Source organism: Coregonus clupeaformis, chromosome 23, assembly GCF_020615455.1.
Source record: "Coregonus clupeaformis isolate EN_2021a chromosome 23, ASM2061545v1, whole genome shotgun sequence".
Taxonomy (NCBI): domain Eukaryota; kingdom Metazoa; phylum Chordata; class Actinopteri; order Salmoniformes; family Salmonidae; genus Coregonus; species Coregonus clupeaformis.
This window is the reverse complement of record NC_059214.1, coordinates 30,904,279-31,192,636: the sequence shown is the minus strand read 5'-3', so window position 1 is coordinate 31,192,636 and position 288,358 is coordinate 30,904,279. Positions and strand designations below refer to the sequence as shown.

General features: G+C 44.7%; 4 protein-coding genes across 6 annotated transcripts; 2 read left to right on the top strand and 2 right to left on the bottom strand.

Moving 5' to 3' along the window:
* The first annotated feature begins 7,459 nt into the window (after positions 1-7,459).
* LOC121536283 (atypical chemokine receptor 3-like) lies at positions 7,460-19,847 on the top strand. Of its 2 annotated transcripts, none has more exons than XM_041843550.1 (2): positions 7,460-7,605; positions 18,254-19,847. In XM_041843550.1, the coding sequence occupies exon 2, from the start codon at positions 18,304-18,306 to the stop codon at positions 19,453-19,455; it is 1,152 nt and encodes a 383-aa protein (XP_041699484.1). In that variant the 5' UTR covers positions 7,460-7,605; positions 18,254-18,303; the 3' UTR covers positions 19,456-19,847. The 2 variants fall into 2 exon arrangements, with proteins under 2 accessions (XP_041699484.1, XP_041699485.1); XM_041843551.1 differs by having other exon boundaries at positions 7,460-7,632.
* Positions 19,848-54,783: 34,936 nt separating this feature from the next.
* LOC121536284 lies at positions 54,784-58,554 on the bottom strand. The gene is made up of 2 exons (XM_045206424.1): positions 54,953-58,554; positions 54,784-54,846 (listed from the first exon to the last, which is right to left on the bottom strand). Exon 1 carries the CDS (start codon positions 58,552-58,554, stop codon positions 55,327-55,329), a length of 3,228 nt encoding a protein of 1,075 aa, XP_045062359.1. The 3' UTR covers positions 54,784-54,846; positions 54,953-55,326.
* Positions 58,555-84,055: 25,501 nt separating this feature from the next.
* LOC121536855 (ribulose-phosphate 3-epimerase) lies at positions 84,056-86,795 on the top strand. The gene is made up of 6 exons (XM_041844454.2): positions 84,056-84,268; positions 84,691-84,770; positions 84,971-85,110; positions 85,298-85,432; positions 86,018-86,104; positions 86,233-86,795. The coding sequence occupies exons 1-6, from the start codon at positions 84,147-84,149 to the stop codon at positions 86,353-86,355; spliced, it is 687 nt and encodes a 228-aa protein (XP_041700388.1). The 5' UTR covers positions 84,056-84,146; the 3' UTR covers positions 86,356-86,795.
* A 28,513-nt stretch (positions 86,796-115,308) lies between these two features.
* LOC121536856 (immunoglobulin superfamily member 3-like) lies at positions 115,309-258,536 on the bottom strand. 2 transcript variants are annotated; one of them, XM_041844455.2, is made up of 9 exons: positions 257,413-258,536; positions 226,863-227,240; positions 167,673-168,092; positions 161,714-162,100; positions 155,942-156,349; positions 148,311-148,742; positions 122,444-122,854; positions 117,069-117,527; positions 115,309-116,493 (listed from the first exon to the last, which is right to left on the bottom strand). In XM_041844455.2, the coding sequence occupies exons 1-9, from the start codon at positions 257,450-257,452 to the stop codon at positions 116,243-116,245; spliced, it is 3,186 nt and encodes a 1,061-aa protein (XP_041700389.1). In that variant the 5' UTR covers positions 257,453-258,536; the 3' UTR covers positions 115,309-116,242. The 2 variants fall into 2 exon arrangements, with proteins under 2 accessions (XP_041700389.1, XP_041700390.1); XM_041844456.1 differs by lacking the exons at positions 226,863-227,240; positions 257,413-258,536 and adding an exon at positions 185,384-185,639.
* Positions 258,537-288,358: the final 29,822 nt, after the last annotated feature.

The following is a 288,358-nucleotide window of genomic DNA, read 5'->3' as shown; positions in this document are numbered from 1 at the left end:
TTATGCATATGAATAGGCCTATATATGACCCCAAGACCGAAAAAACACAGAATTAAAATAATGACTGTGCCGTTATACAATGCATGATTATCACATATTACACATGGTAGAAAAAAACATAGATTCAAGATGTCTTTGGTACATAATTGGTTTAGCCTATATTCCATAATTAAGCAATCGCCTTTGAGTGTGGACCATATTATGCATACTGGACGGACTGGTTACCTTATGCTACGTTCTAAACTTTCTATCCATGAGTCTGTGAGAGAAAGCAGGTGATGCTGTTGGTTCATTGATTGTGCAGGGTGGCTTACAGAGTTAGCCTACAACTATAGTGAATTTGTATTTGATTTTGAATAGGCTAGTAAGAGGGCATTTTTTATATTTTTATAATTAATAGGCTGACATAACCTTTAGCTATACAGAATATCTCACCACCGTGCGTTTCTATCTCCTCCTCTCTCTCCTTTATTCCTTTCTCAAGTGCGCAGAGAGAGGGGCTGTCAACAGTTTAATTAAATATGTTTCGTTGTGAAAATCAGATTTGTTCCCGAGTACATTTGACATGGTTTTCCAAACTAAACACTGGATCGCTGCAGGAACAGGGTTGGAGAGCCCGTGGCATAAGAAACATGGAACGTCTAACTCTGACGTGAGACTTTCAGAGCTGGTAGCAGCATCACCTGTCACGCAGCGAGAGGCTGCATGCTCCTCTAACAGTGATTGATGCGTGGAGTTAGAGACAGAGACAGAGTTAGAGACAGAGACATTTTCTTATAAGCCCAGACATTTCTATATGCAATCCTGTGTGAAAGCAGAGTTTTCATGGTTTCCACTAAAAGACGAGGATCCCAGCCTTCTACTGCTACTATATTTATTTCTCAGCTTCTGATATTAAGCATTGCCTCGCTATAAAATCGGAGGAGCCTATCGGCCTCCATTCGCTATTCGAGTGCATATGGATGACGTGTATTTGTTCTTGCCCATTTGATAATGGGCCATTCTAAATCAAAAATAATTTTACATATTAAGACAACGTTAAATTCAGAATAGTCTGATGGGTGAAAATATGATCGCTTGATGAGAAAACAGCATGTGCAGCCTGAGGCAAGGAACAGAGCGCAAGCTTTTTTTTTGTGACTTTTTCATATCAATAGCCTTTAGTCGCATCATGCAGCCAATATATATTTTGATTTTTAAGACATTCTAGGGTTTGTATCATTCACAACTAAAGTTGCCAAATAACTCTAAATCTAGAGTACAGGACCCGTTTCAAATGATCACTTTTACGCTCAACATATAGTCACTTCATATGCGCACTCGCTCCGGAATGGGAAAATGGGAATGGGAAAAATATTATTTCTATTTTATTCTGTTAAGTTCAATTATATTCTTCATACTATGAAATCATATAATATAAAATAATGGCACGGGACTTATTAGCATACCTTGTCTGCTAAATAAACTAGCATACAGCCTACGACATTGTGCATAGCCAGCATAGCCAGATGACATACAGTAGTCCGACTCATATTCTGTTCTTCTGGAACACATTTCTTCACATCATAATGTTTCTTTAGTCCAGTGGAGGCTCCTCAGAGTAGGAAGAGGAGGACCATGCTCCTCAGTCAATTTCATAAAAATAAAAATTGTAAAACATTAAAAAAGTTATCATTTTTAGATAAAACTATACTAAATATAATCATGTCACCAAATAATTGATTAAAACACATAATTTTGCAATGAAGGTCTACAGTAGCCTCAACAGTACTCTGTAGGGTAGCACCATTGTGTAGCCGGAGGACAGCTATCTTCTGTCCTCCTCTGAGTACTTCAATACAAAACCTAGGAGGCTCGTGGTTCTCACCCCCTTCCATAGACTTACACAGTAATTATGACAATTTCCGGAGGACATCCTCCAACCTATCAGAGCTCTTGCAGCATGAACTGACATGTTGTCCACCCAATCGAAGGTTCAGAGAATGAATATAGTACTGAAAGCATAAGCTACAGCTAGCTAGAACTGCAGTGCATAAAATGTAGTATTTGACTCAAAGAGAGAGAAAGACAATAGTTTAACAGTTTTTAACAAATTAATTTCTTCCAAAATTAAGGAGAAGCAAGAGAGAGATAGAGAGAGAGAGATTGTCATTTTTTCCCCCCACTTTCAGTTTCACTTACTTAGTTAGCAAATGCAGCTAGCTAGTTTAGCCTACTCAAACACCCTGCTCAAACAGAGCGATGCTATGTTAGCTAGCTGGCTAAAACTATCCAACACAACACTGGAACTCTTCCAAGTCAAGGTAAGCTTTTGGTTTTACTAATTTATTGCCACCTGGGTCCGCCGGAGTTAGTGCTAAACTGCTTACTGACTGTACACTGTAATGTTACTGCATGATTGTAGCGGGTTTACTAATGCGCCAGTTCTATTAGCTATGTTGACTATGACGTTACGTTAGCTAATATGGTGACAAGTATGTAGGCTGTGTGTAGCGGTTATGATATGGTTTGGTTTGGAAAGGTTTTTCGCCTGGTCACATACAGTTGATGTGTTGTGCATTGAAGTCCACAAGCAAAGGGAAAAGGTGAGAGGAGGAGAGCGCATAGATGCAAGAAGGAATACAATGTGGCTGCTATGAAAGTGAACTGTGTTTACACGTGATCAGGAGTGTATTCATTCCGCCGATTCTGTTGAAAAACGTTTCTTAAACGGAACAAAATGGGGATAAACATACCTGAATTTGTCCAATAGAAACTCTTGTTTGCAACTGTTGGAGTAATGATTACGCCCTATATCAGCTAGATGCAGGCAAGAGTGTGCAAGGCGGTATTGTGCACCTACAGTGCCTTCGGAAAGTATTCAGCCCCCTTGACATTACGTTACAGCCTTATTCTAAAATGAATTAAATAAATACAAATCCTCAGCACTTTGCACACAATACCCCATAATGATGAAGCGAAAACAGGTTTTAATATTTTTTTGCAAATGTATCAACATTTAAAAACAGAAATATCTTATTTACATAAGTATTCAGACCCTTTGCTATGAGACTCGAAATTGAGCTCAGGTGCATCCTGTTTACATTGATCATCCTTGAGATGTTTCTAAAACTTGATTGGAGTCCACCTGTGGTAAATTCAATTGATTGGACATGATTTGGAAAGGCACACACATGTCTATTTAAGGTCCCACAGTTTACAGTGCATGTCAGAGCAAAAACCAAGCCATGAGGTCGAAGGAATTATCTGTAGAGCTCCAAGACAGGATTGTGTCGAGGCACAGATCTGGAGGAGGATACCCAAACATTTCCCCAAGAACACAGTGGCCTCCATCATTCTTAAATGAAAGACGTTTGGAACCACCAAGACTCTTCCTAGACCTGGCCGCTCGACCAAACTGAGCAATCGGGGAGAAGGGCCTTGGTCAGGGAGGTGATCAAAAACCAGATGGTCACTCTGACAGAGCTCTAGAGTTCCTCTGTGGAGATGGGAGAACCTTCCAGAAGGACAACCATCTCTGCAGCATTCCACCAATCAGGCCTTTATGGTAGAGTGGCCAGACGGAAGCCACTCCTCAGTAAAAGGCACATGACAGCCCGCTTGGAGTTTGCCAAAAGGCACCTAAAGAATCTCAGCCCATGAGAAACAAGATTTTCTGGTCTGAGGAAACCAAGATTGAACTCTTTGGCCTGATTGCCAAGCGTCACATCTGGAGGAAACCTGACACCATCCCTACAATGAAGAATGGTGGTGGCAGCATCATGCTGTGGGGATGTTTTTCAGTGGCAGGAAAAAAACGATTTAATCAATTTTAGAATAAGGCTGTAACGTAACAAAATGTGGAAAAGGTCAAGGGGTCTGAACTTTCTGAAGGCACTGTACGTGGTAAACTTTCATTCATAGGCTAGGTTGTAGCATGATGGGTATAGGGACATTTTGAGTATCATGTAGTAGCCTAAACCTATCACTGTTACATTGAACTGGGTGAATGGAATATGAATGACAGTCATCCAATATGCTGTAATAGAAATATGGCTTCTAAATCTTTGTTTTCATTTTGTGTGAGGCAAGTCCATGATGACCTTGAGCAGTGCCATATGAGGATAGTTTACAGTGACTACCCTGTCCACTGTTGAACATTACTAAACTACAAGATTGCAGATAAAAACAGCTCCTGTTGAAACAGTGTATAAGTAAACCCAAACTGAGAGAGAATGTCTTGTACGCCAGTTGAGAAGTAAACAAACCTTTCCAGCCCGCAGGCCAACAGAAACAGGTGCCTGGGTTTAGACTGAGACACTACTTTGTATTTCCTTCTGTCTCCTACGGTCTCTGTCTCTAACTCTGTCTCTGTCTCTAACTGTCTCTGTCTCTAACTCTGTCTCTGTCTCTAACTCTGTCTCTGTCTCTAACTCTGTCTCTGTCTCTAACTCTGTCTCTAACTCTGTCTCTAACTCTGTCTCTGTCTCTAACTCTGTCTCTGTCTCTAACTCTGTCTCTAACTCTGTCTCTGTCTCTAACTCTGTCTCTGTCTCTAACTCTGTCTCTAACTCTGTCTCTAACTCTGTCTCTGTCTCTAACTCTGTCTCTGTCTCTAACTCTGATTGTCTCCCTCTCTTTCGCAGGCGCGCACATGCACACACCTGCTCTGGTTTCCCAGGAATCATAATGAAATACTTATTACAGTAATCTTGCTCCCCACAGGACTCATAATAGTCACATTATGTACCAGATAAAATATATAAATAAATGTATAAATGTATAAATAAACCATACAGGAACATGTCTACAACTGTAGATGACGGTGTTCAACCTTTAAACAAAAATCTGTATCAATACCAACTAGCTCTCACAGTCTCACTTCGGAATTAGATGTTCATCCATGTTTCTCAAATGTTTTGAAGTTGTTGCAAACGTCATATTTCAAAGTATTTCAGATTAAGTTTTGGCATTAACTCCACATTTTTAAGGTTAGGGCGAGGTTTAGGCATTAACTCCGAAATCTTAAGGTTAGGCATTAATTCTGAATTCGTTAAGGTAAGGGTTAAGTTAAGTCCTGTGTAGCTCAGTTGGTAGCGCATAGCTCAGTTGGTAGAGCATGGCGCTTGCAACACCAGCGTTGTGGGTTCGATTCCCACGGGGGGCCAGTATGAAAAATGTATGCACTCACTAACTGTAAATCGCTCTGGATAAGAGTGTCTGCTAAATGACTAAAATGTAAATGTAAAAATGGTTAAGGTTTGGTACAGGCTTAAAACAAAAATCTCAAAAACCACTTTCTATCACTGGATTTGAACTTACAACCTTTGGAATCAGAGGCAGATGGGTTGGAATCTCAGAGGCATTAACTTTGAATGGTTAAGGTTTGGGATAGACTTAAAACAAATGTGGAATCAGAGGCAGATGCTTACGCCCATCCACCATCCCCGTCCACAACATCCTAGCAAAACCAAAACCTACTTGAAGGTAACAGTGCTCAATGTTGCCCCTATTGGCCGGTTTCCACATCATCTCCTGACGTCCTCAGACATGGATGGATGTCGAATACTGACTTGCATCACCTGCTACTTATAATATTTTGAATACACAGTACTGTGGGATTGTTATTTCATCTCTGCCGCTGCACACACACACAAACACACCCAGGGTGTCAGAAGAACCACTCCGTCCGGTCTCTCTCTCTCTCCGTATGAGGGCTACTGTAGAACAGAACAGAGGTTGGCAGCAGTTTAAGGACCACGGATGCTTATCTAGAACACTTCCTATATCCCTCTGATGCTCCTGATACCGAGGACAATGGATATGCATGCGTACTGGGGCCTCCCTTTCAGCCCTCACAGAAACGATATTACTGCATCCACTCTATTGGTCCTTTATGAGTACTCACTGATTAGAGATCAGTGGCCGTGGTACGTAATATTAATATTTCACAGGAGAGATCATTGAACGCAGGGCGTATTATCATAATAAATGTATTATAGTCCTAACCTTGACTATTTATTGGTATCATTATTCTAATAATACCTAGAGAGAAATTGTAATCTGTGACTATTGAATGGTTATGAGATCATGTCCGTTAAATATCTAGGTCTGATTAGTTTATGCATAGGTTGTTTATTGATAATGTGGCTAATGTGGAATATAGATAGCATGCCTTTGGACTTTGTTTCATAGACATATAATTAGCTATGTTTACAGACATTTCAGTCTTCTCAGCCTGTTTGTAAATTCATGACAGAAGCTGGGCAGTTCATATTTCATCCGACAGTTGAATTTTCATTTTTGATCCAACAGTAAATGTGTCTAAGGAATGATGGCATCATTTCAAGACACAGTTCCCTTCACACTCAATGCCCCAGACTGGGCTATTACAATGGACTGGGGCCTAAGTGCTCAGTGATTGGTTGTTTAGACACAGATATCAGCTGTATGGGGTACAGAGGAGCAGATGAGCAGATGAGCACTCAGTCAAAACACATTAGGCTCCCACAATGCTTTGTGCCGGTTCCAAGAGGATGTGCTGGTGCTCTGAATTAGACTGAACGCTGGGGAAGGACAATACAAATGGCCACAAAACAAGAACAAGAAAACTGCACTTGACTTTATACTGTACTATTTCATTTTTCTCTAGTTAACACGAGTAAGTATACATACGTTTTGTGATATTTTAGCACATGATTTTGCCAGTGTTTCTTGACTATACCACATACACTGTGTTTGACAATGTGCTCAGGATGTCAGACAGACTTCAAAGTAATAGACAGTTTATAATTGCCATCAATTTTTTCAGTTGGTATGTCTGGGTTGAGTTGATTTTGTGGTTGCTCTGAGGGATTGGAGGGCGGTGGGTGTGAGACTATGGGTAGCTTTATGTTGTTGACCTCAGTTTCATAACTAGTCACTAACAGTTGAGAGGAACTGAGAGAAGACGGGTGTGGGCTGTCAACTTTATTTGTGTGGGGGTGACAAGATACATTTGCATACTCACAATTGAATAACACATTTTAAATATAATATTCATGATCTAGGGTACAACCAAAAGCTTGAAATTGCAAATGCAATACATGTTATATGAAGTTAGATGGGTCTATTAACCAAACCACAAGAATGAAAATGACAACAAAAATAGCCTAGTTGCTATACATTTAAATGAGGAATGTCCACAATAAAGTATAGATTTCTATCATAAACATATCTCAGATAATATATGACTACTATTAGCATCCCTCTTTTGCAGTCTATGCACATCAAAAATCCACCTGTGTGCAAAGCACAAACGTGTTTCAGTCTCTTGGGCAATTGTTTGTGGGATGTAAGGTGGAAGGAAATTGTTCCACTCTTGTAAGAAACATCAATGAATGTGTTTTGGGACTTGCCTTGGGAGGCGTATCACTCACTACGCAGTATATTAACAAGTGCAGTGGGAGGTATGAGGCCAGGTTCACTATCGCTGGGAGGAGAGAGACGGGACACTCTCCCACTCAGTCGAAGCCAGATAGTGGAGAGCTCACGACCACCATCTCTCCCCATCTCTGACAAACCATAACATAACTGGACATCACTTCGCACTAGAGAAACTGTGCCATTTCATCGAAGAGGCCACAAGTAAGGGAATTTTTTTCTCAATTACAAGTAAGGTATTTTACACACATTTTAGTTTATTTCGCTAACCACTTGACAGGAGCATCTCCATAACAAGAGGCTGCGGACCAAAGAGCTGCACTCCTAAAATATCGGTTCCGTACACACCCGATTGAATATGACTCTTTTTTAATGACTTTTTTATGTTTACCCAAATGCCCAATACGCACGTTTTACGTTTTTAGCAAACACTGCATTTGGTAGGCTAATGGTGTATCATTGCAGCGGAGTTTTGGGTAACATATTAGGATAATGTGACTACTGGCCTCTGAAGTCCTCGAGTCCTTCTAGCCATAGAAAGAGCCATCCTCTTTCGCAGCGGGGCGCGGCGATTAGCTGTGCGCATTCGATATGGGCCGCCAGTTTACTACACCGAGCCCCCCTGGCATTTGATAAGGAATGTGGTTTGTTGTCACGGTAGATTTAAACCTGATTACAATGGGACTTAATTTAATGTGTACTCAGATAGGCTTCAGGAGCTTCAGATCGTGTGTAAAGCGGTCGTTCAACGAAATGAGTCCCTTTTGCGACCCATTAATAGTTTATTAAGTAGAAATTGTGCACCAATATTGCATTTTAAAAGCCTGTAATATTAAAGGTGAAGTGCCCTTTAATATTGATCACATGGACAATTCTATAAATCAGATTTATAATATGAACAGAGACTTTCCTAAGTGCAAAAATTGGCCCTTTGTGCAATCTATGTGACTTCTAGGAAGATTTGAACCCACTCAACCACAACATTGTGAACCACATCATTGTGAAGCCCTAGTAATTTTTTTGCTTTGTCAAAGTCATTTCTGAAGATTATTTATTTCATGCAGTTAATGATTCATTTAAACCTGTCCCTCATTTTGCAAGCTGGTCTCAGTGCATTCCGTATTATTCTGTATGTAAATCTGGACACTCCAATTAGTGTGATATGTTACTTTGGTATGGTTACATAAGACAGATGGTTACTTAAGGCAAAACAAAAGTAGGGTGGTTGGTCGGGTTGGATGGGTAGATGTATAACGCAAACGTCTAGTAACCCAAAAGTTGCGAGTTCGACTCTCATCACGGACAACTCCTAACCTTAACCCTAACCTTAACGCCTAGCTAACATTAGCGACCTAGCTAACGTTAGCCACCTAGCTAGAATTCGTAACATATCATACATTTAGCAAAGTCATAACATATTGTACGTTTTGCAAATTCGTAATATATTGTACGTTTGCAAATTCGTAACATATTCGTAACATCCTGTTATGTGAACTGAACTCTCGTTTTAATATGATGGAACTAACCCTTAAAATAAAATATCTAAAGGAACATTGAACATCTACTAGTCAAATGTAAAAGCAGGTGAACTGGTTCTACTCTTTTTGGCCTTTTTCTGGGGTTTTGTGGTGGAAAACTGAGCGGGTCGAGCATAACACGTTAACCCTGTTACCCATAGATAGACAGGCTAGAAATATTTGAACAATAAATAAATAAATAGTGAAGCTTGCATTCAATTACCACTCCCTGTTGCACACAACAAGCTTCCATTCCCCCTGTCACAAGGGGCGTGTTCACATAGCACCTTAGCCCAGGGCTAAGAGCCTCATCCGCCCTGGGCTAAGGGAGATTTTAGCCCGGGGCTAAGCAAGTGTTCACACTTGCACATTCTAATGTGGACTAGCACCAACCTTAGCCCTGAAGCAGGTGTCAAAATAGCCAGTGTGAAACGGGGTCAAGAATAACGCATAGAATGTTCAGTGTCCAATCACAAAAGCTGCACTTTCACTTAATTTGCACATGATTCCTGTGATGCGTTCTGCACGCTATTTTAATAAGTCAATGTATACTATTTCATCCTTCCATCTGAGGACAAAAACATAACAAAAAACAAAATACTTTCATCCATGCAAAACATTGGTTGCTATGGTTAACAAAAACGGTTGCTATGCAGGCTGGCTAATGTCTTCTCATTTATCTAGCCAACTGCTCCACAAACTATCCATGATTATAATATTGTTGCATGATTTCGCATAGGTCAGAAAAGTTCATGTCTCGTCCATGCACAGCATTCTCTGTACAGGGGTAACATCATATTTCAAAAGTGAAAAAAAAATTCGGAGGTCTGACAGGCAGACAGGAAGGTTTATACCAACCATCACTATTGGAAATAAAAGTCTAGAAGCAAGAGGAAATAATGTGTTAATAAATGTCTTATTGTTTATAACATTGGTCGCATGGCAGAGATAGAAAGTTGGTCGCATGTGTGTTTGTCTGTTATCCCAGGGCTTTGGAATACAAGTGTGAATCCTTAACCCAGGGCTAAAGCTTAGCCCCGGGTTAACAAATGCTTGTATGAACATAGGTTAAGCCTGGGGCTAAGAACAATGCAGTGGGAAAAGGCCTCAGGGGATTTATGAATTATTTAAGATGAAAACCTCAACCCTGTTACAGTCAACCCTGTTACTTTATTTGGAACTTAATAGGCACGTGCTATAGTCATTTTTTTATTTAATCTCTTGAGATGGGAAAACATGTTTTTTATGAAGTTGAACATGTGCTCTTTATGACAGAATGTTAAAATTAGGTGAAATAAAAATAAAAAAATTCCACCAAGTTACACTACCCATAAGGGACTCATTTCGTGGAATGACCCAAAGACAATTTAGTGTTTTATTCAACATAAATGTGTGTGTCTCACTGATGTAAATGTATTAGTTCCCTTGCCTATAAACAATTATTTTCTCATAAAATTATAAGACATTTATAAAATAATAATTGTGACACATGGATAATCTAATACCATAGCATAGTGCAAAGGTAAAAAATGTGATTCGATTTGAGGTGCTTGGGTACAAAAGGTTCCCAATATAGCAAATATATAACTACAAAGAGTTCCTCTTCCTCATCTCATTTCGTTCTGGCAGCTACACTATATATACAGTATGTGGACACCCCTTCAAATTAGTGGATTCGGCTATTTCAGCCACACCCGTTGCTGACAGGTGTATAAAATCGAACATACAGCCATGCAATCTCCATAGACAAACATTGACAATAGAATAGCCTTACTGAAGAGCTCAGTGACTTTCAACATGCCACCTTTCCAACAAGTCAGTTTGTCAAATTTCTGCCCTGCTAGAGCTGCCCCGGGTCAACTGTAAGTGCTGTTATTGTGAAGTGGAAACATCTAGGAGCAACAACGGCTCAGCCGCGAAGTGGTAGGCCACATAAGCTCATAGAACGGGACCGCTGAGTGCTGAAGCTCATAGCGCGTAAAAATCGTATGTCCTCGGTTGCAACACTCACTACCGAGTTCCAATTTGCCTCTGGAAGCAACGTCAGCATAATACTTGTTCATCGGGAGCTTCATGAAATGGGTTTCCATCGCCGAGCAGCCGCACACAAGCCTAAGATCACCATGCACAATGCTAAGCGTCGGCTGGAGTGGTGTAAAGCTCGCCGCCATTGGACTCTGGAGCAGTGGAAACGCGTTCTCTGGAGTGATGAATCACGCTTCACCATCTGGCAGTCCAAAGGACGAATCTGGGTTTGGCGGATGCCAGGAGAACACTACCTGCATAGTGCCAACTGTAAAGTTTGGTGGAGGAGGAATAATGGTATGGGGCTCTTTTTCATGGTTCGGGCTAGTCCCCTTAGTTCCAGTGAAGGGAAATCTTAATGCTACAGCATACAATTACATTCTAGACGATTCTGTGCATCCAACTTTGTGCCAACAGTTTGGGGAAGGCCCTTTCCTCTTTCAGCATGACAATGCCCCCAGTGCACAAAGCGAGGTCCATACAGAAATGGTTTGTCGAGATCGGTGTGGAAGAACTTGACTGGCCTGTACAGAGCCCTGACCTCAACCCCATCGAACACCTTTGGGATGTATATGGAATGCTGACTGCGAGCCAGGCCTAATCGTCCAACATCAGTGCCTGACCTCAATAATGCTCTTGTGGCTGAATGGAAGCAAGTCCCTGCAGCAATGTTCCAACATCTAGTGGAAAGCCTTTCCAGAAGAGTGGAGGCTGTTATAGCAGCAAAGGGGGTACCAACTCCATATTAATGCCCATGATTTTGGAATGAGATGTTCGACGAGCAGGTGTCCACATACTTTTGTCATGTAGTGTACAGTTGAAATCGGAAGTTTACATACACTTAGGTTGGAGTCATTAAAACTCGTTTTTCAACCACTCCACAAATTTCTTGTTAACAAACTATAGTTTTGGCAAGTCGGTTAGGACATCTACTTTGTGCATGACACAAGTAATTTTTCCAACAATTGTTTACAGACAGATTATTTCACTTATAATTCACTGTATCACAATTCCAGTGGACATACACTAGGTTGACTGTGCCTTTAAACAGCTTGGAAAATTCCAGAAAATTATGTCATGGCTTTAGAAGCTTCTGATAGGCTAATTGACATCATTTGAGTCAATTGGATGTGTACCTGTGGATGTATTTCAAGGCCTACCTTCAAACTGAGTGCCTCTTTGCTTGGGCCTCAGTGGCGATCACAAAGCCCTGACCTCAATCCTATAGAACATTTGTGGGCAGAACTGAAAAAGCGTGTGCGAGCAAGGAGGCCTGCAAACCTGACTCAGTTACACCAGCTCTGTCAGGAAGAATGGGCCAAAATTCACCCAACTTAATGTGGGAAGCTTGTGGAAGGCTACCCAAAACGTTTGACCCAAGTTAAACAATGTAAAGGCAATGCTACCAAATACAAATTGAGTGTATGTAAACTTCTGACCCACTGGGAATGTGATGAAAGAAATAAAAGCTGAAATAAATAATTCTCTCTACTATTATTCTGACATTTCACATTCTTAAAATAAAGTGGTGATCCTAACTGACCTAAAACAGGGAATTTTTATTAGGATTAAATGTCAGGAATTGTGAAAAACAGAGTTTAAATGTATTTGGCTAAGGTGTATGTACATTTCCGACTTCAACTGTATATGGACGTTTGTGGGCCCTCCCGTGATCCCTCTCCTTTGAGTCCTTTCTTTTACAACACAAAAGCCTAAACCAACAGGGAAGAACTCTTCCAGCAAGAGAGAGCATCAATCTTTTATTGTCACTCCTGCAGCATTCCCTGATCTTGGGTTAACACAGGAAAACAGCTTTCATTGCTCCCTTTTTGTCTTGTATTGGAATGCATAATCTGCCCTGCATGCTGCTTGCCTAATGTGTAACCAGATGGGGAATTATCAGCGATAATAAGATAGAGCAGCCCTCACAGTGGTTCCAAATATAATAATATAATGCTCAAGTTCATAAATACTGGCTCTGAGCAGGGCATAAAATTAACTTTAAAAAAGAATCTACCAGCCACAGAGTTTTTACCAGCCAAAATATTGTTTTCCGGCTAAAATTACACAAACAAAACACAAAAGTGATGTGCATGCTTTGTAATGTTTCTAGAACAAGAATTGTGTTACTATTAAGAAGTGATTTGGTATATTGTTTAATTTCATTTTTTTGTGGCCTTTTAACCAAAATATCACAGATGAGACCAACATGTTCACCTGCCCCTTTAAGGGCGGGAGGTTACTGTGGTAGCGCGACTTGAGTCATGTTTGTCCCTGAGAGATTGAGTCTGACTAGAGGCGTTGTCTTCTCTTCCCTAGCAGTTGAACCTCAAACATAGAAAAACAACCTAGCTTGTAAACAAAAAAATGTACATAGCCAAGAAACACAAGGACACAATCTCACTTCTGTAGAGTTTTGTTTCAATTAAATTAGACCAACTGTTATGCCTGTGCACAGCGCTTCTAAAAATGTATCTTTCAATCAGCTCTTCACGTCCGTATAGCCGCCAGCCAGGCAGTTGTAGGGCGAGGTGGAATAGGCTATATTGGATTCGTAGTTCTTTGATTTTGTGCGATTAATTTACCAGCTGTAAAACAAAACAGGCAGAAATACTTTGAAAACAGGTACTGCAGCATTTCTTTGACTATAAATGTGATCATACTTGACTGTTTTTATTCACAAATGTGAGTGAAATGCTCGTACTGTGGAGCCCTCACAGACATCTCACTCGCCAATGCTACTATCTACCCGCATGTGGCAGATTTTAATTTTAGGCCCTGCTGGCTCTCATGTTAGGTAGTCTATCTATGTTGTAACCAGCTCGGCCTCATTGGGTGTTTGGAGTGTGGTGAAACTGGTGGTTTGTGAGCTGAATATTCCCCTGTTGCTTTGGGGGCAGATGAGAGCGAGACTGGAAGGGAGGAGAAAGCGCAAGAGAACAGTGTGCAGCTGCTGTTGTCTGTGTGTGTGTGTCTATGTGAGTGTGTGTGTGTTTGTGTTTGTGTGTTTGCGAATGCCTGCATTATAGCGGTGTGTCAGTGTGTGTGAGTATAGGCTATGCTACAGTATATGTGTAAGTATGTCTGTCGGAGCTAGAAACACAAGGATTTCGCTACACCCGCAATAACATCTGCTAAACATGTGTATGTGACCAATAACATTTGATTTGATTTGATTTTGATAGAGTATGTGATGTGTGTGTGTGTGTGAGAGAGAAGGCTATGCTATAGTATATGTGTCAGTGAAAGAGTATGGAATGTGTGTGACAGAGACAGAAGGCTATGCTACAGTATATGTGTCAGTGAAAGAGTATGTAATGTGTGTGACAGAGAGAGAATAGCAGTGTCCCAAGGTGTTATATCAAGTGAAACATGTAAGGTGTGTGTGTATGTGCATATGTTATCAATTGGGCTGAGTGTGAAGGGGATAATGGATCAGAGAGATGTGAGGTGAGCTGGCATCTCAGGTGTTTACCATATAATAGAGGTGAATTACAGGAACACTTAAGAATGAGGGCCTGAGTTAGAATACAACATGGCTCTATTAGGGAGAATGACAATACTACTATAGTAAAGGGCAAGAGGTTGTGTGCCAGAGGTGAAGGGGTTAAGTGCCAAATAGCAATGAAAGGGGCTATCGATTGAATAGCGCCATGATCGCTGAAAGAATGAGCTGAAACCAGAGACAGCCCTAACACAACACACACATGCCCAGATATGTGTACTAACACACTCAGTCACAGATAGGCCCTCCCTTCTCCACTGTTAACATGGTCTCCTGTGGAATCGCAGACAGTTTGGCGTGGGCGATGTGGTATTCCACGGTCACACTCTCTCACACAGCTCACACACACACAGCTGCTCTAAGCGGTCACGTTTCAATGCACTTTAACGCGCTGTGTCACCCAGCGGCGCTGACTGTCTTTGACCGTGGCTGGACCTTGTCTAAAGCGGTTAAACCCCCTGGTAACCCAGTGTTTTCCACAAGCACATGGAGTAGCCAGCCAAATAGAAAAAGTAGCCTGGGAGGCCCACCCACTGGGGAGCCAGGCCCAGCCAATCAGAATGAGTTTTTCCCCAAAAAAGGGCTTTATTACAGACAGAAATACTCCTCAGTTTCATCAGCTGTCCGGGTGGCTGGTCTCAGACGATCCCGCAGGTGAAGAAGCCGGATGTGGAGGTCCTGGGCTGGCGTGGTTAAACGTGGTCTGCAGTTGTGAGGCCGGTTGGACGTACTGCCGAATTCTCTAAAACGACATTGGAGGCAGCTTATGGTAGAGAAATTAACATTAAATTATCTAGCAACATTTCTGGTGGACATTCCTGCAGTCAGCATGCCTATTGCACGCTCCACACATCTGTTGCATTGTGTTGTGCTGAGGAGTATATCTGTCTGTAATAAAGCCCTTTTGTGGGGAAAAACTCATTCGGATTGGCTGGGCCTGGCTGCCAAGTAGGTGGGCCAATGCCCTCCCAGGCCCACCAATGGCTGCACCCCTGCCCAGTCATGTGAAATCCATATATTAGGGCCTAATTTATTTATTTCAATTGACTGATTTCCTTATATTGAACTGTAACTCAGTGAAATCTTTGAAATTGTTGCATGTTGCGTTTACATTTTTGTGCAGTATGGAGATGTGTGCCAATCAGGAGGAAAAGGAGAGGTTATATCACTCATGGCTCCTTCATGTTTAGGGTTTGACCTTCAACCCCTCACCTCCCACCCGTCATGTTGTGACTGTCAGGGGAAGAGAGACATCATACCAGAGTGTAAGAGGACCAATCATAATCAGACATACAGAGAGGTCAGAGGTTGTGCTGTGAACCGGCATCCATAAAATATTGAGCAGTGTGTGTGTGTTGTGTGCGTGCGTGTGTGTAATTGTTCATGATGCATGTTGCATCATGTGCATGCATGAGTGTGTAAGATCCCTTTGCGTGTGTGTGTGTACTGTATATGATTAGTCTTAGATGTTTTCAGATTACGTAGTTGTGGTTATGATGGAGCTGTCCTTTGATCCTCTTGCGATGACAGCTCTTCTCTCTCCTTTCCTCACTCTCTTTCTGGAGGTGCAGGGGCTAATGTTTCCCTTGTAATGAGCACGAAAAGGGGGGAAATGATTTAAAGCGGCATTAGGTTTCTCATCCCGACTGACGCTGGATCTGGGAATGCCAGGAAAGTTGAGAAAATACACAATGTTTGGGTTCCAGATCCCACTTCCTCACATTTAATCTGGCTGTTGTGTATTTGTGACTAATGGAAACATAGCTGGTGCTGCACTCTGACTGGACGACAAAAGAAAGCGTTGGCAGTCATTCCTCAATCATCCCAAAATAACAGAGCCATTATAAATTAATAAAGCATTGTTTTAAAAGTTAACTACATATAGATTTTTTTCGGATCTGGTGGTGTACCATAAAAAGCTATGTGTGTTTTTCTGGGTTCATTTCATTTGGGTGCTTATTAGATCTCATAACATACCGTAGAAGGCAGGGGCTCTGTGAATAATTGTATTGCTTTTCTGACCTCACTCTGCCCCAGGAACGGAGTGAGGTCAGGACTGATGGGTTGAGGTCTTGTTAATAAAAAGTCAAGGGAACTCAGGGCAGCGCTCTCTAAATATAGTTCAAACATTTACTGTGACGTGTCAAACAGACATACAGTGAGGGAAAAAAGTATTTGATCCCCTGCTGATTTTGTACGTTTGCCCACTGACAAAGACATGAGCAGTCTATAATTTTAATGGTAGGTTTATTTGAACAGTGAGAGACAGAATAACAACAAAAAAATCCAGAAAAACGCATGTCAAAAATGTTATAAATTGATTTGCATTTTAATGAGGGAAATAAGTATTTGACCCCTCTGCAAAACATTACTTAGTACTTGGTGGCAAAACCCTTGTTGGTAATCACAGAGGTCAGACGTTTCTTGTAGTTGGCCACCAGGTTTGCACACATCTCAGGAGGGATTTTGTCCCACTCCTCTTTGCAGATCTTCTCCAAGTCATTAAGGTTTCGAGCCTGACGTTTGGCAACTCGAACCTTCAGCTCCCTCCACATATTTTCTATGGGATTAAGGTCTGGAGACTGGCTAGGCCACTCTAGGACCTTAATGTACTTCTTCTTGAGCCTCTCCTTTGTTGCCTTGGCCGTGTGTTTTGGGTCATTGTCATGCTGGAATACCCATCCCGACCCATTTTCAATGCCCTGGCTGAGGGAAGGAGGTTCTCACCCAAAATTTGACGGTACATGGCGCCGTCCATGGTCCCTTTGATGCGGTGAAGTTGTCCTGTCCCCTTAGCAGAAAAACACCCCCAAAGAATAATGTTTCCACCTCCATGTTTGACGGTGGGGATGGTGTTCTTGGGGTCATAGGCAGCATTCCTCCTCCTCCAAACACGGCGAGTTGAGTTGATGCCAAAGAGCTCGATTTTGGTCTCATCTGACCACAACACTTTCACCCAGTTCTCCTCTGAATCATTCAGATGTTCATTGGCAAACTTCAGATGGCCCTGTATATGTGCTTTCTTGAGCAGGGGGACCTTGCGGGCGCTGCAGGATTTCAGTCCTTTATGGCGTAGTGTGTTACCAATTGTTTTCTTGGTGACTATGGTCCCCGCTACACAATCCTCCTGTGTAGTTCTGGGCTGATTCCACGAAGTGAGATCTTGCATGGAGCCCCAGGCCGAGGGAGATTGACAGTTATTTTGTGTTTATTCCATGTGTGAATAATCGCACTAACTGTTGTCACCTTCTCACCAAGCTGCTTGGCGATGGTCTTGTAGCCCACTCCAGCCTTGTGTAGGTCTACAATCTTGTCCCTGACATCCTTGGAGAGCTCTTTGGTCTTGGCCATGGTGGAGAGTTTGGAATCTGATTGATTGATTGCTTCTGTGGACAGGTGTCTTTTATACCGGTAACAAACTGAGATTAGGAGCACTCCCTTTAAGAGTGTGCTCCTAATCTCAGCTCGTTACCTGTATAAAAGACACCTTGGAGCCAGAAATCTTTCTGATTGAGAGGGGGTCAAATACTAATTTCCCTCATTAAAATGCAAATCAATTTCTAACATTTTTGACATGTGTTTTTCTGGATTATTTTGTTGTTATTCTGTCTCTCACTGTTCAAATAAACCTACCATTAAACTTATAGACTGATAATTTCTTTGTTAGTGTGCAAACGTACAAAATCAGCAGGGGATCAAATACTTTTTTCCCTCACTGTATTGAGAGACATGTGTGTTGATCTTTAGTTCCAAACAGACAGATTGAGATCAGGACTCATGGGCTGCTTTCTTCTTGTCTCTACAGATCCCAGATCAGTGAGCTGTGCGTGATCGTTCCCAGCAAACGGCAGAAGGATGAACAGCTTCGATCTGGATGAGCTGTTCGACACGTGGGAGGACCTGAACCTCACAGGCCTGTTGGAGAATGGGACGCGCGTGGAGGTGGGTGGCTGTCCCACGGCCTTCGACCGCAGCGCTCTGCTCTACTCCATGTGCATCCTCTACGTCTTCATCTTCCTGGTCGGTTTGGCTGCCAACGGCCTCGTCCTCTGGATCAACATCCGCACCCAGTGCACCACCTCCGGCTCCTCCCCTTGCCACGAGACGCACCTCTACATCGCCCACCTGGCGGCGGCTGACCTGTGCGTGTGCGTCACGCTGCCCGTGTGGGTGAGCTCCCTGGCACAGCACGGCCACTGGCCCTTCGGCGAGTTGGCGTGTAAGCTCACACACCTGCTCTTCTCCGTTAACCTCTTCAGTTCCATCTTCTTCCTGGCCTGCATGAGCGTCGACCGCTACCTGAGCGTGAAGCGGCCGGCCGACAGTGAGGATGGGGGCCGGCGCCGGAAGCTGATTCGCCACGGCGTGTGCGTGGGGGTGTGGCTCCTGGCTCTGGTGGCTTCCCTGCCGGACACGTACTTCCTGCGGGCGGTGAGGTCATCACACGGGGATGTAGTGCTGTGCAGGCCGGTGTACCCAGAGGAACACCCCATGGAGTGGATGGTAGGGGTCCAGCTGAGCTTCATCCTGCTTGGTTTCACCATCCCCTTCCCTGTCATCGCTCTGGCCTACGCCCTCCTGGCCAAAGCACTCTCCTCCTCCTCCTCCTCCTCCTCCTCCTTTTCCTCCTCGGCAGTGGAGCAGGAGCGTCGTGTGAGCCGCAGGGTGATCCTAGCCTACATCGTGGTGTTCTTCGCCTGCTGGGGGCCCTACCATGGGGTGCTCCTGGCCGATGCCCTCTCCCTGCTGGGCCTGGTTCCTCTTAGCTGTGGGGTGGAGAACGCCCTCTACGTGGCCATGCACCTCACCCAGTGTCTGTCCCTGCTCCACTGCTGCTTCAACCCCATCCTCTACAACTTCATCAACAGGAACTACCGCTACGACCTGATGAAGGCCTTCATCTTTAAGTACTCCACACGTACAGGCCTGGCCAGGCTCATAGAACAGACCCATGTCTCTGAGACAGAGTACTCTGCCGTCGCCGTGGAGAACACACCACAGATCTGAGACTGAACTCTAACACTCTGGAACTCAAAAACACATCAAGGACATTTAGAACATAGTCTAGATCAGTGTTCACCAACCGGTTGATCGCGATCGACTGGTCCATCTCCTAGGCATTCCTAGTCGATCGCCAAACATTTCTGTAAAAAGCCCAATGATAAAGCCTTGCGTTCCTATTTGTTTCGCGCTGTTTGCGGTAGGTGCACTTCATTCAGCTACCCTGCGCGCCGGGTAGTCAAAGTGTTCCCATTTTGAACCATTTCATGTGTCTGAAAGTACAAACTCTGTCTACCCGGCGGGCCTGGAGAGCAAATCAAGTACACATATAGGCCTACCGCTGGCCAATCAGATACACTATATATACAGTATGTGGACACCCCTTCAAATTAGTAGATTCGGCTATTTCAGCCACACCCGTTGCTGACAGGTGTATAAAATTGAGCACACAGCCATGCAATGTCCATAGACAAACATTGGCAGTAGAATGGCCTTACTGAAGAGTTCAGTGACTTCAACGTGGCACTGTCATAGGATGCCACCTTTCCAACAAGTCAGTTTGTCAAATTTCTGCCTTGCTAGAGCTGCCCCAGTCAACTGTAAGTGCTGTTATAGTGAAGTGGAAACGTCTAGGAGCAACAACGGCTCAGCCGCGAAGTGGTAGGCCACTCAAGCTCACGGAACGGGACCGCTGAAGCGCGTAGCGCATAATATAAATTGTCTGTCCTAGCATTGCCTGTATTTTAGGTGCAGCAGTGATTGTTTATAGAGTTGACCCAATGGCTGCATAATTGTTTTAATTGCTAGAGGTGTGTGTGTGTGTGTGTGTGCGTACGCAGTGTGTGGACCTTAAAGTCTACTTTGTAAATAGTTAGAAGGGCATTGAAATTCATATATTATCATGAGATTGTTATTGTTCAACTTTAGATATATTTTTGTACATATTATAACATATTTATGGTATGCTTCAACTTTCCAATTTTGCATTTTCTATGTAGTTTTCTTAATCGTTGTGTTGTGGATTCAGAAGTCCATGTCAGTAATGTCTATGTGTTCATAAAGCTGCCTCATTGTAAATAAGAGTCCCTTGCTCTGTGACACCAGTCCTGCTGTCTACTTCAATCTCATAATACTTTGAACCATCTCCCTTTCCTCACCTCCCTCCTTCTGTGACCCCTGACCTAGAATGACTAGAGGTCCAGGACCTGAGGTCTCAGCAAATGTTGAGTTCTCAGAACCGTGATAATTTAAGGAGAGGAGACAAGGAAATGAAGCTAGGTAGGAGTGTTGACACAGCCTCAATATCTCTATCACCACATATAGCATAGCTGTAACCATACAGTACATTATGGCTAATATTAGCATTAGAGATAATAGTGTGACATGTGTGCTTCATATGGCATCAGGGACACTGCATCAGCACACATACCACACCACAGCACAGGCAGTGAGGGCTTTATGACCAATAACCAAACACAGCTTTACTGCATCCATGTGTAGGCAGCCACAGCCACAATGCTGGACAGATGTTTATAAATGCTGAAGACTATCAACACGAAAAGAGGAACTACATTCTGAATCTTTTATTGGGATATATCTTGTGTGTGTCTATGTATGTCTGTGAGTGCGAGAGAGACAGAGCTTGTATGTGTGCGTGCATGTGTCTGTGTGTGCGTGTGTGTCTGACTACATGTTGTGGGCCACAGTGTAAACAGTGTGACTCACACATAGTTCCATGCCAAATGATGATGTTGGTTATAGGGATGAGCATGGTTATTCGAATATTCAAATATCCGAACAAATGTTAGTATTCAAATACTTGCGTGAATATTAATTTCTGCTATAAAAAAATTTTTATAGGCCCATTTTAAACACCCACACCTGTAGAAATCAATTTTTTTCGAGCTGAAAGACAATGGCCAGAGCTTACCCATGATGTTGCACAACGATGTAAATAAGTCATCGTTTTAGTCTAAGTATGATATGTTTGAGCTTGAAATGCCAAATCCGAATGTGTGACTTCGGATGTTTCCGTGAGTCTTATGCGTCTTTTCCTATGAGATGACGTACACATTCTTTACAGCCTATGTTTTGTTTCAGGGCTGGGTTTTATTTAAATGTTACCACCCACCAGCATGGCGATGTTAATGATTCAGAAACACTTGCTGTAAAGTTCTTCCTATTCGCAAGTCATCTGAGAGCCAAACAGCTTTTCTCTGTAGCATACACTTGGGTTTCCACTAGATAAAACAGCCACAAAGTCAAAATTGTCTGTATCAAACAAATTCATGAAAGCAAAAATGTGCTTTTTGGTCTTCATTTAATGTTAATGTTAGGCTAAGGTTAGCAGTGTGGTTAATGTTAGTGTTAGGCTAAGGTTAGCAGTGTGGTTAATGTTAGTGTTAGGCTAAGGTTAGCAGTGTGGTTAATGTTAGTGTTAGGCTAAGGTTAGCAGTGTGGTTAATGTTAGTGTTAGGCTAAGGTTAGCAGTGTGGTTAATGTTAGTGTTAGGCTAAGGTTAGCAGTGTGGTTAATGTTAGGCTAAGGTTAGCAGTGTGGTTAATGTTAGTGTTAGGCTAAGGTTAGCAGTGTGGTTAAGGTTAGGGTTAAGGTGACGGTTAGGTTTCAAATCCAGTTTTAAGATGAGAAAATGTAGAAATAAACGGGGTTTATGACTTTGTGGCTGTGTTAACTAGTGACGACCCTACACTTGGCCGCCTTGCCATGGAGCGAATGTTTTTGCACCTCCCCTTTTTTTTGCAAGCAAATTATCATAATCCATTGGATAATTTGTTAAGTTTCACTTATTTTTCAGCTAGTCTGCATTCCAGTTCCACCTCTGACACCTCCAAAACAACCACCATGCGGATGTCGGCTAAAGCGGAACTGATTTAATAGAGTCCTTAAGTTAAAAAAAACACAAGTATTTTGAAAATCCGGATATCTGACAAAAATTCATGATACTTTTCAAATATTGAAATGATTTCAAACCCCTATCCCTAGTTGGATATGTCCTAAACATTTATGTGTACAATGCTATTTCTGTCTGTCTGTGGTTGCAAACATATTTAGTTTGATACGTTGCCATGGAGTCATCATGTTATCTGATTGGATACATATGTATCCTGTTATATTGTAAGGATTCCAATCCTAGCAGTGATTATTAGAGAAAGATAGAAAAGCCATCATGTCTACAAGGATAGGCATTCCATTATATTTTATAGAGATATTTTGTCTGTACTTTATGTTATGGATTTTGTTGCTCATTAAATACCAAAAATGAATACTGTGTCTGAAGATATTTTGCTTTGAGTTAGTACTTTAATCACAGCTTTTTAATTAAAGTAACAAATAGTGAAATGTAACCAGTGTTTACTGCATTTCCCGACACCTTTAGTATAGCAGCTGTGACTGGACACCTCCGGTGGATAAAGTCAGCTATAATTAAGCAATAAGGCTCGAGGGAGTGTGGTATATTGGCCATATACCACAAACCCCTGAGATGCCTTATTGCTATTATGAACTGGTTACCCAACGTAATTAGAGCAGTAAAAATAAACGTTTTGTCATACCCGTGGTATACGGTCTGATATGGCCATTATAAACTGGGTGGTTCAAGCCCTGAATGCTGATTGGCTGACAGTTGCGGTATATCAGACCGTATACCACGAGTATGACAAAACATATATTTTTACTGCTCTAATTATGTTGGTATATTGGCCATATAAACCTCTGAGGTGCCTTATTGCTCTTATAAATTGGTTACCAACATAAATAGAACAGTAAACAAGTATTTTTGCATCATACCCGTGGTATATTGTCTGATATACACACGACTGAAATGCTGTTTCAGCCAATCAGCATCCAGGAAGCAAACTACCCAGTTTATGATGTGAATTGTATCCTGTAATCTAGCCGCCATGGGTCAATAATAAAGCATGGCTGCAACATGCACAGTGCTTGTACAATGCTTAACTTGACATGTAGGACACATGTTTTTCAATTAAAGTCACAATGCAGATTTGTTTTTATTTAAATTCAGACGTGAAATGAGGAGGAATTCAGGAAAGGGGATTTACGGTTGTTCAGACAAACCAGGTTAATATATCCAGATGTGTGCTCAGTCAGAAAGACACACAGACACAGACGACACACACACACACACACACACAGTGTATAACATGGACATTAGGGGTGTGCCGACATGGCCATACTCATATTCGTAAACGTATCCGTAAATTGAGAGTTGATAGTCAGATCTGATTATACTCATAATCTGAAATAAATGTTTTAATATGCCTAAGTAGATGTTGGCAAAATACCTATCTCCCTGCATGTTTATAAACCAAACAAGCTGCAGATTAGGAGCTGTGGAGGGGTGTGTGTGTGACCTGTGTCTGTGTGTCCTCAATTTGCAGCGGGCAGGCAAGTTTGCTATCCGTCAGAATGCGCGTCGGCGTTTCATATTTTTTCTTTACCCTCGCCCCGCTTGTTAGATATTATGCACATTGATAGCTTGATAGCAAACGTCCTTGCCATTTGATTTATCATAGTAGTAACAGTAGGCAGCAGCAGTCTGAATGATCACACCAAAACAGAAGTGAACGTGATCGGGTGAAATTATGAAGTGAGTGGACAGAGAAGTACAGCTTCACTCTATCCAATCAGAGCAGCAGGATCAACGTACTGCCTGCCCTTCTCTTTACAGACAGGCAAACTACCAAATTGAGTTATTTAGACCACCTAGAACCTCACTTGACTGACTGACATGAGAAAGATGAGTGCACCACATGGAATTCCATGGTCTTTCCTGCCAGAATTATTATGACAATCATAACATTTACTGTAGCTGTAAGGTCTAGATGGAGTGATACCTCTATGGTTGAAAAAGTGCATCAACATTAGTAGAGAACAGACAAGAGCCTCCATGTGGTTCTACAGCATGTGTTCAGACTCTCATATGGTTCTGATTCTTCAGGCAGGGCCGGAAACACACTGATTGGCTGAACTGCAGTAACACACAGTAACACACAACCTCCTGCTGCTTCACGGCTCTGACTGAAGAGCATGTGTTTTCTTTGGCTCACACTGTGGCGAGAAGTGTTTTCGCTTCCCTTCACGATTTGTCAGTTATAATTCACTTTTGATTTTCTAACGTGCGCCAGTTGATGTGCTTAGTGCTTATACAGGACGAGTCAAAGAGTAATATTCCAGATCCTGCCGTCCAACCATCCTCACATAACCAAACACATTGATTCTCGGTAACATACGCAGACCATCCACTCTGGGGCAAACTCTGTCAAGTGTCCTGTCTACTTTAGAGACAGCACTCACGCTTATAAGCAGGCCTCTGTTCTCACCGTTATGAACACACACATTACATACCTGTGAAATACTCCTCTGTTCATATGGCTCAGATAGGAAGGATATACAGCACAGTCACAGCACATAAGCACAACAAGGAGGCTGAGTACAGTACTGTAAGTGCAACATATGTTTTGTATATGTTGAAATCATCTGTTGTTTGACTTGATGTAAGTCATTTCCTCTGTGTGTATATGACTTACAGCATAGCCTGTTGTTGGATACCGCTGTGTTTTGATTTAATATGGACAGATAATGGGTCAGATAAGATATTGGTGGAGGGAGGTTTGCTTTACATTGCTATGGAGCTATAGATCTCATGGGTCATGCCCTGCGGATGCCCTGCATATGTAAGGGATAGTTGATTGGTTAGGATCATTGCCTCTTCGCTGACCCAGTCAATCAGTAAACAGAACCAAGACATTCTGAGGACGGTCCAATAAACCTCCTTCCGTCTGGCCACTCTACCATAAAGGCCTGGTTGGTGGAGTGCTGCAGAGATGGTTGTCCTTCTGGAAGGTTCTCCCATCTCCACAGAGGAACTCTAGAGCTCTGTCAGAGTGACCATCGGGTTCTTGGTCACCTCCCTGACCAAGGCCCTTCTCCCTCAATTGCTCAGTTTGGCCGGACGGCCAGCTCTAGGAAGAGTCTTTGTGGTTCCAAACTTCTTCCATTTAAGAATGATGGAGGCCACTGTGTTCTTGTGGACCTTCAATGCTGCATAAATGTTTTGGTACCCTTCCCCAGGTCTGTGCCTCGACACAATCCTGTCTCGGAGCTCTACGGACAATTCCTCATGGCTTGGTTTTTGCTCTGACATGTACTGTCAACTGTGGGACCTTAAATAGACAGGTGTGTGCCTTTCCAAATCATGTCCAATCAATTGAATTTACCACAGGTGGACTCCAACCAAGTTGCAGAAACATCTCAAGGATGATCAATGGAAACAGGATGCATCTGAGCTCAATTTCGAGTATCATAGCAAAGGGTCTGAATACTTATGTAAATAAGGTATTTCTGTTTTATTTTTAATAAATTAGCAAACATTTCTAAAAACCTGTTTTCACTTTGTCATTATGGGGTATTGTGTGTAGATTGATGAGGAAATCATTTAATTTCATCCATTTTAGAATAAGGCTGTAACGTAACAAAATGTGGAAAAAGGGAAGGGGTCTGAATACTTTCCGAATGCACTGCATATACTGTATATATACATTACCAGTCAAAGGTTTGGACACACCTACTTATTCAAGGGTTGTTCTTTATTTTTTACTATTTTCTACATGGTAGAATAATAGTGAAGACATCAAAACTATGAAATAACACATATGGAATGATGTAGTAACCAAAAAAGTGTTAAACAAATCAAAATATATTTTATATTTGAGATTCTTTAAAGTAGCCACCCTTTGCCTTGATGACAGCTTTGCACACTCTTGACATTCTCTCAAGCAGCTTCATGAGGAATGCTTTTCCAACAGTCATGAAGGGGTTCCCACATATGCTGAGCACTTGTTGGCTGCTTTTCCTTCCCTCCGCGGTCCAACTCCATCCCAAACCATCTCAATTGGGTTGAGGTCGGGTGATTGTGGAGGCCAGGTGTTCTGATGCATCACTCTCCTTCTTGGTCAAATAGCCCTTACACAGCTTGGAAGTGTGTTTTGGGTCATTGTCCTGTTGAAAAACAAATGATAGTCCCACTAAGCGCAAACCAGATGGGATGGCGTATCGCTGCAGAATGCTTTGGTAGCCATGCTGGTTAAGTGTGCCTTGAATTCTAAATAAATCACTGACAGTGTCACCAGCAAAGCACCCCCACACCATCACACCTCCTCCTCCATGTTTCACGGTGGGAACCACACATGCGGAGATCATCCGTTCACCTACTCTGCGTATCACAAAGACACGGCGGTTGGAACCAAAAATCTCACATTTGGACTCATCAGACCAAAGGACAGATTTCCACCGGTCTAATGTCCATTGCTCGTGTTTCTTGGCCCAAGCAAGTCTCTTCTTATTATTGGTGTCCTTTAGTAGTGGTTTCTTTGCAGCAATTCGACCATGAAGGCCTGATTCACGCTGTCTCCTCTGAACAGTTGATGTTGAGATGTGTCTGTTACTTGAACTCTGTGAAGCATTTATTTGGGCTGCAATCTGAGCTGCAGTTAACTCTAATGAACTTATCCTCTGCAGCAGAGGTAACTCTGGGTCTTCCTTTCCTGTGGCGGTCCTCATGAGAGCCAGTTTCATCATAGCACTTGATGGTTTTTGCGACTGCACTTGAAGACACTTTTAAAGTTCTTGAAATCTTCCGTATTGACTGACGTTCATGTCTTAAAGTAATGATGGACTGTTGTTTCTCTTTGGTTATTTGAGCTGTGCTTGCCATAATATGGACTTGGTCTTTTACCAAATAGGGCTATCTTATGCATACCACCCCTACCTTGTCACAACACAACTGATTGGCTCAAACGCATTAAGATGGAAAGAAATTCCACAAATTGAAATGCATTCCAGGTGACTACCTCATGAAGCTGGTTGAGAGAATGCCAAGAGTGTGCAAAGCTGTCATCAAGGCAAAGGGTGGCTACTTTGAAGAATCTCAAATATAAAATATATTTAGATTTGTTTAACACTTTTTTTGGTTACTACATGATTCCATATGTGTTATTTCATAGTTTTGATGTCTTCACTATTATTCTACAATGTAGAAAATAGTAAACAATTTAGAAAAACCCTTGAATGAGTAGGTGTGTCCAAACGTTTGACTGGTACTGTATATATAGTGTACATATCAGCTTATTACTATGCATTCCACCTCTTTTATTACGTGTTATTGTTATTATTAAAATTGATTATTGTAATGCAATTTTGAGGGCGCTAGAACACAAGCATTTCACTGCACCTTTAATACCTGCTGTAAACTGTGTATGTGAGGAATCAATGATTTGACGCACGCACAAACACACCACTATAGGCCTACATTACTTCTGGCCGAGATCCAAGTACTTACTTTAGATTAAATTGTCAGTCAAGCCCATACTTGCTTCAGTGGGTCTGGGATGAATTCCACATGAGAATGTATGGCTGAGGAAGGTCTTGAATTATTAATGACGTTGAAGAGGATTTGTTGGTGTGAATTTGTGGAGAATAGACTATTTTGATAGGGGATAGGCATAGTTTAGCACCCAAAGATGCCTCACTCCTCCAGGAGAGCAGAGGAGGTCCAGTCATACTGCCAGGCAGATGTTGGACAGATGTTCTGCAGAGAGAGACAGGGAAATGAGAGATGAGAGACCATGAAATCATGAGTTTGATCAAACGTCAGTAATCATGCATATTAATTTACACAGTCACGCTTTATTTAACCTCCTGAACAGGCTTGATAACATTTGGTTAATAGTGCCTAAATGTTTTTGGCTGAGTACACTTGGAGGTGGAGGCCTGCAATACCTTTATTGAGATGACCTTGTCCACACCTTTAGACGTTGGGATTACTGAGAGTACACACGTGTGTAACTTCCTATTTTGTATAATCAGCATGACTCACTTTGGATCCAGAGAAACAATTACCCTTCAGTGTTATAGTAGCCTATTTATATGTGAGCGTACCATGGCCTCTGCCAAGTGGTACAAAATGAACCTTTATGGCACTGATGGTAGTCAGATCATTCTGAAACTGCATGGTAGCTGGTTCAAATCCTGCTCTGAGATTGCTGTCAGTGGTGGGATCCACACAGTCTTTCATGTCTTTTTCTCATCTCAACCACTGCATCGTAAACAACTGATTGTACCATGCTTCTTTATCCCTTTAGCTATAGCCTACCAGCTGTGCACCCTACCCAGTGCTTAGTCCTCTCATTGATATCGGCACGTCTCATGTCTGTGTAAATTACGAGCTTAACCAGATCAAAAGGCGATGGTGTGGACAGGACACGTGGTTTTGAAAGCTGGGGCTTATAATGTTGATATATATTGCTCATACGTGCAGAGGCTATGGATCCGGTATTTAGACATATACTTAATTCACCCGACCCCCCATTCCACTATAAAGCTCTACCGACACCCTCATACACTTTCCCTCTTGCACACACCGCCCTATCCTGCACACCCACTCACTGTCAGAGCAGCATGCTAGTGTCAGCCTTAATGACGTAACTTCAGAGAAGCGCCTGCGAACAGATGACAGCTGTTTAAACCTTTAAGAAGACAGGAAACATGAGCAAAACCATTTATATGATACTTTTCTATAACATGATCAAGTAACATTCGATTTTGACTGTTGCCTATTTTACTCATCCAGCTTTATTCCTCTTTATCTTTTTTTCTTTTTTTTCTTTTTCTTTTATAGAAACAGATCCTGGGAAATATATGAAAAGTTGTTCTATCATTAAAGTGACAGTAGAGGAGGGATAGAGATCATATGAAGTGAGCAGCCAGCCAAACTCATGGTCCATCTAACACTTTTCCCCTCACACCATAGTAAGCCTATATGGGATTCCATATGAGCACAGTTTGGGACAACTTCATACAGTAAGATTGACATTTAATGTAACTGGTACAGTATAATGAATGGCCTACCTGGTGTGCTGGAAGTCTTAGTGTGATAGTGATACCCTAGTTAGAAATATAGCACAGAACAGTGTGAAAATAATGGTGAAGTTAAGTTCAGACTCATAACTCTTGGGTATGTGGAAACAGACTTTTGAGTGACATGACGTCCGAGGTGAAAAACAACATACAGTGGGCTCCTCTGAAGTCTTAAAAGAAACACAAAGAGATGTTTGGCTTCCGTTCACACATCTCCAGCACAGTCAGGTCAGGTCCATGAAAATATTGAAGCAGACGAATGTCCTCCTCTCTTGCTGTGTTCCTGTCTGGGGCAGGGTTTCCCCCAGTAAAAACAGGTCTGTTTGCTGAGACACACACAGACAAACAGGCCAAACCATGCAGTGCGTGCAGACAGCTTTATAAAACTATTTTTGTCTCACATGCCTTTCTTTCCATGTACAGGGAGACATACCGACTTGGTTTCTCTGAAAATGGTCTGAAAAACAGCTAAGCCATAGAAGAGAAGTGTCTGTCCCGCTCACACTGTTACACAGAATTATTCACACCAACAGGCACGCACACACCGTCAGCATGGTGAATGAAACCAACAGAGTTACACTAACACTGACTCCTGCAGAGATAACCTGATTACTGTTGGTGATTACATATTCTCCTATGGATGCTTTGAGACACGTTACAAGAATTTACACAACTTACACACTCACAATTTACACTTTACAATTTACATGGGGCTCAGAGTGCTCAGATAGGAATGAATGCCAGTACCCACTTTGGAATAAAGAAATGCACATCCAACGCCAGAAACCTAATTCATGTTATTGGCTTTTTGCCTGGAAATGATTACACATATTTAAACCACTAGAAACATAATGTAAAACAATTGCCTCTCAAATCTGGCCACTCTCAAGAGGGTCAGGAAAACGATAATGTTATTGACCTTATAACAGGAGGGCAAAAATTACAGCTTAAACCCTAGAGGGAAGTTCAGGAGGCTCCAAGAGAGATGGTCTGGCCTCCAATGTACTGAAAGTGATGTTTTGTCTCATTTAGCTTCAGTTACTGATTGAACTAAATTCCAACTCTCTTTTCCCACCATCAGGCACTCACCCACTCTTGTCACACACACTCTCTCAATAAGCTTTCTCACAGTCAGCATGTGTATTGTTTATGTTCCTGTCCTGGACATAGAGCTAAGGATGTCTCAGCTTATCTGGAGTGTGTGGAATATTGCTCTTCATGGTATGGGCCAGACAAAGGTCTTCTCTCTCTCTCTCTCTCTCTCTCTCTCTCTCTCTCTCTCTCTCTCTCTCTCTCTCTCTCTCTCTCTCTCTCTCTCTCTCTCTCTCTCTCCACAACAGGATGGAGACAGGGCCTGGTATAACTGTGAGTATCAGCTTACAGGGAGTTTCTCTCTCACCCCCACACACACTTCTCACCCTGGGCTCTGGCCACCTTTCAGTAAACACCTATGGAATAGAGAAAATAGCCATAATAACTAGGAAGATGATCCCTGGTTCTCTGGTCCTGTTTTGCTTTTCACAGACGTACTCCTCCCCATTACTGATAGTTCCCCCAGATTCCCTCCTCTGGCTCTTTTGTCTCGCACTCAAGCGTCCCTCTATTCTCATGTTGTTGTTGCAGCGCCACACTCGCCAAGGCGCTCAGTGTTATGCCCTGTGCACCCCACTGTGATAAGATTGCACGCACACACATACACACACACTCTCAGGCACTCACCCTCACAGAGAATAAAGGCTGAACCCCCTGGAGTGATGTTTTTTCTCTGTTTCCTCCTGTGCTCATAATAAAAGGGACTATTTCCTCTCCACTGTTGCTGTGGGCTTAACATCGGAGGATGTAAAAGTTAGACAAATGAGTTTGCAAAAAAAGCACCATAGAAATAAAAGTGAATTGAATGGAGAGGAAGCTGTAGTTTCCGGGGAGGGGGAAGGGGGAGGGGTGTTAGAGTTGGGGAGCCGTGTATTTGGGAGATATGCCACGCCCAACACATCCGACACCGAATGCTATTGAGATAGGTTATCTTAAAACACACATCACTGTTGGAATCATATATCTGATTTAACAGGTCATTAATCAAGCCCATGGTACAGTATCCTAACCCTAAAATATCATATTCCCAACCACATCTCTATGCTAGGTTATATTTCTCCTCTCTCCCCTCTACACACACACACAGTGCTTCACACAGGACACATGATTCCCAGTATTCCGACTCAGTGATTACCCGGAGTGTTGCCCTGCCAACAGTAACCAGGGCTACCAGGCACATCAAAGGCCCTCCTGTGACCAGAGCCAAGACGTGTAGGAGACAGAGGAAAAGAAAGATGGAGGGAATGAGAGATGGATAGAAAGTAAGCCCTTATCTTTCCCTACAGAGTCCATATGGGGAGTCTGCTACTGAGAACCCCTTTGATAAAAAAAAATTAAAAATCAGATAATTAACTATCCTGAAAGCACCATTAATGAAAGGACAGTTCAGGAAGTAGTTTGAAAGTTTGATAAAAGTATAAAACTAAGAGACAGAGATGTTTGCTTTGGCCTGGATTGGTAAGCTAACCCACTTCTCTATTAACCTTCTATGAACCTTCTATGAACCCGCCCTATGAACTCCCTATGAACCTTCTATGAACCCCCTATTAATCTTCTATGAACCTTCTATGAACCCCCTATGAACCTTCTATGAACTCCCTAGGAATCTTCCATGAACCTTCCATTATGCTCTGTGGACTATATGAGCCTTCATTAGGTGTCACACTTTCATGGTTGAACTCTCAGGGAGAATCTCAATTCCATACTCCTCATGTCCTCGCCTCCTTCTCAAAACCCATTGGATGAGAAAGCCAGAGCTCCTCCCCTCTGGCCTTCTTCTCCAATGGGTATCGAGAAGGAGGAGAGGAGAAAGGACGCAATTGAGATTCTCCCTCAGTTTGAACCTGGAAACTTTCAGTCCAAGCGTGAACCTTATGTACTTCACCACTTCCTTATTGTGAAGATTCTTTAGGAAATAAAATCTCCATTATTACTCAGAATGACACCGGTATTCTTTGGAGTCCATTGTTTCCTAGCCTTGTCAACAGGCTCATCACAAATCCATCTAATGAGGTACAGTGGGGAAAAAAAGTATTTAGTCAGCCACCAATTGTGCAAGTTCTCCCACTTAAAAAGATGAGAGAGGCCTGTAATTTTCATCATAGGTACACGTCAACTATGACAGACAAAATGAGAAGAAAAAAATCCAGAAAATCACATTGTAGGATTTTTTATGAATTTATTTGCAAATTATGGTGGAAAATAAGTATTTGGTCAATAACAAAAGTTTCTCAATACTTTGTTATATACCCTTTGTTGGCAATGACACAGGTCAAACGTTTTCTGTAAGTCTTCACAAGGTTTTCACACACTGTTGCTGGTATTTTGGCCCATTCCTCCATGCAGATCTCCTTTAGAGCAGTGATGTTTTGAGGCTGTCGCTGGGCAACACGGACTTTCAACTCCCTCCAAAGATTTTCTATGGGGTTGAGATCTGGAGACTGGCTAGGCCACTCCAGGACCTTGAAATGCTTCTTACGAAGCCACTCCTTCGTTGCCTGGGCGGTGTGTTTGGGATCATTGTCATGCTGAAAGACCCAGCCACGTTTCATCTTCAATGCCCTTGCTGATGGAAGGAGGTTTTCACTCAAAATCTCACGATACATGGCCCCATTCATTGTTTCCTTTACACGGATCAGTCGTCCTGGTCCCTTTGCAGAAAAACAGCCCCAAAGCATGATGTTTCCACCCCCATGCTTCACAGTAGGTATGGTGTTCTTTGGATGCAACTCAGCATTCTTTGTCCTCCAAACACGACGAGTTGAGTTTTTACCAAAAAGTTCAATTTTGGTTTCATCTGACCATATGACATTCTCCCAATCCTCTTCTAGATCATCCAAATGCACTCTAGCAAAATTCAGACGGGCCTGGACATGTACTGGCTTATGCAGGGGGACACGTCAGGCACTGCAGGATTTGAGTCCCTAGCGATGTAGTGTGTTACTGATGGTAGGCTTTGTTACTTTGGTCCCAGCTCTCTGCAGGTCATTCACTAGGTCCCCCCGTGTGGTTCTGGGATTTTTGCTCACCGTTCTTGTGATCATTTTGACCCCACGGGGTGAGATCTTGCGTGGAGCCCCAGATCGAGGGAGATTATCAGTGGTCTTGTATGTCTTCCATTTCCTAATAATTGCTCCCACAGTTGATTTATTCAAACCAAGCTGCTTACCTATTGCAGATTCAGTCTTCCCAGCCTGGTGCAGGTCTACAATTTTGTTTCTGGTGTCCTTTGACAGTTATTTGGTCTTGGCCATAGTGGAGTTTGGAGTGTGACTGTTTGAGGTTGTGGACAGGTGTCTTTTATACTGATAACAAGTTCAAACAGGTGCCATTAATACAGGTAACGAGTGGAGGACAGAGGAGCCTCTTAAAGAAGAAGTTACAGGTCTGTGAGAGCCAGAAATCTTGCTTGTTTGTAGGTGACCAAATACTTATTTTCCACAATAATTTGCAAATCAATTCATTAAAAATCCTACAATGTGATTTTCTGGATTTTTTTTTCTCAATTTGGCCTCTCTCATCTTTTTAAGTGGGAGAACTTGCACAATTGGTGGCTGACTAAATACTTTTTTCCCCCACTGTAAACAGGAACACCTAGAAACAGTCCCTTGTTCCTTGTTGTTGGCTGTAAAGTCATACCTGTCTCTGTCTCAGTCATGATGAATGAACACTACCTGCTCTCTGCTCTCTCCATCCTGACCTTGCACTTGGTACATATTCAGGCTGTGTTGCAGTAACCCTATCTGAGCAGAGATGATTGGGACAGACACCAGTGTAGGGGAAGAGGTGTGTGTGTTACCTCCATGTATCACAGTGGTTAATGGGCTTCCTTCACGTGTGTGTCATCTTGGGTTTCAATATAGCTGGAAAACAGCGTCCACAGTACACCGGTCATCAATAATCCATCACTCACACAAGCTTACGGTATTGTAAACACAGACACACACACAAGCATACACAAAACAGACATGAATTTGAGTTTCTCTCTCTTCTTTCCTCCTTCTTCATACATTCACTCTCTTCCTCTCTCCACACTCATTATATATTTCCCGCTCTCCTCTCCTTCCCTCCTTCCTCCCCTGCTCTCCCTGCTATGTGGATTATGTCTGCAGACTGGCGTATACATACGGCTGAGGAGGTGGCCTCATAATGGAAACACTGATATGCTGATACCAAAGGCTTCCCCCTCACTCTCACGCTATACTCATTCATCAATGGAGTGAATATGTCTTGTCAACGTGTGTGTGTTTGTGTATGTGTGTGTGTGTGTGTGTGTGCCTGTGTGTATGTGTGTGTATGTGTATGCAAGTGTGTGTGTTTATGTGCTCATTGCACCTTATGTGTGTGTGTATGCGTGTGTGTGTATATGTTGTGCAAGCGGGTGAGAATATTATGGCTGCACTGTTTACACTTTCTCACACAGGCAGATTTGCTAAAAGCCTCAGGTGGGCCCAAAGCTGTGACACATTTTAACAAACGACCCAGAGTGCTTTGGTGCCTCTCGCTCAATAATGACTTCCCTGAACTACACTATAAAGTTAACCCCGACTCTGTAATCTAAAGATACCCCAATGTCTTACTTAGTGGATCATAGGTAATGGTGTATGTGATGAATAGCACTGTGTTGAATAGAGAACAAGCTCTTTGGTGCCATTAGTCATGGTGGAAAATGAACTGTATTATTAGACCCTGTTAACCTCTCTCCTCTCTGTTTCCCATGTTCTGTTTCTTCTCAATCCCATACTGGCCTGTCACTCTCATAATCTGACATTTTTTACAGTCTGTGTTAAAAACTGACTGTCTCCTTTAGATAGGTGAAGATACGCTGAGAATCACAGAGATACGCTGAAATAAGCTTTAGATGCCACTGGGGTCTAGTTTGAGTTCAGCCAGGGTGTAGTTTAACTGTCGATCATCCACTGTTCTGCTTGGGTCAGGGCTCAGGCTGACGTGTGTCAGTCACCCACAGCAGCACTGCTCTCTGGGTCACTACTGGGACGTTTAAACACAGACCAGAGAGCAGAACAAATAGTCTACCAGGACCTTTATAGGCAGTGGGCCTCATTGTGTTCATTTTTCATTGTGTCCGTTGTGTGTGTGTGTGTGTGTGTGTGTGTGTGTGTGTGTTCTCGCTCTCCAGGCCACATGGAGGGCCTGTAAAGAGTTTGATTGACAGAAACAGTGACTTTGTGAGGTCCCTTTGTGCGTCTCACTCCTTCTGCTTATATGAGTGTGTGTTTGTGTCCCAATCATGTTTAGATGTGTGTGTTTGTGCGTGTGCAATGTCTGGACTCTTGGAGAGCCAGCAAAGTCTCACACAGTGGGATTGACAGGAGCAGTAGTGACATGGAGGTCTGGAGTGTGTGACGAGGGGGTCAGGCGTGGGGGTTCAGGGACGAGTCACTTAGACAGTTCCACAAAGGGTCAGCATGACCTCACCACAGTGGGAGTCTCTCTCTCTGACTCTATCAGGTAGCTAGCGGGGTCCTGAGAGAGCTGCCTTCAGCTGACTTTGTGGTGCCTGTTGAAAAATGGCCTGTCAAGAAAGAGAGGATGTCATGATTCAATAAGCAAACAAGAACCACATCAGTCAATTTCACTGCTTTTAATATGGTTTGTGTTGTTGTTAGTTTCACCCCTGGTATTGCATAATGTTTTGTTTCTGCTCTTTCGTGGTTGATTTATATGGGCAAATCTCAGCAAAACACTTCTAAAGTGTGTCAGTGGCTGACATTCGCAGCTATAAATTGCTTTATTTGAGTGTTGGGATGATAAAATGGTGCCATAGAGAACTGTTAATGTCTCACTGCTGGGGGACAGCGGTGATGGACTAGCACTGACCTCAGCTACACAGACAGAGAGCTAAGACAAAGCTTTCATCCTTATATTGGCGTGGCCCTAGTAACTATCCAATAGCTAAATATCAAACCATCTCCGGAGAGCGTGAGAGAGCGTGACAGATGACTGAAATCCAAGAACATCCCAAGTCTTTATGGTGTTCAGATATGTCTTACTTCCCTTCCTCTGTGGAATCAATAGGAGAATCCAAGATGAGGCCCTCTCCCTCCAACGATATCTGCCCTCTGACCCCAGGTGACCTTGGCCATCGCTGCAGAAATTACATCCTCAGGTCACGACCTTTAGGGGTGGAGGTGATGATGAGTACAGACTTAACATCCTACATAAAATGCTCAGGGAACATACCTTGGAAGAAAACTAACTCTCTCCAGCCTTGAACAGAACTAGGAAATGGGTCCCTGCGGAAAAAATGTTGGGCTTTCCTGAAACTCCAAAGAGGAACTAAGGGTTGCTGCCAAAGTGATGATGTGCATCTGTCTGTTTCCCTGACGTAGTCTGATGATGTTATCTGATTGTTTTTCTTATCATGAGTTACATTTAGTCATTTAGCAGACACTCTCATCCAGAGCAATTAGAGTTAATTGCCTTGCTCAAGGGCGCATCAACACATTTTTCACCTAGTCAGCTCAGGGATTCAAACCAGCGACCTTTCGGTTACTGGCCCAACACTCTTAACCGCCAGGCTACCTGCCACCCTAGGGTTGAAACTGATCCTCTGAGCTCTGAAATGTAATCCTAAATGTAATCCTTATGTTAAACATAATGTTTAATCATGGTATCCCACCAAGGACTCAAACTCTGAACTCTCCAGATACATACACCTCTCAGCAGGCCTGTTAATTTAAAATAAGGGACAGGGTTTATTGCTAGAAAGCTACAAAGTACAGAGAACAGAGAGAGAGAGAGAGAGTAAGAGAGAGAGTAAGAGAGAGAGAGAGAGAGAGAGAGAGAGAGAGAGAGAGAGAGAGAGAGAGAGAGAGAGAGAGAGAGAGAGAGAGAGAGAGAGAGAGAGAGAGAGAGAGAGAGAGAGAGAGAGATGGACATGCATGCTTCTATACACACACACACACACACACACAACCCACACACACACACACACACACACACAACCCACACACACTCCGTCCAAAATGATGGAGAAGGAAGAAAAACACATGCAAATTATAGATTCCCTTTCATATTCCAGATTTGGTAGGGATTAACTTTCCCTCAACTCCAGGAAAAGACAGGGAAAACAGGGAGTGGGCCAAATAGACATTTCTGCCAGGGATCGAGGAGTGACTTAAAAGAGTCAATGACAGTGGAGAGAGTTGCTTCAGATGAGCATTTCCTCTCTGTAACCTAGTTTTCTCCCATTGTGTATAAAGTTCATGCAGTGCATTGATGGTTGATATGCTAGATGCTATCATTATCATGGCATGAGCTATCATTTTACCAGAGGGAAACCCCACCCTATTAGGCTGATAAAAGTCTTCCTGCTCCAGACCTCTATGCTACATACGCCAGCAGCACTTGGTGGACACCCACAGGACAGAGAAGGAAAATAAGACAGAAAAACACAAAACAGCTCTGACTCGAAGCCTTCATCCAAGAACTGCTGGGTTGATATCCAGCCCTGTAGAAACAGGTCTAGATGGATGATTGGTTGTGCTGTATCTCAGTTCCTGTAATAGAATGGCTGTGTTAGGACTGTTGCTGTGTCGCATGTTGCTGTGTTATATCAAAGCTCAGCTCGTTGATTAGAGTGGAATCTCCTAGGAAGCTTTCGGCTTCTTAACCTCTCCCTTCCCTCCTTCTTGTACTGTTACACACACAGCTACACACACACACACGACAGAGGACGGATATCCCCATCAGATGAGGGGACAGAGCCCAGTACCATTGCCTGTACTGTCCAGTGTGTCATGATGACCCCCCCTCCCTGTTTCAGTGTCCCTCAGGCCACAGGGACGATAGCTACTAATGCTACTGTACATATCATATCTGCAGTGGATCAGTTGAATTCCCCCCACACATTATAAAGCATGACTATATAAATGTAGTCCGTTATTACCCCGTTGTAAACCTTCAGCTTTCTCATGCCAAACAAAAAACACATCAGCAAAGTCAATATTAGCCTTTTATACTGCCAACCAACAGGAGGAGAACCAGTACAAAAGGATTGCGAATACCTCCCAGGATATTTAAAGGCTGAATGGAAACATTGGGACAGACACACAGCAGGGCATGAGGCTTAATAAAAGCTGTGTTTGTCGAGTTCTCCCTCCCTTATGTCTCACTTAGCCTGCCCTGAGGGCCATCAGCCATCACACCAAGACTCTTACTTCTGTCTATTCTCTGGCTAATTGGACAGAGAGAGCCATTGTCAGGAAGTGTGTGTGTGTGTGTGTGTGTGTGTGTGTGTGTGTGTGTGTGTGTGTGTGTGTGTGTGTGTGTGTGTGTGTGTGTGTGTGTGTGTGTGTGTGTGTGTGTGTGTGTGTGTGTGTGTGTGTGTGTGTGTGTGTGTGTGAAAGAGTTTGTGTGTGTGTGTGTGTGTGTGTGTGTGAGAGAGAGAAAGGGGATGGAATCCCTCGCTGAGGACCGCTTTACATTAACAGGCAATTTCCTCTGATAACAGCAGTCATGCAGTTGTGTCCATGGTGATGTTTCCACCAGAGAGTAGAGCACATTGGACTCTACACTACTTCACCTCTACAAGGTGCAGGCAGAGATAAGCGTTTTACCGCCACACCACAGACATACACATTCTTTCCCCTCCCACCCCTTCTCCCTGCAGATGTATATTATGGTGTGTTGGTGTCACATCGCGTGTGTGCATGCGTATATCCCTGTACAAGCAGCAGACCCTGGCCACCAGCCCAGCAGATGGATAAGGTCTATGTGCTATAAGAGCCGGCCCAGGGAGGTCTCATTACATGTCTGAGGGTGTTTGGACAGCCAGCTGCAGGAGTTCATTACAGCCCTGCTACCCAAACCAGACACAGCTGCTGTTGCACCCTGGGATAGAGGGCCACAGATGTGGAGTTCCCTGCAGACAGGAATTACACATGTACTGTTGGACATAAAGAAATGTACAGCTCACAAATGCTTGTGTTATTATGATGGTTAACACGACTGTGTGTGAGAGGGTGGCCTACCATGAACATTATTGAGACCATTTGTGTTTATGAGTGGTTAGGTGGTTGTGAGTGGCAGTGTGTGTATATGATATGTGTGTATGTGTATGGTGTGATTATATGGCTGCTGTAGCCTAGTGTGGGTGGTTTGTAGCTGCGTTGGGAAAGCCCTCCGCTTTCTGTCATCCCCAGGGAGTCATAGTGGACAGATCCTGCCTGGAGACTACTACAGTCCATCTCACTGACAGGAAGATAGACTATCACAGCAAGTTAAGAGAGAGTGTGTGTGTGTGTGTGTGTGTGTGTGTGTGTGTGTGTGTGTGTGTGTGCATCTATGCGTGTATGCGTGTGTGCGTGCTTAAACTCACAAGTCACATAAAAGGGAGATTTAGGCTACTACGCTTGATGGGGCAATGCTTTCTATGACAACTGCAAGCTTGGCTTGAACATTAGTCAACAGTAACAGTTAGTTACAGTTAGTTACAGTTAGTTACAGTTAGTTACAGTACTACACCTGTGGGTGATCCAATAGCTTCTCTGACGTGGACACAGTACAGTCAGCATTCAGAGTATCCTTTACCATTGAAGGTGTTATGAATCGGCGCCTAAATTAATCATTTGTTAATGTTGTTAAAGCCTCTATAGCTCAGCACAGTGGATCTACAACAGCTGGTTAAGCTACGTGGGGATGGGAATCCTTCCTCCCACTCCATCATGTGATACTAATAATATTTTGGCACTTCTATTCATAATAAAAATAGACATATTTTCACCCTGCAAAGGCGGTTCACTTTTGCACCCAGTTGGTTTCCTGCATGTTTCTGCTGAGCTATGGTGGCTGATATCAGTCTCACGCTCAGAACAACCAGGCCTAACAGAAGATCAAACCCCCATTGTTTTGACTTGAACCTGAAGAAAGGTAAAGACCTGACACGATTTGAAGTGTTTGGAGAGGCAGACTTGTCTCAGATTTCTCTATGGTTGAGCGAGGCAGGGCTTCAAAGGGATGTGTACGTGTACTGTGTGTGTGTCTCTGTCTGTGTGCACATGAGTGAGAGCGAGAAGGAGAGGGGGAGAGAGAGATTAGAGATCAGAGATTGAAAGAGATGTCAAATGAAAGTAGGAATGGAGACGAATTCATAAAAGTCTTGAGTCTGAAAGGCTGTGAGTATGTGAGTCTCTCCTCAGTCATTTGACCTGTTAAGATTTTATGAGACCTGGATTTTCTCTCTTTTCATAAACAACCCTTCAGTACCCAGAGCCCCTGCTGGGAGTTTAATATGAAGACTGCCCGTGTCACGAGTTGCTAAGCCAGAACCCAGAAGCAGACCAGGACAAGGTAAGTTGAAACGAAGGTGAGTGTTTATTTACAAGTTCAAGAGTGATGCTGAATAATCCAGGGAACAGAGCGGGCGGCGTTGATTAGTTGTTGGGGGTGCAGTGGTTGATCCCATCCTGGGTCGGCAGCCGCCGACCACCAGGCAGAGGTTGGATGAAGGTTCCGGACGGGTGACTGCAGATGGAACAAAACGGGGGTAAGTAAGCAACAAACCAACAAGGTGCAAAAACAACAAAACTAACGCTAGGCTCTAAGACTGATACTCTGGTAAACCTACTGTTCATGGCTAACGATCCGGCAGGGAATGGATGTTAGGCCAGAGCCTAAGAAGGGTGATGATCAGGACCAGGTGTGCAGATTGCTGATGGGATGCAGGTGCGGAAATCAAGAGAGCTCCCCGGAGCGTTCCAGAACCCTCGGGAAACTGGAGATCACGAACATAACAACTAGTCCACAGACAGGACCCGACTCAGACTGCCGGGATCGTTACAGTACCCCCCTCCGGCGAACGCCACCGGGCGGACTCCCCGGAGCGCCAGGATGGAGGCGGTAGAAGTCACTGATGAGGTCAGCATCTAGGACCTGTCGCCGCGGAATCCAACTCCTCTCTTCAGGACCATACCCCTCCCAGTCCACGAGATACTGGAAACCCCGGCCCCGCCGTCTGGAATCCATGATGCGACGCACCGTGTAGGCAGGACCACCTCCGATCATCCGAGGAGGAGGAGGAGGAGGCGGAGGAGGCAACAGAGGACTGAGGAAAACAGGCTTGAGGCAGGAGACATGAAAGGTGGGATGGACTCTGAGCGTCCTCGGGAGTTTGAGTCGAACTGCCACCGGATTGATCACCTTCTCCACCACAAACGGACCAATGAACTCGGTAACAACTTCCTAGACTCCGTCCGTAAAGGAAGATCCCGTGTGGCCAACCAGACCCTATCTCCGATGGTGTAGGTGGGAGCGGGGATCCGGCGACGATTCGCCTGGAGCTGATACCGGTCCGAAACTCTAAGGAGTGCTTTTCTGGCCCGATGCCAGGTCCGGTGGCAACGACGAATATGGACCTGAACAGAAGGCACTGAGAGCTCCTTCTCCTGAGAAGGGAACAAGGGAGGTTGGTAGCCATACAGGCACTGGAAGGGAGACATCCCAGTGGCAGATGTAGGGAGAGTATTGTGGGCATACTCAACCCAAGGCAACTGAGAGACCCAGGAGGTGGGGTTGGAAGAGGCCAGACAGCGTAGCGTGGATTCCATCTTCTGGTTGGCTCTCTCCGCCTGACCATTAGATTGGGGGTGAAAACCAGATGTGAGACTGACTGTAGCTCCAATGGCCAAACAGAAGGACTTCCAGACAGCAGAGGTAAACTGAGGGCCACGGTCGGAAACGATATCACTGGGCAACCCGTGGACCCTGAAAACCTCCCTAACCAGGATCTCGGACGTCTCCGAGGCAGAGGGAAGCTTGGCAATAGGCACAAAGTGGGCGAACTTGCTGAATCTGTCCACGATAGTCAGAACGACCGTGTTCCCCTCAGAAGCGGGCAACCCAGTGACAAAGTCCAGGGCCAGATGCGACCATGGTCGCCGGGGAATAGGAAGGGGGTGAAGTAGTCCAGAGCTGGGCCGATTGGTACTCTTATTCTGCGCACACACTGGACAGGCAGCAACATAACCCCGAGTATCCTCGGCCATGGCAGGCCACCAAAACGTCTGCGAAGAAACGCCATTGTCCGAGCCACGCCAGGGTGACAAGCCATCTTGCTGGCGTGGGACCATTTGAGGACAGCAGGACGAACCGACTCAGGCACAAACAACCGACCGGGTGGACCGTTACCGGGACCGGGCTGAGTCCGAAGGGCCGCCAGCACCTCCTCCTCAATCTTCCACATAACTGCTCCCACGACGCAGTTCCGGGGGGAGAATTGTCTCGGTCTTGGACCCACTCTCCTCCGTCTTGGAGAACATCCGGGACAAGGCGTCCGCCTTGCCGTTCTTAGATCCAGGTCGGAACGTCAGGGAAAACTTGAATCGTCCGAAAAACAACGCCCACCTGGCCTGACGGGAGTTGAGACGTTTAGCCGATTGCACGTAAGCAAGATTCTTGTGGTCAGTCCAGACAATAAACGGTTGCTCCGCCCCTCCCAACCAGTGGCGCCACTCCTCCAAGGCAAGTTTCACCGCGAGAAGCTCCCGGTTACCCACATCGTAATTCCTCTCCGCAGGCGAAAGGCGACGAGAGTAGTAGGCGCAGGGATGGAGTTTACTGTCCGTGGAGCATCGCTGCGACAGGATGGCGCCAACTCCCACATCAGACGCGGCCCACTTCAACGACGAACTGACGGGCCGTGTCCGGTTGAGAGAGAATCGGTGCATTGGTGAATCGCCTCTTCAAATCCAGAAACGCTCGATCCGCCTCCGGATTCCACTTGAAGGTCCTGATACTGGAAGTCAAGGCAGTTAACGGAGCGGCCACACGGCTGTAATCCCGGATGAATCTGCGGTAGAAATTCGCAAACCCCAAAAATCTCTGGAGCTGCAATCTCGTACCGGGCTGGGCCCATTCCAGAACCGCTCTAACCTTCTCCTGGTCCATCCTAATCTCTCCCCTGGAGATGATGTACCCGAGAAAGGATGTCGTGTGGGCGTGAAACTCGCACTTCTCGGCCTTCACGAACAGGCGATTCTCCAACAATCGCTGCAGAACCTGCCGGACATGCTGGACGTGGTCGGAAGGTTCCTTCGAGAAGATCAGAATGTCATCCAGGTAAACAAACACAAAGAGACCGATCATATCTCTCAGGACGCCGTTCACCATACTCTGGAATACCGCTGGAGCATTGGTCAGTCCAAACGGCATCACCTGATACTCGGTGACCCATCGGTGTATTGAAACCCGTCAACCACTCGTCCCCCTCTCTGATCCGGACCATGTGATACGCATTGCGTAGGTCTAGCTTGGTGAACACCGTAGCACCCTGTAAGGAGTCGAAGGCAGAACTCATCAAGGGCAGGGGATACTTGTTCTTGACCGTGATGTCATTCAACCCCGATAATCAATACACGGTCGAAGAGAGCCATCCTTCTTACCCACAAAGAAGAATCCTGCCCCCAGGGGTGATGACGAGGGACGAACGAGACCAGCAGCTAGGGACTCCTTGATGTAGGTCTCCAAAGCCTCACGTTCAGGTCGGGAGATACTGTATAACCTTCCCTTGGGGTAGACAGCTCCAGGGAACAGGTTGATGGCACAATCATATGGTCGGTGGGGAGGGAGTGACAGAGCCTTCTGCTTACTGAAAACTTCCCCCAAATCGTGATATGTCTCGGGAACCAGGGACAAATCTGGGGGTTTAGCCTCAATCACCTGACTGGGAACCGAATGGGGGCAGGCAGTCTTGAGACAGTTAGCATGACAATCAAGGCTCCAACTCGTTACCTTGCCCGTCACCCAATCGAACGTGGGATTGTGTTCCTTCAGCCAGGGGTATCCAAGGACCAGAGGAACCTGGGAAGACGGCAGAATGAAGAATGAAATCATCTCAGAATGATTCCCCGACAACCGCATCTTAACCGGTTCAGTCCTCATCGTGATACGTGCCAGACTACTGCCGTCCAGAGTGGTAGCTTCAATGGCTTCCGGCAATTGCTCCTTGGAAAGCCCCAGCTGTTCCACCAACTCGGCATCTAGAAAGCTTCCATCGGCACCTGAATCGATAAAAGCGTTAATCGCTAAGCTCTGATTCCTGTTCATAAGGGTAGCCGGGAAACGGGGTCTGACAGAGGTATTGAGAGGTCGAAACTGGCTCGCTAAAAGTCCTCCCAACTTTAGCGAGCCGCGCAGTTTGACGACCCGACTGGAACCTGAGAAGCTGATCGGTTGGACGGAGCCCATTGCTTCTCCCTCCTTCGCTCTCGGACTCGATTATCCACCCGAATAGACAAGGCTACCAAGCTGTCCAGGTCACTAGACTCCGGATAGGAGATCAACTCATCCTTGAGCTGCTCCGACAGACCCTGGTAAAAGGCCGCTTGCAGAGCCTCCTCATTCCACCCACTCTCCACAGCCAACGTCTTGAACTCGATCACGAAGTCGGCCACGCTGCGAGTTCCTTGGCGAAGCGAAAACAGGCGCCTAGCTGCGTCCCTCCCTCGGACGGAATGGTCGAAGAGCTTCCTCATCTCGGCCGTGAACCCCTGGTATGAAGCCATGCAGGGATCCTGTCGTTCCCAAACGGCTGAAGCCCACTCCAGCGCTCGACCACGCAGCAACTCAATCACAAAGGCTATCCTAGCCTTGTCTGTGGCATAAGAGTAGGGCTGTAGATCGAACACTAATCCACACTGCATAAGGAAGGAACGGCATCTTCCCAGCTCCCCCTCATATTTCTCCGGTGTCGGAACCTTGGGCTCACGGAAGGACACAGCTTCAGAAGCGGCAGGCGAGATGGGTGAAACCGGTAGTGGATCTTCCACCGGACACTTGCGTTGGTTCTGGACCTCCGTCAGACCGGTAGAAAGGTTCCGAACTGACAACGCGATCTCCTGTAGTACCGTGCTATGATGGCCCAACATCTTCTCCTGCTGGGTAATGGCATGGCGAACAGAGTCCAGGTCCGCTGGGTTCATTACTGGCCGGATCGTTCTGTCACGAGTTGCTAAGCCAGAACCCAGAAGCAGACCAGGACAAGGTAAGTTGAAACGAAGGTGAGTGTTTATTTACAAGTTCAAGAGTGATGCTGAATAATCCAGGGAACAGAGCGGGCGGCGTTGATTAGTTGTTGGGGGTGCAGTGGTTGATCCCATCCTGGAGTCGGCAGCCGCCGACCACCAGGCAGAGGTTGGATGAAGGTTCCGGACGGGTGACTGCAGATGGAACAAAACGGGGGTAAGTAAGCAACAAACCAACAAGGTGCAAAAACAACAAAACTAACGCTAGGCTCTAAGACTGATACTCTGGTAAACCTACTGTTCATGGCTAACGATCCGGCAGGGAATGGATGTTAGGCCAGAGCCTAAGAAGGGTGATGATCAGGACCAGGTGTGCAGATTGCTGATGGGATGCAGGTGCGGAAATCAAGAGAGCTCCCCGGAGCGTTCCAGAACCCTCGGGAAACTGGAGATCACGAACATAACAACTAGTCCACAGACAGGACCCGACTCAGACTGCCGGGATCGTTACAGCCCGAGTGTGATATTCAGCAGATTCTTCTAATTAGTGGGAAAATGCCAAAGGTTTATTCTGTTGGATTAACATTTTACTAAGAAAAGGGGTTAAAAGAAGGGCACTCAACAAAACAGACACACTTCCGGTAGATAAGATGGCGTATTGAGTACATAGCGGTGCGAATCACCTCAAGATAAAAACATAATATTCAATATCAGTAAGTTAGACTAAATATTAGCACTTCATATATTCGCGGGTAATAACATTCAATCTGGATAATAACACAAAACAAATCATAAGGCTAGAGAAATGTATCGACAAATATTACAACAACAAGCAACACTCAAACATGACGGAAGATAAACGAGGAGAATCAATCTCCAAGAGAAAACGCGACCCCTCCACTGATACATATGATTTATGCTTTTCACCACTCGGACTGGTAAGTGTGGAAAGCGATCTGTTGAAGTCGATAAATGACAAACAGGGCATACTAGAGTTGGTCAGTAATGATGCAGAAAAGTTGAAGGCGAGTCTTGAAATGAGTGACGAAAAAGCTGCAATAATGGAGAACGATACAAAAAAACTAAAAGGGACTGTCACTAAGATAGAAACGGACGTTATGGAACTTAAAAAGGAGAACAACTTTCTGAGAGAAGCCTTACTAGACATACAAACTAGATTGATGGGAGAAAATCTAGTACTTACGGGTATCCAAGAAAAAGAAGGAGAGGTTACCGAAATAATTGTGAAGGACTTCTTTCTTACAGTGCTTCAAATCCCACTCGAGGCTGTCGATAAAATCCAAATCGAACGTGTACACTGTTTTGGACAAAAGGGACAGAGATATGAGCGTCCAATCGTTGCCAAATTTGCTTTCTTTAAGGATAAAGTAATGGTTAAAAGCCTATGTAAAAGACTTGCTGGCACGAAAATAGGCATGAATGATCAGTTCCCGAGGGAGATTGCAGAACGGCGCAAAGTTCTGTACCCAATCTTCAAGGAAAATAGATTAAAAGTTTTTATATGTTATTGGACCATAAACAACTAGTTTTTCAACCACTCCACAAATGTCTTGTTAACAAACTATAGTTTTGGGAAGTCGGTTAGGACATCTACTTTGTGCATGACACAAGTAATTTTTCCAACAATTGTTTATAGACAGATTATTTCACTTATAATTCACTGTATCACAATTCCAGTGGGTCAGAAGTTTACATACACTAAGCTGACTGTGCCTTTAAACAGCTTGGAAAATTCCAGAAAATGACATCATGGCTTTAGAAGCTTCTGATAGGCTAATTGACATAATTTGAGTCAATTGGAGGTGTACCTGTGGATGTATTTCAAGGCCTACCTTCAAACGGAGTGCCTCTTTGCTTGACATCATGGGAAAATCAAAATAAATCAGCCAAGACCTCAGAAAAAATATTGTAGACCTCCACAAGTCTGGTTCATCCTTGGGAGCGATTTCCAAACTCCTGAAAGTACCACGTTCATCTGTACAAACAATAGTACGGAAGTATAAACACCATGGGACCACGCAGCCGTCATACCGCTCAGGAAGGAAACGCGTTCTGTCTCCTAGAGATGAACGTACTTTGGTGTGAAAAGTGCAAATCAATCCCAGAACAACAGCAAAGGACCTTGAGAAGATGCTGGAGGAAACAGGTACAAAAGTATCTATATCCACAGTAAAATGAATCCTATATCAACATAACCTGAAAGGACGCTCAGCAAGGAAGAAGCCACTGCTCCAAAACCACCATACAAAGCCAGACTACAGTTTGCAACTGCACATGGGGACAAAGATCGTACTTTATGGAGATATGTCCTCTGGTCTGATGAAACAAAAATAGAACTGTTTGACTGTAATGACCTTCATTATGTTTGGAGGAAAAAGGGGGAGCGCTTGCAAGCCGAAGAACACCATCCCAACCGTGAAGCATGGGAGTGGCAGCATCATGCTGTGGGGGTGCATTGCTGCAGGAGGGACTAGTGCACTTCACAAAATAGATGGTATCATGAGGAAGGAAAATTATGTGGATTTATTGAAGCAACATCTCAAGACATCAGTCAGGAAGTTAAAGCTTGGTCGCAAATGGGTCTTCCAAATGGACAATGACCCCAAGCATAGTTCCAAAGTTGTGGCAAAATGGCTTAAGGACCACAAAGTCAAGGTATTGGAGTGGCCATCACAAAGCACTGACCTCAATCCTATAGAAAAGTTGTGGGCAGAACTGAAAAACCGTGTGCGAGCAAGGAGGCCTACAAACCTGACTCAGTTACACCAGCTCTGTCAGGAGGAATGGGCCAAAATTCACCCAACGTATTGTGGGAAGCTTGTGGAATGCTACCCGAAACATTTGACCCAAGTTAAACAATTTAAAGGCAATGCTACCAAATACTAATTGAGTGTAGGTACACTTCTGACCCACTGGTAATGTGATGAAAGAAATAAAAGCTGAAATAAATCATACTCTCTACTATTATTCTGACATTTCACATTCTGAAAATAAAGTGCTGATCCTAACTGACCTAAGACAGGGATTTTTTTACTAAGATTAAATGTAAGGAATTGTGAAAAACTGAGTTTAAATGTATTTGGCTAAGGTGTATGTAAACTTCCGACTTCAACTGTATTTATATATTGAGGTGAGAGCATTGGAAATTATTTTGGCGGTTGACCTGCTTCTGTTTTGTGGGTGGCACTGTGTGCTGTTTTCGATGGATGGGTCCTGGCCTCTCGGGGGCCTAGGGATCCAAGAGGACGGGGGTGGTATGCTGATCACTGGGATGACCGTCCAACTTGGGATGGGGAGGGGCTTTAGCGGTGGGAATAGTGGAGAACAATGGAGGGTTATATGGTACAGCTATATGGACACTCAATCACGATGGTATTTTTTATTGGTAAATTTACAAACATATATAATGATAAATAGATTTGAAACTTGAATCTCATTATGGTATGTGGTGAAATAAGTTTAGCCAGTTATAATTGCAATGGCTTAGCAGATAATAACAAAAGAATAACAATATTTACATGGCTCAAAGAGAAGGAATATAATATCTATTGTTTACAGGAAACTCATTCAACAATTCTAGTTGAAGTTGCGTGGAAAAGGGAATGGGGGGCAAATATACTTCTCCCATGGGCAAAGAAACTCAAAAGGGGTGATGATATTAATTTACAGTAATTTCGATCAGAATGTGCAAATTGTCCAAACAGATCCGCAAGGTATTTTTTATATGTTATTGGACCATAAACAGATATGGCTCATTAACCTTTACAGACCAAATAATGATGATCCACACTTCTTTGACTATATATAATAAATTATCAACCCTGCAAGCAATACAGGACTCTATTATTATGGTGGGAGATTATAATACCGTTTGAAATAGCTCAATGGACCGTAAAGGAAATCACACTACAAACTATCACCCTCATGCTCTTAAGGAAATCGTGAAGGTCATGGTTTCATTAGAACTAGTAGATATATGGAGGCTTAAATATCCTGATATAGTGAGATATACATGGCGGAGACTCAATCAAGCTAGTCGTCTTAACTTCTTTCTTATGTAATTCTCGTTGGCAGCAAAAGTTTAAAAAGTGTTGATAGGGGACCGAATGCGGTCGGACCATCATGTAGTTGGCATAAACATTACTCTTACTGACTTTCCACGTGGGCGAGGATATTGGACATTTAATCAAAGCCTATTGGATGATAACTTGTTTTTAACTAGGACATAGGAATTTATAGCTGATTATTTCCGACATAACATTGGTACAGCAAATCCCTTTATTGTATGGGACACTTTTAAATGTGCCTTTAGATGCCATGCAATTCAGTACTCATCTCGAAAACAAAAGCAATTTAGGTCAAAAGAGTCCATACTAAAAAAGAAAATAGAAGGTCTAACAGAACAGATAGATAGCAATACAAACTGAAACATAGAGGCTTAGAATAAATTTGAGGAAAAACAAAAAGAAATTGAGAAACTTATTCAAGAAAGATCAAGTGTAATATATTATTAAAAATAAAGCAAACTGGATGGAATATGGGGAAAAATGCACCAAATTCTTTTTTAATCTTCAACATAGAAATGCTACCAACAAGAATTTACTGAAACTGGTTACAAATGATGGAGTCACCCATGATTCACCAAATTATATTTTGAAGGAGGAAGCAAAGTACTTTAAGCATATGTTTTCGTTTCAGTCGTCTCCATCTCCTCTAACTGAAGCTAATTGTAGAGATTTTTTTCTATTGATTATGTAAAATTAACAGCCATACAGAAAGACTCATGTGAAGGTGAAATTACAGAGGAGGAACTTCTGGATGTAATTAAAGTCTTTAAGTCCGGGAAAACTCCAGGTTTGGATGGCATACCAGTCAAGGTACACCAAAACTTTTTTGATATAATCAGAGGACCGTTATTAGCATGTTTTAACCACTCCTATGTAAATGGTAGATTATCAGACACTCAAGAAGAAGGTCTGATTTCATTATTACTGAAGCAGGATACAAGTTGAAAATATAAAGATCCAGTCTATTGAAAAAATTAGAGGCCCCTTACACTTCAGTGTTGTGATGCAAAAATTCTAGCAAAAATGTATAGCTCATAGAATTAAAAAGGTATTGTCAGACATTATTCATTCTAATCAGACAAGTTTTTTACATGGACGATACATTGGAGATAATATAAGGCAAGTACTGGAAACAATAGAACACTATGAAAAATCTGGGAAACCAGGCCAGCTATTCATAACAGACTTTGAAAAGGTATTTGATAAAGTACGACTGGGGTTCCTTTATAAATGCCTGGAGCATTTCAATTTGGAGAATCTCTTAGAAAATTGGTTAAAATCATGTATAGTAAACCTAGGTGTAAAATAGTAAATAATGGCTATTTCTCAGAAAGTTTTAAACTTTCAAGAGGAGTGAAACAAGGTTGTCCATTATCGGCATATCTATTTATTATGGCCATCGAAATGTTAGCAGATCCAACAATAATATCAAGGGATTAGAAATCCAGGGCTTAAAAGCAAAGGTGTCATTGTACGCTGATGATTAATGTTTTCTTTTAAATCCACAACTTGAATCCCTCCACAGCCTCATAGAGGATCTAGATACATTTTCTAACCTCTCTGGATTACAACCAAATTATGATAAATGTACTATATTACGTATTGGATCACTAAAAAATACAATGTTTACATTACCATGTAGTTTACCAATAAAATGGTCTGATGGTGATGTGGATATACTCGGAATACATATCCCAAATAAAATAAATGATCTCACTCCAATACATTTTTATAGAAAGTTAGCAAAAATAGATAAGATCTTGCTACCATGGAAAGGTAAATACCTGTCAATTTGTGGAAAAATCACCCTGATTAACTCTTTAGTATTATCCCAGTTTACCTATTTGCTTATGGTCTTGCCTACACCTAGCGAACAGTTTTTTAAGTATATGAGAAAAAAATATTCAATTTTATTTGGAACGGTAAACCAGACAAAATTAAACGGGCCTATTTATATAATGAATATGAATTCGGAGGACAGAAATGATTAAATATTAAAGTATTAGACCTATCACTAAAAGCTTCAGTCATACAAAATGTATACTTAAATCCGAACTGGTTCTCTAGCAAATTAGTAAGATTGTCTCACCCAATGTTCAAGAATGACCTATTTCCCTTTATTCAGATTACAACCTCTCACTTTCAGTTATTTGAAAAGGAAATAATCTCCCAAATATCACTATTTCTAAAACAAGCCATAGAAAGTTGGTTGCAATTTCTATTTAATCCTCCAGAAATGACAGAACAAATGATGCAACAAATATTGTGGCTAAACTCAAATATACTAATTGATAAAAAAAACATTATAAAAAAATATAAATAAATAAAAAGGTATAATCTTCGTAAATGATATCATCGGTAGGACTGGTGGAGTTATGTCGCACATGCAGCTAACAAAAACATATGGAAATGTCTGCTCTACCCAAAATTACAACCAAATAATTGCAGCATTACCGCAAAAAAATGGAAGAGGAAAGTGGAAGGGGGAGAAGTAAGGAACTTGTCTGTTGGCCCTGCATTAAAGAACATAATTGGTTTTTAAAAATTGTGATAAATAAAAAAGTATACCAGTTTCATTTAAGAACCAAAGGATTGACAGCCATCCCTTATAGATTGCAAAATAGTTGGGAAGAGATTTTTGACATACCGATTCCATGGCATAGTGTTTATGAACTGATACTCAAAACGACGCCGGATTCAAAACTTAGAATTTTTCCATTTAAATTATTATATAAAATTCTTGCTACAAATAGAATGTTATTTATATGGGGGATACAATCTTCCCAGCTCTGCAGATTTTGCTTCGAATAATCATTAGATCATTTGTTTTGGTACTGTCCATTTGTAGCTTGTTTTTGGACACAGGTCCAGGAATGGCTAAAGGATTGCAATATTTACCTGGAGCTAACCCTGCAGATAGCACTACTGGGTGATCTGAAAAGTCATAGTCAATCGATCAATAATATAATAATACTTTTAGCAAAAATGTTTATTTTAAATTTACAATCAGTAGAAACAATGAGAATAAAAGGGTTCAGAACTTTTGTAAAACATCATTGTACAGTTGAAAAATATATGGCATATAGAAATCCAATATGGATGGTGTTAAGAGATAGATTGTAGGTGTTGAATGGAGTTGAAGGATGGGACTAATAACAACAAGATATCTAATGTAAAGCATACTGTGTCCATAATAAGTATATAGGTTATAGGTTGAAAGCTTTTGTGAAAGAGCACAGTTCGAAAGATATGGCATATAGAAGCAAACCGGATGGACATCATGAAAATGATCGGAGAGGTTGAGGGTAGAGGAAGTTCAGGAGTAAAAACAAACAAAATAAAATTATTATAAAATTGACTGTGTCCATAAAATGTATATAGTATGTATAACCTGTAAGTAGAGGCCTAAGCATTGTTGTTCACTAGTTTACTCCAATTAGGGAAGGGATGGTGGGGTTGGAAAGTAATAAAGGGAAATATATTTTTAAAAAGGATATGCATATATATATGTATATGTATTTATATGTATGTATGTGTATATGTATGTGTATGTATGTATATGTATATATATATATTTGCGAGAGAAAAAAACATACGGGGGATTGAAAGTGATGCAGACAATTACATTGATGGAAGTTACAATCTATCTGCAATATTAAGCTGATCTACCCCAATTATATATACAATATTTGATACACTGCCGATTTTGCAGGTTTTCCTACTTACAAAGCATGTAGAGGTCTGTAATTTTTATCATAGGTACACTTCAACTGTAAGAGACTAAAACAAAAATCAAGAAAATCACATTGTATGATTTTTAAGTAATGAATTTGCATTTTATTGCATAACATAGTATTTGATCACCTACCAACCAGTAAGAATTCCGGCTCTCACAGACCTGTTAGTTTTTCTTTAAGAAGCCCTCCTGTTCTCCACTCATTACCTGTATTAACTGCACATGTTTGAACTCGTTACCTGTATAAAAGACACCTGTCCACACACTCAATCAAACAGACTCCAAACTCTCCACAATGGCCAAGACCAGAGAGCTGTGTAAGGACATCAGGGATAAAATTGTAGACCTGCACAAGGCTGGGATGGGCTACAGGACAATAGGCAAGCAGCTTGGTGAGAAGGCAACAACTGTTGGCGCAATTATTAGAAAATGGAAGAAGTTCAAGATGACGGTCAATCACCCTCGGTCTGGGGCTCCATGCAAAATCTCACCTCGTGGGGCATCAATCATCATGAGGAAGGTGAGGGATCAGCCCTGATCTACGCGGCAGGACCTGGTCAATGACCTGAAGAGAGCTGGGACCACAGTCTCAAAGAAAACCATTAGTAACACACTACGCTGTCATGGATTAAAATCCTGCAGCGCACGCAAGGTCCCCCTGCTCAAGCCAGCGCATGTCCAGGCCCGTCTGAAGTTTGCCAATGACCATCTGGATGATCCAGAGGAGGAATGGGAGAAGGTCATGTGGTCTGATGAGACAAAAATAGAGCTTTTTGGTCTAAACTCCACTCGCCGTGTTTGGAGGAAGAAGAAGGATGAGTACAACCCCAAGAACACCATCCCAACCGTGAAGCATGGAGGTGGAAACATCATTCTTTGGGGATGCTTTTCTGCAAAGGGGACAGGACGACTGCACCGTATTGAGGGGAGGATGGATGGGGCCATGTATCGCGAGATCTTGGCCAACAACCTCCTTCCCTCAGTAAGAGCATTGAAGATGGGTCGTGGCTGGGTCTTCCAGCATGACAACGACCCGAAACAAACAGCCAGGGCAACTAAGGAGTGGCTCCGTAAGAAGCATCTCAAGGTCCTGGAGTGGCCTAGCCAGTCTCCAGACCTGAACCCAATAGAACATCTTTGGAGGGAGCTGAAAGTCCATATTGCCCAGTGACAGCCCCGAAACCTGAAGGATCTGGAGAAGGTCTGTATGGAGGAGTGGGCCAAAATCCCTGCTGCAGTGTGTGCAAACCTGGTCAAGACCTACAGGAAACGTATGATCTCTGTAATTGCAAACAAAGGTTTCTGTACCAAATATTAAGTTCTGCTTTTCTGATGTATCAAATACTTATGTCATGCAATGAAATGCTAATTGTTTACTTAAAAATCATACAATGTGATTTTCTGGATTTTTGTTTTAGATTCCGTCTCTCACAGTTGAAGTGTACCTATCACTCCATCCAGGAAATACACGACGCCGCTGTTCTGGTTACTGATGGATTTATTCTTCTACTAAATTCTCCACCGTCATCAATCCACCGTCGAACTGTTTAAATACATTTCAACACATGCACAAAAAACAAGTTGGCGTTCACGTTACAGAAACCTTGCACGTAAATATGCGCGACAAATAATTAACATAATGAACATACCTCGCTGGCTGCACACAACTGAGAGGGAAATGGGTCCACTTAGAAACAAGAATACTTGTAAATAAACACGTCGTTAATTTAACTTATCTTTCAGAGTACTAAACTTTACCGCCGCTACTTTACCGCGATGTCTGGAACTTGTCACCACTAAAAGCGTCCCAACACAACATAGAATGTACAGATAGTTCCTATCACATAAATACAAGCAAAATCAATATTCAAAATACAAGTTGTACAAATAATAATGATTTTATGTAAAACCTATTAATAATGCCATGAATAACATTAATAATGACATGAATAACATTTATGGCAGTTAAACTCCCACCAAATCACATCCTTTGGGATTTCACCTCACAAAATAACCATAACATTCATTCTGCTTCAAGCAGTAAAACTGTCTTGTATACAGGCCTGTCAAGATAGACTGGCTTTGTAGTGCGTTTTCCCTGGTTATCTAAGGTTGAGTCACTAATTAACAGTTTTACCTTTCTGACTCTTCCATCAGTGCTAGGGTACACCTGTGCTACTCTTGCTAATCTCCATTGATTTCGTGGAGAGCAGTCCTCTTGTATAATGACAATGTCATTAACCTTCGTATTTCTCTTATCCTTTTGCCATATTTGTCTTTGCTGAAGATTAAGGAGGTACTCCTTCTTCCACCGTGTCCAGAATTCGTTTGCCAAGAACTGTACCTGTCGCCATCTCTTGCGGAGGTAGAGATCCTGACTCACAAACTGACCAGGAGGGGGAGTTGTTATCTTTGACTTCATCATGAGGATATGGTTGGGAGTGAGAGGTTCAAGACTTGTTGGATCATTTAAGTGCTCTGTTGTCAGAGGTCTGCTATTTACGATAGCCATCACTTCATACAGGAAGGTTCTAAGTGATGCACTGTCAAGTCTTTTAGCAGATTGGTCAAGGATCGCTGTTAGAACGCTTCTGATGGTCCTAATTTGTCTCTCCCATACACCTCCCATGTGATTTGATGCTGGGAAGTTCATAACAAACTCACATCCATGTTCCTTTACCTGTTCATGATCCAGGTCCTTCATTGCATTCATGAACTCTCCTTTAGCGCCAACAAAGTTGGTGCCTTGATCACATCTCAACTGTCTTACATTTCCACGTATTGCAATGAATGCACGCAGTGCATTGATGAAAGCATCTGTAGTGAGATCATCAAGCATTTCAATATGTATGGCTCTAGAACACATACAAGTGAAAAGAAGACCATATCTTTTCAGTTCCTTTCTCGCTTCTTTCACATAGAATGGTCCGAAGCAATCTATACCACAATATGTGAATGGAGGGGTCATTTCCAGTCTCTCGTCTGGCAAGTCTGCCATCTTTGGTTCCTGTGTGTTCCTTCTATACTTTCTGCATGTTGTGCATTTGTAGATGTGCGAGGCAACTGCGCTGCTGCAACCTGTAACCCATATACCATTGGATCGCAATTCATTGACAGTTATTCCTCTTCCTTGATGATGCACCTTTTCATGGTAGTGCTTGATGAGTAAAGAAGACACATGACTTGCCTTAGGTACAATGGCAGGATGCTTTACATGTGGATGAAGGGCAGATCTTGTCAAACGTCCTCCAACCCTGAGCACACCGTACTCATCGACAAAGGGACTTAGTTTGTGTAGCTTGTTTGTTTTGTCTTTGGGTTTTACTTCCTTGCATTGCTTTATACCTTTGATTTCAGTACTGAATACTTCCGTTTGAACCAATTTGATGATGAAAAGCTCTGCTTCCTGTCTTTCCTCAACACTTGTGGCTTCATTTGTTTTAAGTTTGAGACCCTTGATTTGCTTAGCATGGCGCTTAAGACGAGCAATAGCTTTGACGGCTCTTTTCCAGTCAGAAAACCTTGTCAGGCGGTCTAACAATGTCCTGTCCTCTTTTGCTTTTGTGTTGAGCACCTGAGCCTTTCGAAGTTCTGGATCATTGTCAATGACCTCACTTACTTTGACGTCTTCTATGGGCAGCTCTCTTTTCCACAGAAAATCTGGCCCATTAAACCAAGTTGAAGCTACAAGCTGATCTGCCTTTAGGCCTCTTGAAGCATGATCCGCAGGATTATCTTCAGAACGTACAAATCGCCATTGCTTTGAATCTGTAGTGGACTTGATTCTTTGGATTCTGTTAGCCACAAAGACGTGGAATCGTCTTGCATCATTGTTTATATATCCAAGGACAACCTTTGAGTCTGTCCAAAAATGTTCTTGAAGACCATCTATTTCGAGCTCCTTTCTGAGCACAACACTTGTCCTTGCTGCTACCACTGCTGCAGATAACTCAAGGCGTTGTATTGTGGTCACTTTGGTGGGGGCAACATGTGCTTTCCCCATGACTAACGAACAATGGACATCCCCATTGGTGTTGATTGTTCTGAGATAAGTACACTCCCCATAGCCTGTGACGCTGGCATCTGAGAAGTGGTGAAGCTCGTACTGTTTGACATCTATGAAGTTTGCTGGAATATAGCACCTTCTGATCCTTACATTAGACAAGTTTTGTAGATCTTGTAGCCAAGATTCCCACTGTGTCTTGAGCTCCTCTGAGAGTGGTTCATCCCAACCGGCCTTGTCTCGATACAGTTGTTGCAATATCTGCTTTCCTAGGAGAATGAATGGGGCTACGAACCCCAATGGGTCGTAGATGGAAGCTACTGTTGATAGCACTCCTCTTCTGGTCAACGGGTGTTCCTTGACTGTAACTCTGAGCTGAAAGTCATCAGAGGACACGCACCATTGCACTCCGAGAGCTCTTTCCATGAGTGGCTCTCCCAAAGCCATATCAAGGTTTTTGACACTTTCAGCGCACTCTTCCTTTGGTATTGATTTCAATACATGCTTGCTGTTGGAGACAAACTTATGTAGTCTTAGCTTGCCTGTGCTGCAAAGACCTCTTGCTTCCTTGATGAGTTGAATTGCCTCAGCATCAGACGTTACACTCACCAGTCCATCGTCAACATAAAAATTCCTTTGGATGAATTTAACAGCGTTTTGGTTAAATTGATCCTGACCTTTAGCGGCTAGATGTTTGAGACCAAAATTGGCACAGCCGGGTGAGGAGGCTGCCCCAAACAGATGGACTTTCATCCGGAAAGTTGATGGCGGAGACATCAGGTCACCATTCTCCCACCATAAGAACCTCAGGTAGTCTTGGTCTTCCGGTCTTACATGGAACTGATGGAACATTCGCTCCACATCACACATAATAGCAATTGGGCCCTTGCGAAACCTGCAGAGAACTCCCACCAAGGTATTTGTGAGCTCTGGCCCAGTAAGAAGGTGGTCATTCAATGACGTGTCTTGGAATCTTGCTGAGCAATCGAAGAAGACGCGTATCTTCCCAGGCTTTTGAGGGTGGTATACCCCGTGGTGGGGAATATACCAGGCTGGATGATTGTTGAGTTCCTTTTCGGGAACCTTCTCAGCATCACCACGAGCAATGATATCTTTCATGAAGTTCATGTAGTCTGAGCAGTATTTCTGGTCTCTCTTGAGCCTTCGTTCCAAGCCTCTTAGACGCTGAACAGAACATGACTTATTATTGGGTAGATTTGGTCTGTCTTGTTTGAAAGGTAAGGGCATTTCATAATGACCATCTTGTTTGTGTTTGATTTCATCTCTCAGCTTAGTCAAGAAGTGGAGATCTTCCTGAGAGACGGTTGCATCTTCTTCAACTCTTTCACTGAAATCAGATTCTAGTACCTTAATTACATCATTTGGACTGATCATTTCCCTTGATCTGAGTCTTGCAAACATAGTGAACTTCACCTTTGAGCTTGATTGTTGGTTTGGGTTCAGGTGTCACTTTCCTTACAATGATGCGGTGACTTACTCCAATTGCATCACTGTAGTGCTCTTATGGGTCACCATAACTCACTATGCTCCAACCTAGATCAGTTCTCTGAGCAAAGGGTTCGTTTTCTTCTCCACATACGACTTCTCTGGGCATTAGCGCTTGTGGGCAATTGTATCCGATTAGCAGACCAATTTCATATTCCTTTGGCGGTGCAATGTGTTCTGCAAGATGCTCCAAATGAGGCCATGCTTTAGCGGTCTCTGAAGTTGGAATGTGTGTCCGATTGGCAGGGATAAATTCACGAGTGTACGTTGTTGGCACTGTGATCTTCTTAGAGGAGAATAGACCTCTTATTTGTAGGTATTTTAGTCTTTTACAGGGTACAATTGTCCTTTTTGACGACATTGTAGATAGTTTCAGCTTCACTTGTTCCGTGTTCGTATCTAGAATGTTTGCTACTTCCTCAAGAATGAAGGAAGAATCACTTTGTGAATCTAGCAGAGCATAGACAAGAACTTCCTTACTTGAATCACTTTGCGTTGACACATAGACAGGTACTATCGCTGAAGTCTGTGTAGTATTGCCATCTTGCACAACTCTGTTGGATGTGGTTTCCTTGATAACCTCTTGTGTTGACAGTAGCTTTCTTTCCTTGCCATAACTTATGTCTTTAGATGTTTCCCCTTTTGGTTCTTGTTTTGAGCGATCTTCGTGTAGGCATGTGGGATGACGTTTTGAGCAGGTGTCACAGACCATCCGGCTACTGCAGCTCTTGGATTGATGGCCAGGATTTAAACATCCGAAGCACAGTCTTTCATTCTGAATGAACTTGACTCGTTCGGCGACTGTCCTTTCAATGAATTTGAAGCACTTGTGTAAACTGTGTCCTAATTTCTTACATAACACACATGTGACTATGTTTCTCTCACTGATGTTAGTTGTGAAGATCTTGGCACCTACAGTTTGGTTCTTGATCTTTGCTTTATCAGGTTCACTTTGTCGTAATGCGTTGTAGGATGTTATAGGGTTGCACGCAATACTAGCTTCCATCGACAGGAATGTCACAAAATAGTTAAAGCTTGGGAACCTTCTGTGTTCCAGTTGGTATTGTTTGGCCCTTCGGTTCCATCTGCTACTTAACCAGTCGGGTAGTTTGGCAGCTAGTTTTTGATTCTCAATATCATCATTAAGAACCTTTAGACTCTCATTGTGAGCAATAGCGAATTCACAACTACGTAGAAAGTCTACAAATTTTCTTAAGTCTGCACTCTCCTTAGGAGCTAGTTTTGGCCAAGCATGTAATTTGTCTCGGAAGGCCTTGGCAATCACAAACGGCTCACCATAACGTTCCTTGAGCAGGTCCCATGCTGCATGATATGAATCTTCTGAATCGATCAGAAAATAACCTTCTACTGCTGCTGGAATATTTTTTCTCTCAATCATTGTCTGAAAGGAAGACTTCCAATGGTTAAACTTGAGTAGATCCCCACAAAAATTTGTAGGCTCTGGAATGGGAAGCCTATTTGATGATATAGCCTCAGCCAGGACTTTCACAAGCTCTCTTGTGTCGTTTTGAAGCACACTTCTTGGAACCACATCCCTTAGTGGTTGTGGGTGCTGATACACAGGATTCACCTGATCAATTGGTTGCTGAAATGTAGGCAGCTCAGACTTATGTGGAGTAAGCCTTTGGTCTGGATACAACTCATTTTCGTCATAGACTTGAAGCCTTGCTCTGGCCGCATTCAGTCTTTTTATCTCCTCTAAACGTCCGAGCTCTCTTTTTAAGTCTTCTACAGATCTTTTCCTTGCAGCATTCTCTTCTTGCTGTTTCTTTAAGAGCAAAGCTTCTTGTCTCTCCTTTTCTATCTTACGTTCAGTCTCTTCTCTTTTGCCTTGAAGACGACGAGTTACTGCAGCTACTTCTTGCTCTGCAACTATCTTCTTGTCCTCAACTTCAAGTCTTTGGAGTTTCTCTTGGTGGCACTCTTGCTCAGCCATAATCTTCAACACAGCCTTTGTGGCTGCATACTCAGCAGCGGCTTCTTGTCGTTTAACAGAGGATACATTAGAGCGAATGGAAGTGGCCTTCGAAGACTTAAAGTCTGGAGATGACACACTGGAAATCGTAGATGCGAATACGGAGCTTGCATCCGGCCAAATCAGTTCCTCCTTTGTTCCTTGAATTTGAGATTGCGCGTTGTGTACAACAATCTTGGTGACTGATATACATTTATCCAGCTTGCGGCGCATCTCGTGAGCTGGGCTGTCAATCCTGCGATATTCTTCATAAACATTATTCAGTTCAGATAACTCTCTTTGAATAGTGCTGCTGTGTTCGTGTAGGATGTTACTTGGATCTTGTTTTGTAACTGATTTCTTAGCCACCTTAGTTAAAGCTTTCCAGCGTTCATAAATGCTGTCAAAGCGAATTAGTAGTTATTTTCCCTTTTCCGTTAATGTACGGGCTCTTCCACTTCGTCGAGGCTCTTCAGACCGTACTGCTTCTTGTACAACGCTAGACTCATCTGTCTGCTCTGTCTCTTCTACTGGCTCTACGAGTGATCCTTTACACTGACTCTCTTTACTTCTATGTGACATATTAACTTATTTGAAAGTAACCTGTACACAAGACAGTTGTCTTAAATAAACAGTAGAGTTTACAACAAACATTTTACAAAAATAAATACTCAAGAGAATAGAATATGCCAAGTTAAGTTATTGTCTTTGAAATTAACCCTTCAGAATAAAGGCAGGCATTATAAAGATTTTGAAATGTTGCAGAATCACTCAAAATAACAGCTTTCTTAAATGCACAAACATAAATCCTCTTCTTAAGTAAATCAATGACTTATATTCAATGAAATAAAGAAGTATCAATATCGCTAAATCACTTACATTAATGTCTCTTAATATCTTGTTACACACTGTTATGTTACTTGGCTAGACACAGCCCTTTGAAGTCCTTTACATTTTCCAATCCTTGTGTCACCTTTTCAGAACACAAACTTAAGTGTCTGACTTACGGACGTCTTCATGAAAAAAAAAACTGATGAACTTGTGTGAGTCCTTCAACACTGAACAGTGGCTTATCTGTGAGTCCGTCTTGACGAGCCGTCTTGCAGAGCAGGTCAGGAAACGATCACGCAGACTCGAGTTCGACTATCACTCCCTCCAGGAAATACACGACGCCGCTGTTCTGGTTACTGATGGATTTATTCTTCTACTAAATTCTCCACCGTCATCAATCCACCGTCGAACTGTTTAAATACATTTCAACACATGCACAAAAAAACAAGTTGGCGTTCACGTTACAGAAACCTTGCACGTAAATATGCGCGACAAATAATTAACATAATGAACATACCTCGCTGGCTGCACACAACTGAGAGGGAAATGGGTCCACTTAGAAACAAGAATACTTGTAAATAAACACTTCGTTAATTTAACTTATCTTTCAGAGTACTAAACTTTACCGCCGCTACTTTACCGCGATGTCTGGAACTTTTCACCACTAAAAGCGTCCCAACACAACATAGAATGTACAGATAGTTCCTATCACATAAATACAAGCAAAATCTATATTCAAAATACAAGTTGTACAAATAATAATGATATTATGTAAAACCTATTAATAATGCCATGAATAACATTAATAATGACATGAATAACATTTATGGCAGTTAAAGTACCTATGATAGAAATTACAGACCTCTAAATGCTTTGTAAGTAGGAAAACCTGCAAAATCAGCAGTGTATCAAATACTTGTTCTCCCCACTGTATATATTTAAGAATAATAAAGAAAATGGGTTATAATAATGCATGATAATCCATTAGGGCTTGAAATTGATGTTTTTTCACAAATAATTGAACTAGTGGGTTTTACATGGTTCAAAAGATCACCCTAGTAAAGTCTGTATGAAACTTAGCTCACCCTAATTTCCTGAGCTGATGTACACAGGAAAAGCAATTAATTAACTTGACAGATACAGGGTGAATGAAGCAGCAGCTGTTATTAATTTTAGTCATTTAGACGTATTTACAGTAAATGCACATTCAGCAATAATTTGGCAAAGTATCATTTGGGACCAGCACTAAAGCATTTTTCATTCATCCTTTTCCGCCTCTTTGAATGACACATTCCAGTGCTTAAAGAGAGTAGCATTACAGTTCATTCGAAAACTATTCAGACCCCTTGACTTTTTCCACATTTTGTTACGTTATAGCCTTATTCTAAAATGGATTTTAAAAAAAGAAAAAGAAAACATATACACACATTACCCCATAATGACTAAACGAAAACAGGTTTTTTGAAATGTTTGCAAATTTATAAGAAATTAAAAACAGAAATACCTTATTTACATAAGCATTCAGACCCTTTGCTATGAGAATCGAACTTGAGCTCAGGTGCATCCTGTTTCCATTGATCATCCTTGAGATGTTTCTACAACTTGATTGGAGTTCCACCTGTTGTAATTTCAATTGATTGGACATGTTTTGGAAAGGCACACACCTGTCTATATAAGGTCCCACAGTCAACAGCGAATGTCAGAGCAAAAACCAAGCCATGTGGTCAAAGGAATTGTCCGTAGAGCTCCAAGACGAGGCACAGATCTGGGGAACGGTATTAAAAAATGTCTGCAGCATTGAAGGTCCCCAAGAACACAGTGGCCTCCATCATTCTTAAATCGAAGAAGTTTGGAATCACCAAAACTCTTCCTAGAGCTGGCCGTCCGGCCAAACTGAGCAATCGTGTCATTGACCAGGTCCTGCCGTGTAGTTCTGGGCTGATCCCTCACCTTCCTCATGATCATTGATGCCCCACGAGGTGAGATCTTGCATGGAGCCCCAGACTGAGGGTGATTGACCGTCATCTTGAACTTCTTCCATTTCTAATAATTGCGCCAACAGTTGTTGCCTTCTCACCAAGCTGCTTGCCTATTGTCCTGTAGCCCATCCCAGCCTTGTGCAGGTCTACAATTTTATCCCTGATGTCCTTACACAGCTCTCTGGTCTTGGCCATTGTGGAGAGGTTGGAGTCTGTTGGATTGAGTGTGTGGACAGGTGTCTTTTATACAGGTAACGAGTTCAAACAGGTGCAGTTAATACAGGTAATGAGTGGAGAACAGGAGGGCTTCTTAAAGAAAAACTAACAGGTCTGTGAGAGCCGGAATTCTTACTGGTAGGTAGGTGATCAAATGATGATGATTTTCTGGATTTTTGTTTTAGATTCCGTCTCTCACAGTTGAAGTGTACCTATGATAAAAATAACAGACCTCTACATGCTTTGTAAGTAGGAAAACCTGCAAAATCGGCAGTGTATCAAATACTTCTTCTCCCCACTGTATATATATATATATATATATATATATATATATATATATATATACATATATATTTATTTATATATATATATATATACATATATACACTACCGTTCAAAAGTTTGGGGTCACTTAGAAATGTCCTTGTTTTCCATGGTAACATACATACATCCAATCAAATCCAATCCAATTTTATTTGTCACATACACGTGTTTAGCAGATGTTATTGCGGGTGTAGCGAAATGCTTGTGCTTCTAGCTCCGACAGTGCAGTAATATCTAACAAGTAATATGTAACAATTTCACAACATACACCCAATACACACAAATCTAGTAAGGAATGGAATTTAAGAATACATATATCGACAAGCAATGACAGAGCGGCATTGACTAAGATACAGTAGAATATTATAGAATAGAATAGAATACAGTATATACATATGAGATGAGTAGTGCAAGATATGTAAACATTATTAATGTGACTAGTGTTCCATTTCTTAAAGTGGTCAGTGATTTCAATAGGCAGCAGCAGCCTCTAATGTGCTAGTGATGGCTATTTAACAGTCTGATGGCCTTGAGATAGAAGCTGTTTTTCATTCTCTCGGTCCCAGCTTTGATGCACCTGTACTGATCTCGCCTTCTGGATGATAGCAGGGTGAACAGGCAGTGGCTCGGGTGGTTGATGTCCTCGATGATCTTTTTGGCCTTCCTGTGACATCGGGTGCTGTAGGTGTCTTGGAGGGCGGGTAGTTTGCCCCCGGTAATGCGTTCGGCAGAACGCACCACCCTCTGGAGAGCCCTGCGGTTGCGGGCGGTGCAGTTGCCGTACCAGGCGGTGATACAGCCCGACAGGATGCTCTCAATTGTGCATCTGTAAAAGTTTGGTTTTAGGTGCCAAGCCAAATTTCTTCAGCCTCCTGAGGTTGAAGAGGCTCTGTTGCGCCTTCTTCACCACACTGTCTGCGTGGGTGGACCATTTCAGTTTGTCAGTGATGTGTACGCCCAGGAACTTGAAGCTTTCCATCTTCTCCACTGCGGTCCCGTCGACGTGGATAGGGGTGTGCACCCTCTGCTATTTCCTGAAGTCCACAATCATCTCCTTTGTTTTGTTGACGTTGAGTACGTTGAGTGAGAGGTTATTTTCCTGGCACCACACTCCGAGAGCCCTCACCTCCTCCCTGTAGGCAGTCTCGTCATTGTTGGCTGAGCACGCACCCTTGTGGGGCCCCAGTGTTGAGGATCAGCGAAGTGGAGATGTTGTTTCTTACCTTCACCACCTGGGGGCAGCCCGTCAGGAAGTCCAGGACCCAGTTGCACAGTGCGGGGTTCAGACCCAGGGCCTCGAGCTTAATGATGTGCTTGGGGGGTGCTATGGTGTTGAATGCTGAGCTATAGTCAATGAACAGCATTCTTACATAGGTATTCCTCTTGTCCAGATGGGATAGGGCAGTGTACAGTGTGATGGCTATTACATCGTCTGTGGATCTATTGGGGAGGTAAGCAAATTGAAGTGGGTCTAGGGTGACAGGTAAGGTAGAGGTAACACGATCCTCTACCTTACCTGTCCTCAAAGCGGGCGAAGAAGGTGTTTAGCTTGCCTGGAAGCGAGACGTCGGTATCGGCGACGTGGTTGGTTTTCCTTTTGTAGTCCGTGATTGTCTGTAGACACTGCCACATACGTCTTGTGTAAGCGGTTGAATTGCGACTCCACTTTGTCTCTATACTGATGTTTTGCCAGTTTAATTACCTTGCGGAGTGAGTAGCTACACTGTTTGTGTTCTGCCATATTCCCAGTCATCTTGCCATGGTTAAATGCAGTGGTTTGCGCTTTCAGTTTTGCGCGAATGCTGCCATCTATCCACGGTTTCTGGTTAGGGTAGGTTTTAATAGTCACAGTTGGCACAACATCACATATACACTTCCTGATAAACTCAGTCACCGTTTCAGTGTATTTGTCTAAATTATTTTCGCAAGCTACCTGGAACATATCCCCAGTCTGCGTGATCAAAACTATCTTGAAGCGTGGATTCCGATTGGTCAGACCAGCGTTGAATAGTCCTTAGCACGCGTACTTCCTGTTTGAGTTTCTGCCTATAGGAAGGGAGGAGCAAAATGAAGCCGTGGTCAGGATTGAACCTGGGTCTGTAGTGACGCCTCAAGCACTGTGATGCAGTGCCTTAGACCGCTGCGCCACTCAGGAGGCCCTGTATTGTGTGTATATTGATGAGAAAAAGCTGTTGAATCCATTTTAAAATAAGGCTGTAACGTAACAAAATGTGGAAAAAGTCGAGGGGTCTGAATATTTTCCGAATGCACTGTATGACTGATGGAACGATCCATTTCTCCTTGGAGGGGATTTACACAGACGATTACACGCTGGGCCACGGCGGCCCTCTGAAGTGGTGAGTTACGGTCAGGGCAGTTTAAACTGGAATGCTGATGCTCTGGTCACGATGAAAGAAATACTTAGACGGACCGTGACATGACCCGGTCATGATCCTTGCATTGACCACTGAGTAAATAATCTTTAAGATGTACAGTGGGAGATATATTGGGCCTGTAACTGGTACAAACACAGACTAAATCTTACTAGAGAGACACAGTACATGTACACTTAAGACTTAGGAGAAAAGAGCTAATAGGCCAAATGGCTCAAATTCCACTACTTAGTCCAAGTGAAAACTCATAATGACAGGAGGAGAAGAGAGGAGGAATATCAGCAACATGATATTCATCATTAATTCCCTTTATCTCTCCTTTTTTTATGTCTATCTGTATCCCTCCCTCTCATCCCAGTAGCCTCTACAGGATGTGGTGACACCCCTCACGCACACTTCCCTGCGCATCCTGCCCATCCTCATGGATATCCCCTCATCAGCTCTGTTAATGAACGTCTGCCTAACGAGACTCCTACGTAACGAGGGCTTCCCTAACGAGCGTCTCATTAACGAGAGAAAATACCAGCACAGGCCTCATCAGAACGTACGCGCAGGAAGACAAACATAAGATAAATCAGGACAATCAAGCTTGGCGGAGGAGATATGATATCCCCCATCCCATCTCCCCCTTCTCTTCCCCCTCCGGGCCCCCGACAGGGTTGACACTCCCCCAGACCTTCTGAAGACGTAGATTCATCTCAGGCTGTTTGCTCAGGAGGTTAGAGTCAACCCCAGCAGGAAACCAGGAGGAACACACTGACCGACCTGATTGTACAGTAAGTCAAAGGAGGACTGTAAATCATTAAAATCAACCACCATCCAGGAAGTACAATAAAGAGCACTTTTGCTGTTCCTGTTCCTGTATGGAGAATGGTAGGGGTCAAAGGTCAGATAAACCCCACGCTGGACATATCTGTGTTACATCACATAAACCAAACACATCTTGAGGAACGCTTATTGTAGTGTTAGCAGAGCCACATCACTGTTATTACTGGAATTACTTGGAAGACAATACATGTACAATACAGTCGAAATACACCCCATCAAATATACATCTTATTCTTGTTCTCCTCTAATATAAAAATATATATATCTGGCTTCTATCCTGGGAGGTCTGATATGTCTGTTTTCAGTGAGACTGCCTCTGTTGTTTCAGGCTTCACATTTGGAGAGAGTTTGGCATTAATATGCCAGCTGAGTTGAATTAATAGCCAATAAATCAGTGCTTTAGAAGCGTGTAAAATGAGTTCAAACCCGTCTGACACACATGCTGCTGTTTAGGCCTTAATAAGCCACCTGTGCCATGTTAACGTGGAGCCCAAGTGATAAAATCAAAGTGCTGATGTGTAGATAACTACTGCAGCATCAAAGTTGGTTTGAAATAACTACTGAGACCTCATAGGAGGAACATCTGAGGTGAAACCATAATATTGCATTGGAGAGAAACACCCCTCCAGATTCAGATCTAGAAAAATAAGCATCAATGCATATTGACTAATATTGTGTCCTTAAAAGGGTTTGATTTCTCCATTGTAAAGCTCAATGTTTTGAAAGAACCAGAATAATCAGACTTATAATAGAATCCATTGAGAAACCTAATGAAGTCGATATAGGGGGTATGTGCATAATTAGACGCCCACTTCTATCGATGCCGGTGAACTTTTCATTCCCCTATTTTTGCAGACGACAGGGTGTTTCCTCACTTTGTCTCGACAAATGACAGAGAACCAAGCACGCATTTAATGAGGAGCTCTTTGTTTTCAGCTGATTATGACAGTACACTGTTACTTCATAAGTCACGGATCACAGAGCAGCCAGCCTTACAGCTAGTTTTTACTATATTACCCACATACCTCCATCCCTGCATCTGATATCTCTATACCACTTATGTGTGGTACGTTAGGAGGACTAACAGTAGACTATAGGCCAAGCACCAATCTCCTCCACCTGCACCTGGTCTACTAGCAAGATAGAAGGACCTACTACCATATTGCTTATAACAATCAAGCCCTTTATGATCTGCAAAGTGGAGCCAGCATGGCCTTAGGATGGGAGTGAGTGGTTGGATTAAAACCATCTAGGCCATGCCATGCCATTGTTAGTAGAGGGAAAAATATCTTGGCAGAGTAACCTGCCTACAAGTGACCTCAGAGACTAGGATGATGGAGGTTTGGGCCAGAGGAAGAAAGCAGCTGGACAGAGGGCTGGAAAGTGAAGTTAAGGCAAAAACATCACAGCCACATTCCAGAGCTAGTCCCCATGGGGTAAACAAACTAATGAAAGAGGGATTTTTATGAAGACAACCAGTCACCAGTACCCATGATGTTGACTGAGACGGGGCTTCAGTATTGCTTATGAGGTAGTAAAATATGTTTACAGTAAAGGTAAGGAATGTGGAGGCGTATGAGTTCCAGTAATAATATGTTTCACACCCCTATTAGAGAGAAACTATAAGGCTACAGTGTTGCATTCAGACACATTACATTTACATTTTAGTCATTTAGCAGACGCTCTTACAGTTAGTGAGTGCATACATTATTAAACAAATAAAATAATTCATACTGGCCCCCCGTGGGAATCGAACCCACAACCCTGGCGTTGCAAACGCCATGCTCTACCAACTGAGCTACATCCCTGCCAGCCATTCCCTCCCCTACCCTGGGCCAATTGTGCGCCGCCCCATGGGTCTCCCGGTCGCGGCCGGCTACGACAGAGCCTGGATTCGAACAAGGATCTCTAGTGGCACAGCTAGCACTGCGATGCAGTGCCTTAGACCACTGTGCCACTCGGGAGCCTATCACAATGACTTACATATGGTTTTCACCACTTCCAAATTTGTCAGACGAAGTTCTTCTCCCATTCATTTTCAACGGGAGCACGAGCGGAGCAAGGGGATTGTGGAAAGGTGATGGGTTTGAACCCTGCTAGCGGAGCGATAGAAAAAGTTAAGCTCTGCTCTACTTTATGCAAATTGCATGCGGCCACGGCTGCCGTTAACCAATCAGGTAAGGAGCAGATGTTTGCTTGAAAATCTTCCATTCATGAAACATAGCTCCGCGTGTCATTAGTTTCGGGCAAGCACAACAACAAAAAGATGCTGGAAAGCCAATAATCGTAAAGTCAATGGCATGGAGAAGGATTACAAAGAATGTTGATGTTGTTGGTGAGTGAAGAGAGATTTGCACAACAATGTTTGCTTGTGCTGCTAGCTTGCTATAAACATCAATCAACCTCAAAAGCCACCATTTGGGAATGTGTTGACTAAATTAAATTGTGACATTTGCCCACCAAAATATAGAAATCACCAGTAACACTCACTATAACATTGTAAATGATACATTAAGCATGAATGTAACAAGCTACCAATTGGATTATAGTATCTTAACATTATGATTCTCATATATTATAGCTTATGGCGCTTTCATTATACCTGTGTCATGACATTGATGATTATAGCTCACTTCCTGTAAAACACATACGGTGCCTTCAGAAAGTATTCACACCCCTTGACTTCCACATTTTGCTGTGTTACAGCCTGCATTTAAAATTGATTAAATATAGATTGTTTTGTCACTGGCCTACACACAATATCCCATAATGTCAAAGAGGATTTATGTTTTTCAAAATGTTTACAATATAATTAAAAATGAAAAGCTGAAATGTCTTGTGTCAATAAGTATTCAACCCCTTTGTTAAGGCAAGCCTAAATAAGTTCAGGAGTAAAAATGTGCTTAACAACTCACATAATAAGTTGCATGGACTCTGTGTGCAATAATAGTGTTTAACATGATTTTTGAATGACTACCTCATCTCAACAACATTGTAGTTACTCCACAATACTAACCTAATTGACAGAGTGAAAAGAATTAAGCCTGTACAGAATAAAAATATTCCAAAACATGCATCCTGTTTGCAACAAGGCGCTAAAGTAATAGTGCAAACAAATGTGGCAAAGCAATTCAGTTTTGGTCCTGAATACAAAGTGTTATGTTTGGGGCAAATCCAATAAAACAACACATTACTGAGTACCACTCTCCATATTTTCAAGAATAGTGGTGGCTGCATCATGTTATGGGTATGCTTGTAATCTTTAAGGACTGGGGAGTTTTTCAGGATAAAAAAGAAACTGAATGGAGCTAAGCACAGAAAAAATTTGTCATTTAGCAGACGCTCTTATCCAGAGCGACTTACAGTAGTGAGAGCATACTTTTTTTTCATACTTAGTGTGATGAGGTGAAATGAAGGAGTCAGGCACAGGAGGTAAAATACTGAAGTCCAGAGTTTAATGCGTTCACATATATTAAACGCCCCAAGCGTCAAAAGGAACAAGCTCAAGGGAAAACATCCACCTTGGAATAAATACAATGTTGAGTAGCTCAACCGAGCTAACATGCTCTCACAATAAACAATCACTCACAAAGACAAGGGGAACAGAGGGAACACTTATACACATACTAATTAGGGGAATGAGCACCAGGTGTGTGTGATTGACAAGACATGACAAGTGGAGTGATGAGAATGAGATTGGCAGTAGCTAGTACTCCGGTGACGACGAACGCCGAAGCCTGCCCGAACAAGGAGGATGGGCAGCCTCGGTGGACATCGTGACACTTAGAGACTTACCCAGAAAGACACACAGCTGTAGTCGCTGCCAAATGTGCTTCTACAAAGTATTGACTCAGGGGTGTGATGACTTATGTAAATGAGATATTTCTGTATTTCATTTTCAATACATTTGCCAGCATTTCTAAAAACATGTTTTCACTTTGTTATCATGGGGTATTGTGTGTAGATGGGTTATAAAAATGTTTTTCATCCATTTTGAATTCAGGCTGTAACACAACAAAATGTGGAATAAGTCAAGGGGTATGAATACTTTCTGAAGGCACTGTAGGACTACATGTAAAATGCACATGAATGGGTACTTTGGGTAAAGGAAATTGTGGCTTTGACTTGCAAACATTTTTGTGCAAATCTCTCTTCACCCACCATCAACACCAACATCTCTGCAATCCTGACCTTTTGATTTTGTCTCTGTATTCTAAAATCATTCTCAGCAAATAAAGAAGGTAGAATTACAATGCTCCCCACACCCCATTATTTTCAATTTTGACATTTTTTATTAGCCTACAAATTGTACCTAGAATACAAGGGTATTCAGGAAAAGGAGGGAGAAATAACAGAGAATATTATGAAGGACTTCCTGCATACAGCGCTACAAATCCCACTCGAGGCTGTCGATAAAATCCAACTCGAACGTGTACATCGTTTCGGAAAAAGAGGACAGAAATATGAGCGCCCAATCGTTGCCAAATTTGCTTTTTTTAAGGATAAAGCTATGGTGAAAAGCCTAGGAAAAAGACTTGCTGGCACGAAAATAGGCATGAATGATCAGTTCCCGAGGGAGATTGTAGAAAGGCGCAAAGTTCTGTATCCAATCTTCAAGGAAAACAGATTAAAAGGGAAACGTGTTGCACTAGTGGTGGATAAATTATATATTGACAACCAAATGTTCAGAGACACAAAGACTACTCCATGGCTATTCTAAAAGTTGTAATAGAGGAGTCAAATATTGGAGCACCTGATACTAGCAATGATAGGGATTGTAATATTAAATAACATTTATAGTAAGTATAGTATTTTATAAAAGGATAAAACGATATAACAAGCAGAATAATACATATTTAAATACAAATAATTAGAACATGGCTTTTTTGGCGGGAGGTTGTTGTTTTGGCGGATGGTTGTTGTGGTTGGTCCTGTGTTCTCTCTGGCGTCCTTTCCCCCTTGCAGCAGATGTGGATGCGGGTGCGTTTGCACGCTCGGCCCATTTCTTCCCCAGTCAACCATGTGGTGTGCATTTTTGTGTTTGAAAAGGTGCGGCGTTAAGTGAGTGAGAGGGGAAATGGTTGCATATCCCAGAGCCGACCGGGGGTCTATGAGCAGGGGTAGTGAGAGAGAGCTTTCAATTTTGTGTAGATGAGGGATATACACTTTCAATATAGTATACATCTAATCTAATTTTTCATTGTCCTATCATGATGGAAAGATCCCTAACCTTATAACTTGGACACCGACCTGAGCGACCCATACACCAAAGAGAAGTTCCCATCTCTTTTATGGACCTGCTGTGAATATGCAGCCTAAACAGAGAAATAAATGCGGTCAGAGACCTACTTGAGCAGCACCGCCCCCTCAAGATTCTGAGCCTGCCTGGCAGGGTTGGTCCTACAAAGCCAGAGCCCCCTGATGGGAGAGCATAATATACAAGGAAATTCTCAAAGCTGCTAATGTGAACCTTGACAACCTTTTACCTAGACGGTGGGGATTCCGGTGGGGTACGCCCACCCAGGTAGTGGCAGTGCTGGCAACACTGGCTGCAGTAACCCATGGGGAGGGGGTCACACTCGGACAATCAGAGAGGGGGTTTATCATTGTAGCCCAGGTGGCACAAAATAATCAAAGGTCTGACCGCATGGAGATGCTTGGGAATATGGTTACAACAGGGGATCAGAGTGTTTGTTTCTCAGGTGAAGAGGGTGGATCTGATCTCCATCACCTAGGACTTGACATAGATTAAGTAGATTAATCAAATCTCACATTGTTATCAACTTCTGCTCAATCTGCATGCTTTCTCAATCAGCTTTAACTGTATGTGCACTCGTAAATCAAGTTATTTCTCGAGTTGGGCTCTGGGATATAACAGCCGTTGAGTATCTGATTTTATGGTGGATTGTGGAGGAGGGGGTTGAGTGTGTTGGAGTATGTGAGTATGTGCGTGTGTGCTTGTCTGGCATCTGTTGTGGGGGGGTGGGGATGTTGGGGGGGAGGGTATGGGATGGACCGCAGGAATTATTTGCTAGGATAATAATTGCTTGTCAATGAATTAAATGTAATACAATGGCAATCCGGGTTATATGTTAGAATCCTACGCGTGAACTGCCGACATTATTACGCATATTAATTGATAATGATGGAAAATAGGATATGCATAATTTTTTTTTAAATTGTTATATATATATATATATATATATATATATATAGAGGTGAAAGCATTGGAAATGCTTTTGGCGGTTAATCTGCTTCTGTTTTGTGGGTGGTACTGTGTGCTGTTTTCGATGGATGGGTCCTGGCCTCTCGGGGCCTTAGGGATGCGGAAGGACGTGGGTGGGATGCTGATCACTGGGATGACGGCTCAACTTGGGATGGGGAGGGGCTTTAGCGGGGGAATTAGTGGAGAACAATTGAAGGGTTGCTCCGTAGCAGTGCAAATATCACGGTACAGCTATATGGACACTCAATCATTACGCTATTTTTTATTGGTAAATTTACAAACATATATAATGATAAATAGACTTGAAACTTGTATCTCATTATGGTGTATGGTGAAATAAGTATAGCCAGTTATAATTGTAATGGCTTAGCTGATAATAACAAAAGAAGAACAATATTTACATGGCTCAAAGAGAAGGAATATAATATCTATTGTTTACAGGAAACTCATTCAACAATTCGAGATGATGTAGCGTGGAAAAAATAATGGGGGGGAATATACTTCTCCCATGGGCAAAGAAATTCAAAAGGGGTGATGATATTAATTAATAGTAATTTCGATCCGAATGTGCAAATTGTACAAATAGATAGACAAGGTAGATGGATTATTTTAAATATGTTATTGGACCATAAACAGATATGGCTCATTAACCTTTACGGACCAAATAATGATGATCCACAATTCTTTGACAATATATAAAATAAATTATCAAGCCTGCAAGCAACTCAAGACAATATTATTATGGTGGGGGATTATAATACTGTTTTAAATAGCTTAATGGACCGTAAAGGAAATCACACCACAAACAATCACCCACATGCTCTTAAGGAAATTGTGAATGTCATGGATACATTAGAACTAGTAGATATATGGAGGCTTAAATATACTGATCTAGTGAGATATACATGGCGGAGACTGAATCAAGCTAGTCGTCTTGACTTCTTTCTTATCTCATTCTCGTTGGCACCAAAAGTAAAAAAAGTGTTGATAGGGGACAGAATGCGGTCGGACCATCATATAATAGGCATATACATTACTCTTACTGAATTTCCACGTGGGCGAGGATATTGGAAATTTAATCAAAGCCTATTGGATGATAATTTATTTATAATTAGAACAAAGGAATTTATAACTGACTTTTTCCAACATAACATAGGTACAGCGAATCCCTTATTGTATGGGACACCTTTAAATGTGCCTTTAGAGGCCATGCAATTCAGTACTCATCTCGAAAACAAAAGCAATTTAGGTCAAAAGAGTTTATACTAAGAAAGGAAATAGAAAGTCTAACAGAACAGATAGATGGCAATAAAAACTGTAACATAGAGGCTCAGAATAAATTTGAGGAAAAACAAAAAGAAATGGAGAAACTTATTCAAGAAAGATCAAGTGTAATATATTATAAAAATAAAGCAAACTGGATGGAATATGGGGAAAAATGCACAAAATTCTTTTTTAATCTTCAACATAGGAATGCTACCAAAAATAACTTAATGAAACTGGTTACAATTGACGGAGTCACCCATAATTCACCAAATGATATTTTGAAGGAAGAAACAAAGTACTTTAAGCATATGTTTTCTCTTCAGTCGCCTCCATCTCCTCTAACTGAAGCTAATTGTAGAGATTTTGTTTCTATTGATAATGTCAAATTAACAGCCACACAGAAAGACTCATGTGAATGTGAAATTACAGAGGAGGAACTTCTGGATGCAATTAAAGACTTTAAGTCTGGGAAAACTCCAGGGTTGGATGGCATACCAGTCGAGGTATACCAAACCTTTTTTGATATACTAAGAGGACCGTTATTAGCATGTTTTAACCACTCCTATGTAAATGGTAGATTATCTGACACTCAATAAGAAGGTCTGATCTCATTATTACTGAAACAGGATACAAGTGGAAAATATAAAGATCCAGTCCATTTACAAAATTGGAGGCCCCTTACACTTCAGTGTTGTGATGCAAAAATCCTAGCAAAATGTATAGCGCATAGAATTAAAAAGGTATTGTCGGATATTATTCATTCTAATCAGACAGGTTTTTTACATGGAAGATACATTGGAGATAATATAAGGCAAGTATTGGAAACAATAGAACACTATGAAAAATCTGGGAAAAAAGGCCTGCTATTCATAGCAGACTTCGAAAAGGCATTTGATAAAGTTCGACTGGGGTTTATATATAAATGCCTGGAGCATTTCAATTTTGGAGAATCTCTTATAAAATGGGTCAAAATCGTATATAGTAACCCTAGGTGTAAAATAGTAAATAATGGCTATTTCTCAGAAAGTTTTAAACTGTCAAGAGGAGTGAAACAAGGTTGTCCACTATCGGCATATCTATTTATTGTGGCCATCGAGATGTTAGCTATTAAAATCAGATCCAATAATAATATCAGAGCATTAGAAATACAGGGCTTAAAAACAAAGGTGTCATTGTACGCTGATGATTCATGTTTTCTTTTAAAACCACAACTAGAATCCCTCCACAGCCTCATAGAGGATCTAGATACATTTTCTAACCTCTCTGGATTACAACCAAATTATGACAAATGTACTATATTACGTATTGGATCACTAAAAAATACAATTTTTACATTACCATGTAGTTTACCAATAAAATGGTCTGATGGTGATGTGGATATACTCAGAATACATATCCCAAATAAAATAAATTATCTCACTTCAATAAATTTAAATAGAAAGTTAGCAAAAATAGATAAGATCTTACTACCATGGAAAGGAAAATACCTGTCAATTTGTGGAAAAATCACCCTGATTAACTCTTTAGTATTATCCCAGTTTACCTATTTGCTTATGGTCTTGCCTACGCCTAGCGAACAGTTTTTTAAATTATATGAGAAAAAATATTCAATTTTATTTGGAACGGCAAGCCAGACAAAATTAAAAGAGCATATTTATATAATGAATATGAATTCGGAGGACAGAAATTATTAAATATTAAAGCATTAGACCTATCACTAAAAGCTTCAGTCATACAAAAGTTATACTTAAATCCGAACTGGTTCTCTAGCAAATTAGTAAGATTGTCTCACCCAATGTTCAAGAATGGTCTTTTTCCCTTTATTCAGATTACAACCTCTCACTTTCAGTTATTTGAAAAGGAAATAATCTCCCAAATGTCACTATTTCTAAAACAAGCCATAGAAAGTTGGTTGCAATTTCAATTTAATCCTCCAGAAACGACAGAACAAATAATGCAACAAATATTGTGGTTAAATTCAAATATACTAATTGACAAAAAACCTTTCTTTTTTGACAGAATGTTTAAAAAAGGTATAATCTTCGTAAATGATATCATCGGTAGGACTGGTGGAGTTATGTCGCACATGCAGCTGACAAAAACATATGGAAATGTCTGCTCTACCCAAAATTACAACCAAATAATTGCAGCCTTACCGCAAAAATGGAAGAGGAAAGTGGAAGGGGGAGAAAGTAAGGAACTTGTCTGTCGGCCTTGCATTAAAGAACATAATTGGTTAAGGAAAACTGTGATAAATAAAAAAGTATATCAGTTTCACTTAAGGACCAAAGGATTGACAGCCGTCCCATATAGATTGCAAAATAGTTGGGAAGAGATCTTTGACATACCGATCCCATGGCATAGTGTTTATGAACTGACACGCAAAACGACACCGGATTCAAAAATTAGAATCTTTCAATTTAAATTATTATATAAAATTCTTGCTACCAATAGAATGTTATTTATATGGGGGATACAATCTTCCCAGCTCTGCAGATTTTGCTGTGAAGAGACAGAATCATTAGATCATTTGTTTTGGTTCTGTCCATTTGTAGCTTGTTTTTGGACACAGGTCCAGGAATGGCTAAAGGATTGCAATATTTACCTGGAACTAACCTTGCAGATAGCATTACTGGGTGATCTGAAAAGTCATAGTCAATCAATCAATAATATAATAATACTTTTAGCATAAACATTTATTTTTAATTCACAATCTGTAGAAGCAATGAGAATAGAAATGTTCAGAACTTTTGTAAAACATCACAGTACGGTTGAAATATATATGGCAAATAGAAATCCTATATGGATGGTGTTAAGAGATAGATGGGAGGTATTGAATGGAGCTGAAGGATGGGACTAATAACAAATAACAACAAATAATAACAAAGATAGCTAATAATGTAAGCACACTGTGTCCATAATAAGTATATTGGTTGTATGTTGGGAGCTTTTGGGAAAGAGCACAGTTAGAAAGATATGGCATATAGAAGCAAACCGGATGGACATCATGAAAATGATCAGAGAGGTTGAGAGTAGAAGAAGTTCAGGAGCAATAAAAAATAAAAAAAATAAAAAAAATAAAAAAATATATAATAGAATTATTGTAAAATTAACTCTGTCCATAAGGTGTAGATAGTAAGTATAGACCGGAAGTAGAGGCCTGGGCATTGTTGTTCACTAATTTACTCCAAGTAGGGAAAGGATGGTGGGGTTGAAAAGTAATAAAGGGGAGTATATATATAAAAAAAAAAAAAAAAAAAAAAAAAAAAAAACATGGGGGATTGGAAGTGATGCAGACAATTACATTGATAGAAGATACAATCTATCTGCAATATTAAGCTGATCCATTCCCCCCGAAAAAATAAAAAAACAACAACACAAGGGTTGAATTTGGACTAAACAATTTCATGTCAGAAAAAGCATTTACAAAATGTGGCTTATGGTTAGCCTCATTTACATTATCTAGTGTTATCATTTAAAATGATGTGTGAGATTATCTATTCTCTGCTTCAGATGTAGAATGACAAGGGGCACATTGATTGTACATGCCCATTAGGCCAGTAATGCCATCATACTGTAGGCCTCTGGCTGCATTGGTGATGCATGTTTTTATGATAAGCTGCTAAACTGGTTCCCATGGCTGATATCCTGAGACAGAGTGACAATCAGATAAAACAGATTGGAGAGCTCACAACTGGACAACAAGGTCATGTTCATTTGAGAAAGCAACACAGAAACACAGACAAATTAGAGACAGATCCCCTTCACACCTTTTTATTGTAGAATTGTGATCTGTGATTAATGAACATTGACACTAGTTCATCTTGAATAATGTTTTTTAGTTAACAATCAAAACAAGTTTAAACACTTCACTTTTAATAAAAATTGAATGAATCAACACATAATTTCAAAATGTACAAATAAGCTAACTTGTTTGTAAATGTTAGACATCATAGTAAGAAGGCTATTATTACTAAAGCATTTCGGGAAAACAAAAAGGTCCATACCAGAGGTGACCAACCTTGCTCCCCTGATCCCTGATCTACAGGGTGAGCAGACTTCTATTCCAGAAATAATACACATTATTATCAACTCATTAGGTTTGATAGGTTGAATCAGGTGTGTTAGTGCTGCGCTGGAACAGAACCCTGCACACCCAGCATACCTCCAGGAGCAGGATTGGTCTGCTACAGTTGTAATAAGTTTGTAGCCTACATCGTGTGTGACTTTTAACTGTATTGTTGTATACAACATTTGCTAACATAAGTACACATACAACCCATGGCATACAAGCATGTGCCAGCAGTCTCTAGGGACATTCATTTATTTTTATTTTTTATTTAACCTGTATTATACCAGGTAAATTGACTGAGAACATATTCTCATTTACAGCAACAACCTGGGGAATAGTTATAGGGGAGAGGATTATTATTATTATTATTTTAATTTAACCATTATTTAACTAGGCAAGTCAGTTAAGAACAAATTCTTATTTACAATAACGGCCTACCAAAAGGCAACAGGCCTGCTGCGGGGACGGGGGCTGGGATTAAAAATAAAAATATTGGACAAAACACACATCACGACAAGAGAGACACCACAACACTACATAAAGAGAGACCTAAGACAACAACATAGCATGGTAGCAACACATGACACACAGCATGGTAGCAACACCACATGACAACAACATGGTAGCAACACAACATGGCAGCAGGACAACATGGTAGCAGCACAAAACATGGTACAAACATTATTGGGCACAGACAACAGCACAAAGGCAAGAAGGTAGAGACAACAATACATCACGCGAAGCAGCCACAACTGTCAGTAAGAGTGTCCATGATTGAGTCTTTGAATGAAGAGATGGAGATAAAACTGTCCAGTTTGAATGTTTTTTGCAGCTAGTTCCAGTCGCTAGCTGCAGCGAACTGAAAAGAGCAGCGACCCAGGGATGTGTGTGCTTTGGGGACCTTTAACAGAATGTGACTGGCAGAATGAGTGTTGTATGTGGAGGATGAGGGCTGCAGTAGGTATCTCAGATAGGGGGGAGTGAGGCCTAAGAGGGTTTTATAAATAAGCATCAAGCAGTGGGTCTTGCGACAGGTATACAGAGATGACCAGTTTACAGAGGAGTATAGAGTGCAGTGATGTGTCCTATAAGGAGCATTGGTGGCAAATCTGATGGCCGAACGGTAAAGAACATCTAGCCACTCGAGAGCACCCTTACCGGCCGATCTATAAATTACATCTCCGTAATCTAGCATGGGTATGATGGTCATCTGAATCAGGGTTAATTTGGCAGCTGGGGTGAAAGAGGAGCGATTATGATAGAGGAAACCAAGTCTAGATTTAACATTAGCCTGCAGCTTTGATATGTGCTGAGAGAAGGACAGTGTACCATCTAGCCATACTCCCAAGTACTTGTATGAGGTGACTACCTCAAGCTCTAAACCCTCAGGGGAGGCATTCTTCTTACCAAACCACATGACCTTGGTTTTGGAGGTGATCAGAACAAGGTTTAGGGCAGAGAAAGCTTATTGGAAACTAAGAAAGCTTTGTTGTAGAGCGTTTAACACAAAATCCGGGGAGGGGCCAGCTGAGTATAAGACTATATAATCTGCATATAAATGGTTGAGAGAGCTTCCTACTGCCTGAGCAATGTTGTTGATGTAAATTGAGAAGAGCGTGGGGCCTAGGATCGAGCCTTCGGGGTACTCCCTTGGTGACAGGCAGTGGCTGAGACAGCAGATGTTCTGACTTTATACACTGCACTCTTTGAGAGAGGTAGTTAGCAAACCAGGCCAAAGACCCCTCAGAGACACCAATCCTCCTTAGCCGGCCCACAAGAATGGAATGGTCTATTGTATCAGAAGCTTTGGCCAAGTCAATAAAAATAGCAGCACAACATTGCTTAGAATCAAGGGCAATGGTGACATCATTTAGGACCTTTAAGGTTGCAGTGACACATCCATAACCTGAGCGGAAACCAGATTGCATACCAGAGAGAATACTACAGACATCAAGAAAGCCAGTCAGTTGAATTTTGGCACGTTTTTCCAACACTTTTGATAAACAGGGCAAAATAGAAATTGGCCTATAACAGTTAGGATCAGCTTGATCTCCCCCTTTAAATAAAGGATGCACATTGGCTGCCTTCCAAGCAATGGGAACCTCCCCAGAGAGGAGAGACAGGTTAAAAAGGTCAGAGATAGGCTTGGCAATGATATGGGCTGCAACCTTAAAGAAGAAAGGATCTAAACCATCTGACCCAGATGTTTTTTTGGGGTCAAGTATAAGGAGCTCCTTTAGCACCTCAGACTCAGTGACTGCCTGCTGGGAGAAGCTGTGTAGCGGGGCAGGGGAAAAAGAGGGAGGAGCATTGGGGCTAGTCGCATTAGACGGGGTGGGAGATGAGGAAATGTTGGATGGGCAATGAGGCATGGCTGAGTCATGGGGGATGGATGAATGAGCCAATTGGATGCTGGGGATGATTAGGTGGCCATGATGGTATGGGCCATCAGATTGGGAATTTAGCCAGGACACTGGGGTTAACACCCTACACCGCACCCTACACAGGGCAATGTCCCCAATTATTGCCCTGGGGTATTGGGATATTTTTTTAGATGAGAGGAAAGAGTGCCTCCTACTGGCCCTCCAACACCACTTCCAGCAGCATCTGGTCTCCCATCCAGGGACCAACCAGGACCAACCCTGCTTAGCTTCAGAGGAAAAAAATTAACTGGACCTCTTCATCTGCAGACAGGCTTTTGCAGCTCTCCATATCTGAGGACAGACAACATCACAAAGTAACAGGCTTCATTATATTACAATTACACAGCCCTGACTATTATCTATCTGTCTGCCTTCATATATTTCCAATCTAGGACTATACTGGAGAATCTTTTCATAATGTTATCCCACAACCTGCCCTATCTAACTAGTACACCCTTTTCTGACAGCTGGAGCAGAAAATCCTTTCACCCTCTTCAATTGCTGTTAACTACAAATGCATTTGGAGCATGAGTTTTTAATTTACTGATATGATAAATATGCTTATATCAAGATAACAAGCTAATATGAAGTTAGCTAGCTGATGATATTTCACTTAGCTATAGTATGTAAAGTTGGCTTGCTAGCTAGCTAATAATACATTGTTAAAATAAAAATCAAAATTGATTTACTTACTTGCTTAAATAGGTTCACGCCTATGCCCACGCCCACAAAGCGGCCAATCTTTTGGAGCGAAGCGTTCTCAAGCGGAGGCGCCGCTTCTGGTCAAAACCTACCGTCAAACAGAAAATAACATCTAGTTTAGGTTCAGTTCTTAGCATTAGGCCTACGTTTTACATCCTAGTTCAGTGTAGACTATTCTACTCAATATCTGTCACAGAATGGTGTCAATTGTTCGTGCCTTATAATTCTGACTTGCCTTATTAAAACCCATACAATAAGGAAACAGATGATTGATTACGGGAAAGCACATTTAATGATTGAATGTTTGTGTTGATTTCCAGTGCTCTTGATGTTAGAAATGCAAGTTAGAGTTTGTAGCTGGCTAGCTGCATTTTGAGTCATTAATATATTTTCAAATCAAATCAAATTTTATTGGTCGCATACACATATTTAGCAGATGTTATTGAGGGTGTAGTGGAATGCTTGTGTTCCTAGCTCCAGCAGTGCAGTAATATCGGGTGCTGTAGGTGTCCTGGAGGGCAGGCAGTGTGCCCCCGGTGATGCATTGGGCAGACCGCTCCGCCTTCTGGAGAGCCCTGCAGTTGCGTGCGGTGCAGGTTGTGTTACTTTCTCAATTTGTCATTCTGTTGTTTTTGTTGTAAATACATGTACAAAAAGCTTTCAAACTGGGCATTGCACAGGGAATCTTGTCTGCCTTCCCACTAAAACTTCCACCGCCGAGAGCACCACTTTACAATGTCACCTCATATAAAGTCAAGAATATTAACTCACTGGACACACACTAGTTGAATCAACGTTGTTTCCATGTCACTTAAATGACGTGGAACTAAGTGGAATAGTCGTTGAATTGACATCTGTGCCCAGTGGAAACCCTCTTAACCTCAGAGAAACAATATATATTATAGAGCAGACAGGTAGATTTGTATTCAAGACAACCCTGCCTGGCCTCTTTACAAATGGCCTTCATTGTACCCCTGCAGGACACTACTTTATCACCTCTAAAGCTCTCAGGATGGCATCTGAGAGAGAAAGAGAGAGAGAGAGGGCCTGTGTGTGTGTGTGTGTGTGTGTGTGTGTGTGTGTGTGTGTGTGTGTGTGTGTGTGTGTGTGTGTGTGTGTGTGTGTGTGTGTGTGTGTGTGTGTGTGTGTGTGTGTGTGTGTGTGTATGGAGAGGCTGTCAAATCCTAAATCTTTAAAGCTCTCCCTCAGGGGCTCTTACTCAAGGCTCCCATTCACCATGACAACCACTTACTCTAACTCAAGCCAACGTGAGAATAACATATTACCTTCCTGTCCCCTGGTGCATACCATGCCACCATGGCTCACCATCATCTCTACAGAGGTAACGCGACCCGCAGCCCAAACCCATAAATGTCACATTGGTGTTTACCCTCATGGATGTGACTGGGCCTATAGTGGCCACAGAAAATGCTGCTGGAATTTCCAGTAATTCATTTTTCACATTCTTATAAATCATAATAGATTGGAGGTTGGACTGCGGACGAACTCTTCATAACCTTTACACCACTCCAAAAGCAAGCCTCTGACCACAGCAAGGCACAGTCAAAAACGCTTTAGACAAAAATGTGTGTGTGTGTATGTGTGTGTGTGAGAGAGAGAGAGAGAGAGAGAGAGAGAGAGAGAGAGAGAGAGAGAGAGAGAGAGAGAGAGAGAGAGAGAGTCCTTTGTGTGACCATTGACCTTGGCCCTGTCTGGCCCTGACTCCTGTTCTCAGTGGGCTGCCAGTTCTCACACACACTGAAACGGTCCCCCATATTCTCAGGGATGGGGCCCAACCCAGCTCATCTCTCCCTGTCAACCTTCAGTCAAACGCCCTGCCCACTAACTCTTACAGCCAACTGAGAAAAGATATGAGCTGTGTGGGCAATATAAAGTTATTTTTCAACACGGGAAAATATGTGAAAAGTGGTGTCAATTCAGTATGATTTATACGCCATCCAGTGGCAACTTTTGGAACAGCAACGTTCGAGGTGTTTGAACTTTTATTTTGAAAGCAGCGTTGAACACGGAAGTAGCAAACTCGCACGTTGGAGTACTTCTTGAACTGCAATCAAGCACACAGAGCAGAGACCTTCAACATGTCTTACAGCGCAAATATAGGCCCGTCAATACTCAGCAGTGATCTCGCCTGCCTGGGCAGTGAATGCGTCCGAATGATGGAGTGCGGGGCTGACTACCTGCACCTCGACGTTATGGACGGGTGAGCAAATCCAGAGAGCACGCTAGCTAACTAGCATAGCCTCAGTCCAATAGAAATCACAAATCAGGCAGTTAACTAGCTAACGTTAGCTGTAACACTGTGAATGAATGCACATTTTAGTTAACGTTAGCAATCACTGCTGCTGCTGTTGAATTGTGTTAATCTCTTGTTAGAAGTCAAGCTAAAAGTCCTTATGGGTGATGTCAACATCATGGCAGATTGCAAAACCAGTCCATATTGCATAACATTCCGCAACTCTGTTTACGACATCCTCTGTTCACTTATCTTTGGTCAGTTTATGTTTTATTCAGCACTGTGATTAGCATTTGTTGTTATTGATCTGCCTGCCTTGTAGCAGCACCAATGTGACTGGAGTAGAATCAGTCACATGAGGATAATGATTTTATCTCGTTCCCCTGAAGTCATTTTGTCCCCAACATCACGTTTGGCCATCCCATGGTGGAGTGCCTGAGGAACTGCGTGGGGCCAGACCCTTTCTTTGGTCAGTAATGAAACCACACTCTGATATGGTTACAATATATCCCTGTTGTATGACAACAAAACATTGACCTATTTATTCTAGCTGAATGTGCTGACCACAGGTACCATTATTACTGACACTGGGGCCACCATGCTACTTTGTTCTTCTTTGCATAGAAGCCATCTCAAAAGTGTCTGTGTGTGTATGTTTCTCTCCTATAGACATGCACATGATGGTGTCGAGGCCGGAGCAGTGGGTGAAACCCATGGCAGCAGCAGGAGCTAATCAGTACACGTTCCACCTGGAGACCACTACCAATGCTGGAAACCTCATTAAGGAGATCAGAGAGAGTGGCATGAAGGTGAGACAGAGAGGCAAAGTTGACTATAGAAAGACCAGAGGTGAGGTCCAGATATGGGAGGTCAGAGAGCGAGAGAAATGGATGGTCACAGATTCATAGTCAGAGAAAGTTCACAACTATGTGTCGTCTAACAGTTGTGCGTCTTCACCCATGTATGGTAATGTCACACTGTGTGTGTGTGTTTTAGGTGGGCCTGGCCATAAAGCCTGGGACCACAGTAGAGGAGTTGGCCCCATGGGCAGGACAGATTGACATGGCGCTGGTCATGACTGTGGAGCCTGGCTTTGGAGGCCAGAAGTTCATGGAGGACATGATGCCGAAGGTAGTGTGTTGTGGTTGTGTCTGTCTATCAGGCTGCATTTACACAGGCAGCCCATCCAATTCTGATAGTTTTTGCCACTAGTTGGTATTTTGACCAATCAGATCAGATCTGTTGGCCATAATTGGGCAAAATATCAAAATTGGCCTGCCTGTGTAAACGCAGCCTATGTGTTATTTTGTGACTTATATTTATGTCTCACTAGAGAGCATGTGTATGATAAACTGCATTAAAAAGCTTCTTTGTCCTCATCTGTAATCGGATTTATACACAAGGTCACTCAGATTCATTTGAATGCAGAGGTTTGTTACAATACCCTCAGTTGACATTGTGTCATCTGAGTATGAATAAGACATTTTAATAATGTTATCTGCTTGTGGCAGGTAAGTGACATGTAGTTTGAAGTTGTCTGATCAATGTGTTAGGGGGGTTCTCTGTGTGTCTCTCTGTTTTGTTTGATTCTCACTGTTTGTTGTCTGCGGATTTGTGTGTGGCTTGATTGAATCTATTTGTTGTGTCCGTTTTGGACATGTGTGGCATATTTGGGACGTGTCATTGACATTCCATTGTCTGTTTCTGTTTGTCCAGGTTAGTTGGCTGAGGAGTCAGTTTCCCTCTCTGGACATTGAGGTGGACGGAGGAGTGGGTCCCTCTACCATCCACAAGTGTGCTGAGGTGTGTACATGCCTCCCCATACCATGCCCCTTTGGGTCCTGATGCTTAACTGCATTGTCTTGTTGCTTGTGTCCATCCATGGGTGTTCACTGTGTGTGTGTTTCTCTTTCTGTGTGTCTCTCTGGTAGGCGGGCGCTAACATGATCGTGTCGGGCAGTGCGGTGGTGAGCAGTGACGACCCTCGCTCTGTCATCGCCATGCTGAGGACTGCCGTCTCTGAGGCCATGCAGAAACGCTCGCTGGACCGTTGACACGCCCCCTGCCTGGAGATCACCACAGTAATGCCTCACACCAGAACGCCATAGCAACATGCTACTACACCCTGAAGTGGGACAGTCAAAATATGTTTATCTTTAGTGGTGAGGGAGGGGTGTGGAAGTGGGTGCCCTGCAGACCAGTGTGCTGATGTTACAGATTGAGCCAGTGAGGCTGCGCCCCTGCCCCTCAATACCCCAGAACATCAGAACCAACCCCAAAGCCCCACACACTCAGCCAGGATCACTACTCAACCAACAATTTACCCACCTACCAGCTTAAGCTTGTGGATAAATTAACACTTTAATGAGAGTGGAACAGTGGTAACGTTGACTGCACACAATCATTGTAAACATTCCTGAATATTTTTTTGAATACTGTTATGTCAAACTAATGAGAGTTATGTCTGACAAAAAAATAAAAAAACAGAATTTAAGGTGTTTTCTTTGCTAGTGGGTGAGAGAGAGTGAGAGGTGTTTGATACAGGACTGCAGAATGAGAGGCCAAATCATGAAGTTTTTAGGACAGGCTAGTATTTTGTCACTGCCCTGTTGAAATAACTTACCATTTCCCCTGTCACATGATACATGGAATCCCTCCTCTTCTTGATCTGCCCAGCAGTATTTTACTCAGTGTTGTAGTACTCGAGACCACATTGAGTGTCTCGGTGTCAGATACATTTTTACTCGGTCTTGGACAGTGAGGACTCGTAATTTCTTCCCGAGACCAGCGGAGTAAAATAGCCTATTCATAATTAAAAGCTTCCATTCAGTCAGTGCATAAAACCGTGTCACCAGGCCAAATATATACACTCCTTTCTTGAAACAATATCTTAACGTCTATTTAAACCTGGGATACCTACTTTACTCGTAACATTACTGTCCTTTTACTTTTGTTGAAAAATATTCTCAAACTTTGTCAGAATTTCCTTGCCTCGCTGGTAGGGAAGAGTGGGGGAAATTGTTGGAAAATTGCTCGCTATTAGTTTTTATTAATCGCTTTGGTACCATTTTCACAAGTATTTGGTACATTTTCACAACTCTTAGTACAAAACTCCAAACTGGGCACACTTCTAAAGCAGCCAGTCTTTCATTCAAAACCGGTCATTGTGCATTCATTTGGATTGTAAACATCTCACCACACAACCACTCAAAATATACGTTTGTGAAATGTAATGAGAATATTAGTTTAATCACCAACACACAATGATATCTTTTCAATTTAGTCATTTTAACTACCAGTTAATCCAATAGCAAGCAATGCAAGATATGCGTTTCAAATCGGCCATAGAAGTGCTGAAAGGAATATGCTACAGTACTGTAAATTAGTTTTCACATTACGCAATACACTTACATTACCCAACAAAATGTACAGAAAATCTATAATTTCCATAATATCTATCCAATGTGTGATCAATGAAGACATCCTCTACAACCATTCAAAAAAACATTTTATTTTTCAGATATAATTGCAACATGGGTGTACTGTCTGTAATCAAGTGTAAGAAATTAAATGAATGAAAATAAAACATAACGTTTAACACGCATTCATTTGCATCAAGCCTGTCTTGAGCATTTGGCCATACATTCTCATCCACATCACAGTGAATGTCCTCATTGTTCATGCACCACAGGAAACACCTTTTGACATGGCAAATCCAAGCTTGACATTGGTTCTGCATTGACGTCGTCGCATGCCTCATCCATGGCCAGAAGGAGGGCGGCACGCTCATAGGGATGGTGATCGTACATCCTCCACCTCCATGCTGAAAAAAAAAACTCAATAGGGATGAGGAAAGGAGAGTATGGGGGCAGGTATAGGGTCACAAATCAGGGATGGGCCCGAAAACTATGCCTGAACCACCTCTGCATGGTGGAACCTGACATTGTCCCACACAATTACATAGGTGACCCCTTCACCTTGATAGGCCTGCTCAATTTGATTGAGAAACACAATGAGGTGTGCAGCGTTGTTGGATCCAAGTAATGGCCTACACCATCTTCAGAGATAGCTGCGCACATGGAGCTGTTTCCTCCACGTTGTCCAGGCACTTGGTAAATGTGTTTCATAGATACCTGGTGCCTCTTCAAAAGGTGGGCGATTGTTGGTAGGCTGATGGATGCCACATTGGCAAAGGTGTCATCGTTCTCCTCAATGGCAATGTCATTCCTGGCCCTCACCATTTCCACCACTGCCCACTCCTGCTGGTCGGTCAGCACACGGCCACCAACATGGGGTCTTCTGTCAATTCTGAGGGTAGAACAGGGTACACTGTAAGAATAGTGTAACATGTTTTGTTAATTTATATGTCATTTACTGTAAATGTAATGGTAAAGCATAGTGCATATCCTGCAGACTTACCGGTTTTCTTTTCAGATTGGGGTGAACTAATCTGGCATGGTAAGGCCTCTGTTTACCACATGGTCAAGGACGATGGCCGGACTTCATTAGACACAACAGTTTCCTGTCGTCTGCCTCGCTCTCTAGAGGCCGTGTCTAGACTTGACAGTTCATGCAGCTTTAGTATTCTAATCATAGTTCTGACATGGAATTCCGAACGCGTCATGCACCTACATTTAAATCTGTGTCCGGATTCCCATTTCCCGCGCTATATTCAAACGCCAGTATGCATTCTATAAACGGTGGAATAGGCTAACTATGATAATAACACAACAACAACTGATGGCAGTAGCTAACTACTGTAGCTAACTAGCCAGCTAACCTCTGTAGCTAGCCAGCAAGCTAGCAAGCACCGCTAAAGGGATTGCAAACGGGTTAGCATATTGTTTCTAAATATTAGCTAGCATTTGAGGCCAGCAAACACGTTCCTCACATGCTAGGAATGCATTTCCACCAACGTTATAATGAAAAGGTGCCTCTGTCCCAAAACACAGGTTTTCTGGAGACTTGTGGGAGGAATGCTGGTGACGTCGCCCACTGTATGTGCTTTCGGTAGCCTGATTGCATCCAGACTGGGGAGAAATCCGCACACAATGCATCCATGACCACCACCTGAAGTGGTCAGCCAGATCTGAACCCAATCAGACCACAAAAGCGAGTAGACCCGTCTTTTCAATGCGATCTTCGTATTCTGATAGCAGAAGTCGCATGTAAGTGTCAAGTGTAGACACGACCTCTGATGTCCACCTCTTTGACCTCTTTGATGGGCACCTTGTCCACAAGCTCTTTGATTTCTTCCTCTCCCTTGCTGTCTATCCTGTTACATGTTGAAAGAAATTGCAAGTATTCACACACACCCTTTTATATGGTGACCAATTGTGGTGACCACTATGTGAAATCAATTAGCAATAACGAGTAGTCATTATGTATGATTATCATGTATCATACAGTGAGGGAAAAAAGTATTTGATCCCCTGCTGATTTTGTACGTTTGCCCACTGACAAAGACATGATCAGTCTATAATTTTAATGGTAGGTTTATTTGAACAGTGAGAGACAGAATAACAACAAAAACATCCAGAAAAACGCATGTCAAAAATTTTATAAATTTATTTGCATTTTAATGAGGGAAATAAGTATTTGACCCCTCTGCAAAACATGACTTAGTACTTGGTGGCAAAACCCTTGTTGGCAATCACAGAGGTCAGATGTTTCTTGTAGTTGGCCACCAGGTTTGCACACATCTCAGGAGGGATTTTGTCCCACTCCTCTTTGCAGATCTTCTCCAAGTCATTAAGGTTTCGAGGCTGATGTTTGGCAACTCGAACCTTCAGCTCCCTCCACAGATTTTCTATGGGATTAAGGTCTGGAGACTGGCTAGGCCACTCCAGGACCTTAATGTGCTTCTTCTTGAGGCACTCCTTTGTTGCCTTGGCCGTGTGTTTTGGGTCATTGTCACGCTGGAATACCCATCCACGACCCATTTTCAATGCCCTGGCTGAGGGAAGGAGGTTCTCACCAAAGATTTGACGGTACATGGCCCCGTCCATCATCCCTTTGATGCGGTGAAGTTGTCCTGTCCCCTTAGCAGAAAAACACCCCCAAAGCATAATGTTTCCACCTCCATGTTTGACGGTGGGGATGGTGTTCTTGAGGTCATAGGCAGCATTCCTCCTCCTCCAAACACCGCGAGTTGAGTTGATGCCAAAGAGCTCGATTTTGGTCTCATCTGACCACAACACTTTCACGCAGTTCTCCTCTGAATCATTCAGATGTTCATTGGCAAACTTCAGACAGCCCTATACAGTGGGGGAAAAAAGTATTTAGTCAGCCACCAATTGTGCAAGTTCTCCCACTTAAAAAGATGAGAGAGGCCTGTAATTTTCATCATAGGTACACGTCAACTATGACAGACAAATCCAGAAAATCACATTGTAGGATTTTTTATGAATTTATTTGCAAATTATGGTGGAAAATAAGTATTTGGTCACCTACAAACAAGCAAGATTTCTGGCTCTCACAGACCTGTAACTTCTTCTTTAAGAGGCTCCTCTGTCCTCCACTCGTTACCTGTATTAATGGCACCTGTTTGAACTTGTTATCAGTATAAAAGACACCTGTCCACAACCTCAAACAGTCACACTCCAAACTCCACTATGGCCAAGACCAAAGAGCTGTCAAAGGACACCAGAAAAAAAATTGTAGACCTGCACCAGGCTGGGAAGACTAAATCTGCAATAGGTAAGCAGCTTGGTTTGAAGAAATCAACTGTGGGAGCAATTATTAGGAAATGGAAGACATACAAGACCACTGATAATCTCCCTCGATCTGGGGCTCCACGCAAGATCTCACCACGTGGGGTCTAAATGATCACAAGAACGGTGAGCAAAAATCCCAGAACCACACGGGGGGACCTAGTGAATGACCTGCAGAGAGCTGGGACCAAAGTAACAAAGCCTACCATCAGTAACACACTACGCCGCCAGGGACTCATATCCTGCAGTGCCAGACGTGTCCCCCTGCTTAAGCCAGTACATGTCCAGGCCCGTCTGAAGTTTGCTAGAGTGCATTTGGATGATCCAGAAGAGGATTGGGAGAATGTCATATGGTCAGATGAAACCAAAATATAACTTTTTGGTAAAAACTCAACTTGTCGTGTTTGGAGGACAAAGAATGCTGAGTTGCATCCAAAGAACACCATACCTACTGTGAAGCATGGGGGTGGAAACATCATGCTTTGGGGCTGTTTTTCTGCAAAGGGACCAGGACGACTGATCCGTGTAAAGGAAAGAATGAATGGGGCCATGTATCGTGAGATTTTGAGTGAAAACCTCCTTCCATCAGCAAGGGCATTGAAGATGAAACGTGGCTGGGTCTTTCAGCATGACAATGATCCCAAACACACCGCCCGGCAACGAAGGAGTGGCTTCGTAAGAAGCATTTCAAGGTCCTGGAGTGGCCTAGCCAGTCTCCAGATCTCAACCCCATAGAAAATCTTTGGAGGGAGTTGAAAGTCCGTGTTGCCCAGCGACAGCCCCAAAACATCACTGCTCTAGAGAAGATCTGCATGGAGGAATGGGCCAAAATACCAGCAACAGTGTGTGAAAACCTTGTGAAGACTTACAGAAAACGTTTGACCTGTGTCATTGCCAACAAAGGGTATATAACAAAGTATTGAGAAACTTTTGTTATTGACCAAATACTTATTTTCCACCATAATTTGCAAATAAATTCATTAAAAATCCTACAATGTGATTTTCTGGATTTTTTTTCCTCATTTTGTCTGTCATAGTTGACGTGTACCTATGATGAAAATTACAGGCCTCTCTCATCTTTTTAAGTGGGAGAACTTGCACAATTGGTGGCTGACTAAATACTTTTTTTCCCCACTGTATATGTGCTTTCTTGAGCAGGGGGACCTTGCGGGCGCTGCAGGATTTCAGTCCTTCATGGCGTAGTGTGTTACCAATTGTTTTCTTGGTGACTATGGTCCCAGCTGCCTTGAGATCATTGACAAGATCCTCCCGTGTAGTTCTGGGCTGATTCCTCACCGTTTTCATGATCATTGCAACTCCACGAGGTGAGATCTTGCATGGAGCCCCAGGCCGAGGGAGATTGACAGTTCTTTTGTGTTTCTTCCATTTGCGAATAATCGCACCAAGCTGCTTGGCGATGGTCTTGTAGCCCATTCCAGCCTTGTGTAGAGCCAGAAATCTTTCTGATTGAGAGGGGGTCAAATACTTATTTCCCTCATTAAAATGCAAATCAATTTATAACATTTTTGAAATGCGGTTTTCTGGATCTTTTGTTGTTATTCTGTCTCTCACAGTTCAAATAAACCTACCATTAAAATTATAGACTGATCATTTCTTTGTCAGTGGGCAAACAAAATCAGCAGGGGATCAAATACTTTTTTCCCTCACTGTACATGTAATTTAGATGTTTATACTTTACAAACACACATTTTATTTCTGTAGTTCTGTAAGCCCATATACAGTAGACAAACCAGTTTAAAATCTATAGGTTTACCAAACGGTTAAGTGATTAACCATTAAGAGCAGTTGGATTAAATTATGTATTTAAACAAATTAGAAGAGAATCATATGGAAAGTATTGTGAGCATTGCATTGTGAAAGGCAGTTACTGTATATGAAAGGTGTTTCTAGATGAAACACTGATTAGGTTTGGTGAAAAAGTAACTGTGTGATTTTGTGTGTTGTACATAGCCAATTGAAAATGTGCTTAAAGTTTTGAAAGAAATGCCATTTTGATTATCTGTTTTGAGTTTTATACTAAGAGTTGTGAAATCTGACCACATACTTGTGAAAGTAGTACCAAAGCGATAAAAAAATAACTGTAGTAAAGAAAACGGGGAAATTGTAACAGTCTTTATATCTATTATAGACATGTTTGCACAGTGGCGAACCTATTGGACCTAGGCCTTCAGTGTGTGACAGGCTCATGATGCTGAAAGGACAGCAACGGTAATACCATCATGTAGGAGAGGGCACTTTTTGTAATACACAAAGGGCCAGTGGTGTAGTGGAGTCTATAGGCAGGTACAGTGCATTCGGAAAGTATTCAGACCCCTTGACTTTTTCCACATTTTGTTTCGTTACAGCCTTATTCTAAAATTGATTAAATTGTTGTTTTTCTCATCAATCTACGGACAATACCCCACAATGACAAAGCAAAAACAGGTTTTTAGATTTTTTTGCAAATGTATATATATTTAAAAAACGGAAATATAACATTTACATAAGTATTCATACCCTTTACTCAGTACTTTGTTGAAGCACCTTTGGCAGCGATTACAGCCTCAAGTCTTCTTGGGTATGACGCTACAAGCTTGGCACACCTGTATTTGGGGAGTTTCTCCCATTCTTCTCTGCAGATCCTCTCAAGCTCTGTCAGGTTGGATGGGGAGTGTCACTGCACAGCTATTTTCAGGTCCCTCCAGAGATGTTCGATCGGGTTGAAGTCTGGGCTCTGGCTGGGCCACTCAAGGTCATTCAGAGACTTGTCCCTAAGCCACTCCTGCGTTGTCTTGGCTGTGTGCTTAGGGTCGTTGTCCTGTTGGAAGGTGAACCTTTGACCCAGTCTGAGGTCCTGAGCACTGTGGAGCAGGTTTTCATCAAGGATCTCTGTACTTTGCTCCGTTCATCTTTCACTCAGTCCTGACTAGTCACCCAGTCCCTGCTGCTGAAAAACATCCCCACAGCATGATGCTGCCTCCACCATGCTTCACCGTAGGGATGGTGCCAGGTTTCCTCCAGATGTGACGCTTGGCATTCAGGTCAAAGAGTTCAATCTTGGTTTCATCAGACCAGAGAATCTTGTTTCTCATGGTCTGAGTCCTTTAGGTGCCTTTTGGCAAACTCCAGGTGGGCTGTCGTGCCTTTTACTGAGGAGTGGCTTCTGTCTGGCCAATCTACCATAAGGCCTGATTGGTGGAGTGCTGCAGAGATGGTTGTCCTTCTGGAAGGTTCTCCCATCTCCACAGAGGAACTCTGGAGCTCTGTCAGAGTGACCATCGGGTTCTTGGTCACCTCCCTGACCAAGGCCCTTCTTCCCTGATTGCTCAGTTTGGCTGGGCGGCCAGCTCTAGAAAGAGTCTTGGTGGTTCCAAACTTCTTCCATTTAAGAATGATGGAGGCCACTGTGTTCTTGGGGATCTTCAATGCTGCCTAAATGTTTTGGTACCTTCCCCAGATCTGTGCCTCGACACAATCCTGTCTCGGAGCTCTCCGGACAATTCCTTCGACCTCATGGCTTGGTTTCTGCTCTGACATTCACTGTCAACTGTGGGACCTTATATAGACAGGTGTGTGCCTTTCCAAATCATGTCCAATCAATTGAATTTACCACAGGTGGACTCCAATCAAGTTGTAAGAACATCTCAAGGATGACCAATGGAAACAGGATGCACCTGAGCTCAATTTCGAGTCTCAGAAAAGGGTCTGAATACTTATTTAAATAAGGTATTTCAGTTTTTAGTTTTTAATACATTTGCTAAAATTTCAAAAAACCTGTTTTCGCTCTGTCATTATGGGGTAATGTGTGTAGATTGATGATGAAAAAAAGCGTAACGTAACTAAATGTGGAAAAAGTCCAGGGGTCTGAATACTTTCCGAATGCACTGTATATGGCATATACACACTTTTTTTCTTTCAGTGGACATTGCCTATACCCACTTCTTAATCCCTACTGTTGCATATCAAAGTAGTGTAGTGGAGGTATAAGACTTATTCATGATGTAGTACAGTAGAGAAATCATGCACAAAGTAGACAACACAACTGCAAAGCACGTGAAATACACTATATATACTAAAGTATGTGGACACCCCTTCAAATGTTGGATTCGGCTATTTCGGCCACACCTGTTGCTGACAGTTGTATAAAATTGAGAACACAGCCATGCAATCTCCATAGACAAACATTGGCGGTAGAATGGCCTTACTGAAGAGCTCAGTGACTTTCAACGTGGCACCGTCATAGGATGCCACCTTTCCAACAACTCAGTTTGTCAAATTTCTGCCCTGCTAGAGCTGCCCCGGTCAACTGTAAGTGCTGTTATTGTGAAGTGGAAACGTCTAGGAGCAACAACAGCTCAGCCCCGAAGTGGTAGGCCACACAAGCTCACAGAACGGGACCGCCCAGTGCTAAAAATCATCTGTCCTCGGTTGCAACACTCACTATCGAGTTCCAAACTGCCTCTGGAAGCAACGTCAGCACAAGAACTGTTCATCGGGAGCTTCATGAAATGGGTTTCCATGGTCGAGCAGCCGCACACAAGCCTAAGATCACCATGCGCAATGCCAAGCGTCGGCTGGAGTGGTGTAAATTATTATTATTATTGTGTAAAGCTCGCCGCCATTGGACTCTAGAGCAGTGAAAACGCGTTCTCTGGAGTGATGAATCACGCTTCACCATCTGGCAGTCTGACAACGCTACCTGCCCGAATGCATAGAACCAACTGTAAAGTTTGGTGGAGGAGGAATAATGGTCTGGGGCAAGTAGCAGAAGAATGACATCGGTAGCTGGTAGGGTAGGTAGGAAAGACGTTTCAATTCATGATATCTACCAGTAAATGCTAACTAAGGCAACAAAGGGTATGCAAAACAGGTATTTAAAAAGTTTGGTCCATAGTCTTGGCTATTTGCGATTCGTAATTCAGTCATCATGCGCTGTTTGTATGAACATTTCTAAAGGCTTTCCCAAAAAACCTTCCCAATAAAATGTGGACTGCAATGTAGGCCTACCTGACAGAATTATATAATGTTGATTTGTATATTAGAGGGCAACTACACCCTCCAAACAAAACATATCTTTTTTTTCCCCCAGACCTAAAAAATTGTCTCCTGATGTGGTTTAAGCATTGTTGTGGACATAGAACATAACATTGTGTGATTTTGAAGTTTTCATAAGAAAACATAGGACTTTTCACACAGGGCGCCTTTCCTTCACAAAGGACCCACTGCAAAGCGCCGATGGAAAGACAGCAGTCACACATAGCATGATGTTAAAGGATAAGCAGTCAAAACACAACCATTAGGCTAAGCATTTCCCAATTGAAATGTACAACTATTACTTCCCATTGCAAAAAAACATTTCATGTTTAGCACACAAAGTAACCAGTGATCTAAAATGTAAATGCAACAATGTTTCACACACATACAGTGGGGAAAAAAAGTATTTAGTCAGCCACCAATTGTGCAAGTTCTCCCACTTAAAAAGATGAGAGAGGCCTGTAATTTTCATCATAGGTACACGTCAACTATGACAGACAAATTGAGAAAAAAAAATCTCCAGAAAATCACATTGTAGGATTTTTTATGAATTTATTTGCAAATTATGGTGGAAAATAAGTATTTGGTCAATAACAAAAGTTTCTCAATACTTTGTTATATACCCTTTGTTGGCAATGACACAGGTCAAACGTTTTCTGTAAGTCTTCACAAGGTTTTCACACACTGTTGCTGGTATTTTGGCCCATTCCTCCATGCAGATCTCCTCTAGAGCAGTGATGTTTTGGGGCTGTCGCTGGGCAACACGGACTTTCAACTCCCTCCAAAGATTGTCTATGGGGTTGAGATCTGGAGACTGGCTAGGCCACTCCAGGACCTTGAAATGCTTCTTACGAAGCCACTCCTTCGTTGCCCGGGCGGTGTGTTTGGGATCATTGTCATGCTGAAAGACCCAGCCACGTTTCATCTTCAATGCCCTTGCTGATGGAAGGAGATTTTCACTCAAAATCTCACGATACATGGCCCCATTCATTCTTTCCTTTACACAGATCAGTCGTCCTGGTCCCTTTGCAGAAAAACAGCCCCAACGCATGATGTTTCTTCCCCCATGCTTCACAGTAGGTATGGTGTTCTTTGGATGCAACTCAGCATTCTTTGTCCTCCAAACACGACGAGTTGAGTTTTTACCAAAAAGTTCTATTTTGGTTTCATCTGACCATATGACATTATCCCAATCCTCTTCTGGATCATCCAAATGCACTCTAGCAAACTTCAGACGGGCCTGAACATGTACTGGCTTAAGCAGGGGGACACGTCTGGCACTGCAGGATTTGAGTCCCTGGCGGCGTAGTGTGTTACTGAAGGTAGGCTTTGTTACTTTGGTCACAGCTCTCTGCAGGTCATTCACTAGGTCCCCCCGTGTGGTTCTGGGATTTTTGCTCACCGTTCTTGTGATCATTTTGACCCCACGGGGTGAGATCTTGCGTGGAGCCCCAGATCGAGGGAGATTATCAGTGGTCTTGTATGTCTTCCATTTCCTAATAATTGCTCCCACAGTTGATTTCTTCAAACCAAGCTGCTTACCTATTGCAGATTCAGTCTTCCCAGCCTAGTGCAGGTCTACAATTTTGTTTCTGGTGTCCTTTGACAGTTCTTTGGTCTTGGCCATAGTGGAGTTTGGAGTGTGACTGTTTGAGGTTGTGGACAGGTGTCTTTTATACTGATAACAAGTTCAAACAGGTGCCATTAATACAGGTAACGAGTGGAGGACAGAGGAGCCTCTTAAAGAAGAAGTTACAGGTCTGTGAGAGACAGAAATCTTGCTTGTTTGTAGGTGACCAAATACTTATTTTCCACCATAATTTGCAAATAAATTCATAAAAAATCCTACAACGTGATTTTCTGGATATTTTTTTCTCAATTTGTCTGTCATAGTTGACGTGTACCTATGATGAAAATTACAGGCCTCTCTCATCTTTTTAAGTGGGAGAACTTGCACAATTGGTGGCTGACTAAATCCTTTTTTCCCCACTGTAAGTTATTTTCAAGAGATGGCTAACAGCATGTGAGCTGCAATAAAAAAACAGTTCCACTCACCAGATGAGTTATTCTTGAAAAGGGAGAAGCTAACAAATTAGCAACAGCATCTATCCTCTTCGATAACATCTACTGCAGCCGCTGTAAACTAGCCTACAACAAAAGCTAACACCTGCGGAAGCCGCTGCAAACTAACTTCCAACAAAAGCTAGCTGGCTAGACCGTGGGAAAACTACTGCTCGCTATTGCGCAGTGACCTGTTGGCCTTCGAGAAGGCAGAAGTTTCAATACTTTTTTGTAAAAACGGTCCCACCCATTACAAGTCAATGTGATTGGTTGATTCCACTGTCACTCCACAATTTTGCTTTAATACAGTTGAATGGCAGATGCCTTCTATCAAGCTTCTGATGGCCTAGCCAATGGCTGACTTAGCTATCTATATTTCTCTCCCCAGAGACCACCAAAGAAAAATCCTGATTGGATCATGTTTCTCTTCAGTTAACCCTTTCCTTTTTAACAAAAACTGAACAGATTAAATCCGAACATAATTGAAAAGAATATCATTAGAATTATTAGAATTATTTTATAAATCCTTAGCACTTCTCTGAAGGTGTAGAAGGCCCTCATTGTTTCCCACTGTGTTTCGGTTAGTAATAATTTGTAGAGTGGCTCAATTTGCCCTCAGCATGCATTTTTTAACCATTCTGAATGTCTAAAGAAGTCATATGTTCTTCTGAAATATGAACACAGAAATACTGGACATTTTGAACTCTTATTATGGTGGTGATTTGACAAAATTTCAATCATGGTCTTGAATTGGACTTGTATTTTTCTGGTCTCGGTCTTGGACACCTCGCCCCCCTCCCGGTCTCAGTCTTGACTCGGTCTCACCCCTCCCCGCCCCTTCCGGGCTTGGACTTGACTTGGACTCGATTTGCCCCCGTCTTGGTCTTAAATCGGTCTCGCTTTAGGTGGTCTCGAACACAACACTGATTTTTACTACTCAGACACTAGAGGGCAAGCTTGCGCAAACTATTCATCCTGATGGGTTTGTATGCCAGGACTGTCATTCATTTCTTTTCAGATCCCGGTTTTCTGTATTATCTTGTTTACTCATGATTTATTACTTACTGATATTAAGTCATGAGATTATCGATAACAGTAAATTATCCATAAATAACTGACTAACATGTGCCATAGGAGAGCATTAGTGATCTTCTTGATCCAGCACTTCCATATCTCATTTTAATGTGTGATGTAAAGTTAATACCTGGCTTTGAATGCATGCATAAACTAACAGCTAATAGTTGCATTACAGGATAAGTAGAATAAAAAAAATCCTCTCCCTGCCCTGATAGGAAGAATGTTTCTATTTAACACAATTTAACTCTGACAATATTTTTTTCTAGTTAATAATGCAAGAAGAATATCAGGTGTTTTCCCCCTTTTAGTTACCTGTTTTTACCTGCTCACTGCTCAAAGCCCTTCTACTGCAGGCAGTCATTTTGTCTGAGAGATAGGGGGCATTTCTACATCTCTCATATCTCTATGCCCACTGGAACAAACCTCTTGTCAATGAGAATCATACATGACATACTTTTAGCTGCAAGCCGCTCGTTCTAAATAATGCAACATGTCTGGGAGATGATTCACATTCTCCTGCAATATTGATTTCAGAAATCTGTATTTCCGTTTCAGTGTCACATATCGCACAAGACAGAGGTTCATAGGAGACTGACTACAGATCCGTTTTTTACAGAAACTGTAATACCCGGGTGGCTTTTGAGATCTGTGTGTGTGTGGGGGGGATGTAGGGACATGTAAGAGCTGTCTCCGCACCACGTGCTCTCACCACTGGTGTCCCCCAGGGCTCAGTTCTAGGCCCTCTCCTATTCTCGCTATACACCAAGTCACTTGGCTCTGTCATATCCTCACTTGGCCTCTCCTATCATTGCTACGCAGACGACACACAACTAATCTTCTCCTTTCCCCCTTCTGATAACCAGGTGGCGAATCGCATCTCTGCATGTCTGGCAGACATATCAGTATGGATGACGGATCACCACCTCAAGCTGAACCTTGGCAAGACGGAGCTGCTCTTCCTCCCGGGGAAGGACTGCCCGTTCCATGATCTCGCCATCACGGTTGACAACTCCGTTGTGTCCTCCTCCCAGAAGAGCCTTGGCGTGACCCTGGACAACACCCTGTCGTTCTCCGCTAACATCAAGGCGGTGACCCGATCCTGTAGGTTCATGCTCCACAACATTCGGAGAGTACGACCCTGCCTTACACAGGAAGCGGCACAGGTCCTAATCCAGGCACTTGTCATCTCCCATCTAGATTACTGCAACTCGCTGTTGGCTGGGCTCCCTGCCTGTGCCATTAAACCCCTACAACTCATCCAGAATGCCTCAGCCCGTCTGGTGTTCAACCTTCCCAAGTTCTCTCACGTCACCCCGCTCCTCCGCACACTAAACTGGCTTCCAGTTGAAGCTCGCATCTGCTACAAGACCATGGTGCTTGCCTACGGAGCTGTGAGGGGAACGGCACCTCCGTACCTTCAGGCTCTGATCAGTCCCTACACCCAAACGAGGGCATTGCGTTCATCCACCTCTGGCCTGCTGGCTCCCCTACCTCTGCTGAAGCACAGTTCCCGCTCAGCCCAGTCAAAACTGTTCGCTGCTCTGGCACCCCAATGGTGGAACAAGCTCCCTCACGACGCCAGGACAGCGGAGTCACTCACCACCTTCCGGAGACATTTGAAACCCCACCTCTTTAAGGAACACCTGGGATAGGATAAAGTAATCCTTCTAACCCCCCCCCTTACCCCACCCCAAAAAATAAATAAATAAATAAATTGTAAAGTGGTTATCCCACTGGCTATAAGGTGAATGCACCAATTTGTAAGTCGCTCTGGATAAGAGCGTCTGCTAAATGACATAAATGTAAATGTAAGAGGGTCACCTGTGTCTATTGCTCTCTTAATAGATCCTGACAAGGTTTTCCTACAGCTGGATCTCTGCCACGTCTCAGACTGCACCATCATTACAAGGCATGATAGTATCTGGGGAGAATGCTGTGAATCATACGTGCACACTATTCTCTACATGTATGTATAAGACACTGCACATTTACGTTTGATGAAATGCTTGTCATCTTTAAGAGACGAAAACAGAGAAGTGCGATGGTGCACTATAACCCCCATTCTAGAAATTCCCAATTAAAAAGGGAATCATAGATTCAAGGAGGAAAACTCTTGACAGAAGACTTACACATGGGTAAACTCACATCAAGCACACGTACACATAAGCCTACTGTGCTGTACGTATAGCCAATGCTACTCAAGGGAATGGAAAAGTTATGTCACTGGTGCCATAGCAACCATATCCAGATGCTGCCATTTACTGAGCGAGAGAGAGTGAAAGAGATTATGTAGCGTTGGTTAGAGCCTTATTCTGACGCGTGCTCTCCTCCTCCACACTCTGTATCACGTCAGGGTTAGCTGCCTACTGTACATGTTTCACTGTATGTCCGCAGGCACTTGCAGGAGAGAATGATTGTTGGGTGCACACACACAGAAGCTTATTATAACCCCAGTAACGTACAGTACCAGTCAAAAGCTTGGACACACCTACTCATTCAAAGGTTTTTCTTTATTTTTACATTGTAGAAAAATAGTGTAGACATCAAAACTATGAAATTACACATATGGAATCATGTAGTAAACAAAAAAGTGTTAAACAAATCAAAATTTATTTTATATTTGAGATTCTTCAAATAGCCACCCTTTGCCTTTGACAGCTTTGCACACTCTTGGCATTCTCTCAACCAGCTTCACCTGGAATGCTTTTCCAACAGTCTTGAAGGAAATCCCACATATGCTGCACACTTGTTGGCTGCTTTTCCTTCACTCTGCGGTCCGATTCATCCCAAACCATCTCAATTGGGTTGAGGTCGGGGGATTGTGGAGGCCAGGTCATCTGATGCAGCACTCCATCACTCTCCTTCTTGGTAAAATACCCCTTACACAGCCTGGAGATGTGTTGGGTCATTGTCCTGTTAAAAAACAAATGATAGTCCCACTAAGCCCAAACCAGATGGGATGGCATATCGCTGTAGAACGCTGTGGTAGCCATGCTGGTTGAGTGTGCCTTGAATTCTAAATAAATCACAGACAGTGTCACCAGCAAAGCACCCCCACACCATAACACCTCCTCCTCCATGCTTTACGGTGGGAAATACACATGCAGAGATCATCCGTTCACCCACACTGCGTCTCACAAAGACCCGGCGGTTGGAACCAAAAATCTCAAATTTGGACTCCAGACCAAAGGACTAATTTCCACTGGTCTAATGTCCATTGCTCGTGTTTCTTGGCCCAAGCAGGTCTCTTCTTATTATTGGTGTCCTTTAGTAGTGGTTTCTTTGCAGCAATTCGACCATGAAGGCCTGATTCACACAGTCCCCTCTGAACAGTTGATGTTGAGATGTGTCTTTTACTTGAACTCTGTGAAGCATTTATTTGGGCTGCAATTTCTGAGGCTGGTAACTCTAATGAACTTATCCTCTGCAGCAGAGGTAACTCTGGGTCTTCCATTCCTGTGGCGTTCCTCATGAGAGCCAGTTTCATCATAGTGCTTGATGGTTTTTGCGACTGCACTTGAAGAAACTTTCAAAGTTCTTGAAATGTTCCGTATTGACTTACCTTCATGTCTTAAAGTAATGATGGACTGTCGTTTCTCTTTGCTTATTTGAGCTGTTCTTTCCATAATATGGACTTGGTCTTTTACCAAATAGGGCTATCTTCTGTATACCCCCCTACCTTGTCACAACACAACTGATTGGCTCAAACGCATTAAGGAGGAAAGAAATTTCACAAATTAACTTTTAAGAAGGCACACCTGTTAATTAAAATGCATTCCAGGTGACTACCTCATGAAGCTGGTTGAGAGAATGCAAGAGTGTGCAAAGCTGTCAAAGGCAAAGGGTGGCTATTTGAAGAATCTCAAATAAAATATATTTTGATTTGTTTAACACTTTTTTGGTTACTACATGATTCCATATGTGTTATTTCATAGTTTTGATGTCTTCACTATTATTCTACAATGTAGAAAATAGTAAAAATAAAGAAAAACCCTTGAATGAGTAGGTGTGTCCAAACTTTTGATTGGTACTGTACACGCGTACACGTATGCATGCGCACATGCTGGCAGCCGTCATGTCGTGGAGTTTTTGATCCTGTCTTCAGAGACCTGCAGTCTAAGTCTGGCTGGGTTGCTGTCTCTGGTGTGAAGGCTGGAACATAGCAGTACACAGAGGACACAACCCCATCACTTCAGAGTGCCCCTACTGAGCAGGGTTTAGTAGTCAGAGCCTACATCCCTCATTGGAACACACTACCACTGCTAAACCAGAAACCAGGGGTGTATTGATTACGTCTTACAACGGAAACCGTTTACCGTTTAAGAACCAAAACGGAAGCAAAAAATGGGGCGGGACCTACCAGAATTTGTCCAATAGAAACTCTTGTTTTAGTTGCAAAACATTTTCCATTTGGAGTAAATGTTTTCTCTTGCAAAATGTTTTGCAACAGAATCGGCGTTACAAATACACCCCTACTCTTCTCATAAACACTATCTACTGGGAAGAGATGTGACATCCAATGCTTCGAATTCCAATGTGAATTAGATTTAATCACATTTATGATCATGTAAATCAAAACGTATTGATATGTAGACTAGAGATGTAACATTTCTCATCCATCATGCAACCACATTAAATGGATTATTCAAATCCATCGGTGTAAAGATAGGCTAGTGTATAATGAATGTTTTACTGTAAGAGAACATGGTGTGGCTCTCAATGCACTCTCCTTTATTATATCCCCTTTCATCTACCCTTTTTATTCTCCCTCTCGCCTTCTTCACCTTTCCCACTATTCTTTCTCTCTCTCTCTTTCTTTCTGGTGGCTAGCGGTGATGTCTCTGCTCTCTTCTCCTCCCTGTCCACTTCAGCACTAAAAGCACATTACCTCACTCGTCGCATCTTCCAGCTTATTCATAATTACCCACAATCCCACAGAAGGCAGGAAGCGTGGCGCTGATTAGCTCACTGTTGTCACAGCCGTTCACGTGCCAGTCGGAACTAGGAAACTCGAAAATGTCAGACTTGCTAACTGGTTGAACGCGGCACGTGTATAACTACAACTACTCTAAAAAACAGTTGGAAATGTCCAAGTTTCCAAGTTCTGACTGGCACATGAACACGGCATTACTTATGCATAAAGTCCTCACTCTGATAAAGCGTGTGTGCTAGCTCCATCTAATTAACAATTTAAAAAATGTACTGTAATTGCGTAGAATAACATTACAAAAGATCTCTTTGCTTTGCCCCGGGGGGGAGTGAGTCTGCAGAGATTCATGGGAGGCGGTGATTGTAATTCGCCGAGGGAGGGAGGCGCAGTGACATGGGGTGCTTGTTTGTTATGGTTGCTCCATAGTTCCCCTCTGTTTTCAGTTGTTTTAGGAGAGGGTCTACAGTAATGTATGCCATTTATGCATACAGGGCAAGCACACGGTAGCAGTGATTTTATGAGCGGATCATTTTCCATATAGTTCCATGACAGTGCAATAACATTGCTTGAATAGAGCAGTGGAAGCTGATGGGAGGAGCTATAGGAGGACGGGCTCATTGTAATGGCTGGAATGGAATCAATGGAACAGAGTCAAACGTGGTTTCCATTTGTTTGATACAGTTCCATTTATTCAATTTCTGCCATTACAATGAGCCCGTCCTCCTATAGCTCCTCCCACCAGCCTCCACTGTAATAGAGGTAGTGTAGAAGTAGCGGCTTGGTGAGACGTTCATCAGGTAATCAGAGCTGTTCAAGGCAGGCACATGGAGTAAGATTAATTTGTCCCTAGGTCCTGATCTAAGGTCAGTTTCACATTTCCCCCCTAATAGGTAAGGATAGGATTGATGAAGGGTAAGCTGATCCTAGATCTGTGCCAAAGGGCACCCAAAGCCTATCTATACTAGATAAGCCAAGACTTATTGATGTCTCTGTGTGTGTGTGTGTGTGTGTGTTCGTGTTTTCTAATTCATAATGGATGAGATCACGGCATTGCTGTTATCGCCGTGTGCAAAGCTGTGAGAGCTCAGCTTATATCAGGAAGAGAGTGTAGGTGTTTGGTTAGTTCGCCATGATGCCAGCAATGTCACACGGTCCTCTTCACAGTAAATTGTCTTTGTTCAATGGTCTTTATTTGTCTATCAACAGGAAAACTGAGAGATTTGTAAATAGTATTTGTTCAATGGTCTTTATTTGTCTATCGGCAGGAAAACTGCGACATTTCTCCAATGATCCGGTCCTAACCAATAGGCCTTTAATACAGGTATTGATCCCCAGCCTCCTGGCAGAGAGAGTTAACACGGAGAGCAACACTCAGGAGACCAACTAATACTGCAGACAAATCAAGTCTCCAAGCCTCAGGACACACAACCTGAACAGTGTATAGTATTAGGACATGAGTCAGAGCAGTTACTGTGGGAACTCTCACGTGTTGCGCACACACACGTAAAGTCACTACAACCTCAGGTGCTACATTAAACACAAAAGCTCCGGGCATATTCAATGGTCACGTTATGATGACGCCAGTAATACCTGATGCTGTTGCCTATGGGACATACATTCCTGTTCATCTTCTTGTACATATTTGATCATTGTTATGCTGTTCTGAATACTGCCCCCCCCCAACTAGCTGAAGTATAACCTGGAGAGATGTCCTGCCCCTCGATCTATATTCTGCTCCTCTCTCACTGGTGATAAATCCTCATCTACTAGCATGCCTGCTGCTTCTCTGCTCTGGATCGTTAAGCGCTGTCTGCCCATGTTTGCCCTCTGGTATCTGTCCTCTGTGAGCATGTATTTTATTATTTACTGTTATCGAAAATAGCCCTTGTCGTGTGTGTGTGTTTGGGGGGAGGGAGAGAATGAGTTTGAGAGGGAATGAGTGAGTGTGAAAAACAAAGAGAGCAACAGAAGGAGAGAGCGAGATGAGAGAAAAATATCCCCCACTGAGCACCATTTCTTTGTCTCCACCAGAGTTGTGAAAGAGCACATTGACAATAGTATCAACAATGTCATCAGTGATGCCACTATCAGTGGCACACCATCCGTGTAGTACTGTGTGACAGATAGGAGAGTTTCCCATAGAGCCAGCCCTACAGGGCGACCCGGGTACCACTGAGCCCACGATATGATCCACTAACCCTGCATGCATCAAGTTGACACATAGGAATATCATTTCTGCTGCGGTAAATGTTATTTTCCCTCTGTGCCACTGTGAGTTATGGAGAGGGTGATATGATTTGGTCCCCACTGGAAAGTTTGTGAGTGTGTGTTTGGAATGTTAAGGGCAACAGTGGACGTGTGTGTGTGTTAGAGGGAGAGAGTGTGTGTTTGTTAGAATGAGTTATGAAGGGTGTGATGTGATTTGCTGAGGCCGTCAGAAAGAGGCTGCTTAGCCGAGGGGAGACCTGTGAGCACCATTTATCCCTGCGACAGGCTGACACACACACTGACGCCATTTTGACCCTCCTGGCCATGTGGTGAAAAGGCAGAAACTGACTCACATTTTGCCACAGGGTCACAAGGGCAACATCTTACACTCACTCAGTACCCCTAGAGCATCATGGGTATTAACCCTCACTACAGCGCTGAAGAAGCGAACTGTGTCATGGAAGGATCAGATATAGTAGCTTGGGCTGAATAGAGAAGAATTCCTTAATCAAAATAAATAAATGCTAAGAGTACAGTGCCTTGCAAACGTATTCATCCCCCTTGGCGTTTTTCCTATTTTGTTGCATTACAACCTGTAATTTAAATGGATTTTTATTTGGATTTCATGTAATGGACATACACAAAATAGTCCAAATTGGTGAAGTGAAATGAAAAAAATAACTTGTTTTAAACAATTCTAAAAAATAAATAACAGAAAAGTGGTGCGTGCATACGTATTCACCCCCTTTGCTATGAAGCCCCTAAATAAGATCTGGTGCAACCAATTACCTTCAGAAGTCACATAATTACGTAAATAAAGTCCACCTGTGTGCAATTTAAGTGTCACATGATCTCAGTATATATACACACCTGTTCTGAAAGGCCCCAGAGTCTAACACCACTAAGCAAGCGGCACCATGAAGACCAAGGAGCTCTCCAAACAGGTCAGGGACAAAGTTGTGGAGAAGTACAGATCAGGGTTGGGTAAAAAAAAATATCTGAAACTTTGAACATCCCACGGAGCACCATTAAATCCATTATTAAAAAATTGAAAGAATATGGCAGCACAACAAACCTGCCAAGAGAGGGCTGCCCACCAAAACTCACGGACCAGGCAAGGAGGGCATTAATCAGAGAGGCAACAAAGAGACCAAAGATAACCCTGAAGGATCTGCAAAGCTCCACAGCGGTGATTGGAGTATCTGTCCATAGGACCACTTTAAGCCGTACACTACACAGAGCTGGGCTTTACAATGACCCTAAGCATATTGCTAAAGCAACACTCAAGTGGTTTAAGAGGAAACATTTAAATGTCTTGGAATGGCCTAGTCAAAGCCCAGACCTCAATCCAATTGAGAATCTGTGGTATGACATAAAGATTGCTGTACACCAGCGGAACCCATCCAACTTGAAGGAGCTGGAGCAGTTTTGCCTTGAAGAATGGGCAAAAATCCCGGTGGCTAGATGTGCCAAGCTTATAGAGACATACCCCAAGATACTTGCAGCTGTAATTGCTGCAAAAGGTGGCTCTACAAAGTATTGACTTTGGGGGGGGTGAATAGTTATGTATTTTTCTTGTTTGTCTCACAAGAAAAAATATTTTGCATCTTCAAAGTGGTAGGCATGTTGTGTAAATCAAATGATACAAACCCCTCCAAAAATCAATTTAAATTCAAAGTTGTAAGGCAACAAAATAGGAAAAATGCCAAGGGGGGTGAATACTTCCACTAGCCACTGTATCTTTGTACTATGGCCCCGTGTAGCTCAGTTGGTAGAGCATGGCGCTTGCAACGCCAGGGTTGTGGGTTCGATTCCCACGGGGGGCCAGTATGAAAAATATATATATATATGTATGCACTCACTAACTGTAAAGTCGCTCTGGATAAGAGTGTCTGCTAAATTACTAAAATGTAAGCGCCTCTGGAGGTTCATAGAAAGAAACATATGGAAGGGTCAGGAGGAATGTCAACACTGAAGGTTGCACTTTACATGTTTTTATTGCAATAAACTGACAGAATAGCAAAGTGCCTTTCTAATGATAGCAATTGTTACTATTCAATAGAATATAAAGTCACATCCCAAAGTATTGGCACCCTTGATAAAGATAAGCAACCAAAAAAAAGATAAAATACCTGTATTGTATCATCACCAAAATGGGAAAAATGTATTTTATACTAATACATTTGCTCAGAGAAAGATTGTTTAACAAGTTTAAAAAATCTAAAAATGACAAATTATTGCCACTCCTAAACATTCTTATATACTGTATAAAAGAAAAATAAATGTAACTTCATTCACATTCTACTTTTAAGTTTAAGTTAATCTCAATTTAAGGAACTGTATTGTGGCCTTCCCATGGCTTCCTGTTTCATTGGGGTATAAAAATTAGGTAACACACATGTAAAATTCCGTTGTCTTCCATCACCCCGGGGAAAGGCAAAGAACTCATGAATGAAAGGAGCCAAATGGTTTTTGACTTTCATAAATCAGGCAATGGGTACAAAAAAACTGGAAAAACAAATATACCAGTTACCGCTGTTAGAGCAAAATTAATAAGTTTAAAACAACTGGAACAGTGGTAAACTTGCCTGGTAGAGGACCCAAGTGTATCTTATCCCCACGCACAGTGAGGAAGATGGTTCGGGAGGCAAAGAAAAGTCCAAGGGCCACAGTTGGAGAATTGCAGAACTTGGTCGCATCTTGGGGTCACCAAGTCTCCAAATCTACAATTAGACAACACCTCCAAGCCAATAGGCTATTTGGAAGGGTTGCCAGAAAAAAAGCCTCTATTGAGAGCAACCAACAAATGTAAATGGCATTGGCACTTGGATTGTAACCGTGCTCTATGGTCAGTTGAAGCACAGCATATGCAGAAAATAACCTAATACCTACTGTAAATTATGGTGATGGATCTTTGATGTTATGGGGCTGATTTGCTTCCACTGGTCCTGGGGCCCTTTTTAAGGTCAACTGCGTCATGAACTCTACCAAGTACCAGGACATTTGAGCCAAAAACCTGGTTGCCTCTGCCAGGAGGCTGAAACTTGGCCGCAAGTGGATCTTCCAGCAAGACAATAACCCCAAGCGCACATCAAAATCCTACAAAGAAATGGTAGACCACAAAATCAACATTTTGCAATGGCCATCTGTCTCCGGACTTGAACCACATTGAAAACCTTTGGTTTGAATTGAAGAGGGCAGTCCATAAGCACAGATCAAAGGAGATCAAGGATCTAGAAAGATTCTCTATGGAGGAATTGTCTAAGATACCTCCCAATGTGTTCTTCAATAAAACATAGAAAAAGCACCGTTATCCTCGCCAGGAAAGGGTGCACAAAGTATTGAAAACAGGGGTGCCTCTCGTTTTTTTTTTACATTTGTTTTTATTACTTGTTAAACAAAACAAATGATCTGAGCAATTGTATTAGTATAACATAATATCGTACAAGCCTACAATGTAGCTCAGTATTTGTATTATTTATTTTATACAGTATTTTGCTCATCTTTATCAAGGGTGCCAATAATTTGGGATGTGACTGTATATACACAAAATAAAAATCTACAAAAACATGTCATACAACAAAAAACACAATAAGCATTTAAAAAAGCTATGGCCTTCCTTTTCATTTCACTATTATTTCTCAGAGATAAAAAGCAGCACTGGCTGAACTGAACACATCACCACAAAGTTATTTTACAGCTAAATCTGGAGCCAGCACACAGCCACTACATGCAGCCCTCGTAACACAGCTACAACACCGTCAGAACGTCTGGAGAACGTTTAGGAGGCGTCTAGGGATGTTGATTACTACAAAAACACCATTCAGAGTACGACTGTACAGCTTCAATCACAGTGGCACTGTGACATCACACACCAACGCCACACCCTCCACTTCCTGGTTCAGAGTCAGAGATCCTGGGCTTGTCAAATTCCCTTTTGATGGAATTGTGGCAAAACCAATGAAAAGCTGAAGTTTAAGATGGAGGTTCCACCTCTGATGTTGGACCGGGTATTGGGTTCAGGCCAGGGTTATGCACAGTTGCCTTGAACTACTCTTTCAACAGGCTAAAAACAACACATCTAACTCAGTGATGCATAGATCTAGCCTAGAGCCAACAATATGGTAAAAATGTGCTGCTGACCTAACTAGCTAACATATCCTGGTTCTAAACACCCATACACAGTCTTTCTATAAACTAGGGTACCAGAGAGGATTTCCTACACTGGACAACCTGTTACAGCTGTTGAAGCCATTGATAATAATCTGCCAATTTCTTTCATGTCATTGCATTAAGATATAAGGGGGGGATCATAGCTATCTACTAGCTATGGGTATCTACTAGCATGCTAGTAGATGCCCATAGACTTCCAGTCATTGTGCTAATGCTAGCTAACTTCCTTCAGACATACATTTCCATGAGTTCATCTGACTCTGGGAAAGTAGATAAAGGGATCTCATTGCCAAAATCCCGAAGTATCCCTTTAACCCACGTGTAAAACTCATTCCACGGAGGGCCGAGTGTCTGCGGGTTTTCGCTCCACCCTTATACTTAATTGATGAATTAAGGGCACTAATTAGTAAGGAACTCCCCTCACCTGGTTGTCTAGATCTTAATTGAAAGGAAAAACCAAAAAACCCTGCTTTAACCCTTTATCATGGTTGGTGTCTTGATGGATTTCTCAAAAATGATGTGACATAAAACATACATTTTCTGTCCTTGCATTTATGGCAGTGTAAATTGTCGTTATATCAATATTAAGCATTCATTAATCAGTTAAATTAGACATTGAACTTGAACCCTGTAAGAATCCTCTAGCTGTCGGACAGTTTTTTATATAGAGATCTCAGAAATGCAGTGTAACTATGTAACATTTCGTGTCCTTATGTTACGGGGTGAAAAACGTTTTCATGGGCACACAAATCCAAAAGAATGTATGCATTGCAAAATCGAATGCTTCTAATCGAAAGAGTCACCTTACCTACTTAAAACCTAAATCAATACTGTCATTAACGTGGTTCTTCAATAATTATGCATAATACTTGTTGGAATGCGCATTTGGTGTCCAGCTGATTAGTTACGCCGTGATATTTTCACACATCCTCATCTGATCCAGGAAGGAATTTTCTGAATGACTGTCAAGTGACGAACAGCTGTTGTGACGTCGATGCACTAACTCCTCATGTCCGCCAGATGCACCAAACGCATTGTGTTCCGGCGGAAATCATTAATTGTCAATGGAGCAGTCTGCAATGCTACGTTGGGGATGCCTTACTAAGCTGCGGTGCGTTCTGTGTACCGCATGCGTTCAATATTTTGAACTTGTGCGTTGCTTTACCGTGCGGTGGTACAAACGGAAGTACACACACACTACAACTAGCTAGCTTTTAGCTAGTTGAGAAGTGAAGCACATGTACCTCAAGTACGGAAAATGTGGGCAAGACATCCAGAAAAACAAAACGCATATGCATCTGGTGGACAACGGGTGTAACACCTCGATCACACCTACAGGGTCATTGAGATTTGGTATACCAGAAGTACACTCATTTCCAATGGAACGGTGCATATGCCTTGCAACATTGCATTGCAGTGCATTCTGTGTTGAGCATACATTGGATAAATCGAACGTATACATCAAATTGTATGCATAGACGGCTTGACAGAAATGGTAGCAGAAGGTGAATGTTGAACTTTGTTGCACACATATCCAGATGATGCTGCGTGCCATTTTGCGCAAAGACACAGTAGGTGTGTTCGAGGCGCAAGTGCTGGAAAAAAGGTGTTCACAGGGAATGTCCAGAATATTTTTCTGTCTCATTCATTATGCCGGTGAAGACAGTTGTGCCTGGATCCACGTTGGATCTAATATCCCTAGCACATTGATGTTGATCATCTGTTGTCGTCTTGATTTACAGCAGGGTCTCGTTAGATTTAACAGAGAAAGCATCAAGGTAATGTGTTCATGTTTTCAGATGTTTTTGTGCCTCAGATTGGACACAGAGTCTACTGTGCCCAATTGTGTAGGATAGACTATTGAACAACACCCAACTCTATTCCTATTAATTATTCTGGATATAATGACAACAAGTTATATAGTCTAGTGGGCTTATTGACAATATGATCTGGTAATGAAATAACATGACAAATGCATGGGGCTTGAAGTAGCCTACTTGAACTTGAATTTGGAGCTCAGAAATTCAAGTACTGGAATATGCCTACCTTGAAAATCAGTTTGGTGTTTGAAAAGTTATTGTAATTATTGTAGCCAATTTATAAGTTCTACTGCTCCCTTATAATGTGATTTCATTTTTGATCCGTTTTTGTGAGATATCAGTTTTTTTGAGATATCAGTTTGTGTGAGATATCAGTTTGTGTGAGATATCAGTTTGTGTGAGATATCAGTTTTTGTGAGAGAGGCCACTTTCGTTTTCTTCCCACAGCTTAATTTGAAGGGTGTTGCACTACTCTGTTGTGGTAAAACCACTTGCAGTTATTAGGAGGAGGACAACATCTAATGTTGGCTTCAACTTGGCTTTCCATACAAATCCTTCCATTGAAAAAGTTACCTGGTTTTTGGGCACTTTCTCAATATAAAAACAGCGATGGTGAGATTCAAATGGTGAGATGAATGCTACTGCTATTCATGGCTTTATTATGTGTCCCTGCGCCGGCCACATAGGCTACAGAAAAATCACCATGCATGCATCCAATCTATTTAGTCAGGCCATGTCCACATTATTCTCTCATATTTTACATTTTAGTCATTTAGCAGACGCTCTTATCCAGAGCGACTTACAGTTAGTGAATGCATACACGTTTTTTTGTTTGTTTTTGTTTTATGTTTGTTTTTCCATACTAGCCCCCCGTGGGAAACGAACCCACATCCCTGCCGGCCAAACCCTCCCCTACCGAAGGACATATAGGACGTCCTATACATCCTATTGGACGACGCTGGACCAATTGTGCGCCGCTTTTTAGAATGTAATAATAATTTGAACATCATGTTTTGAAAAAATTCATTGGTAATAATCTACCTTTTTGACACCTGTTGCATGCTTTTTGGGGGTTCTATATTATGCCCTATATGTACAATTATATACATTATACAATTGTATAACGTTGAGGTCCTTGAAAATTACAATTAAGTGCTTGAATTTGACTTGCCAATGTCTGTATGAACCCTTCTTAAAGGATGTATAGTCCTAGGCCTTTGTTGTTGTATAGGTGGAGTTATGGGCCAGTTTGCATATATTCACTTTTATTCCTCTAAGTACACATGTGGAACTGCATGAAAATCTTTTTTTGTTGACATTTTTATCCCAATGTCACACATTGGCCCCATTATTTATAGAAAACCCACATACACTTTGAATGCACTGTTCTATAGCTGTCAACCAACGCACGTGATGAGGACTTCAGCTATCTCAGGATTTGAATGGCAGATAATTTAAAAAAAAAAAAAAAAACCATAAACAGTTGAAAGTAACTTCCTATTCTATAGATCCGTCTGACACTTGGCACAGGAAGTGAAGGGCTTGGCATTGCTCTGTCACACAAACACAACGCTCAAGAGTTCAAAGGTTACAAAACAACAAAATGCCTCCTGCAATATTGTCATGCAATATACATTTTGACACGATTGAGAAGAGAATAACGAAAGCTTTCAGTCTGTCTGGCAGTGAACGGGTTATTTTACGGAACAGGAATGTCACACTTCCATACTTTGGGAATGTGACACAGATTCTCAACCCTTCTGCCGTGTGTACTGCAGGTCAGGGGGAACCAGAGACCACGCTCCCCACCCCGTCCACAGTCCAAGAGAGGACGGTTTCCATCCAGTCCACTCCAGAGTCTATGGCCGTTTGTCTAATGCATTTCTATGGAGCTCACACATCCTAACTAGGTGCCACAGTACATTTCAATAAATAAACAAGATGAGCAAAAGCTTCAAGTGGATCCATTGTGTGACTCTTGCTATTAATCTACTGTATATACTACTATAGTGAAGCTGCTAGGTTTCCAATACAGGTATAGAGCAGTTAGTTCATTAATACAGTGTTGACACTGGTCCAAACATGACAATCTTCAATGTGATGCCACTGATCGCGCAGAACAAATCTAGCATTTCTATATCTACGACATTTCGGTGCCTGTTACTATGGACACACAGCAAAGGGTTATCATGATTTTGTATCTGTGTGGTGCGGTTGCCTGGCAACGCAAGTAGAAGAGCAGTTCTTGGAGAATTTCAAAATAAAATGTACCTAAACTATGCAAAACAGTATAAAATAAATAAAAAAGTCTAACTGAAAGGTACAAAAATCCTAATAAAATCGCCCACTTGAAATTCATTCGAATGGTGTGTTGGTATTGTTAATCTGCTGTTTTTGGGGATGCTTTTGTGTTCTCTACGCATTGTCCAAATAGCTGGCAGTATGTTTCTCTGTGTGTGTGTGTGTGGTAAGCTGCATGTACTTGACTTCTACACACACCTCTAGTGATGATATGTCTTGTGTCTCACCGACCCTCTACAGGATTTTCTAAGAGCTGCACAGCTTGTTTCCATTAATTCATGTCTATTAAAGACGGCATGGGGTAGTAATAGCAGACAACGTTTAAAATGGCAGAGAATTTCATTTCAGTCAATAATTCCCACTGTGTCAAAACATTTATGCCATAACGGCTCAACTGGTTTAACATAAGCGTAAAAATCGCCCTTTATGCCTACAAGGCCCATAATCCCCCAGCAGGGGGTCGGTAGCCATATTTACAGAGTGCCTCAGAGCCAATCGGTTTTGCTTGCCCGCTTTAAACTTCAAACATTTGATGCAGAGGGCAGCGTGTAATAAGAAGTTATTGGCACTAAAATATCCTTCATGTCAAAAGTATGCCCTCAGCAGGACAGAGAAGTTCATTTATCCTCCTCCCTTCTCTCTCTTTCTTTCCCTCCCTCCCTCCCTCATTACGTAATTCCCTCCCTCCCTCATTACCTCATTCCCTCTCTCCCTCATTCCCTCGTTCTCTCTCTCTGTTTGGAGAGGAGTAGTGCATTCACCCTGATGCCTGGTGTCTGGCAGTGTTCAATGGGTTGGCCAGGTCTGTCTCTGTCTGCAAAGGCAAACACACCGAGGAAACAGATGGGTGAACACACACACTCTCACACATTGTCTCACATACACAGACCTCTTCCAAGCCACAGGGATTGTCTTTGTGTTTCAGTGTTTCTGTGGCAGTCCACAGCTCTGGAGTCAGTGGGAGGAGGGCCTTCACTATGGTAACTAACGTATAAGGCCAGGCAGTAACTGCTCTGAGATCAGTCCACCGAGCACAGAGAGAGACATTCCTTATCATCCTCACCAGGTCCACAGTACAGAACAGTACAGTACAGTACACCCCTAAACTTTAGGGTCCTTGACTTGTCATTTTCCTGTTCCCAGATTGTTCCATTCTAGCAGAGTGATCTTCACGTCTTTTGAAAAACAGACTACTGTTTCTGAGAAAAAAAACTAAATAAACTATAGCTATGAAATACAGTTTTCCAATGGACAGGGAGAAAAGAGAAGGAGAGAGAAAGGGAAAAAAGAGAGCAAGAGATACATACACTCATACTTCCACACGCATACACACACGTCCGCACATTCGAAGCACACACACTTTTCCACATGCTCACACACTTTTCCACATGCTCACACACGCACACACCCACCCACCCACACACGACAGAGCTGCTGCAGGGCATCTCACAGACAGGCAGCCAGGGCAACCAGGGGGGTGGGATTATACATGGATGGACAGATTGATTGAGAGCTTGGACACAGCAGTGATTAGACAGGTGGAGGTCCGGAGTAGCCCCTCCCTGGCGTGGTCTTGGTTGGGTCCGCGATGAGGACTATGGGATGAGGGCTATGGATCTGTCCCTTAGTCCACTGAGCCGGGGTGCAGGCTGAGGGCGGGGGGGTCCAGGCAGGTGGGGGAGTAGCTGAGGTGGGGTTCTTTGATCCACAGTAAGGGGGCACCGTTCTTGCCCTCCTGGGATTTGCTGTGTCTGCGGCTCTTGTAGCGTACCAGGAGCACGGCGATGAGGAGGATGCCGAAGATGGGGAACGGGTAGAAGAAGACAAAGTAGAAGAGAGAGTCGTTGGAGCACACCACCGACTGCAGGGTGGAGACTGTGGGGCGAGAGAGAGCGAGAGAGAGAGAGAGAGAGAGAGCGAGAGAGACAGAGAGAGAATGGGGGAAGAGAAAGAGAGATAGGGAGGGCAGAGAGAGCGAGAGAAAGGGAGAAAAATAAGGAGAAGGGCAAGGTAGAGAAAACAGAAAATTGGATGGGAGTGTGATATGGATGAAAAGATGACATCAATGGAGAGCATTCCATTATGGTGTAGTTTGATGTTTGTTTGGCATGCTAATAGCAGCCTATACTGTAGCTGACAGTACTAACTCAAACACCAGAATCATCAGTAAGATCAGCACAAGCCAATGTCAATGTCTCTAGAATAATAATGATACAAATAGGAGGAGTTGGTTGGCCAGGGTTGCTGTTAAACACTTTGTAACAAATGTATTAGTGAAAAAAAACACTTCTCTTGGAAAAACACTTTGCAGCTGAAATGTCAACAACAATAATAAGTCTCCATTCTATCGCATTGCCTTTGTTTTTCTAGCCCCAGGACATTGTCATTCACCATGTGGCACCATCTGTTTTATTTCTAAAAGGACTACAGAAATGTATTAATTGATTTACCCTGCTGGATCACGTTGACGATGGTGACGTCAGAGTTGTTGGTTGCCAGGCGATACCAGGCGTTGCGGGGGTTGAGCAGCCACTCCTCCACGTGACAGTAGTAGCGCCCAGCGTCAGCGGGTCGCGCCCCCTGGATGGTCAGACTGTAGAGGTCAGAGGTCGTCCTCTCAAACTGCAGGCGTGAGTTAGGCCCCGCCTCCTCGATTGGGCTACAGTTCCCGTTCCCGAACACGGCGTCGTGTCCGATGGAGAACACACAGTCCCGGTTTCCCTCTTCAACATCCCCCTGTTCTTCCTCCACTTCCTCTTCGGAGCGTGTGGAGGCGCGTTCCACGTACCAGGAAACGGAGAAGCGAGAGTCTCTGGAGGACTGGGAGGGAATGCTACAGCCCAACCGGATGGAACTGGACTGGGACACGGTGATATTAGACTCTGACTCCTCCACCTGTAACCGCACCTCTGCACAGAGAGAGAGAGAGAGAGAGGGGGAGGGGGAGATAGAGAGGGGGAGGGGGAGAGAGAGAGAGAGGGGGAGGGGAGAGGGGGAGAGGGAGAGGGGGAGGGGGAGGGGGAGAGGGGGAGAGGGGGGGAGAGAAATAGAAGAAAATAACAATTTTATAAGAATTGTCCTGCCTTGAAACAGAAAACTTCACACTGACCGATAGATTTCGATGTGCTTCAAATCATTATGTACTTTAAAACTTCAACACACATAATCCAAAACACAATCATAAACTCAGTAGATAGCAAAATCTCTTTCACTGTGAATTTTTACGTGCCCAACTACCCCCAAATGCCAAAACCCTCGAAAATTTGGCTAACAGGGTTACACCAGCTGTCCATGGCCTTTCCAGTCCTTGGTTCCCCTCCAGGGCCAGCCCTGCCTCTTAGAGGCTTCTAGCCCAGGGGGGAGAGTGTCTGTGTGGGATGGCTACACTCCTACAGGGCCTGTACACTGACCCAGTTATAACGAGTAAAAAAGAACTGAACTTAAAAAGACTGATAGATCAGGCTGTTCACAGACTGTAATGTTTCCTCTGGTTAAAAGAAGAGAGGAAGCAGGCAAGCAGGCAGGCAGGCAGACAGGCAGACAGGCAAGGAGAGAGCTGGCATCTCGATCTGGTCTTATCTCCCTGTTCCTCTGACACGACAGAACCATTTCCGTCTGACTTACTGGGTGTCTGCATTCTTTAGCACCTTAATGAGACACTCCTATCGGCCCCCTGGGAAATCAGGCCTGGAAGTTTGCCACCCATCTTTATATATTTATATAGTTGTAGATGTATAACTATAAATGGAATAAGAGCTCCCTGATATGGTGTTTGATAATAATAACCCAATCCCCTGGTGAGCCTCGGGATCCCGAAGGCACATCTTACCTCTGAGAAATACAGAAGTGAGACACTCAAAGAAAAAACATGAAAGTGATTCACTGATATACACACACACGAAATCATGCATATACACACACACAGTCACACACATGCACAAACACACACTTGGGTCGCTTTGAGTTGAAAGCGACAAATAGATATGTTTCTGCCATGTATGTGTCACAGGGTATGTGTGTGTGTGTGTGTGTGTGTGTTTTTCAGCATTAATGTAATTGGGGGAGCAGTGTCCACTTTGCTGCTTAAATAAAAGATGAGTACTGTTGCTCTCTGCCCAGCTTCAGCCCTTCTGTCTGACCTTCATGTTGCAGTCGGGCAGATGCCACGGACACCCGCACATTTCACCCTGCATTTATAATGCCCTGCTCACAGGACCCCTGGCATAACAGATGCTTTCAGAGATGTTACGGGGAGGGGAAAGGGGGGGTGGGGGTTACCCATGTTTGTCTGTAAACAGTCAAAATGTAGCGCAGATAGTCCGGAGTGTGAGGGGAGAAGATTGGGGGGGCATGGGGTGTAGACAGTAGGAGGGGGACTTGAAGGTGTGTAGAGGACATTGTAGGGTCGAGGTTATTGGGTTTGAGCTGAGTGAGGGTGTGTGGGGTTGTAGTTCTGTTGGGTAGTCAGGGGCACCCCCCTCTGCTCTTGGTGATGCATTTTCTTCTTTGACGCACCTTATGTCTAAACTTCTTTACAGTGAAATGATCTTGATTGGTGATCTCAACTGGTGTTGGTTAAAGCCGGTGTCTGATGATTTAAAAATGTTTTGTAATTCTATGAATCTTACCCAGTTGATTAATTCACCCACTCGCCCAAATCTTAAATGCCCTGATAAATCTACCCTGATTGATTTGATATTGACAAATGTTCCACATAAATATTCTGCGGTTGGTGTTTTTGTAATGATTTAAGTGACCATTGTGCTGTTGTTGCTGTTAGAAATACTAAGGTTCCAAAGACAAATCCACGTTTTATTCGTAAGAGAAATTTGAAGTGTTTTAATGAGCAGGCTTTCTTTCATGATTTGTTTTATTTTGACTGGAGCAAGATTGAGCTTATCCCTGATGTGGAAACTGCCTGGATATTCTTTCATGATGGTTTTTTCCCAAATAGTAAACAAACATGCACCATTCCGCAGGTTCAGGGTTAAAGGGCGGGATAATCCATGGTTTTCTTCTGAGCTGTCTTGTATTATTCACGACCGTAATCTAGCCTGGGCTAAAGCAAGGAAATCTTGTTCTGATGCTGATTGGCTTATTTTTAGGCAGTTAAGAAACAAGTGTTCTTTTCTTCTCAGGAAGGCCAAGTCTGAATATTTTATGTCTGTTACCACTGATAACCTGAATGACCCTAGAAAGTTTTGGAATGCTATTAAGTCTATGTCTGGTAACAGTAATGTTAATGAATTACCGTCATGTGTTTTGAAGGACTCTGTTGCTATATATGACAAAACCGAAATGCTGAATTGTTTCAATGAGCACTTTGTATCATCTGGTAGGCTGTTTGATTCAGTGTCCTCTGTCTCTGTACAACCCTGTGTGGATGAACCAGTGTCCTCTGTCTCTGTACAACCCTGTGTGGATGAACCAGTGAGAGCTGGTCAAACTTTTAGTTTTCTGCCATTCTCAGTGCAGGTGGTACATAAAGCCCTGAAATCCTTAGATCAAAGAAAGCCTGCAGGTCCTGATCTTTTGGATCCCTGCTTTTTAAATCTGGCAGCTGATTTCATAGCTGAACCACTTACATATCTGTTCAATCTAACCCTGGAATGTAATGAAATTCCAAAGATCTGGAAATCAGCATTTGTCCTACCACTTTTAAAAGGGGGAGATCCAACTCTTTTAAATAATTATAGGCCAATCTCAAAGCTGTCACCCCTGGTGAAAATACTTGAAACCCTTGTAAGTGAACAGCTAAAAGAGTTTTGATTTACTAACTCTATTTTATCAATGTATCAATCGGGCTTCAGGAAGAAGCATAGCACAATTACAGCAGCCATGAAGGTTTTAAATGATATCACTGAAGCCCTTGACAAAAAACAGCACTGTGTCTCACTTTTTATTGATCTCTCTAAGGCTTTTGATACAGTTGATCATGCTATACTAAGGCAGAGATTGTTGAGTGTAGGTCTTTCGGAGCATGCAGTTGCATGGTTTGCTAACTATCTGTCTGATAGAACTCAGTGCACTCAATTTGATGGGCTTATGTCTGTTAAATTGTCTGTCCTGAATGGTGTGCCCCAGGGCTCTGTACTTGGTCCTCTCTTATTCACTATTTATATTAATGATTTAGACAAAAATGTCCAAAATGCACAACTTCATTTTTATGCTGATGATACTGTTATTTACTGTTGTGCCTCATCTCTTACAAAAGCTTTCCAGAACTTGCAAACTGCTTTTTATATTGTTCAACATACCTTGTGTCAATTGAAGCTTATCCTCAATACTGACAAAACGAAACTAATGGTGTTTTCTAATGCAAGAAATAGACCTCTGAACCTTTCACCTGTTACTACCTGTCAGGGCAAGGAGATTGAGGTTGTAACCTCATATAAATATCTTGGAATTCTAATTGATGACGGCCTCTCTTTTAAATTGCATATTCAACAACTTACAAAAAAATTGAAGCTGAAATTGGGATTTTATTTTAGGAATAAGGCCTGTTTTTCTTTTGAAGCCAGAAGGAGGCTAGTATCAGCTACATTTATGCCTTTACTAGACTATGGGGATATTTTATATATGAATGCTTCCGCTCAGTGTTTGAGATCAATTGACACTCTTTATCATGGTACTTTGAGATTTATTTTAAACTGCAAAACCCTTACGCACCACTGTACTTTGTATACCAGGGTTGGCTGGCCTTCTCTAGTCACTCGTAGGCTCAGTCACTGGTATACTTTTATTTACAAAGCCATTTTGGGTTTACTACCTTTTTATTTGGGCATTTTTATTGTTCAGAAATGTGGTGGGTACTCTCTTCGTTCACTGGACTTTATCCTGCTAACTGTTCCAAATGTCCGAACTGAATTTGGTAAAAGGTCTTTTATGTACTCTGCGCCATCGTCTTGGAACACCTTACAAAATAATTTTAAACTGGAAGAACTTGTCCCGATTGGTGTTTTTAAATCTCTGATGAAGGATTTTGAGGCTGATTCCCTGACCTGTCAATGTCTTTAATTTGCTGTTTTTGATATTGTTATACTCTTGTGAATTCATGAATGGTTTTTACTAGATTGCTTGTAGTTTTTCATGTTGTCTGTCTGTAATTTTTTGTAATGACTTGGTGCTGCCTATCTTGGCCAGGACGCTCTTGAAAAAGAGATTTTAAATCTCAATGAGCCCTTCCTGGTTAAATAAAGGTTAAATAAAATAAAATAAAATAAAATAAATAAATTAGGGGTTGGAGGGGTGGACAGGTGGGTTATGCCCCTCGGCTCTAGTGCCAGGCTATGCCCATCTGTGCCAGCTGGCACCAGAGCCACAACGTCCGCTCTGCCACCTGAGCTCTGCCCAGGGCAGGTGATGTGGTCATCAGAGCGAGACGGCCTTGAGGGCAGGGGGAGAGGATGAGGGGGAAAGTAGAGAAGGGGGGGGTTATTATGCACAACTGGTCACTGTTAGGAGGTGACTGAACCACATGGGCCAAGAACAGCTACTGTTAACCACAGAGAAAGACACAGAGCAAGAGAGACATAGCGAGAGACAGATAGAGAGAGAGACAGAGAGAGAGAGAGAGAGAGAGACAGAGAGAGAGAGAGAGACAGAGAGAGAGAGACACAGAGACAAATAGAGAGAGACAGAGAGAGAGAGACACATAGACAAATGGAGAGAGACAGAGAGAGAGAGACACAGAGACAAATAGAGAGAGAGACTGGGCTCTTGCTATATCTTTTGGGAAGATATGTGTGTGAAGGCTGAGGAGTCCCGTGCCAGTTTGTACCAGGCTCCCTCCCCTGATCCCTCCTTCCCTCCTCTTCTTCCTCACCTGGCTGTCTGACGAGGACCTGTGTGAAGCCTGAGGAGTCCCGTGCCAGTCTGTACCAGGCTCCGTCTGGGTCTGTGAGCCACTCCTCCACCAGGCAGTAGTATGTCCCAGAGTCGCTGCTCTCTGCCCTGTTTAGTGTCAGCGCATACAGACGTGGCGACATCCTCTCCGCCTGTACCCGCCGCCTCAACCTCTCCTCGTCTGCGTACGCACCATACTCAAATGCGCCTGAGCGCTCGATCCTCAGCAGGAGCTCGTCGGCCTCGGCACCCATCGCGCGGCGCACGTACCAAAGCACGGCGTGCTGTGAGTCGGTGCTGGTCTGGGAGGCCACGGAGCAGTTGACGCGCACACGGCTGTCCTCCAGGTAGACCAGGGACTGGTTGGTCTTCTGCACACGCAGCTTAGACACTGTGGAGGAGTGGGGGAGGGAGGGAGGGGGTGAGAGAGGGAGGGAGGGAAAGGGACAGGTAGAGAGGAATGGAGGGGGAGGGGGTAGAGAGGGGGAGAGAGAGGGAGTGAAGTGGTGAGAGGGGAAGGGAGTGAGAAGAGGAAGGGAGTGGGGGTAGAGAGGAGAGAGAGAGAGAACAGTTATTTCAACAATAATTTCAGTATTTAGAGAAACAAGTGAATGCTGGTGACAGGTATACAATGCAATTTCTGTTTGACAGATGTGTCGAGGCTGTCTTCATTTCCTGCTGAACAGGAGAGGATATTAGTGTGTGGGCAGAGGACAGAGAGAAGGAAAGGATGGCTGTCAGTGTACGACAGAGAGAGGGAGGAAAAGAGAGGAGGCCTTGAATAAGTTGGGCGGGTGACAAGAAATGATGTACAGTGAGGGAAAAAAGTATTTGATCCCCTGCTGATTTTGTACGTTTGCCCACTGACAAAGAAATGATCAGTCTATAATTTTTATGGTAGGTTTATTTGAACAGTGAGAGACAGAATAACAACAAAGAAATCCAGAAAAACGCATGTCAAAAATGGTATGAATTGATTTGCATTTTAATGAGGGAAATAAGTATTTGACCCCCTCTCAATCAGAAATATTTCTGGCTCCCAGGTGTCTTTGATACAGGTAACGAGCTTAAAGGGAGTGCTCCTAATCTCAGCTTGTTACCTGTATAAAAGACACCTGTCCACAGACGCAATCAATCAGATTCCAAACTCTCCACCATGGCCAAGACCAAAGAGCTCTCCAAGGATGTCAGGGACAAGATTGTAGACCTACACAAGGCTGGAATGGGCTACAAGGTCATAGCCAAGCAGCTTGGTGAGAAGGTGACAACAGTTGGTGTGATTATTCGCAAATGGAAGAAACACAAAAGAACTGTCAATCTCCCTCGGCCTGGGGCTCCATGCAAGATCTCACCTCGTGGAGTTGCAATGATCATGAGAACGGTGAGGAATCAGCCCAGAACTACACGGGAGGATCTTGTCAATGATCTCAAGGCAGCTGGGACCATAGTCACCAAGAAAACAATTGGTAACAAACTACGCCGTGAAGGACTGAAATCCTGCAGCGCCCGCAAGGTTCCCCTGCTCAAGAAAGCACATATACAGGCCCGTCTGAAGTTTGCCAATGAACATCTGAATGATTCAGAGGAGAACTGGGTGAAAGTGTTGTGGTCAGATGAGACCAAAATCGAGCTCTTTGGCATCAACTCAACTCGCCGTGTTTGGAGGAGGAGGAATGCTGCCTATGACCTCAAGAACACCATCCCCACCGTCAAACATGGAGGTGGAAACATTATGCTTTGGGGGTGTTTTTCTGCTAAGGGGACAGGACAACTTCACCGCATCAAAGGGACGGTGGGCGGGGCCATGTACCGTCAAATCTTGGATGAGAACCACCTTCCCTCAGCCAGGGCATTGAAAATGGGTCGTGGATGGGTATTCCAGCATGACAATGACCCAAAACACACGGCCAAGGCAACAAAGGAGTGGCTCAAGAAGAAGCACATTAAGGTCCTGGAGTGGACTAGCCAGTCTCCAGACCTTAATCCCATAAAAAATCTGTGGAGGGAGCTGAAAGTTCGAGTTGCCAAACATCAGCCTCGAAACCTTAATGACTTGGAGAAGATCTGCAAAGAGGAGTGGGACAAAATCCCTCCTGAGATGTACGCAAACCTGGTGGCCAACTACAAGAAACGTCAAACCTCTGTGATTGCCAACAAGGGTTTTGCCACCAAGTACTAAGTCATGTTTTGCAGAGGGGTCAAATACTTATTTCCCTCATTAAAATGCAAATCAATTCATAAAATTTTTTACATGTGTTTTTCTGGATTTTTTTGTTGTTATTCTGTCTCTCACTGTTCAAATAAACCTACCATTAAAATTATACACTGATCATGTCTTTGTCAGTGGGCAAACGTACAAAATCAGCAGGGGATCAAATACTTTTTTCCCTCACTGTAGAGAGGGAAAGATGAAGGGAGGAGGAGTAGGGAAGATTCAGTTTAATAGTGAGAGAGGGAAAGGTGGATATAGGGAGAGATGAAGGAATCCAGGCTGTGGGAGCAAGAGAAGAAGAGATGGAGAGAGGAAGGAAGGAGGGGTAATAGACCTGTGAGAGTTAGAGGGAGGAAGAGGGGGAGATATGGAGTGCTAGAATAATATGTCAGGGAGGTACAGTAGTGGATTGGTTACCGGGACATCAGGTGTGACATTAGATTACATTAGCTACTGTTATTTTATTGTACTACTTTAATTATTTGTAATTATTTGTTATTTTTCTATTTTCTACTTCAGTTTATTTTATTAAATACTTTCTTAACACTTATTTTCTTAAAACTGCATTGTTGGTTAAGGGCTTGTAAGTAAGCATTTCACTGTAAGGTCTACACCTGTTGTATTTGGCGCATGTGACAAATAACATTTGATTTGATTAGCTACAGGTACAAAAGGTATGACCGACCGGGTGTGTCTCAGAGTGGGAGAGTCTTTAGGAGGGGAAACACAGCCTGTGCACGTGCACACACACCTCGACTGAGCCCCATTCCATCACTACATGGGCCCTCAAATCCTCAAAAAGTTCTACAGCTGCACCATTGAGAGCATCTTGACTGGCTGCATCACCGCTTGGTATGGAAATAGCACCGCCCTCGATCACATGGCGCTACATAGGGTGGTGTGGACAGCCCAGTACATCACTGGGGCCAAACTCCCTGCCATCCAGGACCACTATATCAGGCGGTGTGAAAGGATGTCTCGGAAAATCGTTAAAGACTCCTTCCATCCAAGCCATTGACTGTTCTCTCCGTTTCCGCACGGCAAGCGGTACCGGTGCATCAAGTCTGACACCAACAGGCTCCTGAACAGCTTCTAAGACTGCTAAATAGCTAACTAGATAGCTAACAAAATGGCTACACAGACTGAGTTGACCCTTGTATTTTTTCACTGTATCTATGCACACTCGCAGGCCAGCACACACTCAAGCACACTGACCCTCCAACACACACAAACACTCACTCCATCATTTGCTCACACACATAATATGCACATACATTAATACTGACTCTACACACACACACACACCCACTCACAAACAATCATATACGCTGCTGCTACACTGTTTATCATATATCCTGATGCCTAGTCACCTTACCCCTATACATATCTACCTCTATCACTCCAGTATCCCTGCACATTGTTAATATGGTACTGGAACTGACCCTGTATTTAGTATGCTTACTTACTTTCTCATATTCTTCTTATTTTTATTTATTGTGTGTTTTTGTTCTACCTTGTTATTTTTAATATTACATTGTTATTGATTAATGCATTGTTGGTTTTAGAGCTTGCAAGAAATGCATTTCGCTGTACTTGAAACACATTAAGACTTGAAACCATTGAAACATAACTAGCACATTAATAACTGACAAGTCACACATGAAAAGGTACGTTATCAATGTAAAATAAAACCAACCTCACTTGAACACTAGGGCATGAAATAGGACAAATCCACCACTAACACAGACAGAGGCTTGTGAGTATGACACACACACACTTCTCTCTATTGCCTGTGCTAAGCCTTGATAGGACTGACTGCCTGGAGTCACAACCATCTGCCTACAGAATTTCACCCTTACTCACAGATTGGTGAATGCGCTCGGATGGTCAGTGTGTGTGTGTGAGCTAGCATTTGGCCGCACTCTTAGGCGTATTTTCACAGCTAAAAGGCATCCCGGGCCCTCTCCCCTCTCCGCAGTGGCCTCTCCAGTGAGTTCTGAAATTAGTCATCATCAGCTGGCTACACACGGGAGAGGCTCGCTCTCTGAACGCTCGGAACAGCGACAATCACTCCAGCCAGAATTACCACCGAACCCCCCGGAATCCTGGCAATCATTCTCCGGGAGAGAATAACCTCTGTATCTCCTGGAGTGTAACTTTGCTGGTTTTGATTGGCATAGGACAAAGCACAGCGCTGTTTTCCCCCATTTGAAGTTAGACTCCATTAGGAAAATGCATTGCATTGCATTCAGAGTCGTCGTCGGGTGAGGTTGTGTCTCTCTCTGGCGGGAGGTAAGCTTGGCTTATATGGCTTATATACATAGTTTAAGCTTTGTCGAGTAAAGCTTAAACTATGTATTTAGATTGTAGTTAGGTATTGTAGGTAGTTATCGTGGGTTGTTGTATGTCATTATTGTAGGTATTGTATTCGTCTGAGCCCGGTGAAGCACGAAGCTAGCTAACCCACTACCTGGACTAGCTAGCGGGTAGCTATTGGTAACTATTAGCAACTGTGGATAGTTGTTTCACGCCTGAGAGTACCTGTAATTACGCCAGCTAGCTGCCTACAATAATTACATACAATAATGTCTACCATTCAGCTGTTTTTCTAACCTCATTGTCTGAAGCGTTAACGTTAGGTAGTAAGTAGCTACTGTGCTCGAAATGTAGCTAGCTTGTTGCTACCTGGATACTACTAAACAATAGCTGGAACGACCTACCGAACAGACGCGAACTGGCTGAGTCAATTCAGTGGCTAGCTTTGCACTTGGCTAGCTAACAGTAGCTGCTAGGGGTAAGTTATAACCTACATTTGTGTTTTGTTTTTACATACTGGTAACCAGAGTCGTTCAAGGGAATTCAGGACATGGGTGACTAGTTAACGTTAGCTTGGCTCTCTCTGTGTGTTCGTGCCGTGGGAGGACGGGTTTCTTCATAGGCAGAAAGCAATGGCTAGCTAGTATGGTAACTATTCTAGCTAACTAACTGGCTGAATAAGTTGACGACGGACTCGCTCAAGCTGTTGGGACTAACCCACAACGTTAGACACGGACACGAATGATCTGCTTGGCGTGTTGACACACTGGTGGTTTGTTGTGGCCGAGTATTGGTGCTAAACCGTGTTGTTGGAGTCCGGCATGCTAGTTGGCTGTGGCGTCATATGACTAGGTGCCCTGGACGGTTTTCACAGAAGAATACTTAGCTAGCTGAATAAACTAAGTTAGTCTATTCCTAGAAAACATTGATCCGCTGTAGTTTACAACAATTATAGTTTCTGAGGTGGAAGTTGGGAGAGTTATATTTGGGTGTTTCAGTGAAACGTAAGTGAGGGAGGCCCCGCTCTCTCGCTTTCCCAGATGTTTAGTTCATTTCATTCCGATCTCCTTTGCATTATTGTAGCCATTTTCTGTAGCCTGTCAACTATACCTCTGTCTATCCCTGTTCTCTCCTCTCCGCACAGGCTATACTAACACCTCACACCGCGTGGCTGCTGCCTCTCTAACCTGGTGGTCCCTGCACGCACGACCCACGTGGAGTTCCAGGTCTCCGGCAGCCTCTGGAACTGCCGTTCTGCGGCCAAAAAGGCAGAGTTCATCTCAGCCTATGCTACCCTCCAGTCCCTCGACCTCTTGCCGCTGACGGAAACATGGATTACCACTGAAAACACTGCTACTCCTACTGCTCTCTCCTCGTCTGACCATGTGTTCTCGCATACCCCGAGAGCATCTGGTCAGTGGGGTGGTGGCACAGGAATCCTCATCTCTCCCAAGTGGACATTCTCTCTTTTTCCCCTGACCCATGAATTCCATGCTGTCACAGTCACTAGCCCATTCAAGCTTAACATCCTTGTCATTTATCGCCCTCCAGGTTCCCTTGGAGAGTTCATCAATGAGCTTGACGCCTTGATAAGTTCCTTTCCTGAGGATGGCTCACCCCTCACAGTTCTGGGTGACTTCAACCTCCCTACGTCTACCTTTGACTAATTTCTCTCTGCCTCCTTCTTTCCACTCCTCTCCTCTTTTGACCTCACCCTCTCACCGTCCCCCCCTACTCACAAGGCAGGCAATACGCTTGACCTCATCTTTACTAGATGCTGTTCTTCTACTAATCTCACTGCAACTCCCCTCCATGTCTCCGACCACTACTTTGTATCCTTTTCTCTCTCGCTCTCCTCCAACACTACTGTCTCTGCCCCTACTCAGATGGTAATGCGCCGTCGCAACCTTCGCTCTCTCTCTCCTGCTACTCTCTCCTCTTCCATCCTATCATCTCTTCCCTCTAATCAATCCTTCTCCCTCCAATCTCCCGATTCTGCCTCCTCAACCCTCCTCTCCTCCCTTTCTGCATCCTTTGACTCTCTATGTCCACTATCCTCCCGGCCGGCTCGGTCCTCCCTTCCTGCTCCGTGGCTTGACGACTCATTGCGAGCTCACAGAACAGGGCTCCGGGCAGCCGAGCGGAAATGGAGGAAAACTAGACTCCCTGCGGACCTGGCATCTTTTCACTCCCTCCTCTCTACATTTTCTTCATCGGTTTCTGCTGCTAAAGCCACTTTATACCACTCTAAATTCCAAGCATCTGCCTCTAACCCTAGGAAGCTCTTTGCCACCTTCTCCTCCCTGCTGAATCCTCCCCTCCCTCTCTGTGGATGACTTCGTCAACCATTTTGAAAAGGTTGACGACATCCGATCCTCGTTTGTTAAGTCAAATGACACTGCTGGTCCTGCTCACACTGCCCTACCCTATGCTTTGACTTCTTTCTCCCCTCTCTCTCCAGATAAAATCTTGTGACTTGTGACGGCCGGCCGCCCAACAACCTGCCCGCTTGACCCTATCCCCTCCTCTCTTCTCCAGACCATCTCCGGTGACCTTCTGCCTTACCTCACCTCGCTCATCAACTCATCCTTGACCGCTGGCTATGTCCCTTCTGTCTTCAAGAGAGCGAGAGTTGCACCCCTTCTCAAAAAACCAACACTCGATCCCTCTGATGTCAACAACTACAGACCAGTATCCCTTCTTTCTTTTCTCTCCAAAACTCTTGAGCGTGCCGTCTCTAGCCAACTCTCTTGCTATCTCTCTCAGAATGACCTTCTTGATCCAAACCAGTCAGGTTTCAAGACTGGTCATTCAACTGAGACTGCTCTTCTCTGTGTCACGGAGGCTCTCTGCACTGCTAAAGCTAACTCTCTCTCCTCTGCTCTTGTCCTTCTAGACCTGTTTGCTGCCTTTGATACTGTGAACCATCAGATACTCCTCTCCACCCTCTCCGAGTTGGGCATCTCCGGCGCGGCTCACTCTTGGATTGCGTCCTACCTGACCGGTCGCTCCTACCAAGTGGCATAGCGAGAATCTGTCTCCGCACCACGTGCTCTCACCACTGGTGTCCACCAGGGCTCAGTTCTAGGCCCTCTCCTATTCTCACTATACACCAAGTCACTTGGCTCTGTCATATCCTCACATGGCCTCTCCTATCATTGCTACGCAGACGACACACAACTAATCTTCTCCTTTCCCCCTTCTGATAACCAGGTGGCGAATCGCATCTCTGCATGTCTGGCAGACATATCAGTGTGGATGACGGATCACCACCTCAAGCTGAACCTCGGCAAGACGGAGCTGCACTTCCTCCAGGGGAGGGACTGCCCGTTCCATGATCTCGCCATCACGGTTGACAACTCCGTTGTGTCCTCCTCCCAGAGTGGGAAGAGCCTTGGCGTGACCCTGAACAACACCCTGTCGTTCTCCGCTAACATCAAGGCGGTGACCCGATCCTGTAGGTTCATGCTCTACAACAATCGGAGAGTACGACCCTGCCTTACACAGGAAGCGGCACAGGTCCTAATCCAGGCACTTGTCATCTCCCGTCTGGATTACTGCAACTCGCTGTTGGCTGGGCTCCCTGCCTGTGCCATTAAACCCCTACAACTCATCCAGAATGCCGCAGCCCGTGTGGTGTTCAACCTTCCCAAGTTCTCTCATGTCACCCCGCTCCTCCGCACACTCCACTAGCTTCCAGTTGAAGCTCGCATCTGCTACAAGACCATGGTGCTTGCCTACGTAGCTGTGAGGGGAACGGCACCTCCGTACCTTCAGGCTCTGATCAGTCCCTACACCCAAACGAGGGCATTGCGTTCATCCACATCTGGCCTGCTGGCCCCCCTACCTCTGCGGAAGCACAGTTCCCGCTCAGCCCAGTCAAAACTGTTCGCTGCTCTGGCACCCCAATGATGGAACAAGCTCCCTCACGACGCTAGGACAGCGGAGTCACTCACCACCTTCCGGAGACACTTGAAACCCCACCTCTTTAAGGAATACCTGGGATAGGATAAAGTAATCCTTCCTTCTCTCTGTGTGTGTGTGTGTTTTTATTTTTTATTTATTTTTATTTCACCTTTATTTAACCAGGTAAACCAGTTGAGAACAAGTTCTCATTTACAACTGCCACCTGGCCAAGATAAAGCAAAGCAGTGCGATAAAAACAACAACAACACAGAGTTACACATGGGATAAAACAAAACATACAGTCAATAACACAATAGAAAATCTATATACAGTGTGTGCAAATGTAGTAAGTTATGGAGGTAAGGCAATAAATAGGCCATAGTGCAAAATAATTACAATTTAGTATTAACACTGGAATGATAGATGTGCAGAAGATGATGTGCAAATAGAGATACTGGGGTGCAAATTAGCAAAATAAATAACAATATGGGGATGAGGTAGTTGGGTGGGCTAATTACAGATGGGATGTGTACAGGTGCAGTGATCGGTAAGCTGCTCTGACAACTGATGCTTAAAGTTAGTGAGGGAGATAGTCTCCAGCTTCAGAGATTTTTGCAGTTCGTTCCAGTCATTAGCAGCAGAGAATAATAATATAATAATATGCCATTTAGCAGACGCTTTTGTCCAAAGCGACTTACAGGCATGCGTGCATATATTTCTTTTACGTATGGGTGGTCCCGGGGATCGAACCCACTACCCTGGCGTTACAAGCGCTGTGCTCTACCAATTGAGCTACATAGGACCACAAGGAATGGCGGCCAAAGGAGGTGTTGGCTTTGGGGATGACCAATGAAATATACCTGCTGGAGCGCATACTACGGGTGGGTGTTGCTATGGTGACCAATGAGCTAAGATAAGGCGGGATTTGCCTAGAATATATTTATAGATGACCTGGAGCCAGTGGGTTTGGCGACGAATATGTAGTGAGGGCCAGCCAACGAGAGCGTACAGGTCACAATGGTGGGTAGTATATGGGGCTTTGGTGACAAAACGGATGGCACTGTGATAGACTACATCCAATTTGCTGAGTAGAGTGTTGGAGGCTATTTTGTAAATGACATCGCCGAAGTCAAGGATCGGTAGGATAGTCAGTTTTACGAGGGCATGTTTGGCAGCATGAGTGAAGAAGGCTTTGTTGCGAAATAGGAAGCCAATTCTAGATCTAACTTTGGATTGGAGATGCTTAATGTGAGTCTGGAAGGAGAGTTTACTGTCTAACCAGACACCTAGGTATTTGTAGTTGTCCACATATTCTAAGTCAGACCCGCCGAGAGTAGTGATTCTAGTCGGGCGGGCGGGTGCAAGCAGCGTTCGATTGAAGAGCATACATTTAGTTTTACTAGCGTTTAAGAGCAGTTGGAGGCTACGGAAGGAGTGTTGTATGGCATTGAAGCTCGTTTGGAGGTTTGTTAACACAGTGTCCAATGAAGGGCCAGATGTATACAAAATGGTGTCGTCTGCATAGAGGTGGATCTGAGCTTCACCAGCAGCAAGAGCGACATCTCTGATATACACAGAGAATAGAGTCGGCTCGAGAATTGAACCCTGTGGCACCCCCATAGAGACTGCCAGAGGTCCAGACAACAGGCCCTCCGATTTGACACATTGAACTCTATCTGAGAAGTAGTTGGTGAACCAGGCGAGGCAGTCATTTGAGAAACAAAGGCTATTTAGTCTGCCAATAAGAATGCGGTGATTGACAGAGTCGAAAGCCTTGGCCAGGTCGAAGAAGACAGCTGCACAGTACTGTCTTTTATCGATCGCGGTTATAATATCGTTTAGGACCTTTAGCGTGGCTGAGGTGCACCCATGACCAGCTCGGAAACCAGATTGCAGAGCGGAGAAGGTACGGTGGGATTCGAAGTGGACGGTGATCTGTTTGTTAACTTGCCTTTCAAATACTTTCGAAAGGCAGGGCTGGATGGATATAGGTCTGTAACAGTTTGGATCTAGAGTGTCACCCCCTTTGAAGAGGGGGATGACCGCGGCAGCTTTCCAATCTCTGGGGATCTCAGACATTACGAAAGAGAGGTTGAACAGGCTAGTAAATAGGGGTTGCTACAATTTCGGCAGCTAATTTTAGGTGTCCAGATTTTGCAGCTCTTTCAGAACATCAGCTATCTGAATTTGGGTGAAGGAGAAGCAGGGGGGGCATGGGCAAGTTGCGGGGGGCAGAGCTGGTGGCCGGGGTAGAGGTAGCCAGTTGGAAAGCAGTGTGTGTGTGTACCTGTTTTCCTACCTTATCAGGAACCCAATGTCCTGACAATTCACCCGAATGTCCTGACAAGGTAGGAAAGAAAAACTTTTTTCAGGTCCGGAATTTGTTAAAATGCTATTTTAAGCTTAAGGGTTAGGTTTAGGGTTTTGGGGTTAAGGTTAGGGTGGGTGGGTGTGTGTGTGTGTGTGTAGGGTGTGTTTGTGAATGCTTTGGGAATAGAGCATGCATATATAGAGGCCTGTTCAATCATGCATCTGTAACAAGGCCATACATCATGCATGGGTACTACCAATTCCCTTTACAGCTGGATTCTTACATTTATCTCTCCGTGTTTGTGTGTGTTTCAGACAGTCTGCCAATGTCTATGTTAAGTGTGTTTGCGTGTTCTGTGCGAGTGTGTTTCTTTAATGAGTCTCGTGGGTACCAAACCAAAGTAAGACAAATCCATAATTGGAAACACTTGTCATCTCCTTTCTGCATTAGCTGGTGTGTCACTCAAACCCCTATGTCTTTATGTGTTTTTGTGCACAACAGGCTCTGAGATTTGTTCTACTCTCCCTCTCAGCTCTGTGTGATCTCTCCCCAGTGCAAGAGATAGTGAGTGCTGCTGAGATCTCGTGTATGATTATGTCCCTCCGAGACCTCCTTACTCTTTACTACTGTCAGTGTAGGGGCGGATTCTTGGAATTGTGAGCCAATCAGATGCTAGATCGTGTAGATGAGGAAGAGATTATCATATTAGAAGTTAACCTTGAACATTAATGCTGCCATCGCACTTCCCTCCATGCTGGTTTCCAGGGCAACCCCATCTCCCAGGGCGACCAAGGGCGTGGCCAGAATACCTGAAGGAGTCCCGCTGGGTCTCCCAGTCAGGGAGCAGACCCAATTAAACGCTGCCAGAGAGCCCTGCACTGCCATCGCCAGGCACGATTAAACAAACAGTTAATTAACATTCAGCCCCTGACTCTCCAAAAACAGAACGAGTGTTCTCTATTTGTTGGAAAATGAAACGAGCAAGTCAACAAATGTGTGAAAAGCCTACTCCCTCCCTGAGTGTGTCCAGTTTGTCGTCAGAAGGCGTTAATTGTGGCGTGTTGCTGCAGAGCCCAGATAAAGCTTGCTTTTATTCCCCCTTATTTATCAGTGGCGTAAAGCACACAATGACCTTACATACAGCATCATTCACGGCAAGAAGAAAAGCAGGAAAACAAGCTTTATGACGCCGCGTTCCCTCTTCACGCTCCTTATAGCTATATGCCACAGCGCGGCCAAGCGGTTTTTATTTGCTGAGCCACGTGTAGGAACAGATGAAAACGTCTTGGGGAGGTATTTTACGGTCCAGGGGGTGGGGAGGAAAGTGGACAGTTAAGGCTGTGCTCTGCAGTATCTCTCAAACCTCTCACCATCACTCACTAGCAGTCTAATCAGAACACCACCTATCTGTCTGTCTGTCTGCCTGAACTCAATGACACGGCATCAACTACAGTTCACAGACCGGTCCAAAACAGCCCAACTATAGGGATGTGTGGTATTAAATACTATGCAGGAAAGAAACCTTCCAGCATTCATCCAGATGGCCATCTCAACCAGTGTCTGTTGTGATTAGGGCAATGTCACAGTAACAGAGTGACACAGAGACTCTGATATTTCACTTTAAAATGTATGTCAAACAAAAACCAATGATTGCAATGTCAAACAAACCATACAACTCTATGCACAAGGACTACTTTTAACAATTTCCACTGAAATCTGCACTGTTCTTCAAGTAAATGTGTTTTTGTAAAATTTCTGTGGAAAGTGTTAAAAGTAGTCATTGTGCATAGAGTTGTATGGTTTGTTTAACTTTGCAATCATTGGTTTTTGTTTGACATACATTTTAAAGTGAAAAATCGGATTACTGTTACCTTGGAATTGCCCATTACGCAATACATCACTCTGTTCAGATGCAGACTGTGGCACTCCCTAGGTTGATATCTTATCTCAATCGCTTTCTCTCGCTCTCCATCTCCTTCTCTGTCGGTCTGTCTAACTCTCTCTCTCTAACCCCTTCCTCTCACTCCTCTTGCTCTCGTGCTCTACACCTCCCTCTGTTGTCTCCATCTCATCCCTCCATCTCTCTTCCTCACCTCCTCTCTCTCAATCTCTCACCCTCCTCATCTCCATCTCTCACCCCCTTCTCTCTCTCGCTCTCTCTCTCTCTAACCCCTGCTGCTGTCTGTCCCAGACTCCGTGCCCCTGCCAATCACAGCCAGTCTCATCACCTGCCAGGACATGCATATTCAGCAGGCTCACCTACGGGTTCATGCATATTCATGAGGCTTTGATGAAGAGCTCAGACAGGAGGTGTTGTCAGTCCCTGGTTCATATTTTGCTGCTCAGTCTTAAATAGAGTGTTTTCTGTGCTTTATGATCATTCATCTGAAAAGACTTGACAGCTGGAGACATTGGATACATCGGATGCATAATTCAGAGGGTTTGGGTTAAATGCGGAAGATGCATTTTGGTTGAATGCATTCAGTTGTGCAACTGACTAGGTATCCCCTTTACCAATATTGCACTACTATATCAGAAATAGGGTGCCATTTGGAACAAAGACAATATGATTACTCCCCACTCAGCCTAGGGGCCTGCTATCATCTCTCTACCTACTCAGGCCTTTTGACAAAATATGCTTCAGTCACAGTTTCTAAACTCAAGAGGTGCAACATCGTGAGAATTCCGGGAACGCTTGCGAAATAGACCAATCAGATCAGGCCGTGATTTGGGGTTTGAGAAGTTATCGAGAGAAGTGACAAATTATTCCTTAGTTGTTCATTTTCTCGAAATCAACCTAGAGTCGAGCCAATGTCTTAAGTAGTTGAACATATTATTACTCCAACCTTGTGACAGTGACAAACTGACACGTTTTCATTTTCGTCAAAAACACAGTTAGACCAGATGACGTGTTTCAGCACATCAGCATAGCTAGCCAACGTCGCCATGACATGACCTACAAGCGTGATCTGGGATTTCTATTGGAGAAGCAGTTTCTGCCTATCTTCATACTGTGCTGTCTTTGCTTCACTATTTCAGGCCTACAAGTCCTCATGCCATTGGGGCAGTGGGGAAGAACCAAGTCAGAGAAAGGAGACAGAGGACATGAAGATGAGGATTAGAAAATGAATGAAAAAAGGTAGATGAATGAAAAAAAGAGGAGAGAGAAGCAGCGGCGGGGTGAAGAGAGAGGAGCAGCGGCGGGGTGAAGAGAGAGGAGCAGCGGCGGGGTGAAGAGAGAGGAGTGAGAACAGGAGAGAGGAGCAGCGGCGGGGTGAAGAGAGAGGAGTGAGAACAGGAGAGAGGAGCAGCGGCGGGGTGAAGAGAGAGGAGTGAGAACAGGAGAGAGGAGCAGCGGCGGGGTGAAGAGAGAGGAGTGAGAACAGGAGAGATGAGACAGCGGCGGGTGAAGAGAGATGAGCAGCGGCGGGTGAAGAGAGAGGAGTGAGAACAGGAGAGAGGAGCAGCGGCGGGGTGAAGAGAGAGGAGTGAGAACAGGAGAGAGGAGCAGCGGCGGGGTGAAGAGAGAGGAGTGAGAACAGGAGAGAGGAGCAGCGGCGGGGTGAAGAGAGAGGAGTGAGAACAGGAGAGAGAAGCAGCGGCGGGGTGAAGAGAGAGGAGTGAGAACAGGAGAGAGGAGCAGCAAAGAGAAAAGAGAGGAGGCAAGAGGGAGCATGAGGAAATAGAGGATGTAGGGGAGCTAAAAAAAAGAAGGAAAAAATAGAGAGTTCTCATGGGAGGAATTGGGACCAGCGGGGGGGTGGTTCTCTTGGGTCTCCACTCAGGGAGGCTTAACGTTATAAACCCAGCCCGCTTCTCCGTTAGCATTAGTCTAGCCACAGGCTGAGCCCCAGAGGGATGTAGAGGGTAAAGAGCTCAGACACACTCTCATCCTCCAGGATGGCTCACTCCGGCTGGGCCACTCCTCCCTGGCCCGGAGCCCTATCTCTGGGGAGAGGTCAGAGTGGGTTCCCTTCGGGGAGGGATGAGGGATGGGGCTATCCCCTGGCTGTGGAGCAGCTGCTCCTCTGTTCCACTGCTATAATGGGGAGCCTTATTGCTATGCTAATAATGCTGATGTATCTCTGATCCTTTTGTGTCGAAGGGAGAGTCCCCCCCCCCCACCAGCCCACCACCCCTCTTGTCCCATCTCACACTCCCCCCGATGTCATTAAGATTGGGGTAATTATGGGGATCTGCACACACCCAACGGCCCCCTCACACACACACGTACATATGCGAACACACACGCCTGGCTGCCTTTCTCCTCTGCCTCCTGCTCGCTGTCTCAGAGGCGGATCACTGGACTCTGCCTGGCCTAACGGGAAAGGGAGGAGTTGAGGGAGGGAGGGAAGGAGGGGTAGAGGGAAGGTGAGGAGGGTCAGGGCAGGGCAGGGGAACTCTGGGTAGTGTTTAATGACCCCCCAGAAGCAGACAGGGAAATGGGAGAATGAAGTCATACCAGACAGGCCTGCGTGAGTGTGTGTGTGTGTGTGTGTGTGTGTGTGTGTGTGTGTGTGTGTGTGTGTGCGTCCTTGCATGCGTACACTGTGTATGCGTGTGTGTGGAGAAAGGGGGTCTGCTAGTAAACATAAATTATGTCCATTAAATCAGTGGTGGACTGTGGTTGTAGATATTGTTCAGGGAATCCAGTGCTGACTGCAGACCTCTCAGTGCTGACTACAGACCTCCCTCTATATATATATATACACAGTGCCTTCAGAAAGTATTCAGACCCCTTGACTTTTTCCACATTTTGTTACATTACAGCCTTATTCTAAAAATTAAAACAATTATAATGATCAATCTACACACAATACCCCATAATGACAAAGTAAAAACAGCTTTTTAGAAATTTTAGCAAATGTATTACAAATAAAAAACAGAAATATCTTATTTACATAAGTATTCAGACCCTTTGCTATGAGACTCAAAATTGAGCTCAGGTGCATCCTTGAGATGTTTCTACAACTTGATTGGAGTCCACCTGTGTTAAATTCAATTGGTTGGACATGATTTGGAAAGACACACACCTGTCTATATAAGGTCCCACAGTTGACAGTGCATGTCAGAGCAAAAACCAAGCCATGAGGTTGAAGGAATGTCCGTTGAGCTCCGAGACAGGATTGTGTTGAGGCACAGATCTGGGGAAGGTCCCAAAAAAATTCTGCAGCATTGAAGATCCCCAAGAACACAGTGGCCTCCATCATTCTTAAATGGAAGAAGTTTGGAACCACCAATACTCTTCCTAGAGCTATCTAGACAGGTGTGTGCCTTTCCAAATCATGTCCAATCAATTTAATTTACCACAGGTGGACTCCAATCAAGTTGTAAAAACATCTCAAGGATGATCAATGGAAACAGGATGCACCGGAGCTAAATTTCAAGTCTCATAGCAAAGGGTCTGAATACTTATGTAAATAAGTTATTTCTGTTTTTGTTCTAAAAACCTGTTTTCACTTTGTCATTATGTGGTATTGTGTGTAGATTGATGAGGAAAATGTTTTATTTAATCCATTTAACAAAATGTGGAAAAAGTCAAGGGGTCTGAAAACTTTCCGATATATATATATATATCTACTGTATCTATCTATGCATCTATCTACTGTATCTATCTATCTACTGCATCTATCTATCCATCTATCTATCTACTGCATATATCTATCCATCTACTGTCTCTATCCATCTACTGTATCTATCTACTGTATCCATCCATCCATCCACTGTATCTATATATATATATATATATATATATATATATATATATATATATATATACTACTGTATCCATCTACTGTATCTATCTACTGTATCCATGTATCCATCTACTGTATCCATCTATCTATCTACTATATCCATCTACTGTATCCATCTATCTATCTACTATATCCATCTACTGTATCCATGTATCCATCCATCCATCCACTGTATCTATTTATCTATCTACTGTATCCATCTACTGTATCTATCTACTGTATCCATGTATCCATCTACTGTATCCATCTATCTATCTACTGTATCCATGTATCTATCTACTGTATCCATCTATCCATCTACTGTATCCATCTATCTATCTACTGTATCCATGTATCTAGCTACTGTATCCATCTATCTATCTACTGTATCCATCTATCCATCTACTGTATCCATCTATCTATCTACTGTATCCATGTATCTAGCTACTGTATCCATCTACTCTATCCATCTATCTACAGTATCTATCCATCTATCTACAGTATCAATCTATCTACCGTATCCATCTATCTACTGTATCCATCCATCCATCCATCCATCGCCAGAGACTGGTCTGCAGTCAGCACTGGCTTCCCTCAACAATATATATATATATATACTGTGTGTGTGTTAATTTTTTATTGTTTATTTCACTTTTGTTTATTATCTATTTCACTTGCTTTGGCAATGTAAACATATGTTTCCCATGCCAATAAAGCCCTTCAATTGAAATTGAATTGAGAGAGAGAGAGAGAGAGAGAGAGAGAGAGAGAGAGAGAGAGAGAGAGAGAGAGAGAGAGAGAGAGAGAGAGAGAGAGAGAGAGAGAGAGAGAGAGAGAGAGAGAGAGAGAGAGAGAGAGAGAGAGAGAGAGAGAGAGAGAGAGAGAGAGAGAGAGAGAGAGAGAGAGAGAGAGAGAGAGAGAGAGAGAGAGAGAGAGAGAGAGAGAGAGAGAAAGCGATTCCCAAACCTTCCATAACAAAGCCATCACCTACAAAGAGATGAACTTGGAAAAGAGTCCCCTAAGTAAGCTGGTCCTGGGGCTCTGTTCACAAACACAAACAGACCCCACACAGCCCCAGGACAACAACAACAACACAATTAGACCCAACCAAATCATGAGAAAACAAAAAGAGAATTACTTGACACATTGGAAAGAATTAACAAAACAACAGAGCAAACTAGAATGCTATTTGGCTCTAAACAGAGAGTACACAGTGGCAGAATACCTGACCACTGTGACTGATCCAAACTTAAGGAAAGCTTTGACTATGTACAGACTCAGTGAGAATAGCCTTGCTATTGAGAAAGGCCGCCGTAGGCAGACCTGGCTCTCAAGAGAAGACAGGCTATGTGCACACTGCCCACAAAATTAGGTGGAAACTGAGCTGTATTTCCTAACCTCCTGCCAAATGTATGACCATATTAGAGACACATATTTTCCTCAGATTACAGAGAACCACAAAGAATTCGAAAACAAACCACATTTTGATAAACTCCCTTATCTACTGGGTGAAAAACCACAGTGTGCCATCACAGCAGCAAGATTTGTGACCTGTTGCCACAAGAAAAGGGCAACCAGTGAAGAACAAACACCATTGTAAATACAACCCATATTTGTTTATTTATTTTCCCATTTGTACTTTAACTATTTGCACATTGTTACAACACTGTATATTGTGATGTCACGAGAGGCTGTGTCCTGGAGGGACGTTACATCCCCCTGAGGTGGCTGCAAACCCAGACAGCTATGGCTCCATCTGCTGGTATGGTCGGGAACTCCAACCCTCTATGGCCAATCTTCCCACGCAGCTGAAACCAATCAGGAGCTGATGAGCTGAAGGTTTGTTGAAGGGAAGAGACACACTGGGGGTGAGTGTGTGGGGGTGAAGAGACACGGTCTCCAACCTGGGCTCTCTGGAGGACAAGAGTGCTGCACGTCCACTTCCATGAGGAATATAAGGATTTGGAGATACTTACCTTTGGGAAATACTCACCTTTGGATATATGCACCTGTGGAAATACGTGTGGGACATTTGGAAGGACGTTTTGCTGGGTTGGCCACTAGCTGCAACGTGGAATACAGTAAGACTGGGGAAAAGTTATTTGAGCGAGTGAGAGTTATGATTTTGGATGTGGAAGAGACATCCCTGAACTGTTAACCCTTAAAGAGCCACAAGAGAACAGAATTGTGTTATACTTTCGTTAGTTTCCCAAGACCTTTAATAAAATCCTTGTTTTGATTGAACCTGGTCTCCTTGCACTACTTGAGCAATCCCGCTGAAAGCTGTGTAGCCTCTCGTGACATCACAGATGGTGGAGAATACAGGCACGCTCTAGCGTTAATAGTGCATGTCAGAGGAGGATACCGAGGTTTGATCACCCAGTTTTCCAAGTTGGCCGTAGGCTCCCCCGCCGACTGAAATGGAGGACATATTGAAAAGCCCTTGTTGCTGGCCAGCAAGCCCAGATGCAAGCAAACGTGGCTCTCTTGGAGGAGCAAAAGAAAGCCAACCTTCTGAAGGCAGAGGAATTGCAGTTGCAGAGACAGAGGGTGGTCCAAAATACCCGCCCAATAAAGGCAAGTGACTTTATATCTAAGATGGGAGCTACCGATGACATTGAGGCATACCTGCATGCATTTGAGGCCACGGCCACTAGGGAAGCCTGGCCCAAGCAACAGTGGGTTGGTCTGTTAGCCCCCTTTCTAACCGGGGAATCGCTGAATGCTGTCCGGGACCTGGGCCCTGACCAGGTTACTGACTATGATGCCCTGAAGTCTGAGATCCTCAGCAGATATGGACTCACAAAGTTTGGTATGGCCCAGCGCTTTCACAGCTGGACCTTCCAACCAGACCAACCTCCTCGGGCGCAGATGCATGAACTTGTCCGAATCGCAAGGAAATGGCTGGATCCGCAGAGGAATACAGCAGCGGCGGTGGTGGAGGCCGTTGTGGTGGATCGTTACCCACGCGCCCTGCCTTATGAGGCAAAACGGTTCATCAGTCAACAGGCCTTGACCACGGCTGATCTGACCGTGGAAGCTGTGGAAAAGTACCAGGCCACAGCGGAGATGCTGAATGCTTCCCGAAAAGACCCCAGGAGGGCGGCCCCACCACAAATGGGAAGAACCCCGTCCAAAGGACCCAAGGTCTCGAACCCAGCCACGTCAGGACTTATCCCGGCTCCAGGGGGAGCCAGAAACCAGGCGGGTCCAAGAAGAGTACACCAGGAGGGGGAAACTCGACAGTGTTACCGGTGTGGGGAGATGGGACATATCTCCCTGGCAGTGTGGGAAACCAGCCGATGAACCTATGCCCACCGCGGAGTCCTCCAGCTCAGCACCCACACACCGTTTTGCCTCGCTCTTGGGAGTCGTAGATGGCGGCCCAGATCGACCCCCCACCTGCCCGGTAACTGTGAATCACCATGATGTGGAGGCCTTACTGGATTCTGGTAGCCGGGCCACCCTGGTGCGTAAGGATTTGGTGGGCCCAACGTGTCTGACCCCGGGGAAAGTCCTCCCAGTTTCCTGTGTCCATGGGGACACCAGAGAATACCCCATTACTGAACTTACAATGACCAGCACACGGGGAACCATACACACGACGGCGGGGGTGGTTGATTCCTCCCCGTCCCCTGTCCTAATTGGACGAGACTGCCCAGCCTTTTACCCACTCTGGAGAGAGTCTCAGGAGAGGATAACCCGAGTACCTCGGAAACGGAGAGGCAAGACTCATCCTGGGAAGGCTCCGTGCAATCCTCCGAGTTACTCGCTCCCGCCCCGCTCTGATAGGGATGGCAGGTGCCCAGACCGACACAGAGACGGAGCTACAGAATCTGGACAAAGAACTGTCTGGTCTGAAGGGGACCGCTGAGAGGTATCGTTTGTTAAAGCAACAGTTAGACATGAAGACAGAAGAGTTAGATATCCTCCAGGCTAAACTCCAACAGAGCTCCTTCCCTAAGCAACAGGAGGAGCTGGAGAGGCTGCGCAGGACCATCGAGGAGTGTGAGGAGACCCTGTGCAGTAGTAAGGAGGTCCAGAAGAAGGCAGAGGAGAAGTACAAGGTGTTGGAGAACAAGATGAAGAATGCGGAGGCAGAGAGAGAGAAGGAACTGAAAGCTGCTCAACAGAAGCTAAACTCTGCTAAAACCAAGGCTGATGCGTTCAGTAAGAAACTCAAGGAGAGACAACAGGAGGCTGAGTCCCTGGTCCTAGAGTTGGAGGAGTTGAAGAGAGAGCAGTCTGGCAAGCACCACGGCAATGCGGACGCCCTCTCCCGGCGTGATGCCTTCTTCGCTGCCTTTACCCGACGAGGACGTCGGTCCCGAGGAGGGGGGATGTGTGATGTCACGAGAGGCTGTGTCCTGAGGGACGTTACATCCCCCTGAGGTGGCTGCAAACCCAGACAGCTATGGCTCCATCTGCTGGTATGGTCGGGAACTCCAACCCTCTATGGCCAATCTTCCCACGCAGCTGAAACCAATCAGGAGCTGATGAGCTGAAGGTTTGTTGAAGGGAAGAGACACACTGGGGGTGAGTGTGTGGGGGTGAAGAGACACGGTCTCCAACCTGGGCTCTCTGGAGGACAAGAGTGCTGCACGTCCACTTCCATGAGGAATATAAGGATTTGGAGATACTTACCTTTGGGAAATACTCACCTTTGGATATATGCACCTGTGGAAATACGTGTGGGACATTTGGAAGGACGTTTTGCTGGGTTGGCCACTAGCTGCAACGTGGAATACAGTAAGACTGGGGAAAAGTTATTTGAGCGAGTGAGAGTTATGATTTTGGATGTGGAAGAGACATCCCTGAACTGTTAACCCTTAAAGAGCCACAAGAGAACAGAATTGTGTTATACTTTCGTTAGTTTCCCAAGACCTTTAATAAAATCCTTGTTTTGATTGAACCTGGTCTCCTTGCACTACTTGAGCAATCCCGCTGAAAGCTGTGTAGCCTCTCGTGACATCACAATATATACATAATATGACATTTAAAATGTCTTTATTCTTTTGGAACTTCTGAGTGTAATGTTTACTGTTAATATTTATTGTTTATTTCACTTTTGTTTACTATCTACTTCACTTGCTTTGGCAATGTTAACACACGTTTCCCATGCCAATACAGCCCTTTCACCCGTGCTGCAACTCCCTTGAGTTACAACTTCAATTACAGCTGCAACACACACACACACGTACGCAGTTACACACACAGGTACACACATACATACACACACACACACACACACACTCCAGATGAACGACCATAGCTAGAGAGAGTGGCAGACAGAGTAACCCTACACAGAGGTGAGGGATGGAGACAGAGGACAGGACAAGGAGATAAAGAAAATATAATTATGTCTGCAGATTTGGAGAAGACGGAGGTGTATGTGTGTGTGGGGGGGGTTAAAGATTGTGTTTGAGTGTGTGTGTGTGTGTGTGTGTGTGTGTGTCAGCAGCAGTGGGAGTGTGTGTGGTGGTGGTGCAGTGGGAGTGTGTCTGGTGGTGCAGTCTGTGAGGAAGGCACAGAGAGATCAGAGTTTCTCAGACAAATGCTCTTCATTTATCACCTACTGTGTGTGTGTGTATGTGTGTGTGTGTGTGTGTGTGTGTGTGTGTGTGTGTGTGTGTGTGTGTGTGTGTGTGTGTGTGTCTGTGTGTGCGCGCTTGCAAGAAAGTGTGTGTGTGCGTGCACACGTGTGCTTGTGTGAGTTTGTGTGTGCGTGTGTGTGAGGGAGAGCAGACAATAGAAGACACAGCACTGCCAGGGCAACATTGGGGGTTAGATCCAAACTGTACTGTACCCAGCACAACCCAAACATGACTACACTTCATATCCCAGTCACAACAATAACAACCCCATCAGCCACGTCACACCACCATGTTGAGGGCAGCACGGCTACATCTGGAGAAACAAGAGAGGAGAGAAAAATGAAGGGAGGACTAATAGGAAGACAATATGAGAGAGAGAGAGAGAGAGAGAGAGAGAGAGAGAGAGAGAGAGAGAGAGAGAGACCAGAAAAAGAAAGGAGTGTCGAAGAAGAAAGAGCAGGAGGCTATCCTTTACTGACAGAGCTTTTATGTACATCCCATCAGCTACTAAGACCAGCTCTTCCTTACATACTGTATGTCTGCGTCCCAAATGTCTGCAAATGGCACCACATTCCCTATAAAGTGCCCTTCTTTTGACTATAGTGCAGTGCACTACTTTTGAGCAGGGCTCTGGTCAAAAGCAGTGCACTGTATAGGGAATAGGGTGCCATTTTAGACTCAGCCTATGTGGGCTAGTTCCAGTAATGATCAGCATACTGTACTGTATGTAGGGTAGAGTGGAGGTGTGGACACCCCAGATCTCTCTCTCTCTCTACAGTAAGTAGGACACCTCCCTATCCCTCGATCATCTCCCTTCCTATTCCAGCACAGCCTAGAACCAGAGAATGTTAATATCACATTCCTCAAACCATCCAGACACACACACACACGGCGCGCTCGTTCACGCACGCACGCGCACACACACAGATGAGAAAATCTATTAAATTCCCCAAACCATCATTAATCTGAGCTCCGGCTCCATTACGTAGAATCAGCATAATGAGATGGTGTGTGTGTGTGGTGGGGGAGAGTTATGATTAGCTGATATATTAGATTGTGTAGTGCTGAGACTGAAGCTTCCTTAGTGATGTGCAGGACAATGTGTTTGCTTTTATTACATTTTACAGAGACAAAAAGAAAACGCAAATCAGGAGGAATCTAATATTCCTCCTGTCATTGTGCGCCGTGAGCCCTGTGTGTGTGTGTGTGTGTGTGTGTGTGTGTGTGTGTGACGGAAATCTCCTGCATGCAGCCTCTAGTCTAGGGGATAATCTGAGTCAAAGTGTTCAAGGCATCAGACTCTGCCTCCTCGCGCAGCAGCAAGGCTCTTCATGTTCCAGTAGAAGAAGAACAGAACACACCAGAACACAACAGCCACAGGGGCTGAGGTTGGGGCTGTGCAGAGAGATGGGTCTGGAGCTGAGAATGGTGCTGGGTTATACTGGTCCAAGGCTGGCCCTGGAGCCGCACATGTTCCAGAGGCACTGTCCCATCACAGAGAGGGAGCTGCAAACTGTATGTATGAATGCAGAGTATGTATGAGTAGCATTATGCAGTCACACATGCAGATGGAGACACACACACACACACACACACACAGTGGTGGTGGTGAGGAAGCCCATACATATTGAGCAGGCCGGTGGGTCGGCGTACAGGCACATCTGGAAGCATGATTTAAAGTCTCTTAATAATGTATTTGGTCAGATGCTGTGTGATGCTCTCACACCTCATTACCCCAACTCTCCTGTTCAGCTCAATTCTGCTTCTTTGAGAGAGAAAGTGGAAATGGCAAATGCCTTTTAGCCAGGAGTGGTTAACATTTAGGAAAACAGAGAGGGGAAAACAGGGATGGCCTACATTCTGACAGATGAATCACAGCTCTAAATGGAGCCCTGTGACGTGTACGTGTGTCTATGTGTGTGTCAGGACTAGTTAAGGAGGAAAACAGGATTTGACTAAAACAATAGAAAGAAAGGATGGAATACGGAGGAGCCAATAGGGGAGCTGGATTAGTCCACCTCACAGCCAATTAAACACTCCCGTGAGCCAAGCCTAAACACGGACTTATCATATAGACATCGTAACTGATCACTTCGTCATGGTAACTGATAGCGTTGCCAAGGTAACTGATAGCTTTGCCAAGGTAACTGATCATGTCGTCATGGTAACTGATAGCGTGTGTGTGTGTGTGTGTGTGTGTGTGTCTGTGTGTGTGTGCGTGTGTCGTTGGTTCCCTTCACTAGGGGTAAACAGAGTAAAGTGCACTTCAGGGAAACTAAACAAGCGTTCAGGATGCTAAGTCGATTGCCAAATGGCTCCTGAACGTTCTGGTGAGACTGTGTGTTCAGCTTGAGTGGCTAACGTCAGAAAGCCAGCCAGCCAGCCAGTTGAGCAGAACACTGTCTGTCCCTGTGCTGCTGCGTGTGTGTGTGTGTGTGTGTGTGTGTGTAAGAAGGTGTGTCTGTGTGAGAAGGTGTGTGTGTGTGAGAAGGTGTGTGAGTGAGTGAGCCAGTCTCAGTGATAGTAAAGTGGTAGAACCCCACACAGCCAGTCTCAGTGATAGTAAAGTGGTAGAACCCCACACAGCCAGTCTCAGTGATAGTAAAGCGGTAGAACCCCACACAGCCAGTCTCAGTGATAGTAAAGTGGTAGAACCCACCATTGGCCTCACAGGTAGCATGAAATAAACATCCCAGGTCTACCTCCACAGCTATAACGCAATACTCTGTGCTCCAGGGTGAAGGGTATGTGTGTGTGTCTGTGTGTGTGAAAACAGAGAGCAACCCAGGGCATGCACACACTATAATGAGGCAGTGCACAAACACAAACACTCCTCAGCTCAGACACAGCAAGGTCAGAGTGCCAGTCTGAATGACTTCAGTCTCCTCACAGAGAGAATACAGAACAGCCTGGGAAGCCAACACAAACACTGACATTAACATCCTCAACACACAACACAAACTTTGCCTCAACGTCATTAGTGGGTTGTTCAGTGTGTGTGTGTGTGTGTGTGTGTGTAAAGGCCTATTATTGCAACAGTGTGTGAGGCCACTGGCGGTGTAGTTAGTGAATTGTTGATGAGGGAAAGAGTTCAAAAACATCTCTCTTTCTATTCCCCCTCTTTTTTCTCTTCCTCGGTCTCCCCCTCTCTCTCTCTTCCACCCATTTTCGTCTCTCTCTAATCACTCTCTCTAGTGGGGGATATTAACGATCCATCGTTACTCCACTTTGCTCCATTAGGAGGTTCCGCCCTGCCCAGTGCTACTCTACACATACACACACAGTCTGTAACCCAGAGAGTGAGAGCAATTAGAGCAGAGAGAGAGAGAGAGAGAGAGAGAGAGAGAGAGAGAGAGAGAGAGAGAGAGAGAGAGAGAGAGAGAGAGAGAGAGAGAGAGAGAGAGAGAGAGAGAGAGAGAGAGAGAGAGAGAGAGAGAGAGAGAGAGAGAGAGAGAGAGAGAGAGAGAGAGAGAGAGAGAGAGAGAGAGAGGTGGGGGGGTGTTTCTAATGTCTATAGATCCTTGGCACCACAGACCTAACTGCTCATACAGGACACACTCCTCAGACTGAACAGCACTCAGACAGAACACAGCAGGGCAGGGAGACAGGGAGGAAAACCCCCTGTGCAGCATATGTTCACCTCTAAACATTACCTGACCTCAGGCCTACCGCAGTCATTCTCTGTGTGTGTCTCCGTTTTGTGTGTTAATTGATGCCCAGAATGTTAGTAGTATGGTTGGTTGGCCATACGGCTCCAGGTGTGTGTGTCCTACCTGGTTGTAACACGCTGATCCCCAGCAGGTTGGACGTCCTGTTGGCCACTTTGTTCCAGGTGTTGTCGTAGTTCCTCCTCCACAGGAGGGCAGAGCACTGATAGGTCCCCGCCTCCCTGCGCCCGGCGCGCGTCACAGACAACCTGAAGTTAGTGTTGGAATGGGAACGGTCCACGGTGGTGCGGGTGCCCAGGCCCAGCAGCTGCTCGCCCCACTGCAGCGTGCCCTCACGGGTAAATGTCACCAGGTCTCGGAACTCGCCTGCCGTGCCACCCTCCCCAGAAGAGCCCGAGCCAGCGGGCATGAAGCGCCAGGTGACGGAGGCAGGCACACGAGGGTTATGGCGGGGCTTCACCAGGCACTGGAGGTCAAACGAGTCGCCAAAGGTCACGCTGGGCGTCCGCGACGACGCCGACACCACAAAGGAGGATTCTGGGAAAACAGGAAGAGATCCGTTATTCCAAACCAACCCCTAGCTCCTATTCCCTAGCTCGTATTCCCTAACTCCTATTCCCTAGGCACCTTACTTATTATTTAATGTTTTACATTTTAGTCATTTAGCAGACTTACAACAGCAATTAGGGTTAAGTGCCTTGCTCAAGGGCACCGACAGATGTTTCACCTAGTCGGCTCTGGGATTCCAACCAGCAGCCTTTTGGTTACTGGCCCAATGCTCTTAACTGCTAGGCTACCCGCCACCCACTTGATGTAGATGTGAAAGGATTGGAGAGGTAAGCAGTGTGGCAGGCCAGGCAGCATAACAGAGGTCATGGTGCTGACAGACTGTGTTGGAGCAACCCTCTACTTTAATACACAGACAAAAGGGGAGTGAAGGAGTAGGGATTGCAAGACTGAGTTGCATTCAGGGAGAGTTGAATAACTTGCCTTTGATCAACAAGTTAGCCGTTAGAATCCATTCACTGTCCTCTGAAACACAACATTATGGAGAGGTTGTATAAATGTGTGTTTGTAGATGATGTACTGAATTTATAGGGTTAATGCTAACACACAGGTCCTCTCTCTCTCATGGTGGGTGGGTGGGGGGAGGATTCTCCTGCTGAGATTAACACTGACAACACTTACCCAGGGAGCACAGGGGCTTAGTTCCAGAGCCTGTGCTGACGGAGCACAGATCGATTTCTCATGACTCCCCGGGGCGGCCAAAGACCAGCAAAGGGAGTGTGTGTGTGTTTGCGTGTGTGTGTGTGTTTGTCTGCGTGTGTGTGTGTGAGTGTGTGTAAGAGCAGAGCTGAAAACCATTGGTGATGCACCACCAGAGAAGGCTCCAGGTAGAGATTTGCTGTAAGAGCTGATGTTCGATCTGCTTGCTCCTCTAGCCAATCCAAACTTTCCTCATTAAGATAACAACAGTCATCCTGGTTCAGATAATAGGGTCAACATAGACCTACACCACACCTCTTAGAGCGAAGAGAAAGAGGAGGGAGAGATTCCCCGGTACTTCACTCCTCCATCAGATATCCCTCTGTAATATCCTTCATTCCAAATGTCGACAAAACAAAATACGCTAGACAAGGTGGGATCTTTTTGTGTCTGTAAAATGAATTATGCAAGAAATGTTGGTGGAAATGCTTTTATGTGCAAATATTGATATAATAACCATAATTTCAACGTAAACTTAGAGTCACGCAATCAGTTGACTGATTTCCTTATATAAACTGTACTTCAGTGAAATTTATATTTTTGTTCAGTATAAGTTATGATGAACTTCACAGGGTGGTGAATGTGCACGGTGATGATCTTGATGCTCCTTTCCAATAAATATCGAGTGTCTTATTCTGGTGACATGATGATCGATTCTTGGCTGCCATTTTACAAATAAAAATAATCTTGCTATTTTGTCCATAATAATCTCATCATGTAGGCTACACCTGCACTGTATCTGCCAGCTGTTGGCTAGAGCGCACATGCTATATAATGCATTTTTTTAAAATGAGAAAACCATCAGTAGAGTTGAAAATGCGATGGAAACCCATTGAATATTTTTTATTCGGTGCATGGAAATATAACCGCAAAAGCTATTTGTATGTGCACTACGTCATCACGCACAGCCTTTTATCCTCAACAAGTCAATTTGATGGAAACACCTCTCTGGTGTGAAAATGTGCATATTGTTTTTATGCGAATTTTAGCAGCCTCAGCCCATAACTATGTTAGACAATAACTCTCCTCTCTCTCTCTCCATCTCCCCCATCTCTCCTCAGCCCTTCCCTCTCTCCCTCAATCTCCCCCATCTCTCCTCAGCCCTTCCCTCTCTCCTTCCATCTCTCCTCAGCCCTTCCCTCTCTCCCTCCATCTCCCCCATCTCTCCTCAACCCTTCCCTCTCTCCCTCCATCTCTGTTCAGCCCTTCTCTCCCTCTCTCCGTCTGTCTATCTTCTTCCATCCATCTCCATCACTGTCGGTCTGTCTGCCTCTGTGACTGGAGAGACAAGTTCACACTGATAATTTATTTCCTATCATATTACCAAATGTGCCTTTCACAGCGAGTGTACTGTAAGTACATGCCTTCCATGTGTGTGTGTCTGCTTGTGTGTGCGTATTTGTTTGTTAGGTCTCAGAGCCTGTCATTATCACAGACCTGCCAACCCAATCACTCATGGGGGCTCTTCAACCAATCAGTTACCAGGATCCCCTGACTACCTAAATGAACACCTTCACCATGGCAATACAACGCACCCTGTCAAACCCCACAGGGCAGGCAGTCAAAGTGGAAAAAGAGGCATCATGATAAAGGGGAATGGAAGGATAGAGGGAGAAACATCTTGAAGACACACGTACACGCTAGGGATGGGTATGGTTATTTGAATATTCGAAGATCCGAACGGATATTAGTATTTGATTACTTGGGACAGTATTCATTTTTGAGAAGAAAAAAAAACATAAGCCTATTTTTGTTTTTGAAATGGCTTGGTCTAAAATGAAATACAATTATGTATGTGACATTGTTACATAGCCTACAAGGATAGACCATTACATTTTACATTTTTATAAAACAACAGTTTTATGACTGTTATATATTTTCTTTACAACCCCTTTTTCTCCCCAATTTCGTGATATCCAATTGCAATCCAATTACGATCTTGTCTCATCGCTACAACTCCCCAATGGGCTCGGGAGAGGCGAAGGTCGAGTCATGCGTCCTCTGAAACATGACCCTCCAAACCGCCCTTTTTAACACCCGCCTGCTTAACCCGGAAGCCAGCTGCACCAATGTGTCGGAGGAAACACCGCTCAACTGACAACCGAAGTCAGCCTGCAGGACCTGGGCCCGCCACAAGGAGTCGCTTGAGCGCGATGAGCCAAGTAAAGCCCCCCCGGCCAAACCCTGCCCTAACCCAGATGACGCTGGGCCAATTGTGCGCCGCCCTATGGGACTCCCGGTCACGGCCGGTTATGACACAGTCTGGGATCGAACCCGGGTCTGTAGTGATGCATCAAGCACTGCGACGCAGTGCCTTAGACCGCTGCATCACTCGGGAGGCCCGTTTTACGACAGTTTTTATGAGTGCAGCCCATAAAAAAGACGCACCGGTAGCCTAAACACGTTTCATACGTGTAGCTTGTTGTTATTGTCGGTCAATCAAAGCGGCACTACAGTCAGAGGCTCCATGTGTAGCAAGTGAAGTGGGAGATTTCTAATCAATGCAAAATGGAATAAAAATGACAGAATTAAGTTGGCTAAATGAGAAGGAGTAGGATACAAACATCAACCAATAGGTAGGCTGTTGTTTCATAAGAATGGAGTTGTTTTAGACGGAGAGCGCAGCAAAATAGCGTCAATTAGCCTTGCTACTTTAGCTAGCTAGCTGGCTAGCTTAGCTGGCTACTGTAGCTTCTTTACAACAATTTGATGCAGTCAAGAAGGGCACTACCTGATGGTATGATAGATAACCTATGACAGCAACAAGTTTGTCTAACTAGCGAGAGTCAGTTTGGCTACTTTCTCCCTCTCTGTCTCCCTCTGTGCCACACACATAGAAACTCACACACTCCAACCCCTGCTCCTCTCTCACCCATCACCACGGCTCTCTCGAGCAAGGGGCCAGGGTTCTAGTCTAGAAGCTTGGGCCAGGGTTCTAGTCTAGAACCTCGGTTTCGACTGCTCCTACAGTTTTGATTCAGTACTGCAGTTTAACTGATGCCCGGCCCAGAAAAATAATTTCCATTGATGGCTACATAGAGAAGTCAGATTTGAAATTCCTAATAAGACATTTTAGTCATCACTTTTGTGGACAAAACATTCATTGAATTATTCAAATAATTGTCGCTGAGGCAGATTTTTTTCCTATCACTCACAGCCGAAGACATTAACATTTTATATTCATCCAATGTCAGCCATGTTTTTGGATGACGTCGTCTCTGCTCGCTCTGCTCCCTGTGCGCACTGAGTGATGTTGGTCTGTATAAACCGGAAACAATCCAGATATAGACGGTCCATGAATCGGCGTATGCGAACGTGAGTAGATAACCTTGAAAACAATGGTCAGACATCTTGGATGCAGTTTCCAGTTCTTATTATACCTCAGTGCTCGAGTTGCGCGAGCAAGTCTCCATTGAAGTTTTACAAAATATATGTTTTTCTGTAAAACATGTATTTCGTCTATCCGGATATCCCAAAAAATATCATGATATGATTAGAATACTGAAATAATTTCAAATACCCCTTCCTAGTACACACAAGCACAAGCGCGCACACACACACACAAGCACAAGCGCACACACACACACACACACACACAGATACAGGCATACTGTACACACAAATAAAAACAAACGTGTCGGAACAATAACAAACCCCAACATCTACAGTTGAAGTCGGAAGTTTACATACACCTTAGCCAAATACATTTAAACTCAGTTTGTCACAATTCCTGACATTTAATCCTAGTAAAAATTCCCTGTCTTAGGTCAGTTAGGATCACCACATTATTTTAAGAATGTGAAATGTCAGAATAATAGTAGAGAGAATGATTTATTGGGTCAGAAGTTTACATACACTCAATTAGTATTTGGTAGCATTGCCTTTAAAATTGTTTAACTTGGGTCAAACAGTTTACAGTTTAGTCATTTAGCAGACGCTCTTATCCAGAGCGACTTACAGTTAGTGCATACATTATTTTATTTTTTCATACAGGCCCCCCCCCCCTGGGAATCAAACCCACAACCCTGGTGTTGCAAACGCCATGCTCTACCAACTGAGCTACATCCCTGCCGGCCATTCCCTCCCCTACCCTGGATGACGCCGCCCCCCCAAACGTTTCGGGTAGCCTTCCACAAGCTTCCCACAATAAGTTGGGTGAATTTTGGCCCATTCCTCCTGACAGAGCTAGTGTAACTGAGACAGGTTTGTAGGCCTCCTTGCTCGCACACGCTTTTTCAGTTCTGCCCACAAATGTTCTATAGGATTGAGGTCAGGGCTTTGTGATGGTCACTCCAATACCTTGCCTTTGTTGTCCTTAAGCCATTTTTCCACAACTTTGGAAGTATGCTTGGAGTCATTGTCCATTTGGAAGACCCATTTGCGACCAAGCTTTAACTTCCTGACTGATGTCTTGAGATGTTGCTTCAATATATCCACATCATTTTCCTTCCTCATGATGCCATCTATTTTGTGAAGTGCACCAGTCCCTCCTGCAGCAAAGCACCCCCACAGCATGATGCTGCCACCCCCGTGTTTCACGGTTGGGATGGTGTTCTTCGGCTTGCAAGCACCCCCTTTTTCCTCCAAACATAACGATGGTCATTATGGCCAAACCGCTCTATTTTTGTTTCATCAGACCAGAGGACATTTCTCCAAAAAGTACGATCTTTGTCCCCATGTGCAGTTGCAAACTGTAGTCTGGCTTTTTTATGGCGGTTTTGTAGCAGTGGCTTCTTCATTGCTGAGCGGCCTTTCAGGTCATGTTGATATAGGACTCGTTTTACTGTGGAAATAGATAATGTTGTACCTGTTTCCTCCAGCATCTTCACAAGGTCCTTTGCTGTTGTTCTGGGATTGATTTGCACTTTTCTCACCAAAATACGTTCATCTCTAGAAGACAGAACACGTCTCCTTCCTGAGTGGTATGATGGCTGCGTGGTCCCATGGTGTTTATACTTGCGTACTATTGTTTGTACAGATGAACGTGGTACCTTCAGGCATTTGGACATTTCTCCCAAGGATGAACCAGACTTGTGGAGGTCTACAATTTATTTTCTGAGGTCTTGGCTGATTTATTTTGATTTTCCCATGTTGTCAAGCAAAGAGGCACTGAGTTTGAAAGTAGGCCTTGAAATACATCCACAGGTACACCTCCAATTGACTCAAATGACATCATTTTCTGGAATTTTCTAAGCTTTTTAAAGGCACAGTCAACTTAGCGTATGTAAACTTCTGACCCACTGGAATTGTGATACAGTGAATTATAAGTTAAATAATCTGTCTGTAAACAATTATTGGAAAAATTACTTGTGTCATGCACAAAGTAGATGTCCTAACCAATTTGCCAAAACTATAGTTTGTTAACAAGTAATTTGTGGAGTGGTTGAAAAACGAGTTTTATGATTCCAACCTAAGTGTATGTAAACTTCCGACTTCAACTGTACATAGTCTACACAATTAATCAGTTACTAAAACACAACAAATGACCAGTTAAAAAGCTGACATCTTGTCTCTCCCTCTACGGCAGGACATAGTTCTGCTGCAGGGCTAATCCCTTCGCTGTGTGTGTGTTGAGCTCTTGGCTCCCCAGTGCCTCAGGCAGTGCTTCGCTCCAGTGCTCTCTCAGTCAGCCTGTTCCAGGGATGTTCAGCTTAACTCAGCACTGACAGAGAAAAGCCTGCCCACTGCTAAACACATTTACAACTGCATTTACATTCTAATAATTCTGGCTAATCTGTGTGTACGCAAGTAGTGGAATGTGTGTCTCAAGTCAAGATTGTGTGTGTGGTGTCCATTGAGCCTAATATCATAAAAAAGGAAAACTACATCTGAAGTCAGAATGGTATGTGTGTGCGTGTGTGTTGGTGAATCCGTTTTTGTGTGTGTGTGCACGTGTGTGTGTGTGTGTGTTGTAGTGGCACAAAACCCCCCCACCAAGGGGTATGTGCCACTACAACAACACACACACACACACACACACACACACACACCAACACACACGCACACCATTCTGACTTCAGATGTAGTTTTCCAACACATGAATAAAGCATGATTTGTTTTCCAGCCCCTAACTGAGCTAGTCATCACAATCTCTTATGGCACAAACTGTTCTTTGTGTGTTCCTGACATCTCCCTGCACACGCTTACCAACTGCCTACACACTGATGGCCTGACGTGTGTGTGTGTGTGTGTGTGTGTGCTCGTTCCAGGGAAAAGCTAAAGAAATGTCTTCACAGCTATGCCCTTGTGTGTATGTGTGTATGAGGATGTGTTCACCTGTTGCAAAAGCTTACAACTTGTCATGACAAAATGGCTTTGATGTGTGTATGTGTGTATGTGTGTGTGTATGTGTGTGTGTATATACTGTACTCTGTGTGTGTGTGTGAGGGTCCCTTGCATAACCTGTGCAATGTTGTGACAGTGATGGTGTGTATCTTCCTGAGTCATGACACCCTGCTACACACACTCACCCACAGTCTTAACAGTGATGGCCTTAGTAGCTGACTTCTCCCCTATCTTCTCCCAGCTTAGCTCTGACTCTGTCCCGGCCTCCACCCACTCTGTGGCTGTGCACCGGTAGAGCCCCTCGTCCCCAGGCAGGGCGTTGTAGAGGGACAGGGTATAGATGTCCTCCTGTACCCTCTCCACCCGGATCTCCCCGTAGCTGGAGCGCTCACGGTACCCAGGGCCTGGTCGGACGGTCCCGTCGCGGTCTACGGAGGCCAGGTCCTGGGGAGGGGTGGAGCCCTTCTTCTCACTCCACTGCCAGGCCACAGAGAGAGGACCCGTGGTGGAGTGGATGGAACACGTCAGCTGGACTACGTCCCCCTCCTGGACCTCCGACGAGTTACTGGACAAAGTCACTGTGATGTTACTCTCTGGTGGAGGGCGAGAGGAGTTGGGAGAGACATAATTCAGAGAGAGAGAGGAGAGAGAGAGAGGAGAGAGGAGGGTGGAGAGAGATAATTCAGAGAGAGAGAGGAGAGAGGGAGGGAGGAGGGTGGAAAAAGATAATTCAGAGAGAGAGAGAAGGAGAGAGAGAGTAGAGAGGGAGGGAGGAGGGTGGAGAGAGACAATTCAGAGAGAGAGAAGGAGAGAGGGAGGGAGGAGGGTGGAGGAATAGGGAGAGGGAGTGAGAGAGAACAAAGAAACAAAATCAGTCAAAATGTATCCAAACCTCTCAGAAATCAAATGTTGATAGGGTTAAAAAAGATATATTAATAATGAAATAATAGAACCAGGCTTCTTATTTTGAAAAATTCCTAGAAGAGGGCACAGTGATGCTGAAACGTTGGTGGTTTACCCAATATATTACTGGGAGCTTGCTTGTGGTTTACCCAATAAATGACTGGGAGCTTGCGACTATTTCTTTTTATAGCCTATGGTATACTCACCGTTAGTCAGCACCTCTACCAACTCTTTGGAGCTAGTACTTGGTAGCACAGCCTTTGGCCAAGAAGGCTTGTAGCCACCAATGAGCTTCCTGCAACTTTCTACTGGCAATTTGACCCACTCTTCAGCAGCAAACTGATCTAATTCTTCGTTTGAGGGATGCCCTCCACCAACTGCTGTTTTTAGATCTAGCCATATGTAGGGCTGTGGCGGTCATAACATTTTGTCAGCTGGTGATTGTCAAGCAAATAACTGCCAGTCTCACGGTAACTGACCGTTAATTAACATAAACACATTTAGCATCTCCTGGCTTCAACGCATAGCCTACAAGCCACTGATGCAGACCTTTGGAACATTTACATTGTAAAAAGTCGAATAAATCCATGTAATATAACCTACACCATCACAATAAATCCATTATTTATTTTAGACAGGTCTAAAGAAACATTTCAGAAGGATAGAAGAGCATACTATGAGTTGTCCTTATGTTAGGCTTTCTCACAGCCTACAAGTGAAGACAGACATATCGGGGACACAACTGCGCGCGTCCTTATCCAATTCCGAGGCACATATTGAAGATATTGGAAGAACCTTCCACATTTACTTTTGGTCAGCCAACAAGATGAGTAGGCCTAACGAACAGCACTAGCCTATGTCAATCTACTATCCCCCATAGTACAAAAGTTGACATATTCTATTGGTCAACTTGTCCTTCTGTGCGAGAAATAAATATTCCAAACATACTCTGGGGCAGTTGTGGGATGCAATAGATCCCAAATTAATACATCCACCAGCCGATGCTTGGCATTGCACATGGTGATCTTAGGCTTGTGTGCGGCTGCTCGGCCATGGAAACCCATTTCATGAAGCTCCCGACAAACAGTTATTGTGCTGACGTTGCTTCCAGAGGCAGTTTGGAACTCGGCAGTGAGTGTTGCAACCGAGGACATACGATTTTTACGCGCTGAGCTTCAGCACTCGGCGGTCCCGTTCTGTGAGCTTGTGTGGCCTACCACTTTGCGGCTGAGCCGTTGTTGCTCCTAGACGTTTCCTCTTCACAATAACAGCACTTACAGTTGATCGGCGCAGCTCTACCAGGGTAGAAATTTGATGAACTGACTTGTTGGAAAGGTGGCATCCTATGACGGTGCCACGTTGAAAGTCACTGAGCTCTTCAGTAAGGCTATTCTACTGCCAATGTTTGTCTATGGAGAATGCATGGCTGTATGCTCGATTTTAAACCTGTCAGCAACAGCTGTGGCTGAAATAGCCGAATACACAAATTTGAAGGGGTGTCCACATACTTTTGTATATATAGCGTATGTATGTATGACACAGCAGCATGTGTGTCTCTGGAGATGATCACTCTACTCTAGCCTAGGGGCACCTGAGAGAGAGAGAGACTGTCAGACACACACAGACCCCAGTGGACTTAGCAGATCCCACTTCTGACACCAAATGTAACGCAGCATCTACCCCCGGTCCACCCGGGGCTTAGGGGCCGGCTCTGAGATCACACAGCTCAGCGTCTGAGGGATTCCGCCTCAGAAGAAAGTGCTAGAAGGATAAAAGTGTTCAGCCCCTGTACTTTAAAAAAGCCCCGCTCGCTCTCTCCTTCTCGCATCACATCAGCGCCTTTCACACACGGCAGAGCCTGGTGGAGCGCTGCCCGGCCAAAACACCCCCTTAACCTCGGGGTGATGGGCTTAGTCTCCAGAGACACAGGGAAGGCTTCTTTCCCTCTCCCTCGCTCTCCCTCTCTCTCCCTCGTTCTCTCCATTTTGTTCTCTCTGCCGTCAGTCAGAGGTTTTCTCAGAGCTAACCACCCCTCCTAACAAGCTCTTGGGAGAATACAGAATGAAGCGCCTTTCACACTTAAATGAACAAAGGGAAGGCCTCCATCCCTTTCTCTTTCTTCCTCTGTCTTTTGATTTCACCCCAGGTTTTTACGGTGTTAAATACATTATACATTCTCTCCGTCTCTCAGCTCTAAGTGTCAATGTGCGTGAACATCACATATGATTAAGCAGGCAGAGGGCAGCTTCTCTCCTCTTCAAACCTGCCTGTTTTTCTCAGTCTCTCTTTAAATCTCAGATTTGTTTCTTCTTTTTATGTCTCCCACTTGTAACTTCTCTCCCCCATCTCCCTTTCTGAACTTCATTGGTCTCTTTACACCTCTGTATTTTCGCTGTGTGTGTTTTTCCTCTCTCCTTCTCTTCAATCCCCTCTATCTCTGTTCCTTTCTCTCTGTATGTCTCTCTTTCTCTACTGCCCCTCTCTGTGTTTGTAATTCATAGCAGCGCTTCAAGACCCCTCTCCCCTGCAAGGTAAACTCATCCATCAGGACCGATTTGTCAGCACTGTTTACAGCTCTCTGTTCCCTCTGCCTGCCCTCCCGCTCTCACCCCTCTCTAACCCATATACTCCCCCCATCACCCATCGCCCCAATTAGGGCCACACAGAGGCCACTGTCTAATTAGCCCAGATACAAGCAGTGGTAACTAGAGGTAGGTGCGTCGGGGGTGTTGTCTGTATAGGGGAGTCACCCTGACCCCATACCCTTACCCCTCTACTCCCCGGTCCATTAAGATCTCCCTCCCTGCTGTAACCATGGTTATTACACTGTAAAAACTCCATAAAATGCTTTTATAGAACATTAAACCTCTGTTAGGGAAACCAAAGGTCTCATTAGGGAGCATCTTGGGGATTACTGGAGCCATGTGGGGGCCAGAGGGGCTTTGTTTTGGGACAGTTTTGGGTGGGAGTGGGGTGAGGTGGGGGGGGTGCTTGCTTAAAGGAGTAGTTCACTATTTCACAACTTGATGTTAGATGGTCCCTCACCCTGAAAGTAATCTATGGGCCAAGAGAAAACTGTAATCTATGGTTCAGCCACTACAAACTTCAGTTAACCGTAGCTACCACAAGCTAACAACCAATTTAAGTGATGGAGGCATGTGAGCATGTTTTAAAAAATTATGTCCAAATCACCTGAAATCAATTCAAATCAACTCCATATTTGGTTTGATGTTATTTAAAGATCATTTGGCCATAACAACAAAAAATACATGCTCACATGCCCCCATTACTTCCATTGATTGTTAGGTTGTGGTGGCTAAAGTTAGCTGAAGTTTGTAGTGGCTGTTTAAAGAAAACTGAACCATAGAAGCATTTCACTACATTTCGCTACACCCACAATAACACCTGCTAAATATGTGTATTTGACCAATAACATTTGATTTGATTTGATTACAGTTTATCCTGGTCCATCGACTACTTTCAGGGTGAGGAACCATCTGACATCAAGTTGTAAAATAGTGAACTACTCCTTTAAGGTCAGGATATTTAGGATGAGTTGGGGTGTGTTGTTATTGTGTTTTTTTAGGATTCAAGACCAGCCCTTAGAAAGAGAGAGTGAGCGAAAGAGTGAGGGATAGAGAGAAGGGAGGGTGCTGTAGAGGGGCTATAGAGCTGCAGACCAGAGGGGAGCTACTTCACTAGTAGACAGATAGGCTAGAAAGAGAGAGGAAGAGAACATTGGGCACTGAGGTTTTTGGGGGGTTGTATTAGCTTGTGCTCCAGCACACCCCTAGCGGCCACCCCTCTGAAAGCCCAGCTGAGTCCCTCAGCCCCAGCAGAACACAGTAATTTAGCCCAGGGATCCATTAGTGGGCCCTGGAGAGGTAGGCCCCATTCTCTCTCCCTCTCTCCCTTTCCACACTCTCATTTCACGCCTGTTAGCTCAGCCTCCTCCATCCTCCTCTCCAGCTTTCTCCATTATCCAAGCTAGCAGCTCTCGCTCGCAGCCCCGAGCTGAGGGAATGTGAAGGACCATAATACTGCATTACCAAACTTTAGCAATCCACTGACACAGAAAATAATGGTATAATAAAGAATGCCTTTATTCTTAGTTTGACTCAGGATCTGCTGTTCTCTGGGAAGAGCGGTATCTGACCTCCGAGAGACAGAGGGGACACTGGGAGAATACATCATGCATATCATTAAAAAGGAATACTAATATCAAAGGGCCAATGAGATGCTGTTTAACTTAGGGGTTTTCTTTTTTTGCCGAGGGACCCCCTGCCCAGGCAAACCGGCGACCCAGGGACCCCCATCATGTTATCAAAAAAGAAAAAAAGGTATTGTCTTGTCTTATCATCAGGTGAATGATAATGGCAAGTTGAAGTAATCAACATTTATAAATGAATAGATTTGGCAGACAGTTTCATTATTTTGACCTCCGCACAGTTCATTGGAAGAGGAAGTGTAAACTAACATAGTCTATTAGCTAGAAAGGTATCTTGGCGGCAAAGAGAACATTTTCGATTCTCCCTGAAGGTATAGCTTTTATTTAATTGTTAGTTCTCAAAGATGGTATTATTAAAATATATATTTCTGCATGCTTTCTCTCTGGTTTTGGTCTTTTAAGTTGACACATACTGCTTTTACATCCCGGAAATTACCACTCTATACAGAAAAAAAACTGTAATTAGCTCCAATGACTGCAATGTCCTCCTATGACTGCAATTTCCGAGAATTTGGCAATGAAGCCATTTATATACTTCCACAGTCACTGCGCTAATGCTAATTAGCATTGGCTTGTGAAACTACCTCTAACTTCCTTTATACTGGACGCAGAGACATACAAACGTTATCCAGCTAGCAATATTCATAAAATATAAATTTTTCACATAAAACACACCCCCCCAAAAAAGGTTTTTAACAATTTCGTAGACCCCCTGCACAACCTCAGCGGACCCAGGTTTGAAAACCTCTGGTTTAACTGACCGAGTGGCCAATGGGAGGCCTCGTTACTAACCCAGCGGCCAATAGGGTGCCGTGTTGATACTCACTGATAGGCTGGACGGTGATCTGGACGTTGCGTGACCTCTTGCTCCGGTCTATAAAGTCCCCGGTGGGTGTCTTCTCCCTCTCTGTGACCCTACAGATGTATTTCCCAGCATCCTCTGGTCGGAGGCGCTGCAGCTTAAGCAGGTGCACAGCGGGGCTCTCCTTGCGCACGGTCATGTGACCAGCGGCCTCGCGCGACACATAGTCGGGTCCCAGGACGGGCACAGCGCTGGGCCCTATCACGGCCACTGGCGAGCTGCTGAACACCCACGACACCGAGAAGAAGCGCTCGGGCACGCTCTGGGCATCGATGGTGCAGCGTAGCTCCAGCGGCTCGCCCGCCGTGAAGGACCGCCGCTCCGTGCTCACCTGGATAGAGAAGTCCCTATCTGGGGGTGGGAGTGGGGAATAAAAGAGAGAGAGATAAAATGAGTTGCAAAGCAGTTGAAGCAGTTGAGCTCCTCCCGTCTCCAGAGAGCACAATGTGTCAACACATCTTTATACTCCAGTCCCTAATCAAAAGAGAAATATGTTAATGGATGGGGGGTTTACACAAGGAGTCAACTATGCCCACAGTAAAGCACTGCTCCTCCAGCCTCCTCCTCTCCTCCTCCTTCTCTCCCCTTGGTTTCCCCACCAAGACAAAAACACAGCCAATTAAGATTCTCTCCAGCAGACGAAAAAAGCCTTGCCGCTCCACTCCCCTCCCCTCCCTCGCTCTTCCTGCGCTGTTTGAGACAGAAGAGAGAGGAGATGGAGCAAATATTGTTAGCGCAGCCTTCACTGCCTACACCTCTTTGACTGGGCTCCCAATTACAGATGCACTCCACATACGGCGGCACTAGCTTTTTATTTACAGTATTCATTTCCACATGATGAGTGGCGGTGGGCTCTGTGCATCTCTCCCTCTCCGCTCCTCTCTGCCTGGCTCACTCAGAGAGGTGCTAGCCCCCGGCTGTAATAAAGACTTTAAACAGACTTGTGGAAAAGTTCAGACTGCTGTTTGCCTGGGTATGGTTCCTTATGTTGGTAAGTGTTATGGGAATAGGGGAGGGGGCGACTGTTCAAAATCAAATGTTATTCGTCACATGCTTCGTAAACAACAGGTGTAATGCTTACTTACGGGCCCTTCCCAACAATGCAGAGACAAAAAGAATAGAGCTATAATAGAAAATAAAATAATAAATACACAATGAGTAATGATAACTTGGCTATATACACAGGGTACCAGTACAGAGTTGATGTGCAGGGGTACGAGGTAATTGAGGTAGATATGTACATATAACTAGGAATAAAGTGACAGATAGTAAACAGTAGCAGCAGGATATGTGATGAGTCAAAAACGTTAGTGCAAAAAGGGTCAATGCAGATAGTCTGGGTAGCTATTTGGTTAACTATGTAGCAGTCTTATGGCTTTGGGGTAGTTGGGGGGACTGTTTACACACACACATAGTGAGCTTTCATACTGGACGCTTGTCTGTAAATAACACTGAGCCTAATAGCTAACAGTCTGGCACTAACTGGACAGATACACGCATACTTACACACAGACACACACACGCATATTGCATCCCCCTCCTAACACACACACACACACACACACACACAGCTCATCACTAATAGAGTGGAAAGCAGATGCCAAAACAAAGGCCAGTGGCGATCTGGCCCTCGCTGACCAATGAAGCGGCAGTATATTGCATTGTGAAATCAGAGCTGGGCTGACTGTAAACTCAAGGAACTGTGACCTGCTTTATAAGGACACTGCCTCAACTTAGAGTTTAACAACAAACACAGCCATGGGAGACTAGGTCGTATTCACTAGGCACGAAACTGAAGCAAACAGGCCGAAATGGGGAGGTACTATCTCAACTTGTCCAATAAGAAATACTTGTTAACGTTTTCCTTGGCACAAGTGTTTGAAACGTTTTGCTATGATGGGTCCTAATGAATACATCCTAAACTGTGTCAGGGAAATGTTGAGGGGTGAGAGACACAGAGAAAGAGAGGAGCTAATAGTGGAGACATGTACCCGTCAATGTTTGGAACAAATTAAACATGTAAAGAAAGTGAGAGAACATAGACAATCAGATGCAGAGAGGGAGAGAGGGAGAGAGAGAGAGACATTTGAAATGTCTTTATTCTTTTGAAACTTCTGAGTGTAATGTTTACTGTTAATATTTATTGTTTATTTCACTTTTGTTTACTATCTACTTCACTTGCTTTGGCAATGTTAACACACGTTTCCCATGCCAATAAAGCCCTTAAATTGAAATTGAAATTGAATTGAAATTGAAATTGAAATTGAATTGAATTGAGAGAGAAGAAAACAAGTAGAGAGAGGACTTAAATGCAGGAGTTAGGGAGTGAGAGAGTTGGGAAAAGAGACAGGGAGCAAAGGGGAGAGATGGTTTTAGAGCGAGAAAGGTAACATGAGGGATGTAAAGAGGAGTGAGGTCGAGAGATGGAAAGAGAAGGAGAGGTCCATTAGGATTCTGTCCATGTCTGGCCTCTCCTCTCTGTCTGTGGGTGATTAGCCAGTGATGGGGCTGTCTCTGGATCCTCTCTCTCTCTTCAATACACACAGCCTAATGAAGGAGCCATACACACACACACACACACATCCTGATCTACACCCTTTGTCACACTACAACACTCCCATCCATTATAGATTATAAGAGAGAGAGAGAGGGTGAACAGAGAGAGAAGAGAGGGGGTGTAAGAGGCAGAGCTTTTTGTGCCTCTCCTGGCTGACTTAACACTCTTCTGAGACACAGAGACCCTTCATATCCAACATCCTCTGATCACCATCTGGGGCAGCATCAACCACCGGAGGTTCAGAGAGTTCACTGCTCACAGGAGGAAAACAAAAATGTTTCCATTGTTGCAAATGCTTAAGAATCAATGAATAATTCCACCGCCATTCTGCTAATAATCAGTCATCATAATAGATCTACTGGAATAGTGTTCCTGGAACTGTAGAAACACACCATTGTTCTATAGCGTACAGTAGCCCTGTATTTAATGGTGTGTGTTTCAGTGTGTGTGTGTGTGTTTCTGTGTGTGTGTTTCAGTGTGTGTGTGTTTCAGTGTGTGTGTGTGTGTGTGTTTCAGTGTGTGTGTGTGTGTGTGTGTGTGTGTTTCAGTATGTGTGTGTGTTTCAGTATGTGTGTGTGTGTGTGTTTCAGTATGTGTGTGTGTTTCAGTATGTGTGTGTGTGTGTGTTTCAGTATGTGTGTGTGTTTCAGTATGTGTGTGTGTGTGTGTGTGTGTGTGTGTGTGTGTTTCAGTGTGTGTGTGTGTGTGTGTGTGTGTGTGTTTCAGTATGTGTGTGTGTTTCAGTATGTGTGTGTGTGTGTGTTTCAGTATGTGTGTGTGTGTGTGTGTGTGTGTGTTGTGTGTTTCAGTGTGTGTGTGTGTGGCTAAGACTGCTCTTGTTCCCGGTCTGCTGGGTTGGAGAGGTCGACAGCTTATTATCAGATCATTATAACAAGAAGCCACACCTCTCCCTAGGGCTGTGACGGTAATTGGATAACAGTGACACTGACGGTTTTGGATGAAGACCGTCATGAAAATAGAACCGTTTTTTATTTATTTTTATTTTTTAAATAAAATGTTTTATCAACTTAATTTTATTATAGATATACTTTACCCAAAACGGGAGTGTTAACTATTGATTATATGGTATTGTTTTGCTAACTTAGTCTGTCTATTAAACTGTATACATCTCCTCTTCTTTCCAACTATCTGTTGATGCGCAATCAGCAAATCCACTATATGCGTGAATAGGAGAGAATTGAAGGTCAATTCAGTTCATTGAAGAGGGGAAGGGGTGGGGTGAAAAGTGGGAACTTATTGATTACTTTATAATGAATGTATATGTTGGGGTCAATGGAGGGTGGATAAGAACTAGGTGTATGGAAAGTTAATCAGTGGATCATATGGAGGGAGGCAGAGGGCAACAGTCTGGTTTCAGTCACTGATAAGGTAGGCCAGCCGTTGATTAGGGAGGAGTGAGGAATTCGGCCTGAGGTCAGGTCAGATGAAGTGAGGAGGAACAGTCCTATCACACACATATACTTGCATACCCACAAAGGTTCTAGCAGGAGGCGGTGCCATGACTATACCAGTGAGAGGAACCAATTCAGTTTCTGATTAGCAACAGTCAGGAACTGAATTGTTGGCTATCTAGATATGCGAGGTGACTCCTCCTAGTAGGAGGGTATAAATATATGTGCTTGTGTAAACATGTCTTTGTCTTTGCAGCCGTTTGACCCAGTGGGTGAATAAACTTGGTTTAATCTTTTCCTTGTCATCCATTTCAGTTTTTACTCTGTCTGTTTAGAACCTAACAATGGATAGCCTCTGACCTTCACCTCTGACCTTTTTCATCGAATCTCCGAGCTGACAAGGTAAAAATCTGTTGTTTCGCCCCTGAGCAAGGCAGTTAACCAATTGTTCCCCGGGCGCCGAAGACGTGGATATCGATTAAGGCAGCCCTCCACACCTCTCTGATTCAGAGGGGTTGGGTTAAATGCCCAATACATTTCAGTTGAATGCATTCAGTTGTACAACTGACTAGATATCCCCCTTTCCTTTTCCATTTCTCTTTTTTCATTGTTACAGTACATCAGAGGAGTGAGGTGAAAAAGATGTCTCTCATTGCATAAAAAAAACGTTACATCGCCTATTTGGGCACATTTCGATTTCAAACATAACGACGATGGAGAACCAGATGACTTGGACCAGCCTGCTTGCAGAATATGTGCAAAACCCATAGGCTACCTACTAAGAATTCCAGCACCACAAACGGGACACTGATAAGTGGCGAGCACTGACAGACAGTGTAACTCGTTACGTAGTCATAGGAATGGTGCTCTTCAGAACGGTGGAGAAACCCACCTTCATAGATATGCTCTGGAAATTTGACAGACTATACAAGTTACCGGGGAGAAAGTATTTCTCTCAAACAGCGGCCCCTACCTTGTTCAACAAGGTGAAGGGGGAGGTTCAAACAGAGCTAAAGGACGTCCATTTTTTTACACTGACCACGGACATGTGGTCAAGTGTAAATATGACTCCTTAAATGAGCCTGACAGTGCACTATCTCACGAAAGACTGGACACTGAAATCCTGCTGTTTGGAAACAACCTACACAGCCGGAATCCTACACAGCCGACTACCTGGCCGAAGCCCTGTGTTGGGGATTGCTTGACTGGGCCCTTGACGAAAATAAACTGTCCTGTATCACCACACACAACTGGGCCAACATTGTGGCTGAAGTGAGGCAACTGAACTGGCCTTGGCAAAAAAAAAAAAGTTTATGCAGCTAATCTCTCCAGTCATATAAAGTGGAGTAGAATTGCATGAAATGTTTTCATAAAAGGCCACATTTTTCCTGTGTAAAGAAAGGAGAAGCAACATATCTGATATTGCATAGCCTAGGCCTATACTCTACCACGCGCTGCATTTAACAGTCTTTTTTGCAAACAGTGATTGGGTTATATTATTAAACTAAATTATGACTATCCAATTTACTAATGACATTAGGAATAGTCATCTATCTTACATAAGTATGCAAATGTGATGATGCACGGAATGCTTTATATTTTTTATAATATAATATAATAATAATATGCCATTTCGCAGACGCTTTTATCCAAAGCGACTTACAGTCATGCGTGCATACATTTTTTTTGTGTATGGGTGGTCCCGGGGTTCGAACCCACTACCTTGGCGTTACAAGCGCCGTGCTCTACCAGCTGAGCTACAGAGGACCATGAAAATGTGCTTCCCCAAACTTGAGACTCACGCGCCTAAGAGCAAGACAGTTAGGCCTAAATGCGCTAATGTTGTTCCTTTGCTTAGTGGGAGATTGTGATCTGCATTCAAAAAGAGTGTGTGTGTGTGTGTGTGTGTGTGTGTGTATGTGTGTGACTCACACTCCCATCTCCCCCTACTCACCAATGGGCTGTATCCGTAGCTGGGTCTTCTCGGCCTGCTTGCGGGTCATGGTGAACCAGCTGCGGTCGGGGTCCTGGATCCACGCTGCAGCCTGGCAGTAGAGAAGACCCTGGTCAGCAGGCTGCAGCCGGTGGATAGTCAGCCTGTAGGATGTAGCGCTGGTCTTATCCAGCCTCAGGTCTCCTGCAGTCATCCTCTGTTTGTAAGGCCCACCGGCCCGGAGGACAAAGTCCCGGGACAGGGTGAGGATCTCCTGGGGCGACACAGTAGCGTCCTCAGGGGAACGCAGGTACCAACCAACAGACAGGTGTGTGTGCTGCTCTGTCGCCCGGGAAACCTCGCAGCTGAGCTGGAGCGTGTCACCCTCCACCTGGGAGAGGGTCTGTGTCGGCGCGGTGACAGCGAGGGAGTCGGGGATGACTGCAGGAGGAGAAGAGGAAGAACAGAGAAGAGATGAGTGTCACATCGGTGGTTCTGTGGCATGCGATGGCTCACAGGTGGAGCACATCGTTTGGTTGGCGCATGGATCAGAGTTGTGGCTTTCATTCCTACATTTACATATTTCAACTTTAAGTGGCTTTATATGAAAGCATCTGCTATATGACCTTATTGTTGTTATATTTCTATTACATCAGTTGACACCTTCCCCTAGCGTATAGCATAACCCTCTCAGACATACAGGGCATGCACGTACGCACACACACAGTGTTCAACCAGCCAGGGTACGTTCTCCTAAATGACAGCCTAACACTGTGAAGCCTCAGACGGAGCTTTTCCCTGTAGGTGGACCAGATCACACACTCCAAATATACAGACAATGTATTTGGAATGAGAACACATTTCAGAATGAGCTACTACGTATAGCTGACAACAGAAAGAATCAAACTCTTCCGGTTAAGAACAGAGAGTAAAGGAGGGAGAGGAGACAGAGACATGACAGGTTTAGGAGGGAGAAGTGGTAAAACCCTCTATACATCTCCAGAAATTGCTCTGGAGACAGGGCTCGGTGGGCGGCAGGATTATTCTGGGATGGAAGACTATGACATGTCCCAGCAGCAGGGTGTGTGTGTGTTTCTCTCAATTGACCTGTGAAGCTTAACACTGTAATATCATATTTTATAACTTAGCTATGTTGGCATTTTTTATGGGCAGTTTTTGGATCGCGTAAACAACAACAATAATTATGTGATGGCGGTGATGCAGGGTTGTTTCAAACAAAACAAATCTACAAGTGTGTTTGCTCTAGTTCCTCAACGGCACAGCTAGGAGAGCTCAAAAAAGCACCTTATAGTTGAAGACTGAGTCAAAAGTGCATTGAAATTACTTTGGAGAGTTGTGTGGCCACTTAGAGACACCAGTTAGTCCTCTCACTTGTCATTTTTTTGTCTTATGTTGCACCTACCCCACATTCTCCAGGAATATTCTTATGTTGCACCTACCCCATATTCTCCAGGAATATTCTTATCATGTTACTGAATGTATCAAGAGTATTTTCAGATTGTGTTATCAACAAATGTGGCAAAAAGTACAGAACATGCCAAATGCACATAAAATCAACAAGTGTAATGTTTGGATTCAGTCTTGTGTCAGGTGAACTGTTGTGTCCTCAACTTTGGTCTAATAATTTTCCCATAATCTCCAAAGTGTTCCCTTTCAAGTTCTACCATGCTGATGCATTTCATATTTATTTTGTAAGAAACATTTCAATTTAGCCCTATCCATATAGCCAATTCCCACGAGTGTAACGGGTTAATACATCCTATCTGAATGTCTGTCAGTTGGATTCATATCCTGTTTAGGTTATATTATCTCAGTGGGAAATGGCTAATCTAACCGGTCAGGAGCAGTGGGGACTGTGATGTGGTTTAGATCTAATGACAGAGACCACAGCGAAGACAAACAAACACACACATACACACACAGCCTCAAAGTGTATAAAGACATCAGTGTATAAGACACAATGGGTAGCAGCAGCAGCAGTCATCCTTTTAGCTGGCCTGGACAAATGAATGGAGGATGGAATAATGCAGGGCCTGGGAGTAGGCTTTCCAGTAATTCAGTGTGGTATTGTCAAGCCCTGGTTAAGATGCTTGGCTATTCAAGGGCTTTGTCAAGATGTATGGTATTGGAGTGCATTGTGCACCAGGCGCATGGTATTGAAGTGCTCTGTAGATTTTAAGCATTGTAATTGTTGAGATGTCACATGGGCTAGTTTCAAGCCTGGAGGTATCCATCTATCCTGAAGTTATCCTGGTATGACTGAGCACAGATGCTAAAAACAGCTTGATCTCTCTCGCTTTGTACGAGTGTGTGTCTGCGTGTGTGTGTGTGTGTTTGTGCGCGTGTGTATGTATGTGTGTGTGTGTGTGTGTGTGTGTGTAGATTGCGATTCAGAGACATATCAGGAACAATAGAGACAGCCACCACTAATGAAATGAGGGAACAAAGATGGAGAGATCAGAGAAAAGATATAGAAGAGTGGGAGGATCTCTGTTCAACATCAGGTTACTGCAGTTTATCAAGGCACTGGGAAGAATAACACAACATGAGAGAGAGACAGATGAAAAACGACAGGAAATACAGTAATTAGTTTGATTTCAATCCCACTGAAATAGTGGCTACGTAGGCTCCGGAAATGGAATGGAATATTTACCATGCTAGTATCCAGATTTGGGTTATATTGAACTGAAATGACTTGGAATTAAACTGAAATATGTTGAAATTGACCTGAATTAACAATTAATTAGTTATAGTATAAAATAAATAGAGCCCACACACTCAAAAGCTTCACCACTGGTTATACAGTCATAACATAGTATATACACTGAGTGTACAAAACATTAAGAACATCTGCTCTTTCCATGACAGACTGACCAGGTGAAAGCTATGATCCCTTATTGATGCCACTTCAATCAGTGTAGATGAAGGGGCGTAGACAGGTTAAAGAAGGATTTTTAAGCCTTGAGAAAATTGAGACATGGACTGTGTATGTGTGCCATTCAGAGGGTGAATGGGCAAGACAAAAGATGTAAGTGCCTTTGAACGGGGTATGATAGTAGGTGTCAGGTGCATCGGTTTGTGTCAAGAACTGCAACGCTGCTAGGTTCACACGCTCAACAGTTTCCTGTGTGTATCAAGAACGGTCCACCACCCAAAGGGCATCCATCCAACTGTGGAAAGCATTGGAGTCAACATGGGCCAGCATCCCTATAGAACGCTTTCGAAACCTTGTAGAGTCCATGCCCCGACGAATTGAGGCTGTTCTGAGGTCAAAAGGGGGGTGCAACTCAATATTAGTGTTTTATACAAATAAATATTATTGTTCTTGTGTTGCCCTTTTCAACTTAAATATGTAGAGACTGCCTTAATTGGTGCTTGTCTTATGTCTATCAATATGGGTCTGGTACACTTCCGGTGAAATTACTTGATGAAGATCCTTGCAGGATAGAAATGTTGTGTGTTTATTAATAAAGGTTAGTGACGGTGTGGGCTCTATTTCTTTTATACCAACTTTTTTCACCCCACTAAAGGATGTGTGTTTGATCACACTTTACTATTAAATAAGTTATAGGCAATCCCTGTCACTAAGGGGAACGTCTTTTATGAAGTCTCTGAACGATGGAGGCTTGATATGGGAGTCTCCTTATGATGCCTGTGATACATAAGGCATTTCAGATTCTGTCTGAACGCTATGTAGGGAGAGAAGGTTCAAAGGCATGACGGATGCCTCATTTGGTGAGTAAAAAGCCTAGTAGAGATAACCTCTCACACACAGAGACCACACTACTAGTATTGTTTGTGCAACAGCTTGTTCTTAAATCAGAGGAAAAGGTGAAGAATATTATAAAATCTTTGTTTGAATGTATCTAGAGAGGACGAGGCGAAGAGAGAGGTTTTACCCTGCCCAAAATCTGTCCACGAAAAATAAGCCTACAAAGTGAGGATTTTTTTTACGGAGCTCAATGAGACTGTCGAATTTGGTCAACAAAAAATGTAATTGCTCATTTGTTACGTGAGGCTTATTTGAATGAAAAATAGTTTTGTAATGGTTAGGTTGTTACGAATGCACTGACATAAGTGGACAAACGTGGCATTTCGCCAATGTTGAAAAACAACTTTATACTGGTGTTATGCCCGTTGTCATAGAGATAGAGGACTCATCATGGATATAACCCGTTTTAACAAGGACAATGCGATTGAGGGCTTCCACCATTTTAAAGTAGTCATCTGGGTGGGGATTCCTATGAGTTGGGAGCAATCAGACAATGAAGAAGAAAATTGACTACTTTAAAATGGAGATTGCCTCAATGGCGCTGCCCATGTTGTTATAATGGCACAGATACAAAGATGAGTCCTCTACCTCTATGGTGTGTTGTTCACACTTGTATCTGCCCTCTCAATGGCTAGAATGGTCCCCCCTGATATCATCTCCTCCCGCCTGCCTTCCATCTTTGAGGACATGTATTTCCATTGTTAGAGTGGTCAATTGACTATCTTGTCAATATAATTGACAATCTTTGATGTACCTGTCTATTCAAATCTATACTGAACAAAAATATAAACACAATGTGTTGGTAAAGTGTTGGTCCCATGCTTCATGAGCTGAAATAAAAGATCCCAGAAATTTTCCATATGCACAAAAAGCTTATTTCTAACAAAATTGTCTGCACAAATGTGTTTACATCCCTGCTAGTGAGCATTTCTCCTTTGCCAAGATAATCCATCCACCTGACAGGTGTGGCATATCAATAAACGGATTAAACAGCATGATCATTACACAGGTGCACCTTGTGCTGGGGAAAATAAAAGGCCACTCTAAAATGTACAGTTTTGTCACACAACACAATTGTCACACCCTGGCTCTGGGACTCTATATGTTGAGCCAGGGTGTGTTCATTCTATGTGTTCTGTTTCTATGTTGGGAGTTCTAGTTTGTTTATTTCTATGTTGGCCTGAGTGACTCCCAATCAGAGGCAACGAGTGTCAGCTGTGGCTGGTTGTCTCTGATTGGGAGCCATATTTAAACTGTCTGTTTTTCCCTTTGTGTTTGTGGGTTCTTGTTCCAGTTGGTTTTGTGTTTTGTACCGTGGACTTCACGAGTCGTTTGTTGTTTTGTTTACTGTCCGTGTTTATCGCTAATGATAAATAAACATGTTCGTTCATCACGCTGCGCCTTGGTCTACTTCCTACGACGATCGTGACAGAAGAACCCACCATCACAGGACCAAGCAGCGTGTCCAGGAGCAGGCAGCCTGGACGTGGGAGCAGATCTTAGACGGGCAGGGGTCCTGGACCTGGGAGGAAATCCTGGCCGGGATGGATCGCCGGCCATGGAGTGAGACAGTAGAGAGGCGACGGAGAGAGGAGCAACGGCGTGATCAGTGTCGTCGTCGGGCTGACGAGAGGCAACCCCAAAAATTTAGGGGGGGGGCACAGGGCATGGACGACGGGGCTGACGGAAGCAGAAAAGGGGCGTATTCAGAAGGCCACCAGGTTACGGGGGCCACTGGTCAAAGTAGGGAAAGAAGGTTTAGAGGCACGGCGAGAGGTACTGGGGTGTGTTACCAGTCCGGTCCGGCCCGTTCCAGATCCCGGGGTAGAGCCAGTGGTGTGTGTCCCCAGTACGGTCCGGCCTGTTACGGCCCCTCGCACCAAATGTACGGTGCGCGTCGCCAGTCCGGTCCGGCCTGTTCCTGCCTCTCGCACCAAGCCTACGGTGTGCGTCGCCAGCCCGGTCCGGCCGGTTCCTGCCCCTCGCACCAAGCCTACGGTGTGCGTCGCCAGCCCGGTCCGGCCGGTTCCTGCCCCTCGCACCAAGCCTACGGTGTGCGTCGCCAGCCCGGCCCGGCCTGTTCCTGCCACTCGCACCAAGTCTACGGTGTGCGTCGCCAGCCCGGCCCGGCCTGTTCCTGCCACTCGCACCAAGTCTACGGTGTGCGTCGCCAGCCCGGCCCGGCCTGTTCCTGCCACTCGCACCAAGTCTAGGGTGCGCGTCGCCAGCCCGGCCCGGCCTGTTCCTGCCACTCGCACCAAGTCTAGGGTGCGCGTCGCCAGCCCGGCCCTGCCTGTTCCTGCCACTCGCACCAAGTCTAGGGTGCGCGTCGCCAGCCCGGCCCGGCCTGTTCCTGCCACTCGCACCAAGTCTACGGTGCGCGTCGCCAGCCCGGCCCGGCCTGTTCCTGCCACTCGCACCAAGTCTACGGTGCGCGTCGCCAGCCTGGCCCGGCCTGTTCCTGCCACTCGCACCAAGTCTACGGTGAGCGTCGCCAGCCCGGCCCGGCCTGTTCCTGCCACTCGCACCAAGTCTAGGGTGCGCGTCGCCAGCCCGGCCCGGCCTGTTCCTGCCACTCGCACCAAGTCTACGGTGCGCGTCGCCAGCCCGGCCCGGCCTGTTCCTGCCACTCGCACCAAGTCTACGGTGCGCGTCGCCAGCCCGGCCCGGCCTGTTCCTGCCACTCGCACCAAGTCTACGGTGAGCGTCGCCAGCCCGGCCCGGCCTGTTCCTGCCACTCGCACCAAGTCTAGGGTGCGCGTCGCCAGCCCGGCCCGGCCTGTTCCTTCCACTCGCACCAAGTCTACGGTGCGCGTCGCCAGCCCGGCCCGGCCTGTTCCTGCCACTCGCACCAAGTCTACGGTGTGCGTCGCCAGCCCGGCCCGGCCTGTTCCTGCCACTCGCACCAAATCTACGGTGCGCGTCGCCAGCCCGGCCCGGCCTGTTCCTGCCACTCGCACCAAGCCTACGGTGCGCGTCGCCAGCCCGGCCCGGCCTGTTCCTGCTCCTCGCACCAAACCTACGATGTGCGTCGCCAGCCCGGCCCGGCCTGTTCCTGCCACTCGCACCAAGCCTACGGTGCGCGTCGCCAGCCCGGCCCGGCCTGTTCCTGCCACTCGCACCAAGCCTACGGTGCGCGTCGCCAGCCCGTCCCGGCCTGTTCCTGCCACTCGCACCAAGCCAGGGGTGCGAGTCGTCAGCCTGGTCCAGCCTGTTCCTGCCACTCGCACCAAGCCAGGGGTGCGAGTCGTCAGCCTGGTCCAGCCCGTTCCTGCTACTCGCACCAAGCCAGGGGTGCGAGTCGTCAGTCCGGTGAGGCCCGTTCCGGCTCTACGCACCAAGCCAGGGGTGCGTATCGTCAGCCCGGTCCGGTCCGTTCCTGCTCCACGCACCAAGCCAGGGGTGCGTATCGTCAGCCCGGTCCGGCCCGTTGCTGCTCCACGCACCAAGCCAGGGGTGCGCATCGTCAGCCCGGTCCGGTCCGTTCCTGCCTCACGCACCAAGCCAGGGGTGCGCGTCGTCAGTCCGGCACAACCAGTGCCTGGGTCACCGGTGCCTAATCAGGTACCGCTCAACTGCTCCACAACGGAGCTGAAGCTAACCGCTCCTGCTACGTCCAGTTCAGCTCCAGCCAGCGGGGCCAGACCGGACCAGGGGCGCTATGGGGGGAGTATTGGAGAGTGGTGGGCAAGCCCGGAGCCAGAACCGCCGCCGAGGAGGAATGCCCACCCAGCCCTCCCCTGTTTTGCTCTAGTTGAGGCGCGGTCGCAGTCCGCGCCTTTAGAGGGGGTACTGTCACACCCTGGCTCTGGGACTCTATATGTTGAGCCAGGGTGTGTTCATTCTATGTGTTCTGTTTCTATGTTGGGAGTTCTAGTTTGTTTATTTCTATGTTGGCCTGAGTGACTCCCAATCAGAGGCAACGAGTGTCAGCTGTGGCTGGTTGTCTCTGATTGGGAGCCATATTTAAACTGTCTGTTTTTCCCTTTGTGTTTGTGGGTTCTTGTTCCAGTTGGTTTTGTGTTTTGTACCGTGGACTTCACGAGTCGTTTGTTGTTTTGTTTACTGTCCGTGTTTATCGCTAATGATAAATAAACATGTTCGTTCATCACGCTGCGCCTTGGTCTACTTCCTACGACGATCGTGACAACAATGCCACAGATGTCTCAAGTTGAGGGAGCGTGCAATTGGCATGCTGACTGCAGGAATGTCCACCAGAGCTGTTGCCAGAGAATGTAATGTTAATTTCTCTACCATAAGCCGCCTCCAGCATCGCTTTAGAGAATATGGCAGTACGTCCAACCGACCATGTGTAACCACGCCAGCCCAGGACTTCCACATCCGGCTTTCTTCACCTGCGGGATCATCTGAGACCAGCCACCCAGACAGCTGATGAAACTGAGGAGTATTTCTGCTTGTAATAAAGCCCTTTTGGGGTGAAAAACTCATTCGGATTGGCTGGGTCTGGCTCCCAAGTGGGTGGGCCTATGCACTCCCAGGCCCCTGCCCAGTCATGTGAAATCCATAGATTAGGGCCTAATGAATTTATTTCAATTGACTGATTTCCTTATATGCACTTTAACTCAGTAAAATCGAAGAAATTGTTGCATGTTGAGTTTATATTTCTGTTCAGTATAATTAGGGTCCCATGGGAAACACTGACCAACACTTTGGTTCCTACTCTGTCACAACCATCTCCTCCCTTACTTTTAATTAATTGTAATGCCAAACAAAACTGCATTCCACGTGCCCACTGTATTCCAACCATCAAATTAGAATGATTTATGTATTTTTATGATTCCAACAGTTTACCCAAGTGTTTTGATCTATAATCAATTGTGGTCACAATATTTGGTGAAAAAACAGAGCCAATTCTATTTTTTGGCCCATATCGTGCAGCCCTAGTAAACACAGATGTGATCTCCTTGAGATTCTCCCAGTCACTCTTTGACCTCAATCTGAGCAAGATTAAGGATGAGGCGATGCACACATGCACGATGTGCAAGCCCACGCACATACACTACTGGAGTGTGGGCTTGGCCTAAATCTGGGAGAGAATTCAAGGACAGGCACTTGGCCAAACCCATACTACTGCTGCTAGTAGGTGGATTTGTTTTCTCTTAAGTAAGAGATAGTACTATGATGAACAGTCTAGAAACAGGCTACAATCACAACTTGTTCACATCCGGTGGTTGGCATGATCACAGTCATGAAATTCTATGATTTTATTTCACCACCCACCAGATTTTCCATTGGCATTGGCTAACATGCCATTACGGTCTCACTGTAAACCAGGGATAGATTTTTTGTGGCACCCAGCCCCATCAAAGTTGCCCATAAACTGTAAACAATGACATCCGGTTTGGCCATATCACCATGAGTCACTTGTCTGAACACGTCGCCAGGCGCAGTAAATAACAGTGGGTGTGTGGGCTGGAAAATTGGCCTCTTCTTCTTCCACCTCACTTTCTCGTCGCCCCCTTTCACTACATCTCTTTAGCTCCCCCTTGCTTTCTCCCCTCTTGTTATTCTGACCCATCTCTCTTCCACCCCATATCCCTCATCCCCCTCTCTCCATTTCTCTTCCACCCCCTCTCCCACATTTCTCTCTCTGAAGTCTTGTCGCTGGTCCCTCTGGCTGGCCTTTCATGTAGTGTCCCACAACATCAGAGAGAGGGATGACATGGCCAGATAATCGAGGGAGGAAAAGAGAAGGAGAGACAGAAATAGGGGTAAAGATGATAACTTGAGCAGTTTGATCTGCAATGTCGACTTCAAACCCCTTATCCTAACATCAAACCTTTATTTAACCATTGAAGTTACACTGAAGAAATTCTATTTTTGAACAAGACCAGAAGGAGTAGATTAAAATATTGTGTGTGTGTGAGTGAGTGTTCCTATCGACTGTGATGGGTCAACCCTCATTATCAGATGTCTTGTAATGGGAACTGCATATTACAAGACTTAATGGACTGAGTCACTAAGTGCCCACTGACACAAAAGTACCAGTACTAATCCATGCATTAAGTTACCGTCAATAGCTTGTTATCAATAAAATGTCACAATACCGTGCAGAGCGTTCGAGAGGCACCCCCAGCTCCGCTAAACCATTGACAACTATGTGCCGTTTTTTAAGGGATTGTTAAATAAATGTTTAGTTGTAATTTAATCAACTCTTGAAGAGCATTGTCAGAACTACACATTTCCGATTATTCCACATTTAGCTCTATCATCAGTTATACAGGAAGTAACTGCCGAGTGGCGCAATGGTCTAAGGCGCTGCATCGCAGTGCTAGCTGTGCCACTAGAGATCCTGGTTCGAATCCAGGCTCTGTCGTAGCCGGCCGTGACCGGGAGTCCCATGGGGCGGCGCACAATTGGCCCGGCGTCGTCCAGGGTAGTGGAGGGAATGGCCGGCAGGGATGTAGCTCAGTTGGTAGAGCATGGCGTTTGCAACGCCAGGGTTGTGGGTTCGATTCCCAGTATGAAAAATAAAAAAATAATGTATGCACTCACTAACTGTAAATCGCTTTGGATAAGAGCGTCTGCTAAATGACTAAAATGTAAATGTAAAATGTACGGTAACTGCATGCTTTTCAGCACCAGTAAACTTCAATTGATAACGTCATGTCAGATGTGTGAGGGTAGCCTATCCATTTGGCATGTAGCTAGCTAGCAAAGCAAACAACATTTAGCTTGCTTCATCTGAGATTAGGCTTTTGAAAAGAGCTTGACATCAGCAAGTCCTGGTAAAGTTGTCAGTCGGAGTACTGTCATCAACACATATATACAGTGAGGGAAAAAAGTATTTGATCCCCTGCTGATTTTGTACGTTTGCCCACTGACAAAGAAATGATCAGTCTATAATTTTAATGGTAGGTTTATTTGAATGTTGAGAGACAGAATAACAACAAAATAATCCAGAAAAACACATGTCAAAAATGTTATAAATTGATTTGCATTTTAAATGAGGGAAATAAGTATTTGACCCCCTCTCAATCAGAAAGATTTCTGGCTCCCAGGTGTCTATTATACAAGTAACGAGCTGAGATTAGGAGCACACTCTTAAAGGGAGTGCTCCTAATCTCAGTGTGTTACCTGTATAAAAGACACCTGTCCACAGAGCAATCAATCAATCAGATTCCAAACGCTCCACCATGGCCAAGACCAAAGAGCTCTCCAAGGATGTCAGGGACACGATTGTAGACCTACACAAGGCTGGAATGGGCTACAATACCATTGCCAAGCAGCTTGGTGAGAAGGTGACAACAGTTGGTGTGATTATTCGCAAAAGGAAAAAACACAAAATAACTGTCAAATCTCCCTCGGCCTGGGGCTCCATGCAAGATCTCACCTTGTGGAGTTGCAATGATCATGTGAACGGTGAGGAATCAGCCCAGAACTACACGGGAGGATATTGTCAATGATCTCAAGGCAGCTGGCACCATAGTCACCAATAAAATAATTGGTAACACACTACGCCGTGAAGGACTGAAATCCTGCAGCGCCCGCAAGTCCCCCTGCTCAAGAAAGCACATATACAGGCCCGTCTGAAGTTTTCCAATGAACATCTGAATGATTCAGAGGAGAACTGGGTGAAAGTGTTGTGGTCAGATGAGACCAAAATCGAGCTCTTTGGCATCAACTCAACTCGCCGTGTTTGGAGGAGGAGGAATGCTGCCTATGACCCCAGGAACACCATCCCCACCGTCAAACATGGAGGTGGAAACATTATGCTTTGGGGGTGTTTTTCTGCTAAGGGGACAGGACAACTTCACCGCATCAAAGGGATGATGGACGGGGCCATGTACCGTCAAATCTTGGGTGAGAACCTCCTTCCCTCAGCCAGGGCATTGAAAATGGGTCATGGATGGATATTCCAGCATGACAATGACCCAAAACACACAGCCAAGGCATCAAAGGAGTGGCTGAAGAAGAAGCACATTAATGTCCTGGAGTGGCCTAGCCAATCTCCAGACCTTAATCCCATAGAAAATCTATGGAGGGAGCTGAAGGTTCGAGTTGCCAAACGTCAGCCTCGAAACCTTAATGACTTGGAGAAGATCTGCAAAGAGGAGTGGGACAAAATCCCTCCTGAGATGTGTGCAAACCTGGTGGCCAACTACAAGAAACGTCTGACCTCTGTGATTGCCAACAAGGGTTTTGACACCAAGTACTAAGTCATGTTTTGCAGAGGGGTCAAATACTTATTTCCCTCATTAAAATGCAAATCAATTCATAACATTTTTGACATGCGTTTTTCTGGATTTTTTTGTTGTTATTCTGTCTCTCACTGTTCAAATAAACCTACCATTAAAATTATAGACTGATCATGTCTTTGTCAGTGGGCAAACGTACAAAATCAGCAGGGGATCAAATACTTTTTTCCCTCACTGTATGAGATTCTTCAAATAGCCACCCTTTGCCTTGATGACAGCTTTGGACACTCTTGGCATTCTCTCAACCAGCTTTATGAGGTAGTCACCTGGAATGCATTTCAATTAACAGGTGTGCCTTCTTAAAAGTTAATTTGTGGAATTTCTTTCCCTCTTAATGCATTTCAGCCAATCAGTTGATTTGTGACAAGGTAGGGGGGTATATAGAAGATAGCCCTATTAGAACAGATCAAATAAGCAAAGAGAAACGACAGTCCATCATTACTTTAAGACATGAAGGTCAGTCAATACGGAACATTTCAAGAACTTTGAACGTTTCTTCAAGTGCAGTCGCAAAAACCATCAAGCGCTATGATGAAACTGGCTCTCATGAGGACCACCACAGGAATGGAAGACCCAGAGTTACCTCTGCTGCAGAGGATAAGTTCATTAGAGTTACCAGCCTTAGAAATTGCAGCCCAAATAAATGCTTCACAGAGTTCACGTCACAGACACATCTCAACATCAACTGTTCAGAGGGGACTGTGTGAATCAGGCCTTCATGGTCGAATTGCTACTAAAGGACAGCAATAAGAAGAAGAGACCTGCTTGGGCCAAGAAACATGAGCAATGGACATTGGACAGGTGGAAATTTGTCCTTTGGTCTGGAGTACAAATTGGAGATTTTTGGTTCCAACCGCAGTGTCTTTTTGAGTGCGGTGTGGGTGAACGGATGATCTCCGCACGTGTAGTGTGTGATGGTGTAGGGGTGCTTTGCTGGTGACACTGTCTGTGATTTATTTAGAATTCAAGGCACACTTAACCAGCAAAGGGCTACTTTGAAGAATCTCAAATATAAAATATATTTTGATTTGTTTAACAGTTTTTTGGTTACTACATGATTCCATATGTGTTTTTCATAGTTTTGATGTCTTCACTATTATTCTACAATGTAGAAAATAGTAAAAATAAAGAAAAACTCTGGAATGAGTAGGTGTGTCCAAACTTTTGACTGGTACTGTACATACATACATACATACATACATACATACATACACACACACAAAACAATATATAGCCCTCTAGTTTATCTCCTGAACGTTAACTAGCCATATTCACGTGATCTGTTGTTAGCTAGCTAGGCAATTTGACATGGTCCATCAATCAATGTAGCCCATCATTTCTGTCAACAGCAATCGTGATTAAACAATGTTGAAAAGGAGATGCTAGGTAACTTTGCTAGGTAGGCTTACATTGGTTGCAGAAAAAAGTACATTAGGTCTACTTATCGCTCTATGTTTAGCCAACTGTACAAAGTTTCTACCGGTAGCTTGCAAATTAAACATTATCAGCTACATCGGCAAATGCGCCCTTCTGCTGCTTGACAGGGGGAGCCCACGAAGGATGGGAAATTAACCTAAACCACTCATACTTAATAATAATAATAATAATAATAATAATAATAATAATATAATAATATGCCATTTAGCAGACACTTTTATCTAAAGCGACTTACAGTCATGCGTCATGCGTGGTCCCAGGGATCGAACCCACTACCCTGGCGTTACAAGCGCCATGCTCTACCAATTGAGCTACAAAGGACCACCCATACTATACTTGTCAGGTATAGTTATTTTATTTTATATTACTCAAATATCAAATTTATGGTGGCCAATATTGAGAGATATCCTGAGGCTACCCTCTGAAATTACATGATCAATTGATGTTTACTGACCATGAAAAGCATTCAGTTACTTGCTGTATAACTCTGATGATTGGAGCTAAATGTGCGCAATTGTTTTGCATGGAATAACCGGAAATTTGTAGTTCTGACTATGCTCTTCAAGAGGTGACAATACTACAACCAAATAGTTAACACTTATTTAACAATCCCTTGAAAACGGCACACAGTTGTCAATGGTTTTAGCAGAGCTGGGAATCTCCTTGCCCCCAAGCTGGCAAATCGAACGCTCTGAACCTTATTGTGACATTTTATTGATAACAACCTCTAGGCATGGAAATGTGAAGAGGGGCAAACAGACATTACAGAACATAATATCACTATAAGAGAAGGAGAATGGCAGAGGACACAGAAGGCTAATTAGCAGTAATTGCTCTGTGAGAAATGGAGGTTGCTGCTGAGAGGAAAATGGAGAAGATGGGAGGAAAATGGAGAAGATGGGTGATACTTCTCAACTCTACTCTAAGTGTGTGTGTGTGTGTGTGTGTGTGTGTGTGTGTTACAGAAGCAGTATACAAATCCAGTGATGACTAGAGGAATGAGCAAATGTTTAGTCTCTCTGTCTTTCCCTCTCCCTCCTTCTCTCACTAAGGCCAAGAGCTAGTGGTGAGAGAGGGATGAATACATTCTGAGGATTAGCAGGAGAACGAGGATGATGATGCAGATGGTGATGAAGATCAAAGAGAGGATGAAGAGAAGATTGAGGAAGAGGATGATGAGTGTTCCTCATGCACACACAGCGGGATGCTCAGAGATTTTGAGCCTCACAGCTGGAGGTGCAAAAACTGCTTTAGAGGTTGAGTGAACGTTCTCTCTCCCTCCATCTCTCTTGCTCTGTCTCTCTTGCTCTGTCTGTCTGCCTGTCTGTTTGTCTGTCTGCCTGCCTGTGTGTGTGTCACACACACACACACATAAATACTTTCTTCTATCACAGGAGACTAGAGAGCAAAAAGCTTTTAACATAGACCACACTTGGAACAATGAGAAAAACAATCCCTCATCACTAGAGCTGTGAAGACAAAACACAACCTCAAACATGACTGTGTGTACAGATGAGAGAGAGGGGAGCGGGTGAGTGGAAGAAAAGAGAGACAGGGTGTCTAAAGTGTTGGATGTAGGGCCACAGCAAGGGGCAAATTCATAATACAACACTAGAGATGAAGGCATGAGCCATACTGCCTGTAAACACTGTCTGCGTATGTGTGTGTCTGTGTGTGTGTACTCTCAAGAACTTATCCCAAGCCATCTCTTAAGTCTTTATTTAATTTTTTTTGCAGCCCACATGAAGTCAGACACAGCGCTATAAAAACAGTGTCAAATTATCTCAAATTTGAACAGAGGAGACCGAGGGAGGGATAAAGAGAGTAAGGGAGGAAAAGAAGGAGATGGAGAAAGGATGACAAGCCACAGCAGGAAATGGGTCTGAGCTATTCAATGAGACATCTCTCTTCCTGCTAATGGAGTAACCACATACAGGTGTGTGTGTTGTGTGTGTGTGTGTGTGTGTGTGTGTGTGTGTGTGTGTCACTGACTGCAACCCACATGACGTGGAGGCTGTACTGTTAAATAAGGGCCTCTGAATCATCCTCTCCTCTCTCTCCATCTTTCTTTTTCACACTCCCCCTCTCACTCTCCAAAATCTCTGCATTTTCACACAATTTACTCCTTCACGCTCTCCACACTCTTTCTGCCCTCTCTCTCACATTGTCTTGTGGTTTTCTCTTTCGTTAGCCAAGCTGCTTGTCAGCACCCAATTATCACTTTTATGTTGTTCTCACTCTGCTCCTCCCCCTATCCTCCTCTCAATCATACAACACAGACTGGCTGATATTTCTACTACTGTACAATGCATTGTAGTTACACTGTTTATAAAAACCGCATATGTATCTATATAATGGATTCTTGACATAACTCACTCTAATATAGCTACTGCAGTACATATTCTAAGTATATCTTGTTTAAATTCATCAGGTGTGTATACGTCTAGATTGCATTTGGATTACTGTTACAGTGCTATTTGGGTTGTTAATTGGATTGGTTCCGACATTTCTTGATGTGTGTTTTTATTTTATATTATTTTATTTTTTAGAATATTTGTCTACTTGTTTGACATTTTACTGCATTGTTAGGAGCTAGTAACAAGCATTTCGCTGCACCCGCCTTAACACCTGGTAAACCGTGTACACGACCAATAAACTTTTATACTGATGCTGTGCTCTCTCACACTACCTAGTTGGGCTGTACATTCAAATTGCTAACCGCTCTCTGGCTCTCCCTCACTCTTTGATCAGAGATGATTTAGCATGTAAGTTATCCAATCCCAACTAGCCCTCTGGTGGATCCAGATGTATTAGTGTGTGTAAGCGAGCAGACCCCGTGTGGATACTACTGCTCATTATACCTGAAGGCAGACGGAGGAACCGAGATGGACACACACACACACACCTCCGGCACACCTAACACAAACTCACAAAAAGAACAGCAGAACCACACACACAGCGACACACATGCCAGCCTGAGAGCCCTGAAGGGACAGCGGCTCTCTGACACACAAAGAGAGACTACTACCAATCCCCTCCCCCCACCCCTGTCCTGTCCCCCAGGGCAGTGAGAGAGAGGAAAATGACTGCTCCACATGTCATCGCAAAAACACAGACACAGACAGAGGGAGGGAGCACCCTTTACAGATGGACATACGGCCAACTGCAAGCCTGTCTGTATGTGTGTGTATGTGAAAGAAAGAAAGAAAGGATTTAACACACACATGTACACCTCTTTTTCCTCACACACGTGCACACATCTCACTCACTCACACACACACACACACACACACACACACACACACACACACACACACACACACACACACACGAAGCAGGTTGAACACTTTAAACACACTCTCTCTCCCTCAATGACACCATTCCTCCCACAGGCCCAGCCAGCAAAGGAGCTTGAGAAAGAGAGCGAGAGACAGTGATTTAGGGAATAGAGAGAAAAGCAAGAGATTAAAAGGAGAGAGAGAGAGGCATGAGAGGAGAGGTAGTTTGAAGAGAGAGCTGGGTGTATGAAAGACAAATATTCCTAAGAAGAGCATTTGAGAAGTGTTCAGGCAAAGCTATCGTTAAATAAAATCATTGGGAGCAACAAAGACACACACATGGTGCTTTTAAAACATTAGAAAACAACTGTTTCCTGCTAGATCACTCACTTTCTATCCCATACCTTCGTTCTTTACCTCCATTTCTCTTTCTATGACACTCTCACCCTGTCTTTCCCTCTCGCAATCTTACCTGGCAACTCTGTTTCTCCATCTCTCCCTCCATTTCTTCCTTTCTCCCCATCTCCCTTTCTCAATACCTCCCTCTCTCCATCATGCATCTTACCATACTGACTAGCGTACTGTAACATTCTACTGTACTCGATCATGCTGTATATTATCTAAGAGAGAGAGGGAATGAGAGAGGGAATGAGAGAGAGGGAATATTTCCCCTTCTCAGTGTGCGTGTGTTTCCCCCCTTCATATCTCAGCTGTCCTGGAGCTCTTATCAGTCAGCTGGCTTTGCTCTGTCTGCCTCCGAACCGCTTATATCAGCACATGCACAACCGCACGCACACTACCACTCTACAGTACTCTATACACGCTCACATACCAGCGCTCTTATCCTACTCTTATACTATGCACACTCAAACAGACATCCACTTAACTCAGGAAATAAACATTAACCATGTGCAAAGAACATTTGAATTCACAAACACTGCAAACACAATGTAACCAGAATAAAAGCAGGCATCTATGTAACCTCTTTTTGCTCCAAGGCCTCACCTCTCTCTCTCCGTCTCTGCCTCTCACACCTAGAGAAGAAACCCTCCATCTCTCCGTCTCTGCCTCTCACACCTAGAGAAGAAACCCTCCCTCTCTCCGTCTCTGCCTCTCACACCTAGAGAAGAAACCCTCCATCTCTCCGTCTCTGCCTCTCACACCTAGAGAAGAAACCCTCCCTCTCTCAGTCTTTGCCTCTCACACCTAGAGAAGAAACCCTCCCTCTCGTCCATCTATCCCTCTCTCCAGCCCCAGATGGTCAAGTACTGTGACCAATTAAAGACAGCCCCAGGGACAGAGCCAGTTATAGCCTCAGCCATCTGACCACCACTACTGTGTGTGTGTGTGTGTGTGTATCACTGCATGAGAGCTTTCTCTTTTTGCCACTCCCAGGTGGTACTGCTTGCTTTTGGAGGATTTTCAAATGGCCCGTGTGTCTGTAGCAGTGTGTGTGAGAATAACCATGAGTAGGAAAATAAGCCAATCTCCAGAAGAAAGTACAGAGCAGTCGTCTGGTCTGTGAAACAGGGCAAGTCCCTCCTTTTAATCAGATGAAGCCCCATTCACACACAGAGCCATCCAGCCACCCATCCATCAGCTATTTGGAGACACACACCCAGACAGAGACATGGGTGGAAGCAGAGCGTGGTGTCTGGTCGGTGGCCAGTGTGCCTGTGCAGAGGGGAGGGGTGAGGGGTGCTGATTGTGGTGATGGGGGAGGGGAACGTGGGGAGGGGGATAGGGGGGCTGAGGGTTGTGTGTGTCTGTGTGTGAGGAAAGGGGTCTTCAGGGTGGGGATAATGCATGCTGGTGTCTGTGTAGGGGGGGGCTGGAATATGCAGTCCCTGGTGTGTGTGTAGGAGGGGCTGGAATATACAGTCCCTGGTGTGTGTGTAGGAGGGGCTGGAATATACAGTCCCTGGTGTGTGTGTAGGAGGGGCTGGAATATGCAGTCCTTGGTGTGTGTGTCTGTGTGGGGCGGGGATGTGCTGTCTGGAGCAATCTGGTGCCTCCAGGGAGGAGGGTAGTGTGGGATGGGGGAATACCGGCCTGTGTGTGTGTGTGTGTGTGTGTGTGTGTGTGTGTGTGTGTGTGTGTGTATGTACAGTTGAAGTCGGAAGTTTACATACACCTTAGCCAAATACATTTAAACTCAGTTTTTCACAATTCCTGACATTTAATCCTAGTAGACATTCCCTGTCTTAGGTCAGAGTGGATCACCACTTTATTTTAAGAATGTGAAATGTCAGAATAATTTACATTTTACATTTTTGTCATATAGCAGACGCTCTTATCCAGAGCGACTTACAGTTAGTCCATACATTATTATTTGTATTCATTTTTCATACTGGCCCCCCGTGGGAATCGAACCCACAACCCTGCCGTTGCAAACGCCATGCTCTACCAACTGAGCTACATCCCTGCCGGCCATTCCCTACCCTGGACGACGCTGGGCCAATTGAGCGCCGCCCAATGGCCATAATTGTAGAGAGAATTATTTATTTCAGCTTTTATTTATTTCATCACATTCCCAGTTGGTCAGAAGTTTACATACACTCAATTAGTATTTGGTAGCATTCCCTTTAAATTGTTTAACTTGGGTCAAACGTTTCAGGTAGCCTTCCACAAGCTTCCCGCAATAAGTTGGGTGAATTTTGGCCCATCCCTCCTGACAGAGCTGGTGTAACTGAGTCAGATTTATAGGCCTCCTTGCTCACACACACTTTTTCAGTTCTGCCCACAAATGTTCTATAGGATTGAGGTCAGGGCTTTGTGATGGCCACTCCAATACCTTGACTTTCTTGTCCTTAAGCCATTTTGCAACAACTTTTGAAGTATGCTTGGGGTCATTGTCCATTTGGAAGACCCATTTGCGACCAAGCTTTAACTTCCTGACTGATGTCTTGAGATATTGCTTCAATATATCCACATAATTTTCTTTCCTCATGATGCCATCTATTTTGTGAAGTGCACCAGTCGCTCCTGCAGCAAAGCACCCCCACAGCATGATGCTGCCACCACCGTCCTTCGCGGTTGGGATGGTGTTCTTCTGCTTGCAAGCACCCCCTTTTTCCTCCAAACAAAACGATGGTCATTATGGCCAAACAGTTCTATTTTTATTTGTACATACAGTTGAAGTCGGAAGTTTACATACACTTAAGGTTGGAGTCATTAAAACTCGTTTTTCAACCACTCCACACATTTCTTGTTAACAAACTATAGTTTTGGCAAATCAGTTAGAACATCTACTTTGTGCATGACACAATTAATCTTTCCAACAATTGTTTACAGACAGATTATTTCACTTATAATTCACTGTATCACAATTCCAGTGGGTCAAAAGTTTACATACACTAAGTTGACGGTGCCTTTAAACAGCTTGGAAAATTCCAGAAAATGATGTCATGGCTTTAGAAGCTTCTGATAGGCTAATTGACATCATTTGAGTCAATTGGAGGTGTACCTGTGGATGTATTTCAAGGCCTACCTTCAAACTCAGTGCCTCTTTGCATGACATCATGGGAAAATCAAAGGAATCAGCCAAGACCACAGAAAATAAATTGTAGACCTCCACAAGTCTGGTTCATCCTTGGAAGCAATTTCCAAATGCCTGAAGGTACCACGTTCATCTGTACAAACAATAGTATGCAAGTATAAACACCATGGGACCATGCAGCCATCATACCAATCAGGAAGGAGATGCATTCCGTCTCCTAGAGATGAACATACTTTGGTGAGAAAAAAGTGCAAATCAATCCCAGAACAACAGCAGAGGACCTTGTGAAGATGCTGGAGGAAACAGGTACAAAAGTATCTATATCCACAGTAAAACAAATCCTATATCGACATAACCTGAACTGCGCTCAGCAAGGAAGAAGCCACAGCTCCAAAACCGCCATAAAAAAGCCAGAGTACGGTTTGCAACTGCACATGGGGACAAAGATCGTACTTTTTGTAGAAATGTCCTCTGGTCTGATAAAACAAAAATAGAACTGTTCGGCCATAATGACCATCGTTTTGTTTGGAGGAAAAAGGGGGTGGCTTGCAAGCTGAAGAACACCATCCCAACCGTGAAGCACAGGGGTGGCAGCATCATGCTGTGGGGGTGCTTTGCTGTAGGAGGGACTGGTGCACTTCACAAAATAGATGGCATCATGAGGAAGGAAAATTATGTGGATAAATTGAAGCAACATCTCAAGACATCAGTCAGGAAGTTAAAGCTTGGTCGCAAATGGGTCTTCCAAATGGACAATGACCCCAAGCATACTTCCAAAGTTGTTGCAAAATGGTTTAAGGACAACAATGTCAAGGTATTGGAGTGGCCATCACAAAGCCCTGACCTCAATCCTATAGAACATTTGTGGGCAGAACTGAAAAAGCGTGTGCGAGCAAGGAGGCCTACAAACCTGACTCAGTTACACCAGCTCTGTCAGGAGGAATGGGCCAAAATTCACCCAACTTATTGAGGGAAGCTTGTGGAAGGCTGCCCGAAACGTTTGACCCAAGTTAAACAATTTAAAGGCAATGCTACCAAATACTAATTGAGTGTGTGTAAACTTCTGACCCACTGGGAAAAACTGAGTTTAAATGTATTTGGCTAAGGTGTATGTAAACTTCCGACTTCAACTGTATGTACACCACCGGTCAAAGGTTTTAGAACACCTACTCATTCAAGGGTTTTTCTTTATTTTTACTATTTTCTACATTGTAGAATAATAGTGAAGACATCAAAACTATGAAATAACACATATGAATCATGTAGTAAAAAATAAAGTGTTAAACAAATCAAAATATATCTGAGATTTGAGATTCTTCAAATAGCCACCCTTTGCCTTGATGACAGCTTTGCACACTCTTGGCAGTACCAGTCGAAAGTTTGGACACACCTACTCATTCAAGGGTTTCTCTTCATTTTTACTATTTTCCGGAAAACTTCAAGAACTTTTAAAGTTTCTTCAAGTGCAGCCGCAAAAACCATCAAGTGCTATGATGAAACTGGCTCTCATGAGGACCGCCACAGGAATGGAAGACCCAGAGCTACCTCTGCTGCAGAGGATAAGTTCATTAGAGTTACAGCCCAAATATGATAAAAATTACAGACCTCTACATGCTTTGTAAGTAGGAAAACCTGCAAAATCGGCAGTGTATCAAATACTTGCTCTCCCCACTGTGTGTATATATATATATATATATATACACCGTAATTTTCGGACTATAAGCCGCGCCTTTTTTCCCATTTTTCGACCCTGCCGCTTATATAACGGTGCGGCTAATCTATGGATTTTTACAGCTAACGGCCACTAGAAGACCTCCTAAATCTATGGATTTTACAGGTTACAGTCCACCAACTTTAACTCTATGGGCTCTATGACCGGTCCGCGCCCCCCACCTTTAAGCGGCGGGCTCCAGCAGGAAAAGCTTGAGGCCGGAAAAGAGTGAGACAGGTAGCGCGCAAAAGTAAAAGTGGAACCGAGAGTGGTACGAGAGACAGAACGAGAGACAGAACGAGAGCAAGAGAGACAGACATTACGAGAGCGAGACAGTTTGTGCAAAGGAAGTTTTCATGCACAAACCCTCATTATGGAAAACAAACGTAGAAATGCATATGATGCAGCTTTTAAGTTAAAGGCAGTCAATCTGGCCTTGGCATCAATGAGTCAATGGTGAGATGTTGGAGACGCCAGCGGGAAGAACTGTCTCAATGCAAAAAGTCAAAAAAAGCTTTCAGAGGTAATAAAAGCAGATGGCCCAAACTTGAAGACTTTCTTGAAGATTGGGTGAACACACAGAGAGCAGACGGCCGAGGTGTTTCCACCGTGCAGATCCGACTGAAAGCTGAAACAGTCGCCACCGAAATGAAAATTGAAAATTTTAGAGGTGGACCATCCTGGTGTTTCAGATTTATGAGACGAAAGGGACTGTCCATCAGGGCGCGGACGACTGTGTGTCAGCAACTCCCTCCCGAACACCAGGAAAAAATAACAAACTTCGGCGAATTCACACAAAGAAAGATAGAGGAATATTCCATCGGACCGGACCAGATCATAAATATGGATGAAGTGCCTTTGACGTTTGACCTGCCTCTCACTAGGACTGTTAACAAGAAAGGTGAATCGTCCATCACGTTGAGAACCACTGGCCACGAGAGAACGAATTTCACTTGTGTTCTTGGCTGCACAGCATCTGGATTAAAGCTTCCGCCAATGGTGGTTTTTAAGCGGATTACAATGCCAAAAGAAAAGATTCTGAACGGCATCTCCTTTAAAGTCAACAAGAAAGGGTGGATGATGGAAAGCGTAATGAATGAGTGGCTGAATGAGTGCTACGTCAAGCGCCCTGGAGGATTCTTTTGCCAAAAAAAAGCTTTGCTCGTTTTGGACAGCATGAGGGCCCATATAACGGATTATGTGAAAGCAGCCATCAAGAGCACAAACTCGATTCCAGCTGTGATTCCTGGGGGCACAACGAAGCATCTGCAGCCACTCGACATCAGTGTCAATCGTGCGTTCAAAGTGGCACTACGCGTTCAGTGGGAGGCGTGGATGACTAGCGGCGATAAATCATTCACCAAAACTGGTCGCATGCGAAAAGCAACTTTCGCTCAAGTTTGCGAGTGGATCCTGATAGCGTGGAGGAGTGTCAAAACATCCACGATCATTAACGGGTTCCGAAAGGCTGGTCTGCTGCGTGATGAAGAGGAGTACGCCGCCACAGCTGAGGCCCTTCAGAGGCTGTTCGATTCCGACAGTGACGAAGAGGAGTTTGTTGGTTTTGAGAGCGACAACGAAGGAGAGAGGAGAGTGGCTGACGAAGCCACCCTGAGCCTGTTCGTTTCCGACACTGAAGATGAGGACTTTGGTGGTTTTAGTACGCAGGAAGAAGACGGAGATGAGGATTAATGACTTGACTTTTCTGGTTACAGCCGTGTACTGCACCTTAGCCTAAAAGATGAAGACGAGGATTAATGACTTTTCTGGTAGGCTGATTACCGTATATTTTAAGCAGCCGTGTTGCTGCAACTTTAGGCTTATGCGCTTACTGTCGTGTTACAGGCACTTTATTTTGCACTTTTAAAAAAACACATTTAATTTAGCCATTGATATTGCCTCGTCAAGCGCTGTAAGCTTTGTTTTTTGTTATGGTACTACTGTAGGCTATATTGTAGATAAATATTCAAAGATGTGCACACTTTTTCAAGGTTTTTCAAAAATAACCAAAGTTAAGTGGTTAAATGATTGTGACGCTATTAACTAATTTTGCTGGGGAACCCCTAGCACTCCCTCAAGGACCACTGGTTGAAAACCACTGCTGTAGATCACTGCCGGTATGTGCGCTGGGAGCGCACCGTTTAAGTTTGAAAGTTGAAAAGTTTGTGTGTCTGAAACGCTATGTGATACAGTACAGTTTACACAGCACAGTATATGTTCTGTAGCTACTATTGCACTAAATGGTAACACTTGAATACGTTTTGCAAATATGCAACTTGTTTGTTGAAATGTTAGTAAATGGGAGCTTCCTCAAGCAGCCATCTCTTTCCCGACAATCCCCTCTGTGCACGAACCCTTACATATGGTAATTAAACATTAAAACACCTGCGGCTTATAGTCCAGTGCGGCTTATATATGTACACATCATTCAATTTAGCTGCTGCGGCTTATACTCCGGTGCGCCTTATAGTGCGGAAAATACGACATGCTGCACGTGCATATCTCCACCACACACACACACACACACGTGTGTGTGTATATATATGTACAGTGGGGAGAACAAGTATTTGATACACTGCTGATTTTGCAGGTTTTCCTACTTACAAAGCATGTAGAGGTCTGTCATTTTTATCATAGGTACACTTCAACTGTGAGAGACGGAATCTAAAACAAAAATCCAGAAAATCACATTGTATGATTTTTAAGTAAGTCATTTGCATTTTATTGCATGACATAAGTATTTGATCACCTACCAACCAGTAAGACTTCCGGCTCTCACAGACCTGTTAGTTTTTCTTTAAGAAGCCCTCCTGTTCTCCACTCATTACCTGTATTAACTGCACCTGTTTGAACTTGTTACCTGTATAAAAGACACCTGTCCACACACTCAATCAAACAGACTCCAACCTCTCCACAATGGCCAAGACCAGAGAGCTGTGTAAGGACATCAGGGATAAAATTGTAGACCTGCACAAGGCTGGGATGGGCTACAGGACAATAGGCAAGCAGCTTGGTGAGAAGGCTACAACTGTTTGGGCAATTATTAGAAAATGGAAGAAGTTCAAGATGACGGTCAATCACCCTCGGTCTGGGGCTCCATGCAAGATCTCACCTCGTGAGGCATCAATGATCATGAGGAAGGTGAGGGATCAGCCCAGAACTACATGGCAGGACCTGGTCAATGACCTGAAGAGAGCTGGGACCACAGTCTCAAAGAAAACCATTAGTAACACACTACGCCGTCATGGATTAAAATCCTGCAGCGCACGCAAGGTCCCCCCTGCTCAAGCCAGCGCATGTCCAGGCCTGTCTGAAGTTTGCCTGTCATCTGGATGATCCAGAGGAGGAATGGGAGAAGGTCATGTGGTCTGATGAGACAAAAATAGAGCTTTTTGGTCTAAACTCCACTCGCCGTGTTTGGAGGAAGAAGAAGGATGAGTACAACCCCAAGAACACCATCCCAACCGTGAAGCATGGAGGTGGAAACATCATTCTTTGGGGATGCTTTTCTGCAAAGGGGACATGACGACTGCACCGTATTGAGGGGAGGATGGATGGGGCCATGTATCGCGAGATCTTGGCCAACAACCTCCTTCCCTCAGTAAGAGCATTGAAGATGGGTCGTGGCTGGGTCTTCCAGCATGACAACGACATGAAACACACAGCCAGGGCAACTAAGGAGTGGCTCCGTAAGAAGCATCTCAAGGTCCTGGAGTGGCCTAGCCAGTCTCCAGACCTGAACCCAATAGAACATCTTTGGAGGGAGCTGAAAGTCCGTATTGACCAGCGACAGCCCCGAAACCTGAAGGATCTGGAGAAGGTCTGTATGGAGGAGTGGGCCAAAATCCCTGCTGCAGTGTGTGCAAACCTGGTTAAGACCTACAGGAAATGTATGATCTCTGTAATTGCAAACAAAGGTTTCTGTACCAAATATTAAGTTCTGCTTTTCTGATGTATCAAATAATTATGTCATGCAATAAAATGCAAACTAATTACTTAAAAATCATACAATGTGATTTTCTGGATTTTTGGTTTAGATTCCGTCTCTCACAGTTGAAGTGTACCTATGATAAAAATGACAGTCCTCTACATGCTTTGTAAGTAGGAAAACCTGCAAAATCGGCAGTGTATCAAATACTTGTTCTCCCCACTGTATGTATGTATGCATGTATGCATGTATGCATGTATGCATGTATGCATGCATGCATACATACATGCATACATGCATACATACATATATATACACACACACGTGTGTGTGTGTGTGTGTGGCGGGGATATGCACGTGCAGTCCAGGGTGAGAGTAGGTTGAACAGAACCACTGGGCACCAGTCCAGCAGGGTAGAAGATAAGAGGAGCAACTGTCTGTCTGAGCTAGAGCCAACACCAGGGGGGCTCACACACACAAACTGTCCCCTCCGGCAGAGCTCAACCCTAGCGCGAGGGCACAGGTGGCAGCATATGTCTGCTGTCTGCACCCGCCTGTTCCAAGCGAAAGAGGGAGGGAGGGAGAGTGTGGTGTGTGTGTGTGTGTGTGTGTGTATGTACGTATGCGCTAGCTCACACCGTGGAGATTGAGGACGTAGTCATCTACACAGAGGCCTTCAGAGTGGAATTCTTTCACAGAGGGACATGTTTAGAGAATACTCTGCAGAGCTCCATCAGGCCTTCAGATTTCCTTGCTACTGTGTAGTACCGTGTAGTGTATCTGTGTAGTGTGTTCAGAGTTAGTTTCCCCCCAATTCCACACTGAGGCTCAGACAGACAGCCTGGGGCTTTAGAGCCCACACTGGAATCCATTACAGTAGACATTTGAATTAAATCACAATTTCTCATTCCAAATAATGATGGGCGTATTAGCATGCTAATGTGGTGGGCACGATGTTAATCTCTTTAAACTGATACCAGCACTACCTCCACACACACACACATACACAATGGAACGCAAAGATTTTACTATCTCATCCTGGAATATACAAGGTCGGAGGTCATCTGCTTTTGGCCTAAAGAGCAGGAACCCAGATTTCACAAAATAAAAGAAATACAGACTTTATCATAATGCAATAAACATGGTATAGAGGAGCTGGACCCACTGGTTGCCCACTAGGTTACAGAGAGCTGGTAGTCCCATCCACCAAACTACCAGGTGTTACACAAGGAAGGGACACAGGGGGTATGCTAATTTGGTAAATTAATCAAAACAGGAAACATTTTGCATTTGGCTAGGAATAAAAAAGGAAATAATCTAAACAGAGAAAAATGTCCTCCTGTGTGCCATCTACAGTATATCCCCCCACTAGAATCCCAATACTTTAATGAAGACAGCTTCTCTATCCTAGAGGGGGAGATCAACCATTTCCAGGCCCAGGGATGTGTACTAGTCTGTGGTGACCTAAATGCCAGAACTGGACAAGAACCTGACACCCTCAGCACACAGGGGGACAAGCACCTACCTGGAGGTGACAGCATTCCCTCCAAAATATGCCACAACTATCGAGAGCATCCTGACTGGTTGCATCACCGCCTGGTATGGCAACTGCTTGGCCTCCGACCGCAAGGCACTACAGAGGGTAGTGCATACGGCCCAGTACATCACTGGGGCCAAGCTTCCTGCCATCCAGGACCTCTATACCAGGCGGTGTCAGAGGAAGGCCCTCAAAATTGTCAAAGACTCCAGCCACCCTAGTCATAGATTGTTCTCTCTGCTACCGCACGACAAGCGTTACCGGAGTGCCAAGTCTAGGTCCAAAAGACTTCTCAACAGCTTCTACCCCCAAGCCATAAGACTCCTGAATAGCTAATCATGGCTACCCAAACTATTTGCACTGCCCCCCCATCCCCACCCCATATTTTTACACTGCTGCTACTCTGTTAATTATTTATGCATAGTCACTTTAACTCTACCCACATGTACATATTACTTCAACTACCTCAACTAGCCGGTGCCCCCGCACATTGACTCTGCACCGGTACCCCCCTGTATATATAGCCTCCCTACTGTTATTTAATTTTACTTCTGCTCTTTTTTTCTCAACACTTTTTTGTTGTTTTATTCTACTTTTTTATCAAAAATAATGCACTGTTGGTTAAGGGCTGTAATTAAGCATTTCACTGTAATGTCTGCACCTGTTGTATTCGGCACATGTGGCCAATAAAATTTTATTTGATTTGAACTACGACAAAACAACCGACAAAAATGGGTCACAACTCTTACAGCTCTGTCGCACGCTAGGTCTGTACATAGTCAACGGTAGGCTTCGAGGGGACTCCTATGGTAGGTACACCTACAGCTCATCCATTGGCAGTAGTACTGTAGTCTCTCAGAGCATTCACAGTCAGCCAACTAACACCGCTATCAAAACAAAACAAAATCACAATCTGCTTGAACAGCGCAATACTCAACCATGAGGTATCGAAGCCAAACAAACAGCATGATATTAAGAAATGCTGTAAATGGAATGAAAGTAGTGTAGAAACCTACCAAAAAACTATTGGCCAACAACAAATCCCTCCTAGACAACTTCCAGGACAAAATGTTTCCCTGTAATAGCGACGGTGTAAACTTGCAGTAGGAAGCCTGAACAGTATATTTGACCTATCAGCGAACATATCAAATAAAATAAAAATCTAGCAGAAAACTAACAACAATGACAAATGGTTTCATGAAGAATGCAAAAACCTAAGAAAGAAATTGAGAAACCTATCCAACCAAAAACACAGAGACCCAGAAAACCAGAACCAACGCCTTCCCTATGGTGAAACACTAGAACACTAGAGAAAAAAAAAAAGAAAAAAAGAAGGAACAGCATGTCAGAAAACAGCTCAATGTGATTGAAGAATCCATAGCATCTAATCACTTCTGTGAAAATTGGAACACACTAAACAAACAACACAAAGAGCTATCTATCCAAAACGGAGATGAATAGATGAAGCACTTTTCCAACCTTTTCGGCCATATAACAAAGAACCAAGAGCAAACACACAGTGCCTTCAGAAAGTATTCACACCCCTTGATCTTTTCCACATTTTGTTGTGTTACAGCCTGAATCTAAAATTGATTAAATTAAGATTCACTGGCCTACACACAATACCTCAGAATGTCAAAGTGGAATTATGTTATTCAAATTGTTTACAAATTAATGAAAAATGAAAAGTACTAAAAGCACTAAAGTAATACTAAAAAGAATGTGGCAAAGCAATTCACTTTTTGTCCTGAACACAAGGTGTTGTGTTCTATTGGATTGGCCCCAAACATATTAGTGAGTACCACTCTCCATATTTTCAAGCATAGTGGTGGCTACATCATGTTATGGGTATGCTTGTAATTGTTAAGGACTGGGGAGTTTTTCAGGATAAAAAATAAATGGAATGGAGCTAAGCACAGGAAAAAACCTAGAGGAAAACCTGGTTCAGTCTGCTTTCCAACAGACACTGGGATATGTTGTCCCCGGGCTTCTGTGGTCCTCTGTAGCTCAGCTGGTAGAGCACGGCGCTTGTAACGCAAGGTAGTGGGTTCGATCCCCGGGACCACCCATACACAAAAAATGTATGCACGCATGACTAAGTCGCTTTGGATAAAAGCGTCTGCTAAATGGCTTATTATTATATTATCTGAATTCACCTTTCAGCAGGACAATAACCTAAAACACAAGGCCAAATCTACACTGGAGTTGCTTACCAAAAAGGCAGTGAATGTTGCTGAGTGGCCTAGTTACAGTTTTGACTTAAATCTGCTTGAAAATCTATGGCAAGACCTGAAAATGGTTGTCTAGCAATAATCAACAACCAATTTGACAGAGATTAAAGAATTTTGAAAATTATAAATGGGCAAATGTTTCACAATCCAGGTGTGGCAAACTCTTAGAGACTTACCCAGAAAGACTCACAGCTGTAATCACTGCCAAAGGTGCTTCTACAAAGTATTGACTCAGGGGTGTGAATACTTATGTAAATGAGATATTTCTGTATTTCATTTCAATAAATGTGCAACAAAACAAATATCCACGTTTTCACTTTGTCATTATGGGGTATTGTGTGTAGATCGGTGAGAAAAAATATATATTTAATCCATTTTGAATTCAGGCTGTAACACAACAAAATGTGGAATAAGTAAAGGGGTATGAATACTTTATGAAGTATATTTGTAGACATGTTACATAACTTTATGAAAACTGAGCTGCACTTCCTTAACTCCTGCCAAAGGTAGGTTACGGTACATTTACTACTGATGACATATGTAATGGGAAATTGATCAAAATAAACAAATCAAAGAGAAAACAATTCACATGAAACAATGAATGCGCAAGAATTGCCGTAAGACAGCTGAGTGGATTCTGGAGAGCTGAACGCATGCATTCTGGAGAGCTGAGTGGATTCTGGAGACCTGAGCACATGCATTCTGGAGAGAGACGTGCCTATAGGCTATCTTCGCCACACACCCCTCCCTTTCTTCATGTCTCAACATTTTAAATTGTACTCTAGACACATTATCTTCACACATATTTTAGATGCTTTTCACTGACAGCCACAACTCAATAACCAGCCAGGCCTTTCGCCACGCGCTGCCTATTAAAGACTTCCTCATTTCTCTCCTGTTCTATTGGTTTTCATATCAACAACTTTCTTTCTTTGTCCAGAAGCCAAATGCACAATCCTATAGTCATCTTAGCAACCCATCCTAGCTGTTGCATCTTTAGATTCACTCTTTTTCTAAGTTTCTAACTAAGATTATCATCTCTGTCATATAACCGCTCGCATCAGGTGAGCTGTTTATAAATGGTGTTTTCCCTTTTTCCCGCGAATTGCATTTTGGCAAATTTTTGAAAATTACGTTTTATTGGCTGCTTCATTTCAGGAGTTGCATGTTTTGTTAAAATGAATTATCATAATCTAAATGTGATTTCTGTCATTCTGAGCACCGTGGGTGGATGCCCTAATGGGTTATACATCCAAGGCATATGTGTCTGGTAAATTTCTCAAATGGGCGGTAAATTAAAAATCTTCCCGGTCACGTTGTCCACATTTTCCTAACGGAAACCCTTGTGTGTGTGTGTGTGTGTGTGTGGCAGACAGAGCGGGGTTATTAGCAGTTCCTCTGAAAAAGTGGAAATACAAGCACCTTGAATTGTCCCTTTTCTGTCGAGATAAGACTTCAAAGCAACACAATGTCTCACACACGCTCTTAGCTTGTCCCCGGGCTTCAATAATAACTGGGTTCATCCTTGCCTTCGTCTCCTGCCTGTTTTATGAGAACCAGCTTACTAACCTACGCATATGCAGCATTAGCATTCTCCTATTCATATCCATATTCATGTAGCATTCATATTCATGTAGCCTAGCTGCTGCATTGCATTGATCTCACACAAAGAAGAGGCAGCGTACCTCTGAGGGTTAGCACTTAGCTAAGCTAATCTTATCAAAACGGAGGCGCATTGGTGCTTCTTTGGCCCCCCCACACAATGCTAACACGATAAACCCTCTCGCATTAGCCTAGCTCGTTAGTGTGGGCAGCAGCTAACTGCAGCACTCACTCGCGCGTTGACATTTATTCCATTATTGTATGGGTAATAACCAAGATTGTCAGCGTCTGTACTGTGTGTGTGTGTGTGTGTGTCGTCTCTTGCTCTCCTTTGAGAGGGATGCTTGTATGTTTTCTCATTCTCTGAGTACTGTGTCTGAACTGTACTGCGATCTCTCCAGCCCTGAGCTAGCAACTCCGACAAACACTGCATGCCATAGCATAAGTGCAAATGAAGGAGAGGCAGGAGACAAGCAGAGGCAGCCACTTCAGAGTACTGAGATGGACCCTATGCCTTGCCTGTCACACTGTGTTCTGTTCAGAGTACTGAGATGGACCCTATGCCTTGCCTGTCACACTGTGTTCTGTTCAGAGTACTGAGATGGACCCTATGCCTTGCCTGTCACACTGTGTTCTGTTCAGAGTACTGAGATGGATCCTATGCCTTCCCTGTAACACTGTGTTCTGTTCACTCCCTCTCCTCCTTTTCCATCTACCATCTTGTTCCGCTGTGCAGTGGCTGATCTATTCCTGCTGCTCCAGGTTCTATTCTGTGGTTCCATTGCACGGTTGTGTTCTGTTAGAGACGTCACATAATGTTCTGCGGTGCTGTTCCTGGTTCCACTGGTGCACTCTCACCAGAGTCAGTTACCTTACTGAGAGGACAGCGCCCGGGCTGAGTGTGTGTCTGAGTGGCAGTAATGTTATTGAGCAGGAAGCCCTGTCTCTTGGAGGACATGAGATGGGCATGGAAATGGCAGAGTAGACAGTGATAAAATCTCTCTCCCTCTCTCTTTTTCAGTAAGACCCATGCCCATTCACCAGCTCAGAGAACACACACTCATACACTCACAGTCACACCCAGTGCCAAATAGGAAAGAGAGAAGAGTGGTTCTAAATGAAATAGAGAAAAGGATGATGGTGAGGTCAGAGAAAGAGAGAGAGGGAGACAGTGAGAGAGCGATAGAAGGATAGAGGGAAAGAAAGCTAATGCCACTGTGAAGAGGAAGGCCATTGCTCCCAATCAATACCAACAGACAGCAGACTGGATACAGCCTTCCTCTCTCTACCAGTAACTCTCATTCTCTAGCATCCCTCTCTCTTTCTCACTCTCTAGCCATCCCTCTCTCTTTCTCATTCTCTAGCCATCCCCCTCTCTTTCTCACTCTCTAGCATCCCTCTCTCTTTCTCACTCTCTAGCATCCCTCTCTCTTTCTCACTCTCTAGCATCCCTCTCTCTTTCTCACTCTCTAGCATCCCTCCCTCTTTCTCACTCTCTAGCCATCCCCCTCTCTTTCTCACTCTCTAGCCATCCCTCTCTCACTCTCTAGCATACCTCTCTCTTTCTCACTCTCTAATCATCCCCCTCTCTTTCTCACTCTCTATCCATCCCCCTCTCTTTCTCACTCTCTAGCATCCCTCTCTTTCTCACTCTCTAGCATCCCTCTCTTTTTCTCACTCTCTAGCCATCCCCCTCTCTTTCTCACTCTAGCATCCCCCTCTCTTTCTCACTCTCTAGCATCCCTCTCTCTTTCTCACTCTCTAGCATCCCTCTCTCTTTCTCACTCTCTAGCATCCCTCTCTCTTTCTCACTCTCTAGCATCCCCCTCTCTTTTTAACTCTCTAGCCATCCCCTCTCTTTTTCACTCTATAGCCTTCCCTCTCTCCTTCTCACTCTCTAGCATCCCACTCTCTTTCTCAGTCTCTAGCATCCCACTCTCTTTCTCAGTCTCTAGCATCCCACTCTCTTTCTCAGCCTCTAGCATCCCACTCTCTTTCTCAGTCTCTAGCATCCCCCTCTCTTTCTCACTCTAGCCACCCCCTCTCTTTCTAACTCTCTAGCATCCCTCTCTTTTTCTCACTTTCTAGCCATCCCCCTCTCTTTCTCACTCTCTAACATCCCTCTCTATCACTCTAGCCATCCCGCTCTCTTTCTCAGTCTCTAGCATCCCTCTTTCTTTCTCACTCTCTAGCCATCCCCCTCTCTTTCTCACTCTCTAGCCATCCCCCTCTCTTTCTCACTCTCTAGCCACCCCCTCTCTTTCTCACTCTCTAGACAGCCATCTTTCTCACTCTCTAGCCATCCCTCTCTCTTTCTCACTCTCTAGCCATCCCCCTCTCTTTCTCACTCTCTAGCCATCCCCCTCTTTCTCACTCTCTAGCCATCGCTCTCTTTTTCTCTCTCTAGCCATCCCGCTCTCTTTCTCACTCTCTAGCATCCCACTCTCTTTCTCACTCTCTAGCCATCCCTCTCTTTTTCTCACTAGCATCCACCCCTCTTTCTCACTCTTTAGCCATCCCCTCTCTTTCTCACTCTCTAGCATCCCTCTCTCTTTCTCACTCTAGCATCCACCTCTCTTTCTCACTCTCTAGCCATCCTCTCTCTTTCTCACTCTAGCATCCCTCTCTCTTTCTCACTCTCTAGCATCCCTCTCTCTTTCTCACTCTCTAGCATCCCCCTCTCTTTCTCACTCTCTAGCCATCCCCCTCTCTTTCTCACTCTAGCCATCCCCCTCTCTTTCTCACTCTAGCCATCCCTCTCTCTTTCTCACTCGCTAGCCATCCCCCTGTCTCTCACTCGCTAGCCATCCCTCTCTCTTTCTCACTCTCTAGCCATCCCTCTCTCTTTCTCAATCTCTAGCATCCCTCTCTCTTTCTCACTCTCTAGCATCCCTCTCTCACTCTCTAGCCATCCCTCTCTTTCTCACTCTCTAGCCATCCCCCTCTCTTTCTCACTCTCTAGCATCCCCCTCTCTTTCTCACTCTCTAGCATCCCCCTCTCTTTCTCACTCTCTAGCATCCCTCTCTCTTTCTCACTCTCTTGCCATCCCCCTCTCTTTCTCACTCTCTAGCATCCCTCTCTCTTTCTCACTCTCTTTCTCACTCTCTAGCATCCCCCTCTCTAGCATTCCTCTCTCTTTCTCACTCTCTCACTCTAGCCATTCCTCTCTCTTTATCACTCTCTAGCCACCCACCTCGCTTTCTCACTCTCTAGCCACCCCTCTCTCTTTCTCATTCTCATTCTCTAGCCATCCCCCTCTCTCTCACTCGCTAGCCATCCCTCTCTCTTTCTCACTCTAGCCATCCCTCTCTCTTTCTCACTCTCTAGCCATCCCCCTCTCTTTCTCACTCTCTAGCATCCCCCTCTCTTTCTCACTCTCTAGCCATCCCTCTCTCTTTCTCACTCTCTAGCCATCCCTCTCTCTTTCTCACTTTCTAGCCATCCCCCTCTCTTTCTCACTCTCTAGCCATCCCCCTCTCTTTCTCACTCTCTAGCATCCCTCTCTCTTTCTCACTCTAGCATCCCTCTCTCTTTCTCACTCTCTAGCCATCCCCCTCTCTTTCTCACTCTCTAGCCATCCCCCTCTCTTTCTCACTCTCTAGCAATCCCCTCTCTTTCTCACTCTCTAGACATCCACTCTTTCTCACTCTCTAGCCATCCCTCTCTCTTTCTCACTCTCTAGCCATCCCACTCTCTTTCTCACTCTCTAGCCATCCCCCTCTTTCTCACTCTCTAGCCATCGCTCTCTTTTTCTCTCTCTAGCCATCCCGCTCTCTTTCTCACTCTCTAGCATCCCACTCTCTTTCTCACTCTCTAGCCATCCCTCTCTTTTTCTCACTAGCATCCACCTCTCTTTCTCACTCTTTAGCCATCCCCTCTCTTTCTCACTCTCTAGCATCCCTCTCTCTTTCTCACTCTAGCATCCAACTCTCTTTCTCACTCTCTAGCCATCCTCTCTCTTTCTCACTCTAGCATCCCTCTCTCTTTCTCACTCTCTAGCATCCCTCTCTCTTTCTCACTCTCTAGCATCCCCCTCTCTTTCTCACTCTCTAGCCATCCCCCTCTCTTTCTCACTCTAGCCATCCCCCTCTCTTTCTCACTCTCTAGCCATCCCCCTCTCTTTCTCACTCTCTAGCCATCCCTCTCTATCTCACTCGCTAGCCATCCCTCTCTCTTTCTCACTCTCTAGCCATCCCTCTCTCTTTCTCAATCTCTAGCATCCCTCTCTCTTTCTCACTCTCTAGCATCCTCACTCACTCTCTAGCCATCCCTCCCTTTCTCACTCTCTAGCCATCCCCCCTCTCTTTCTCACTCTCTAGCATCCCCCCTCTCTTTCTCACTCTCTAGCATCCCCCTCTCTTTCTCACTCTCTAGCATCCCTCTCTCTTTCTCACTCTCTAGCCATCCCCCTCTCTTTCTCACTCTCTAGCATCCCCCTCTCTTTCTCACTCTCTAGCCTCTTCTCTCTCTCTCTAGCATCCCTTCTCACTCTCTAGCATCCCTCTCTCTTTCTCACTCTCTCAGCCATCCCTCTCTTTATCACTCTCTAGCCATCCCTCCTCTCTTTCTCACTCTCTAGCCATCCCCTCTCTTTCTCATCTCTCTCTAGCATCCCTCTCTTTTCTCACTCGCTAGCCATCCCCCTCTCTTTCTCACTCGCTAGCCATCCCTCTCTCTTTCTCACTCTCTAGCCATCCCCCTCTCTTTCTCACTCTCTAGCATCCCTCTCTCATTCTCACTCTTTAGCCATCCCTCTCTCTTTCTCACTCTCTAGCATCCCTCACTCACTCTCTAGCCATCCCTCTCTTTCTCACTCTCTAGCCACCCCCTCTCTTTCTCACTCTCTAGCCACCCCTCTCTCTTTCTCACACTCTAGCATCCCTCTCTCTATCTCACTCTCTAGCCATCCCCCTCTCTTTCTCACTCGCTAGCCATCCCCCTGTCTCTCACTCGCTAGCATCCCTCTCTCATTCTCACTCTTTAGCCATCCCTCTCTCTTTCTCACTCTCTAGCATCCCTCTCTTTCTCACTCTCTAGCCATCCCCCTCTCTTTCTCACTCTCTAGCTATCCCCCTCTCTTTCTCACTCTCTAGCATCCCTCTCTCTTTCTCACTCTCTAGCATCCCCCTCTCTTTCTCACTCTCTAGCCATCCCTCTCTTTCTCACTCTCTAGCATCCCTCTCTTTTCTCACTCTCTAGCCATCCCCCTCTCTTTCTCACTCTCTAGCATCCCTCTCTCTTTCTCACTCTCTAGCCATCCCCCTCACTTTCTCACTCTCTAGCCATCGTCCTCTCTTTCTCACTCTCTAGCCATCGTCCTCTCTTTCTCACTCTCTAGCATCCCTCTCTCACTCTAGCCAGCCCTCTCTTTCTCATTCTCTAACCATCCCTCTCTCTTTCTCACTCTCTAGCCATCCCTCTCTCACTCTAGCATCCCTCTCTCTTTCTCACTCTCTAGCCATCCCTCTCTCTTTCTCACTCTCTAGCCATCCCCCTCTCTTTCTCACTCTCTAGCCATCCCTCTCTCTTTCTCACTCTCTGCCATCCCCCTCTTTCTCACTCTCTAGCATCCCCCTCTCTTTCTCACTCTCTAGCCATCCCCTCTCTCTCTCTCTAGCATTTTCCCTCTTTTCTCACTCTCTAGTCATCCCCCTCTCTTTCTCACTCTCTATCCATCCCCCTCTCTTTCTCACTCTCTAGCCATCCGCCTCTTTCTCACTCTCTAGCCATCCCTCTCTCTTTCTCACTCTCTAGCCATCCCTCTCTCTTTCTCACTCTCTAGCCATCCCCTCTCTTTCTCTCACTCTCTAGCCATCCCCCTCTCTTTCTCACTCTCTAGCATCCCCCTCTCTTTCTCACTCTCTAGCATCCCCCTCTCTTTCTCGCTCTCTAGCATCCCTCTCTCTTTCTCACTCTCTAGCCATCCCCCTCTCTTTCTCACTCTCTAGCATCCCTCTCTCTTTCTCACTCTCTAGCATCCCTCTATCTTTCTCACTCTCTAGCCATCCCCCTCTCTAGCATTCCTCTCTCTTTCTCACTCTCTCACTCTCCAGCCACCCACCTCACTTTCTCACTCTCTAGCCATCCCCCTCTCTTTCTCATTCTCATTCTCTAGCCATCCCCCTCTCTTTCTCACTCTCTAGCCATCCCTCTCTTTCTCACTCTCAAGCCATCCCCTCTCTTTCTCACTCTCTAGCATCCCTCTCTCTTTCTCACTCTCTAGCCATCCCTCTCTCTTTCTCACTCTCTAGCCATCCCCTCTCTTTCTCACTCTCTAGCATCCCTCTCTCATTCTCACTCTTTAGCCATCCCTCTCTCTTTCTCACTCTCTAGCATCCCTCACTCACTCTCTAGCCATCCCTCTCTTTCTCACTCTCTAGCATCCCTCTCTCTTTCTCACTCTCTAGCCATCCCCCTCTCTTTCTCACTCTCTAGCATCCCTCTCTTCTCACTCTCTAGCCATCCCCTCTCTTTCTCACTCTCTAGCCATCCCTCTCTTTCTCACTCTCTAGCCACCCCCCTCACTTTCTCACTCTCTAGCCATCGTCCTCTCTTTCTCACTCTCTAGCCATCGTCCCCTCTTTCTCACACTCTAGCATCCCTCTCTCTTTCTCACTCTCTAGCCATACCCCTCTCTTTCTCACTCGCTAGCCATCCCCCTCTCTTTCTCACTCGCTAGCCATCCCCCTCTCTTTCTCACTCTCTAGCATCCCTCTCTCTTTCTCACTCTCTAGCCATCCCCCTCTCTTTCTCACTCTCTAGCCATCCCCCTCTCTTTCTCACTCTCTAGCCATCCCCTCTCTTTCTCACTCTCTAGCCACCCCCCTCTCTTTCTCACTCTCTAGCATCCCTCTCTCTTTCTCACTCTCTATCTCACTCTCTAGCCATCCCTCTCTCTTTCTCACTCTCTAGCCACCCCCCTCACTTTCTCACTCTCTAGCCATCGTCCTCTCTTTCTCACTCTCTAGCCATCGTCCTCTCTTTCTCACTCTCTAGCATCCCCCTCTTTCTCACTCTCTAGCCATCCCTCTCTCTTTCTCACTCTCTAGCATCCCTCTCTCTTTCTCACTCTCTAGCCATCCCTCTCTCTTTCTCACTCTCTAGCATCCCTCTCTTTCTCACTCTCTAGCCATCCCCCTCTCTTTCTCACTCTCTAGCTATCCCCCTCTCTTTCTCACTCTCTAGCATCCCTCTCTCTTTCTCACTCTCTAGCATCCCCCTCTCTTTCTCACTATCTAGCCATCCCTGTCTATTTCACTCTCTAGCCATCCCTCTCTTTCTCACTCTCTAGCCATCCCCCTCTCTTTCTCACTCTCTAGCATCCCTCTCTCTTTCTCACTCTCTATCTCACTCTCTAGCCATCCCTCTCTCTTTCTCACTCTCTAGCCATCGTCCTCTCTTTCTCACTCTCTAGCATCCCTCTCTCTCTAGCCAGCCCTCTCTCTTTCTCATTCTCTAACCATCCCTCTCTCTTTCTCACTCTCTAGCCATCCCTCTTTCTTACTCTCAGCATCCCTCTCTTTCTCACTCTCTATCCATCCCCCTCTCTTTCTCACTCTCTAGCCACCCGCCTCTTTCTCACTCTCTAGCCATCCCTCTCTTTCTCACTCTCTAGCCATCCCTCTCTCTTTCTTACTCTCTAGCATCCCTCTCTTTTTCTCACTCTCTAGCCATCCCCCTCTCTTTCTCACTCTCTAGCCATCCCCCTCTCTTTCTCACTCTCTAGCCATCCCCCTCTCTTTCTCACTCTCTAGCATCCCCTTTCTTTCTCACTCTCTAGCCATCCCTCTCTTTTCTCACTCTCTATACATCCCTCTTTCTCTCTCTTTCTCACTCTCTAGCCATCCCTCTCTTTCTCACTCTCTAGCATCCCTCTCTCTTTCTCACTCTCTAACCATCCCCTCTCTCTTCTCACTCTCTAGCCATCCCTCTCTCTTTCTCACTCTAGCATCCCCCTCTCTTTCTCACTCTCTAGCCATCCCCCTCTCTTTCTCACTCTCTAGCCATCCCTCTCTTCTTTCTCACTCTCTAGCCATCCCTCTCTCTACTCCCTCTCTCATCTCTAGCCATCCCCTCTCTTTCTCACTCTCTAGCCATCCCCTCTCTTTCTCCTCTCTAGCCTCCCTCTCTTTCTCACTCTCTAGCCATCCCCTCTCTTTCTCACTCTCTAGCCATCCCCTCTCTTTCTCACTCTCTAGCCATCCCTCTCTTTCTCACTCTCTAGCCATCCCCCTCTCTTTCTCACTCTCTAGCATCCCCCTCTCTTTCTCACTCTCTAGCCATCCCCCTCTCTTTCTCACTCTCTAGCATCCCTCTCTTTCTCACTCTCTAGCCATCCTCCTCTCTTTCTCACTCTCTAGCCATCCCTCTCTCTTTCTCACTCTCTAGCATCCCTCTCTTTCTCACTCTCTACATCCCCCCTCTCTCTCTCTCACTCTCTAGCATCCCTCTCTCTTTCTCACTCTCTAGCATCCCCCTCTCTTTCTCACTCTCTAGCCATCCCCCTCTCTTTCTCACTCTCTAGCCATCCTCTCTCTTTCTCACTCTCTAGCATCCCTCTCTCTTTCTCACTCTCTAGCCATCCCCCTCTCTTTCTCACTCTCTAGCATCCCTCTCTTTCTCACTCTCTAGCCATCCCTCTCTCTTTCTCACTCTCTAGCCATCCCCCTCTCTTTCTCACTCTCTAGCATCCCTCTCTCTCTTCTCACTCTCTAGCCATCCCCCTCTCTTTCTCACTCTCTAGCCATCCCTCTCTCTTTCTCACTCTCTAGCCATCCCTCTCTCTTTCTCACTCTCTAGCCATCCCTCTCTCTTTCTCACTCTCTAGCCATCCCTCTCTCACTCTAGCATCCCTCTCTCTTTCTCACTCTCTAGCCATCCCTCTCTCTTTCTCACTCTCTAGCATCCCCCTCTTTCTCACTCTCTAGCATCCCTCTCTCTTTCTCACTCTCTAGCATCCCCTCTCTTTCTCACTCTCTAGCCATCCCTCTCTTTCTCACTCTCTAGCATCCCTCTCTCTTTCTACTCTCTAGCCATCCCTCTCTCTTTCTCACTCTCTAGCCATCCCCTCTCTTTCTCCTCTAGCATCCCTCTCTCTTTCTCACTCTCTAGCCATCCCTCTCTCTTTCTCACTCTCTAGCATCCCTCTCTCTTTCTCACTCTCTAGCATCCCTCTCTTTCTCACTCTCTAGCCATCCCTCTCTTTCTCACTCTCTAGCTATCCCTCTCTCTTTCTCACTCTCTAGCATCCCCCTCTCATTCTCACTCTCTAGCCATCCCTCTCTTTCTCACTCTCTAGCCATCCCTCTCTTTCTCACTCTCTAGCCATCCCTCTCTTTCTCACTCGCTAGCCATCCCCCTATCTTTCTCACTCTAGCCATCCCTCTCTCTTTCTCACTGTCTAGCATCCTTCTCTCTTTCTCACTCTCTAGCCAATCCCTCTCTTTCTCCCTCTCTAGCATCCCTCTCTTTCTCACTCTCTAGCATCCTCTCTCTCTTTCTCACTCTCTAGCCATCCCTCTCTCTCACTCTCTGCCATCCCTCTCTTTCTCACTCTCTAGCCATCCCTCTCTTTTCTCACTCTCTAGCCATCCCCTCTCTTTCTCACTCTCTAGCATCCCTCTCTTTCTCACTCTCTACCATCCCTCTCTTTCTCACTCTCTAGCCATCCCCCTCTCTTTCTCACTCTCTAGCATCCCTCTCTCTTTCTCACTCTAGCACCCTCTCTACTCTCTGCATCCCTCTCTTTCTCACTCTCTAGCATCCCCCTCTCTTTCTCACTCTAGCATCCCTCTCTTTTCTCATCTCTTAGCCATCCCTCTCTTTCTCACTCTCTAGACCATCCCCCTCTCTTTCTCATCTCTAGCCATCCCCTCTCTTTCTCACTCTCTAGCATCCCCCTCTCTTTCTCACTCTCTAGCATCCCTCTCTTTCTCACTCTCTAGCATCCCTCTCTCTTTCTCACTCTCTAGCATCCCCTCTCTCTTTCTCACTCTCTAGTCCCTCTCTCTTTCTACTCTCTAGCATCCCTCTCTCTTTCTCATCTGGCATCCCTCTCTCTTTCTCACTCTCTAGCCATCCCCCTCTCTTTCTCACTCTCTAGCATCCCTCTCTCCCTGCATCCCCCTCTCTTTCTCACTCTCTAGCATCCCTCTTTCTCACTCTCTAGCATCCCTCTCTTTCTCACACTCTAGCATCCCTCTCTCTTTCTCACTCTCTAGCCATCCCCCTCTCTTTCTCACTCGCTAGCCATCCCCCTGTCTCTCACTCGCTAGCATCCCTCTCTCATTCTCACTCTTTAGCCATCCCTCTCTCTTTCTCACTCTCTAGCTCTTCCCTCTCTCCTTCTCACTCTCTAGCATCCCTCTCTCTTTCTCAGTCTCTAGCATCCCTCTCTCTTTCTCACTCTCTAGCATCCCTCTCTCTTTCTCAGCCTCTAGCATCCCTCTCTCTTTCTCACTCTCAAGCATCCCCCTCTCTTTCTCACTCTCTAGCATCCCTCTCTCACTCTAGCCACCCCCCTCTTTCTAACTCTCTAGCATCCCTCTCTTTCTCACTCTCTAGCATCCCCCTCTCTTTCTCACTCTCTATCCATCCCTCTCTATCACTCTAGCCATCCCCCTCTCTTTCTCACTCTCTAGCATCCCTCTTTCTTTCTCACTCTCTAGCCATCCCCCCTCTCTTTCTCACTCTAGCCATCCTTCCTCTCTTTCTCACTCTCTAGCATCCCCTCTCTTTCTCACTCTCTAGCCATCCCTCTTTCTCATCTCTACCATCCCTCTCTTTCTCACTCTCTACCATCCCCTCTCTTTCTCACTCTCTAGCATCCCTCTCTCTTTCTCACTCTCTAGCCATCCCCTCTCTTTCTCACTCTCTAGCATCCTCTCTCTCTCACTCTTTCTCACTCTCTAGCCATCCCTCTCTCTTTCTCACTCTCTAGCCATCCCTCTCTCTTTCTCACTCTCTAGCCATCTCTCTCAGCTCTCTTCCCTCTCTTTCTCACTCTCTAGCCATCCCTCTCTCTCTCACTCTCTAGATCCCTCTCTCTTTCTCATCTCTACCATCCTTCTCTTTCTCACTCTCTAGCCATCCCCCTCTCTTTCTCACTCTAGCATCCCTCTCTCATTCTCACTCTTTAGCCATCCCTCTCTCTTTCTCACTCTCTAGCATCCCTCACTCACTCTCTAGCCATCCCTCTCTTTCTCACTCTAGCCATCCCCCTCTCTTTCTCACTCTCTAGCCATCCCCCTCTCTTTCTCACTCTCTAGCATCCCTCTCTTTCTCACTCTCTAGCATCCCTCTCTCTTTCTCACTCTAGCATCCCTCTCTCATTCTCACTCTTTAGCCATCCCTCTCTCTTTCTCACTCTCTAGCATCCCTCACTCACTCTCTAGCCATCCCTCTCTTTCTCATTCTCTAGCCATCCCTCTCTCTTTCTCACTCTCTAGCCATCGTCCTCTCTTTCTCACTCTCTAGCATCCCTCTCTCACTCTAGCCAGCCCTCTCTCTTTCTCATTCTCTAGCCATCCCTCTCTCTTTCTCACTCTCTAGCCATCCCCTTCTCTTTCTCATTCTCTAGCCATCCCTCTCTCTTTCTCACTCTCTAGCCATCCCCCTCTCCTTCTCACTCTCTAGCCATCCCCCTCTCTTTCTCACTCTCTAGCCATCCCCCTCTCTTTCTCACTCTCTAGCATCCCTCTCTCTATCACTCTCTAGCATCCCTTTTTCTTTCTCACTCTAAAGCATCCCCCTCTCTTTCTCACTCTAAAGCATCCCCCTCTCTTTCTCACTCTTTAGCCATCCCTCTCTCTTTCTCACTCTCTAGCATCCCTCTCTCACTCTCTAGCCATCCGTCTATCTTTCTCACTCTCTAGCCATCCCTCTCTCACTCTAGCATCCCTCTCTCTTTCTCACTCTCTAGCCATCCCCCTCTCTTTCTCAATCTCTCTACCCATCCCCCTCTCTTTCTCACTCTCTAGCCATCCCCCTCTCTTTCTCACTCTAGCATCCCTCTCTCATTCTCACTCTTTAGCCATCCCTCTCTCTTTCTCACTCTCTAGCATCCCTCACTCACTCTCTAGCCATCCCTCTCTTTCTCACTCTCTAGCCATCCCCCTCTCTTTCTCACTCTCTAGCATCTCTTTCTCACTCTCTAGCCACCCCCCTCTTTCTCACTCTCTAGCTATCCCCCTCTCTTTCTCACTCTCTAGCCATCCCCTCTCTTTCTCACTCTCTAGCATCCCCTCTCCTCTCTAGCATCCCTCTCTTTCTCACTCTTGCCATCCCTCTTTCTCACTCTCTAGCATCCCTCTCTCTTTCTCACCCTCTAGCCATCCCCCTCTCTTTCTCACTCTCTAGCCATCCCTCTCTCTTTCTCACTCTCTAGCCACCCCCCTCTCTTTCTCACTCTCTAGCCATCCCCTCTCTTTCTCACTCTCTAGCCATCCCTCTCTTTCTCCTCTCTAGCATCCCTCTCTCTTTCTCACTCTCTGGCATCCCTCTCTTTCTCACTCTCTAGCTCCCTCTCTCTTTTTTCTTCTCTCATCCTCCTCTCTTTCTCCTCTGTCCATCCCTCTCTCTTTCTCATCTCTGCTCCTCTCTTTCATCTAGCCATCCTCTCTTCTCTAGCGTCTCTCTATCTCATCCCTCTCTCTCTACTCTCTGGCATCCTCTCTTTCACTCTCTAGCATCCCTCTCTTTCTCACCCTCTAGCCATCCCCCTCTCTTTTTCACTCTCTAGCCATCCCCTCTCTTTCTCACTCTCTAGCCATCCCCTCTCTTTTTAACTCTCTAGCCATCCCCTCTCTTTTTCACTCTATAGCCTTCCCTCTCTCCTTCTCACTCTCTAGCATCCCTCTCTCTTTCTCAGTCTCTAGCATCCCACTCTCTTTCTCAGTCTCTAGCATCCCACTCTCTTTCTCAGCCTCTAGCATCCCACTCTCTTTCTCAGTCTCTAGCATCCCCTCTCTTTCTCACTCTCTAGCATCCCTCTCTCACTCTAGCCACCCCCCTCTTTCTAACTCTCTAGCATCCCTCTCTTTTTCTCACTCTCTAGCCATCCCCCTCTCTTTCTCACTCTCTAACATCCCTCTCTATCACTCTAGCCATCCCCCTCTCTTTCTCAGTCTCTAGCATCCCTCTTTCTTTCTCACTCTCTAGCCATCCCCCTCTCTTTCTCACTCTCTAGCCATCCCCCTCTCTTTCTCACTCTCTAGCCACCCCCTCTCTTTCTCACTCTCTAGACAGCCATCTTTCTCACTCTCTAGCCATCCCTCTCTTTCTCATCTCTAGCCCCTCTCTCTACTCTCTAGCATCACTTTTCATCTTCCATCCTCTCTTTCTCACTCTCTAGCCATCCCCTCTCTTTCTCACTCTCTAGCATCCCATTCTCTTTCTCTAGCCTCTCTTCTCACTAGCATCCCCTCTCTTTCTCACTCTCTAGCATCCCACTCTCTTTCTCACTCTCTACCCATCCCTCTCTTTCTCACTCTAGCATCCCCCTCTCTTTCTCACTCTAGCCATCCCTCTCTCTTTCTCACTCTCTAGCCATCCCTCTCTCTTTCTCACTCTCTATGCATCCCTCTCTCTTTCTCAACTCTCTAGCTAATTCCCTCTCTCTTTCTCACTCTCTAGCGTTCCCTCTCTCTTTCTCACTCTCTAGCATCCTCTCTCTTTCTCACTCTCTGCATCCCACTCTCTTTCTCACTCTCTAGCATCCCTCTCTTTCTCACTCTCTAGCATCCGTCCCTCTCTTTCTCACTCTCTAGCATCCCTCTCTCTTTCTCACTCTCTAGCCATCCCTCTCTTTCTCATCTCTAGCATCCTCTCTCTTTCTCACTCTACCCTCTCTTTCATCTGCCTCTCTTCCATTCTCTCTCTCTTCTTTCTCACTCTCTAGCCATCCCTCTCTCTTTCTCACTCTCTAGTCATCCCTCTCTTTTCTCACTCTCTAGCATCCCTCTCTCTTTCTCACTCTCTAGCCATCCCCTCTCTTTCTCACTCTCTAGCCATCCCTCTCTCTTTCTCACTCTCTAGCATCCCCCTCTCTTTCTCACTCTCTAGCTTCCCTCTCTCTTTCTCACTCTCTAGCCATCCCTCTCTTTCTCACTCTCTAGCATCCACCTCTCTTTCTCACTCTCTAGCATCCCTCTCTCTTTCTCAGTCTCTAGCATCCCACTCTCTTTCTCAGTCTCTAGCATCCCACTCTCTTTCTCACTCTAGCCATCCCCCTCTCTTTCTCACTCTCTAGCCATCCCCTCTCTTTCTCACTCTCTAGCCATCCCCTCTCTTTCTCACTCTCTAGCCATCCCCCTCTCTTTCTCACTCTCTAGCATCCCTCTTTCTTTCTCACTCTCTAGCCATCCCCTCTCTCTTTCTCACTCTCTAGCCTCCCCCTCTCTTTCTCACTCTCTAGCCATCCCCTCTTTCTCACTCTCTAGACATCCCTCTCTTTCACTCTCAGCCATCCCTCTCTCTTTCTCACTCTTAGCCATCCCTCTCTTTCTCACTCTCTAGCCATCCCTCTCTTTCTCACTCTCTAGCCATCCCTCTCTCTTTCTCACTCTCTAGCCATCCTCTCTCTTTCTCACTTCTGCATCCCTTCTCTCTTTCTCATCTCTAGCCATCCCTCTCTTTCTCACTCTCTAGCATCCTCTCTCTTTCTCACTCTCTAGCCATCCCCCTCTCTTTCTCACTCTCTAGCCATCCTCTCTCTTTCTCACTCTAGCATCCCTCTCTCTTTCTCACTCTCTAGCATCCCTCTCTCTTTCTCACTCTCTAGCATCCCTCTCTTTCTCACTCTCTAGCATCCCTCTCTCTTTCTCACTCTCTAGCATCCCTCTCTCTTTCTCACTCTCTAGCATCCCTCTCTCTTTCTCACTCTCTAGCATCCCTCTCTTTCTCACTCTCTAGCATCCCTCTCTCTTTCTCACTCTCTAGCCATCCCTCTCTCTTTCTCAATCTCTAGCATCCGTCTCTCTTTCTCACTCTCTAGCATCCCTCTCTCTTTCTCACTCTCTAGCCATCCCCTCTCTTTCTCACTCTCTAGCATCCCTCTCTCTTTCTCACTCTAGCATCCACCTCTCTTTCTCACTCTCTAGCCATCCCCTCTCTTTCTCACTCTAGCATCCCTCTCTCTTTCTCACTCTCTAGCATCCCTCTCTCTTTCTCACTCTCTAGCATCCCTCTCTCTTTCTCAGTCTCTAGCATCCCACTCTATTTCTCAGTCTCTAGCATCCCACTCTCTTTCTCACTCTCTAGCCATCCCCTCTATTTCTCACTCTCTAGCATCCCCTCTCTTTCTCACTCTCTAGCATCCCCCTCTCTTACTCACTCTCTAGCCATCCCCTCTCTTTCTCACTCTCTAGCATCCCTCTTTCTTTCTCACCCTCTAGCCATCCCCCTCTCTTTCTCACTCTCTAGCCTCCCCCTCTCTTTCTCACTCTCTAGCATCCCTCTCTCTTTCTCACTCTCTGGTCTTCCCCTCTCTTTCATCAATATCTGTCTCCATCTCTTTTACTCTCTGTCTTATTCTCTGGACATCCTCTTTCTCTTTTCTCCTTCTTTACTAACTTCTGTCCTTTTTTCCTCTTATCCTCTTTCTCATTCTGATGTAATCATTTTTTCTCTGTTCATATATCTTTCTCTATCTTATCAATCTCTCTCCGTTCTCTTTTTCTCATGCATCCTTATCTTTCTCTCTTTGCCATCCCTCTCTTCTACATCTCTGGCATCCTCTCTTTCTCACCTCTCTCATCTCTCTATCTCTTTTTTCTGGCCTTCTTCTGTTCTCTCTTTTTCTGCTCCATCTCTTTTCATTTAGCTCTTTTCTTATGCTCTCTCTGGCCTCTTTCTTACTACTGTTTTTATATTTTCCCTTCTTTCTCCCTTCTCTAGCATCCCCTCTCTTTCTCACTCTCTACATCCCTCTCTCTTTCTCACTCTCTAGCCATCCCCTCTCTTTCTCCTCTCTACATCCCTCTCTCTTTCTCACTCTCTACATCTCTTTCTCAGTCTCTCATCCCTCTCTCTTTCTCACTCTCTACCATCCCCTCTCTTTCTCACTCTCTAGCATCCCCCTCTCTTTCTCACTCTCTAGCATCCCCCCTCTTTCTCACTCTCTACCATCCCTCTCTCTCCCTCTCTACATCCCTCTTCTTTCTCCTTTGCCATCCCTCTTCTCACTCTCTACCTCCCTCCTTTTCCTCTCTACCATCCCCCTCTTTTCTCACTCTCTAGCATCCCCTCTCTTTCTCCCTCTAGCCATCCCTCTCTTTCTCACCTCTCCATCCCCTCTCTTTCCACTCTCTAGCCATCCCTCTCTTTCTCACTCTCTGCATCCCTTCTTTCTCACTCTCTACATCCCTCTCTTTCTCACTCTCTACCATCCCCTCTCTTTCTCACTCTCTAGCATCCCTCTCTTTCTCACTCTCTACATCCCCCTTTTCTCTCTCTCATCCTCTTTCTCACTCTCTACCATCCCTCTCCTCCTTTCTCACTCTCTTATCCCTCTCTTTTCTCACTCTCTAGCCATCCCCTCTCTCTTTCTCCCTCTCTAGCCATCCCCCTCTCTTTCTCCCTCTCTACATCCCTCTCTCTTTCTCACTCTCTAGCATCCTCTCTTTCTCACTCTCTAGCATCCCCTCTCTTTCTCACTCTCTAGCCATCCCTCTCTCTTTCTCACTCTCTACCATCCCTCTCTCTTTCTCACTCTCTACATCCCTCTCTTTCTCACTCTCTAGCATCCTCTCTTTCTCACTTCTAGCCATCCCTCTCTCTTTCTCACTCTCTACCTTCCCTCTCTCTTTCTCACTCTCTACTTCTCTTTCTCATCTCTACATCCCTCTCTTTCTCACTCTCTAGCATCCCTCTCTCTTTCTCAGTCTCTAGCATCCCACTCTCTTTCTCAGTCTCTAGCTCCCTCTCTTTCTCACTCTCTACCATCCCCTCTCTTTCTCACTCTCTAGCATCCTCTCTTTCTCACTCTCTAGCATCCCCTCTCTCTCACTCTCTAACCATCCCCCTCTCTTTCTCACTCTCTAGCCATCCCTCTCTCTTTCTCACTCTCTACCATCCCCCTCTCTTTCTCCTCTCTAGCCATCCCCTCTCTTTCTCACTCTCTACTCCCTCTTCTTTCTCACTTCCCCTCTCCATCCCCCTCTCTTTCTCACTCTCTGGCCTCCCCCTCTCTTTCTCACTCTCTAGCATCCCCCTCTCTTTCTCACTCTCTAGCATCCCCCTCTCTTTCTCACTCTCTAGCATCCCTCTCTCTTTCTCACCCTCTAGCCATCCCCCTCTCTTTTTCACTCTCTAGCCATCCCCTCTCTTTTTCACTCTCTAGCCATCCCCTCTCTTTCTCAGTCTAGCATCCCTCTCTCTTTCTCACTCTCTAGCCATCCCCCTCTCTTTCTCACTCTCTAGCCATCCCCCTCTCTTTCTCACTCTCTAGCATCCCCCTCTCTAGCCATCCCTCTCTCTCTCTAGCATCCCTCTTTCTCACTCTCTAGCATCCCTCTCTAGCATCCCTCTCTCACTCTCTGTTATCCCTCTCTTTTTCACTCTCTAGCCATCCCCCTCTCTTTCTCACTCTAGCCATCCCCCTCTCTTTCTCACTCTAGCCATCCCCCTCTCTTTCTCACTCTCTAGCCTCCCCCTCTCATTCTCACTCTCTAGCATCCCCCTCTCTTTCTCACTCTCTAGCCATCCCTCTCTCTTTCTCACTCTCTAGCCATCCCTCTCTCTTTCTCACTCTTTAGCCATCCCACTCTCTCACTCTCTAGCATCCCCATCTCTTTTTCACTCTCTAGCCTTCCCTCTCTCCTTCTCAGTCTCTACCATCCCACTCCCTTTCTCAGTCTCTAGCATCCCACTCTCTTTCTCAGTCTCTAGCATCCTACTGTCTTTCTCAGTCTCTAGCATCCCACTCTCTTTCTCAGTATCTAGCATCCCACTCTCTTTCTCACTCTCTAGCCATCCCCTCTCTTTCTCACTCTCTAGCATCCCCCTCTCTTTCTCACTCTCTAGCATCCCCTCTCTCTCACCCTCTAACCATCCCCCTCTCTTTTTCACTCTCTAGCCATCCCCTCTCTTTTTCACTCTCTAGCCATCCCCTCTCTTTTTCACTCTCTAGCCATCCCCTCTCTTTTTCACTCTCTAGCCATCCCCCTCTCTTTCTCACCCTCTAGCCATCCCACTCTCTTTCTCACCCTCTAGCCATCCCCCTCTCTTTCTCACCCTCTAGCCATCCCCCTCTCTTTTCACTCTCTAGCCATCCCCCTCTCTTTCTCACTCTCTAGCATCCCTCTCTCTTTCTCACTCTCTAGCCATCCCCCTCTCTTTCTCACTCTCTAGCCATCCCCCTCTCTTTCTCACTCTCTAGCCATCCCCCTCTCTTTCTCACTCTCTAGCATCCCCTCTCTAGCCATCCCTCTCTCACTCTCTAGCATCTCTCTTTCTCACTCTCTAGCATCCCTCTCTAGCATCCCCCTCTCACTCTCTAGCATCCCTCTCTTTCTCACCCTCTAGCCATCCCCCTCTCTTTTTCACTCTCTAGCCATCCCCTCTCTTTCTCACTCTCTAGCCATCCCCTCTCTTTCTCACTCTCTAGCCATGCCTCTCTCTTTCTCACCCTCTAGCCATCCCCCGCTCTTTCTCACTCTCTAGCATCCCTCTCTCATTCTCACTCTTGCATCCCCCTCTCTTTCTCACTCTCTAGCCATCCCCCTCTCTTTCTCACTCTCTAGCCACCCCCTCTCTTTCTCACTCTCTAGCATCCCCCTCTCTAGCCATCCCTCTCTCACTCTCTAGCATCCCTCTTTCTCACTCTCTAGCCATCCCCCTCTCTTTCTCACTCTCTAGCATCCCTCTCTAGCATCCCTCTCTCACTCTCTGTTATCCCTCTCTTTCTCACTCTCTAGCCATCCCCCTCTCTTTCTCACTCTAGCCATCCCCCTCTCTTTCTCACTCTCTAGTATCCCTCTCTAGCATCCCTCTCTCACTCTCTGTTATCCCTCTCTTTCTCACTCTCTAGCCATCCCCCTCTCTTTCTCACTCTAGCCATCCCCCTCTCTTTCTCACTCTCTAGCCTCCCCCTCTCATTCTCACTCTCTAGCATCCCCCTCTCTTTCTCACTCTCTAGCCATCCCTCTCTCTTTCTCACTCTCTAGCCATCCCTCTCTCTTTCTCACTCTTTAGCCATCCCACTCTCTCACTCTCTAGCATCCCCATCTCTTTCTAACTCTCTAGCCATCCCCTCTCTTTTTCACTCTCTAGCCTTCCCTCTCTCCTTCTCAGTCTCTAGCATCCCACTCCCTTTCTCAGTCTCTACCATCCCACTCCCTTTCTCAGTCTCTAGCATCCCACTCTCTTTCTCAGTCTCTAGCATCCCACTGTCTTTCTCAGTCTCTAGCATCCCACTCTCTTTCTCAGTATCTAGCATCCCACTCTCTTTCTCACTCTCTAGCCATCCCCTCTCTTTCTCACTCTCTAGCATCCCCTCTCTTTCTCACTCTCTAGCATCCCTCTCTTTCTCACCCTCTAACCATCCCCCTCTCCTTTTCACTCTCTAGCCATCCCCTCTCTTTTTCACTCTCTAGCCATCCCCTCTCTTTTTCACTCTCTAGCCATCCCCTCTCTTTCTCACTCTCTAGCATCCCTCTCTCTTTCTCACCCTCTAGCCATCCCCCTCTCTTTTCACTCTCTAGCCATCCCCTCTCTTTCTCACTCTCTAGCCATCCCTCTCTCTTTCTCACTCTCTAGCCATCCCCCTCTCTCTCACCCTCTAGCCATCCCCCTCTCTTTCTCACTCTTTAGCATCCCTCTCTCTTTCTCACTCTAGCACCCCTCTCTCTTTCTCACTCTCTAGCCATCCCCCTCTCTTTCTCACTCTCTAGCATCCCCTCTCTAGCCATCCCTCTCTCACTCTCTAGCATCTCTCTTTCTCAATCTTTCGCCATCCCCTCTCTTTCTCACTCTCTAGCATCCCCTCTCTTTCTCACCCTCTAACCATCCCCCTCTCTTTTTCACTCTCTAGCCATCCCCTCTCTTTTTCACTCTCTAGCCATCCCCTCTCTTTTTCACTCTCTAGCCATCCCCTCTCTTTCTCACTCTCTAGCATCCCTCTCTCTTTCTCACCCTCTAGCCATCCCCCTCTCTTTTAAATCTCTAGCCATCCCCTCTCTTTCTCACTCTCTAGCCATCCCTCTCTCTTTCTCACTCTCTAGCCATCCCCCTCTCTTTCTCTCTCTAGCCATCCCCCTCTTTCTCACTCTCTAGCATCCCTCTCTAGCATCCCTCTCTCACTCTCTAGCATCCCTCTCTTTCTCACCCTCTAGCCATCCCCCTCTCTTTTTCACTCTCTAGCCATCCCCTCTCTTTCTCACTCTCTAGCCATCCCCTCTCTTTCTCACTCTCTAGCCATCCCTCTCTCTTTCTCACCCTCTAGCCATCCCCCGCTCTTTCTCACTCTCTAGCAGCCCTCTCTCATTCTCACTCTAGCACCCCCCTCTCTTTCTCACTCTCTAGCCAACCCCCTCTCTTTCTCACTCTCTATCCATCCCCCTCTCTTTCTCACTCTCTAGCATCCCCCTCTCTTTCTCACTCTCTAGCCATCCCTCTCTCTTTCTCACTCTCTAGCCATCCCCTCTCTTTTTCACTCTCTAGCCTTCCCTCTCTCCTTCTCAGTCTCTAGCATCCCATTCTCTTTCTCAGTCTCTAGCATCCCACTCTCTTTCTCAGTATCTAGCATCCCACTCTCTTTCTCACTCTCTAGCCATCCCTCTCTCTCACTCTCTAGCCATCCCCCTCTCTTTCTCACTCTCTAGCCATCCCCCTCTCTTTCTCACTCTCTAGCCATCCATCTCTCTCTCACTCTCTAGCCATCCATCTCTCTTTCTCACTCTAGCCATCGCCCTCTCTTTCTCACTCTCTAGCATCCCTCTCTCTTTCTCACTCTAGCATCCCCCTCTCTTTCTCACTCTCTAGCATCCCTCTCTCTCATTCTCTAGCCATCCCCCTCTCTCTCACTCTCTAGCCATCCCTCTCTCACTCTCTAGCCACCCCCTCTCTTTCTCACTCTCTAGCATCCCTCCCTCTTTCTCACTCTCTAGACCATTATCTCCATCTCTTTCCATCACTCTATCCTTTGTAAATCCACCTTGTTCCTCCTTTTCTCTCCATTCTTTCATCTAGTACTCCTCTCAATCCCTCCTGTTCTTGCGCCCATCTCTACCTTCATTCCTAAATCACTCCCCCTTCTCCCCCCTCCTCCTCCTCCTTCAATCTGACAAGGCTGGAGAGCCAAGACTTTTATTGACAAAGCCATAGACCTGCCTCTTAGACAGCCAAAGAGGGGAGAGGACAGGAAGAAAGAGGTGGAGAGAGAGTGAAGGTGGGAGGGAGGGAGGAAAAGAGAGAGGGGGTAGGGATAGATGGCTGACTATTAGTGCAGCATATACCATAGTCTTGCTGGGTGAATCCATCATTGGTGGAATGACGGAAGAAAAAAAAAATTCTGAAGACACCTCCCCCTTTATTCGGTCTTGACCCAATCAGTCTCTCTAGCCTGTCTCTGATTTGGGGAAAGAATAAACTAAAGCAGAGTAGAAGTGTGAGGAGTCTCTTCTAAAAAGAGAGAGGGAGAGATGCACTACATGACCAAAAGTATGTGGACACCTTCTCTTTGCACGTCTTATTCCAGAATTATGGGCATTAATATGGAGTTTGTCCCCCCTTTGCTGCTATAGCAGCCTCCACTCTTCTGGGAAGGCTTTACACTAGATGTTGGAACATTGCTGCAGGGACTTGCTTCCATTCAGCCACAAGAGCATTAGTGAGGTCGGGCACTGATGTTGGGCGATTAGGCCTGGCTCGCAGTCGGCGTTCCAATTAATCCCAAAAGTGTTCGATGGGGTAGAGGTCAGGGCTCTGTGCAGGCCAGTCAAGTTCTTCCACACCGATCGACAAACCATTTTGTATGGACCTCGCTTTGTGCATGGGGGCATTGGCATACTGAAACAGGAAAGGGCCTTCCCCAAACTGTTGCCCCAAAGTTGGAAGCACAGAATCGTCTAGAATGTCATTGTATGCTGTAGCGTTAAGATTTCCCTTCACTGGAACTAAGGGGCCTATCCTGAACCATGAAAAACAGCCCCAGACCATTATACCTCCTCCACCAAACTTTAAAGTTGGCACTATGCATTGGGGCAGGTAGCGTTCTCCTGCCATCCGCCAAACCCAGATTTGTTTGTCGGGCTGCCAGATGGTGAAGCGTGATTCATCATTCCAGAGAACGCGTTTCCACTGCTCCAGAGTCCAATGGCGGTGAGCTTTACACCACTCCAGCCGACGCTTGGCATTGCGCATGGTGATCTTAGGCTTGTGTGCGGCTGCTCGTCCATGGAAACCTATTTCATGAAGCTCCTGACAAACAGTTATTGTGCAGACGTTGCTTCCAGAGACAGTTTGGAACTCGGTACTGAGAGTTGCAAACGAGGACAGACTATGTTTACACGTTACGCGCTTCAGCACTCGGCGGTTCGGTTCTGTGAGCTTGTGTGGCCTACCACTTCACGGCTGAGCCGATGTTACTCCTAGACGTTTCCACTTCACAATAAAAGCACTTACAGATGACCGGGGCAGATCTAGCAGGGCAGAAATTTGACGAACTGACTTGTTGGAAAGGTGGCATCCTATGACGGTGCCACATTGAAAGTTACAGAGCTCGTTAGTAAGGCCATTCGACTGCCAATGTTTGTCTATGGATATTGCATGGCTGTCTGCTCAATTTTATACACCTGTCAGCAACAGGTGTGGCTGAAATAGCCGAACCCACTCATTTGAAAGGGTGTCCACATACACTATATATACACAAAAGTATCACACTGATCTCAGCTAAAACATACTTCAAAACACACTTAAAACTATCATACACACCACACCGCACACACACACACCTCTCCTAGTCAACTAATTGCTATGAGAATTATCATAGGCATGGCATTAACCCTAATAGTCATATCAGACACAGACTATTTAAAACGCACCCCTATAGCACCAGCTCCATTGTGGGTAGAGTCTGGGGAGATCTAACCAATCGGACTGAGCCAGGAAGAAGGGCTCATTATTTCTCCATCACACACTGTTTCTCCCCAGATCTCTTTCTCTCTATCTCTCCCATCCACTCATTCTCTATATCAGTCAAACTCTATATACTATAACTAGCCCCTTAAGCCAATGGGTTTATAAGATAATGTCCAGCAATTTAAGCAAATGTAGCAAAGGAGTGCTCTGTCATACTCTGCTCTGTCTGTGAGAGAAACGTAATGATCCACTCTATAGAGGAGTACTGTCGATGTATGTGTGGGCTGTGTTTAGACAGGCAGCCCAATTCTGTTCTTTTTTTTTCACTAATTTGTCTTTTGACCAATCAGATCAGCTCTGAAAAAGATCTGATATGAAAAAACTGAATATCAAAACTTCAGTTGGTGGAAAAAAAGATCAGAATTGTGCTGCCTGTGTGAACGCAGCCAGTGTGACTAAGACTACCGTGGTCTTGAATGTGACTGAGTGTTTTTGAGCCACATGGCTGAGTAGGAGAAGAGCAGTCTGCTGTTTGTCCCTGTTCTCACACAAGCTGGTGCCTTGGACACACTCACACACAGGCTGGTGCGTGGGACATGCATGGGAACACACACACACGGTAGGACCAATGTTCCCTCTATTTTTTTTCATCACTGAGCAAATTTCTGGTCTGCTGAGCGCAAACATGAAAGCTGTGAAAATTCAGTGCAACTTCCGGAGTGCGTTTACTGTGAACACTGAGGCTGTATCTGCTTTAAGTTAGTTTTAACAGTGGTCAAGTAGGCTACTTTGGCTATTTGATCATAATGTAGGCCTACCAGAGTGGCCTACCATAAAAAAAACTATGGAGAAAATGCATCCCATAACATTTTAAAATGGAAATAGCTGTTCTATCATTCAGCCTACAGTAGAAGCCAATGTGTGGTGTTCAATGTAGGCCTACATTCCTTGAGACTTTTGAAAAAAACATGCAGGGCTTGACATTAACCCATTTATCCACTTGTCCTTCAGACAAGGCGACTGAAAATGTTGTTGTGTTTGATGCAAGAAACCACAAAATATGCTACCCTCTGCTACTTAGCTTATTAAAGCCTGTCTCAAAATAAAACACTGCCCCTTTAAGACAAAAACAAGCTTTTTACCCGACTTGCTTTTGAGCTCTTGTAGGAGGCAATCAATCCCACATTGCTGACTACAAATGATCTATAACTGGGCTAATAACTCACTAACTAGCAAAGGATATGAACAAATGTACAAATGTGCACACGACGCTACATGTAGCTTTCACTTTGATCTCAAAACAAGCACATCTTCTCACGACCGCTGATACTGTAAAAACAGTCCAGTTCAAAGTGAATGGCACAGATCCATATATGGCAATGGTCTATTTGCATATAGGCCTACTGCAGCTCTGATTGGTTATGGCACAACGGTCTGTGTAGAGTTCGTGCTGTCAATGCAATAGAATCTTACTCCATGCGTTATGCCTACAACAGAATCTCTTGTATAGTTAGTTTTGCATACTAAGTCTTGCATAGTTCATTTTGTTTCGGTATGTTGCATTGAAAGTGGCTAATATTACGTTGGTTTGATTACAATTCCCACAGTAAAGGGAAACGTTGATAGTGTTAACTAACGGGGAAAAGTCTAGAAAGTTCAGTGAACTTCAATCTCGTGCTTCTCTGCTCGCGCTGATATTTCTTCTGTGTGGCATCCCGCACGCAGCTTAGATGGAACATTGGGTAGGACCATTCCATACTGTTGGATTTATAGAGGGAACATTGGGTAGGACCATTCCATACTGTTGGATTTATAGAGGGAGCATTGGGTAGGACCATTCCATGCTGTTGGATTTTTTGAGGGAACATTGGGTAGGACCATTCCATGCTGTTGGATTTTTAGAGGGAACATTGGGTAGGACCATTCCATGTTGTTGGATTTTTAGAGGGAACATTGGGTAGGACCATTCCATGCTGTTGGATTTTTAGAGGGAACATTGGGTAGGACCATTCCATGCTGTTGGATTTTTAGAGGGAACATTGGGTAGGACCATTCCATGCTGTTGGATTTTTAGAAGGAACATTGGGTAGGACCATTCCATGTTGTTGGATTTTTAGAGGGAATATTGGGTAGGACCATTCCATGCTGTTGGATTTTTAGAGGGAACATTGGGTAGGACCATTCCATGCTGTTGGATTTTTAGAGGGAACATTGGGTAGGACCATTCCATGCTGTTGGATTTTTAGAGGGAACATTGGGTAGGACCATTCCATGCTGTTGGATTTTTAGAGGGAACATTGGGTAGGACCATTCCATGCTGTTGGATTTTTAGAGGGAACATTGGGTAGGACCATTCCCTGTTGTTGGATTTTTATCTCATGAGCTAATGTGTAGGAGACACACACATTCTGGTTAATTGAACAAAAATGCACACACACACACACAGACAGACACGCACGCAAACACAGTGGTGTATGGAACAAACACACACACAGGCTGGTGCGTAGGATGCTAAGCCTGGCTCCAGGTATCCTCGCCCTCTCTTGGAGCCATGGCTCCTGGATCAGTGTTCCATCTTATGGGAGAAAACAGACTGCGCTTGACCCCTGACTTGGAACTACTTCTGTACAAGCGGTTACACACGGTGATGTTAGCCTTTCACCTTTAACCTGGCAGGGCATCCGTGTTACAACACTGATCAGTCAGAAAACATCACTTCTCCAGGCCTTGTGATTGGAAAGTCTTTAGTTGCTTTGTACAACTAAAAAGGACACACTGTAGATACAAAGTCAAATATTGTATGGTCCGCACTCCAAACGTTACTAATATTGTGAATTTATTTTAAGTTATTTTCAATAACTTGTTGGTGCTTTGATGAGTTGATTAGAAATTGGGCGCCAGTTTGTTCAGTTAGCCCACACCACACAGACACATGTAGACTCATGTCTCATTATAAAAAGGTGTGACAGACAGTGTGATATCATCTTTCTGAACAATCAGCCACACACACGGCTCAGGTGTTATATTCTACCGCACACACAATAGACACACCTCACTCAAACAACGATGATACAGTATCGGACAGGCCAGGTGCGGGGGACAGAGGATCCACTGTTCCACTTGCATAAATCAGTCTCACAGAGCCCATTGTGACAGAGAGGACACTGATCCCTGTGTGTCACCGTCCTTCACTTAGCAACCACACAGATTACACCGTTTTTCCTCCTATCAATTTCTATCCCCCACTAACTCCTCCCGCTCTCCACTATTTCCTCCTATTCTCTGATTAGATAGCCAACTTCCCTCTGGTGAGACACACACTTCCTGCTTCGAGACGAGAATGTTCTTCGATCCCAAACAGAGAACTGATACAGAGAGAGCGAGTGAGAGAAAACGTGAGAGAATGAAGGAGTGTGTGAGAGAGTGAAGGAGAGGGAGGCAGTGGGGGGAAGACAGGGTATTGTATATCCGGACGCGTGCAGCTGCTGAGAGAGGGGGATGAGGGGAGGGAGGGAAAAGAGAGAGAGTGGAGGAGAGAAGAGGAGACCCCTGTAACGTCCCCCTGACCGTGGGGAACTGGGCTAAGATTATAGACACAGAGAGGGGTTCATATAACACCCCCCCCCCCAGACACACACACTCTATAAATACAGTATGCTATCAGCAGCACCATTTTGCAGTGCTTTACGCCTGAGCCTTGCCCCACATTCAAAGCATACCGTGCATACTGCTGCAAGGCCACCAATATACTACAGTTAGTACAGGGGCCTTTATGCCCCGGCCTCACCCAACACATATTCAGAGGGAAAGTATTAAAAATACTGATAAATATAAGTATGGGTCTTTTAAGCAATGTACACCTGGCTAACAGTGACAAACTAAAATCAGCTATAATGGCACACCGACTAGACTTCATTAGTCTATCAACTCTCACATTGGCATATTGTATGACTATTAACATAACTGAGGTTACTCCCATGAGCGCCTGGCGTGACCTCGTATCCCTCTCTCAGTGCAAGGTCACCAGCATCAGGGATGAAGACATGACGGGAACCAGATTCCGACCTGTGAGCGGAATTCCCAACCATACCAGCTGTGCCTTGGGAACTCTGGGAATGTTTGAGCGGCTTTGTGTGTGTGTGTGTGGCACAGAGGAACAGATGCTGGTGACAGACACACACACACAGAGTGTGTTATTAAAACAGCTCACAGAGGAACAGATGCTGGTGACAGAGTGGGGTGAGGCACGACATTCTCTGACCAAAGACAGGTGGCCCTCTGTGTGACACTGAGCACTTCCTCCCGACTCGCTGATCCAGCCAGCCACTCAATGACTAGGCCTATCCTACCATATGACCCCATTGACAATAAAAGGATATCTCATAGTGTAACCTTGTGTTGACTGCAGAAACAGTACGTAGGCCTAAATCCACCAAAGTCCTGGAGAGTAACAGCGTGTGCAGGCTTTTGTTCAACAATAGTCTTCTGATCAAGTTAGAAGACCTTGATTAGTTGAATAAGATGTGTTAGTGCTTGGCTAGAACAAAAACCTCTGCACCAAGACCAGGGTTGGAGACCCCTTCTGTATGTACATCCTATATGTACACATCCTATCAGCTAGTGTCTATGCTCCATGTGCAGTGTGCTAGATATCAGCCCTGGTCAAATGTAGTATACTATAGGGTAGGGGTATTCAACTCTTACCCTACGAGATCCGGAGCCTGCTGGTTTTCTGATCTACCTGATAATTAATTGCAACCACCTAAAATCAGTCCCTGATTAGAGGGGAACAATGAAAGAACGCAGTGGAACTGGCTTCGAGGTCTAGAGTTGAGTTTGAGGGCTCTAGGGAATAGTGTGCCAATTGGAACACAGCCTTGTGTTGTAACATGGACTCACCGGTGAGGTTGGTGCGGGCGCTGTAGGAGCCGAGGTACTGTCCATCTGTGTTGGGGGTGTAACACTCAAACAGCCCCTGGTCTCTGGCCTGGACCTTGGTGATGTGGAGCAGGGCTGAGTCCCTGGTCAGCCTCTCTACCCAGATCTCCTTACTGTTGACCCTCTGGGCGTACACCGCGTACGCATAGTTGGACTGGGCCGTGCTCACGATGCGGATCTCGCGGTCGGGCACCGAGGTCAAGTACATGGACCACTCAAAGTCCTGCTCCACGCCCTCCTTGTAGCCAGTCACGTTGCACCAGATGGTCACATGACTGCCCTCCGTCCGTACCAGCGGTCCACTCTGAACGGTCACTACCCTCTGGGCCACGCTCACGCCTGATAGGGGGAAACAGATGGAGAGGGGGAACGGGAAAGACAGAAAGAACATTGGTTACAAAACTGCTGTTAAAACATTTTGCATCCTGGGAGCTTTAGCTCCAGCACTCTCCCAAGATGAACAGAGTCAACATGACAGGTCCACTCAGTGTCCTGAAGAAAAGCCCTATAGTACCAGACAGTGTACTCACACACCCTGTCATTAGAACAGCTGTAAAATACATGAGGTCAGTGTAAGGTTGTTAAAACATGAAGCACACATTACCGGGCTGAGAGGAAGTCATGCCACCCACCCACCCACCCACACGACAGGGGTGATGCTGTCGCCCCCATGAGGTGGCGCACAATTGGCCCAGCGTCGTCCAGGGTAGGGAAGGGAATGGCCGGCAGGGATGTAGCTCAGTTGGTAGAGCATGGCGTTTGCAACGCCAGGGTTATGGGTTCGATTCCCACGGGGGGCCAGTATGAAAAATTAAAATAATAATGTGTGCACTCTAACTGTAAGTCGCTCTGGATAACAGCGTCTGCTAAATGACTAAAATGTAAATGTAAAATGTAATACAAGGATGTTATTTCAGTTCTTGGTGGAGGACATGGATGTCAGTTGAAACATCTGTGGTCAGTTTCAGCTGGGGAAGATCCCAGTACAGTTCAGACACACCATTGAGAGAAAACATACAAGCCTCCCTCTCAAAGGAGAGCCGACAACACAGAAAAACACACACCGCAGACAGAGGGGGACAAGACACTGCTTCCTGTCTGAATGAACAACTGGGGAACACAGCTGTGTGTGTGTTCCACAGAGTGGATGAGAGTCTCTGAGAGGATGTGTGTCTATAGGCACAATGGACTGCATTAATATTTCAATAGAACAGCTTTTTAAACTTTCAACATCCACACTCCCTCGTTCAAACATTCTCTCTCCCTCGTTCACCCCCCTCTCTCCCGCTCAGTAATTTCTCTTACACTTTCATTCCCCCTTTTTCTTTAACTGTCATGACTGTGTGTGTGTGTGTGTGTGTTGTGCCTATAAAAAGTTATCTAGTTGAAAATGAACAAACCTCAGTGAGTGCTCAATGAGTCGGCAAAATGAGAGAAAATGGACCACATTTATTTCTGTGTGTGTGTGCGTGCTTGAGTGTGTGAATTTGCTTCTTGTTTCCATCCTTCCTGAGCTTGGTGTTGTGGTCCTTTGTCTTTTTCTTTCCATTTTGCCTCATGAGCTCATAAAATATGTCTGATTTGTTTTCAGTTTAAAGGGATTTCAATTCAATAAGAACAGCTTTTCAGAGATAAATATATATATATTTTTTATCACTGAGGCTTCACATATCCAATGGACCACAATAAGATAGATCTGCCCATGAATTTACAGGCAGGAGATTTAAACACACTAAAACGAGAGAGAGAGAGAGAGAGAGAGAGAGAGAGAGAGAGAGAGAGAGAGAGAGAGAGAGAGAGAGAGAGAGAGAGAGAGAGAGAGAGAGAGAGGAGAGAGAGGAGAGAGAGAGCGAGAGAGAGAGAGAGAGAGAGAGAGAGAGAGAGAGAGAGAGAGAGAGAAAGCGAGAGAGAGAAAGCGAGAGAGAGAGAGAGATACACACACCCAAAGATAGAGAGACACACACAGAGAGAGAGAGAGAGAGAGAGAGAGAGAGAGAGAGAGAGAGAGAGAGAGACACCGAGATCGAGAGAAAGCGAGAAAGTGAGAGGGAGGGAGAGAGAGAGACACACACACAGACACCCAAAGATAGAGACAGAGAGAGAGATAGAGAGAGGAAGATGCCTCCAGGAACTAACCCATCGTGTCAAAATAAGTATGCTTTTATCCGCACTAAATGTGTGATCATGGAATAACTCACTGGTTTGATATTGGGAAGTTGTTGTTGTCGTCGCCCTACATTTATCCATTCCCTTCCTCCCTCTTTCTGTCCTCTCTCTTGCACTCTATGTGGCTGTGTTGGCTTCTCAGTAAGATAAGATATTAACATTACAGTGGAGCATTAGTGACCAGGGCACCTTTCAGTCTGACAACATACAGCTCACAGTCATGGTCCTGTATCACTGATGCTCACATTACAGATGCCCTGGTCCTGTATCACTAATGCTCACATTACTGCTGCCCTGGTCCTGTTTTACTGATGCTCACATTACTGCTGCCCTGGTCCTGTATCACTAATGCTCACATTACTGCTGCCCTGGTCCTGTTTTACTGATGCTCACATTACTGCTGCCCTGGTCCTGTATCACTGATGCTCACATTACTGCTGCCCTGGTCCTGTTTTACTGATGCTCACATTACTGCTGCCCTGGTCCTGTATCACTGATGCTCACATTACTGCTGCCCTGGTCCTGTATCACTGATGCTCACATTACTGCTGCCCTGGTCCTGTATCACTAATGCTCACATTACTGCTGCCCTGATCCTGTTCACTGCTCTGCCTTTGTTCCGTGCTCCTCTGTTTCCCCCTGGTCCTGTACACGATGCTCACATTACTGCTGCCCTGGTCCTGTATCACTGATGCTCACATTACTGCTGCCCTGGTCCTGTATCACTCACTGATGCTCACATTACTGCTGCCCTGGTCCTGTATCACTGATGCTCAAATGACTGCTGCCCTGATCCTGCATAAATGCTAACAATACATTCCTCACCACATCATGATTAGGCTGCTACTACTCATACTGTTTGAGCACCAAACCATTATTCACCTTCACCACTCATCTCTCTGTTTCTTTCTGTCAGGCTCTCCCTCTCTCTCCATCTCCTCGCCGCTCCCTCTCATCACTCTCTACCTCTCCTCATAAATCCTCCAGCCTCTCTCCCCCTTCTCCATTCTTTCTCACTCCCTCTAGTCTCTCTTCCCGGTTTCTCTCTCTCTGAGTAAATTCCTGTCTCTCGTCCGTGCCTTGCGGTTCTCTGCGTCTTTTCAGGCAGGATTTAAGCGGCTCTGTGAGACTTCAAAGCAGCCCGGCACTCTGCAGGCTGTTTTGAAAGGCTGACAATGACATACCAAACCCTCCAGACCTCTAACTGATCACTCTATACCCACTATCTGGCTGCCTCTTCACCTCTGGCTGCACTGTCTTTATCACTCGCTGCCCCTGGAACTGATGGCGTTCATCTACAAGCCCTATATAGCTCTGCCTCTACCCCTCTGACAGCCCTCTGCCGGTCTCTGTCTGTCTGTCTGTCTGTCACTCTAACATCCTCTCAAGTCTGTTCGCTGGTCAGGCAAAAGCAGGTAGTCAAAAAAAATTCAGGCAATGACACTAAAACGTTTTGAAACATCAACTAACGTGTGCACACGCACCAAAAGAGGAAGCTGTAAAGAGGATTATATTGGTGGAGGGGGGGTTAAACACTAATCCAATCATTTGTGGCTGGTGTCTTATCCACAGTGAAAACAGCATCATCTCACAGCACTGTACTGTTAGCACTTACACACCACCGACTTACTAACCCTCACAGGATAATTACACACACACACACACACACACACACACACACACACACACACACACACACACACACGTTACGGCTGATCATATTTGAAGCCACCCATCTTTTGTCATCCTGCTGGCATCAGTGGTCCTGCTACCTCTCCTCTCTCAAATCAAATCTTATATTTCACATGCTTCCTAATCAACAGGTGTAGACTAACAGTGAAATGTTTCCTTACTTCTCTACAACGCAGAGCCAATAATATAGAAAAAAAGAGGAATAAATACACAATGAGTAACATTAACTTGGCTATATACATGCTGTAACAGCACATCGAGCCCTGACCATCATTCCTCACTATACCCAGGTGGATCCATTTCTGTCACAGAATGGGCCATACCATGGAGTAATGATCAGAACACAATCCCTGTCCCGTCTCAACTCCTCCACCAAACACAGAACTTTTAGGGGTAAGAAGAACTAGAAGAAATGTGGGGTAAAGGCAACTGGAGGCAGTGTGAAAGGGGAATATATTATTATAGAACATAGATAAATAAATCAATAAATGGGCTCAGCCTCAGTCAGTGTCCTCAATCGCTCCACAGGGAGCCTCAGTCTCATCTGAAAGATCTGGAATCCTGTGAACATTCTCAGATAGAGAGAGGGGGGAGGGAGAGAGGGATGGGTGGGTGGATGGATGGATAGAAAGAGGGGGATGACAAGAACGAGAGAGAACAAAGAGAGGCAGAAGCAGTCTCCCGGGTGCTACATGATGGAGGCACACAAACATGATACGTATACTTCACCGTGAGCTGGTTTGTGCGTGTGTATATGTCTCGCTCTAGACTCGGGTTAAACCTTCTCCAAAATCAATCTGCCTCCCTCTCCCTATGGAACCCCTCAACCTCATGCCCCTTTAACACCCATTACCAGAGAGAAAGAGAGAGTGTGAGAGAAGGAAAGAGGGAGGGAGAGAGAAAGGGGGATTTTCATTTGAAAGAAATGGACCACCTCAGCCATCAATTCATTTCAGAGGACTGTTGAAGCAAGGCCTATTTCTCACCATTTCACATTTATATGGCCATGGGTCATATATAAGGCTGCTCTTACATTACATCTATTTTATTTTACATATATCCTTTCACCAGCAGTACTCTGTGAGAAGCTGTGATGGAGACGGACAGGCAGGCAGAGACAGGGACAGGGACAGATCGAGACCTCACTTTTTCTGAGTCAGTATGGCAGACACACACACACACCATACAGTAGAGAAGTGAGCGTAAAGCCGGGTGTACACGACTTTGAAAATCCTAACATCGCTGAGCCTCTCACATTAAACAACCGTCTTTCCTGTCGTTTTTATGTCTTGCCAACGTAGTGGTGCGCACACTAAATGATGTGGCACAGACGTGGGTCACATATTAGAAGATTCTTCACTTGGTTGTGAGGATTCTCGATACCGCGCTCTCACTAAAACAATGATGTGATGCGATTAGATTTAACGTAGCTACAATGAGTGGTGGCTCAAAGCAGCCTCAAACGTTTTCAGTCAGACATTCACGCTTGCCATACAGAGTTGAAATATCTAGCTAACATTTTGAATTGAATAACATTGCTTGTGAACTTCAGAGCTCTAACGCTTTGAACACACCAACTGCGTCATTGCGCAAAATAGTACGCAGCATCATCTAGATATCTAGATGTGTGTGCAACAAAAGTTCAACATTCACCTTCTGCTACCATTTCTGTTAACCCGTTTACGCTAAACAGTTTGACGCATACATTCGATAAATCCAACGTATGCACCACACAGAACGCACTGCATCTGCCTCTACAACGCAATGCTGCAAGGCAAACGCAGGGTTCCATTGGAAATGAATGTACTTCTGGTGTACCAAAACGCAATGACGCAGACGGTGTGTTCGAAGCGTAACAATATGACACTTTGCCTTTGTTTAAAGGCAAGTACAAATGCATACTAGTAGTAGTCATGGCTCCTGCTCGAGAGTCTACACATTCTGGGTGATGCCAAACATCATCATCATCATCATCTCACTGGCTCCTTCTCTGGCCAGCTCTCATTGGCTATTGCTGATCACCATTCTGAAAACTTGTTGTTGCACATTTCACACGACAAGAGCATTGCAGATTTTGTGCCGATAAAATCAAACATGTTTGAAAATATCGGGACATCTGGGACTGCTCAAAGACGAGATCAGTAGCCCTCAGATTGAGTCTCTGACCCACTCACATTAAATGAGCGTCGGTGACGGCCGCGCACCCCAAAGTAGGGAATGACATGGGGATTTTGTCGCTGATCTCAAAAACTTGTCTGGGACAGCTAAATTGGGGCCAAAATCGTGTAGTGTACACCCGGCTTAAGAGAGAGTAGGAGATGAGATCTCATCTTTAGCCTTTATGTGACTCATAATTTATCATCCACATCCATCTGAGTGGTAATAATCATGTCTATCAGGGTCTGGCAGTAATGTCCTGGGTGCACCTGCCAAGTTGGCTGGGGAATGTTCCCTACCTGCCAAAGAAACTCACCCAGGTGTGACAGACAGCTAACAGCTTTATATAAATGTATGTAAATGCACACGTATGAAAAAACAATACCGCTTTTAAAAAAACAACCATACAACTTTACCCTTATCAAAACCCTGAAAAGCCTAATTGACATCTGTTCCCACAGTCTGGGAAGAGAGATATAGGCCATAGTTATGGCAAAGCTGTAAATGGGCATTATGTGGGTTTATGAGGAAGCCAAATGATCACAATCCAACTGAGACATCTCAGCCACAGAGTTTCTAAACCAAGAGGTGCAGCATCGTGAGACTTCCGGAAAGCTAGCAAAGCAGACACGGCAGACCAGACCGGGGTTTGAGAAGTCAACGGGATTTGAGAAGTCAACGGGAGAAGTAAAAAAAAGTATTCCTTAGTTGTTAATTTTCTCGAAATCTAAAAGGCAAAACCTCGATTGGAGCCAATGTCACTTCCTATCGAGTGGCTCCCAAAACTCCCATGAAGCTCTGCGACCCAAGTCGCTTCAGGAAAAATGGCTGACAGAAATACTAGCAAATGGAAGCAAATTAGAAGTTAGAGATTGAAGAATTTTGTCATGCAAAGCAGCTGAAGTAACGTAGCCAACTATTTTCTTGCTTATTGTGTAGTGGAGGATAAAAATACCTGTATGCCTATGGATGTGTAACTAGCTATGTAGCCGATCTGTGTATGGACCCTAAAACATTTGGTATAAATATTAGTTCAGAAGAGTGGTTTTAATTGGGGATTAATGTTAATCATTAATCCCCAAGAAACTGCAGAAAATGACTGATTAAAGGAAATGTGACTGTTCCATGTCAAACTGCTATTATGGAATGAAAGTCCTGCTTCAGTACTACTCCACACTGAACCACAGCCAGAGGACGGGTACATTACGGGCACATTGTTGTTTTGCAGTTCTCATTTGTTGCTCATATGGTAAGTACGTATTTGTTGCATGAGAAATAAGGACAGCTATTACTACCACCAGTAAAGGCATTGTGAACAACAATGCTCGTCGTCAATTAATTGCGTAGTAGGCTATCCTTCAGTGGCTTCTGATGTGTGTGAGTGATATAGTGATGTCCCATTCCCTAGGGTTATCGCTCCCTACCACTAGTTGCTCCATTTGAGGGACACACCCCCACCAAGGGGCACTTGAAAATGAGGGGGAGGGCTAAGGATGGGGGGGGGCGGGGATATTGGGATTGAGACTCCGTGTGGGGCTGAGAGGGTGTTTTTACAGGCAGCCCACAGCAGAGCAGTCCAGCAGCAGATGATGAGTTATATACCCAACATCACAGGCCAGTTAAAAACAAGCCGGCAGAGCACTGTGATGACTGAACATTACAGCCTGTTCCTGAGCTAATGGAGAGGGAGAGGGGAAACAGAGAGTGAGAGGGGGAAAGTGAAGCAGAATAGAGAGGGGAAAGGAGAGAGGAGGGAGGAGGAAATACACAGCGAGAAAGAAGGAGACCTAAAAAGGCAGAAAGAGACAAATGGAGGGAGATAGACTGAGGGGGAAAGGGCCTTTGTGTTTCAGCTCAGTAATTTCAGTCCCATGAGCAATCCACAGTCCCTCCCGCCCCTCCTGCTTCTCTCGGTTCAAAATTAGCCCTGCAGCCACCAACAAGGCCAGGCTGAGAGAGAGCGACCAGATCATCATGTCTGCTATTACCTTATCTCAACATGGTGCACAGAGGGGGAATGGGGAAAGACATTGGTATAGAGAAAGGGGGGCAAGAGAAAGAAAGGGAGGGTAGAAAAGAGAGTGAGAAAAAAAGCTCAGAGGGGGAGTTTCGTTAAGCAGCTGTGTTGTGGCTGAGGTCCAACCTCTGAGGAAGAACAGAGACAGCGGCCAGAGGGTACAAAGAACATCAAGCACTGCTGCTCAGTGACACACACGCAAAAGACTATAAAGTATGTATTTTATTCTGATTTTATTTTATTTTATTAGGATCACCATTAGCCGAACCCAATGGCGAAAGGTATTCTTACAGGGGTCTGCCACAACAAAAAATTCATTACAGACAAGACTACAATTTAAAAACATTGACATGTGCATTTGTGTGTGTTTATGTGTGGGTGCGTCTAACAGTTACAGTGGGGAAAAAAAGTATTTAGTCAACCACCAATTGTGCAAGTTCTCCCACTTAAAAAGATGAGAGAGGCCTGTAATTTTCATCATAGGTACAGGTCAACTATGACAGACAAAATGAGAAAAAAAATCCAGAAAATCACATTGTCTGATTTTTAATGAATTTATTAGCAAATTATGGTGGAAAATAAGTATTTGGTCAATAACAAAAGTTTCTCAATACTTTGTTATATACCCTTTGTTGGCAATGACACAGGTCAAACGTTTTCTGTAAGTCTTCACAAGGTTTTCACACACTGTTGCTGGTATTTTGGCCCATTCCTCCATGCAGATCTCCTCTAGAGCAGTGATGTTTTGGGGCTGTCGCTGGGCAACACGGACTTTCAACTCCCTCCAAAGATTTTCTATGGGGTTGAGATCTGGAGACTGGCTAGGCCACTTCAGGACCTTGAAATGCTTCTTACGAAGCCACTCCTTCGTTGCCCGGGCGGTGTGTTTGGGATCATTGTCATCCTGAAAGACCCAGCCACGTTTCATCTTCAATGCCCTTGCTGATGGAAGGAGGTTTTCACTCAAAATCTCACGATACATGGCCCCATTCATTCTTTCCTTTACACGGATTAGTCGTCCTGGTCCCTTTGCAGAAAAACAGCCCCAAAGCATGATGTTTCCAACCCCCATGCTTCACAGTAGGTATGGTGTTCTTTGGATGCAACTCAGCATTCTTTGTCCTCCAAACACAACGAGTTGAGTTTTTACCAAAAAGTTATATTTTGGTTTCATCTGACCATATGACATTCTCCCAATCCTCTTCTGGATCATCCAAATGCACTCTAGCAAACTTCAGACGGGCCTGGACATGTACTGGCTTAAGCAGGGGGACACGTCTGGCACTGCAGGATTTGAGTCCCTGGCGGCGTAGTGTGTTACTGATGGTAGGCTTTGTTACTTTGGTCCCAGCTCTCTGCAGGTCATTCACTAGGTCCCCCCCGTGTGGTTCTGGGATTTTTGCTCACCGTTCTTGTGATCATTTTGACCCCACGGGGTGAGATCTTGCGTGGAGCCCCAGATCGAGGGAGATTTTCAGTGGTCTTGTATGTCTTCCATTTCCTAATAATTGCTCCCACAGTTGATTTCTTCAAACCAAGCTGCTTACCTATTGCAGATTCAGTCTTCCCAGCCTGGTGCAGGTCTACAATTTTGTTTCTGGTGTCCTTTGACAGCTCTTTGGTCTTGGCCATAGTGGAGTTTGGAGTGTGACTGTTTGAGGTTGTGGACAGGTGTCTTTTATACTGATAACAAGTTCAAACAGGTGCCATTAATACAGGTAACGAGTGGAGGACAGAGGAGCCTCTTAAAGAAGAAGTTACAGGTCTGTGAGAGCCAGAAATCTTGCTTGTTTGTAGGTGACCAAATACTTATTTTCCACCATAATTTGCAAATAAATTCATAAAAAATCCTACAATGTGATTCTCTGGATTTTTTTCCTCAATTTGTCTGTCATAGTTGACGTGTACCTATGATGAAAATTACAGGCCTCTTTCATCTTTTTAAGTGGGAGAACTTGCACAATTGGTGGCTGACTAAATACTTTTTTCCCCCCATGGTACACACTTCAGAAAGTATTCATACCCCTTGACATTTTGTCAAAACCTGAATTCAAAACAGATTCTCACCCATCTACACACAATATCCCATAAGGACAAAGTGAAAACATGTTTAATTTTTATTGCAATTTATTGAAAATGAAATACAGAAATCTCATTTACACTGAACAAAAATATAAATGCAACATACAACAATTTGAAAGATTTTATAGAGTTACAATTCATATAAGGAAATCAGTCAATTGAAATAAATCCATTAGGCTCTAAACTATGGATTTCACATGACTGGGAATACAGATATGCATCTGTTGGTCACAGATACCTTAAAAAAAAGTAGGGGTGTGGATCAGAAAACCAGTCAGTATCTGGTGTGACCACCATTTGCCTCATGCAGCATGACACATCTCCTTCGCATAGAGTTGATCAGGCCGCTGATTGCAGATAGTTAAATAGTTAACCAATAGCTACTCTGAATAACTATTTAGCAGTCTTATGGCTTGGGGGTAGAAGCTGTTGAGGGTCCTGTTGGTTCCAGACATGGTGCATCGGTACCGCTTGCCGTGCGGTAGCAGAGAGAACATTCTATGACTTTTTTTAGGACCTTCCTCTGACACTGCCAGGTATAGAAGTCCTGGATGGCAGGGAGCTCGGCCCCAGTGATGTACTGGGCTATCTGCACTACCCTCTGTAGCGCCTTGCGGTTGGATGCCAAGCAGTTGCCATACCAAGTGGTGATGCAGCCAGTCAAGATGCTCTCAATGGTGCAGCTGTAGAACTTCTTGAGGATCTGAGGGCCCATGCCAAATCTTTTTAGCCTCCTGAGGGGGAAGAGGCGTTGTCATGCCCTCTTCACAACTGTGTTGGTGTGTGTGGACCATGATAATTCCTTAGCGATGTGGACAGAGAGGAACTTGAAGCTTTTGACCTGCTCCACTACAGCCCCATCGATGTGGATGGGGGCGTGCTCGGCCCTCCGTTTCATGTAGTCCATGATCAGCTCCTTTGTCTTGCTGACGTTGAGGGAGCGGTTGTTGTCCTGGCACCACACTGCCTGGTCTCTGACCTCCTCCCTGTAGGCAGTTTGTTGTCAGTGATCAGGCCTACCACCGTCGTCTGCAAACTTAATGATGGTGTTGAAATCGTGCACGGCCACACAGTCGTGGGTGAACAGGAAGTACAGGAGGGGACTAAGAACAAACCCCTGAGGGGCCCCTGTTTTGAGGATCAGCGTAGCGGATGTGTTGTTGCCTACCCTCACCACCTGGGGGGCGGCCCGTCAGGATGTCCAGAATCTAGTTGCAGAGGGAAGTGTTTAATCCCAGGGTTCTTAGCTTAGTGATGAGCTTGGAGGGTACTACGGTGTTGAACGCTGAGCTGTAATCAATGAACAGCATTCTCACGTAGGTGTTCCTTTTGTCCAGGTTGGAAAGGGCAGTGTGGAGAGCAATAGAGATTGTGTCATCTGTGGATCTGTTGGGGCAGTATGCTAATTGGAGTGTGTACAGGGTGTCTGGGATGATGGTGTTGATGTGAGCCATGACCAGCCTTTCAAAGCATTTAATGGCTACAGATGTGAGTGCTACGGGGCGATAGTCATTTAGACAGGTTACCTTGGCGTTCTTGGGCACAGGGCTATTGTGGTCTGTTTGAAACATGCAGGTATTACAGACTAGGTCAGGGAAAATTTGAAAATGTCAGTGAAGACACTTGCCAGCTGGTCAGCGCATGCTCAGAGTACGCATCCTGGTAATCCGTCTGGCCCTCCGGCCTTGTGAATGTTAACCTGTTTAAAAGGTCTTACTCACATCGGCTACGGAAAGTGGGATCACACAGTCGTCCGGAACAGCTGGTGCTCTCATGCATGGTTCAGTGTTGCTTGCCTCGAAGCGAGCATAGAAGGTATTTAGCTCGTCTGATAGCCTCGTGTCACTGGACAGCTCGCGGCTGGGTTTCCCTTTGTAATCCATGATAGTTTGCAAGCCCTGCCACATCTGACGAGCATCAGAGCCGGTGTTGTGGAATTTGATCTTGGTCCTGTATTGACACTTTGCCTGTTTGATGGTTAGTCAGAGGGCATAGCAGGATTTCTTATAAGCGTCTGGATTAGTGTCCCGCTCCTTGAAAGTGGCAGCTCTAGAACTTAGGGAATGATTTGTGCCAAATACAATGCTCTTAGTTTTAGAGATGTTCAGGACTAGTTTTTTTACTGGCCACCCATTCTAAAACTGATTGCAACTCTTTGTTTAGGGTTGCAGTGATTTCACTAGCTGTGGTTGCTGACGCATATAGGGTGGAATCACCAGCATACATGGACACACAGGCTTTGTTTTTATGCCCGTGGCAGGCCATTGGTAAAAATTGAAAAAAATAGTACAGGGCCAAGAGAGCTGCCCTGCGGTACACCACATTTTACATGTTTAACATTAGAGAAGCGTAGAAAAGATAACGGACCTATATATTATTTTTAATATAATCTTTGAGAGCTAACTCAACAAAATAAAAGGTAAACAGTCAGAGAGAATAGAAAATTACAAAAACTATGAATTCAGGAGTATTGATTTTGTTATCGTTGAGCATAAGAACACAGCATTAGCAATGGCAAAATGCATAGAATTGCAGGAAATTTGCTTTAAAACTACAAAAATGTATCTCAGCTCCATGGAGAAATATGTAAAATTGCAGGAAATTTGCTTACAAACGCAAACATTTCTCTACACCGCCAAGATGGGGGCCTGTAAAATGTTCTTGCCCAGGGACCGGACCAAATTCAGCCTCGCCGATGGGCCAACCATGACCATTGCCACGCGCCTGCAACGCCCACCACCTAAGCACTTTTTTGGATCCAGAAAAGAACTAGACTTTGGGGAGAACCCTCGTGTCAGTGCAGTGTCATGCAGTGTCCTGTTATCTTCATGTTAACTAGCTCTAATTTATGGCCCTCCTGGGCCACGGTATACATGACCCACCAGTGTGCCCGCCCATCACAGCTGTTGAGACCAGGCCGATTTCCAGAGGTTCACTACTTTTGTGTGTGTGTGTGTGTGTGTGTGTGTAAGCAGGCGTCGCGTTAACGCAGGATTCTGCAGAAAATGAAAGATAAAACGCAGGAAAAATATCTTGCCGTGTTATGTAAACGCAGATGCTTCTTACTGTAAATTCTGCTCAGCTTCAGTCAGGGTTCACTCCAAATCATGAATGTCTGCATTTTGAAAATGCAGATTTCTGAAAGCTATTGCAACGCCTGGTAAGTGTAAGCATGTGTGTCCATGCCTCTACCCATCTCCCATCCCATCCCATAATGAATTAATAATTGAGAGAGATGGCGGGGAAGGCTAAAGTTGCCTCACTCACCTCTGTCCATTATGGATATGGTAATAAATGTAGTGTTTGTGACCAACTCACTCACCCATATAATAACACCTACTGTAGCACACAGGAGGTGTCTCAAACACACACACTTCGTTCTCTGCCCCCTGTCCTGTCCCATCTGAAGCATCCCCCTCTGGCCCCCTTCTCCAAGTCCATTAATTCCATATAGCCACCTGCTCCCCTGCCCTACCCTACCACCCAGCCAACAACAACACAACACCATGACAAAGAGATGGACTTAAAACGCTCCCTTTAACTCACAAACACACAAACAGAACATCATCAACAAAAACTGTTTAACACATCTGCACAGATTTGCTATCCAGGAGCACACACACACCCTCATCACACATGTATGCACAAACTCCAGACATTTGCTAAAGTTAATGTAACACTATAAATCCTATCTTCAATCTTCTATAATTATCCAAACCCACACGTTTAGCTGTAGATGTAACAGTGTGTGTTAGAGAGTGATTGACAGCTTGCGCTCTCTCTCTCCCTATGTTTGTGCATTAATCCACAGATTGGAAAGGAAACCAATTAACTATTAATTAGGCTCTTCAAACAGACTTCTCTACTATTGTCAGTCAATCCGGCATTCAGGATGAAAAGTGAAGCAAAACCACACACAAACACACACAGACAAACCCAGTCTCTCACTCACACAATGTTTTTGAGTTCCAGGGATAATCCGATCAGATCCCTCCATCCCTGTGGGTTAGTTTAGCTCAGGCCTATACTGACTATCTTCTTTTGTTTTCATCTGACAACAGCAATGGCTGCTATGGGCACGTGTGTGTGTGTGTGTGTAAGAGTGGGGGTAACACTGGAGGGAGGTGTGTGGGATGGTGTGTGTGTCAGAGGCTGTGGATGTGCAGCAGGGGAGCAGTCTCCATAGTAACGCTGACGTCTCATGTGCATCGAACTGAGGCTGTGTTTGGGTGGAGAATCCAGCAAGGAACAGAGAGGAGTCTGGGTATGTAAACCCAGAGCATTGTGGGTGGATCTGGAGGAGTGGAATCTTGTCTACCCTGTTATCTAACAGAGCCCTGAGTAGGAGTTGCACATTTCTACTAATCAGCTAACCCCCCTATAAATCCTAACCTTACCCATTAGAGGAAAACTGATCTTGGATCAGTGTCTAAGGGAAAACATCATCCTACTCACCTATCTAAACCAGGGAGGGGAGAAGGGAGGTCTTCAAAGAGGATGGTAGTTTATCATGGTCTTTAAAGTACAGAGGGGGTTGGGAGGTCAGGGAGCTATTTATGCAAACCTGCCAAACCCTTCAACAGACCAGTTAAGATGTCCGCATGCTTCCCAGCCAAACAGTTCGGAAGAGTTTGTGCATACACTACCAGTCAAAAGTTTGGACACACCTACTCATTCAAAGGTTTTTCTTATATTTTACATTGTAGAAAACTAGTGAAGACATCAAAACTATGAAATAACACATATGGAATCTTGTAGTAACCAAAAAAGTGTTAAACAAATCAAAATATATTTTGTATTTGAGATTCTTCAAATAGCCACCCTTTGCCTTGAATGAGTAGGAGTGTCCAAACTTTTCACTGGGTACTGTACAGTCGTGGTCAAAAGTTTTGAGAATGACACAAATACTAATTTTCATGAAGTCTGCTGCCTCAGTTTTGAATATGGCAATTTGCATATACTCCAGAATGTCATGAAGAGTGATCAGATGAATTGCAATTAATTGCAAAGTCCCTCTTTGCCATGAAAATTAACTTAATCCCCAAAACAACATTTCCACTGCATTTCAGCCCTGCCACAAAAGGACCAGCTGACATCATGTCAGTGATTCTCTCGTTAACACAGGTGAGAGTGTTGACGAGGACAAGGCTGGAGATCACTCTGTCATGCTGTTTGAGTTACAATAACAGACTGGAAGCTTTAAAAGGAGGGTGGTACTTGAAATCATTGTTCTTCCTCTGTTAACCTTGGTTACCTGCAAGGAAACACGTGCCGTCATCATTGCTTTGCACAAAAAGGGCTTCACAGGCAAGGATATTGCTGCTAGTAAGATTGCACCTAAATCAACCATTTATCGGATCATCAAGAACTTCAAGGAGAGAGGTTCAATTGTTGTGAAGAAGACATCAGGGCACCCAAGAAAGTCCAGCAAGTGCCAGGACCTTCTCCTAAAGTTGATTCAGCTGCGGGATCGGGGCACCACCAGCGCAGAGCTTGCTCAGGAATGGCAGCAGGCAGATGTGAGTGCATCTGCACGCACAGTGAGGAGAAGACTTTTGGAGGATGGCCTGGTGTCAAGAAGGGCAGCAAAGAAGCCACTTCTCTCCAGGAAAAACATCAGGGACAGACTGATATTCTGCAAAAGGTACAGGGATTGGACTGCTGAGGACTGGGGTAAAGTCATTTTCTCTGATGAATCCCCTTTCCGATTGTTTGGGGCATCCGGAAAAAAGCTTGTCCGGAGAAGACAAGGTGAGCGCTACCATCAGTCCTGTGTCATGCCAACAGTAAAGCATCCTGAGACCATTCATGTGTGGGGTTGCTTCTCAGCCAAGGGAGTGGGCTCACTCACAATTTTGCCTAAGAACACAGCCATGAATAAAGAATGGTACCAACACATCCTCCGAGAGCAACTTCTCCCAACCATCCAAGAACAGTTTGGTGACGACCAATGCCCTTTCCAGCATGATGGAGCACCTTGCCATAAGGCAAAAGTGATAACTAAGTGGCTCGGGGAACAAAACATTGAAATGTTGGGTCCATGGCCAGGAAACTCATCAGACCTTAATCCCATTGAGAACTTGTGGTCGATCCTCAAGAGGCGGGTGGACAAACAAAAACCCACAAATTCGGACAAACTCCAAGTATTGATTATGCAAGAATGGGCTACCATCAGTCAGGATGTGGCCCAGAAGTTAATTGACAGCATGCCAGGGCGGATTGCAGAGGTCTTGAAAAAGAAGGGTCAACACTGCAAATATTGACTCTTTGCATAAACTTAATGTAATTGTCAATAAAAGCCTTTGACACTTATGAGATATTTTTGTCAGATGTTACTATGGTATACTGAAGTATAATTACAAGCATTCCATAACACTGAAGCAGCGAACTTTGTGAAGACCAATACTTGTGTCATTCTCAAAACCTTTCACCACGACTGTATATGTAACCCACCGCCTCGATTCGGTCTTATGTAGCAAAATTTGAAATGGTGTTTTTACAATGGATAAGAGTAGAGACTCAGAGCTACAAAATTGTATATCACACACTGCAGTTGAGGAACAATGGGAAAGTAATTCTGCTTTGAATGTTGATAAACTTATAACCCCACTTTTGAGAAAATGGCCCTTTAATGTTTTGGTACACCTATTGAAGCGCTCTTCTTTGTCTACGCCTATTCAACATCGTTCACACCCTCTTAAGCCTTAGCCCCACCCATCTCTTTAAGGATTCACATGTGAGGCCATGTGCTAAACAGAGTGAGTTAGGTAGTGTAGTAAACAACCAAAGATTTCAAGACTAAAAGCAGTGAAAGTAGTAGCCTACAATAAGGAAAAACTCCAGCTAAAAATACACCTCATCTAGTCCTTGGCCTATATCCTAAATCGGACTTTGAAAGTGTCCAGATAAAAATATTTTATAAATATTCTATAATTATTACATGATGCTTACCCAGACACTTGTCTAAATTGATGGTTCATGTGTAATAAATGATATAACCACGTCCCAGCCACATCTAGCTAATTGGATGGGACACTATTGTCTAGACATGTACACATGTTCATGAAATACACTAGATGGCCATAATCACCCCCAGACACACCTGGCTAACTTGATGGGTCATGTAATCATTCTCTTGCGAAGTGGACTCTTTTGTTTAGACATGTAGCTAGCTAGCTAGCTAGCTAAACAATGAAACATAATCCCAACCCATAGCTACAGAACAAACTGATTGTCATAGCTAGCCACTATGCATGAAATGCTGGAGTATGAATCTGCATGTAGCTAAAGCTAACCAACTAGGTTCATTAGTCTATAACTAGCAATGCTAGCTAGCTAACAGTACGCTATAACTTGCAATGAAAACCACCTTCTGACAAATTTAGAAATTAATATCTGAAAATGTAGCTAGACTCTTACCTGTATACATGGTAACACTTCACGTCAGCGTGTCTTTTCCATTTGGTTTGTAGCTAGCTACAGCTTGTTTGACCCATTGTGGTGTCAAGTCACTCCGGTTCACACTGACCATGTGCATAAAGTAGTCCATCACAACTTTTTTACCACTGATCTTCGTCGATAGCGCCTGCTAAATACTGGGCAGCAATGGTGTTGAAAGCAGCAGCAACACTTTTGCAGATCTCCATGGCTAACGTTATGCATTTCAAAAAAAGCTGCGGTAACAAATATTATCAACACATACTGAGCAGCTTATGTTATAGACAGAAGCGTGAGACATGGCAGACCAATCTGAACTAATCTTTCGGCATGTCCAGCCCAACCATTATCTCAGCCAATCATGCATAGCGGGAAGGTTCCTGTCTTTTCCCGTGGCTAAACCAACTAGGCTCGTAATTTAACAATTGTATTTGTATTTACAGACGGCATGCAAGTTTGTTATTAAGGCACATGAAAGTTTACATATTCCAGAAGGCATTTCTGCCAAAAAAACGCATTAAAAAAAGTAATAATAACAACTTTCAAATGCCTCTCCTGTGAAGTATTGACGTGCGACATACGCCTAGCTTCTTGAAACGGGTCACATATTATGACAAGATTTTGTAACGTTTTTGTTCGTTTTGGACTTTGGTGAGGGTTTTTCAGCTGTTCGAACACACAACATTTTTTCTAGAGGCAAGCTGAAGCTCAAAGCTGAAGTCTATACCCCTTTGTCGGTGATTGGTCAACTGTAGGGATTCTACAATAAGGTCTTTGTTGCCATTCAATGAGAGATGACTCGTTTTCATTGAGAAATACTGCACCAAACATCTTAGTTAGATGTAAAATTGAGCGACTAAGATCTCCTCTGCAAAAATATCAAAATTAAAAACAGATTTCTTGAGTTATCTTAGATTAATTCAGACTATTTTGAGGCTACGGTGACTCAAAATGGACAAACAGTACTATGCGGCTTTTTTCTCATTTTTCAAGAGAAGGTCTTTTAAGCGAGGGAGTATGCGAGCACACTCGTTCGGTTCGCTAGCCGCCAGCCGAACTGAAGCATGCTGATGCCTTTACACTGCCTTAGATCTTATCTGGGTGAGGGTACCTCAGACACACACACCTATGTCTTACTATACTTTTTGGATTCCCATTCAAAATCCTATTTTCTCTAACCCCTAAACCTAACCATAACTCTAAATGTAACCCTAATTCTAATCCTAAACCTAACACCTAAGCCTAAAATAGCCTTTTTACAAGTGAGGACCGGCAAAAATGTCCTCACTTCTCTGAATTTTAGTTGGTTTACTATTCTTGTGAGGACTTCTGGTACTCACAAGTATAGTAAAATGTGTACACATACACACCAAAAACCCGCAACTAAACACATTTCTGTTTACTGTAAAATATCTTGGTCTACAATCACAACTATACAATCATCAACAGCTGTGTTGGAACTCTGGTAAGCGAAATGTCGGTTATTTTTTGTTTTTTAAACAACGTCTTAAATTATTTGAGTTCCATTTCGGGGTTTTTTCTTCTGTGAGCTCAATACGCACATTTCGCAGCTTGTCTAGAGATAAATTAGATCATTTCCGAACTGTGCAACAGGCCAATATTCTAAATAGTTCAGCGCAGAAAACGTGGTAATGAACTATAATGACCATAATCCATTGCGCGCCTACTTGTCCGGGCTTTGTGTTTCTTTTACGCCTGCTACGTTATTTTAGTGTGGGGCAGACACGGAGTGAACAGACAGAAGAATTCGCGATTAAGAGGGATAGAGAGCAGCTGCTTAGCAAGGTCTCTCTCTACCTGGTATTCAGCAGTCATAAAAGTATGCCTTATTTACTTTGAAGAACTACTAAAATAGTGATTTTGTCAGACAGCATAAGCAGCAGCTCTATAGAGATGAGATGACTTGAAATGAAAAAGTCATTAAATAAAACAAATGTAATACAACTGAAATATTTTATTAAAGTAAAGTAATGTGAATAAATTATGGTTAATAAGTGATAAGCAGTAATGGGCAGTCACTACCATCATGGGACTTTTAATAATTGTTTTATTCTGTGTTGTTACAGTAAATCAACCCACATAATGCATAATAATCAAAACCGAAAACCATGATTATTTTTTAATAATCTAATCGAAACGACCTCAAAAAGTACTATTCGCTCAGCACTAAACTCTGGTGATCAGTTCTGAGGTCAGAGGTCATGACCTCCATTACGAGTTCACCACTACAGAAACAAATAAAGCAGACACTACAGAGTTACTCCATCCAGACACAAACCAGATGCTGCAGACAAGCACCTGATTAATTTAAGCAGCAAGTCCCTAAGGAGGTTAAAAATAACACAGCAGGCTATTTTCCAACTTGTCTTTACAGCATCCAGAGAATGAATCCTAAATTGTGTGAAGAGAGCAGCACCAGTTTTTTACTCAGTGCAACAGCAGATCGCAGTGCTCTTGTAAATCTGACTGTTAAAACTGGCATTTAACAAACTGTATGAGGCTATAAACATGCAGGAAAACTTACATCCGGAAGCTGCCTTTCTTGTCGCCGGCGTCATTAAGACATGTGATGCCCAACTTCCATCGACACGTCTCCTTCGCCACTAGGGGCGATAAAGTCCTAGACCACTGTTACTCTACCCACAAGCAAGCATACAAGGCCTTCCCTCGTCCGCCATTCGGCAAATCTGATCATGACTCCGTACTCCTACTTCTGTTTACAAGCAGAAGCTCAAAACATGAGGTACCCATTACTCGCTCCATTGAGAAATGCAATATGTTCCGAGACTCCGCCGATAACGTCGACAAGCTAACCACCGCTGTCACCGGCTACATAAGGAAATACATCGGCGACGTTGTCCCCACAGTGAAGGTTCGCCACTTCCCCGATCAAAAGCACTGGATCAACACAGAGATTGGCGCTAAGCTAAAGGACAGGGCTAACGCACACAGGGCTATCGCAGCCAACACTGAGGCTATGGCTGAGGACAGGAACAAGTACAAGAAGTCCCACTACAACCTCCACAGAGTCATCAAACGAGCAAAAAGGACAATATAGAAATAAGGTGGAATCATATTACACAGGCTCTATGACTACCATCAATCCTGTTCCGAAGAACACTAAGACTTCATGACACAATGACTACCTCAGCATTCAACACCATTGTCCCCTTCAAGATAGTCACCAAGCTACTGGATCCTGGACTTCCTGATGGGCCGACCCCAGGTGGTGAGAGTAGGCAACGTCACCTCTGCCACGCTGACCCTCAACATGGGGGCCCCACAGGGGTGTGTGCTTAGTTCCCTCCTGTATTCCCTGTTCAGCCACAACCGCGTGGCCACACACAACTCCAACACCATCATCAAGTTTGCTGACGATACAACGGTGGTAGACCTGATCACTGGCAATGAGACAGCCTACCGGGAGGAGGTCAGTGACATGGCAGTGTGGTGCCGGGACAGCCACCTCTCCCTCAACTTCGGTAAGACCAAGGAGCTGATCGTGGACTGCAGTGGAGCACACCCACTTCCACATTGATGGGACTGCAGTGGAGTGGGTCGAGAGCTAAAAGTTCCTTGGTGTCCAAATCACTAAGGATTGAAAATGGTCCACTCGCTCGCACAGTCGTGAAGGCGCGACAGCACCTCTTCCCCCTCGGGAGGTTGAAAAGGTTTGGCGTGGGCCCTCAAATGCTCAAAACGTTCTACAGCTGCACCATTGAGAGCATCAAGACTGGCTACATCACTACATGGCAACAGCACCGCCCTCAATCGCATGGCGCTACAGAGGGTAGTAAGGACAGCCCAGTACATCACTGGGGCCGAGCACCCTGCTATCCAGTACCTCTAGATCAGGCGGTGTGAAAGGAAGGCGCGGAAAATCGTAAAAAATCCCGCCACCCAAGCCATAGACTGTTCTCTCTGCTTCCGCACGCAAGCGGTACCAATGCATCAAGTCCGACACCAACAGGCTCTTGAACAGCTTCTATCCCCAGGCCATAAGACTGCTAAATAGCTACAGTTGAAGTCAGAAGTTTACATACACTTAGGTTGGAGTCAATAAAACGTGTTTTTCAACCACTCCACAAATGTCTTGTTAACAAAGTATAGCTTTGGGAAGTGGGTTAGGATGTCTACATGTACTTTGTGCATGACACAAGTAATTTTTCCAACAATTGTTTACAGACAGATTATTTCACTTATAATTCACTGTATCACAATTCCAGTGGGTCAGAAGTTTACATACACTAAGTTGACTGTGCCTTTAAACAACTTGGAAAATTCCAGAAAATGATGTCATGGCTTTAGACGCTTCTGATAGGCTAATTGACATAATTTGAGTCAATTGGAGGTGTACCTGTGGATGTACACTGCTCAGAAAAATAAAAGGGAACACTTAAACGACACAATGTAACTCCAAGTCAATCACACTTCTGTGAAATCAAACTGTCCACTTAGGAAGCAACACTGATTGACAATACATTTCACATGCTGTTGTGCAAATGGAATAGACAACAGGTGGAAATTATAGGCAATTAGCAAGACACCCCCAATAAAGGACTGGTTTTGCAGGTGGTGACCACAGACCACTTCTCAGTTCCTATGCTTCCTGGCTGATGTTTTGGTCACTTTTGAATGCTGGCGGTGCTTTCACTCTAGTGGTAGCATGAGACGGAGTCTACAACCCACACAAGTGGCTCAGGTAGCGCAGCTCATCCAGGATGGCACATCAATGCGAGCTGTGGCAAGAAGGTTTGCTGTGTCTGTCAGCGTAGTGTCCAGAGCATGGAGGCGCTACCAGGAGACAGGCCAGTACATCAGGAGACGTGGAGGAGGCCGTAGGAGGGCAACAACCCAGCAGCAGGACTGCTACCTCCGCCTTTGTGCAAGGAGGAACAGGAGGAGCACTGCCAGAGCCCTGCAAAATGACCTCCAGCAGGCCACAAATGTGCATGTGTCTGCTCAAACGGTCAGAAACAGACTCCATGAGGGTGGTATGAGGGCCCGACGTCCACAGGTGGGGGTTGTGCTTACAGCCCAACACCGTGCAGGACATTTGGCATTTGCCAGATAACACCAAAATTGGCAAATTCGCCACTGGCGCCCTGTGCTCTTCACAGATGAAAGCAGGTTCACACTGAGCACATGTGACAGACGTGACAGAGTCTGGAGATGCCGTGGAGAACGTTCTGCTGCCTGCAACATCCTCCAGCATGACCGGTTTGGCGGTGGGTCAGTCATGGTGTGGGGTGGCATTTCTTTGGGGGGCCGCACAGCCCTCCATGTGCTCGCCAGAGGTAGCCTGACTGCCATTAGGTACCGAGATGAGATCCTCAGACCCCTTGTGAGACCATATGCTGGTGCGGTTGGCCCTGGGTTCCTCCTAATGCAAGACAATGCTAGATCTCATGTGGCTGGAGTGTGTCAGCAGTTCCTGCAAGAGGAAGGCATTGATGCTATGGACTGGCCCGCCCATTGCCCAGACCTGAATCCAATTGAGCACATCTGGGACATCATGTCTCGCTCCATCCACCAACGCCACGTTGCACCACAGACTGTCCAGGAGTTGGCGGATGCTTTAGTCCAGGTCTGGGAGGAGATCCCTCAGGAGACCATCCGCCACCTCATCAGGAGCATGCCCAGGCGTTGTAGGGGAGGTCATACAGGCACATGGAGGCCACACACCTACTGAGCCTCATTTTGACTTGTTTTAATGACATTACATCAAAGTTGGATCAGCCTGTAGTGTGGTTTTCCACTTTAATTTTGAGGGTGACTCCAAATCCAGACCTCCATGGGTTGATAAATTTGATTTCCATTGATAATTTGTGTGATTTTGTTGTCAGCACATTCAACTATGTAAAGAAAAAAGTATTTAATAAGATTATTTCATTCATTCAGATCTAGGATGTGTTATTTTAGTGTTCCCTTTATTTTTTTGAGCAGTGTATTTCAAGGCCTACCTTCAAACTCAGTGCCTCTTTGCTCATGGGAAAATCAAAAGAAAATCAGCCAAGACCTCAGAAAAGAATATGTAGACCTCCACAAGTCTGGTTCATCCTTGGGAGCAATTTCCAAATGCCTGAAGGTACCACGTTCATCTGTACAAACAATAGTATGCAAGTATAAACAGCATGGGACCACGCAGCCATCATTCCGCTCAGGAAGGAGACGCTTTCTGTCTCCTAGAGATGAACGTACTTTGGTGCGAAAAGTGCAAATCAATCCCAGAACAACAGCAAAGGACCTTGTGAAGATGCTGGAGGATACAGGTACAAAAGTATCTATATCAACAGTAAAACGAGACCTATATCGACATAACCTGAATGGCCGCTCAGCAAGGAAGAAGCCACTGCTCCAAAACCGCCATTAAAAAAGCCAGACTACGGTTTGCAACTGCACATGGGGACAAAGATCGTACTTTTTGGAGAAATGTCCTCTGGTCTGATGAAACAAAAATAGAACTGTTTGGCCATAATGACCATCGTTATGTTTGGAGGAAAATGGGGGTGGCTTGCAAGCTGAAGAACACCATCCCAACCGTGAAGCACAGGGGTGGCAGCATCATGCTGTGGGGGTGCTTTGCTGCAGGAGGGACTAGTGCACTTCACAAAATAAATGGCATCATGAGGAAGGAAAATTATGTGGATATATTGAAGCAACATCTCAAGACATCAGTCAGGAAGTTAAAACTTGGTCGCAAATGGGTCTTCTAAATGGACAATGACCCTAAGCATACTTCCAAAGTTGTGGCAAAATGGCTGAAGGACAACAAAGTCAACGTATTGGAGTAGCCCTGACCACAATCCTATAGAAAATGTGTGGGCAGAACTGAAAAAGTGTGTGCGAGCAAGGAGGCCTACAAACCTGACTCAGTTACACCAGCTCTGTCAGGAGAATTGGGCTAAAATTCACCCAACTTATTGTGGGAAGCTTGTGGAAGGCTACCCGAAATGTTTGACCCAAGTTAAACAATTTAAAGGCAATGCTACCAAATACTAATTGAGTGTATGTAAACTTCTGACCCACTGGGAATGTGATGAAATAAATTAAAGCTGAAATAAATCATTATTTTTACTATTATTTTGAAATTTCACATTCTTAAAATAAAGTGGTGATCCTAACTGACCTAAGACAGGGAATTTTTACCAGGATTAAATGTCAGGAATTGTGAAAAACTGAGTTTAAATATATTTGGCTAAGGTGTATGTAAACTTCTGACTTCAACTGTAACAGAATGGCTACATGGACTGAGTTGACCCTTGTATTTTGTTTTTGCACCACCTCTATGCACACTCACAGGACTCTACACACTCATGCACACCGACATTCCAACATACATACACATTTATACTGACTCTACACACACAATCATAATTTACGCTGCTGCTACTCTGTTGATCATATATACTGATGCCTAGTCACCTTATTACCCCTATACATATCTAACTCTCATTCCAGTACATTGTAAATATGGTATTGGAACTGACCCTGTATATAGCTTCTTACTTTGTGTTCTTCTTATTTCTATTTTGTGTGTATTTGTTCTACCTTATGTTTCTTTTTGTGATACATTGATATTGATTACTGCGTTGTTGGGTTTGGAGTTTGCAAGAAAGGCATTTCATTGTACTTGTGCACATGACATTAAAACTGTCCAATCAGAGGAGTGTGTGTTGGGGTGGAAGTTAGCAGTGGAATTTCCCTACCTTACTGTTAACTCTGCATTACAGGATCCCGTTAAGCCCTGGGTGCAACTGTAACATGACCTCTGCTCTGGCTGCGTGCACGAGCACAAGCACGCACACAACAAATGCACACACACCCTCTGGTCTGTGAATACTTATCAAATGTAACAAAACTACCCAAGTGCTGACTGAGGCAGGTCATGGATCTGATGTCCACTTGTCCAGACTCCTTTTATCGTCCCGGTCTATTGATCCTTGACCAATCACAAGGCTCTCCTCTCTCTCAGCCCGAAGTGGATGAATTACCTATCAATGAATATTAACGAAGAGTTGAAAGAGAAGCAGTTGGGTATTACCATACAGGTGGAGCACAGTAACTGACTTCATTGGCCAGACATTTGTTTGTCGTTGTTTTCAGGTAAACAAGCCTCCAGATAGACTCCAGAGACTGATGAAGCGCCATGTTGTTATTGGTACAGTGTCCACACCCTACACACTAACATACACATTCACTACTCTGCACAGTACACACACACACAGAAAAGCCTCCAAGCATATTTGCAAAATAAAACATTAAAGCAAAGTCAAAGGACTTCACAAATGGAAAAATCCTAAAAACACACAGACACACACATCCCAGCCAGGCTTCTGTAGACTGCAAACAGATGTACTGCCAGAGACAGGGTGAGTGATTACATTACAGGCAGTTAGGGCTGGACGATATATCGTCTTTTAAGGTATACCGGTATGGATCCACATACCGGTGGGAGTCATTCCATGTCATTTCAGCAAGCCATGCTTCAACCCAACTCTCCTTGAATAGTCCAAGAAGTGGCAGCTCTGAGAGGGCTATCCCTATGATGCAATTATCATATGAAGACTTGTACAAGCCCAAAACTGATGGAGAAATGGGCTAGGGACAACAATGTTGTAACATCCCTAACAAAATAATACATTGCATGGCAGTCTTGTGTTTTTCAAAATGTTTTATTAGGAAACCGCTCTGTATGCATTGTGATTTGTGATATTTACCATTAAACCCAACGCAACCCAATACCATTACAAAACACTATAAAGCGTTGTTTGGGACTTTTACCATTGAAGACCATAACATTGAAACCATTAGAACCGCTGTAGCCTAATAGGTTTGCTTGTTCACTAGGAATGGTTTAACAGTAACTAATCCAGACCTTTTTTGAAGGGAATAAACCAGACACAAAGGGGCCGTTTTCATGGACACAGATTAAGCGTAAGAGAAGGACAAACTGAATTGCTTTCATGGAGGACTTGCTTGAATTGTGAGAATGACCACACAATTTATTTTCACCATGAGCCAAATCTATTGGTTTTCTACCCAAAGTTGCAAAGGAAATGTTGCGATCTGTTTAAAACAAATCAGAATGGAGAAAGCCCAGTAAAACCACTTGGAATGAATTTGTTGCCATCCTCATGCAATACTCATTACATATTAGTCATTTAGCAAATGCTCTTATTCAGAGCAACATACAGGAGAAATTAGGGCACATCGACAGATTTCTCACAGTCAGCTCAAGGGTTCAAACCAGCAACCTTTCGGTTACTGGTCCAACGCTCTTATACACTAGGCTAGCTACCGTCCCCCATAAAACATATTTAAAACATCAAATACTGTCAAAAATATTGTGATATGATATCTTAGCCATATCGCCCAGCACTGTCTAGACATGTTCGCTCTATATGTATACATAGGCACTCGCACATAGATACACAGACACAGGTCATCTGTTGGCCAAACCGCTGGAAGATATGTTAAGAGCCTAAAGCACATTGTGTACCACTGATAATTTACTCTTAGCATCGGAGTAACTTTCACGAAATACACGATGGAGCCACTCAAAGTCACAGCAATGTTTAAACAATGCTATGCCTTGACCAAGGGGTGAGATTCCTCTCATTCTAAAGGTGTGTGTGTGTGTGTGTGTGTGTGACAACTGTCATTATGTGGGGGGCATTGGAGAGTCAGAAGGAAACCCCATTTAGACTGGCCTTCCATTTAGAATCTTGACAAATTTGAGTGAATTCAAAGCCAGTAAAATTTATAACTGACAAAAATGATGCTCATGCAGTGTCAAAGACGAGTCAGCTGGACTGTACTTTTCCATGTTAGGCTGATTCATAACTATTGGTTAACATGAGGCACAACTGTTGGACTTATCATAAACCAGCGATCTTTACACTACACTGTGAAACTGGTCTGAGATCAGTACATAACAGAGGCAGCAGACAGGCACAGAGAGCCAGAACAAACTGTTCTGAAGTCAGTTAAGCCAGTATAGCCAACTGAAGCATTTCTCCATTAGTGTTTAACCAGCCAGCCCACTGCTGAACATCACTTTATACTTTTCTATTAGTTACATAAACCAGAAAGGCTCAGTGATTCAGGGCTCTCTCTCTCTCTCTCTCTCTGCCTCTGTCACTACTACAGGGTGAAACACACATCATTTATACAGTACAGTACCCTACTGTACCACCATTAAATCCATATGTAAGAGCTTGGGAGAAAGCTTTCTGTGCTGTAGGAAATTAGACCGTCAACATAACGTACTCTGTTTTTCTGTAGTCTAGGAAAAACCAGTGTCTATATAATGTATGATTCTATTCTACATCTGAATTTTCCACTTTGGATTTTGTTAAATATATTTTTTTTAATCAATCAATCAATCGATATCTCCTGCATGAGGTTGACCAGCTGAAAGGGTACGTGAACAAACTTAATCCTCGAACCCATTCAAAGCCCTCCGAATGGCAGTGGTCCGTTTTCGCCACACACACACACACACCCACACCCACACCCACCCCTCCCGTCCCCTGGCAGCATTAACATACCTCCCATCTAGGAACAGAGCAGCCATCTGGTGTTTGTTTGGGGCAGACCACTCTCGCTCTCTCTGTCTGTCTGTCTGTCTGTGTATACAGTTGAAGTCGGAAGTTTACATACACCTTAGCCAAATACATTTAAACTCTGTTTTTCACAATTCCTGACATTTAATCCTGGTAAAAATTCCCTGTTTTAGGTCAGTTAGGATCACCACTTTATTTTAAGAATGTGAAATGTCAGAATAATAGTAGAGAGAATGATTTATTTAATCTTTTATTTCTTTCATCACATTCCCAGTGGTTCAGAAGTATACACTCAATTAGTATTTGGTAGCTTTGCCTTTCAATTGTTTAACTTGGGTCAAACGTTTCAGGTAGCCTTCCACAAGCTTCCCACAATAAGTTGGGTGAATTTTGGCCCATTCCTCCTGACAGAGCTGGTGTAACTGAGTCAGGTTTGTAGGCCTCCTTCCTCGCACATGCTTTTTCAATTCTGCCCACACATTTTCTATAGGATTGAGGTCAGGGCTTTGTGATGGCCACTCCAATACCTTGACATTGTTGTCCTTAAACCATTTTGCCACAACTTTGGAACTATGCTTGGGGTCATTGTCCATTTGGAAGACCCATTTGCGACCAAGCTTTAACTTCCTGACTGATGTCTTGAGATGTTGCTTCAATATATCCACATAATTTTCCTTCCTCATGATGCCATCTATTTTGTGAAGTGCACCAGTCCCTCCTGCAGCAAAGCACCCCCACAGCATGATGCTGCCACCCCCGTGCTTCACGGTTGGGATGGTGTTCTTCGGCTTGCAAGCAACCCGCTTTTTCCTCCAAACATAACGATGGTCATTATGGCCAAACAGTTCTATTTTTGTTTCATCAGACCAGAGGTCATTTCTCCAAAAAGTACGATCTTTGTCCCCATGTGCGGTTGGAAACCGTAGTCTGGCTTTTTTATGGCGGTTTTGGAGCAGTGGCTTCTTCCTTGCTGAGCGGCCTTTCAAGTTATTTTGATATAGGACTCGTTTTACTGTGGATATAGATACTTTTGTACCTGTTTCCTCCAGCATCTTCCCAGAACCTTGTGATTGATTTGCACTTTTCGCACCAAAGTACGTTCATCTCTAGAAGATAGAATGCATCTCCTTCCTGAGCGGTATGACGGCTGCATGGTCCCATGGTGTTTTTACTTGCGTACTATTGTTTGTACAGATGAACGTGGTACCTTCAGGCGTTTGGAAATTGCTCCCAAGGATGAACCAGACTTGTGGAGGTCTACAATTTTTTTTCTGAGGTCTTGGCTGATTTCTTTTGATTTTCCAATGATGTCAAGCAAAGAGGCACTGAGTTTGAAGGTAGGCCTTGAAATACATCCACAGGTAAACCTCCAATTGACTCAAATGATGTCAATTAGCCTATCAGAAGCTTCTAAAGCCATGACATCATTTTCTGGAATTTTCCAAGCTGTTTAAAGGCACAGTCAACTTAGTGTATGTAAACTTCTGACCCACTGGAATTGTGATACAGTGAATTATAAGTGAAATAATCTGTCTGAAACAATTTAAAGGCAATGCTACCAAATACTAATTGAGTGTAGATAAACTTCTAACCCAATGGGAATGTGATGAAAGAAATAAAAGCTGAAATAATTCTCTCTACAATTATTCTGACATTTCACATTCTTAAAATAAAGTGGTGATCCTAACTGACCTAAGACAGGGAATTTTTACTAGGATTAAATGTCAGGAATTGTGAAAAACTGAGTTTAAATGTATTTGGCTAAGGTGAATGTAAACTCCCGACTTCAACTATATATATATATGTGTGTGTGTGTGTGTGTGTAAGTGTGTGTGAGAGAGAGAGAGAGAGAGAGAGAGAGAGAGAGAGAGAGAGAGAGAGAGAGAGAGAGAAGGCTATGCTACAGTATATGTTAAAGTGTATGTAATGTGTGTGACAGAGAGAGAATAGCAGTGTCCCAAAGTGGAACATGTCAGGTGTGTGTGTAGGTGTGTTTGTGTGTTGGTTACAGGCAATAATAAGAGGATGTTGTCTCTGTTATCCAGCTCATCCACACACACAGCTGTTCAAAGGCATCTGTTATTAGTGACTAATACAATGCCCTCTCCCAGGGACTCCTACTGAGGTGGCACTGGCACACTCCTACACACACTCTCACACCTACACACACACTCTAACACCTACACACACACTCTAACACCTACACACACACACTCTAACACCTACACACACTCAGTGTTGGGATCTGTCATGCAGGTGTGCTATGACTCAGGTGTGGGAGTCTGAAGACTAGCTCTGTTTTTTAATAAACAGACCCTGAGAAGGATGGCAATGTGTCCAATGTAAGAAATGGGGCACAGGCGTGACTTACCAAGCAGCGCACATGCAATAAGGAGTGTGCGGATACCCATTGTCTCCCGTCTCGCTCTCCCCGCAGACACCGTTCCTATAATCCGTTTGGAGCCGTAAAACTTCGGTCTGTTTTGAAGGGCAAATGAGGGATCTGCGGCCGACCCGGTATCCAGGCGTCGGGCAGGTCTAGTGCACCCCGAGGATCGAAGCTTCTGGGCTGGTTTGAGTGAGATCCCCTCCGCCTACTGCCTGTGGGATGCCCTCACCTATCTCCCGTATCCTGCTATGAGATGCGGGGCTCGGTATACTCGGGTGTCGCTTGTCTCTACTATCGCCTTCAGCTATCTCTCCTATTGTCAATGACATGCGCCCATAAAAGACGCCTAGGCGACCCAGCCCATTCTCCCTTCCCTACGCATCGGACGGAGAGACTGCCGAGGCGCTTCGCTGTAGAAAGACAAACCACCTCAGCAGGGAGTCCTGAGTCCAGCGTTGTGCGTGTATGTCTTGCTTTGTTGGTGCGCTATTTAGAATTTAGCCAACATCAAGATGTTCGGATCAATACGAGAAATCAGTATGTAAAGTCCTTTGGTGAGAAAGTAACACACGCAGGTCGTGCACACTCCACGACTGCTCCAGTAAAATCAATCTCCTTTCACTGCTCTGATAGAAAAAAATACTTGAGTCGATGGGCGGGCGCTGTCGCGGCAGAGCACGCTGTGCAATATTACATAGGGTGGACCTCGGCACGAATTCGTCTATGGGTCGAGTACATGGCAAGTTAACCACATTACTTATTCTATTACCTACTTGTTTATAAAAGTCACAGAAATGTATATTCCCGTTGATCAGAGAGTTGAGTGTTGTGCATCGCCTACACAATGCGCTTTTCGGGCACAAATCTATTGATACATCTACACCAGCGAAAATAGCCTCAATCTTCACATTTGTTTCTGATCAATAATTTAGAATACTCAGTTGCTGCTCTTCAACGGCTCCGAGCCAAGTCCCTCTGTCAAATAAAGTTTTTTTGGAATATTCCCACGGTTTATTCCTTGTATTTCATTTCCTGGTTGAAAGAATAGCCTTTGAGAGATGCAGTTCTGTATTCCTTGCAAACGAACCAGCCCCAGCACAATCCCACCCCCAGCAGAAACCACGGCCCGTGCACTTACTTTCTACAATTCACCCAATAAGGACTGACACCGACTTGAAGACCCACTCCAATTGGTCAAAAGTCATGGCTAAATCGAATCATTTTTTTCAATTACTGCCTAAATTCAATTTCTGAATGTTTTTATATGCAGTTAAATCGGATTGAGCATAAATTTGTTATGGGCATGGGATATTACATGCCAACCTTTTATTGAATGAAATATAAGGCCTTGAATAATATGATACCAATAATAATAGTCTTGACATTTAATTAATAGCATGTGTTTTTACTTTTACATTTCTCTCTCTATCTATCTCTAGAATATACAGGGCCATAGATGAATCCCATGAACCTAGAATAAACACAAAGCTTTATGATTCCCATAAGAAGTTTATAATTATATATAGGTTTGGTGGTCACTAGTGAGCCTGCACTAGTTACCACAGCAAAGTCACAAACCCGAACTATTTCCACAATTTATCTTCTTAAAATTTGATTTTAAACCTAACCTTAACCATAACCTTAACCACACTGCTAACCGTAACCTTAAATGAAGACCAAAAAGCTATTTTATTTTTTCATGAATTTACGATATAGCGAATTTTGACTTTGTGGCTATGGTAACTAGTGGAAACCTATAGGTCTCAGCACTTCAGTTGGAGCAAACTTGAAATCGAGAGTGCTGCCCAAATATTCTGGTTTGGCACTGTTTGGCTGTGTTGACACTGTAAATAAACCACGATGAAAATACAGCTGAATATCTTTATTCAAAACACTTCAATATATCTGTCTTAAAAATAAGTTGTGGAGTAAATGTGAAAGAGAGACAGCTTTGAGTAGTAATCTCTGTGTTTTTACAGGAGAAAACAAAGGCTTTAGTCGTTGGCTGCAGAGCCATAGTAATCCAGTCACGGATTAGATAGTGATATGATGGAATGTAGGATATTCCTGCCATTGGGCACTTTATAATTAAGCAATAAGGCAGTGTGGTATATAATTTAATAATTAATTTAACAATGTAATAATTTAAGTCATTTAGCAGACACTCTTATCCAAAGCGACTGACTTTCTTTATTTTTTTCTCATACTGGTCCCCCGTGGGAAACGAACCCACAACCCTGGCGTTGCAAACGCCATGCTCTACCAACTGAGCTACACGGGACTATATGGCCAATATACCACAAACACCCCATGTGCCTTATTGCTATTATGAACTGGTTACCAACGTAATTAGAGCAGTAAAAATAAATGTTTAGTCATACTTGTGGTATATGGTCTGTTATAAACTGGGTGGTTTGAGCCCTAAATGCTGATTGGCTGACAGCCGTGGTACATCAGACTGTATACCACGGGTATGACAAAACATTTATTTTTACTGCTCTAATTACATTGGTATCCAGTTTATAAAAGCAAGAAGGCACCTCTGGGGTTTGTGATATATGGCCAATATACCACAGCTAAGGGCTGTGTCCAGGCACTCCGCGTTGCGTCGTGCTTAAGAACAGCCCTTAGCCGTAGTATATTGACCATATACCACATCCCCTCGGGCGTTATTGCTTAAATATACCACGGCTTTCAGCCAATCAGCATTCAGGGCTTGAACCACCCAGTTTATAATACACCTTATAATGTCTTCCCCCCAGAGTTTGTGACCTGTGTCGTTAAAGTTGAGACTGTTGACAGGTACAGGTGTCTTGATATCAGGTACTCTGATCAGAGAAATAGTAGTCTCCGTGGAAACAGAGGAGTGTTCCAATCCCTACTGGTCTCATCCCATAGTATGCCATCCAGCCCTGCTATGACTCAGAACCACAGGAGGCTGCTGTGGGGAGGAGAGCTCATAATAATGGCTGGAACAGAGCAAATGGAATGGCATCAAACACATGGAAACCATGTGTTGGATGTATTTGATACCATTCCACCAATTCCGCTCCAGCCATTACCACGAGCCCATCTTCCCCAATTTAAGGTGCCATCAACCTCCTGTGCTCAGAATAGACTGTATTCCTTTAGAATAGTTCAATAGGAATCATTACAGTAATAGTATGAGTCCAGTCATTAGTAATCCCCTTCTTTAGACTACATTGTTTTGGTGTTTTGATCCTAAAATGGCCTAAATGACATACCCAAATCTAACTGCCTGTAGCTCAGGTCCTGAAGCAAGGATATGCATATTATTGATACAATTTGAAAGGAAACACGTTGAAGTCTGTGGAAATGTGAAATTATTATAGGATAATATAACACATTAGATCTGGTAAACAATAATACAAACAAAAAAACATGCGTTTTCTATTTATTTATTTTTTCATACATTTTTGAAACGCAAGAGAAAGGCCACAATATAATATTGAAGTTTAGGCCACTAGATGGCAGCAGTGTATGTGCAAAGTTTCAGATTGATCCAGTGAAGCATTGCAATACTGGACTATTTTATAAATAATATATAATTTTGTATCAAGTCTGCCCAACTGTGCCGAATTGGTCAATTTTTTATATTTTTTTATACATACAGTAACTATAGAGAACATACAAAAATGATATGGTAATACAAAATGTACGTTTACACACGCCCAGGAATGTCATACATGATGGATCATTAGCTTATACACTAACTTTCACACATCTAGATGGCCGGGCGGGGTGGGTGTGGAGCCAGAGACAGCAGGGGTTCAAACTGTAGAACCTAGTTCCAACATTTGAATATAAAATTGATTGTATCAAACAAAACTATGCTATATTTTATCTCTGGGACCCTTAGGATGACAAATCAGAGCAAAATTACTGAATGTAAGTACATGAATTACCTTCAGAGGTGAATGTATCAAACCAGTTGCCTTGATACGTTTTTTTGTTGTTGTGCACTCTCCTCAAACAATTACATAGTATTTTTTCACTGTTTTAGCTACTGTAAATTGGACAGTGCAGTTTGATTAACAAGAATTTAAGCTTTCTGCCCATGTAAGACATGTCTATGTCCTGGAAAGTTTGCTGTTACTTTCAACAGTCATCACATTAGCGCACGTTAGCTCAACCATCCTGTATACGGGACACCGATCCCGTAGAGGTTAATGAACTTGAGTTGAATCCTCATGGCGAGCATGAACAGGGTTAGTTAGGGAGAAACCCTGCACTGGTATCGCTTTAGGAGAGAGATTTGTTCACATATTTCTTCTGATGTTCACATATTTTCACAATGCATCCAGGAAGTAAATAAATTATTCATTTGTTTTCTTTTGGTGCATCTCTCAGGCTTCACAGTGTTACAGAGCAGTGTCTCTTCACACACACACACACACACACACACACACACACACACACACACACACACACACACACACACACACACACACACACACACACACACACAAAACATACACACACAGTCACAGTCACACACACACACAAACACACAAACGCGCGCGCACACACCATCAATGATCTGACTGCACATGAGGTGCTCTGAAAGCCAGATCACTGGTCTGTGTCCACCCATACACATGGTTGAATAAAACCTGCCTAAATGACTATTGCCCTGTATCACTCACATCTGTAATTATGAAGTGCTTTGAAAGGCTGGTCATGACACACATCAACACCATCATCCCAGACATCCAAGAGCCATTGTTGGGAAGGACTCGTAAGCAAGCAGGTCTACACCAGTTTCATTCAGCGCATGTGACAAATAACATTTTATTTGATAAAAACCCACTACTTACTACACTGAGCACTCCATCCTCTGTGTCTTCACCATCCCCTAGTTCCACACCGACAAAGTAACACAAGCACTGGAAGAGACTTCATTGAGAGGTAGCGAGAGAGAGCTAGAGAGAAAGGGGGAGAAGGAGAGAGAGAAAAACATAGAAGAAGACAGACATTTGTTTTGCTTAATATTTCATTGTTGAACTAAAGTTGTGTTGTAACCAGGACTTCCTCCATGAAATATCCATGAGCTCCAGGGAGGCTGTGAGGGGAGGTGCTGTACTATACATCAAGCAGGCCTCCCATTAAAAGTAGACGTTAAATAGACCTTTGGAAAGTATTCAGACCTCTTGACTTTTTCCACATTTTGTTACGTTACAGCCTTATTCTAAAAAGTATTAAAAATGTTTTTTTCCCCTCATCAATCTACACACAATATCCCATAATGACGAAGCAGAAACCGTTTTTTAGGAATTTCTGCTAATGTATTAAAAATAAAAGTATTCAGACCCTTTACTCAGTACTTTGTTGAAGCACCTTTGGCAGCGATTATAGCCTCATGTCGTCTTGGGTATTTACATTTACGTCATTTAGCAGACGCTCTTATCCAGAGCGACTTACAAATTGGTGCATTCACCTTATAGCCAGTGGGATAACCACTTTACAATGTTTTTTTTGTTTTTTTGGGGGGGGGGGGGGGTGGGGTAAGGGGGGGTAGAAGGATTACTTTATCCTATCCCAGGTATTCCTTAAAGAGGTGGGGTTTCAAGTGTCTCCGGAAGGTGGTGAGTGACTCTGCTGTCCTGGCGTCGTGAGGGAGCTTGTTCCACCATTGGGGTGCCAGAGCAGCGAACAGTTTTGACTGGGCTGAGCGGGAAATGTGCTTCCGCAGAGGTAGGGGGGCCAGCAGGCCAGAGGTGGATGAACGCAATGCCCTCGTTTGGGTGTAGGGACTGATCAGAGCCTGAAGGTACGGAGGTGCCGTTCCCCTCACAGCTCCGTAGGCAAGCACCATGGTCTTGTAGCAGAAGCGAGCTTCAACTGGAAGCCAGTGGAGTGTGCGGAGGAGCGGGGTGACGTGAGAGAACTTGGGAAGGTTGAACACCAGATGGGCTGCGGCATTCTGGATGAGTTGTAGGGGTTTAATGGCACAGGCAGGGAGCCCAGCCAACAGCGAGTTGCAGTAATCCAGACGGGAGATGACAAGTGCCTGGATTAGGACCTGTGCCGCTTCCTGTGTAAGGCAGGGTCGTACTCTCCGAATGTTGTAGAGCATGAACCTACAGGATCGGGTCATCGCCTTGATGTTAGCGGAGAACGACAGGGTGTTGTCCAGGGTCACGCCAAGGCTCTTCTGGGAGGAGGACACAACGGAGTTGTCAACCGTGATGGCGAGATCATGGAACGGGCAGTCCTTCCCCGGGAGGAAGAGCAGCTCCATCTTGCCAAGGTTCAGCTTGAGGTGGTGATCCATCATCCACACTGATATGTCTGCCAGACATGCAGAGATGCAATTCGCCACCTGGTTATCAGAAGGGGGAAAGGAGAAGATTAGTTGTGTGTCATCTGCGTAGCAATGATAGGAGAGGCCATGTGAGGATATGACAGAGCCAAGTGACTTGGTGTATAGCGAGAATAGGAGAGGGCCTAGAACTGAGCCCTGGGGGACACCAGTGGTGAGAGCACATGGTGCGGAGACAGCTTCTCGCCACGCCACTTGGTAGGAGCGACCGGTCAGGTAGGACGCAATCCAAGAGTGAGCCGCGCCGGAGATGCCCAGCTCAGAGAGGGTGGAGAGGAGGATCTGATGGTTCACAGTATCAAAGGCAGCAGACAGGTCCACAAGGACAAGAGCAGAGGAGAGAGAGTTAGCTTTAGCAGTGCGGAGAGCCTCCGTGACACAGAGAAGAGCAGTCTCAGTTGAATGACCAGTCTTGAAACCTGACTGGTTTGGATCAAGAAGGTCATTCTGAGAGAGATAGCAAGAGAGTTGGCTAAAGACGGCACGCTCAATAGTTTTGGAAAGAAAAGAAAGAAGGGATACTGGTCTGTAGTTGTTGATATCAGTGGGATCGAGTGTTGGTTTTTTGAGAAGGGGTGCAACTCTCGCTCTCTTGAAGACAGAAGGGACATAGCCAGCGGTCAAGGATGAGTTGATGAGCGAGGTGAGGTAAGGGAGAAGGTCACCGGAGATGGTCTGGAGAAGAGAGGAGGGGATAGGGTCAAGCGGGCAGGTTGTTGGGCGGCCGGCCGTCACAAGTCGCAAGATTTTATCTGGAGAGAGAGGGGAGAAAGAAGTCAAAGCATAGGGTAGGGCAGTGTGAGCAGGACCAGCAGTGTCATTTGACTTAACAAACGAGGATCGGATGTCGTCAACCTTCTTTTCAAAATGGTTGATGAAGTCATCCACAGAGAGGGAGGAGGGGGGGGGGGAGGAGGATTCAGCAGGGAGGAGAAGGTGGCAAAGAGCTTCCTAGGGTTAGAGGCAGATGCTTGGAATTTAGAGTGGAGCCCGGGTATGGGTATGACGCTACAAGCTTGGCACACCTGTATTTGGGGAGTTTCTCCCATTCTTCTCTGCAGATCCTTTCAAGCTCTGTCAGATTGGATGGGGAGCATTGCTGAGCAGCTATTTTCAGGTCTCTCCAGAGATGTTTGATCGGGTTCAAGTCCGGGCTGGGCCACTCAAGGACATTCAGAGACTTGTCCTGAAGCCACTGCTGCATTGTCTTGGCTGTGTGCTTAGGGTCGTTGTCCTGTTGGAAGGTGAATCTTCGCCCCAGTCTGAGGTCATGAGCACTCTGGAGCAGGTTTTCATCAAGGATCTCTCTATACTTTGCTCCGTTCGTCTTTGCCTCGATCCTGACTAGTCTCCCAGTCCCTGCCGCTGAAAAACATCCCCACAGCATGATGTTGCCACCACCATGCTTCACCGTAGGGATGGTGCCAGGTTTCCTCCAGACGTGACCCTTGGCATTCAGGCCAAAGAGTTCAATCTTGGTTACATCAGACCAAATAATCTTGTTTCTCAAGGTCTGAGAGTCTTTAGGTGCCTTTTGGCAAACTACAAGCGGGCTGTCATGTGCCTTTTACTGAGGAGTGGCTTCTGTCTGGCCACTACCATAAAAGCCTGATTGGTGGAGTGCTGCAGAGATGGTTGTCCTTCTTGAAGGTTCTCCCATCTCCACAGAGGAACTCTAGAGCTATGTCAGAGTGACCATCGGGTTCTTGGTCACCTCCCTGTTCAAGGCCCTTCTCCCCCGATTGCTCAGTTTGGCAAGGCAGCCAGCTCTAGGAAGAGTCTTGGTGGTTCCAAACTTCTTCCATTTAAGAATGATGGAGGCCACTGTGTTCTTCGGGACCTTGCTGCAGAACTGTTTTGGTACCCTTCCCCAGATCTGTGCCTCGACACAATCCTGTCTCAGAGCTCTACGGACAATTCCTTCGACCTCATGGCTTGATTCTTGCTCTGACATGCGCTGTCAACTGTGGGACCTTATGTAGACAAATCATGTCAAATCAATTGAATTTACCACAGGTGGACTCCAATCAAGTTGTAGAAACATCTCAAGGATGATCAATGGAAACAGGATGCACCTGAGGTCAATTTAGAGTCTCATAGCGAAGGGTCTGAATACTTATGTAAATAAGGTATTTCTGTTTTTTTTTTTTTATACATTTGCAAAAAATTAAAATAGAACTGTTTTCACTTTGTCATTATAATAATATAATAATAATATGCCATTTAGCAGACGCTTTTATCCAAAGCGACTTACAGTCATGTGCGCATACATTTTTACGTATGGGTGGTCCCAGGGATTGAACCCACTACCCTGGCGTTACAAGCGCCATGCTCTACCAATTGAGCTACAGAGGACCACATAACACCATTATGGGGTATTGTGTGTAGATTGCTGAAAAAATAATAAAATGTAATCCATTTTAGAATAAGGCTGTAATATAACAAAATGTGGAAGAAGTCAAGGGGTCTGAATACTTTCCTAAGGCACTGTATGTGGAAGCACCTGCTTTCAATATACTTTGTATCCATCATTTACTCAAATCTTTCCATTATTTTGCCAGTTACCTGCACCAGAAGAAGAGTGATCCTGCCTGCCGACCGCCATCAAGCGTCACCTACACGCAGGTTGCCATCTTCAGAACATTAATGTCAACAGAGGAGCTGCTGCTCATGTTAATGTGATTCAATTTCCCATGAAACCCTACTGTACACAGGGCTGGGTATTTCCATGCTGCTTCAGATGATAAACTGTGATTAGATGCAGCCAAAGCTGGTCAAGTCAAGGATGTAATTTTATTCTTCAGAGACAGCCTGTCATAGTCAAGATGTTCTTACATTAGGTAATAGGCAGGATGTTCTGTAGCCTCCTGTCGCATGTACGCTCGCAGGCGTGCGCTCACACACACACACACTTTAGTATATGCACACACAAATGTACAAGCCCACGAGCATGCACACACACACACACACACACACACACACACACACACACACACACACACACACACACACACACACACACACACACACACACATACTGTCTGCAGGCTAGCTACTTTTAACATTGAATTACCCTACAAGCACGTACAGCCATACACTTACATATACACCTGCTAACACATACAGATACGTACACACTCTGACACTCGCATTTTGATTTAACATTATAATAGCCCGCCGGGAGTGCAAATGGCTACATTTTCCTGCAGATCAATTATTCATTAGAGAGGCTCTTAATGCAAAGGATTCATATATGACTGTCTGAGCACCTCTTCTTTTAGACCTGCTGTCACTCTCTTTACCCCTTTCTCTCTCATTCCCCATCTCTCCCTTTCTTTTCACACATTATTCATTTTTCATTTCCATTTGTTTGCCAAGACTGAGAGACATAATTACAAGATGATTGTGCATATGTGTGTGTAACTGAGTGTGTGTGTGTGTGTTTATGCCTGTATGTATGTATGTATGTGTGTGTGTGTGTGTGTGTGTGTGTGTGTGCGTGCGTGCATGTGTGTGTGTCTGTTCTCTACAGTATATCCCTTATAAAGCTGTTGTCACATGGGCCTGACTAGTCCTGCTTACCACCTTTGACTGGTCTAGCAGATGTTCACACACTAACACTAGCACCACACTTCCTGTCAGCACCAGACTTCCTGTCAGCACCACACACCCTGTCAGGACCACACACCCTGTCAGGACCACACTCCCTGTCAGCACCACACTCCCTGTCAGCACCACACTCCCTGTCAGCACCACACTTCCTGTCAGCACCACACTCCCTGTCAGCACCACACTCCCTGTCAGCACCACACTCACACTCCCTGTCAGCACCACACTCCCTGTCAGCACCACACTCACACTCCCTGTCAGCACCACACTTCCTGTCAGCACCACACTCCCTGTCAGCACCACACTCCCTGTCAGCACCACATGTCCTGTCAGCACCACACTCCCTGTCAGCACCACACTCCCTGTCAGCACCACACTACCTGTCAGCACCACACGTCCTGTCAGCACCACACCTCCTGTCAGCACCATACTCCCTGTAAGCACCACACTCCCCGTCAGCACCACACTCCCTGTCAGCACCACACTCCCTGTCAGCACCACACCCCCTGTCAGCGCCACACTTTCTGTCAGCACCACACATCCTGTCAGCACCACATTTCCTGTCAATTCCCCACTCACACTCCCTGTCAGCACCACACTCCCTGTCAGCACCACACTCCCTGTCAGCACCACACTCACACTCCCTGTCAGCACCACACTTCCTGTCAGCACCACACGCCCTGTCAGCACCACACCTCCTGTCAGCACCATACCTCCTGTCAGCACCACACTCCCTGTCAGCACCACACTCCCTGTCAGCACCACACTTCCTGTCAGCACCACACCTCCTGTCAGCACCACACTTCCTGTCAGCACCACACTCCCTGTCAGCACCACACCCCTGTCAGCACCACACTCACACTCCCTGTCAGCACCACATCCCTGTCAGCGCCACACTCCCTGTCAGGACCACACTCACACAACCTGTAAGCACGACACTCCCTATCAGCACCACACTCCATGTCAGCACCACACACCCTGTCAGGACCACACTCACACTCCCTGTAGGTACCACACTCCCTGTCAGCACCACACTCCCTGTGAGCACCACACTCCCTGTCAGCACCAGACTCCCTGTCAGCACCACACCCCCTGTCAGCGCCACACTTTCTGTCAGCACCACACATCCTGTCAGCACCAGATTTCCTGTCAATTCCACACTCACACTCCCTGTCAGCACCACACACCATGTCAGTGATATTATTAGACACTAGGCAGGAGCTTTGTCAAACAGATTACAGTTCACACTTGGTCTCTCTCTCTCTCTCTTTCTCGCTCTCTCTCTCTCTCTCAAGAACCGTCGGAACTAATCTAATTAACATCCCAAATAGCACTGTAATAGTAATCCATACGCAATCTATACATATCTACACCGGATGAATTTAAACAAGATATACTAAGAATATGTACTGCAGTAGTTATATTAGAGTGAGCTATGTCAAGCATCCAGTATGTAAATAAATATGTGGTGTGTTTAAACAGTGTAACTAAAATGCATTGTACAGTAGTAGAAGGATTAGAATGAGCTATGTCGAGAATACAGTATTTAAATACACAGTGTGAAACGGGAATGTCCAATGGTTTGTTGTCTCTATAACATGGGACAATAGTGTTGTCTGTGTGTGAGTGTGTGTGTGAGTGTGTGTGTGCGTGTGTTTATGAGTATGAGGTGTGTGTGATAGCTAGTTTGTGTGTTGTGAGTGTGCATCACCTGGTAGACGGCTAGTGATGGCTGTTCAACAGTCTGATAGTCTGGTAATAGAAGCAGTTTTTTAGTCTCTCTGTCTTGGCACTGATGCACCTGTACTGTCTCCGTCTGTCGGACGGTAGCTGAGTAAACAGTCGTGGCTCGGGTAACTGAGGTCCTTAATGATCTTCTTTGCCTTCTTTTGACACTGAGTGCTGTCCTGGAGGGCAGCGTGCCCCCGGTGATTCATTGGGCTGACCGCACCACCCTCTGGAGAGCCATGTAGTTGCCGTACCAGGTGGTGATGCAGCCCGACAGAATACTCTCAATGGTGCATCTGTAGAAGTTCTTGAGGGTCATAGGGGCCATGCCCAATTTCTTCAGCCTCCTGAGGTTGTAGAGGCGCTGTTGCGCCTTCTTCACCACCATTTCTGTCACGGTTTACTATGCCAGAACCCAGAAGCAGACAAGGACAAGGTACGTTGAGAGAAAGGTGAGTGTTTAATTAATAGATTCCGAGTGAGGCTGAATAATCCAGGGAACAGAGCGGGTGGCGTGGATGGGTTGTTGAGGGTGCAGTGGTTGGTCCGTACTGCCTCCGGCAGCCGCCGACCATCAGGCAGAGGTTGGGTGAAGGTTCCGGGTGAGAGACTGCAGACAGAACAAAAACGGAGGTCAGTACACAGCAAGTAACAAGGTGCAAAACAACAAAACTAACACTAATGGCTCAGAGGCTGATACGCTGACAAACATACTGTTCATGAGCTAACGATCCGGCAGGAACTGGATGTTAGGCCAGAGCCTAAGAAGGGGTGATGATCAGGACCAGGTGTGCAGATTGCTGATGGGATGCAGGTGCGAAAACAAGAGCGCTCCCCGGAGCGTTCCCCGAACCCTCGGAAGCTGGAGATTACGAACCGGAACACTAGTCACCAGACCGGACCCGACTCAGACAGCCGGGATCGTTACAGTACCCCCTCCGACGCGCCACCGGGCGGACTCCCGAGCGCCAGGATGGAGACGGTAGAAGTCACTGATGAGGTCCGCATCTAGGACCTGTCGCCGCGAATCCAACTCCTCTCTTCAGGGCCATACCCTCCCAGTCCACGAGATACTGAAACCCCGGCCCCGCCGTCTGGAATCCATGATGCGACGCACCGTGTAGGCAGGACCACCTCCGATCATTCGAGGAGGAGGAGGAGGAGGCGGAGGAGGCAACAGAGGACTGAGGAAGACAGGCTTGAGGCAGGAGACATGAAAGGTGGGATGGACTCTGAGCGTCCTCGGTAGTTTGAGTCGAACTGCCACTGGATTGATCACCTTCTCCACCACAAACGGACCAATGAACTTCGGGTAACAACTTCCTAGACTCAGTCCGTAACGGAAGATCCCTGTGGCCAACCAAACCCTATCTCCGATGGTATAGGTGGGAGCGGGGATCCGGCGACGATTCGCCTGGAGCTGATACCGGTCCGAAACTCTAAGGAGTGCCTTTCTGGCCCGATGCCAGGTCCGGTGGCAACGACGAATATGGGCCTGAACAGAAGGCACTGAGAGCTCCTTCTCCTGAGAAGGAAACAGGGGAGGTTGGTAGCCATACAGGCACTGGAAGGGAGACATCCCAGTGGCAGATGTAGGAAGAGTATTGTGGGCATACTCAACCCAAGGCAACTGAGAGACCCAGGAGGTGGGGTTGGAAGAGACCAGACAGCGTAGCGTGGATTCCATCTTCTGGTTGGCTCTTCCGCCTGACCATTGATTGGGGGTGAAAACCAGATGTGAGACTGACTGTAGCTCCAATGGCCAAACAGAAGGACTTCCAGACAGCAGAGGTAAACTGAGGGCCACGGTCGGAAACGATATCACTGGGCAAACCGTGGACCCTGAAAACCTCCTAACCAGGATCTCGGACGTCTCCGAGGCAGAGGGAAGCTTGGCAATAGGCACAAAGTGGGCGAACTTGCTGAATCTGTCCACGATAGTCAGAACGACCGTGTTCCCCTCAGAAGCGGGCAACCCAGTGACGAAGTCCAGGGCCAGATGCGACCATGGTCGCCGGGGAATAGGAAGGGGGTGAAGTAGTCCAGAGCTGGGCCGATTGGTACTCTTATTCTGCGCACACACTGGACAGGCAGCAACAAAACCCCAGTATCCTCGGCCATGGCAGGCCACCAAAAACGTCTGCGAAGAAACGCCATTGTCCGAGCCACGCCAGGGTGACAAGCCATCTTGCTGGCGTGGGACCATTTGAGGACAGCAGGACGAACCGACTCAGGCACAAACAACCGACCGGGTGGACCGTTACCGGACCGGGCTGAGTCCGAAGGCGTCGCCAGCACCTCCTCCTCAATCTTCCACATAACTGCTCCCACGACGCAGTTCCGGGGGAGGATTGTCTCGGTCTTGGACCCACTCTCCTCCGTCTTGGAGAACATCCGGGACAAGAGCGTCCCGCCTTGCCGTTCTTAGATCCAGGTCGGAACGTCAGGGCAAACTTGAATCGTCCGAAAAACACCGCCCACCTGGCCTGACGGGGAGTTGAGACGTTTAGCCGATTGCACGTAGCAAGATTCTTGTGGTCAGTCCAGACAATAAACGGTTGCTCCGCCCCCTCCAACCAGTGGCGCCACTCCTCCAAGGCAAGTTTCACCGCGAGAAGCTCCCGATTACCCACATCGTAATTCCTCTCCGCAGGCGAAAGGCTGACGAGAGTAGTAGGCGCAGGGATGGAGTTTACTGTCCGTGGAGCATCGCTGCGACAGGATGGCGCCAACTCCCCACATCAGACGCGCCCACTTCAACGACGAACTGACGGGCCGTGTCCGGTTGAGAGAGAATCGGTGCGTTGGTGAATCGCCTCTTCAAATCCAGAAACGCTCGATCCGCCTCCGGATTCCACTTGAAGGTCCTGATACTGGAAGTCAAGGCAGTTAACGGAGCGGCCACACGGCTGTAATCCCGGATGAATCTGCGGTAGAAATTCGCAAACCCCAAAAATCTCTGGAGCTGCAATCTCGTACGGGCTGGGCCCATTCCAGAACCGCTCTAACCTTCTCCTGGTCCATCCTAATCTCTCCCTGGAGATGATGTACCCGAGAAAGGATGTCGTGTGGGCGTGAAACTCGCACTTCTCGGCCTTCACGAACAGACGATTCTCCAACAATCGCTGCAGAACCTGCCGGACATGCTGGACGTGGTCGGAAGGTTCCTTCGAGAAAGATCAGGGAATGTCATCCAGGTAAACAAACACAAAGAGACCGATCATATCTCTCAGGACGTCGTTCACCATACTCTGGAATACCGCTGGAGCATTGGTCAGTCCAAACGGCATCACCTGATACTCGGGCGACCCATCGGTGTATTGAAACCCGTCAACCACTCGTCCCCCTCTCTGATCCGACCAGGTGATACGACATTCGTAGGTCTAGCTTGGTGAACACCGTAGCACCCTGTAAGGAGTCGAAGGCAGAACTCATCAAGGGCAGGATACTTGTTCTTGACCGTGATGTCATTCAACCCCCGATAATCAATACACGGCCAAGAGAGCCATCCTTCTTACCCACAAAGAAGAATCCTGCCCCCAGGGGTGATGACGAGGGACCAACGAGACCAGCAGCTAGGGACTCCTTGATGTAGGTCTCCAACGCCTCACGTTCAGGTCGGGAGATACTGTATAACCTTCCCTTGGGGTAGACAGCTCCAGGGACCAGGTTGATGGCACAATCATATGGTCGGTGGGGAGGGGAGTGACAGAGCCTTCTGCTTACTGAAAACTTCCCCCAAATCGTGATATGTCTCGGGAACCAGGGACAAATCTGGGGGTTTAGCCTCAATCACCTGACTGGGAACCGAATGGGGGCAGGCAGTCTTGAGACCAGTTAGCATGACAATCAAGGCTCCAACTCGTTACCTTGCCCGTCACCCAATCGAACGTGGATTGTGTTCCCTTCAGCCAGGGGTATCCAAGGACCAGAGGAACATGGGAAGACGGCAGAATGAAGAATGAAATCATCTCAGAATGATTCCCCGACAACCGCATCTTAACCGGTTCAGTCCTCATCGTGATACGTGCCAGACTACTGCCGTTCAGAGTGGTCGCTCAATGGCTTCCGGCAATTGCTCCTTGGAAAGCCCCAGCTGTTCCACCAACTCGGCATCAAGAAAGCTTCCATCGGCACCTGAATCGATAAAAGCGTTAAGCGCTAAGCTCTGATTCCTGTTCACAAGGGTAGCCGGGAAACGGGTCTGACAGAGGTACTGAGAGGTTGAAACTGGCTCGCTAAAAGTCCTCCCAACTTTAGCGAGCCGGGCAGTTTGACGACCGCCGAACAAGTGGAGATGTAATGTCCCGAGCTACCACAGTAGAGGCAGCAGTTGGTCTTACGTCTATGTTGACGCTCCTCCTTGGTTAACCCGTGCCGCCCCACTTGCATGGGTTCAGAATCGGGAGAGAGGACCTCTCCACTAATCCATTGTGGTGGAGACTGATCGACGTGTTCTGGTCCACCACCCGACCCGACTGGGAACTGAGAAGCTGATCGATTGGACGGACCCCATTGCTTCTCCCTCCTTCGCTCTCGGACTCGATTATCCACCCGAATAGACAAGGCTACCAAGCTGTCCAGGTCACTAGGCTCCGGATAGGAGATCAACTCATCCTTGAGCTGCTCCGACAGACCCTGGTAAAAGGCCGCTTTGCAGAGACTCCTCGTTCCACCCACTCTCCACAGCCAACGTCTTGAACTCGATCACGAAGTCGGCCACGCTGCGAGTTCCTTGGCGAAGCGAAAACAGGCGCCTAGCTGCGTCCCTCCCTCGGACGGAATGGTCAAGAGCTTCCTCATCTCGGCCGTGAACCCCTGGTATGAAGCCATGCAGGGATCCTGTCGTTCCCAAACGGCTGAAGCCCACTCCAGCGCTCGACCACGCAGCAACTCAATCACAAAGGCTATCCTAGCCTTGTCTGTGGCATAAGAGTAGGGCTGTAGATCGAACACTAATCCACACTGCATAAGGAAGGAACGGCATCTTCCCAGCTCCCCCTCATATTTATCCGGCGTCGGAACCTTGGGCTCACGGATGGACACAGCTTCAGAAGCGGCAGGCGAGATGGGTGAAACCGGTAGTGGATCCTCCACCGGACACTTACGTTGGTTCTGGACCTCCGTCAGACCGGTAGAAAGGTTCGAACTGACAACGCGATCTCATGTAGTACCGTGCTATGATGGCCCAACATCTTCTCCTGCTGGGTAATAGCATGGCGAACGGAGTCCAGGTCCGCTGGGTTCATTACTGGCCGGATCGTTCTGTCACGGTTTACTATGCCAGAACCCAGAAGCAGACAAGGACAAGGTACGTTGAGAGAAAGGTGAGTGTTTAATTAATAGATTCCGAGTGAGGCTGAATAATCCAGGGAACAGAGCGGGTGGCGTGGATGGGTTGTTGAGGGTGCAGTGGTTGGTCCGTACTGGCTCGGCAGCCGCCCGACCATCAGGCAGAGGTTGGGTGAAGGTTCCGGGTGAGAGACTGCAGACAGAACAAAAACGGAGGTCAGTACACAGCAAGTAACAAGGTGCAAAACAACAAAACTAACACTAATGGCTCAGAGGCTGATACGCTGACAAACATACTGTTCATAGCTAATCGATCCGGCAGGAACTGGATGTTAGGCCAGAGCCTAAGAAGGGTGATGATCAGGACCAGGTGTGCAGATTGCTGATGGGATGCAGGTGCGGAAAACAAGACGCTCCCGGAGCGTTCCCGAACCCTCGGGAAGCTGGAGATTACGAACCGGAACACTAGTCACCAGACCGGACCCGACTCAGACAGCCGGGATCGTTACAATTTCAGGTCCTCAGTGGTATGCACGCAGAGGAACTTGATGCTTTTGACCCTATCCACTGTAGATGAGGATGGGGGTGTGCTCCCTCTTCTGTCTCCTGTAGTCCACGATCAGCTCCTTTGTTTTGTTGACGTTGAGGTACAGGTTATTTTCCTGGCTCCTCCGCCAGGGCTCAAACTTGATGATTGAGTTGGAGTCGTGCGTGGCCACTCAGTCATGGGTGAACAGGTAGTACAGGAGGGGGCTGAGCACACACCCCTGGGGGGCCCACGTGTTGAGGATCAGCGTGGCGGAGGTGTTTTTGCCTACCCTCACCACCTGGGGTCGGCCCGTCAGGAAATCTAGGACCCAGTTGCACCGGGGGGAGTTCAGACCCAAGGCCTTAAATTAGTGACGAGCTTTGAGGGCACTATGGTGTTGAAAGCTGAGCTGTAGTCGATGAACAGCATTCTCACATAGATATTCCTCTTGTCCAGGTGGGCAGTGTGCAGTGCTACGGCGATTGCGTCGTCCATGGATCTGTTGGGGCGGTATGAAAATTGTAGTGGGTCAAGGTTGTCGGGTATGGTGGAGGTGATATGGTCCTTGACTAGCCTTTCAAAGCACTTCAAGATGATAGAAGTGAGTGCTACGGGGCGATAGTCATTTAGTTCAGTTACCTTAGCTTGCTTGGGTACAGGAACAATGGTGGCCACCTTGAAGCAAAGACAGCTGTAATGCATGCATTATTCATCCGCAGTGTCACAGTCACCATGACACACACACACACACACCTCGTATCCCCAAACACACACACCTTAACGCGCATGAACAAACACATGCAAAACGTATTCCCAATACAAAGAAGTAACGTCTGATTAGAATATAAAGGTGATCTCAGTGCACCATGGAACTGCTGGGCCTGTGTGTTTGACAACATGTATGCAAACATACCGTCCATAAAAGACAACATACTATATGAAAACAGCTACTGTCTACCCCATGCACAAAGTGTCACAGTCACATACACTCAATGTTTTGGTAGTAATGTAGGAAATACAGGGGAATCTGAGTCGCTTGCTACACTGCCAGGAAATACAGGGGAATCTGAGTCGCTTATTACACAATCAGGAAATACAGGGGAATCTGAGTCGCTTACTACACTGCCAGGAAATACAAGGGAATCTGAGTCGCTTATTACACAATCAGGAAATACAGGGGAATCTGAGTCGCTTGTTACACAGTCAGGAACTACAGGGAAGTGGCTTACCCAAAACACTGTCATGACAATTCCCACTATCATGAAGACACTGGGTCGCACCAGGAAATATAGACAATGAAGGGGAAAGAGTAACCAGATTGACAAGATAGATGACTCATGAAGCAGTGGGGCACCAAACACCAGCTCAAAAGCTACAGTACTGTAACTTATTGGCAGTGGGTGTCTAATGCAATGCACACCACTCATCTACAGTATTCACATTGGAAGTGAACACTATTCTCAGAAGCTCTCTGTATTCTATGTGTTTCCATATCATTGATGTAGGGGCTAATGCAATGATTACACAGATGGGATCGAAGGGATATGGAAGTAAATCATGTGTGTGTATATATATACAGTGAGGGAAAAAAGTATTTGATCCCCTGCTGATTTTGTACGTTTGCCCACTGACAAAGAAATGATCAGAAAAACGCATGTCAAAAATGTTATCAATTGATTTGCATTTTAATGAGGGAAATAAGTATTTGACCCCCTCTCAATCAGAAAGATTTCTGGCTCCCAGATGTCTTTTATACAGGTAACGAGCTGAGATTAGGAGCACACTCTTAAAGGGAGTGCTCCTAATCTCAGCTTGTTACCTGTATAAAAGACACCTGTCCACAGAAGCAATCAATCAATCAGATTCCAAACTCTCCACCATGGCCAAGACCAAAGAGCTCTCCAAGGATGTCAGGGACAAGATTGTAGACCTACACAAGGCTGGAATGGGCTACAAGACCATCGCCAAGCAGCTTGGTTGGTGCGATTATTCGCAAGTGGAAGAAACACAAAATAACTGTCAATCTCCCTCGGCCTGGGGCTCCATGCAAGATCTCACCTCGTGGAGTTGCAATGATCATGAGAACGATGAGGAATCAGCCCAGAACTACACGGGAGGATCTTGTCAATGATCTCAAGGCAGCTGGGACCATAGTCACCAAGAAAACAATTGGTAACACACTACGCCTGAAGGACTGAAATCCTGCAGCGCCTGCAAGGTCCCCCTGCTCAAGAAAGCACATATACAGGCCCGTCTGAAGTTTGCCAATGAACATCTGAATGATTCAGAGGAGAACTGGGTGAAAGTGTTGTGGTCAGATGAGACCAAAATCGAGCTCTTTGGCATCAACTCAACTCGCCGTGTTTGGAGGAGGAGGAATGCTGCCTATGACCCCAAGAACACCATCCCCACCGTCAAACATGGAGGTGGAAACATTATGCTTTGGGGGTGTTTTTCTGCTAAGGGGACAGGACAACTTCACCGCATCAAAGGGACGATGGACGGGGCCATGTACCATCAAATCTTGGGTGAGAACCTCTTTCCCTCAGCCAGGGCATTGAAAATGGGTCGTGGATGGGTATTACAGCATGACAATGTCCCAAAACACACGGCCAAGGCAACAAAGGAGTCGCTCAAGAAGAAGCACATTAAGGTCCTGGAGTGGCCTAGCCAGTCTCCAGACCTTAATCCCATAGAAAATCTGTGGAGGGAGCTGAAGGTTCAAGATGCCAAACATCAGCCTCGAAACCTTAATGACTTGGAGAAGATCTGCAAAGAGGAGTGGGACAAAATCCCTCCTGAGATGTGTGCAAACCTGATGGCCAACTACAAGAAACGTCTGACCTCTGTGATTGCCAACAAGGGTTTTGCCACCAAGTACTAAGTCATGTTTTGCAGAGGGGTCAAATACTTATTTCCCTCATTAAAATGCAAATCAATTTATAACATTTTTGACATGCGTTTTTCCTGGATTTTGTTGTTGTTATTCTGTCTCTCACTGTTCAAATAAACCTACCATTAAAATTATAGACTGATCATGCCTTTGTCAGTGGGCAAACATACGGAAATCAGCAGGGGATCAAATACTTTTTTCCCTCACTGTATATATACAGTGGGGAGAACAAGTATTTGATACACTGCCGATTTTGCAGGTTTTCCTACTTACGAAGCATGTAGAGGTCTGTAATTTTTATCATAGGTACACTTCAACTGTGAGAGACGGAATCTGAAAAAATCCAGAAAATCACATTGTATGATTTTTAAGTAATTAATTTGCATTTTATTGCATGACATAAGTATTTGATATATCAGAAAAGCAGAACTTAATATTTGGTACAGAAACCTTTGTTTGCAATTACAGAGATCATACGTTTCTTGTAGGTCTTGACCAGGTTTGCACACACTGCAGCAGGGATTTTGGCCCACTCCTCCATATAGACCTTCTCCAGATCCTTCAGGTTTCGGGGCTGTCAGCTGGGCAATACAGACTTTCAGCTCCCCTCCAAAGATTTTCTATTGCGTTCAGGTCTGGAGACTGGCTAGGCCACTCCAGGACCTTGAGATGCTTCTACGGAGCCACTCCTTAGTTGCCCTGGCTGTGTGTTTCGGGTCATTGTCATGCTGGAAGACCCAGCCACGACCCATTTTCAATGCTCTTACTGAGGGAAGGAGGTTGTTGACCAAGATCTCGCGATACATGGCCCCAACCATCCTCCCCTCAATACGGTGCAGTCGTCCTGTCCCCTTTGCAGAAAAGCATCCCCAAAGAATGATGTTTCCACCTCCATGCTTCACGGTTGGGATGGTGTTCTTGGGGTTGTACTCATCCTTCTTCTTCCTCCAAACACGGCGGGTGGAGTTTAGACCAAAAAGCTCTATTTTTGTCTCATCAGACCACATGACCTTCTCCCATTCCTCCTCTGGATCATCCAGATGGTCATTGGCAAACTTCAGACGGGCCTGGACATGCGCTGGCTTGAGCAGGGGGACCTTCGTGGCGCTGCAGGATTTTAATCCATGACGGCGTAGTGTGTTACTAATGGTTTTCTTGAGACTGTGATCCCAGCTCTCTTCAGGTCATTGACCAGGGTCCTGCCGTGTAGTTCTGGGCTGATCCCTCACCTTCCTCATGATCATTGATGCCTCACGAGGTGAGATCTTGCATGGAGCCCCAGACCGAGGGTGATTGACCGTCATCTTGAACTTCTTCCATTTTCTAATAATTGCGCCAACAGTTGTTGCCTTCTCACCAAGCTGCTTGCCTATTGTCCTGTAGCCCATCCCAGCCTTATGCAGGTCTGCAATTTTATCCCTGATGTCCTTACACAGCTCTCTGGTCTTGGCCATTGTGGAGAGGTTGGAGTCTGTTTGATTGAGTGTGTGGACAGGTGTCTTTTATACAGGTAACGAGTTCAAACAGGTGCAGTTAATACAGGTAATGAGTGGAGAACAGGAGGGCTTCTTAAAGAAAAACTAACAGGTCTGTGAGAGCTGGAATTCTTACTGGTTGGTAGGTGATCAAATACTTATGTCATGCAATAAAATGCAAATGAATTACTTAAAAATCATACAATGTGATTTTCTGGATTTTTGTTTTAGATTTCGTCTCTCACAGTTGACGTGTACCTATGATAAAAATTACAGACCTCTACATGTTTGTAAGTAGGAAAACCTGCAAAATCAGCAGTGTATCAAATACTTGTTCTCCCCACTGTATATACACTGAGTGTACAAAACATTAAGAACACCCTTATTGACGTCACTTGTTGAATCCACTTCAATCAGTGTAGATGAAGGGGAAGAGACAAGATAAAGAAGGATTTTTAAGCCTTGAGACAATTGAGACATGGATTGTGTATGTGTGCCATTCAGAGGGTGAATGGGCAAGACAAAACATTTAAGAGCCTTTGAACGGGGTATGGTAGTAGTTGCCAGGCGTGCCGGTTTGTGTCAAGAATTGCAACGATGCTGGGTTTTTCACACTCAACAGTTTCCCATGTGTATCAAGAATGGTCCACCAACCAAAGGACATCCAGCCAACTTGACACAACTGTGGGAAGCATTGAAGTCAACATGGGCCAGCATCCCTGTGGAACACTTTCGATACCTTGTAGAGTCCATGCCCCGACAAATTTAATCTCTTCTGAGGGCAAAAGTTGGTGGGTGCAACTCAATATTAGGAAGTATTAGGAAAACTATACTTTATTAAAAATCAAAGTTCTTCCAGAGTTTTTGTAGAATCAAGATAGACTTTATTACACAAAGTAACGTAAGCCGAGATGATCTGCAGAGCACCTCCGCTCTCTCTCTCCGCTCCCTGTCTATATAGTCACATTCACATACCTCCTAGCTCAAAGCCCCTCCCACTTTGGTTCTCCCACCATTATCTTCAGTTTGCTTCTGACAGGCGTTGGCATTGCTTCCATCAATGATGTCCTGAACAGTGTTATCATCAGTGGATCCCCATCTGGATCTCTTTCTGTTTCTTGTCGCCACCTCTTGAGCTGGTCCTCCAGGTAATTTGCAGGGTTTTCTTTATCCCCCAATGGTTCCCCTCTAGTGCTTTAGGGTCTATTTTGGCTGGATACTCTATTCTCAAAGGCCAATCCATCCAGTAACGTCCTCTTCACCGCCTGTATGAGGCCACCCGCCTGCAACAGGTCCTCCATTTTGGCCACTCCCACCACCCTGGCCAGCAATGCCTTCAAGTCTCCCACCGCCAGTCGCTTCCCCATTGTTTGTTCTTCAAATGTTCTAATCCATTTCCCTGCTCCTTCATGCAGGTTAGGCAGTCTAGTCACCAGACCTTCCAGGTCCTGCGTTCCCCAAGGCACATAGTGAACCCGTGTCCCTTTTACCAAAATGGGATATTGAGCTCCATACTTTTTTATTGTCCTTCTGTTTCTTAAATGTGGTTTTTCCAGATGGGTGGACAGTGCCTTACCTAATTCTGTTACTATAGTTTTGCTTCCCGTGGCTCCTTGCTCTGATAGTCATCCCTCTGTCTCACTCTGTTCTTGATCAGAGTCAGCATACTGTCTAAGTTCTTCACCTTCCTCATCACTTGTATTCTCCCTGTCTTTTTGCCCATCATACTCTTGTTCATCTATCCCATAATTTTCCAGTTTCGTTAACATATCCCTCAGCCCTCCATAACAGTCTATATCTAAATGTGATTATTTTCCTCTGGTGTGGAAGCCTGTTGCTTCCCTTTTTCAGCTTCTATCTCTACATTCCCTGTTATTGAGACTGGACCTGTGACCTGAGAATACTGCCCCCCTCCTGTGTATGGTGGTGGTGCAGTTAAACCAGCCTTTTTCGGTTCACTCTTCCTCTCCATTATTATCCTTCTAGCTTTGGCTATGCTGTCCCTCCAACTCTTTCCTTCCTCCCAAAATATTTTCAAGATTTCTCTCTCTTTCTCTCTCTTCTTCTTTATTTTCTCCCCTCTCTCTCCAGTTTTATAGTTCTTTATTATGGTATCCATTTCCTCACACACCCAAGCCCAGTGAAAGGAACCATTCAAGTTCTTGCCTAGCAACAGAGAATCCTCATTATATGTTCGTCACGTCTGTGATTTAACTTTATTTATCCCAAAAATTGCCATCAAAGTGTGTGTGTGTGTGTGTGTGTATGTGTGTATGTGTGTGTGTGTGTGTGCTCTGTATCTCTGTGGAGAGAAAACATGTCTGGATGGCGTCATTATGACTCTCTGATGCCAAAAGCGGAGGACACCCGAGAGCATGGTCGCCAGGAAACAGGAGCCTGTATCCAATGTCCAGCTCTGTGGTGTGGATGGGCATGGAACACACAGTCGTGTGTATGATCTGTTGATTTACTCAAATTCAAAGGGCAGTAGTGACTCAGAAATGAAGGATGTGTGATTAGGCTCAGCACGGCACTGACACACACACACACACACACACACACACACACACACACACACTTATGTTATTTGTAGTATTACGTTGTTATTTATTACTACATTGTTGGGTTTAGAGGTTGCAAGAAAGGCATTTCACTACTTGTGCATGTGACATTAAAACTAGAAACTTGAAACTTGAAACATACACACACACACACACACACACACACGCATACACACACACACACACACACACATACACACACACACACAATTCAGTCTATAAGTTGTGCTGACTGCTGACACTCCACTGCTAAAGAGAGGAGGCAATCTCTCACACAGCCTTGATAAGAGTGTGCCATGCATTGCCATGGTGAACTGTCTATTGGCACCTAATCAACCCAATCAGATGCAGGTTTAGTGTTTGTAAACACAGATTTCTAAGGCCTGTTGGTGTGTAGGTTGGCCCAGGTCCCGCCTCAGGGCTGATAAATGGTCTCAGGTCAGTCTGACCTTATCTCTACTGCTGCCTACTGCTCACCCGCAGAAGAGGAGAAACATGAGCTGTTTACCCCAGGGCTGAGTCATACATACAGCTCACTCTCTCTTAAACAAACACACACACACACACATACGCACAAACACACCCACACACACTTGCACGCACGCACACACACACACACACACACACACACACACACACACACACACACACACACACACACACACACACACACACACACATACACACCGACACACACACACACACACACACACACACACACACACACACACACACACACACACACACACACACACACACACACACACACACACACACACACACACACACACACACACACACACACACACACACACACACACACACACACACACACACACACACACACACACACACACACATACACACACACAGACACACACACACATACACACACACACACACACACACACACACACACACATATACACACACACACACACACACTTTAGAGTCAGGGGGACAGTGAATGACACACACACCAATCCTCTCATGCAAACTCTCTCTCACATGCAAACTCTCCCCCTCTCAAAAGCTCTACCTCATCTTCTCTCTCTGTCTCTGTCTGTCTCTCAATTCAATTTCAATTTCAATTTAAGGGCTTTATTGGCATGGAAAACATATGTTAACATTGCCAAAGCAAATGAGTAGATAGTAAACAAAAGTGAAATAAACAATAAATATTAACAGTAAACATTACACTCAGAAGTTCCAAAAGAATAAAGACACTTTAAATGTCATATTATGTAAATATACAGTGTTGTAACAATGTGCAAATAGTTAAAGTACAAATGGGAAAATAAATAAACATAAATATGGGTTGTATTTACAATGGTGTTTGTTCTTCACTGGTTGCCCTTTTCTTGTGGCAACAGGTCACAAATCTTGCTGCTGTGATGGCACACTGTGGTATTTCACCCAGTAGATAAGGGAGTTTATCAAAATTGGGTTTGTTTTCAAATTCTTTGTGGATCTCTGTAATCTGAGGGAAAATGTGTCTCTAATATGGTCATACATTTGGCAGGAAGTTAGGAAGTGCAGCTCAGTTTCCACCTCATTTTGTGAGCAGTGTGCACATAGCCTGTCTTCTCTTGAGAGCCAGGTCTGCCTACGGCGGCCTTTCTCAATAGCAAGGCTATGCTCACTGAGTCTGTACATAGTCAAAGCTTTCCTTAAATTTGGGTCAGTCACAGTGGTCAGGTATTCTGCCACTGTGTACTCTCTGTTTAGGGCCAAATACCATTCTAGTTTGCTCTGTTGTTTTGTTAATTCTTTCCAATATGTCAAGTAATTCTCTTTTTGTTTTCTCATGATTTGGTTGGGTCTAATTGTGTTGTTGTTGTTGTCCTGGGGCTCTGTTTGTGTTTGTGAACAGAGCCCCAGGTCCAGCTAACTTAGGGGACTCTTCTCCAAGTTAATCTCTCTGTAGGTGATGGCTTTGTTATGGAAGGTTTGGGAATCGCTTCCTTTTAAGTGGTTATAGAATTTAACGGCTCTTTTCTGGATTTTGATAATTAGCGGGTATCGGCCTAATTCTGCTCTGCATGCATTATTTGGTGTTTTTCGTTGTACACTTAATTTGGTGTTTGTCCCATTTTGTGAATTCTTGGTTGGTGAGCGGACCCCAGACCTCACAACCATAAAGGGCAATGGGTTCTATAACTGATTCAAGTATTTTTAGCCAGATCCTAATTGGTATGCCGAATTTTATGTTCCTTTTGATGGCATAGAAGGCCCTTCTTGCCTTGTCTCTCAGATCGTTCACAGCTTTGTGGAAGTTACCTGTGGCGCTGATGTTTAGGCCGAGGTATGTATAGTTTTTTGTGTGCTCTAGGGCAACAATGTCTAAATGGAATTTGTATTTGTGGTCCTGGCAACTGGACCTTTTTTGGAACACCATTATTTTTGTCTTACTGAGTATTACTGTCAGGGCCCAGGTCTGATAGAATCTGTGCAGAAGATCTAGGTGCTGCTGTAGGCCCTCCTTGGTTGGTGACAGAAGCACCAGATCATCAGCAAACAGTAGACATTTTACTTCAGATTCTAGTAGGGTGAGGCCGGGTGCTGCAGACTGTTCTAGTGCCCTTGCCAACTCGTTGATATATATGTTGAAGCGAGTGGGGCTTAAACTGCATCCCTGTCTCACCCCACGGCCCTGTGGAAAGAAACGTGTGTGTTTTTTACCAGTTTTAACTGCACACTTGTTGTTTGTGTACATGGATTTTATAATGTCGTATGTTTTTCCCCCAACACCACTTTCCATCAATTTGTATAGCAGACCCTCATACCAAATTGAGTCAAAAGCTTTTTTGAAATCAACAAAGCATGAGAAGACTTTGCCTTTGTTTTGGTTTGTTTGTTTGTCAGTTAGTGTGTGCAGGGTGAATACGTGGTCTGTCGTACGGTAATTAGGTAAAAAGCCAATTTGACTTTTGCTCAGTACATTGTTTTCACTGAGGAAATGAACTAGTCTGCTGTTAATGATAATGCAGAGGATTTTCCCAAGGTTGCTGTTGACGCATATCCCACGGTAGTTATTGGGGTCAAATTATTCTCCACTTTTGTGGATTGGGGTGATCAGTCCTTGGTTCCAAATATTGGGGAAGATGCCAGAGCTAAGGATGATGTTAAAGAGTTTAAGTATAGCCAATTGGAATTTGTGGTCTGTATATTTTATCATTTCATTGAGGATACCATCAACACCACAGGCCTTTTTGGGTTGGAGGGTTTGTATTTTGTCCTGTTGTTCATTCAATGTAATTGGAGAATCCAGTGGGTTCTGGTAGTCTTTAATAGTTGATTCTAAGATTTGCATTTGATCATGTATATTTTTTTGCTGTTTGTTCTTTGTTATAGGGCCAAAAAGGCGGCAGGTAGCTTAGTGGTTAAGAGCGTTGTGCCAGTAACCAAAAGGTCGCTGGTTCTAATCCCCGAGCCGACTAGGTGAAAAATCTGTCTATGTGCCCTTGAGCAAGGCACTTAACCCTAATTGCTCCTGTAAGTCGCTCTGGATAAGAGCGTCTGCTAAATGACTAAAAATGTAAAAAATGTAAATGTGTTGTTGTTTGTTTTAGTGTTTTCCAATTTTCCCAGAAGTGGTTGGAGTCTATGGATTCTTTAATTACATTAAGCTGATTACTGACATGCTGTTCCTTCTTTTTCCATTGTGTATTTCTGTATTGTTTTAGTGATTCACCATAGTGAAGGCGTAGGCTCAGGTTTTCTGGGTTGCTATGTTTTTGGTTGGATAGGTTTCTCAATTTCTTTCTTAGGTTTTTGCATTCTTCATCAAACCATTTGTCATTGTTGTTACTTTTCTTCGGTTTTCTGTTAGAGATTTTTAGATTTGATAGGGAAGCTGAGAGGTCAAATATACTGTTTAGGTTTTCTACTGCCAAGTTTACACCTTCACTATTACAGTGGAACGTTTTGTCCAGGAAGTTGTCTAAAAGGGATTGAATTTGTTGTTGTCTAATTGTTTTTTGGTAGGTTTTGACACTACTTTCCTTCCATCTTTAGCATTTCTTAATATTATTCAGTTCCTTTGCATTTGATGCCTCATAATTGAGTATTGCTCTGTTCAAGAAAACTGTGATTTTGTTGTGGTCTGATAGGGGTGTCAGTGGGCTGACTGTGAACGCTCTGAGAGACTCTGGGTTGAGGTCAGTGATAAAGTAGTCTACAGTACTACTGCCAAGAGATGAGCTATAGGTGTACCTACCTCTCTCTCTCTCTCTCTCTCTCTCTCTCTCTCTCTCTCTCTCTCTCTCTCTCTCTCTCTCTCTATGTCTCTCTCTCTGTCTATGTCTCTCTCTCTGTCTATGTCTGTCTCTCTCTCTCTCTCTCTCTCTCTCTCTCTCTCTCTCTCTCTCTCTCTCTCTCTCTCTCTCTCTCTCTCTCTCTCTGGATTCAATTTCAATTCAAGGGCTTTATTGGCATTGGAAACGCAAGTGAAGTAGATAGTAAACAAAAGTGAAATAAACAATAAATATTAACAGTAAACATTACACTCAGAAATTCCTCTCTCAATTCAATTCAATAGACTTTATTGACATGGCAAGTTAAATTACTTACATTGTCAAAGTATACATAAAACAAAAATGGTGGGACAACAGCAATAATAATAGTAGTAGTGGAAATGGGATTACCATTAACAGCAACCACAACAACAATATTAATGAGAATAACAATACATTAAAGCAATAGTAGTCGACCAGTCTCAACATGACTGAGAAGACACATTACATGGTATGAAAGCCAAAACAAAACAGGAAATATTATTGACATTACATTACACTTTTCACTGGCTGTCCCTCAGGTTGTGGCAGGAGGACACATATTTGGCTGCCAAAATTGCACATTTTGGCTTTTCAACCAATAAATATTTGTTTTTTTCTTCCTCTTTTATAGTTTCAAATTCTTTGTACTGAATGATAATTTTGGGAAAGAAAGATTCTCTTAGGTCTGAGTATTTGTCACAGTGTAATAGGAAATGCAGCTCTGTCTCTACCTCTCCCCGGGGGCAGAGTAAGCACAGCCTGTCCTCTCTGGGCATCCAGGTTTGCCTGTGATGACCGGTCTCTATAGCCAGACTGTGCTCACTGAGTCTGTACCTAGTCATTGTTTTCCTCAGTTTTCTATCAGTCACAGTGGTCAGATAGTCTGCCACCATGTACTGTCTGTTTAGAGCCAAATAGCATTGAAGTTTACTTTGATTTTTTGTGGTGTCTTTCCAATAGGTGATATATTTTTATTTTTGCTTTGTAATGATTTGGTTGGGCCAGATTTTCTGAGTGCTGTCCTGAGGCTCTATGAGGTTGGTTTTGGTTAGTGAACTGAGCCTCAGAACCAGCTGGCTGAGGGGACTCTTCTCTTGTTTCATCTCTTGACATAGTAGAGCTGTGTGATGGAATGTTTTGGGGTCACTTGTTTTTAGATGGTTGTAAAATTTGATGGCTCTTTTTTCTATTCGAATAAGGAGGGGGTATTGGCCCAATTCTGCTCTACATGCGTTATTTGGAGTTTTTCAATACAGTCTTGCAAAACTCTGCATGCAGTATTTCGATTGGATGTTTGTCCCATTTGGTAAATTCAGTATTAGAGAGCGGACCCCATACTTCGCTGCCATATAGAGCAATTGGTTCTATAACTGATTGGAACATATTGAGCCAGATTCTAATTGGAATTTTGATTGTAATATTCCTTTTAATGGCATAGAATGCTCTTCTTGCTTTGTCTCTAAGCTCATTCACAGCCATGTGAAAGCTACCTGTGTTGCTGATATTTAGTCCTAGATACAGTGGGGGAAAAAAGTATTTAGTCAGCCACCAATTGTGCAAATTCTCCCACTTAAAAAGATGAGAGAGGCCTGTAATTTTCATCATAGGTACACGTCAACTATGACAGACAAAATGAGAATTATTTTTCCAGAAAATCACATTGTAGGATTTTTAATAAATTTATTTGCAAATTATGGTGGAAAATAAGTATTTTGTCAATAACAAAAGTTTCTCAATACTTTGTTATATACCCTTTGTTGGCAATGACACAGGTCAAACGTTTTCTGTAAGTCTTCTCAAGGTTTTCACACACTGTTGCAATCTAGTCTCCTGAGTGGCGCAGTGGTCTAAGGCACTGCATCGCAGTGCTAGCTGTGCCACTAGAGATCCTGGTTCGAATCCAGGCTCTGTCGCAGCTGGCCGCGACTGGGAGACTCATGGGCGGCGCACTATTGGCCTAGCGTTGTCCAGGGTAGGGGAGGGAATGGCCGGCAGGGTTGTAGCTCAGTTGATAGAGCATGGTGTTTGCAACGCCAGGGTTGTGGGTTCGATTCCCACGGGGGACCAGTTTGAAAAAAAAAAAAAAAAAAGACAAAAAAATATATATATGTATTCACTAACTGTAAGTCGCTCTGGATAAGAGCGTCTGCTAAATGACTAAAATGTAAATGTAATTTTGGCCCATTCCTCCATGCAGATCTCCTCTAGAGCAGTGATGTTT

Bases quoted from the DNA above. Each gene is read 5' to 3' on its own strand.
- LOC121536283 (XM_041843550.1), top strand. From the start codon at position 18,304: ATGAACAGCTTCGATCTGGATGAGCTGTTCGACACGTGGGAGGACCTG.
- LOC121536284 (XM_045206424.1), bottom strand. From the start codon at position 58,554: ATGCCCTTACCTTTCAAACAAGACAGACCAAATCTACCCAATAATAAG.
- LOC121536855 (XM_041844454.2), top strand. From the start codon at position 84,147: ATGTCTTACAGCGCAAATATAGGCCCGTCAATACTCAGCAGTGATCTC. The intron at 85,111-85,297 runs GTGAGACAGAGA...TGTGTGTTTTAG, and splicing joins TCAGAGAGAGTGGCATGAAG to GTGGGCCTGGCCATAAAGCC. The intron at 86,105-86,232 runs GTGTGTACATGC...TCTCTCTGGTAG, and splicing joins CCATCCACAAGTGTGCTGAG to GCGGGCGCTAACATGATCGT.
- LOC121536856 (XM_041844455.2), bottom strand. From the start codon at position 257,452: ATGGGTATCCGCACACTCCTTATTGCATGTGCGCTGCTTG. The intron at 227,241-257,412 runs GTAAGTCACGCC...TCCCCCTATCAG, and splicing joins TATTGCATGTGCGCTGCTTG to GCGTGAGCGTGGCCCAGAGG. The intron at 116,494-117,068 runs GTAAATCAATTA...CTCGCCCCACAG, and splicing joins CGTCAACGTGATCCAGCAGG to TCTCCACCCTGCAGTCGGTG.